The sequence below is a fragment of the Peromyscus maniculatus genome, chromosome 14 (genome assembly GCF_049852395.1).
Source record: "Peromyscus maniculatus bairdii isolate BWxNUB_F1_BW_parent chromosome 14, HU_Pman_BW_mat_3.1, whole genome shotgun sequence".
Lineage (NCBI taxonomy): Eukaryota > Metazoa > Chordata > Mammalia > Rodentia > Cricetidae > Peromyscus > Peromyscus maniculatus.
This window is the reverse complement of record NC_134865.1, coordinates 77300938-77573438: the sequence shown is the minus strand read 5'-3', so window position 1 is coordinate 77573438 and position 272501 is coordinate 77300938. Positions and strand designations below refer to the sequence as shown.

General features: G+C 44.7%; 4 protein-coding genes and 1 pseudogene across 15 annotated transcripts; 2 read left to right on the top strand and 3 right to left on the bottom strand.

Moving 5' to 3' along the window:
- Nucleotides 1–29399: 29399 nt before the first annotated feature.
- Nucleotides 29400–82426, bottom strand: Papola (poly(A) polymerase alpha). 8 transcript variants are annotated; one of them, XM_006971703.4, is made up of 22 exons: nucleotides 81768–82426; nucleotides 67128–67301; nucleotides 66169–66235; nucleotides 62357–62438; nucleotides 60549–60658; nucleotides 59926–59979; nucleotides 58599–58710; nucleotides 57793–57882; nucleotides 57564–57702; nucleotides 56002–56074; nucleotides 54643–54763; nucleotides 53727–53811; nucleotides 48484–48537; nucleotides 47947–48066; nucleotides 46200–46309; nucleotides 42770–42891; nucleotides 41905–42047; nucleotides 40448–40548; nucleotides 39419–39639; nucleotides 35259–35321; nucleotides 33659–33733; nucleotides 29400–31572 (listed from the first exon to the last, which is right to left on the bottom strand). In XM_006971703.4, the coding sequence occupies exons 1-22, from the start codon at nucleotides 81773–81775 to the stop codon at nucleotides 31477–31479; spliced, it is 2220 nt and encodes a 739-aa protein (XP_006971765.1). In that variant the 5' UTR covers nucleotides 81776–82426; the 3' UTR covers nucleotides 29400–31476. The 8 variants fall into 8 exon arrangements, with proteins under 8 accessions (XP_006971765.1, XP_006971766.1, XP_076407451.1 ...); XM_006971704.4 differs by having other exon boundaries at nucleotides 40448–40545; nucleotides 81768–82008; XM_076551336.1 differs by lacking the exon at nucleotides 81768–82426 and adding an exon at nucleotides 76794–76898 and having other exon boundaries at nucleotides 40448–40545.
- A 2844-nt stretch (nucleotides 82427–85270) lies between these two features.
- Nucleotides 85271–162772, bottom strand: Ak7 (adenylate kinase 7). The gene is made up of 18 exons (XM_006971706.4): nucleotides 162373–162772; nucleotides 158239–158427; nucleotides 154126–154234; nucleotides 149316–149410; nucleotides 142651–142761; nucleotides 134956–135036; nucleotides 133680–133768; nucleotides 130287–130377; nucleotides 127763–127840; nucleotides 126049–126198; nucleotides 123964–124092; nucleotides 122559–122688; nucleotides 110426–110554; nucleotides 108717–108785; nucleotides 106271–106468; nucleotides 104551–104771; nucleotides 86807–86965; nucleotides 85271–85460 (listed from the first exon to the last, which is right to left on the bottom strand). The coding sequence occupies exons 1-18, from the start codon at nucleotides 162472–162474 to the stop codon at nucleotides 85422–85424; spliced, it is 2169 nt and encodes a 722-aa protein (XP_006971768.1). The 5' UTR covers nucleotides 162475–162772; the 3' UTR covers nucleotides 85271–85421.
- Nucleotides 162773–166885: 4113 nt separating this feature from the next.
- Nucleotides 166886–167351, top strand: LOC102919222 (large ribosomal subunit protein P2 pseudogene; annotated as a pseudogene).
- Nucleotides 167352–167764: 413 nt separating this feature from the next.
- Nucleotides 167765–184546, bottom strand: Gskip (GSK3B interacting protein). Of its 4 annotated transcripts, XM_042261136.2 has the most exons (6): nucleotides 184416–184482; nucleotides 183374–183486; nucleotides 180016–180181; nucleotides 179744–179931; nucleotides 170676–170934; nucleotides 167765–169480 (listed from the first exon to the last, which is right to left on the bottom strand). In XM_042261136.2, the coding sequence occupies exons 5-6, from the start codon at nucleotides 170931–170933 to the stop codon at nucleotides 169319–169321; spliced, it is 420 nt and encodes a 139-aa protein (XP_042117070.1). In that variant the 5' UTR covers nucleotide 170934; nucleotides 179744–179931; nucleotides 180016–180181; nucleotides 183374–183486; nucleotides 184416–184482; the 3' UTR covers nucleotides 167765–169318. The 4 variants fall into 4 exon arrangements, with proteins under 4 accessions (XP_042117070.1, XP_015861424.1, XP_006971769.1 ...); XM_016005938.3 differs by lacking the exons at nucleotides 179744–179931; nucleotides 180016–180181 and having other exon boundaries at nucleotides 184416–184432; XM_006971707.4 differs by lacking the exons at nucleotides 179744–179931; nucleotides 180016–180181; nucleotides 183374–183486 and having other exon boundaries at nucleotides 184416–184546.
- A 52-nt stretch (nucleotides 184547–184598) lies between these two features.
- Atg2b (autophagy related 2B) lies at nucleotides 184599–252447 on the top strand. Of its 2 annotated transcripts, none has more exons than XM_042261134.2 (42): nucleotides 184599–185200; nucleotides 193743–193905; nucleotides 196714–196866; nucleotides 197369–197471; nucleotides 199945–200107; nucleotides 202025–202204; nucleotides 204089–204185; nucleotides 205040–205225; nucleotides 206901–207052; nucleotides 207142–207244; nucleotides 208724–208985; nucleotides 210641–210791; nucleotides 211286–211378; nucleotides 211502–211690; nucleotides 214286–214559; nucleotides 216119–216221; nucleotides 216493–216688; nucleotides 217267–217409; nucleotides 220492–220649; nucleotides 221011–221183; nucleotides 221740–221890; nucleotides 223096–223295; nucleotides 223422–223502; nucleotides 225488–225594; nucleotides 226026–226118; nucleotides 226560–226630; nucleotides 227402–227478; nucleotides 227948–228118; nucleotides 229802–229943; nucleotides 231636–231838; nucleotides 233001–233227; nucleotides 234693–234801; nucleotides 235405–235599; nucleotides 236382–236483; nucleotides 239689–239767; nucleotides 240437–240638; nucleotides 243480–243549; nucleotides 248131–248213; nucleotides 248817–248938; nucleotides 249257–249411; nucleotides 249991–250140; nucleotides 251226–252447. In XM_042261134.2, exons 1-42 carry the CDS (start codon nucleotides 185039–185041, stop codon nucleotides 251454–251456), a joined length of 6225 nt encoding a protein of 2074 aa, XP_042117068.2. In that variant the 5' UTR covers nucleotides 184599–185038; the 3' UTR covers nucleotides 251457–252447. The 2 variants fall into 2 exon arrangements, with proteins under 2 accessions (XP_042117068.2, XP_042117067.1); XM_042261133.2 differs by having other exon boundaries at nucleotides 206898–207052.
- The last annotated feature ends 20054 nt before the right edge of the window (nucleotides 252448–272501 follow it).

Below are 272501 nucleotides of genomic sequence, written 5' to 3'. Positions count from 1 at the left end.
AGCCATCCCTCAGATAGATCCTTACCAACTCTTCCTCATCCTTTCCTCTCCTTCCACTCAGACATGGGTCTCCCTCCATATGACTCCTGCCCATGGGAGACACACAGCAGATTCAAAGGCCCCCTGACAGAGTCGACTGGCTGTTACAAGCCCTGTGCCAACCCCAACCTTCCCAGCTCACTGTGTAACACCTTCTCTGGGCCTACTGAGAGCATGCCCAGCTCCTAGCTAAGCTTGAACCGTGATAGACGTCTTCACTTAAACAGACGCTAAGGAGAGCGTGTCACAAGTGCACGTGCACCCCAGTGGAGCTCTGCCAGAGAGCCAAGTGTGTGCCAGACTCAGGGGTGCCGGACACACTGAGGCTCTGCTAGCAGCAGGTGCCCTTCCGGAGCCTGGAGTAACCCCAAAGAAAGCACCTGCCCAGCAGAAGTCAGTACGCTGACCCTCACTCCGGGCTCAACAGAACTCGGTTCCATAGCTTTTTAAATTTGCCTTCAAAAAGGAGAGAGCAAGAGTTTTCGTTCGGTGTGATGATGAACGTCTGTGAAAGCACAGACTTCTGATGTTTTTCCCGTGCCTCAGTTTCTTCATTTGAAGATGTAGCAGAATGATTCCTTCTAGGGGTGCGAGGAAAGTTGTCTGTACGAGGTTGGTAGAGTGGACAGTTGATCAAGGGGTCGTTATCAGTAAGAGACTCCTTTGTACCCCCCGAGCTCTCACGTCACAGGACACCTCCTGATGCCTTCCGCTGCCCTCCGACCCTCCCCGAGGGTGAACACCGGCCCAGTCACCAGGCTGCTGTCTGTCCTTAGCCTTGCCGCTCTCCGTGGAGACGCCGAGCTGTGCGTGTACACCTCTTCACTCCAGAGCTACCGTGAGGACTGAGTTGGACAGAGCCTGTCTGTGACCTGTGCAGTTTCCTGGGAATGGAGTTAGTCTCTCTTCTCCACACACAGACCAGGCCTGGATGTTTGGAGCCGCAAGCAAGGGGATAAAGGAGGAGAGCATCCGTAAGTTTCTCCACACCGCCGCCCATGGAGGCTGGTAGATGTGCTGCCCAGCGTCAAGGGGGATGGGGGCTTTAGAGCAACTGCAACCAACTCTCTAGCTTCAACAGCCAGATGAGGACGGATCTGAGGACACCAGAATCCGCCTCACAGGGAGGGGATCCACCCAATGTGTGCCTGTGTGTCACTCAAGTGTGACATTCCTTCACATGGATGACAGCTCTTCACATGGATGCTGAGAAAGAATGGACCTGGTGGAATGGCGATGAGGAAAGATGCCCGCACTGACTTGGGACTTCACCAGAGGCGACAGGCTCATGGCCACACTGACAGCGGTAGCCACTGGCAGGCTCATGACCCGTTAACTCATCCAAACCCTTGCTCTAGCAAAGCACGTGTTCTGGAAGATGTCTAGGAGGGTCCCTTGGCTCCTCCTTCTCCAAGCCAGGGTTACAACTGCACAGAAAGATGTGGGCAGTGTGGGGAGCCCCAACTTCAGAGAGAGCAGGCCTCCAAGCTGGTCAGACACCAGGGATAACTACCCAACTCCTATTCCAAGGGCTCAGGAGGCAATGTGGCTGCTAAATGTGTCCAGGCCAAGATCAGCAGGACCAAGGAAACCCAGGCTTCCTGGCATCACTACTCACCCTTTCTGACAAGCCCAGTAGTAGTTCCAAATCTGTGCAGAGCTACACCCTTCCACAGCCCTGTGCTCTGGCTTGGAGTAGATCTTAGTAGCCAACAAGATGGTGCTGGAGAAGGACACCAAGGTGATGTACTTAGGGCAATGTGGGGGAGAGATGGAGACCTACACACACACACACACACACACACACACACACACACACACACACACACACACACACACACACACGTCCTCTCTTGATGTGCCCAGGAGTCTGGGGAAGCCCATGCATACCGGATGCCTATACCCTGATACACGAGGGACCCTGCCCCCAGCTAGCATCAGGGAGCAGAGCAGTGGTCTCCCATGCTCTCCGCAGCCTGGCTGGAGGCGCATTCTGCGTGAGGCGGCAGTACATAAACTCTTGGCAAAGTTGGCTTTCCATGGTTTGCTGAACTCCGGAACACAGATGTCCCATTTGTGTTTCATTAGCGCCTCGGCCGCTCTGCGCCTCTCGACCTCTGCACCAGGCAATAATGGCCTGGCTCGGGCCCATCCGCACCAGCTGGCCGGGGACCTGCTCTGCCGACCAGGGCTGCGTCTGCTGTCAGCCCTTTCCAGGCGACTGGATGGCTCCTCATCACCAGAATGTCCCTGTGGGCCGGCGTGAGCATGGGGGCACTTCATGAGCTTGGGAGGGTGGATGGTATGGGTCAGGGGGGGCGTTATGTGATTCTGGAGGATGGGCTGAGTGAGCATGGAGGGGTGGTCATCATGAGCACGGGAATGGATGGATGCTAAGAGATACCCCCAGAGGGAGAAGATGTGTCCAGAACCCAGCTACCCTGGGGGTTTGGGGGGCTAAGAGAAAAAGAGAGGGAAGGATGGGGACAAAGTAGAGTCAGAGAAAGGAGGGAAGGGAGGATCTAGGAGGGATAAGGAGGGAAGGAGGACTAGGGGTGGGGAGGCATGGCAGTTGGAAGTGAAAGCAGCCTGAGAACAGGCCTCACCGGGAGCTGAGCATACTCAGCTGGGCCTGGCAGACCACAGCTGGAGTGAATGGCCAGGCAGCCTCTGAGTCCCACAGTAGAGTCCACACAGAAAAAGCTTCTGAGGGGCAGAAGCTACCAGAGCAGCCCTGACCCCGCGTTCCAGGGTGCTGTGCTTCTGGTACCCTTTCTCTACGTTATGACCTCGCAGTCTGTGTTCTTGGAGAGAGCTTCAGGAGGAGTAGACCATGCTGGGAGGTGCACAGACACCATGGCATTGGACCCAGGGGTGGCAGGTGACTTGCCTTCTAACTTGCAGATCAAACCAAGTCCTGCAGGAAGCTGGCACAGCCCAAGCTCCCAGCCTCCCAGTCTGTGCCCCTCCTGAGGCCCAAAGCAGAACTGGGTGCTGAGAGTTTTGTATGGCGATGCTCTGGGTTGTCTCAGCTGCAGGCCCTGCGCCTGAATGCGCCCCAGGTACATGCATTTGCCTGTCTTCTTCATCTGCTTTGAGGTTCAAGATGAGTGTATTGCAATCAGGAGCCTTGCTGTGGTGGGACTCTAGAGGACATGTCCCAGTCACAAAGGGGACCATGTTGGGGATGGAGGGCCCACAAGGAAAGGATGCTGGGAGGGAAGGCCATTTTTACTGCTACTGTGTATACTGTGCTAAGCATGTTCACCCACAGAGATACAACAGAGAAAGCCCTCTCTCGTTCTGTGGTGAGACAGAACTCAGAGAAGGTACCAGTGCCCCAGCGAGGTTGGGATCCACACTCAGGCCCACGGGCTTCCTGGGCCATTTTCTGCCTGCTTAGGATAGACACCAATGGGCTCTGAAGGCAGTGACCATACAGATGCTCTCCACCATGGGCCAATCTGGAACCTTTTCGATGTCGTTATGGTGCAAAAACGATTCTGGGCACCTTCGGGAGAAACCCTGCTTGCAGCGTTGAGTTTGGACGTTGCCTGCTGCTGTGACTACAGCTCACTGTCATCCTCATACTCAGCTAGGAGAACACCAACACTCTGTACTGACTACAGTGCTCCTTGGCTGGCCGTGGTCCACACACCTCCAGCCTACACTGTTTACTGGGGGGGGCCACACCCCGTGGCAACCAGAGGAGCGGCTGTCCAAGGCTCTGGTTGAGTTGTACTGGGCATTCCCAAGTGGCAAGGACATGGGTATCAACCATACTTCTCACTGCCTTCTTGCAACACGTGATCTGATGACAGAGGTCTCTTTAGCTCATTATAGCTGTTATAATTTGAGGGTGACTTCATAGAAGTGTGCTTATATTGTAGTGGTTTGAATAGGAATGGCCCCCATAGGCTCAAGTGTTTGAATGCTTGGCCCATAGGAAGTGGCACTAGGAGGAGGTGTGGCCTTGTTAGAGGAAGTGCGTCACTGCAGGGGCGGGCTTTGAGGTCTAATATGTGCTCAAGCCACACCCAGCATGGCACACAGTCTGCTTCTGCTGCCCAAGGATCAAGATGTAGCACTCTCAGCTCCTTCTCCAGCCCCATGTCTACCTGCACGCTGTCATGTCCTGTCATGATGATAATGGACTAAACCTCTGAAACTCTTTCTAAGAGCTGCTGTGGTCATGCTGTCTCTTCATAGCAATAGAAACCCAAACTAAGACATATATCAAGAAATTCAAATACACATGCGATCTTGCAGGATTTCTATTCTAGTGTTAATTTGTCGACTTGACAGAATCTAGAATCGCCTGGGAGATGGGCCTCTGGACATGCCTGGGGGTGGTTATCTTGCTTGTATAAATTGAGGTCTGAGACCAGTCCACTGTGGGCGGCACCATCCCCTGGTTAGGATCCTAGACTGTGTAAGTGGGGAGGGGGAGGTGGGCCGGCATTCACCGTTCTCTGTCCCTGACTGGGGCTGTTTCAAGTCCCTACTCCTTTGACTCCCTGGCTGTGCTGGACTGCACCCTTGAACTGTGAGCCAGAATAAACTCTCCCTTCAGCTGCTTTTGTCGGGGAGTCTTATCACAGAAGCAGGGAAAGAAACTAAGACACCTTCGTCTTGCCGTTTCAACTACCAATTTTTTTTTTTAAGATTTACTTTATTTTTAAGTTTATTTACATTTATTTATTTATTTATTTATTTATTTATTTATTTATTTATTTATTTATTTTGTGTGTGTGTGTGTTTGAGCCTGCCCACATGCGTGTAAATGGGCGTGTTCACATGAGTGCAGAGGTCAGAAGAGGGCATCAGAGCCCCTGGAGCTGGAGTTGCAGGCAGTTGTGAGATGCCCAATGTGGGTACTGGGAACTGAACTCGGGTTCTCTGCAAGAGAAGCGTGTACTCTTAACCACCGAGCCATCTCTCTAGTCCCCAGCAGTTCTCTCTTTAGGGCCCTCTAAAACCAACCACCACGATCAAAGAGAAGAGAGGGAATATAGCATCCCAGGAGCGCTTTGAGTCCCTAGGGAAGGGGTCTCCGCCTGGGCTCAGAGCAGCTGTGGCCAGAGGAGGGGCTGGCTGGCTCCTGGCAAGTAAAGGTGACAGGATGGAGCTCTAATAAGACTCACAAGCCCTCAGCTGCAAGGCAGGAGAATTCCTTTCACCCCCAGAGTCCTGGAGTACCTTGCTGGTTGGGGCCAACGAGGCTATGGATGGCAGGCACGCAGGGAGGATGGAGACAAGGGCTCCACCCTGAGCTGCTGGGAGCCGGCATCAGCACCCTGCCCTCGTTAGAGTGGGCTCAACCCCGGCCCGGCCCTGGGACTGGCCATGAGTTGCTCCTGCTTAGAAATGAGTGATTGCCCCGGGCTCATCACATGACCCCCGTCTCCTTTCAGGAAATGGTTAAACTTTCCACATAACAATCATATATCATGTGTCCTTAAGATGTTGCACACCTGTCCTTGGGGGGTGGGGGGGGAAGATCAGAAGAAACTGCTTTCTAGTGAATGTAGGGAATGAGATCCCCCCGCCAGGTGACTGGCAGGGAGGGATGGAGGTGAGCAGAAATGCCCATCCATAACCTTGTGGCTGGGAGGAAGAAGGGTCAGGTGTCACCAGAAAAGCCCGGCGCATGGTAAAGGCAGTTAGTTGCCACCAAGCCCAATGACCTCCCAACGAGTGGTGGAAGGAGAGAGCTGACACTCATAAACTGACCTCTGACCTCCCTGTGAACGACTGCACGGACCTGAGTTTGGTCTGCATGCCTGCACATGCGCGCAGAGTAAATAAAATGAAACAAATATTGCTTAAGGAAAAGGAAAGGCTGAGGGTCCATGTCTTAGGGTTTCTAGTGCTGTGAGGGAACACCACGATCCATTGATCACTAATTGAGAAAATGCCTTAGACCTGGATCTCATGGAGGCATTTCCTCAACGGAGGCTCCTTCCTCTCGGACGACTCCAGCTTGCGTCAAGTTGGCACACAAAGCCAGCCAGTACGTGCAGCTTCTCAGACAGTGTACCTGGGTTTTCAAGCTGGGCAGTGGATTAAAATTCAACTGTGGTCCAATTACCTGTATATGGCCGATTGCTGTCCCGTGGCCCTGGCTCTCCTGTTCCTTCTCTCTCCCTCCTTGGGGAAACAGAGTCCAGAGTGTAAGAGGGACCCTCCAAAGAGACCAACTCTACCACTCAACCTGTTCCTTCCCCTCCTGGCTTTCACCTTCATCATCAAAGAAGCCCTCCTGAGAGACTGGGGGGGGGGGCAGTTCAGCAGTTCCCAGCACCCACGGTGGGTGCCTCACAACTGCCTGGAACTCCAGCTCCCGGGGATCTGATGCCCTCTTGTAGCCTCCGAAGGCACCCCGATATATGTGGCATACGTTCACAGGCATACACACATCAATGAAAATAAAAACGAGCCCCTTGAGAAGAAGAGCCGTGTGTCTCCAGTTCCCAGACCTATGCTTCTCAAGAAGTGTTCCTGGAAACCGTGGGGAATGTAAGCAGGCTGCAGCGTGATTCCTGAGAAAGACTGAGCCTTCTGTCAGGCTAAACACTGATATGGCAGGGACACACTGGCAAGGACCTGGGGAAGGAGCCCAGGGGACTCCTCAGAGAAACGGAGCCAAAGGCCCAGATGTTCTGAGCTGAATTCTCTAGCAACTACCTGTAGGCAACTCCTGAACCTACACCCAAGGCAGGAGACCCTTTCTGCTCCTCCAAAGTCTTCTCGGAGAAGAACACCAGGTCCCCCAGTGGGCACCAACCGCAGCCTCTGGCGTGGACTCGGTGTGGATTGAGGAATGCTGCCCAGAACCCACCAGCTGCCCAGTTTTCAGGGCCCACAGAAGGCGGGCAAGGCAGGCTCCAGAGCCACACATTATAAAATCTGGCTGGGCAATGATGGCGCACGCCTTTAATCCCAGCACGTGGGAGGCAGCAGCCGGCAGATCTCAGTGAGTTCAAGGTCAGCCTGGTCTACAAAGCGAGCTCCAGGACAGCCAGGATGGCTACTGTGTCAAAAAACCAAAATGAATGAATGAATGAATGAATGAATGAATGAATGAATGAATGAATGAATGAATGAAATAAAATAAGGAATGGGAAAAGAGCACCGGGGGCAGGCAGGTCCAGTCTAGTAGAGGGCTAGGCTACGGAGTACAGCGGCAGTGTGAGTGGCCACAGGATCCTAGTTTGGAGGAACGGGCTGTGACATGAGCAATCTGGTCAGGACCTGCCGACCCCACAGAAACCCGGCTACGACTGTGTCAGGAGAACTAGGTTTGTTGCTGTAATGGCTGTGGACCTTGTCTGAAGGTTCTGGAATCACCGGGGTGACGGGCCACTGAGCATGCCTGTGGGAGTCATCCTGATTGCTGAGGTGGGTGGCACCGCCCACTGTGGGCGGCACCATTCCCTGGCTGAGACCCTGGGCTATACACATGGGGAGAGGGAGCTGAGCAGCCACACCGAATCACGACTGCTTCTTGGTGTGGATGGGATGTAGCCAGTGGCTTCAAGCTCCTGTTGCCTTGACTACCCCACCATGATGGACTGTACCCGTGAACTGTGAGACAGAATAAACCCTCTCTCCTTTGAGCTGCTTTTGTTGGTTTTTGTTTTTGTTTTTTCATCACAGTGTCAGGAAAAGAAGCTAAGACACCTTCCGTAAAGGATGGTGTTGAGCATACCGCTGCTTCAGGCATGGCTGGATCCAGGCGTCTCACGGATATGAGGGCCTGTGTCCGCATGTCCTCACTCTGCTTTCGTTTGTGGCCACCTCACCTTCAGGCAGGTTTTCCCTCGTGATGGTGAAAGGGTGACTATTGCAGTGCCCCCCCTCACCGCCCGCCCCCACCCCTGCGATCAGCTCCAGCTGCACCAGTTCTGGACTGCATGTCTGTCTCTGTAGTAACTACGCAGGGCCTGTGAGTCTCAGTGCTGGTGCACAGCAGTCCATCATTTCACTGGGTCCAAAGGAGCCACCCCCTCAGGAGGGCTCTCAATAGGAAAGTCTGTGCCCGTTTATACTAGTTACTGAGAGGGAACAGAGCAGGGAGGCATGGGTCGGGGGACAGGGAGGAACCACCTGAGATCCAGCCAATCAGGGTCATCTCCATGCTCCTGGGGGTTCTCAAAGAACTCAGGGAGATGCAGGTGCCTCCCCGAACGAATGACTCTGGGACAGATGGTGTTCTGGTTGCTTTGCCTTGGTCTGCTGGAAGCTGTAGCTTAGAGAGGCCACAGCCCAAGAGGGCCTCAAGGTGGAGGGGCAGGGGCTCAGGGTTCCAGGGCAGAAGGGCAAGAAGCACCCACCCACCCACCCCATGCACTTGTTATTTCTCTGGGCCTCAGCCTTGGGAGGGAAAAGGAACTTCTCTCCTGGTCAGTGACTGACTTAGAGACGGTGTGTGGCCTGACTCCAGCCAGCAAAGGGACTGGGAGCTGACAGAGAAGAAGCTTGGACCGCTGGGAAGGCGGCGTTGCTGATGGGGCTGGAGAGGACAGAAGGCCAACAAGAACCATCCCTTTCAACCTTTGCCCTTCACAGAATCTGAACGATGCCTCTGGACTGGGCCGCCACCCTGCCACCATGACGGGAGGCCTCCTATGGATGGATTCATATGCTGAGAGTGGCCAGGGAACATCAAGATGCCGGGGGTGGGGTGGGGTGGGGGGTGGCCTCAGAAATGCTGCAGGGGTGCTGAACTAGCCACTCCGAGGTGGTTTTTGTCAGTCGACATATCGACCTCTGAGATTTCCCTTAACTATAGCAGGAAGCTGCCTGATGTCTCGGGGTGGTCCAAAGCCTCAAAGACCTGGCAGGATCTGGGGACCCTGGATGTCTAGGCCAGTCACTGCACTTGATTGCCAGGGCCTGTACTCCCCGCAGCACAGGGCAAGTTCACCACCTCCAGCACAGGAAAGGAAACCTTTTCCGTAAGTAACTCTCAGGGCCTGGTTTAACCACATCTAATGCTTGCATGGCCGGAAACCAACGTTTCTTTTTGCACAGTGAGAAGAGAACACCCCGCCCGCCCGGCTTGAGTGGGGGATGGTGAGGTTCATGGTGGCCGCGTACCGATGCTGAACTGGTGGTGATGAAGAGTGCCCGAGGGTGAGAGAGGCCACATGTGTGCCAAGATGCAACCCGATGGCTTACAAGCTAGAGAAGTAGGATCCCAGTTCTCCCCCGACCTTGCTTGTGTGTACATGTGTGTGTTTGTGTGTGTGTGCACATGTGTGCATGTGCAATATAATAATGTAAATAGTAGGAGAACGAACAATATAAGCTTAATATTTATTTTCAACTTTACATGTAATACAGTTTTCTGAATTATCTACAAAGAAAGAAATATCGTCAGCTCCGAACTAAAACAATGACCCCCAAAGAAACCCTGAGCAGCCATCAGGAAGCATGGCAGGGAACAGGAAAGCTGACAGGCGCCCAGCTCCGGAGAGGTGGCCCAGCCAACAGCGCCTGCCTGCTTGTGGGTCCCTGGCCAGTGTAGCAGGAAAAGTCAGAGGACGCCCCCTCCCAGGTCAGGTCCAGAGAAGGCCCCCACTTCCTCCTCTGCCTCTGCTCCCTGCTCAAGTCCACTTCCCTCTAAGAAGTCTGGGTTTTGTCACTGAGAGGGAGATGGAGCAAAGCCCCTCAAAGCAGCCGGGTGTCTCAGACTGCTTGCACAGGCCGGCTCTGAGGGAGCCCCTTAAGCTCAGGGAGTTTGGCACGTGGGAGGTTAATTCTCTTATCAAAACTATACAAAATCCTAATTTTGCAGAGTGGCAATTTGGGGGGAAAAAAAAACCTCAGCAATGGGAAAATGTTGGTTATGCAGCACAGACATTCAGTTCTCAGGGGATCAATTATAAAAACACTCATTCAGCTATTTCTATTCAAATGAACACCTGAAGAGGAGGCCTCGATGGTTTTAAAAGTGTGTGGATATTACTGGATAAACGTTAGTCCAATAAAAGAGATCATCATCCGCTGCTTGTGTACATTTAAGTTGACACTAAAAAGATCTTTGTGGAGGATCGTGCGCCTCCCTCGCCTCCGCATCTTTTTATCTCTTCGGCCTTTAACGCTTTAGCAACTGAAGGAAACACACCAAGTCCGGCCGATCCTGGGTTTCTCTCTTCTCAGCCTCAGGATGAACCTGACACAGGTGCTGGGAAGACGCCGCCTCGGTGGGCAGCCATGGCCTGGACCTCACGACTGTGGAGCATCCTGCTCTGAGGCTCCACCACCAGGTCCTAATATAACATGAAGCTCCTACTTGAACACACATGGGATTTATTTGCATTTGTCCTATGGTCACAGCCCATGAATAGTTCTTGGTCTGAAAATATTTCCTCCCCCTGCTCCCCAACATCCACATGCACATGTGTGCATGTATACACAAATACATGTGGATATATACATATGATCACACATGACACATATATGGATATGCACATGCATGGATGGGCATATACATGTTCAATATGCATATACATGTTCACATGTGCACATGCATACACATGGCTATGCACCTGTGCTCACATATGACTATGTACACACATACTCACATAGATATATAAATATGCTCACACATATGAATATGTGCTCACACATATTCACTTGGATATGCATCCATACTCACACATGAACACACATATGGATATGCACAGATATGCTCACACAAGTACACTTACATACAAGTGGATATATACCCGTGCTCACACATGCATACACATAACATGGATATGCACACATGTGCTCTCACACATATGGATATACATACATGAGCTCACATATGCACATACACATCCACACATACACATGTATACTCACACACATCCACACAAGCACACATAGGTATACATATAAGTACAAACACATATACATCTTTCTCCCTCTTTAAATGTAAATTAAGGAAACCCATGATCCAGGCAGCCTCTCCATCTGCAGCCTGGAACATGGAACAGGGGTCCAGACAGAGACTCCATCAGACTCTACTCTCAGCAGGTTTTCTTTCCCCATCCAAGAGGCCTTGGTCCAGAATGAAATGTAGAACTCAGAGGAGGGGGTGGGACTGTGATGTGGCTCCGTGGGTCGAGCGCTTGCCCAACATGCACAAGCCCTGGTCTTAATCTCCAGCATTGTATGAACCAAGTGTGACTGAAGAGATCTGCAATCCCAGCTCCCAGAAAGTGGAGGTAGGAGGGTCAGAAGTTCATCGCCACCCTCAGCTACAAGTTTTGAGGCTAGCCTAGGATATGCGAGACCCTAACTCAAAAATAAAATACAGAGGACACTGCCTGAGGTCCTAGGGTCGTCTCTCAATGGAGAGGGAGAGGCAAGGAGCAGGACAAGGAGCTCGGGGGGCTATAGTTTTGGGGCTTAGAAACACACATCCCACCCTGTAATCCCAACACGGGAGAGACTGAGACAGGTAGTTCCCAAGCTGGAAGCCAGCCTGGGCAACACAGGGAACCCCAGCATAAAAATAAATGACTCCAGCCAGGTGCTTTTAAAAATAGACTTTCCTAAGAGGCACCTCTCTCACCCTGAGCTCTGGACCTTCTAAGTGGCACGCGGGTACCTGGGTGATCTACTTCCCACTTGTGGTCTCTCTGCCTTTGCCCTAAGGCCTGAGGCCGTTGGACCCTTCTGGTACCATGGGGACCTGGCTGTGCCCTCCTTCCCCAAGCGGGCAAGGGGAGATGCTCCAGGTATCCCCTGGTGAGCACAGTACTTCAGGGCAAGCTGCACTGGTTTGCTAACATTGCTACTTTATTTAGGTATGACTCACATCTGTCCCTGGGGCTGAGGAGGGGACAGTGAGACAGGAGGGGCACAGTGTCAGCAGCAGCCACCTGGCGGGCAGGGCAGGCTCCTTTGTAGGCTGCTCATAGGCTAGCCCACTAAGCCCCCATTCCAGGGCTAACAGTGACACCTGCAGTTTAACTAGCTACATATCACACTGCAGGACAGTAGCCTAGGAGGTGATGGAGAAGTCTCAGGCTATCTGCGGACTCCCTGGAGCCAACTGGAACCTTCTCACCATTGGTCCCAGGGGTGTGGGAGGAGACTCAGATCCCTGGTCTTGCTACAGAAGCCAGATAGGCAGTCACCAGGACCCTGACTGTGCCCAGAGTCTCCAAAAGCACTGACCTGCTCCTGCTGTTGGCCCCATGCAGCCACCAAGCTGGGGTTTTGGCTTAGTGGGAAGAGCAGAAATCAGATTGCCAGTTGCCATGGCAGCAGCATGGGACAATCATCATTGGTACCCCCACCTTCTCCCTGGTCCTCTCCCACTCAGCTGACTGAGGCCACCATGTCAAACAGTTTTTACAGACCAGGGGACGGAGGAGCACAGAGAGGAAGCAGTATGGTCAAGGTTGCTCATGGCCATGGTTCCTAGGCCTGGTCCCTGCCCTAGCCTCCGGCTGTAGGATAGTGTACAAGACTGTAGTGAATTACCCAGCTCTTGACCAGGTGTCTACCTTCCTTGCAAGGCCACCATGGGGGACGGCACACAGCTTCTCTACAGATTGTTTGCTTGACACTGTCCTCTGCTTTGCCTGTACTTACACACACACACACACACACACACACACACACAGGCCAACACACTCGGGAAGGCAGCAGGTCAGAGGTGAATTAGTTCACCACTCGGAACCAATCACAGCTCTCGAGGTGGGGATTTAGCAGCCTGGCTGTTTCCCTCTGTACACTGCCTGCAAGTCTGAGAGCCAGAGCGCAGGAAAATGGAGCGAGGCAACGCTTCCTTTATAACTTTTCTCAATATTCTGCTGATTGCCAGCTCGGTAGCAGATGTGCTATGCTTAATGATGCATAGACAAGAAGCAGTCCCTAATCCCTAAATGAACTTCTTATCGCTAAATATATAAAGGGGAAGCTATATAACTCAATTTAGCTCTCTGCTCATCCAGCTTTCCCATTGAGGAGTGGAAGGAGAGCATGGGTGAGACCCATGGGGATAGAGGAAATGGAGGAAACCACAGGCTAGCCCACCACAGCACCCACCACCCACACACTGACAAGCCCTCTACCCCCCTTCCCCACCACAGCACCTGAAGGGATGGCTCCTGAGCCTGCAGCGGCCACAGCAGCACAAGTTCACACCTGCTCTCTCCTGGTCTCCCCTCAGCGGCTCCCGTGACCCCCTACACTGCCCTTTCCTCCTAACCTCAGCCTCCACACCTGTGGATAAGATTCAGCAAGGCAGGCCGGGCGTTGGTGGCGCACGCCTTTAATCCCAGCACTCGGGAGGCAGAGCCAGGTGGATCTCTGTGAGTTCGAGGCCAGCCTGGGCTACCAAGTGAGCTCCAGGAAAGGCGCAAAAGCTACACAGAGAAACCCTGTCTCGAAAAACCAAAAAAAAAAAAAAAAGATTCAGCAAGGCTTGCAAACTGATCCTTGTGACAAAGGGGTTCACACTGGTGCTTGGCACTACTCCTTGTGCCCGAGGGAGGCTCAGGTCCATACACTGATACACACCAACGATGGGCACCCCAGACATCAGCAGCAGAGGGGGATTCCTCTCTACCACTCCTCCAGGAGGACATGAGAGGACAGAAGGGAGAGCTAAGGCCAACGGCTCACATCAGGGGCCAGTGAGGAACTAGAAGGCAAGCTAGTGGCGGCCTGGGAGAGGAGCTGACTTCACCGCCCCCACCCCCAGCAAGTGAAGATGACCGTCACCTGAAGGCTCCTGTTGACATGCTGAGGTGTCCAGGAGGGTTGGGTTTTGGGATCAACATTCACAGACCCCCCCCCACCACCACCACCAAGAGGCCAATCCGGGCCTGACCAAGTCACTTTAAATAGCTCTGTAGCCCAGGTGGCCTGCTAATCTCATAGGAAACTCAAGGAAGCAGTAAGGAATGATGGGAAAACATGTGCACCTCCTCCACCCGCTGGAGCCAAGGGCCAGCTTATGCATATGCGATGTGGGCCCACTCCGAAGGCTTTTCCATTAGCAGTGTGGAGAAGCCGTCCGTGGCCAGGCTGGGGGAATGTGTATTTCACCTTACGCTGCACACAGCTGGGTTCAGATTGGCACCAGTGCTAATATGCAAATGAGGCTGTATCTGTATTCATCAGGACTCCCCAAGAAGCCAGGAGGGGCCAGGGTCCTTCTCTTCTAGAACCAGCAAACAAAGACAGGAATGGGGTACACCACAGGGTAGTTGGCTGGTGGGCCAGGGCAGGTAGGAAAGGGGTCATTGCCATTGGGGAGGGGACACTGGAGTCTTTCTTAGAATGGTTTCCTAGGGGAAAGCATGACAAATAGGACTCTTAGAGCCTAAGTGGCTTGGAGCCAGAATGTCCTCCAAGAACTCCCAATAAGGGCCTCATTGTATTGATGGAAAAAACAAGGCTACGAGGGAAATAATTGGCTGGAATCCACACATTCTAGTTGTTAACTTTTCTGTTCCTGTGTGAATACAGGTGTGTCTAATTTTAATTTTACCCATGTAGGTCTAGATCCAGACTATCCTTAAAAGGTCCCTCAGATGGAGGCCTAGCATGTTAACTAAATAAACAGAAGGTCTGGCCATTCCTACAGTGTGCACAATGCTATCAAGGGGACCTGAAGACCAATATTCATGCATGTAGGATGCCTGGCTGGTACTCAATACGATCTATCCTCCAGTTGTATGAGGAAGGAAAGGCCAATGCCATGAGCACATGCTGTATGCCAGGCTTGGGCTTGGGAACAAGGTAGGCACTATCTCAGAGTGCCCCCTTCAATTTCTTGTTCCTGCCTTTCAGCTCTGAGCCCTGCTCTTGGATCCCTTCTCCAGGCTTTTCTTGGAGAACTTGAAGTCTGCTTGCTATTCTGTATGGCTGGCTACACTCCCCCAAGTGATTCAAGGTGTGCTGGTCTTAAAATTGGCAAGGAACAGGGCTGGCGAGATGCTCCTCCATCTTAGTTTAGTTCCCAGCACCCACAATGGGCTACAAGCACCCGCCTGCAAACCCCGCTCTAGGGAAATCCAGTGTGTCTGACCTCTAAGAGCACCTGCACTCATACACACATAATTAAATCTTAAGCCGGGTGGTGATGAGGTATGCCTTTGATCCCAGCACTTGGGAGGCAGAGGCAGAAGGATCTCCATGAGTTCGAGGCCAGCCTGGTCTAGAGTGAGTTCCAGGACAGCCAGGGTTACACACAGAAAAATCCTGATTTGAAAAAAAGCCAACCAACCAACCAAACAAACAAACAGTCAGCAAGGGAGACACTTGCTGCACAGGTCTAACCACCCGAGTTTGGCCCTCAGAACCCACGGTGCAAGCAGAGAACTGGCTCCAGAAAGTTGTCTTCTGACCTCCACGTGTGGTACAGCTGCCCCACACCCCCAGTAATAACAAATTAAAAGTCAGTTAGTGGTAGCACACGCCTTTAATCCCAGCACTTGGAGGCAGAGGCAGGCGGATCTCTGTGAGTTCGAGGCCAGCCTGCTCTCCAAAGCGAGTTCCAGGAAAAGGCACAAAGCTACACAGAGAAACCCTGTCTCGAAAAACAAACAAACAAACAAACAAAAAACAACAACAAAAAAGTCAGCTAATGGTCCAGGCATGGTGATGCATACCTTTAACCTCAGTACTGAGAGGCCTCAGAGGTAGGCAGATTTGTGTGTGCAAGGGCCAGCCTGGCCTACACAGGCCAGCCAGGGTTTTATAGTGAGACTTTGTGTTTAAAAAAAAAAAAAAAAAAAAATCAGCTTAGGCCTGGGGTGACAGAGCACTTACTTGCCTAGCATGTGTGAAGCCCTTGGTTTGAGACAGGCGTGCAGGACGGTGGCTGTGAGCCATGAGTAGGAACACAAGCTCACGGCCCTCCCACTCTGGTATTCAGGAGAGCTCAGTAGCCCCACTGTACACCTGGAGGGAGGGTGACCTTGGTGCACAAACTATGTGATGTCCCCTCCCCCCATCCTAGACTCTTATTCCATTCCTGCTTGATTCTGAGATTCGGGGCTGGGTTCCAGAGACGGACTCCTGACAGATAGGCTTCCACCTGCAGCCTGCCTGTCTGTTTTCGGTCTTCCTTCCCCGTCTAGGGCAGAACTCCTTGTTGAGGATCCCAGGCGTTACTCTGCAGTCAGGCTGCTTGCTCCTCGGAAGGACAAACTATCAACGCCAAATGTGAATTTGGCATCCATCTCCCTTGGCAACCAGCGAAGGAAGGATTAGGGTAGCAACACCATGCTGGCTTTTGACCAAAATGAGTTATAGGCCAACGCTGGTTTGTTGACACCCAAAAGCCACTTTTCCAGGGCCAGCTGTGGGACAGTCTATGCTATGCTTCCTTTGGCCATGATTGCAAACTTGCTTTTCTGTCAGAGAAGGAAGGCCTAGCCAGATAATAATGGACTGGGAAACAGCGAGGAGGTGGTTACTAATGTAAGGAAGGGGTTCACCCCTCAACTCTCTAAGAACCTTCCAGCTGCCAGACCGTCTCCACCAGCTGGGTTTCCTATCATGTTGTTCAGTAAACAGCAAAGAACCTTTATGTCAGAACCTTTTCCTAGGAGTGTGGACAGGACCATAGCACATTGCTTCTGCTTTGAGGCCTCTATGGTATTCAAATTTGAAGACCCAGGGACTGGTTCTTCAGGGCTTGTCTGTTTAGAAGGGTCGCATGTCTAAATCCTAGCTCCCATGGCTCCTTGCTGATGCCCTTAGACAAACTGCTGGCTTTCTCTGAATCCTTAGGCTCCAAGTAGTGACACTCCCCTCATCAGGCTGTTTTGAGAAAAGGGCATTTGTTGTGATGTGCTGGAAATGTGCCTGGTATAGCCAGCTACCCCGCTCTGTCCCATTACCCTTATAGTCCCACGTTAGCAACTGGCTCTGTCTTCTAGTAGATACAGGGCTTGGCACGTATTCTCTCCATCACCCCTTTTCATATCTAAACTGGGAATTGTTTCAAAGGTTTGGGAGAATGCAGTGAGATCATCTATGCAACACATCAGCATGTCTAGGATATGAAATCTTAGATGCTGGCCCACTCCCTGGTACAACAGGAAGCTCTAAATGGCAGAACGTGGTCAGGTCTTCCTCCCATTCACCATGTGGTTGCTGCAGACACGAACATAGTTCCCCAGTTCTCAACCACTGTCTCCCCATGGAGCAGCCACACATTCACAGCAAGTGCTAAAACTCAGCCAGAATGCTGTGAAAGCAGAGGACTTAACCCTGCCTGAGAGATCTCAGCCACCTCGGAATAGACAATGGTCTATAAGGTGGAGCACGCAGGACAGCGGTGGACTAAGAGGAATTGGGACAAGAGCTTCTATGTACACAGAAGCGCATGGAGCGGGCACGGAGTCGGACAGGCCGCACATGGCCTGGGGTACTCACCCTCCACAGCCCACTGCCACGTGCCTGGGCTTGGATTTGAACGAGGAAGCACAAGCAGGAGCCAGGCTCTAACACTGGGCTCTCATCTCCCTGCCTACCTGCTGGTCCTTCTGGGGCAGGAGCAGAGTGCAGTGAGCAGCCAGAGAAGCATGTATCACAGAGTATGTCAGGTCAGGCTGCTGGGCAAAGCCTCATCACCCCTAGGCGCCCATTGTCAGTGAGAGGCACGGGCCAAGGCCCCACTACTGCTGAGCAGCGTGGTTGCATGGGGACAGGGGAAAAGGCAGAAGGCACACATCACTGCCCTGCTGAGCTGAGGACACTGGGCATGGAGGTGGACATGCATATTGCTTCTCTAGCAAAGGTTCTCAAGGACCTGTCCTTATTTCTCCTCTTCCCAACAGCCCTGCTCTGGCCCCGCCCCCAGGTCCCTCCCCCCTCCCCCAGAACTGCATATTGTTCACTATGTACCCTCCCCTTCAGCCTTCAGTAGAAGCTGTAATTAGAACCAACAGACAGACAAGCAACACCAGGAACCCGTGCTTCCCCACTCCTGTTGGGTGGATGTCTAGTGTCTTCTGTTTAGGCTCTGAGTTGCCAACACTCGGGATGGGAATGGCAAGTGGCATCTGGTCAAGCTCCTATATATACCTTCAGCCATGGGAAACTCAAAAGATTCTGGTGGCTGCTGGGAGGAATGTGGGCCTGCAAAATGGAAATCCCCCAACCACAGGTCAGGAAAAATGAGCAAGAAGTAGCGCCTGAGTGAGAAGAGGGCAGGAATGGAAAAGACCATGTGGGAGTGGGCTGGGGCGGGGGCAGAGGTCCCAGCATTTATCAATGAGATAGTAACAGCTGTTTCTAGCCTTAACTAGATTCAGTGATGGATGCCAAGGACTAAAAGGCTTTCCCAGGGGCCAGTGAGATGGCTCAGCTTGAAGGCATTTGCCATCAAACGTAATGGCTTGAGTTCAATCCTCAGGACCCACATAGTGGAGAGAACCAACTCCCAAGAGATACTCTCTGACCTCCACATTGTGTGCTATCTCTCACACAGAAAAACGTTAAAAAAACAAAAACCATTTTCCCCAGAGGGAACTCTTAAGATGTGGGTCCAACTTGGACAGGCCATGCCCTCAGTCTCCACAGGTACAACATATTGTTCCCTCATGTACCCTGAAAGCCAAACGCCTAGATATGTCAGGACAGAGGTGCTGGCAGCACATTCCAGAGTAGGGCCTGACCAAGTGGTCCAGGAAGGGAGTGAGGGAGTGGGAGAGAGGAGCAGTGTCCAGTCTCCAGTCAGGCTGGTGCTCCAGCTCACCCTCCCGTCGGGACCTTGGGTACTGCTGTGTGTGCTCCCTTCCCTTCTCGGCTTCTAAGAGCACTATGACCTTAAGCAGATCTTTCACCACACACTGCAACATCCCCACCCCACCGTACTCCAGCTCCTCGCCCCTCTGTACTACAGCCTGCAGCGGGCACCTATGCCTGTTTGCAAAATTCCTTCACGGCCCTAGATGGGCCTCCTGTTTGCAGCTCAAAACCACATCAGCAAAGTGGCCCGACTTCCTGCAGCTTCCCAAAGCTGCCAGAAAGCTGCAAGCATGGCGAGTTCAAGCTGCTCTGGACTGCTAGTAGCACATTGTCACACTGAGCACTGACACCTGACAAGCCCAGCTTCCAGAAACTGTACTTTCCCGCCCCTCTGCAATCACCAAGCTCCCTCCTGCTCCCAGAAAATGTTACCCCACTCAAAAGACTTGCTAATGTCTTTTCCCCTTCCCATCAGCGCCTTCTGGTGTGGTTAGTTCATGTTGGCCATCCTCTCAGAACTCAAGCATGGAGAAGCAGTACTTCTCCATAACTGGTGTCCACATATGAAGTAGCCTCTCCCATGTGAGAAACCTGCCCTTTCAAACAGCAATTTTTAGATGCACTACTTTTGCCCAGAGATTTCATGGCAGCTCAGGTGTCATTTGTGATGGCCCCAGTGCCCAGCACCAGCAACTCCTTCTTTCTGCAGAAATGCCAGTGTGTGGGAGGGAACTATTGTGAGGGACATAGAACTCCTCACAGGAAACACAACTGTGCCCACTGGAATTACAAGCGTCAGCCTAGTCAGTCACTGCTGTTAGCTTCAGAGTTCAGTGTCTTCCACAGTACTGGACTCTCACCATGCCCCAGTCTGTTCAGCATCCTGAGCAGTCCAGCCAGGCCCCCACGATCTTTCTCCAAGGCTAAAGGCCAGTCTCCAGATGGCTGTCCTAAACTAAGGAGGCACACCCAGGGTATCCTCTAGTCAACATCTGGCATCAGGAAAAAGAAACATAAAAGAATGACCTTGATTATGTCTGGGGAAAAAGCACAAAAGAAAACATGGATGGAGAGCAATAAGAACCATCCAAGTAGGATTTGTGGGTGGTTTCTATTTATTTCTCTGGTTTAAAACAAAACAAAACAAAACAAGTGTGTGGGCACCTATGTGTTTTGTGTATGTAGGCATGTGTGCCCCACAGACTTGGAAGTTAGGACAACCTTTCTCCTGTCTTCCATGTGGGTCCTGATCTCTGGCTGTCAGGCTGGAAGACAAGGGCCTTTGCCTCCACACAATTTCACTGGCGTGGGTTTCTTGTTCTGTTTTCCTGGAATTTTTGAGAGTTTTACTATGTAACCCAGGCTGGCCTCAAAATTGACACCTACCAGTCTCTGACCCCCAAGTGCTCTGGGATCATGGGTGTGCACCATCACACAGGCAAGTTCCTAGCTTTTTAAGTATTAAAATGACAAGTGCATATTACCTCCATACTCAGGACAAAAATTAACAAACTCAAGAGCACCAAACTTGTTTAAAAGTAATTGAACTAACCAGTTTGCCAGATAACAATCCATAATGACCACTTGGACAGTAGTTTATGTGCAGCATACCGAAACCACCCCCAAAACTTCACTTTTAGATGTCGGTGAGCACTTTACCCGCCTCCCCACAACATTCCCAAGATGCAAATCTCCTCCAAGTGAACTTCTCCAATCTGGCTTACTCCAGATCTGTCAAGGACTCATTTCCACAATACAGTACTACCGAGGTCACTCCACAGACGTTCTAAACCTGTTCTCACAATTCCTCACCTACACCCCATCACCCACAATACAACAGTTTTAAGGGAATCCACACATTTAGATACTGGAAGGCTAGATGCAAGAGCTAGTCCAGCCTTCCAAAGAAAAGTCACCATTCAAGACCAAGTCTATCAGAGTCAGACACACCCAAGGTAAATCCAACTTACTGTGAGATTCCAAGCAAGATGCTTTAGCAAACTAAGTATGCATTCTCATTCGTAAGTGATTACACCCTTAATGTCACTGTTTTCCCATCATCAGACCTATTTCTTGATACCCAATAGACAGTCCACAAAATGCAGCTACCACTGGTAATTTTGGAGGACTGTTCCTAGTGCCAGCCCTCAGCAGAGGCAGGCGGGCGGGCGGGCAGGCCGTTCTCTCTTCACAAGTGGCACACAGCATTTGTCTTGGCATTAAAAGGAGAAAGCCTCATGATGGAGACTTCCATGCTCCCAGCCCACCATAATTAAAGAGGGCTTTGCCTGCCCCCAGATGTTTTCCTTACTCTGGTCCTGTCCAAATCTCACAGCAGGAAGGCAGCTTTGGAAACAGGGTGGGAAAGGCTGGCGTAGCTCTGCTGTCTACAGCTTGCCTTTGCGCCTGCCCTCTAATAAGTCCAAATTAGGTTTATACCAGAATTCACCCCCTCAAAAAGAAAAAAAGAAAAACCCCCACCATGATCCTTTAAACATAACCTGTCCACATGCTGTTCCATGTTAAGTTCGAAAAACAAATCTAGAAAGAACATCTATGTTATTCACAAACTAAGAAGGTATTAAACATGTTGCTGTGGTCACCAGGCTTGGGAGGACAGGACAGTATGTTCTTTTCCTGGAAGGCTGGGGCTTTTCTTCAAACTGGTGGAAACTTTCCCAGCATGCAGGGCACCGTAGAGCTAGGATGGAATTCACTGAAGAGGAAGTTGGCCAACACATCCCTGAACAATACCTGGGTCCTACAACAGCTGTGTTAGTCTGGCATGATGTGTTTGCCAACTCTTTGTTTGAGCCACATCCCCAGGCAGCCACCCCCCAGTACTTTCTCCCCACCTTTCCCAATTTCTAGCAGCCTGCAGGGAGAAGCTTAACCACACTACTCCACACTTGATTCACCCATGGTGTTTTCCTTTCTTTCCCCCTCCCAGTATTATCTGGGAAGCCTTCAGTGGGGCAACGCACATCACTACATATAAACCTGAAATGTCTACGACAGCGGGTTACAGTATTTGGATGAATCCTGACATGTTTATCTTCGACAGAATCTCAAGCCTTCCACCTCTGCAAGGGTAACATTTCTAAATCTTACCTTGAACTCAGGTTGAGATCACCATAGATCATTTATTTACCTCAACGGAGAAAGTAACAAAACTTCCAGCTGTTGAGGCCAATGAGCATGGGGAGTAATCAGAGGACTCAGGCCACACAGCAAGGAAGTGCTAACTAACACTGGAGACACCAACACTCTGGGGCTTGGAAACGGACATCCTTTCTCTGACAATGGCTCTAATATGGGTCATCTGTTAAGCTCCATTCAAGAGTGGCTCTGTTGGCACTTTTCTCTCATGTCCCAAACCTGTCACAGATAAAGGAGTCTCCTATGCAAGTCAGTTCTCACACATGAAACCAGGCACCCTGGCCACAGCGCCACTGGCATTTCAGGCCTTGCATGCAACAAAGCCTACACATCTTCTCCTTTATGAGTGCCCACCTTTCCACAGGCCTTCGTGACCTATGCCCTACACACCACAGTGGGGGGCTCCTCCTTGACTGTCCCCCTGGAGTAGCTAGCTATGCAGCAGGTTGGAAGACAGTGTACCATTCACACCTGAGGCCCTGGGCTCACTCTAGCAACACTAAACATGCATGCACCACCATGTGCCCAGTCAGTCAGCTCTGCTGGGGTTACAAAACTGCTTCAAAAGCCAACCTGAAAAGCCTGCCTGAAGAAAGGCTCTGCTGCCATGGAACCAACTAGGCCTCAGAACTTACCCTCTATATGCTATGGCTGCCAAAGCCTCCTAGGCCAAGCCTCAAGACCTTCCATTTTACCTTTCCTAGCAGGAGTGAGTCAAGACAGCAAACAGCAGCAGGAAGGCTCTACTTCAGTCAGTCAGACAGCTAATTACCACCAGATAAAATGACTGCTGTACACCAGGCTCCTTTCCTATCACCCTCCCACAGTGGACTCCCTGATTATCCTCAAGCCTGAAAATGCCTGAAAGTCAGCCATAGTGGTGCACACCTTTAATCCCAGAACTCAGCAAGCAGAGGGAAGAGGATCTCCATGAGTTTGAGGCCAGCCTAGTCCACACAGAGTTCCAGGACAGCTAGGGCTACATGGAGCAACTGTCTCAAAACACAAAAATCCAAACAAAGGCCGGCATGAGCTCACCCCACCCTCACCTACAAACTCTCCACTTCCATCACAAGCACTAGCCACTCCAGGGCTGGCACTAAGATGGAGGTTTGTGCTCACTCCTTCCAGACTCCTGGACAAACACAAGGACTGCATAGTACTGTATGCCTACAAGCACAGCATTCCAAAGGCTGAGTTAGGATCATGAAGAATGATAAGCCAGTCAGGGTTATATTATCAAGACTGTCTTCAACAAGAAAGACAAAACAAAAAACAAAAAAACAGGAGTTCCAGGTCAGCCAAGGCTGCATACAGAAATCCTGTCTGGAAAAAACCCAAACAAGCAAGCAAAAAACAAAACCAAAAAAAGAGCCAACCAATGACAGACCTGAGGAGAAAAGTCTCCCATTTCTCCCATTAGAGATGGGTCAGAACTTCCTTTTGAAGGTGACTGCTAGAACATAGAAATCTTGGCTCAACCTGAAACATCAAATATTGCCCAGAGATGGCAATTACAAAATATGGATGCCTCCCAGAGTCAACATTTGAGCCAAAGCTGCCATGGGCAGCTAAGTACAACCTTACCACTCAGACTTGAGAAGAATCACAGAGTTTCACAAAAGGAAATTACGCAGAGAGTTACACATTGGGGAGGTGACCAGGAATCAAAAGGAGAGCTTCATATATGCTATTCAAGTACTGAAAAGGCTTTGTTACTGAACTTAAAAATTATTTTTGCAGACCACGAGTTTCAGGAGAGTTTTGGTTAGTGACATCTCAAAAAGAAAAAGATTTTTTTTAAATTATTTATTTATTTATTTTTGAGATAGGGTTTCTCTGTGTAGCTTTGGATCCTCTCCTGGCTTTACAGACCAGGCTGGCCTTGAGATCCACCTACCTCGGCCACCACCGCCCAACTGAAAAAGGAATTTTTACTCAGAAACTAAAATGTTCACATGTGGGTCATATAACAATACAAAAGCCACAATGATTTTTAAAAGTCCCCTTAAGGAAAAATCCAGTAAAATGTTACATGCAACAAAACCTAAGCCAAAAGCATGTACACAGGACCATTTTAAAAACTGTAGCCTGCTGGGCGGTGGTGGCGCACGCCTTTAATCCCAGCACTCTGGAGGCAGAGCCAGGCGAATCTTTGTGAGTTTGAGGCCAGCCTGGTCTACAGAATGAGATCCAGGAAAGGCACAAAGCTACACAGATAAACCCCGTCTCAAAAAAACAAACAACAACAACAACAAAACAAAACAAAACTGTAGCCCAGGCATGGTGTCACACACATTTACTCCAGCACTTGGAGGACAGAGGCAGGAGGAGCACCTATGAGTTAAGGCCAGCTTGGTCTATACCAGGAGTTCCAGGCTAGCTACAATTAAGATCCTGAATCAAAAAAAAAAAAAAAAAGGCTGCAGGAACTAACTGTACCACTAAAGTCTTAATATTAAAAGAGCCAAAAATTATGCACAGTAGTATATGTAGTATGTATTGTGATGCAGAATACCAAGTTTGAGGCAACGGGCTACTGGATACTGGACTCAAGGCAAACAAAAGAAAAAGAAAAGCCCACACGAGCCAAAATTCTACTTGCTAAAACCTTTCTGCAGACGGACTGAACGCCAGCAGCCTAAACTCCCCAGCAGCATGGGAATTGAGTCACACTGGTACTGATATGACATTCAACACCCATGCTCAGCCAGTGAGTCCTCATCAGGACTTAAAGGACGCAGTCTAGGGGGAAAAAAAAAGCAGACTTTCTAGAATAAAAACTACAGTTTTCAGAATAAAACACAGTATTTACTAAGTCAAGTCAAGGTGAATTATGAGTACTCATAAGAAACGACAATTATTTTGCAGTGGAAGGGGTCACAATGCTTATCGGTCGTTCTGAACATCTCATGAACCTGAGACTAAAAAATGAGAAGGCAGGAAAAATCCAAAGGAAACAAACGCAGGAGCCTAATAGTGCAGTAAAAGCTCCAACAGTCTTGGCACCGTGTCCAGGCACGGTCGGTTCTCTGCTGGGGGCGGCATTCTTGGCTGTGAAGGCAGATCATGCCCTCTGTCACTCATGGGGAGCAGTTCTGCCCAACTGTCTCTTTTCGACAACTTTATCATCAATCTCTTTATTAACAGCTCCACTGCAGTCAGAAAACGCAAACAAGGACCGATTCTCATGCCAGATTTCTGGAAATCACACAGCACCAGGAACTACACAGTGTGAAAGTTTGTGAAGAGGGTGCTGTGCCAAGAGAGACAGTATCTACAAGACAAACACAAAGTCAGGACATCTACCTCATAACGTCAAGATATACAGACTAGCTTGCTTATGTCTAAAATCCTAAATGAACCCCAAATATCCGTATCAAGTATGGAGACAGAGGGGCGCAGTGGCCAAGAACCACCCAGAAGCCCAGACACACCTTTACCATTTCATTTCCAAATGTCCTTGAATCAAAACTAAGTTCCCCTCCCAAGACCCCTCAATCTAAAGTGTCTTAGGACTATGTGACACCACTATGGAGCACACAAGACTGAGATGAATGTCTGCAAGAATCCTAAGAGCCCCCACCATGTGAGAATGTCTGAATTATTCACGCTACTTAGTTTCAGTATGAAATCTGTTAGATCAAAAGTAACTTATCTTATAAATTAATTAAGAGAAATGCTTCTAAGAGGCTTGTAAAGTATTTTAAGAGATACACACATATAAATAAATATATAAAAATCAGGTCACATCCACAAGTATTTAATTGACAAATCTATCCCTGCCGTGTCTTAAAATGGAGCACACACTCTGAAAAGTGCCAAATATCAAGAGCTGCCCCTTGGCCTAGCAGGTCCATGCCGACTACAACCAGTTCCAAACTAAGACCTACCTATCTACCATAAAGGTTAGGTTTATTGGTAATACTTTCTCTCAGTGACTCCCGATACCCTCACAAGAGGTTTTTATGATTCTGTTGCTATTTTACTACTGGATCCACCTTATTCTGAGATCATGCCATTTGTTTGTGTGTTTTAATGTTGCCTGCCTGTGACCAGTGGAGACTTAGAAGACCAGAGGAGACTAGAAGACTAAAGTGATACCGGAGAGCCTGAGCCCAGGCAAAACCGTTTTCTTCCTTTCGGACAGCAAAGTAAAATACAAACTGGCACATCTTTTGAGCTTTGCCTCATCCATTCTGGGACCTAATAAGCAATTTCACAAAGTCATTCTCACCACTTAAAAATAAAAATACAGAGACTCTAAAGTAGGTGACAGAGCAAAACAGCCAAGTTAAAAGTATACTTTCAGACACATTGCTGTTTTGGACATATCTAACTACATTTCCCACCCTACTAAGTCAGGAGTGGACAAAATGGCTTAGGAAGTAATGGTAACTGCCATGCAAGCCAGATTACTTGTTTACTCCCTGGAGCTCCTGGGGAAAGAGACAAGAGCAGCAGCAGAAGTGCCTCCTCAACACTCTTCTGACCTCTACAGGTGCTGGGTCCCATCCATCTGCACTCACAAATATGTATCATACACACATAAGATGACGTGTATTAACCAATAAAGCCACGGTGAAGACTGACAAGTCAGTTGGGTATGGTGACACATGCCAGCAACCCTAGCACTCAGCAGGCTAGGCTGAGGCAACTTGAGGCCAACCATGTCTACAGAGAGGACAAATACCCCAAGTCATAAACCAAGTGAGTGCACCACCCTAATTACATCAGACAAATGACTATGTGAGCCAGCTGTGGTGGTGCGCCATGGCCCCAGCACTCAGGGGGCTAAGGCCGGAGAATCAATGCTGGCTACTACAGCCACTGCAGGCATGCACTCACCAAATGAAAACAGGGTAATACAAGGAGAGGAGAGCTGCAATCCTGACATACAGACCAGTTTCCGGAGTCCGAACTCCAACACAGCTGCAACCCTTTCCGAAAAGGCCAGGCCTCACCCTACACCTGCTATGTTGCAAACCTCAAGGGTTCCTCCATCGTTCTTTCCAGCTGCTACCATACCGTGCCATACAGACTGAAGGCGGCCCAGAAGTGTGGGGCTACACATCGGCTAAGTACTGCAGGAACCCAGGAAGCCGGGGGATGCTGGAGGCAAGCATCCCCACAGGACCAACTCAGACAAACACCATCCAAGTGACTCTGGGAGAGCCCGTCCGAGGCATTACCACTTAACAAGGAACCAAAGCTCCTGCCCAACTGCCAACCTGGATACACTGCACACTGGTCAGTGAGCAGACACAGGTCACCACTGCAATCAAGACTGGGCTGCTACAAAGTTCTGGGGAGGGGAAAGCTCCCTCAGCAGCCTGTCATCATGAAGGCCAAATTCTTCAGCAGAGGAGCTGAAGAGAAGATTAGGAGGTGTTGGAGGTACCTGTGTCCTGGTGGCTTCACGGAAGTTCAATAAATGCTGACATAACCCAAACAAGAAAACAAATAAATAAAAAGCACCTAGGACTGAGACAAGGACAAAGAAAGTGTGCTTTAATTCCTTTCAGCAAACAGTGACATCTGATCAGCAACTAGGGTATTAGCAGAACAGGAGACTTAAGCGTATCTCCAAGGAAGAAAAACACAGTAAGACCAAAGTGACTCCCCAAGTGAGTCACTTCTAGAAGAAAAAAAAAAAAAAAAAAAAAAGACACACCATCACTCACTTGGAGCCAGTCAAGTTCTATGAACTCTAACAAGGTGTTTTTTTTAAAGCACGAAGGTTTAAGATTGCACACACATCCTGTTGTTAGTCTCCATGGCTGTTAGCCACATACAATGGTGCTGTCTGCACCTTCTTTCAAGATCACAGTGTTGTGGGGTACAGCTCGGAAGTGCTCACCTGCCATATGAACACCCAGGTTCTGTCCCCAACCCAACAAATAAAAGAGTAAATCAAATTAATATATACAGTGTGCCCAACAACGTAAGAATCCTTTACCTTTCTCTTTCCTACCATTAAACTTAGGGAGGAAAATTTGGCAACAATTTTTAGATTGGTAAAGGGGAGGGGGAACTGGTTCTACAAACACAGGAAATATCACACAGAATTAGACCACTTGTTTCTACACACCTGAAGGCCAGGTTTACCATGGAACAAGACAGTATCTCATTTCCCGAGCTCAGGCATGAGTCAAGACAGCATCTATTTGTGGTTTTGGTTTGAAGAAAGCTAACAGAAGTGGGAACTAAAAAATAAAACATAACAATTCAAGCCAAAAGGCAACTTATTTTCATTGTACTATTCATTTTTATTAGAATTAAAATAGGCAAGAGATCCAAATGTGTGTGCAATGCCTTTAGAAAACAATTCACCGTTCTGTTCAAATGCACGCAAGCACACTAGGGTCGCACGGTTCAGCCTACAGTGTGTGCAATAGTGATTGGTCCTTTCATATGTCAGTTACTACTTGGAGGTGCTCATCATTTGCTGCCACCTTGGATGCAGCCAGAATTAACATTATGCAGAGTTTAAAATATTTTCTGTGTAGAGAAAAAAACAGAGGGACTAATTAGAAAATATAAAAGTTTTATTCCAGAATTTACCCGAGCCACAAAACATTTTCAATTATCATTTGATTAATTGAACAAGATGCAGGAAATGCTTATGGACCTCACAGGTGACAAAACTCAGAGAGTTGGGTCCAGTCCGTGGCTAGTTGTCTACCAGGGTAGGAGCAAGGCAAGCTCAATTCTGTGGCGATGGAGTCCCAAAAATTTTTACCACATTTTCACTTTTGCTGAATAAGTCCCAAACTTACATTGTGTCAATAAGAAGCACCCCCTGAAATCATATAGTTAAGGAAGCTTCTAAGAATTTGGAGTTTTAGAGATGGGATGAATGTACACAGCTGCTAACCGTTTGGAAAATGGCTTTTATATAGTCTCTCTACTAAGACACTAAGATAATCCTATCTCTAAAAGTTAGTTATCACAAACCCAAAGGATAGTCCACTTCTATTCCATACAATGTGAGGGTTTAAAGAAACGCCAGAATTTGATTCAGTTAAAATAAACAAGATTCAAGCTGACTGTAGAATACAATTAGAAATGTACTGAAAAGCAACAGTGCCATCTGCTGACGCAGAGGGAAATGCAAACTGCTTTGAAAGCTAGCCCTGTGAAAGAGCCTGGAGTGCACAGGCCATAGGCACCAATACACTGGATATCTACAGTATGCAGTCCAGGCAGAGCACTACCGCAGAGCGTGGATTGCTCAAAGTGAATTGGTGGTAGCTATACTCACGCTTCCCTCCCCAACGATCAATCATGTGAAAGGCAAACACCTGCCACCATGGGAGATGAGTTAGTAGAGGTCTGCAAATCTAAAACCAATCTGCCAAACATAAGCACACTAAATTCCAAATCTTCACTTAGAGCCCAACTGCATAGTTATAAGTAAACCAATTATATCACAGGAGGGAGAGGGAGACACAGTCAAAAGAAATCAGCCAACTGTGGGATTGTGCTGTTTTTTTTTTTTATTGTGTTTTCAATGGAGAAATACATCATCTGTTTACAAAATAGCTCTTGAAAAATACAAGGAGTACAGATACTATAAAACAAAGCAAACTCCAGTCATGAGACACTACTTACATCATGCGAAAGCAACAGTCTGATCTCCAGGTTATGAAAACTAGAATTAAAAAGTCACTACACAGAAAAGATCCACATCTCCAGCCTGGCGAAACTTGGATGCAGTTACATGGAACGTTTATTAAATAAACCAAATTTTTCCCCAATGTGTAAACAAAATGACAAGACTAAATCTGTGCCTGGTGATGTCACTCTAACTCTGAAGCTACACACACGGACACCGTTACATGTCACCTGTTAGCGGACCGTCGTCTTTACTCAGTGGTGGGAGGAGGAAGGGAAGGAGGCGCAGAGCAAGGGTGGAGAGTAGAAAGACTGTCTATAAACAATGTAAGTGCTACAAAGAAAGCCTTCATTAATGCATAGCTTAGGGAAGCCTATACTCCACTTCAGAAATTCATTTAGAAGGACAGGGAAGAGTTTTAAGTAACTGCAGTTGAACATGAAAATGCACGAATGTGTGATAGAATGCAGCGAAATAGAGGATCAAAAACCATGCTCACACAAAGATCTGCTGCTACAGGTTTGCTTTATCCAGATTAAGAAAGAGTAAGTTTATCAAAATCTGGCATCCCTCAGACGTCACAAAGATGGACGAGAATTCTGCTACTTAATTATGAGAAATTATTGTCTTTAAAGGAGGTTTCTAATTTTTTGATAGAACAAAAAAAAAATTCAAAAGTGGAGAGCCGACTAAATGTCAGGTGCTTGCTAGAAATGATTTTTAAAATATTTCTGTATGTAAAATTCACTGACAAATTTTGATAAACTGGTTAAAAATAAAAATTAGTTTAAAAATCTGGAAGAAAATGCCTTTTTGCCCACTTTTTAAAATTGAAAACCAATTTGTCTAAGACAGAGTTCTGTGGAGTGTACAAAAATCCTCTTAAAGATCAAATGGCAATCCTTGGGAGATGCTTCACAGGTATGGCTTTCAGTCATTCTCAAGTTCCAGCCATGGGACCAAAGTTAGTGTTCTGTGCCATGGAGCCACAGGGTCACTGGTTTCACGTCATGGCTTAGGAAAATACTGGCATTCTGGTTTCTGTGTAATAAGCCTTACCTTGTGCATACAAGCAAAAGGGAAAAAAGAATGGCAAAAAGGGGGAAGAGGGAGAGCTTCTGTTGTTCTGAAGATAATAGACTGAAGGCAAAAGAACAGAGAGCTTCAGAAAGCTCAAGGACCACACTGTTGGCTGACTGCTGATTTGTATGCACTATAAAACAACTCTATAAATAAAAGGAATATATATTTCTTAATTATAACCCCATCAAAACCAAGTATCTCCTAATTCTTCTTTCCGTGTCCAAAGTATACCCTAGCATTGACAATTTACCCTAAGGGTCACAGCTGCCTCTTAAGGACAGAACTAGGTGTCCTCTTGTCCTCTGAGGCAGAGCAGTACACCGCAGCACAAGGTATCCAATTTAAAGACTAATTGTAAAGAAAATTCTTTGGGAAAAAAAAATTGAAAATCCATTAAGCTGAAAAATCTAAAATTAGTTCTACGTTCTAATAAAAAATACATAAAAGTGCATCATCAGAATACGGAATTCTTATGCCAGTTTGTATTGCAATTTTTCCAAACAATGCATCACACATAAACCCAATCCGGATGTCAATTATGGATACAAACATAGCTTGAGGGTTTTGTTTTGTTTTTTTCCTTCTTAAAGGCAGTAATTTTTCTGAAATAGTTAATGCAACTGTTGCTAACACAATAATAATAGTACTCCTGGCTTCGCATACTAACCTGGACTTCTGATCAAGTGCTGATGAGCCCAAGTAAGGGAGGTCACCAAAAACCTAAATCCACTGTCAGTCACGTCTAGTCTTGTACCTTCCATTCTCCTTGTTTGTTTTTTTCTTTTCTTTTTTTTTTTTTAGCATCTGAAGACAACAAGTTGAGTTGGCAGATACTGTTTATGGACCCTGAGGTGGTTTTACCGATTCAGTCTCAGTTTTATTGAATTCTTGATAACAGGAATAGGATTTGCAGGGAGAGCAGGGATATCAGAAAGGTCTGTACTGGATGTTTTCTGAGAATGAAAGCAAAGAACACATCATGATTTAAAACATTGAAATTTACAATGGGATGTATTTCCCACTGCTTTATTTTCTAGGAAAAGATGGAGCTTTATCATGAGGCAAGTATTCAAATAAAAAAAAAGATTCTAAATGGTATAACATGTAATACAAATAAACATAACTAGTACAATCACATATATTCCACATTTGCAGAGATTTTCAAAATAGCATGAATACTAACAGTATTTTCACAATATAGCAAAAGCTCTTCTAATAATTTCAAATGCAAATCTCAGAATGCTTCACTAATAATCACCTATAAAATAATTAATGTTAACTGATACTAACAGCTCTAACAAGAAGAGGTGCTAGAGCGCCCTCATGTGGAGGATACACAGAAGCAGCAACAGTTTGCAGTTCTTTTCTGACACTATAAATTATAAAATTAACTGTATACAACTGAATCATTTAATTATGCCAACTTCTAGGGAATTTAAAAAACTGCATTACACAGATTATATCACAAGGCATCTCTAACATTCAAAAATACAGAGATAAATCATAAAATGTTTTATGAAAAGTTTCCAAAGAGATACAGAAGTTGAGAGCATTAGACAATGAGTCTCATGTGCTCCTCAACCAGTGTCAGCAACAGTTAAGTCAAAGTCAATCTAACTTCCTCTGACCTTCAACCCTGGATTTTTCTGAAGCAATGGAGATGCTACCAATTCATCTGTAATTACCTCAAGATGTAGCAATGTTGTGTTTAGACACTACCACTTCCTCAGAAACAAGTCCTTCCATATCATCACAGGATATAAGATGCATTCTTAAAAAGCAGCATAATTGAAGTAGTTTTTTCTTTGACTGATTTATAAATCCGTTCATTTGAATGAAAACTCTACTGATAAAAAAAATACTTTAAAAGGCAACACCAACGGATTGCCATGCTGTGAGGATGTTCTCAGTATGACAAACTGCAAAAACAGGGAGCTGAAAGGTAAATGTGTCCGAGTATCAATACAAGGCACACTTCTCGTGTTATTTTAGTTACCTCTCATATATTTTAGTTGATGAAAGGGTCTAGAAATAAAAATGATCTCAGAAACCGAGCAGAACACTGTGACAGCAGTAGACTGTGGACGTTAACACTCATGAAGAGTATGTTTTCCATGACCACACAAACTCTGAGCCACAGCAGAGCACCATGGGCGGCATCTGGCTCAGGGACACTGCTCAGTTAATCCACTTAGTAGTACTTCAAGAAAACACTGATTTTTGTGCGCGAGTTTGACCTAGATTCTGGTGTTGTTTTGTTTCAGTTTAAAGGGATTCAAGAAAAAAACAACTGTTTCAGAAACAAAATGAAGGTTTGCAAATCAGTGAAGATAAGATCACTGATGTGCATAAGGAAGGATCACAGCAGAACACTAGCACTAATCAATTAGAGTTGTGTGCTGTGCATACTGAATAAATCAGTACTAAAACTAAAATGAGATAGAACACACCTTAAAAATTAAAAGATCAGGGACCCAAAGGCAGATGAGGAGCTCCTAGGCTACATAGTGAGACCTTGACTCAAAACCTAGCCATGCTTACGTCATGAACAAATGAAGTAGAATGAAAACCTCTGGAAGCCTGGCCAATGAGGCCGTAACCATTTTTTGTTCTTTGTTTTCACCGTTAGTCTTTGACCTATAAATAGACAGCCGTATCATCACAAACACGACAGTCAAGGATCTGAAAGACGTGCCATGTAATGGAGTCACTACAGCTGCCTCCTTTTCCTTTTTTGGGGTCTCACTACACAGAGCTCAGGATAGTCTCCGCCCCTGAAGCTTGCCTGGGCCTCCCAGCAGCTGGGATGCCAGTGTATATCACAACTCCAAGCTAGACAGAACATCCTAACAGCTCAGAGTGGCAGCTCCAAATCCAGCGTCTGTCTGCATTTAAACTACAGGAAACCTATTACAGTCTTCAAGCAATTACTTCCCAAACAAAACTTGAACAGTCAAGCATGAACACTCATTTTAAATCAATATACCACTCTAACATCCAAGTCACTAACAAAAGTCTCCTTGCTTTTGCACTTAGTACCTGAGAGGCCAACAAAGAAGCCGAGGCCGGAACAGTTTCTGATTGAATCGCACTTGTCTCCATATCAACTTGTTCCTGGGAGACAAAGGATGGGGAGAGGGGAAGAGAGAATTTAAAAAAAAAAAAATAAGTAAATAAAAAGCAAAGAGTATAAATGGGCTAATAAAGAAGACAAATTAGCGAAAGGAAGGTGGAGAGAGATGTACTTACATTACATCACAGTATGTCATCAAGCCCTGTTATAGGTCATTTCCCCATTTCAGATATAAATTATAAGGTGTGGTCAAACAGCTCATAGTTCCCAAATAGCTCTAACTTGGACATTTTAACAATTACTAATTAAAGGTATGCACAGGCAATTTAGAACTGTTACCCAGACAATAATTAACAGAACATAAACCCAAAGAAAGTTCTTAATTATGTGGGGAGAAAATGTATAATGTTAGTAAATATATTACTCTGAGGCACAAAAATTGCCCCATATCTGTAATTAGAGTAGCCAACTGTCCTTTCCTTCCAGTCTCTCCTACCCTCCTCAATCAATCAATTCCTCGGTTCTGCCATGAGTGCCATCAGTCAACACCTGGTGAACTGTGTCACCTTGTGGCAGCTTCACTCTCATCAAGTAGTGTATAAAACACACATACACACATGTGAAAATACAGACTAAAACATATTTCTAAAATATGAAAACAGGAAACATCACTACTTTCCCTATGAAACTGAATGGAGGAAGTTTGGAACATGTATCAAGTTCTTAAAAATGGATTAAAAAGCATAACTGAATGGCAGGTATTTACAATACCGCAATGCTGCAGTGGGAAGGTGCAGACTTGTTTTTAATGGGAACAACTGCCGATGATAAGCAACTGGTTAGGTAAGGTGTGATTAAAAAAAATTTCCAGTGCAGTCATTCTGCAGATTATATAACATAAATGTACTTTCTTGGTTTGCAAAGTGCATTATAAATAGAAAATAAAAGGCATTGGTACACATGCATACACACAAAGCTTAAAGACAGCAAAAGAATACTTATGAACATATTCTTCATTGAAATTTGGCTAAATAGGGAAAGTTAAGCCTTTGGCAGACATATTTCAACTTCTAAAGATACATCCTTCTTGGTCTTTCAGTTTGAACACAACCAATCTCTTCCTCACTATCTACCTCATTCAAGCCAATGACTGTTGAAAACCATTATTCTCAACAAACCCTGTCAGACCCAAAAGTGGACGTCAAAGTCTCATGGACTGCCTTGAATGACAAGCCATCCAGCAAATAGATCCAAAGGTTTAGCATCTATGAGTGAAAAGCACCCCCGCCCTTCTGGCCCCATGTTCCCCAGCCCACACTCACTGTACTGTCACTAGTAACACAGATCCACACTACTGCCTTACCTTCTCTAAGTTCCTGTCTTACAGACTGCTCTACTCCATCAGTTTCAGGCATACACTGACATTAAAAAGGAACCAACAGGTCTTTAAAGGCAGTGCTAAGAGAACCCCACACACTCAAGCGAAGAAACAGTGCAACAGCAGCAACAGGCACCTGAATTCACCGTGTCTGCACTTCTACCCAAGAGTTGGCTAAGTCAGTATACCTTTGTTTCTGTTTTATCATGTCCACTCAAATCAAGACAGTTAGCATCTTCACTTGTTTCATCCTGTTTTTAAAAAAAAAAGCTTTATTCTCCAAAATGAAAAATTTAGATTATATGCCAATTAATGCTTTAATTTATAAAGAATTTTCAAATCTATAAAGATGAAATACTCTTAAAATAGATCACAGAGTCTCTTTTTAAAAGGGCTTTTGAGAGTAAGTAATTTAACTTAGCTTTAATAAGCACCAAGATTTTTAAACATGATAAAAACTGTTTTTTGTCAATCCCCATCACATAAAGTACATTCCCCCAAACCACAAAGCTCATGAAATACTTTTCCTAAGGAAAATATAGTTCCCTGATCAAACAACCCTGAGAATGAGAACAGCAGGATCCCCAGTGAAGGAAGATCATTGTGCCTACTAATTAATATACCAAATGACCAAGAAATTTTATATAGAACCTTCCTTTAACTTTTCCAAGCTTAACTACTCCAGAAACACCTGTGTGCACAGAAACACACACCCTTTCTCAGTAGAGCATCAATATTTGAAAAGAATGCAGGGCCTAAGTAAGGTCCTCCGTGGGTCTTATAAACTATGCTAGCACTCAATTTTCGCAGACTTATTAGACATTTGCACAGGTGCATGTGCATAAGTGTGCACATGGAGGCCAGAGGGCAACCTCAGGTGCAGTTCCTCATGAGCCATCTACCTTGTTTAATGAGGCAGAATCTCCTCAGTGGGACCATCTGCCCCCCAGTACTGGGAAGCCAAGCATGTGCCACCATGCCAGGCTTTTCACATGGTACTGGGTCCTTGCATTTCATAGGCAAGGCTATCTATCTCCTTAGTCCCTAATATTTTAAGAAAAAATTTTAAAAAGCATATAAACACAGGTGACTTATAAATAAAAAAGGAATATAGTAAAAACTAATTTTAATAATGGTCTTGTTTCTTACACACAAGTTGAAAACAATCATTTGCTATTAACTATACAAATACTAAATGTCACTCTTTAGAATTATTATTGATCTCCTTTTGATAAATACACTGCTATGACTGTTATATGTCCTAATCTGTAAACACACATTCAAATACTTAATGACTGAAATCAGATACCTGAATGAAGAAAGGCTGTAAATGAAACAAGGCTGGTCAGTAGTTAATGGCTGAGACTGGGTGACAATAATGTAATGGCACACTTATTACTTTTCTACATATTTAAAATTTTCCATATACAAAAGTTTTAAGGGCTTGGAATACGATGAGTCCATATATGCAAATGGCCAAGTCCAATTCCCAGTACCACATACACAAAAGTTTTTTAAAACTTTTTAAGTATGTATGTGTCTTAATTTAGCCATAAAATATAATAGAACATACTTACCATGTTTACTTTATTAGGATACAATATATACACTAAGTTGAAATGAACCTCACAGCATCTAAATGCCTCCGATATACCTGAATGGACAAAGACAACTAACTATTCCCATTTGAGTTTTTGTGAGATGGCCTCACTATTAAGCCCATGCTGGCCTCCTATTTCTCTCCACTGACTGCTGAAACTACAGCATGTGCCATCATGCCCAATACATCAACAGAAAACAAATGACCCAGGTAAGGAGGGTGATACTGTAATAGACTTACTAATTCAGTATGATGAGATGCCTGGCTAAGTACTTTTAACTAAAATTAGTTTTGTTAAGTGCAAGAGACATTGAGTGTCAAGGGCTTTCACTGGGAAATGCAACCAGCCAACAAAGTGAGCAACATCCTCCTATACTTTTAGAAAGTTCTATGACTATGTTAACAGGTTCTAAGGAGCCAATGAAATTTGATTGAGAAAATTTATAAAGTAAAAAAAACATTTAAGAAAAAAGGAGGAAGCCTGTATTTTAAAGGACATTTAAAAGACACCAAGTAATTTTAACATCTTACCTTTATGTGGCCCCATGTTTAAACAAGAGGATACCTTTCAACAGTGAGACCATCGGGGACATCATAGTATCAAGTAGGCTAATCTGACTTTGCTCATACTCTCTTGTACAGATGTGGTTTTCTGTTTTTATTTGTTTGTTTTTTGAGACAGTGTTTCTCTGTGTAACAGCCCTGGCTATCCTCAAACTCAGAGGATTAAAGGCGTGTCCACCCTGTTCTGCTCCAGATGTGATCTTAAAAATTCTAATATACGATTCCAACAAGTAACAGTTAACACTCAGTGGATTTTGCTCTAAAACAACTCATGCCTGAGAAGAGGCCAGGCATGGAAGATCACGCCTGTAATCTGAGCACTCAGAAGGATGAGGGATATCACAAGTTTGAAGCTAGTTTGGACCACATAGTGAGTTCCTGGCCAACCAGGGCTAGAGTGAGGCCTTACTTTAAAAAGAGAGTAAATTGAAGGCAAAGAGAGTGGCTGAGCTCATTAGAACTGTAGCTATATTGTGAACATAGAGGCACCTAAGGACTGTGTGTTGTGAGTGTTTTGTGTCTTCCAGACCAAATGTAACACTTTTATACCCCGATGGCCTCTCTAGGTCAGTGAGCAAAGATCACAGCAACTACAGAGAGAGTGGCAAGCATGTGGGGGATGCTCCAAGTGGAGATCACACAGAACTCAGACTCTCTCATGAGGGTCAAAAGGTATCTAAATTCTGTCAGGCACAATGACTCACATCTATAACTGCCATATTAAGGAAGGAGAAACAGGAAGATTACCCTAAATTTGAGGCCAGCTTGAAGCACTGGTTTTCAGGGTTTTTTTGTTTTTCAAGACAGGGTTTCTTTGTGTAGCAGCCCTGGCTGACCTGAAACTAGCTCTGTAGACCAGGCTGGCCTCAGACTGAGAGATCCATCTGTCTCTGCCTCTCAAGTACTGGGATTAAAGGTATGTGCTGCCACCACCACCTGGAAGTACTGTTTTTGAGACTGCCTCAAAAGCCAATTTCTAAACCTACCTCCTAGAAGGGCTCTGATGCAGAGTATTAAGAGGTCTTTAATACAGCTACCTAAAACAAACAAATAACAAGACCCAGCACTTAGGAGACTAAGGCAGGAGTCAAATACAAACACTCTAAAAGAATAAGCTACTACAAAGGAGTTAGGGATGTAATTGAGTAGGAGGGCCCCCGCCTAGTATACCTAAGGCCTTTGATTATATCCTAGCACCACATACAAAACAACAAGAACAATAAACCCACCCCACCACAAACACATCAGTTCTCAGAACCTCTTCATTCTAATCAGCAACTTGAGTAACAACACTTAAGTTATTCCATTAATTGTAAATATCTCTATCTAAAACAAAGGCATGTGATTAGGAACATTTTACCAGTACTGATCAAAGTGCAATGGACTCCCAAGAGAAACTTCAGTTCTTTCTTTTATTCTAAGGAAGTTTCTAAATAATAAACTCTAGAGCAGAATTCATCACGAAACTGGTAACTGGAGACTGCTACTCTAGGCAACAGTAACTGTCCTACTAAAGAGTAAAAAACATGAGAGTAACTCTGGAGAGCATAACAAAACTACCATTACTTTAAGACTGATGCTACCCAAGTGCTTGTGTGGCACGCCCACCTCCAGGACCGCAAACCACTCAAGGACTCAAGCAGGTGACACAATGCCCAGTAGTTTCCTAACACTACTTGCATCTCAATGTTGGTTTGACTGGACTGTTAAACACTAATGAGAGGCTTCCTGGAGATTGGTGGCCCTAAACTAATCTGCCTTTGCAACTTGTTCAGTTAGAGTAAACCCTGCAGGACAGGGGCTGCAGCTCAGAAACAGAGTGAACTCTTACGTTCCCTCCGAGGAATGCCTAGTAGTCAGCTAGTGCTCAGTCACCCTCTGCCACCAATTACAATATAAAACTCTATCTGAGATAAAGGCAAAACATTGTCCAAAGAGCCATAAAAAGTCAGTACAAATTAGGCAGTCACTAGAGAATAATAAATTAGAATAGATTGTGTATTTCAGACTACTGCCAGATGTGGCAGCTACCCAGAGTGGGAGAGGTGTGGAGCCCTACTGCAGTGAAGCCCAGCTGCAGCAAAGCCCAACAGATGCCCCAGGGTCTCCCTGAAAGCGGTCCCCACCAGCAGGTGAACCAGGCTGCCATGCCTGTATTTTCGTGTATTATGTATGCACATATACCTCTTCAGTTTTGGTTTTCTTAGGACTTTCTTCTTTATGGGGTGAGGACGTTCTCTTGACTCCTGCTATAGGATTAGGTACTTTTGTTGCTGCATTTCCTGAAGGTCTAGGCGATGGGTTTACTAGACGTGTTGAGGAGACAACTCTGGAGACTGTAGGCTTTGGTGGTGGAGAAATGGCTGGCTGTGTGGCAGTTTGAGGAATGCTTTCGCTCGATGGACCTAAACAGCAAAGATATGAGCACATAAATCATTAAACATCAAGTTACAAAGAAAGCTTGTTCCTCCTAACTCATTGCGTGAATAACTTTAGATAAGCTATTAAAAGCCAAGTACCAAGCACATACCTGTAACCTCACAACACAAGGGGTGGCATCAAGAGGATCATGAAGTTGGAGGTTAGCCTGGGCTAACCTAAAACTTGCCTCAAAAACAAACAAAGGGGGTGGGGCAGAGAGATGGCTCAGAGGTTAAGAACATGCAATGCTGTGGCAGAGGACCAGAGTTTGGTTCCCAGCACCTACATGAAGAGGTTCACAACTATCTGTTAACTCCAATTCCAGGGGATGTGAGGTCTTCGCCTTCTTCAGACCTCTGAGAACACTACACACATAGTGCACATATAGACTGTGGGGCGTTTACCCACCAACCCCACAGCTCCCCAGAGTTTTCTTGAGTGTGAGCAGCAGGAAATATTAGATAGAAGGATTTATTGCGGAGAATATTGCGGAGATAAACAGATAGAAAATAAAGGATAGCCTCGAGAGGGCCTGGAACCTTTTCCAACGGCCCCGACTGTCTCTGCCCCAGGGTTTTTATAGAGACGCCAAGGGGTGGAGCAAAAGACCTCCTCCCCCAGCACAGCCAAGTGCAGACCATCTCAGACACCTGCACTCAGGCCCGTGGTCCTAATCATCCTCTCTATGCAGACCTGCTGAGTAAAGCCATGAGGAACCTGAAAACAGGCTCCCACAATAGACAAACAGGGACACTCACATAACATAAATAAAATTCAAAACCTTTTTCTTACCCCCTGAGCTTTCACTGGAATTTGCTTGTGGCACAGAAACCTCAGAAGCCTGGATGCTGGTCACAGATGCTGCAGTCACAGCTGGAGCAGGACTGTTTCTGCTAAAACAGGAAACAGAAAGGGAAGGAGAGGAAAAAGAGGGAAGGAGAGGTCAATCAGAATATTTTTAAAACAATTATAAATGTTAGCATATGCTACAGATCTGTTTGTTTGGTTTTAGATCCCTATGCTTTTGTAACAATTAAAAAGCATATAAAATACATATACCAGTATAAATAAATATAAATCTTATGGCATATACTTCATATAAAAAGAGTACCTTCTAAAAACAAAAATGATGCTATTCTGCACTTTAAATATGGACAGTAAGAGGAATATTTAATCTGTCAGTGAGAATACACATATTTAACTTGACTCCGTATTAATCTGAAAATTGTCTAACATGATTAATCACTATCTTGATCCTAAAGTATCTTCTCTTTGAGTGTGACAGATTGCTATAAAAAGGAGTAAGAAAAAGAAAGGTCTGAGAAATGTCTACAAACAGAAACCTATAGAGATATAAAGAAATCCTAAAGCTCATTTATTGGCTTAGGTACACAATAAAGACTCTCAAGAAGCTATTCTACTATTTTATTTTAAACCCTTTTTAAACCCCTGGTCTCTCTGCAGTGTTCTCTCATCTCAGCAAATAACCTTACTTAGTACTTCATGAACAAAGTCACTAGTCAGGACTAATCAAAGAATGACTCTGAGAAGATGAGTGTAAGTCCTGCCTACTCCTGCTATTTCATCACTGGGCAAGCCTTCCATGTCTTAGATCCAGGTACATCTTCATCTCAGAAAAATCACTTTTCTACTCTTCCATTTCAACTTTTCTGCTCAAGTAATTATTACATTACCATTTTTTGTTTGTTTTTGTTTTTTGAGACACGGTTTCTCTGTGTAGCCCTGGTTGTCCTGGAACTCACTATGTAGACCAGGCTGGCCTCGAACTCACAGAGATCTACCTGTTTCTGCCTCCCAAAAACACTCAGAGCAAGCATTTAACCTTCTCTAACAATAACAGGATTTCAGACAAAACTATCACAGAGATACACAAGCTGCTTTCTTTGACCCTGTGGACTCTCAAAGAGGTAACCCTGGAGGGATGAAGGCACCAACAGTCTTAAACCAAGGCACACTGGTCCACAAAGTCAAACTCAAGTACGGACAGTGGGGACAAAACTAAAAATTACTGCCCTCAGACTAAAACTTAACACTGCTACTTTAAAAAAAAGGCCAAAGGAGATGAAAGAGGGGGCTATGGACAAGGCAGAGCAACTACAACAAAATACTATTAAAAATAAATTTAGAGAAATCAAAAGTTAGAATAAAAATAAGACTGTAAGCCGAGAATCCACCATTGTATTTAGTGTGAAAACAAGCACTTCATCCCCTCCCAGCTCTTTCCTTACCCCTGAGAGCTGCCAGAACTGTTCAACGGACTGGTCTTCATAGCACTAGTGGGTGAAGGCACAGACATGCTGTTATCACTGTCCATAGACAAGTCAAGGCTGCTGTCATTCAGAGCTGTTAACTTGACTCCTTCTGTTGAATGCTGCAGCCAAGAAAAGTTTAATTTAAATGTCTTTAAGCACTCAAATTTACATGATTTCTACTGAAAAGCACTCATCAACAAATCATGTACCTCTTAACTACAGATCTGATATGGAAAAGAAAAAGGAGAAGTGAATACTCTACTTACGCATATACTTTCACACAGTATAAATTTAAAACTAGAATAGGAAAGTAGGTGAACCATCTTCAGGACTATAAACACAGGTGTTATCAATCAGTACAAAGTCTCTGTAAGCAGGACACTGATGATGGCCTCGACAGGACCAGAAGGTATTGCTGTTTTTAGTACTCTTATTAAAGAGAAGGTCCCGTGAAGAAGAGGGCATGGTGGGGCACACCTTTAATCTCGAGGCTCCAGAGGCAAAGGGCAGAGGTAGGAGGATCTCTGAGTCGGAGGCCACTCTGGTCTACAGAATAAGCTGCGTGACAGTGAGGGCTGCACAGAGAAATCTTGTTTAAAAATAAAAAAGAAAAAGGAAAAAAAGTCATACTGCCCGTGTTTGCCTTAGTCCCCAGGCTCAGACAATCCTCCCGTCTCAACTTCCCAATTTCCTCCCAAGTAGTTGGAATTACAGGCAAGCACCAAATCTAGCATAATATACAAATTTCTAGTTACACCACAATGGACATGCGTTCTAAAACACCGCAGGCAAAATGCACAAAGCACATATTGGTGGTGTTGTCACTTCCTTTCTAACTCACCTTTTTCTTTTTCTGAAGCACGTGACTAGGCAGCAGCTGATGGAGTTGCTTTCTTTTCACATGCATTGCTGCAATCTTCATATCCAGCTCAAACATCTTGCTGTTTATTGCTTGTCTATAAACTACACAACCAGACATTGTTACCAAAAACAAAAAAAAACAAAAAAAAAAAAAACAAAAACAAAACAACAACAACAAAAAAAACCCCAAGCATTTTACTAAGGGCCTGATTTAAACTCATTCAGAAGAAAGTAATATAAGTGAGGAGCCTTTCCTATCACCTGCCCCTAGTATGATGCAATCCAATGATAGGCAAGTCATGTATGTAACAACATTCAATTCTTTAGCATACTAGCTCTCTAGGTCAGTGGTTCTCAACCTGTGGGTTGTGATCACTTTGGGGGTTGCATCAGATATTTACATTATGATTTGTAACAGTAGCAAAATTAGTTATGAAGTAGCAACAAAATAGCTTTATGCTTAGGTATCACCATAACATGAGGAACTGTGTTAAAAGGTAAAGCATTAGGAAGGTTGAGAACCACTTGATGCTAATAAACATCAAGAATAACTGTTTAGGAAACACCAGAATTCAAAGTATTCTGACCAAATGTACCTATCTCCATTAGCCACCTAGTCTCAGACTTTAATCCTAAAAAACACCATCTGCAACACAGCAAAGGTCAACAGAAAGGAGCCACACTGAAGATAGCTCACAAGCCATGTGGGGCTGGAGATATTTGGCTGTTACCAGTAAGTACTGCGCCTGCAGAGGACCTCAGTTTGGATTCCAGAACCCATGTCATACAGCTCACAATCACCTGTAACTCCAACTTCAGGGGATCCAAAACACCCTTTCCATGAACACCTACAGCTTCTCAAACACACTTCTACACACAGATACAAATAATTTAAATAAAAACTTAAAACCAGGCAATGTGTGGCACACCTTTAATCCTAGCACGGCAGAGGTAGGAGATGGATCTCTGAAAGTTCAAGGCCAGCCTGGTCTACACAGTGAGTTCCAGGTCAGCCAGAGCTACATAATAGAAACCCTGACTCAAAAAAACCCCAAACCAAGCACAAATTGTAAATAAGAAAATTATTTTCACTGTAAATAATGTGTTTTCTATTATGGAAAATAAACACTGGTGGGGTTCATAGGGGCTCAAAAAGAAAATGCTACAAGTAAGTACAAATTATTCAGATCACAGTGCCTCAAAATGGGAATACTCGAGTGGGGTTCTGTGGTCCAACACCTGTAAACCAACACTTAGTCATGAAGGCAGGAGGATCTAAATCGAAGGTACCCCTAAACTACTTAACAAGTTCAAGAGCAGTCTGGGCTATGTAAGAAAAAGGGGGAAATTCAGTCAGGTGGTCCAGCAAACACTGGTTGCACAGCTCTAAACTGTGTTGTGGCAGCTGAGAAAGCGGGAACGGTACAAGTAGGCTGCAGAACGCAGTGGGGAGCAGAGAACAGGGTTAAGGTAGGCTGTTCAGTCGGGTGGAGAGAAGGATTATGAAGAAAGGAGGAATAGGGGATAGACAGAAATACAGCACAGGTTTAGTCCTAGGACAACCTAAGCTACAAAGCAAAACCCTATGCCCAAAACCAAATGACTTTGGCGCAAGGATGAACTGATAGTACCTGGGACCAATAATATTTTCAGGAAGAAAAACCCCAAGCACCACACACCCTAAGCAGGAACCACAGAAGCCAAGGGGGAAGAGGACATGGTTAAGGTCATACTCCTCACCTGCAAACACCTACATTCCTAACACAGAGCTTTTCTAAGACTGCCAGCAAGCCTCAGCTAGGAAACATTCTGGGGCTACAGAGATGGCTCAGCAGTTCCCAGTACCCACCCAGCAGCTTAAGACCATCCATAATTGTTGCAGGGGCTCTGACAACCTCTTCTGGCCTTTGCAGGCACCGGGCACACAAAGTGCACATATATACATGTATGCAAAACATCCATACGCATAAATTGTCACAAAATATTTTTGAAGAAAGCCCTGATTCTAACTAGCTGTAGCTATTTGGCCTGTATCCTTTGCTGCCTAAAAACCAAGCCTTGCTTGCAAACTGCTATATAAGTACCAAACTATGCTCTAGACCCTGCTGGGAACATTATTCCCCAACTTTATTACCTTTCTAGGCCCCAAAGTATGCAGATGATAGAGGGAGAAGATGATAATGTACTGGAAATTACTAGCAGGACTTGGCCTTTCCTTCTGGATGAACTGACAGCCACTTTAGAGAGACTGGCCATTTTACGCTGGACCCATGGTGTCTCACAGATCTTAGTGGCCAGGCTACCTTACACAAATAGCCAGTCTCAAAAACAACTTACACTGTAAATTTTTACTAGAAAGAAGAGGTTTGCACACCTCTCAAGATATGGGCATTGATGGGATTCCCATGACAAGACCAAGGAACTTAACAGTAATAAAAGGACTGTGGCCCCTCAGTAGCATAGTCCCCTCTCTGGGAACTGGCTCTCTGCTTTCTTATGTGTCAATCAGTTCTGTCTACTGATGCCTTGAAACGTGCATACCCTCTCCCAGCACTGCTTCACACACACAGACTGCTAAGTAACTACCAGAGAGAGTAGCATGCAGCATGTGGTTCTGCTGGGAACAGGGCTCATCACTTCCCAGCCAGATCAGAACAGCAGAGCATGAGTTTCACCACATTCTCTATGTACTGTTTATAGGCAGTGACCACGAGCAACCCAAACTCCAGGAAGTCAAACAGCAGAAAAGAGTATCACCTCTCTCCTCACTATAGCTAATTGATGTCAAAGTGACTCTTGAACCAATTGTCTCCATTTTTTCCCTCTCCCTTTTTAAAAGTTAAATCAATTCTCATAAAGGAAAACTGAATAGGGAAAGTGAAAATGCTGGGGGATGTTTGAAAGAGGAAGATGTACTGGTGTACCTGTAGGGCTCACAAATTCCTTGAAATGCTGTGTCCATCTACACACAATCACGAAGATTTTGACAACACTATCTACCACTTAAAGACTTTTAACTAAACCATCTCATCTTTCTCTAAGGATCCAAGTTCACTTGATTTATAGACATAATTACCCAGTTCCCTGTCCATGAGTTAATACTCACTTTATCTAATATAGCATAAGTTAAATGTCTTCAAAGTTACCAAAATTTCAGCTTCATCAATTTCCAAGCTTCAAGATGACTGAAGTAGGTTGTTTCTTGTCTCAAATGAACTGTGGCCAAATAAAATTTAAAATGGTCCTACCAAACTCTGAGGCCTACCTCAACACAGAAGTTATTTATACTACATACTGAATCCATTAAGATTACGTTAATGGTCATTGTTCAACACTCACTCACTAAAAAGAGCACTACTAATTATGTACAACAAGAAACACTTAAATGTTCATTATTCAAGCAGACATACCTGTATCTGTGAAAGACTGAATATCATAGGTGAGGTCGACACTGAGATTTTCAGAGTTTTCAGTTTTTTTAAACACTAACCCAATCACCCACATTGTGCGAAATTCTTCCCTGCAAAGAACATTACAACAGGCCATTAGGATTCAGGAGAGCATGGCCGTCAACGGGGTGACAACCTAGGCAAGTGAGGTGTATGGGAAATTCTAAGACAAAATCCGATCAAACATGCCTATTCCCCCACCTGTCATCTAAGCCATTACTACACAAACAAACAAACTTCCCAGACTATACTCTTACTTTTGTTGTTTGTAATGAGTCTAAAGTATTAAAGGTATTCATATTTGTTAAATGTGTTTAAAAGAGTACAGGAAGGAAGCACGCTTTTTGGAAAAGTCTGGGACAACAGAACAACAACAACCCCCCCTCCCCCAGGATTTTCTACATATAAAAACCTGTACTTTTTCCAGGCATGATGGTGCACACCTTTAATCACAGCACTTGGGAGACAGAGGCAGGCAGATCTTGGTGAGTTTGAGGCCAGCCTGGTCTACGTAGTGAGTTCCAGAATAGCCAAGGCTACACTGTGAGACCTTGTCTCAAAAATACCAGCTGTCCTCTCCCCCTCAAATCCATTCTTTCTAAATAGCACTGTGTCGTTAACACATACCTGTAATGCTAGCACTTTGGAAGCTGAGGCAGGAAGACCACCAGATTGAGGCTGGACTGAGCTATATACAAGACCCTATCTCAAAAATCAAATTCAAATAATTCCTTTATATGAATCCAAAGGAGAAAAATCAATTTATTTCATCAGAATACTCTAAATTAAGAGCAAACTCAAGTGACCCTTAACCTGTGCTTTCTGATCATCCTTTCTTCAAAGTTTATCACTCAAATGTTCTAACTTCCAAATGTAAAACAGCACCAATGAAAGCACCACCTGACTTCTAAGACCCTAAACAAAAAGGTGAGCCTGCTGTCACACATTTACCAATCTTTGCAATGGTCCACATTCCATCATGAATCAGGTATTTACGAGTTTAAATCAAAATATATTCCCTTTTTAAAAAAAAAAGAGAGAGCAAATATAGATGTTTGATAGAGAGAACAGCCTACAACTATTGGCTAAAACTGAAGGAATGTTGAAAAATACTCAAAATTGTAATAGATACATGGATCAATACCTAATTAGATAAGGTACTTCATCAGCAGAAACTATCACTGGAGAAAACAAATTCATTTCAGTGCTAATTCTTCTCAAGAAGTCTGTAATATTTCTGATCAGGAAAAACACGGATATAAGTACCAAATTAATAATCACCAAGGTTTATGCTCTACCTAAAAATAATAAACCAGGAAAGAGGAAGACAACTAAGGCACATTCCTTTACAAAAGTTATACCCAGAAGCAAAGAAACGTCAGCAAATTAAAAATCAAACTTCAGATATACAATCAAGAGTATATCTGGATTTTTACCAAAACAAACAAACAAACAACAAGAAGCTGCAGACACATAATCAGCAAATAGCAAAGCCAGCCACAGTCTCCCTATAGCCGGAAATGGTGTCATAGACCTGTAAGCACACAAAGGTCCAGGTTGAGACATGAGGATCCTAAGTTCCAGGCTGGTCTAGGCTACAAGCAAGACCCTGCCTCAAAAACCAAAATCAAACTCAAACTGCCTATAAATGTATCTACAACTAAGTTGAAAGGATAGGGAAATGGGATTCAATTAGAAACATGCTTACTTGTCAGGGTTTTCTTTGGGGGCTGGAAATGACTGGGGGTTCACATGCGCCAGTGTAATAAACTCATTCTTCTCCAAGCTTCCAACCAGGATGCGGATTTTTGATTCCACCAAGCCCACCCTGGACAAATGTCATTAATATTAACAACAGATTCTATTAAAAAAAACTCATGTGCAAATCAAGTTTCCGTTTAAAAAGGTAATATAAATATTGTATATAATACACATACCAAAGTGGTTCAAATGATCGAACTATTCCTCTAAAGACAAAACTAAAGAGACTTAGGATCTACCAATAAAACGCCACACTGGATGAACAAAAGAACTAGGCAACTTCATCCAACTATAAAGTTACGAGAGATATCCCAGGAGTAAATACCAGCAAGCTAAGCCAACACCGAAGTACAGTCAGGAAATGAGCTGTGGGCCTTTCTGACGAGGTGAATGTGCAGGCTTCTTTAGGAACAGATGCCCCCCACGCCTGTGTCCTGAGCTATCTATCAGATTCGTTTGGGGAAAGCCTCCTCATACTACTCACCATTCCAGACGCTGCTTTTCCGTGGGCGCACTTGCTAGAAGTACAATATAATGCCTTTGAAGATAAAGACAACATGCTATTTATTTTATTTATGTGCTTTGTGCTGGCTCTTATAACCATAACGTAATAAGCTTCCTCACATTTATAGACCAAAATTCATTCAGCAAAGGAGTTTGTAATTAGTGTGCACATAAAATCACATAAACTAAATTCCATGTTTTCACTTTTGGGAAGTTAGATTTTCTACAACAACAAACTATGAATAATTACCAAAAGGGTAGCTGAATTTTCAAGGCTGAGAAAGCATTAAGTGATAATTTGCTCAACACTCCAGCAGAGTGTTCTACCTATAAAATTAATGAAAACACTCATGGAAAACAATCTACTGAAAGAAAATGTTTTCATAGAAACTAAAAAAAGAAAAAAAAAGAAAAACAAAGGAGGGGTTTTTGACACAAGAACATTCACTAGTATACATACTACCAAAGCTAACTTCAAAATAACATTATGCACCAGGCTTCTGATAATATCAAGTGTATTTATCAATCCAACTGGATCTGGAGGCAGGCCCTCCACCTACCCAAACCAATGGTATGAAACCCTTGCAACAGAGATGCAGCTACCTTGAGAAAAGAAAGTGATTTCTACTCAGAAATCAGGGCTCATTTAAAATCTAGGAAAGCCAAGTTTTTATTTAAAAAAAAAAATACCACCATGGGTAAATATTTACTCTTATGACTTTTAAAAGCTATTACAACTAATTCAATAGAAAATTCCTTTTTCTTGCACTAATAATTGAAGAAATCACATTACATATTCCTCTTGTAAGTACTGCAAGCTGAGTTTTACATGAAACTTTACCTCAGCTGGGCGTGGTGGTGCATGCCTTTAATCCCGTCACTCGGGAGGCAGAGGTAGGTGAGTCTCTGTGAGTTCAAGGCCAGCCTGGTCTACAGATCGAGATCCAGGACAGCCAGAGCTACACAGAGAGGGTCTGTCTTGAAAAACCAAAACAAACAAAAATTTTACCTCAAAAGCATACTGCCATTGTTACCTAAAGGATACTAGACAGGAAGTATCAGTAAGGGCTAGTCTTTGAAAAGTTTGAGAGCTTTCTGGTTCTTGTTCACATTTTGCAAGTAAAGTTGCACTACCAACCACAGTTACCAAAAAACAAAAACAAAAACAAACTCATTAATATTACAGTCTGATGAATTAAAGCACCTTTCTTAAGCCATATGCCTTTGAAGAATCCATCAATGCACAAGGCAGTTCAAATTCTTCACAACTTTGCAACTCTAAACACAGCTCTAGGAGTTATGTGCCACCTGGACAACAGAATGGCATTTTCTTTGTGGAAAAGTACTGTCAAATTAACTGAATTAACAGAAATTTATGGACTCAAGTAGATAAAAACATACAAAAGCCCAAGACACACAGAATGAAGTGTCTACAGAATATATGAAACACACATAGCTATGGAGTCATGTAGTCCACACCCACAGAAATGAGTACTTCCTTTCCCATTTGGTCAGCATTAGTTCAAAACAAGCCAAATACAGAGTCAGGAGTCATGTAAAAGCATTAAAGGTTCATGCATTTTGTGTGCAGAGAAACTCTAACTAGGAATCATACAAACCAACAAAATTCTGACATGCTTAATCACATTTCTGGATTACTGAGCCATTCAAAAGGGTGGCCCCATCATGGGAAAAGAGGAGATGCAAGCGTTCTCAAGGTGTAGCAGCTGTCAGAGCGGACAACCAAGTCTAAATCCCAAGCACACACACAGAACCTCACAAGCATCAAGCTGCCTAAGGTTTTACAGCACAGCTTTTCTAGTTCAATCTTAGCACAGTTTGGCTGGACTTCTTACTACCCAGGCTGGACAGGCACTTGATCCTCTCACCTCCACCTCCCAAGTGCCACATCAACTTACCCAGCAACAATAGTTTTTCCCCTCACTCCCCTGAAAATTAATATTCTTATTGATCACCTGAGTCTTCAACAAAAGATTAAAAGGTGAAGCACAATGCTTTCTATTTATAAATATAAAATATATAATCCATTTGAACATAATTTTGTTGGCAATTCAAATCTAAAAATTTTGAGGCCTACACTTCAATTTGACAAGTCAGGATATCCAATGAAGAGGAGATCAAGTTTCTTCTCTGTATATTATTTAGACATGTACATATTTTTATATAGGTAAATATAACAAGATATATGGGGACAAATTTATATGCAACTATATTTCAACAAATGATATTATTTTATATTTTATGTTTAAAATAAGCTGCAAGTATTTTACAAATTTCACTAGAAATGCAATGACTTCTCCAAGAAACTAAAATTCTCTAATTTTCTAAAAATCTACGTTTTTATTTATTTTGTGTGTATGGGTATTTTGCCTGCATGTATGTCTGTACACTGTGTGCATGCAGTGCCCACAGAGACCAGAAGAGGGCATCGGATCCCCTGAAACTGTTACTACAGACAGCTGTAAACCATCATGTGGGTCCTGTAAATTGAACTCAGGTCTTCAGGAAGAGTAGCCAGTGCTCTTAACTTATGAGTATCCTTCTAGTTCCAAATTCTGCATTTTAAAACCCAGAACTAGTATTTTTAATTCTCAAGGTCCCTCCAGACCAGATGGATTTCTAGACTATTTTGTTGTCCAACCAAATGATACTCTTCATGTCTGCCAGGCATCAGCTAGCTCCAATGTTTCTATAGAATATCTAAGGTTCACGTAATTGTCATTACCTTTTCCCTAAAATTTTAGGTTTCCACACATATGAGCTATCCCAAATGAATTAAAATTTATGTACAAATGTTCTGGGGACTAAGGACGTACTTCAATCAGGTGTTTCTTATATAAAAAGTTCTAGAAATACTTTAGTTGTTATATTATAAAAGTTATTTACCAAAAAAGGATTTTGTAAGTAGGTTTCTTGGGCATTTCATCTCAATACTTTACCTGGGTAGATGAAAATTCAGATACCAAACACTGGAAGAAAAACCTATCCCTTAGTAAAAACCCTTATAGTTCTCTTTAAATCTGTAACCAAGAATTATAGTTCACTATTTTAAGGTGTGGTGCTGGTTTTCTGTTGGGGGGGGGGGGGGGGCAGGGGAGTTCATGTATCTATCCCAAGCTGATTTTGAACTTGCTACGATGCTCAGGCTGGCCTTGAATCTTGGTCCTCCTGCCATTGCCTCCCAAGTACTGAGATAACTCATGTGCCCCACCAAACACAGATTTTATAATCAATTGTAAGGATAAATTTTTATACATATATCATTACACTTATTTCCCTGTATATTTCTCCCTGTTCAAATAATCATTATTCATATTTCCTAATGTCCAAGATTTGTTGTTAATGAACAGGTTAAAAATCTTAAGAGAAAAAGAATATTTCTTAAAACTTTGAAAATTTACAGAACAATGTCACTCCTTTCTCCAGGCTGATGCCACCTACTTTGAAAGTGGATGAGTTTACATTTATGACCATTGAAATCTCTATGGTCCCCCCCTTTCCAAGAATAACAGATATTTCACACAATAAAGGTAGTACAGCATGCTTTACACAAACCCAACCAACTTCCAATTACAGCAAACTACGAACTCCACTTCAGGTTATAGCATATATAACAGGTGTTTCAGATGAAGACACATTTAAACTACTAGAATCTGTGAGTTCTGTGAGCCTAAGACAGTCCCCAGTGTGTCTGAGCAGAGCAGTTAAATCTTACAGTCAGGATTTAAAATTCTGTTCAAGAAATGTATTGCTACATCTTCTTCTTTTTAGTCTTTTTAAATAAAAAAGTTTGACTGCCTCAGGTGTCAGTAGAAGTATTAATAACCTTTTTGCCAGCTAAAACCTTACAGGTGCTAGAGCAAAGACTTGGGTGTGCTGAGAAACCACCAGTGCCCCTCCCACCGTCCTAGCAGCGGCAGTGTATAAAAGGCAGAGTGAGAGTCTACTCCTCGCTAGCATTCACCTTTCCTAAAGCGCAAGAAGCTACTAAAGCAGAAGCTCCCCTTTCTCCAGCTCTTGTAATCAGGGATGTGAGATAGGAAAAGGAAGTGCTCAAGTTTGAGACTTGGTAACTAAGGAACATTGGTAGTTGTCTTTGAGGCCTTATTTTTCTTGATGTAACTGTCTCGTGTATGGTAGTTTTCAAGTGTTGTCATATAATTGCTAAATGCTCATTGGTCATTTCCTCGACATTAAAAAAAGAGGATTATCTACCAATGTACAGTAGAATCTAGAGAACGAGCAATGAAGCACAAGCACTCGGGTCCTAGGCTACTTCTATGACTTTTCCTGACAACACAGTGCTCCCGGACACAACAGTTAAACCGGCTCCATCACTGCTTTCTCATGCAAATACAGAAACAAAACACGGAGACATCATGAGGGTCATCATTCTTACTTTTAATTTGGGAAAAGTATAAAGTAATTTTGCTTAAATTATTGTAACAAAACACAATCCAACACAAAATCAAATGGTCAGGAAAGTCTCAAGCATTAAAGCAAAAAAATTTAAGTGGGAGTTTGCTAATTTTTCAGCCCAGGACAAATAAAAGTTCGAGTCCATATTTGGTTTTTGTTATTTCTTTAAAATTTATTGTAACTTACATTTTTCAACACATCACAATTCACAAGGCTTTTAACCTCTAAGGTGTTAAAGCATTGTATTAAAGACATTAATAAAAATTATACCCACTTAAATTGTTAGAAACTGCAGACATATTCTTTTTGAAAGGGGAAATAGTAGGTCAATGATGTGCTACTAATTACTAGAAACATTAAATCAGCCAAACACTGACATTTTATTGGGTCTGTGCATGTTTTAAATACCCCTGTAAGTTGTCGGAATTAAATGTAAAAAGTTTCTTGAGAGAGAACAGAAATCAGATAGTGAAAAGCTCACCTGCTTGCTAAGGTGCAGACTGTCCTGGTGACAAGTGACACACCTAGAACTAAGCTGCTAACACACAGTAGGAATGCTAGGTCAATCAAGCAACAAAACTCTAAGGCTGACACATTGTACTGATAAAGGGAAAAACAACAGTTGACTAAAACTCCTAAGTCCTTTGCAACAGTAAGGAAAACTCTACAGACACCGAAGGAGAGACTCCAAAGTTCACTAATCTGGCAAGAGAAGATACCACATAGGCCACTGTAAAACCACTACTTAAGAGCAACATGGCTGACATGCCTTAAAATACATACTTGTACTTCTGAAAGAAGTTTGGAGCTTCAAAAAGTTTGGACCACTCTGCCTTACTCAGCAAAATTTCATCTGTGATAGCAAGACCTAAATTAAAAACATATTAGAATATTTGTATGTTTCAACCTAGCAATCTAGAATTTTAAATAATTTTAAACATACCACATGCATTCACTATAATCTTAAACATTAACAAATGGAAGGTTTATTTTACACCCTTAGAGCACATCCTTACACATTTCAAAAGCACTAGAGCATTTTCTGCGAACCACATTCCTGGTAAAGTGCCATTATTAATAAAATGTCATGCTCAAAGGAAGGCTTGCTCAAACCAAAGCAGTCGTTACCTGAGAAAGAAAGTCTTCCACGTTTCTGTCTTTTTAAAACACGTTACTGCTATCTCTAACGCGCCAAAAAGCCTTTCCCATTAAAAAGCTTTCTTGCATGAAGTTAAGAGTTGTCAATTTAAGGCTGAAGACTGTACATTGCCTTTTCTACCTTATAATTAAGGTACCAATTAGCAATATCTTTAAATTTATAATAAATTGGGGCCCCAAGTCAAGGATCTTCTCAAAGGCAGAAAATTTTGGGCCCTAACTACACTCCAAGTTCTTTCCTAGGGGTGTAAAAGGCCCATCCATCCCTTGTGTCACCCATGAAGACAAAATGGCATCAGCTCTAATGTTACAAGGCTCTGATACAGCCCTGAACCAGGCCATAATGTCTTTAAGTGTACCTTCATCTTCCAACAATTCTGTTAGAGTAAACTGCTTAAACTTACTCTGCAATATGTGATCAAAATAAATGCACAAATCCAGTTTGGTAATTTAGTTAAATTGCACAACTAGCTAACTGTTGGGTCTGCAACAGTAGGCAGACCCTTTGTGTATAAAGTAGAGCAGAAGCAGAAACACTTACCTTGTTTAAACTCCTCAACCATGACCATCCGTGTTGAAACGGACACATTGTACGTGGAGTTCTGCTGTGGGTATGCTGGTGTAATTATAGGCATAAGATGGTACCTATCACTGGGGTTTACCTACATACAACAACAGCCAATCAGTTTCTTCAAGTATATATACAACAGACACTTGGACTTTTACCCCTTGTTAAACAGAACCAATGATTACATTTTACTTCATTCATAGCTGGAGTTGAGAAATAAAAACCATGTCAGGAGACTGTTTTATAGAAACTTTTTACAGAATGAAAGATCTAGTCAACAGTCTGTTCCCATGCTGGAGGCAATGGCTACCTTGCAACCTGCCTGCATGCACCTGCTGGGCAAAAACAAAGCAAAACAGAAAGATGTAGTTGCAAATCTACTGCTTTTCCTCATTCAGCAGCATAAATGAGGGTGCCTGCAGAATTACACTTTTGAGTGTTCTTACTTATAAAACTCCATTTAAACAAGATGGGACTGACCTTCCAACCTTTCAGCTATCAGAAGCTTAAGCTTATTAACACAGAGTAGAACAGCTCTGGGCTGGTGAGGCAGTAGGATGATTTAGTGACTGTTCATCTATACACTAAGTAGCTCATCCCCACAGAGGCAACTACAACTCAATCTCCCTTAAATACTTTCAAGCTTAAGCAACTTGAAAGCACACAGCTTGGGGCAGAGCCCAACAATTTTTAATAACAAATTAATTTTTAAAAATTATCTCAAAAACCTAGAAGGTTTTGATTCAAATTAATTCCTTTTATCAATTAATACAACTCATGTTACTACCACCTAAAAAGTATAAACAGTAAATGCTCTCTGTAACTTCAACAAAATGGATGTTCTTCCTTAGCCAACACGTTTCTGCATCTGTAAAGCATCTAAACAGGTTTTTACAATTACAGCACGGTCACTGCAATCGTGCTTAGGAGCCATCTGCTACACAGAAACATTATGCAAGAGCTTTCTGCAACAAGCCAATTTTAACAAAATACTTAAATATAATAAAAAATATACAGGGATTTTTAGTATCCTTTTATTTATTTATTTTTTAAGCACAAACACCCACACAACTTTGACTTACAAGAAAGATAGTTCTCTATGGAATGAGTTGTTAGTGATATCTGTGTCACTGTGTACATTAGATGTGGTTTACAGGGTACATCATTACACTTCTCACACCAGGGCACAATAGAGAGCAGGTCATCTACAAGGGTACTATGAGCGAGCGTGTCCACTCATTTGTAAGAACTGGGCGGCCTCCTGGAAGTTTATGCAGGCGACTTTTGTTATTGAACAGTGTGAATTTGTAGGGGAAAAAATAATACACTAACCCTTGGGTCCCACACAGGCAAATTAAGATTGCATTCTTCAGGCTGTTTCAATAGCACTGGATTTGGCCATTCCCTGTTCAAAAAGATTGTAGCACTTGATAAGACTACTGGACATTAGCATCTAAACGTATTTTGTTAAACATACAGCATTTGTGAATGTGACCCTACTTCACTCACTTGGCATATACACCATAGCCTCTCATTCCTTTCTGTTGACATAATATTCCTCCATAAAATTAACCATTTAATGGTTTTCTCAACTCATGTTAAACACCTGCTCTGCCATCAGAGAACAGATAAAGCACTATGCAAATAAAAGTGCCATCTCAAGACATCTAATGTGTTCACCTCAACCTTTAACAAGGTTAATATTATTTAGAGGGGGGAAAAAATCCTGTCTTCACACTAGTTCCATCCACGGACATATAAGTTACTTCTGACTACAGTCAAAGTGCTAGGAATAACGGCAAAAGTCAACAAGGTCAGTGCTTCCCATATTTTACTCTATATGATACAGTATTGCTATACATATACTACTATGAATGCTACTTCAGTCACTTATAGAGATCAAAGATGAAAAATGTTTTTTTCCTCAGTGTGAACCAAGCCAGCTTATTAACAATGTTTGTGTATTGCCTTACAAATTCTAAGTCTCTGACCTTATCACACTTTATGTGACAAAGGCAAAGCACCAGAACTAAACTGGAAAGTATCCAGTGTGATTATAAATTATATCCCTTCAGTCTAGCTGTTACAAAGTGACTACAAAAGAACAATTCTTTTTTCACATGGAAGAAAGGAAGGAGTTGAAAATATAGAAGACAAATCTCTTTAAGATAATGATTAAAACCCTCACTTTTTCGGTCAAGGTAACCACCACAAACTGGCAGTATCTTGGACTTTTCTTAAATCAAAATTCATCAACATGCATATCTTTATTAGGAAATTTTAATGAATCTCTTCTGGGCTAACAAGTCTCAAAGGGTTCAGAGACTACATTTTTTTCAGTCACTTAACATATTGCTTTTAATTCTTATAAAAAGTGACACCTTTAAGGTTTTGCCAAGATAAAGAACAGCTGAATGTAAAAAGCAAAATGTAATCACAAAAACGATGGCTTATGGGTTTAGAAGCATTCAGGATGAAAAGTGGTGTGTGTAAGTTCTAACCACCTATTAACACATCAGATGCCAGCACACATTATAGTAGCTAAAGTTCAGAGTTTATTTGGAGGGTAGGCTCACACAAGTAGCACAGGTATTATCTGCCTTATGACCCTGGCAGAACTAGGAAAAAGAAACGGAGTTTAGGTTTGCCTTTTCATAGACAATGTCTCTTCCCAAACGATAGCTGTATCTTGAACTAAAATTGGTTTGGTTTTGGCGGGATGGTGACTGAATACAAGGCCTTGAATATGCCAGGCAAGCACTCTACCACTGAGCTACACCCTCAGCCCACAAACTAAAATTGGAATCTGAAACCAGCTGTAGAAATGTCATAGAAATAAGACTAAACTTCAGTGTCTACAATCAATTTTATTGTAATATAATCTAAAAACATACCATTTAGAAAATACCAAGAAAAATTTATGTACAAGAGTTGATGCTATTGCATTTGGATAAAGCTGGCAAGTTCTTGCTACTAGCATAGCCCAGGAAACACCACCGAGGAAACCTAATATATTGGAATAGATGTTGTGCCCTGTTGATAAGGGAAAAGCAAAAAGATAAGTTAGTGTTGATGAAGAGCTTAAATGTTCTTAATAAGCTAGCCAACAAATTCTGAACTCACGTTTGGCCCACAGTTTGATGGCTCTCAGAGTTAACCTGAAGTTGTCAATGTTTGGTACTAGATGTAAAATCTCATCGGTTACCCTGCAACCTGATTAACAGGAGTGAGAGAAACAGAACATTAAGCTATCAAAGGTATTAGGATAGTGCCACTCAATTTCTAAGACTATCCTTAAATTAAAATCTTATTTGGCAGAATGAGTATGTGATTCAGCAGAGCTAAAAGGCATGAAATAAATAAGGTAGTTATTTCCTGTCCCAACCATCATCCTGAACCAAAACTAACACATTGTAGTAGGCTGTCTAAGCCCAAACTTTTAACTCATAACTGAGCCTTTTCCTGTCCAGATGCCCTGAGGAGTTAGTCCATCTAAGCTTCTAACATTTGTCCCAAAGTACTGGTAATGAGCTATTCTAACATTTTTTTAAAGAGAAAACCCTTTTCACTAATCTGATAACATTATAAAGTAACTATCAAGTGCAAACTAATGAAGACTACACAGGAAAACTTCAATTACTAGCAACATTATAGATGTCAGTCTTTTTAGGAACTCACATACCATTAGTAACAGGAAAAACTGTAAGGTCATCAGTGAGCAAATAAACTACCAGACAATGCTCTATAGTCTACCAGGTAAAGAATGTTTTATTATATTCATCATGCATTAATAATGCAATAATAACTGGCTGCAAACACCTTTATTACAAAGAATACGTTTTAAAAACTGTTATTTACTATTTGATTTAAAAAAAAAAAAAAAAAAAAAAGCTCTCCAACTCCACAAAAGCAAGCAGGCTTTTACATACCATTAAGGCTTCTTATGCATCTTATATCTAGGTTTTTAAGCAGACTGTCATCTCGTAGATCCAAATCTTCTGGAATAGTCTGCAGTGCTAATCTTGCAAACAAAATATCAATCTAAAACAAAAATAAAATCTAACATTCCATATATGTCAAACTAATTTTAAGGCATTTCTATTAAAAACAAAAAATCCTAAAGCCCTCTCTTTCATTGACCATGAAGGTGGCAATGAATACAGGGGCCTCACAAGAAGCCCACACTGCAGACACAGGCTATTAATCAGAGGTTAAAGGAATGGTAATAGGAAATAGAACCTAATATATATCACATGTTATTTTAACTACAAGAAATCTACTCATTTTGCTAAATGCATACACTGGAATTAACTTCTGGTTTAGAATCTGTTGGAGCTGTATGCTATGCTAGCTGCATATTTCAAGGGGCAAAATATGAGATAAGAACTTTGATAGGAGAGTTAGTCCCCACCCTGGTATTTGCCTCTCCTGCTGCTTCTGTGGAGCAGTAGAGGGCTGTCTGGGGTGGCGCAGATACAGTAGCATTGAACTCAGAAAGGAGCTCACATATTCATTTATTTTCACATAAAAAGAAAGCAAAACCAGTAGGTAAATGGGATGTCACCTTATATTTTAATTATGGTTTTATATTTAAATACTGGCTATAAATAAAAAAGCATACAAAAATTCTTACTTAACCAAACTTAACATTTTGGCTACTTGTTAAAATTGATAGTTTAACCTTTCATAAAAGTTAGGCACCTTATATAGCAATTCTAAAAACTAACCCCCCCAACTACATTAAAAAACAAAAACAACAAAACACCAAGTTATCATTCTTTCAGTATGTCAAGTTTTATAATCAGAAGTATCTAAGAAGCAGCTCTGCACCAACAGCCCTCTGTACTCCCCAGAAACAGAAGCAGGAAAGGCAAACACCGCATTAACTCTCCAGCGAAGTACTTAAAGCAATGCCAGCTCACACCGAATGAACAAAAAGAGAAAAGCTACTACTTCAAAATCAGACTGTGGACTTAGGGCCTGACCCAGAACACACAAATCACATGTGAACGAACGAACTATCCCTAACTGTTCTACAGCAGCCTCCAGTCCCAGTTCCTCTGCTTCAGCTCATACTTCCACTCGCTGTCAGAAGAACCTAACAGGGCTATTCTACAAGAACAGGCACCCATTTCCATGACAAAAATTCTTAGTATCAACCAACTCAAATTCTTTCTGGCAATCAAATTTGTATCTACACTGACCAAAATCCAGGACAGTCCATACCAAAAGCTGCCCCCTAGGACTAGACCTTACCTCAATTCCATCAAAACAGAGTTTGATAACTGGTACAAATGCCTCTTCAACAGCCTGTGAGAAAGCAAACAAGTTTAGTTCCTGAAGCTTCATCGTAAGTTCGTGTACATGCTTTCACTACACTTTCACTTAGTTTGTCTGAGTCAGGGTCTCATTTAGACCAACCTGGACTCAAACCAGCCACCCAGCTGAAAATATCCTGAACTTCTGATCTTCCTGCTTGTACTTTCCAAGGGCCCAGATTACAGGTGTGCTACATGTGGCTATTTTGGTTACTTTTTTAAATGAGGCACTTGAAATTGTTTCAACATAATTTAGCATAATGCCCAAAAATAAACAAATTCTTAGCAATGACCTTAACAGTCAAAATCCTTTTCTGTCACAGGATGTGGCTGCTCTTAGATTACTTACTACTCATTGTGTTTGCGTCTATTTCTTAATGTCTAAGGAGTTTATAGGTTTATTCTAGTTTTGTTGTAAAATACACATGATGAATGCTCAAAATGGCCTGGCAAAATGGAACAGCACAACCAGTGATTCCTCTACCTGGAACATAAAAGTTCTCTCAAAGGACTAAGTGGTATGTTTTTAACCCTTCCTCTCTTGCCCCAATAGTTACATACTCTTAAGTCTTTTACTTCTTCTTGTAATTTCAATTTATCATAGAATGAGGTGAAAAAGTCACTCCGATCAACATGTCTTGGTGCAACACACAATGCATCAATATCAGCACCTTTAAAAAAAAAATTCATCCATCACACAGTAGCACAAAAAAAATTGCCTTGTTTCTTAGCATTAACAGTATTTGATATTAATTGATGGGATATGGGCAAGCTCTAGAACTTTATCCTCCTGGCAAATACAACCAAGTCAGTGGGGAAAGGTAATACTAACTGATGGGCATGCTTTTCTTCAGACACACTGTCATTAAACTGAACTCCATAAACAAGTCAAAACAAGGATGAGCCAGGACTTTCCTGGTGAGCACTCATCCATGGTCTTGATGTCATTCATAAACAAACCACAAGCTGACAGTAGTTGTGCAAGCCTTTAATCCCCGCACTTGGGAGGCAGAGGAAGGCAAATCTCTGTGAGTTTGAGGCCAGCCTGGTCTACAGAGCAAGTTCCAGGACAGCCAGGGCTACACAGAGAAACCCTGTCTCAAAAAAACCAAAACAAACAAACAAACAAAAACCAACAACAACAAACCCCAGTTTTCCTTTATGTTCTTTTCACGCAGTTTCTCTGCTAAAGTAGTAAAACTAAAAACTTGAATAGAGAGATCTCCTAGAGAGAATCAGGTCAATTCTCAAGACTAGGACTCATTCATACTCAAAGTCACCCTACAGTGCACCCTACAAAGCACATGCACAGGACATATCAAAAGTAAACATACTATAGCAGGACAGAGCAATGAGACAGAGAGAACAGAGCGACAAGGCATTCACATGGCTTAAGAGTGTGACCTCTTCCACCTGAGCTGTACACGCTGCTTCTGTCTCTTTTAAGGAATAAAGAAGATAATGAAGATGAAGAACTTAGTTACTGGGGGCTGGTGAGGTAGCTTCTGTGGTGCAGAGAACCCAACATTAGTTCCCAGCACCTAACATGGCTGTTCACACCAGTTCTTTAAACTCAGATCCAGGGGATTCAATGCCCCTTCCTGGCTTCTGCAGGTACCTGTCACACATGTGATACACATACATTCATACACACATGCAAAAGAAAAGCCATGCATAGACAAAAAGTAAGCATTTTTTAAAGAGAAAAAAGTTACCCTTTTAAAAAAAAATTCAATGTGATCACCTGTAGCTACGGACACATTGGCTTGTTTTTTGCTAACCTGTAGCTACGGACACATTGGCTTGGTTGTTGCAAAGCTATATTTTACAACCTTATCTGCAATAAAGAAATGAGAACAAGAGAATGACAAGACTTTCTTAGAGCCTTGACTCTGCTCATACCCAGTGATACTCTGCAGAAAAAAGTAGGAATCTATAGAAAACTGTCCAAAAAACACAATGGGAGCTACTCCGCACCTACACTTTCCAATACAGCAACTAACCCCATGCTGTTCAATACAGAAAATGTGGTTTACTCCACTGGTAAACGGAGTTATTACTTCACTGCATTACAGACATCAGATATAGAAGGCTCCCTCTGAATTTAAGACTCAAAAATTCTCACTTCCTTGCTAATCAAAGCTTGTTTATGACTCAACTTTTTTTCTTTCTTTTTTCTTTTTTTTTTAATTTTTTGAGACAGGGTTTCTCTGTGTAGCGCTGGCTATCCTAGATCTCGCTCTGTAGAACAGAGATCCATCCACCTGCCTCTGCCTCTCAGGCATGAGCCACTACCTCCCAGCTAAAAACTGTTATAATCTTAAGAAATACAAGTTCTATTAACTCCAAATAAGTAAAGTATTACCTACCTTTCGTATGTACTCCTAGTCTGTAAGATCCAAATGTAAAAATTTTCCCTCCAACATTTTCAATTACAGATTGTGGAAGATTCTGTTGAACAAAAACAACAGTTGTCAGTAAAGCGTCATCGGGAACACCACTTCAAATGAGAGAATAGCTTATTTCTGGGTTGTCATTTGTTAATTTAGTGAGGGGGTTTCTTCCTGGTTGTTTGTTGTGAGACAAGTTCTTAACTGTGTAGCCAGGCTGACCTCAAAGTCACAATCCACCTGCCTCAGACTCCCAAGTTCTAGAACTATGAAAACGTTACTGATACTATAACAAAGTATCAACAGCAGATGGCAGAGCACTTTTGCTGTGCAGGCATAAAGTCCTGGGTTGATCCCCACCACTAACTACATAAAACCAGGATAGTGGCACAGGCCTGTAATCCTCAGCACTGGGGGATGCAGCAGCATAAGGGTCAAAGTTCAAGGTCATCCTCAGATATAAATATAGATATGCGACTTGAGGCCAGCCTACCTATAAGATACCCCATCTCAAAAAATAAATGGATAAAAATAAGTTCATCAAGAAGATCACTGAGTGCATAAAGGCACTTGCCACTAAGCCTGACAACCTGGGTTAACTAATACCCTAGGGCCATATGGCAGAAGGATCCAACTCCAGTAAATTGTCCTCTGACCTACACACACACCCACACCCATAATAAATAAATGTAATAAAAGTTTGAAATAGAAAAGAATTACGAGATCTAAAAAAAAAAGAATGAGATCCAAAAATATTCATAGGAAGACTGCCTCAGGTTCCATGTCAGCCCAAGCTACCATGTCAGCACAGGGAGACTTATCAGTGGATGGAAAACCATGCACAGGCCTCACCTTATGAGGCCCCATTTTCATCAACTTGCCACTCACCAGAGTCAAGCTATTCACTGAACACAAACCAAACCAGAGGAATGAGATTCAGTCCGTTAAGACAAACAATTTTTCTTAACCCTGGGGTTCTTCCCAGGGAGATACACAGAAGAACTGTGTCAAAATTCTCACTCATTTGCCAGGCATAATGGCCCAATGCTTACAACCCTACCTAGCTCTCAGGAAGCTAGGCAACCCTAGCTCTCAGGGTAGTCTAGACTACACAGCATGATCTTCCCAGAATTACAGAATGTCTCAAAATACAGGCACAGGCAAGGATTTCCTGAAAGACTCCAAGATCTCAGGAAATAATACAAAGAACTGGCAAATGAGATTTCATGAAATTAAACTGTGCAGCGAGGCAAACCAGAGTGAAAAAGTCAGTCTACAGAACAGAGAAACATCTTTCCCAACTACACATTCCACAAGAAGATTAGTATTTCGTATACAGAGTAGAGTTTATTCAGCCATAAAGATAAAATTAGGGAGCTAGAGCAATGGCTGTTCTTGCAGAGGGCCAGGGGTTCTGTTCCCAGCTCTCCGTTTCCAGAGGATCTGACCCCACTCGGACCTCTACAAGCACGGGCATGCATATGGCACACAGACATACGCGCAGGCAAAACATACACAAAAACAAATCTTTAAAAATAAATATGTAATTAATCTTTTGGATAAAAATGGATGGAACCAAAGATCATTTTAAGAAAAAATCAGTCAAACTCTGGCAAACAATATTGCATACCATCTCTCATTTGTGCAATCTAGACAGACAAGACATGACATAAAAGCAAATGGGGGACTTTCTGTGGTGAAGATGACTGACAGATGTGTGAGTCAGGGGAAGGAAATGGTGAAGTCTAACGCTGCGCATGGGTGAATACATTAAATACAAAGCTTCTGCTCTGCTTACTAAAACACAAAGTAAATAAAAGTGCCCATGATGGCAGGTGCAGTGCACATCCCTGCAATCCTAGCACCGCCTATAACCCAACACTAGGAAGGGGAGGAAGGAGGTCTGGAGCAGTCTGGACTACATGAAAATCCTAAGTTCTGACCAGGAATGGTGGCAAAAAAGTAACTGTACTCCCAGCACTACCAAGGGGAAGGCAAAGTTATCACACTATCTAGATTTCAAGGCCCAACAGGGCTACTTACTAAAACCAAACCAAAGCACAACCAGTTGTGGCTTTGTCTACTTCACTAGTGTCTTTCAGCATCTAAGGAAAAAGCTCTTCCAATAAATCCATGCTTTCTACACAAGGCTAGTACCAACTTCAATTTAAAAAGACTTAAGCTTGGACATTTCTTGCTCAGCTCATAAACTTACCTTCCCAAATTTTCTATCAAAAACTGTTAAGAAAAATGTGGAACATAAAGACTGCCATTTAGGGTTGGGGATTTAGCTCAGTGGTAGAGCGCTTGCCTAGCAAGTGCCAAGGCCCTGGGTTCAGTCCTCAGCTCCAGAAACAAAACAAAACAAAACAAAACAAAACAAAAGATTGCCATTTAGAATGTTCCAGTTGACCAATTTTTAATCAGCTGTTTAAAATACATAAACATGTATTAAGAACACAATCAATTTACCTAAAACCAAGTAACTTACTTTTCTCGTAAGTTAATACCTTCTCCTGTCCTATGAATCTTTCTTCCCTTGGTTCTCTATCAGTTTTTCTGCTGTGTACTTAAACATGCATTTTCTATTACAGCAGAAAAATTACTGCTTCTTATGGAACTTTTAAAAATGTGTCAAATACATTCCACACAGCTCTAAAAACTTTTCCTTTACCATTAAGTGTACCAATGGACTCCTTAATTGTGTGAATGAGTACAGTCAAAGTGTCATGAATTCAGAGAAATGTCATAACTAAACAATGATGATATGATCTCTTTGAGTATCTAAAACTAAAAACTTTACGAAAAAAGAAAAAGAACAAGGAAAAGGAAAACTACAAGGGGGCTAGAGATGGCTTAGTGGTTAAGAGCACTAGCTGCTCTTCCAGAAGACCCAGGTTCAGTTCCCAGAACCCTCTTGACAGCTTACAAAATCTTAAAGGTAGTTCCAGGGGATGTGATGCCCCCTTCTGGCCTCTTCAAACACCAGACACATGGTGCACAGACACACTGAAGGCAAAACACCTACACACATAAAATTAACCAAAAACAAAAAAATCAAGTTATTCCAGGACCTTTTTAAAGACAGTTAAGATTCAAGTATGGTAGGAACTGAATCCAGACCTGGAACGTTCCAAAAATACAGTAAACTTTTTTTTTTCTCTGAGACAGGGTTTCTCTGTGTAACAGCCCTAACTGTCCTGGAACTTGTTTTGTAGACCAGGTTGGCCTCGAACTCACAGAGATCCACCTGCGATGGGATTCAAGGCATGTACCACCACCTCCATAAACCTTTTAAACTGTTTTCACTGTTTGATTAGAGACACGGTCTCGTAACACAGTCCAGTCCAGGCTAACCTCAAACTCTCAATCCTCCTGCCTCCATCTTCCAATTGGTGGGACTGTTGCCCAGTGCCATGTCCACCTTAATCAGGGGAATCCTTCCCTGAAGTGATTCTCAGAAGAATGGGCAGTAGTTCACAATTACTGGGTCCAACTTTGAAATGCTATAACCAGAGAACATTATTTTAGAAAGTCACTAACTTCAGCTGGCTTCTTTCAAATTTAACAAGAAACCTAGTTTTAAGAATAAAAGAATTCTGGTGTGGTGGCACACCTAGTCCTAGCTCTCAGGAGGCACAGGCAAGAGGACCTCTGTGAGTTTTAGGCCAGCCTGGTCTATATAGTGAGCTCCAGAGCAACATGCAGCTAACTCCTACTTCAAAAACAAACAAACAAACCACAAAAGACTGAATCTACTCGAAAGGGGACAACTGATTGTAGGACCTTACCTTGCTTTCACTGATTTCTCGTATCCATTCTTTCACCAGGTTATTTAATTTTCCCAAAATTAAAATCCTGTTGATAAAGCAATTATCAAATTATTCATTATTACACATTAAGTGGCTCACTAAGTTTTACTTTTGTTCTCATTTTTGAGACATGGTCTTAACCTCATAGCCCAGGATGGCCTAGAATTTACAATCCTCTCTGACTTCCAGGTCCTGGCATTACAGGTATTTGCTTCCATAATAGGCTTTCTTTCTTTCTTTCTTTGTTTATGGATAGGGTTTTACTATATAATCCAGGCTGGCCTTGAACTCAGAGATCTGTCCACCTTTGTCTCCCCAGTGCTGGGATTAAAGGTGTGAGCTACCACATCCAGTCTCAAAATTCACATAAGAGATCAGAAACTTAATGGTAGTTATACATTGGCACTGAAACACTGGTTAAAGCGTTTCCTTTTCTCCTGACAATTCTACATTGTAACTAAGAGCCTTCAGAAATTTATTTATTTATGATTTTTGTATATGTGTGCCTTGTGCCTACAAAGGCCAGAAGAGGGCACTGGATCTCCTAAAACTGGAGTTACAGATGGCTAAGAACCACCATGTGGAACTGGAACTTAAACCCAGGTCCTCTGTAAAAGCAGCCAGTGTTCTTAGCCTAAGCCATCTGCAGCCCCATCAACAAATGTAAACTGACTAAGGGTAACTCAGTGGTAGAGCACTTGCCCAATGTGCAATGTTTAAACCGTAACCAAAACTGCTCTGCTCCCTCAATCCCCCAAAAAACATAATTAAGGCAACAGAACTCTCTGTAGAAAACATATTCTCTCTAGTATCAACACAATGTGTGAAACAAGTCTATAGATTCAGAGTAACCTGACCTATGAAGTGAGTGAAGAATGACTCAAAATTCACTGAGTAGAAACATCTTAAAGTTCACGCATACAGCACACACATCTTACCTGCGCTGCAGTTCCTCTTCTTCTTCAAAAACCCCAAAGGGCTTCAGAGTCTCGATGAGTTTCTGTGTGAGTAGGCAGTCAGTCTCCTTGGGGGCCGCTAAGCTGATAGGAGAGGTAATGCCATAGTGCCTCTGTTGGGGCTGCGTTTGTTGTGATCCCTGCGTTGTAACTGGACTAAAAATGGAATTGGATAAACTTTCTTTACTGCCAAAAAATTCTACAATTTGAAATTAATCAACATGACTGGAATAGGTACTTTAGTAAAATGTGCTTCTAAACAGTTGATCCTTGCCATGTTCTTTCTTTTCAGACAGGAAATGCAGTGCAATCCAGGCTGGCCATGAACTCTACCTACTCACCTTAGCCCCAGAATGCTAGAGTAACAGGCATGTATCACCATGCTCAGCTCAAAATTTTTATTTTCAAAGATATTTTGCTTCACAACAAAATACATCTCTATGTACTTCGAAGTAAAATATATCAATAAATTATTTCTCCTCCCCAGTCACTGAAACACCAAAATAAATGGAAAAGCCCAGATCAACTCACAGCCAGAGAGTGAGCAATACAGAACACACCTGCTAGATAAGAATACAATACAGAAAATAAACGTTTTATAAATTTTAACAAGAAGTATTTTTTGTACTGTTATCTCTAAAACCCTGATAAAAAACCGGGTGTGGGGTGTTTCAACTGGGCATCTGGTGTACTGTAATCCCAGCACTCAGAAGGCAGAAACAAGATCGCCAATATAAAACTCGGCCTACACGACGACACCTGTCTCAATAAAGGAAAAGTAAATGCCATTTTTTGACATAAGACACTAACTAAATGAAACTCACACTAAATTAAACACTTACCATGTGACTCAATGGATGACACTCATATGTAATGGGGTAAATAGCATACAAATCCAACTTGAAGTAAAGAGCTGTATTTAAACTAAGTTTCTGACACCTTTATAGAAAGTTATACTTGATGAATGTTATGCATTGAGTGCCAGGACACTAATGTAGATCCACTGGGCTCTGCTTTTGTCTTGTGATACCAACACAGATGTAAGCACACCTGGAAGTCCATTCTGCCTGTTGCTAACCACTCAACTGTGTGTCTTCTAATCACTGTGTCCTGTTGTATGATATTTTGTTTGTGTTCTGACAAATAAAGCTTTCCTGGATATCAAAGGGCAGAGCTAGCCACTAGTTAACCATAGAGGCTGAGTGGTGGTGGTGCACACCTTTAATCCCAGCACTTGGGAGGCTCACATCTTTAATCCGAGCACAATCTGGAGGTGGAGGAAGGACTAAGGTAGGTGGAGACAGGATCTCAGCCCCCTTTTGGTCTGAGGATCCAGAGAGGTAAAAAGCTGTTGGTGGCTGCTCTACTTCTCTGATCTCTCAGGTTATTATCCTGTATTTAACTCCTGGTTTTTATTGATGAGACTAATTAGGATCATGCTTCAGTGCCATGATCTAGTTATGTGCTGTGTCAGCTTTCATTCAGACTGGAGTCATCTTTATTAAATAAATAAGAATTTGATTTATCCCCTGCTTCAATGAACTCCCCTCTGGTCTCTTCAATCTGCTCTTCTCAAATGTGCTGCTTGCTGGGCTGTGGTGTTCCTTCTAAAAGCCACCAAGACCACCAAGCACTTTCTTAAAGCCAAAAAAACTGAAGATTTTACTTTTCAAAATTATATAGAATCTACGATTAAGATATACTAATAAACTGAATTCATGGGCTTTTTGTTTTGTTTGCTTTTATCTGGTTTTTAGAGACAGGATTTCTCTGTGTAGTTTTGGTTCCTGTCCTGGAGCTCGCTCTGTGGACTAGGCTGGCCTCCAACTCAGAGATCTGCCTGGCTCTACCTCCCAGGTGCTGGAATTAAAGACACAGGCCACCACCACCCAGCCTGAATTCATGTTTTTTTGTTTTTTTTGTTGTTGTTGTTGTTTTTCGAGACAGGGTTTCTCTGTGTAGCTTTGCGCCTTTCCTGGAACTCACTTGGTAGCCCAAGCTGGCCTCGAACTCAGAGATCCGCCTGGCTCTGCCTCCCGAGTGCTGGGATTAAAGGTGTGCGCCATCACCGCCCGGCTGAATTCATGTTTTAAGCATTATATGTTTTCATTAGTCAACAGTTATCAAATTTCTTTCAAAATTTATCCCAGAAAGGCAGCCCTCAAACCCATTTCACTAAAGCAGGAGTGGTAGGAGACATGTGTAACTCAGCACTCAGGAGCAGAGGCAGGAGTTGCAGACAGCTGAGACAGCAACTTACTAAATGTTGTCTCAGCACACCCCCAACTCTAAGTGTCTCAACCTTACACACTTACCCATGGCCCAGACAACTGCATCAGCTTGCTATTCACTGCTCCACTGAGATTCTTCAACTACAGTCCTCCAGACTGGACCAGGATTATAAATTCGATCACAAATAACATTTGCTTTGTTTTAGTTGAGACAAGACTTTGTCATGTGCTAAGCTGCAACTTGTCACCCTCCTCCTTCCGACTGGGAATGCTAGGATGAGAATGTGTTACCATGCCCAACTTTCATAAATGGTTTTAACATTAAGTAAATAAAGCTAGTATGGAGCGAGCTTTCACAAGTGCATGCTGAAATCATGTTTTAGTGACTTTAAAACACGTCCATCTCCACTTGTATTGTACAAGCACTGTTTCTCTGCTTTCTTCACCTTGGCTATTATAAATTCCTTACCAATCAGTTCAATCTGGTTTATTAGCAAAATATGATCACTCACTTGCTGTGGATTTTCCAGTCCTCATCATTACCACCCACCTACCCCATTTCGTTTCTGTTTGTTTTTCGAGACAGGGTTTCTCTGTGTAGCCCTGGCTGGCCTCAAACTCAGAGAGAGAGAGAGAGAGAGAGAGAGAGAGAGAGAGAGAGAGAGAGAGAGAGAGAGAGAGAGAGAGAGAGAGAGATATCCACCTGCTTCTGCCTCCTGAGTGCTAGGCACACGCCACAGCCTTCGGGTTTCTTATTATCAGACACACAACACACAAAAGCTTGGAATGTTCCTGTCAAAGTCTCTTTACCAGTGTACCAGGAGACAGGTTCAGATTTAAAAATCTGGCCGGGCAGTGGTGGCGCACGCCTTTAATCCCAGCACTCGGGAGGCAGAGCCAGGTGGATCTCTGTGAGTTTGAGGCCAGCCTGGACTACCAAGTGAGTTCCAGGAGAGGCACAAAGCTACACAGAGAAACCCTGTCTCGAAAAACCAAAAAAAAAAAAAAAAAAAATCCACACAAAGTTGTTCAATCTAGAGCCAGGCTTGATGGTGCACACCTGTAATCTCAGAATTGAGGTAGAGGTAAATTCAGGGTTATTCCTCCATTACATGGCAAGTTAAAGGCCAGCTGGGGCTAACAAAAGACCATGCCTCAAAAAAAAAAAAAAAAAAAAAAAAGAAAGAAAGAAAGAAAATCAAAGGGGTACAATAGTTGTTCATCCTGATTTGGAGGGGAAAAAACCCCTTATGCCCACATTAGTCTCCATGCTAAAATAACGCGGAAACAAATCATACGCATTTTTTAAATTTACCTCAACTTAAAATGTAGTCATCTAGCTACTTTGTTTCATCTACTTCAAAAGCATAAAACATGTATGTTAAGCATACACACATGTGCACACAAGCATAAACACCTCACATAATTCAAAAGCATATACACATGTACACATATGTATACACAAGCATTCACATGTCATCTAATTCAAGTAAAAACATGCATAAAAAGTAGGTTAAAAATAAGGACTGGGGAGATGGCTCACCAGGTAACATCTAATCCCAGCACTCCTACTAGAAGACCAGAGAACTGACGAGACATTAACAGACCAGTGCACAGGGCAGTGGCAGAAACAAGAGACCCTTCAGAATGAACAAAGATGGGAAGTACTCCTAAAAGCTATGGCTTGTATGCCATGGAGAAAGGCACATGCATTAAGAACGGTATATATATATATATATATATATATATATATATATATATATATATATACATACACACACACACATACACACATATATATGGTATATATATGGTATATATATGGTATATATATATGGTATATATAGGTATGTACATTCTCTCACAATTAAATAAAAACAAGTATCAGTTCTAAGTACTATGTTGCCTGTTTTGAGCATCCAAAATGTCCCAATGAAAAACACTGTTACTATATTTTAAATAGAAAACTCACAATTTCTCATTTAACACTAAAAATTAAATAAAGAGCAACAAGGCTAAAGATTCCATGAGCTAAGAGACAGAACACTTGCACAGTATGCAGGGGACACTGGATAGAGGAAAGAAAAGAGAAATCAAAACAGTGCTAAAAGCAGTTTAAGACATCTTTTTGTTACTGTTCAAGGTTTTCCCCCCCTCTCTTTGCTTTTTATTTGTTTGTTTTGGTTTTTGATTTTTGAGGACAGGGTTTCTCTGTGCAGCCCTGGCTGTCCTGGAACTTAAATCCACCTGCATCTGGCTCTGAATGCTGGAATTAAAGGTGTGTGACATCACTGCCCAGCTCAGATACCAACTTTCTGAAGGCAATTATACTCAACAACTTCAGCTCTAGCCATCTATCAAGTTAAAGTTCTGACACTCAAAGACACAGCCTCTACAACATTGTTCTAAGACAAGGTAGACCAGATTAAACTAATCTCAACACACTTTTTAAAACAAAGACACCACATAACAAGCTGGGCATGGTGAGTCTAAGCTTAGAATCCTAACATTGTGGAGACTGAGGCAGAAGAATGGTCATGAGCTTGAAGCCCTGCTATACTAAAGAGAAACTATCTTGGGGGATAAGGATGCAGCACCTAAGCCGAGAGTTGCACAAAACCGTCAGACTGTCCAAAATATATATGGCCCCCAATTCCTATACAGAAATACAACTGTCGGGAACATCATGTACTCCAGGGCTATTCCAGAGTGAGGCATGCTTGACATATACCCCACTCACTTTTAACTATTTCTTTTGATTTTCCACATTCTAAAATCTGACCTTTCTCATAGGAGAAATATATAAACAAGATAAGACTGTTCACTGGAGCCCTATATGCAACATCACAGAAAAGACTGGAAACCATTTAAGTATCATTAGTGAAAGACTGTCTAGTTACAGTAAATGCTTAGGAAATAACATGCACACACCTTTAATTCCAGCACTTGGAAGGCAGAGGCAGGCAGATCTCTCAGGTTGAGGCTATCCAGGGCTATGCAGACAAACTGTCTTGCAAACCTAGTATAATTATATATGTATAATTATATTATATATCTATATTACACATATATTCATACAAAATAATATAGCATTTCATGTGGTAGCAAGAAAAAATGCTCACGATGTCAGGTGAGAAGGCTGTACAATTCCAGTAACAGCATTTATTGAAATCTCAGTCCACAAACTGAGTCAAAGCACTTTACATAACTACCAATTATCTTTACTCTACTACAGCAAATGAAAATAGAAACAACTTCCTAAGTTTACTGGGTCTCCATGTACTCTACCTACGGTACCTCTTCACATCTTTCATAATGTATATCGTTATGTACTTCAAAAAGCAGAGAATGTTGGAATGTACCATAATCACAGCTACTTTAGATAATGAGAAGCAAGCACTTAAAACACCAGAAGGGGGAGGCAAGTGATACAAAACTCTAATTCTGGTACTTAGGAGGCCGACACAGGAGGACCTGGGAGGACCAACTAGGCTACAGAGTAAGACACTATTTTAAAAACAAAACAAAAAAGGACTGGAGAGATAAATCAGAAGCTAAAGGCCACTTGCCATCAAACCCGACAACTTGAGGACCTAAACCAACTCCCACAATCCCTGGGACCACAGATCAACTCCCACAAGTGGTCCACAAAAGCTATGTATGGGACACATGTGCCTGCAAATTCACATAAATAAATCTAACTTTAAAACGTTTTAAGCCGGGCGGTGGTGAAGCACGCCTTTAATCCCAGCACTCAGGAGGCAGAGCCAGGCGGATCTCTGTGAGTTCGAGGCCAGCCTGGGCTACCAAGTGAGTTAGTTCCAGGAAAGGCACAAAGCTACACAGAGAAACCCTGTCTCGAAAAACAAAAACTTTTTAATTGGGGAACTGGTGAAATGGCCCAACAGTTAAGAACATTGCCTGCTTTTCCAGAGGTCCCAAGTTCAATTCCCAGCAACCACATGGTGGCTCTCAACCATCTATAATGGGATCTTATGCTCTCTTCTGGTATGCTCTCCACATGCATGAAGACAGAGCATTCACACACAAAAAATAAACTAGAAAAAAATTTTTTTAATCGGGCTATAATGGCTCAGTAAGTAAAGGCACTTGCTTGTTGCCAAGCCTAACTACCTGAGTTAAAACCCACACAGCGTGAGAGAAACAATACCCATAATTGTCCTTGTACTTACCCCCCAACACACATACATACACACAAAATAAACTTAAAAATGTGACTTCCAGACCAGTCAAGGCTACAGTGAGACCTGTTCTCAACACCCAAAGAAGAATTGACAAGAGGGACATTATGAGAGAGACTTCGAGAGAGCGGCCATACAGAAGGGAAAGGGGTGGGGGTGGGGGACAGCAGAAGACTAACACACAAAGGTCACGCCCCAGAGCTGTTTTACCAATAGTTACTATTTTGAGTACTTTACCACACAATTTATACAAAGCTCAGACCACTAATGAATTCTCAACTCCTAATGCTGGAAATCTGAAATAGGTTGTGTCCCCTCCTATCAAAAGATCCACTGTCTAAAACTTTATAGCAACTACCCAATCAAAAACATGCCATCATTTCTATGTTAAAAATGAAGTTTAACTTGTTGGCTGATCTTTGAAAGTAATCAAATAAACTACAATAACTTATTTACTGTAATAATTCCTGTCTATTTAGACATTATTTAAGCAGTAAAAAGAAATCTGGGCAGAAAAGGAATAAGGAAACTCTCAAAGGTACTGCAAAATGTATTTTATATTAATTCTGGGGGCTGGACAGAAGGCTCCACTGTGGTTAAGAGCATTTGCTGCCACCGGGCGGTGGTGGCGCACGCCTTTAATCCCAGCACTCGGGAGGCAGAGGCAGGCGGATCTTTGTGAGTTCGAGGCCAGACTGGTCTACACAGTGAGATCCAGGAAAGGTGCAAAGATACACAGAAAAACCCTGTCTCAGAACACCAAAAAAAAAAAAAAAAAAGAGCACTTGCTGCCTAGAGAGGACCAGCAGAGTTCAGTTTCTAGCAGTACCCATACTGGATGACTCACAACCACATCTAACTCTAGCTCAGGGGGATCTGAGGCTCTTCTGGCCTCCTTGGTCACACTTGTGCACATACCCTCCCCCCACACACACTGAAACTTAAAATTTAATTTAAATTTAAGTTTAAAATTAAACTTAAAATTTAATTCTCACACACTGAGAATTAAAAATAATAAAACAAATTTTAAGCATTAATTCCTAGTCAAGTATAGTGGCTTATTCCTGTAATCCGAGCACTCACAAGCTGAGGCAGAAAGATTTACAAGAATTTGAGGCCAATCTAGGCCACAACCTGGAGTTCCAGATTTTCACAAGGAGTTTAGCATTAAACAATAACTTAGCAACAAGGGGTGCTAACCTAGGATTCTAAAGATGGCTGATAACTAGTTACCACCTGTTCTATGTTAGTCACACACAGCTACTTTTCCTCTTTAAAGTCATGCCTGGAATACTCGATCCTCCTGACTCAGCCTGCTGGGTGCTAGAACTGCAAACACGGGACACCATGTTTATGAAAAGGTGGTCTGACCATCCAGTATTTAGTAAGCAGCAGCAGAGGCCCAAACAAATGATTTAATCGGTTTTACCCAAGGGGAATGAATAAAGTATGATGAAACCCAAGGCCAAACTGTCAATTTAGGTTGATTGTGCAGGAAAAGGACATAGTAGTTCAATCAAAGGCTAGGTCATTTTCCCTCTCTTCCTAAGGGTGTTGTTTTGGACAGCAAGGGCTATACGGTGAAACATTCGGAAATAGTAATCTTTTTATCAATTCATTGAGAACTTAATACAACCATACAAATTAGTTTGACCATAATCATCCACCATTGTTCCCCCCCATGCCTCCCAGATCTACCAAGACCTTTCTCAAAAACAAAAAATAGCCGGGCGGTGGTGGCGCACGCCTTTAATCCCAGCACTCGGGAGGCAGAGCCAGGCGGATCTCTGTGAGTTCGAGGCCAGCCTGGGCTACCAAGTGAGCTCCAGGAAAGGCGCAAAGCTACACAGAGAAACCCTGTCTCGAAAAACCAAAAAAAAAAAAAAAAAAAAAAAAAAAAAAAAAAAAAAAAAAAAAAAAAAAAAAAAAAAAATAACAGCCCCTAGGTTCTAGTGTATATATTACATTGTGTCCATTACAGTGAGTATTATAGTAAATACATGTTCCACATACAGTCAATATTCTACACACTAAACAAACTTGAATTTTTTACCGTTGCAGGGCTGTGGGTACTCCTCCACTGAGCCATATCTCTAGTCCTTGAAAAGGTGTTTTAGCTGGGTGGTGGTGACACATGCCTTTAATCTCAGGCAGAGGCACGTGGACCTCTGTTGAGTTCTAGGCCAGCCTGATCTACAAAGCAAGGTCTAGGACAGGCAGGGTTACAGAGAGAAACCCTGTCTCAAAAAACTGGGCAAAAATTAAAAATGTTCTAAGCCTTTTCTTTGTTTTTTTGTTTTGTTTTGTTGTTGTTGTTGGAGACCGGGTTTCTCTGTGTGGTTTTGGTGCCTGTCCTGGATCAGGAGCTGTAGACCAAGCAGGCCTTGAACTCACAGAGATCCACTGGCTCTGCCTCCCTAGTGCTAGGATTAAAGGCGTGTGCTGCCCGGCCTTTTTTGTTTGTTTTCGAGCCAGGGTTTCTGCGTAGCTTTGCTTTTTCTTATTCATTCTTATTATTTTAGATGTACGTGATGTGAGAGGGCATAGCTCACACGTGGAGAGCAGAAAACTGGCCTACAGAGTTGATGAGCTCCTTCCACCTTTACTTGGGTTCTAGGGATTGAACTTGGATGCACTTTATCTGCTGAGCCATCTCGCTCACCCACCCAAAAGCTAATTTTTAAAATACATGGACAAGTTTGGAGTAATGGTGTCTACCTATCTTAGAAGGGAAAGGAAGACAGATGAGAAATGCCAGTTTGTAGCCAGCCTGCACTTGTAGCACAACAAACCCCACACCTCCAAAGCAGGAAATCAAACACAGCTCCCAACACAAGATGGAAAACAACACTAGAATGAGAATATGGTATGGAATCCAGAGCTTGTTTATGTACCAATCTACAAATTCGTACCTTTAAAATTATCAAGTATCAGGCTGGCAAGATAGTTCAATAGGTAAAGGCACCTATCGCCAAGGCCTGATAATCTAAGTTTAATCCCCAGGACACACAAGTGACATACACTTGCTACTCACATACAACAGTCAATCCATCCACACACATAAACATGAGTAAACAACGTTTTAAAAACTATCAAGTGCTACTATGAACATTGGTTTAACCAATTGTAAGGGGAACTGTCTTCGGTTCTTTTAGCTGTTATAAAACACCATGACCAAAAGTAACCCAAAAGAAAAAGGGGTTATTTCTGCTTACAGTTTAGGGTCCATCATGAAGAAGTCAGGACAGAAACTTAAGCAGGATCCTGAAGTCAGGAACTGAAGCAGAGGCTATGGAGGGGAACTGCTTACCAGTGTTCTCTCCACACCTTCCTCAGTTTGCTTTCTTATACAATTCAGGACCACCTGCACAGATTTTGTACCGCCCCCAGTGGGCTGGGCCCTCCCATATCAATTATTAATCAAGAAAATGTCCCACAGAGTTGCCTACAGGCAATCTGACTCATTGTCTCAATTGAAGTTGTTTTCCCTGATAACTTCAGCTTGTGTCAAAAAGAAAAAAAAACCAGGATAGAAACCAATTATTACCTACATCACTGTTTTAAATATTATAAGTTGATATCGTACAATTAGTTTAAAAAAGCTGTTGTGGACACCAAACACACAGAATTAAAGGCACAAAGAGTTGAGAACCAGCTAAGCATTCTAATGGTCTTTTTTTCATGGAAAGTAGATTTTTTAAAAACTTGCCTACATGCAAATGGAGGGTAAACTTAAGTACACTGCTAACATAAAGGTGACTTACCAAGTATGAAATGTTCTACTGAATCAAAAAAAATCAAGAAAATTATGTTATCAAGCCAGAAGATATTTTTGCCTTGAGTAAAAAGATGAAGGTGGTCAGGGACTAGGAATCAAACATGCTCAGAAACATGTTTAATAGAAAACAGCACTCCAAAAACCATAATCAGCATTTACTGAGGAGCAAACAATACTCTAACAACATTAACCTCCAATCTTAAAGATGTTTCAGTCAAGTACTATCGACAGACAGACACACAGACACACACACAGACACACAACCACACCCACACATGAAGATCTGAGTTCAGATTCCTAGCTCCAAGTGTCTGTAACTCCAGCCCTTGAGGGGACCGGAGAAGGCACAGATGGATCCCTGGAGCTCCTTGGCCAGCCAGAGTAGCTGACATCTCAAAAAAACCCAAAGTAAAGCAATAGAGGAGGACATTTAATGACAATCTCTGATCTCTACAAGAATATGCATAGATGTGCGCACCCGCACCCTCACCCACACGTGTTCTCTAATTAGAAATTATTTTTCAGAGCCGGGCGGTGGTGACACACGCCTGTAATCCCAGCACTCGGGAGGCAGAGCCAGGCAGATCTCTGTGAGTTCGAGACCAGCCTGGTCTACAGGGCTAGTCCAGGACAGGCTCCAAAGCTACAGAGAAACCGTCTTGAAAAACCAAAAAAAAAAAAAAAAAGAAAAGAAATTATTTTACCAAAAATTACCTCATAACACCTTTTCTTTAACAAATTGCCTCCTGCCCCTCTCTTCTTCTATCAGCCTGCTTTTGTTCCTTAGTACTACTACCTTGTTTTTTAATTGTGTTTTTCTCAGATACTTCAAATACAGTACACCAAAGTTTCAGCCTTAAGGGAAAATTAATCACTGTGTACCCAAAAACTGTTCTGCACACTATATCCAGCCTGTTCAATGTTTAAAAAAAAAAAAAAATCACCAGTTAGACCACAGTTAGAGCTCACACCACAGCCTGGTCTATAGAGCAAGTTCCAGGACAGTCTGGGCAACACAGAGAAACCCTGTCTCGAAAAACAAACAAAAATACTCAACCCAACCAGGCAAAAAGTGATACACGCCTTTAATCCCAGGACTTGGGAGGCAGAGGCAAGCCGATCTCTGTGAGTTCGAGGCCAGCCTGAGCTACAAAGTAAGTTCCAGGAAAGGTGCAAAGCTACACAGAGAAACCCTGTCTCAAAAAAAAAAAAAAAAAGTTGTGCCTGGATGATAGAAAGACCTTGTCTCAAAATTAATTAACAATTAATTAATTAAAAAAATGGTCCGTTTTGGCGCCGGCCTTTATCCCAGCACTTGGGAGGCAGAGCCAAGGGGGATCTTTATGAGTTCGAGGCCAGCCTGGGCTACAGAGTAAATTCCAGGAAAGGCTCCAAAGCTACACAGAGAAACCGTCGGGGGGGGGGGGGGGGGGGGGAGGAGGGGGGGAGGGGGGGGGGACGGGACTTAACAAGAAAGGAGACTCTTTGCAGGAGGGAGAGGGGGAATAAAGGAGGAAGGGGATAAGAGATGGTTAAGGGGTGAACATGACAAAGTATATCATACATGTGTAGAAAACATCACAATGAAACCCATTATTTTGTGAAAAACAAAAACCCCTAAAACATATGCCAATAATAAACTGTTGTCTGCTGTCTTTGAGACAGGGTCTTAGGTAGCTTAAGCTGGACTCAAACCTCTCTCCTTCACTTCGAGTGCAGAAATTACAGGTATTCATCACCCCGTACACTTCAAGAAGAGCCTGCACCACGGGATTTCTAAGACTCAAGCAGCATTCTTCCACACTGTTTTACACCATCAGTGCAAATGCCAAGAGCAAAACCAACAGAAGTCTTCAAGCCTGTTAAAAGGAACTCAGTGATGGCCCACTACCTTCCCTCCTGCACCACCAGACCACACTAAGCCAAAGCCACGTTGTGTCCATCAGCAGGACCCAGCTATACATTAGACTCCAAGCAAGCCCTCCCATTCTATTCCTGGTAAAACGTATCCTTATACACTCAAGAGAACTAAGGTCTTTTAAGCCTCACTAAATAGTTCTTCCAACAACTTCAACAACATTCTGAGAGTATGGCATGGATGATAACACTGATACTGGTACAAATAATGATTTGTCCATTAGCATAAGGCAAGATGAGAATAAAATGATATATACTTTGCATTAATGCAGCAGGGTTTTTTTTTTTATTTTATTACTTATTTTATTATTATTTTGGTTTTTCAAGACAAGGTTTCTCTGTGTACCTTTGGCTGTCCTGGAACTCTGTAGACCAGGCTGGCCTCTGCACAGGATTAAAGGTGTGTGCTATCACCGCCTGGCTAATGCAGTGGTTCTTGAACCAAAAAACTCTGCACCCCAAAGTACATGTGGAAAAGTCTGGACATCTGCGTGGTTGCCACTTCAGGAAGTTACTGGGGTAAGGCTGCTGGCATCTTAACTAAGCAGAAGTCAGAGGTACTATTGAAGACCCCAGAAGAGACAGGAAGACCTCCCTGAAAGGAATTATGTGGCTCAGATGTTAACAGCATTTAGGTGAGAAGCTCTCTTAATGGACTTCCAGAACTTAAGGGTTTTTTTAAAAGCTTCTTTGTTTTCTCCAGAACTTTTCAAAGTTTCACCACTACAGGAAAACATATCAGCATTTTCCAAGTTATGCATGTAATTTTATTCAAAGTTTAGACAAAACATACACCTGTGAGCACAATGATCCAATCCTTTCTGACCATTCTCCTGAGCTGTCTACACTTCAATCCCAACTTACACACCCAAATTTAACAGGCACACAAAGAATCACACTGGATGTCAAATACAAAATATCTAGGAAATCACAACTCAACACATCAAAGGCAACGAATCAATGACAAGTGACACCAGAACAAGAAGCAAGACAAACCTTCCATGGTGAAGTGAGCTCAGCAGTTACAGGGGCCAACCAAAGCACATTAGTGAGAAGCAAGGCCCGGCCTCCTGAACCAGGTAGTCTTTGGTTCGTTCCCCTGTATTGTTAAAAGATTCCCAGTACTCTCTGGGTTAAGATAGGAATACATCTGACAGCTCGTAAGAAATTGGCTGTAGAGTTCAAATCCTATTAAACTAACCAAAATGGGGCCATCTGCATATCAATCTGTCTTGGCTCCTTCATTTTATACATCTGAAGTAAATCGCAAAGATTAAAGCACTTAAAGTCCTAACTGGAAGTTTCTATAACCTTGAAGTGCCCATGCTCATCTTCTCTGTACCATTTCACTTCCGGAAGTGTGCTGAAATGGAAATGCATACTCTCCTTCCTCCCTGTACTTCCAGACATTAAGTTACTTAACATTATTTCTAACCGGAAGTCTTCCCTTTAGGATGTGCATCCATCTTTTTTTTTTTACTACCGATGTATCAGAAAGAGCAGTCAACACGAGTTAATACAAGGTAACCACGTGACAACATTCCAACCATTCACGTTTGACTCCCACTGAAAAACACCAAACTTTATAGACTCGTGCTTCTTTACCCTCGGTTCCATGAAGAATGAGTCAACGGGAACTTTGCAGGTTTTACATCTGTATACTGTAGTTGGTTACGCCTAACAAATCTTATTATCATTACAGAATACATCTGAGAGCTCTCTGAACAAAACATCAGGGTTGAGTCAGGCGAGGATATGAGAACGAAGAGGCCATCAAATCCATTTTTAAAGTATTAAGTACAATCCGAGAGATTTCATATTGAGGCTGTGCCCAAATTAACTGCCTCTCTTGTTATGAAAGAAGAGGAGTTCGCACAAGCTAAGCCTTTATACACCAAGGTACGTAAGCAGAATACAAGCTATCTACTTTGGAATTCCAACAATGGGCTTGCAATATCTTTCTTAGGAGAAAAGGGGAGAGGAAGAAAATTAAGAAAAAAAAAAATCACCAAGGTAAAGTGTGGGAAGTAGACCTAGTGAGATTAGAAGGCCAAAGTGAATTAGCTCAAAGCCAACACGCGGAATCACAACATGAGTGACCCGAGGGCATCAGGAAGTGCGCCCAAGCTGGGCTGCCCGGTCACAACAAAGCAGGAAGGCGCCGCCCGCAGCCCCGCGCTCGGGAGCAGTCCCTAGCCCCCCAGCGCGGCCTGCACCCCGCTCCCGGCTCCTCGCCCGCTTCAAGGAGGGAAGCGGAAGTGTGGGACTTCGGGGGGCAGGACGGCGCCATGGTGAAAACGGGACAGGAAGGGACCGGGGAAGAATCGGGCCGCCAGTCCGCACCAGGCGCCGTTCTGCTCCTGGGCCTTCGGGGGGGACCGGCGTCCGAGGAGCCGGAAGCCGCGGCCCAGGCCGCCCCGTGCGCCTCCCCTCCCCCTCCGCCGCCCCCGGGGCCCGGCCGGCGTGCGCCTCACTCAGCACGCCAATCACTTACAACGGCATCGTCTCCGGCGCCGGCACCGCCCAGTCACTTCCCCCCCGCGACCGCCGCCGCCGCTGCCGCCCTGGGCATGATCCACCGAGGCGGGAGGGACGGGGGCCTGCCTCAGCCCTAGGGCCAACCCAGTCCCACACCCGCGCCCCGCCGCTTTAAGCGCTTCTCCTCCTTCCCCTTCGTCCTAACATGGCGCCCGAGCGCTACCACAGCAACGTTCTAGAACGGCTGACGCCGCCACGCACACGGAGCGCGCGCCTGCGTACTCGCCGCCCGGCGCCGCACGGCCTCACGGGAAATGTAGTTCTTAAGGGGGCTCAGCGCTGTCCGCGGTGATCTCACGCTGTCGCGCTGGTGCGTGGGATTGGTGCGGGAGGCTCCGAGCGACAGGCAATATAGTTCCTTAGCGCCGCGACGCTGTCGTGGCGGATGAGAGTGGCACGGCCGGGACAGCAATGAGAAGGGGGCGCGGCCCAAGCAGGCGCCACGTGCGGTGCCTCCCAGGCGCGGAGGATGCCTGGAACCGTGGGCTGTTCGTTGCCAGCGGCTGCCTTGCCGCTTCGTGGGAGCATTGCTTAGTGCACAGCGTTGCGAGGACTTATATGCGATAGTGCCCGGGACAGAGCCTGACCCATAAGTGTGGCTGTGGTCCCTTCTCTGACGACGGCTTTCTGTGTCTGTGTTGCCCAGAGATGTGTTTCTGATGCCAAATGAGCAAATCTACAGGGCTTGGGGATTCTAGACTACGTAAATAATTAGATTAAGTTGGCAGTAACCATTAGGATTTGGCGGGGGGGGGGGTAGGGGGGTCTGTTTATTTTTTAAAATCATTTTATTGTTTTTTAATGGTTGTTTGTTTGTTTTTTATATAAGGCAGGGTCGCATGTAGCTACCTAGCCCTCAGATCCTCCCGCTTCCACCTCCTGAGTGCTGGGATTGTAAGTGTGTAGCAACACCACTGGTTTTCTATACTTGTAGGTGTGGGTAGATCCTTGTCTCCCAGTTTAAGAAGAGCTAGCGGTGGTGGCTCACGCCTTTAATCCCAGCACTCAGAAGGCAGAGGCAGGTGGATCTCTGTGAGTTCAAGGCCAACCTGGGTTCTTTTTTTTTTTTTTTTTTTTTTTTTGGTTTTTCGAGACAGGGTTTCTCTGTGTAGCTTTGCGCCTTTCCTGGAACTCACTTGGTAGCCCAGGCTGGCCTCGAACTCACAAAGATCCGCCTGGCTCTGCCTCCCGAGTGCTGGGATTAAAGGCGTGCGCCACCACCGCCCGGCCAACCTGGGTTCTTACACAGAGAAACCCTGTCTCAAAATAAACAAACAAACCAAAAAGTTAATCCAGTTGGGCAGGTCAAGATCCTGATTACAGGACCACCCTTAGGAAGGAGGAACTATCCCTAGTAAGATGGGTTCATCTTAAAATAACCATATTTTTCCTTCCTAAAATCTCCATCCCTGGCACATGCCTTGTGAGCCGCATGAGGTTGGGCAGGATATGCTCACCATTCTGAATCGTCATTAGAAACGCCCAACTCAACTATTCCTCCTTCTTGTCTCTCTTTTCAGCCAGAGCTTAAGGATGAAGCTTTCGAGGTCCCTGGTTCTTAGAGTTTGCTTACTCTTTCCCTAAGGCTCCCACCACCACCACCATATCTGTCTGCCTCCAGTTGACTGACCTTCATGCAGGCTTTATCTCAAATGGCAAGGCTTTTCCTCCCCCTTCTTCCAGAGATTTTCCTTTTAAACTCTATCCTTAAGCTCCCATTTCAGCCTTTTCTTAAATTCTCTTATCAATGAGACTAAGAACCCCAAGAAGGTCCCCTAGTGTCCCTGATATCCCATGGCGGCTCCCCATAGATATTCACTCACTTCTTTCCTGCCTTTTCATTAATAATTGGCCAAGAAAACTAACTTGATCCTAGGTGCCATCACTAGGGATGTTACTCAGGGTTTGTTTGTTTTGTTTTGTTTTTGTGGTGGTGAATGCCTTTAATCTTTTTTTTAATGTAAAGACAATTTTATGTACAACTGCAGGAGAAATAATACACAGATAGCCTGAACATAAAAACAGATTTTAATTTAAAAGTCCAGGGTTATTTTAAACAGTAAAATATTTTCTCCGTAGAAAATAGTATAAATGATAACATTTCCCAATAAGCCCCTTTTTTTTCACCACTGAGCTAAATCCCCAACCCTCCCCCATAAGCCCTTTTAAGCCAAATGATAGCTGAATTATACCTAAAAATATTGATTAGATTCTGGGATACAGAAGAAACCTAAGTTGTGTAAATGAGATTCCTATTCCCTTCACTGTTGGATTTACAGCAGACATTTTTGTATAGGCTAATCCATATTCTAAAAGGAGTTTCGCTGTGTAGCTTTGGAGCCTGTCCTGGATCTCGCACTGTAGACCAGGCTGGCCTTGAACTCACAGAGATCCGCCTGCCTGTGCCTCCCGAGTGCGAGTGCTGGGACTAAAGGCTTGCAACACCAGGGTTTTGTGTTAGGCAAGCACTCTACCATGTGAGCAAGATCTGAAGCTACCCTTAGGATGTTAGCAATGGTTCTTAGTCCTGCTTTCTGGGGTGGGATCTTCTTCCGCTATTGCACTCACAGAGATCCACCTGCCTGTACCTCCTGGGATCAAAGGTATGCACTACTACTGCCAGGCAAATTATTTAAATATTTAAAAAGATCTCTCTCATACATACACATAGATGCATTAAAACTAACCTGCTTAACCAATAAAAGAAAGCAATTTCTTCTTCAGGATAATACGAGATAAGATTTTACAGGAGTTTTATTTTTTATGGGGAAAAGCATAGTTTGTGCCTATACTTAATTAATTTGTGGCTGGGCGATGGTGGTGCCCACCTTTAATCCCAGCACTTGGGAGGCAGAGCCAGGCGGATCGCTGTGAATTTGAGGCCAGCCTGGGCGACAGAGTGAGTTCCAGGACAGGCTCCAAAACTACACAGAGAAACCCTATCTGAAAAAACAAAAACAAACAAAAGCCCATTAATCCCTGGGCTATACATTTATGTCTTACCTATTTAATTTTCTTTTTTTTTCTTTTTCTTTCTTTTTTTTTCTTTCTTTCTTTCTTTCTTTTTTGCTAGTTTTTTTTTAAAGATTTATTTATTTATTATGTATACAATGTTCTGTCTGCACATATCCCCACAGGCACCAGATCTCATTACAGATGGTTGTGAGCCACCATGTGGTTGCTGGGAATTGAACTCAGGACCTTTGGAAGAGCAAGCAGTGCTCTTAACCTCTGAGTCATCTCTCCAGCCCCTGTTTGTTTGTTTTTTGAGACAGGATTTCTCTGTATAGCTTTGGTGCCTTTCCTGGAACTCACTCTGTAGCCCAGGCTGGCCTCAAATTCACAGAGATCCGCCTGGCTCTGCCTCCCCAGTGTTGGGATTAAAGGCCTGCGCCACCACCGCCCAGCCTTTAATTTTCAAATATTGTTTCAATAAAGCAGCGATCACTCATTGCAATATAGCTTTTTAATGATTCTACTTTATTAAGATTCCCCCTCACCCACCCACCAAAAAAAACCCTAGAAAAGCATTTTCAAAAGCCGTTTTTCAAAACGCAAGTTTAACTTGAGCGCTCTCTGTGAAGCTCCACGATCCACCATTGATGAATCTTTACTGCATTTCAGGATTGTTCCTGAAGAGATACTCTGCCTACAATAGAGAGAAAACAATTGATTTTTCATGTTTGAAGTCTGGGGGGGGCGGGGGTGTGTGTGTGCACGCCAATATACAGGTGTGCGTGTGGCGATCGGAAGCCAACCTCGGGCGTCAGTTCCCACCTTCCACACCTTCGCCCCAGACGGATCCCCTGTTGTTGGCTACTGTGTGCATCCACTTATCTGGGCTGTGAGTTTCTGGGGACTCTCCTGCCCCTGCCTCCCATCTCACCATAGGAGTGTTGGGATTAAAAAGACAGGCCGTAGCACCCAGCTTTGTATAGTTTCTGGGCATTTGAACTCAAGTCCTCACACTTTGAGTAGTAAGTACTCTACCCAATAAGCCATCTCCCCAGCCAAAGGTTAGCAATTTACAAAGCATTTATTGCCATGAATTTGTGCTAGCAGTGTTTAAGAGTTTCAGAGTGCATACATTCTTTCCTTCCAAATAAACGATTAAAGAACTCCTACAACATTAGACAAAAGAGCATGGCCAGAAGAACGGCACGTGATCAGCACGTGAACGGCACGTGATCCCAATTGAAACGCTACCGCTACCGACAGTTGGTCACTGCTAAAGGAGGGGAGTCAGTCTTCCTTAGGGACAGTCCGTGGTGGGTTGCCCATGTCCCTAGGGAAGCACTAAGTGGACTCAGTGGGTTATCAAAAGAAACGAACAAACGACATGGAGTTGGAAGGGAGTGTGGGAGAATGTGGAATCTGGGAAGAGCTGGAGGCTAAGAGGAGAAAGTAGGATCGGAATACATTGTATAGGTATGCAGAGTTCTCAGAGAATATATTTAAATATATGTATATTTTTACAAAAGAATACTTGAAGGAGGAAAAAGAAGAAATCTTAACGGTAATCCATGAACGCATTAGAAGCTATTTCCTAAGAAATGAGATGTGCATTTTCTCAAACTCAGCAAGTTTTCTGTTGAGTTCCACCATACTTCAATTTCATATTTTAAAAAATTAAATCTTTTTTTTTTTTTTTTTTTTTGGTTTTTTGAGACAGGGTTTCTCTGTTAGCTTTGTTCCTTTCCTGGAACTCTCTTGGTAGCCCAGGCTGGCCTTGAAAAAAAATTAAATCTCGAGGCTCGAGAGATGTCTCAGCTGTTAAGAGCACTTGCTGCTCTTGCAGAGGACCTGGGTTTGATTCCCAGCACCCACACAGGTGCTCATAACCCCTCCTAAAACTCCAGTTCCAGGGAGTCCAGTGCCCTCTTCTGGCCTTGTAGGCACTGCACACATGTCGTGTACACAGACACGTGCAGGCAAAACAACCATATACCTAAAACAGATACAACTTTAAAAAAAAATGCTGTAAAGAAATCTTACCAGGAAGTCCACGGGGTCTTCAGGTCTCACCTTGCAACACTCATTGAGCCCCTGCATCAGCGTGGGCATCACGTAGGTCATCAGGTAGTTTCTCAGGGGGATGGACTGAGCCTCCAGCAGCTCCCTCTCTTCTCTTTTTACTTCCTCTAGCCGTTTACTCTGGGGACATAGAGCACATGGGCACGGGGAGATGCAGAGTCCGAAAAGCAAGAGCATGAGAGCATTCGAAATAATTTAATTTTTATGTGCTTTGGTGTTTTGCCTGTGTGTCTGTGTGAGAGTGTCAGATCTTGGAATTACAGACAATTGTTAGCCACCCCATGGTTGCTGGGAATTGAACCACAGTCCTCTGGAAGAGCATTCAGTGCTCTTAACCACTGAGCCATCTCTCCAACCCTTTATTGGGGCATTTTGAAACATATTTGGTTTTGTTCATCCTCTTCTCCAACCTTTCTCCTTCATCCCCCTGCCACTCATGTGCATTTGTGCATGTGTGTTCATGTGCACATGTTCATGTGTATGTAATTGTGGGGAGGGGAGGTGGAGGGTGGATGTGTTGGCCAGAGGATAGTCTCAGATGTCATCATCAGGAATGCTGTCTACCTACTTTGAAATGGGGACAGGATCTCATTGACCTAGGGTTCATCAATTAGGGTGGACGGGCTGACTACCAAGGCCCAGAGACCCTCTGGCCTCTGCCTCCCCAATGCTGGGATTACACAAACATGCCGCTGTGCCCGGTGTTTTGATACAGGTCTGGGGTAGTAGCAGTGAGGAGACAGAGACACAGCTTTCACACTGTCATCCTCAGGAGCAGGAGAAGTTCCCTTAATAGAAGAGTTATATTTTTGTTTTAGTAATATATATGTGTATGTCTGTGTGAGTATATGCCATGTGAGTGCACATACCCAAAAAGACCAGAAGAGGGCACTGGATCTCCTGGAGCTGGAGTTATGGGTGGTTACCAGCTTCCTGTCTAGATCCTAGGACCCAAACCTGAGGTTGCTGGAAGAGCAGCAAGTAATTTTTTTTTTTATCTTTATTTTATGTGCATTGGTGTAAAGGTGTCCAATCCCCTGGAACTGAAGTTACAGACAGTTGTGAGCTGCCATGTGGGTGCTGGGAAATGAACCCAGGGCCTCTAGAAGAACAGCCAGAGCCATCTCTCCACCCCATAGCAAGTGATCTTAACTGCTCAGCCACCTCTCCCGCCCCAGTCCCTAATCTTTTAGGGACCTTGAGTAAGGCCAAACCAGGAATTGTGGCTTTGACACAGAAAAGAATTTCAGGCCTAGCCAGTTGTTGGGGAGGTTTTATCAAAGATAACAAGAGAGGTCAAACAAGAGAGTTACTGAGAACCAGAGAATTCGGAAAGAAGGGCAGGCCCAAGTGTGGGTGTGTGATTCTCAAGGGAATCTGGAGGAATAAGGCATACCCAAGTATCCCACAGGTTCCTCAAAGAGGAGTCACACACAGTGAGTCATAGTAGCAATAGCCATAGTCAACATTTCACTAGCTCTTGGGTTATATGTCAAAAGGTTGCTAAGAAACATTTTTCTGTTTCTTGTAAGTGAAGCCATGAGAATCTGTTAAGAGGGGTATCAAGGATTTATTAAGCTATAAAATGGGGAGAAAGTGCACTCAAGGATACAGCACAAAGTAAACAGCCACCATGGTCCCCCTCTCTGCCTGGAGTGAATGGAACCAGCAGTTCCACCTCCAACCACCACCAGAGAGAGAGAGAGAGAGAGAGAGAGAGAGAGAGAGAGAGAGAGAGAGAGAGAGAGCAAGCACAAGCTCTCTCTCCCCTCATTTTTAAGCAGTCACATACCCAGAGAAACCATGCCTCTATCAAGCCAGCTACCCCAAGGCCATTGACAGAGTGAATTCCCACGCGGTGTTTGAGATCAATTTGAGCAGTATTGGAGTCTTCCTGACGAGTAGAGTAGGTTGCTGGCAAGATGGCTCTGTAGGTAAGAGTGCTTGGTGCAAAAGCAAGAAGACAGTTCAAATCCCCCAGATTCGACATTAAAAAGTCAGGCATGGGGGCTGGCTGGAGAGATGTCTCAGTGCTTAATGGCACTGACTACTTTCCCAGAGGACCCAGATATGATCTCCAGCACCCACATGGCAGCTTACAACTGTCTGTAACTCCAGTTCCAGGGAAATCAATTCCCTCTTTTGGCCTCTGTGAACATACCAATCGCACACACATGGTACATAGACATACAGGCAGGCAAAATACCCATACACATAAGATAAAAATAACTCTTAAAAAATGTTTTTTAAGCCGGCGGTGGTGGCGGCACACGCCTTTAATCCCAGTGCTTGGGAGGCAGAGCCAGGCGGATCTCTGTGAGTTCAAGGCCAGCCTGGGCTACCAAGTGAATCCCAGGAAAGGCGCAATGCTACACAGAGAAACCCTGTCTTGAAAAACCAAAAAAAAAAAAAAAAAGCTTTTAAAAGCCAGGCACAGTTGCATGTGTACTGTAACCCTAGAGCTAGAAATGAGTGGATACAGAGACAAGAGAGGCACTGGGGTTGGTTGGCACAGCCTAACTTCAGGTTCAGAGAGAGACCTCGTCTCAAGGGAATAAAATGGAGAGTGATAAGCAGGACACCTAACGAACACCTCTGGTCTCTGCATGTGAGCGCGCGCACGCACGCACGCACGCACGCACGCACGCACGCACGCACGCACGCACACACACACACACACACACACACACACATACAGATATACCCACAGAGACACACACATGCAGACACACACACACACACACACACACACACACACACACACACTTGTACGCAAAGGTTCAGTAGGCTTCAGCAGTGAATCCATGTGGTCCTGACCTCTTTCTGTGGGAGATTTTTAGTTACTGCTTCAATATCACTAGTGGTCGGATTGTTTATTTATAGCTTCTGGATTTAATTTTGGTAGGCCAATTTTGGTAAGTCATATGAGTTTAGAAATTTATCCATTTATTCTAGGGTTTCCAGATGTTCAGAATACATATTTTCAAAATAGTGCCTCACATGTGTCCAGATTGTACTGAAGTCTGTGGCTACAGCTCCCTTTTTTTTTTTTTTTATCTCTAATGTTATTAATTTGGTTCATTATCCCTTTCTCTTTGTTGAAGGGTTTGTCAATCTTGATCTTTCCAAAGGACCAGCTTTGTAGTCCCGTATGTTGATGCTGTTCTTTCACTATTTCATCCATTTCGACCCCGATCTTTATTTCTTGCCATCTGCAGGTGTTGGATTGGCTCCTTGTTTCTATAGCGCGCTGAGGTCCGTCATTAGGCTGTTTACCTGTGGCCTTTGTTTGTTTGTTTATTGACATATGGTCTCACTGTGCAACCCCAGCTGTCCTGGAACTCACTGTAAACCAGGGTGGCCTTGAATTTATAGAAATCTGCTCTTCTGAGTGCTGGGATTAAAGGTGTGTGCCATCATGCCTGGCTGTACAGTGTTTTGGCATTTTGCTTGCCTGTTTTGAGGGTTTTTGTTTTTGTCTTATATGAGCACCTCTAGCTCTAGACCTTCCTCTAGCCCAGAGGGTCAAGCAGGTTGCACTTTGCTTTTCTTTAGACTCAAGGCATTTCTTAATTCCTTCCCTGATTTCCTCAGTGACCTGCTGCTGTTCATTAAGAATTGTGTTGTTCGGTCTCCACATATGTCTGGTTTCTGAGGTTTCTCTTCCTTGTGTTTTCTAATCAGAACTCCATTGTGGTTCTGATACAAGGAATTCTTTGAACATTCTTAACAAATCTGCATTTGTTAAGGCCTGCTGTGTGGCAGGCAATTTTAGAGAAAGTTCGATGTGCTGCTGAGGACAATGTGTACTCCCTATCTGTTGGATGGAATATTCTGTAAATAAATGTTAAATCTGGTTGAGTGGTGATTGAGTTTAGCAGTGTTTTCTTGGTGAGTTTTTGTTTGGAAGACTTCTCTAAACATGAGACTGGGGTATTGAAGTCCCTCACTACTACTGTGTCAGGACCTGTGTGACTTTTTGGGTTTTGTTTGTTTGTTGGGTTGTTTTTTTTTTTGTTTGTTTGTTTTTTGAGACAGGGTTTCTCTGTGTAGCTTTGCGCCTGTCCTGGAACTCACTTGGTAGCCCAGGCTGGCCTCGAACTCACAAAGACGCACCTGCCTCTGCCTCCCAGGTGCTGAGATTAAAGGCATGCGCCACCACCGCCTGGCTCATGTTTATTTTTATAAAGATTTACGACTGTTACATCTTCTTGATGAATTGTTCCTGCTGTTATATATAGTGTTCCCTTTCATCTCCTCTGACTAGTTTTAGTCTAAAGTCTGCTTTATGAGATATAAGGGCCGGGCGGTGGTGGCGCACGCCTTTAATCCCAGCACTCGGGAGGCAGAGCCAGGCTGATCTCTGTGAGTTCGAGGCCAGCCTGGGCTACAGAGTGAGTTCCAGGAAAGGTGCAAGCTACACAGAGAAACCCTGTCTCGAAAAAAAAAAAAAACAAAAAAAAAAAAAACAAAAACAAAGAGAGAGAGAGAGAGAGAGAGAGAGAGAGAGAGAGAGAGAGAGAGAGAGAGAGAGAGAGAGAGAAGAATCACTGTGTTAGCTGAGTGGTGGTGCACGCCTTTAATCCCAGCACTGGGGAAGCAGAGCCAGGCGGATCTCTGAGTTCAAGGCTAGCCTGGTCTACAGAGCTAGTTCCAGGACAGCCAAGGCTACACAGAGAAACTCTGTCTCAAAAAAAGAAAATGCTGAGAAAACAGAACAACAAAAATGAATCATTGTGTCAACTTGTTTTATGGCCTTGTTGGCTTGCTAGATTGATTTCCACCCTTTGACTCTGCTTTGCTTTGTTTTTAAAATCTTTTCCATTATATTAATTCATCTGTGGGGTGGGGGCGTGCACACCTGCATGGGGCCATGGTGCATTTGTGGAGGCCAGATGGCTGCCTGTGTGAGTCACCCTCTGCTACCATGTGGGTTTCAGGATCAAGCTCCAATTACCAGGCCTGTTGGAAAGTGCCTTTGACTCACTCAGCCACCCCACCAGCCCCACTCAGATTTGGGGTGCATTTGCTAGCTAAGTGAGTTTCTTGGAGACAGCAGATAACTGGATTTTGTTTTTTCACCCCAGCCACTTAATTCCTGTAATGGGTAGCTGTACCCGCTTTGACATGGAAGTACTGCCCCCAGCGAGGCTCCTTGTAACTGTCACGCCTACCTATGACCAGCCCCTGCGACAGGGCAGAGAAGGAAGCCCTTAATACCTGAGATCCGGATGTGCTGGCTCTCTTGGTTCCTGGTGTTCCTGGAGGCTGGATGGTAGACCAAGCGAAGTTCTCCAGAGAACCCAGCTGGACTGCACCTCACCTCTCCTGGATCCTGTAACCAACCCCTTTACTAGCTGTAAGTTGCCCCCCAAAATAAACTTCCTTTTTAACTACGTGGAGTAGCCTTAATAAATCCTCCAATAAATCTGCATCGTTTTTTGGGTGAAGTGAGGCCATTTGAATTTAGGGATCTTATTGAGACAGGTTTGGTGCTTCCTTCCACCTTGTGAGTTGATTGGTTGGCGGCCACTGGTGTTCCTCTTCCTCCTCCTCCTCTTCCTGCTCTGTCTGTGTGTGCTATATAAACTAATTCTTTCATCACCACAGAAGCTCTAAGAGGTAGGCTCTGCCTCTGCCTTCATTTTACCGATAGGAAAGGTGAGAACAAAGGAACCCAAGTGGGAACACATACCTGTAGAGAATGAAGCAGGATTTGAACTCTTAGCAGCAAAATTTGAGAGACCAATAGAAGCTATTTCCAGTTTCTGTCACACAACTTTTGTGGAAGGAAGCCTCCAAGAGCCAAGGAGAAGAAAAACAGGAAACAGCCCCGGTCTGGTCTGTGTCCTTGAGTGTGCGTGCAACTTTATTACATCTCTTGCAGCCCTAGTTCCTTCCCCTCCCATGTCGGCCCTTTTTTGTTCAGTTTCACTAAGATATTACAGCACCCAGTCAGAATGTAAATCGGCCCATGTGGGAGACAAAGAAGCCAAGAATATATAAAGCGCTCCGTTCCCATGATGCCAGTCACTCTGCCTTTGAAGGAAACCCCCCAGGGATGGTGCTAGGACACAGCACACAGTACACCGCGTCCTGTAAAAGAGCCTCAGGTCCCATTTCTCCGCTGCAGGAAGCCTGCAATGCTCTATGAGGAGTTCTTAGGAAATAAGAAAAAGGCGCAGTGCAAACACCCGCAGAGAAAATGAGCAACATGAGGAAAAGAAAATCCTTCAATTCCTAACGAGCACAGGCAGATCTGTCAGTCCCTGTCAGAGAAATGGATAAGGTCAGATTGGTCATCAGCAGGGACCCAAATATCAAACACCCAAGAGGATGTGTGAACCAGCTTACCCTTTTCGGTGGTTTGCATGAGCTGTTCCCCATCCTCTTGGGTGCTTGCTACTTGGGTCCCAGCTGATGGTGAGGTTAGGGAGGTTTGGGAGGTAGGGCCTTATTGGAGGAAGTAAAGACTTACTTCGCTTTGAATTTGCTCTCTCAGTTTCCTGCTTGTGGTTTGGAACGTGAGCCCTCAGCTCCAAGCTTCCAGCTCCTGCTGCTAGGTCAGCCACATGATAGATAGCATGCTGGCTCCACCATTATGGACCCTAACTATGCTGGCTGATTTTATGCCATCTTGACAGGAACTAAAGTCATTTTGGAACAGAGAACCTCAATTGAGAGAATGCTCCTAGCAGATTGAACTCTGGTACATTTTCTTGATTGATGATTGATGTGGGGAGGGCCCAGCACACTGTGGGTAGTTCCCTCAGGCAGGTAGTCCTGGGTGTTATAAGAAAGCAGGCTGAGCAAGCCATAGGAGTAAGCCAGTGAGCAGGACTCTTCCATGACCTCTGCATCAGTTCCTGCCTCCAGGTGCCTGTCTTGAGTTCCTTTGATGATGGACTGTGATGTGGAACTGTAAGCCTGAAATAAACCCTTTGCTCCCAAAGTCATGGTGTTTTATCACAGCAATAGAACCCCAACCAAGAACAGTAGCCCTCTGGAACCATAAGCCTAAATAAACCCTTAATTCTCCTTCTCCTTCCTTCTCCTTCTTCTCCTTCTCCTCCTTCTCCTTCTCCTCCTCCTCCTCCTCCTCCTCCTCCTCCTCCTCCTCCTCCTCCTTCTTCTTCTTCTTCTTATTCCGAGACAGGGTTTCTCTGTGTAGCTTTGGAGCCTGTCCTGGAACTTACTCTGTAGCTCATGCTGGCCTTGAACTCACAGAGATTCACCTGCCTCTGCCTCCTGAGTGCTGGGATTAAAGGCGTGTGCCACCTCCCACCTCACCCCACTGCACCCCCCACTCCCCCTACCTCCCCACCCCCACCCCACTCCTGGCTAAACCCTTCCTTCTATAAGTTTTGGTCATGGTATTTCATCACAGCAACAGAAAAGTAACTAATTCAGCCTTGCAAAGAGATAGTTTAAAAATAGGTATGAAAACTTCAACCCTGTCTAGTCTGACTCAGCAACTTTAGGCTGTGGAGATTAATCAGTCCTTCAAAGTTTCAAAGGACAGGCAGGGTAATAAAGGAACCAGGCTACTTTCATACCCAGTGTTACAGAGACATTGCATTCTACATTGTAGGAAGGGATTTTCACATGTGTTATTAATAGCTGTTACTGTTCTATTGCTGTATAGAGACACTGTGACCAAGGCAAAATTTATAAAGGAAAGCATTTAATTGAGGGAGTTATGACTAAAGAAGCTCCATTTGATGCTAGGCATCCATCTTGGTACCCATCAGCAGTTTGTTTCTGACTCCAGTCCCTGGAAGATAAGTTCACCAGAACCCTGACTCAGTGCCTAGATAGTCAAAGGTCTTTGTGTGTTTTTTCCGCTTTAAAAGTTCTTCCCCATACTTCTCCTGCATGGCAAATTCAAATTTGGTTCAAAGATTATTCATCCTGCTAGCAATCAATAAATTGATAGCAGGATGATAGCCAACCAATAAATCTTTTAGTTATATCTTTTCCCAGGGGTCACAAATTCCATAACAGGGGCTGGCTTACAGTTCCAGAGGGTTAGTCCATTATCATCATGGTGGGAAGCCTTCAGGCACGGCACTGAAGCAGTAGCCGAGTGTGGGAGCCCGTTCTGGGGTTCCTCGTGGCTTTACCCAGCAGGTCCGAATAGAGGATGATCAGGACCACGGGCCTGAGTGCAGGTGTCTGAGATGGCCTGCACTTGGCTGTGCTGGGGGAGGAGGTCTTTTGCTCCACCCCTTGGCGTCTCTATAAAAACCCTGGACCAGAGACAGTCCGGGCCCGTTGGAATAGGTTCCAGGCCCTCTCGAGGCTATCCTTTATTTTCTATCTGTTTATCTCCACAAGATTCTCTGCTATAAATCCTTCTATCTAATATTTCCTGCTGCTCACACTCAAGAAAACTCTGGGAAGCTGTGGGGGTGGTGGGTAAACGCCCCACAGCCGAGAGCTTTACATCCTGATCCACAGGCAGCAGGCAGAGAAAGAGAGAGAAACTAGGTCTGGCATGAGCTTCTGAAACCTCAAAGTCTACCCTCAAGGACACACCCGCTCCAACAAGGACACAACTCCTAATTCTCACCAAACAGTTCATCAACTGGTGGCTAGGTAGGCAAATCACCACAAGAATGTACATACTATTAATGATGTGCTTGTTCTGAGTTAGCCATCTCCTGCCCCCAACCCTGATGGTTCTGTAGGTGCACAAGGTTGACATCAGCGGCCACTAACGAGACTCAGTGTTTCAAGAAGTTTGAGCCAAAACATCCATAGAATGATTGCAAAACACAAGGGGTGACCACGAGAGAGGCACAGACCTCATGAGTCTCAGGAATGTGGCTGGTCATCTGACCAGATGGGCATAATTGAGCTCTAAAGGGACAGAATGCTTCTTCCCCGCAACTCGATATAATTTGCTGGCTGGTGATGACATGTAAGGCAGTTCCATCCCCACCCCTCTCATCCTGTCTCTCTCTTTACCCTAGGAGCTATTTCTCATGGGTTCTCTGCTGCTAGCCATGTCACAGGAAGAACAGGTGGCAATTGAAGTTCTAGATGTCAGCCTGTGGTGATATTTATTTGCTTTAACAAATAAATCTGCCGGAAAGATTGGAGTTAGCAGAGCTAGCCACTAGAGGCCAGGCAGTGGTGGCATGCACCTTTAATCCCAGCACTTGGGAGGAGGAAACAGGAAATGATATGGCTGGGCAGAGAGAGGAAGTGATAAGGCAGGGTGGAGACAAGAACTTAGCCCTTTCAGTCTAAGGATTCCTAGAGGTAAAAAGTCTTTCTAGTGGCTGGCTGCTCTGCTTCTCTGATCTTTCAGCTTTCACCCTGATATCTGACTCTGAGTTTTTATTATTAAGACCAATTAGGATTTGTGCTATATCAGCCCACCAGAAGAACTCTCTGGTGGGTAAAACCTCTTTAAGCAAGGCCATGGGGCTACAAACTCCAGAATGTCTTCTGCTTCTGTTATACTTTTACATGTTTACTGCTATAATCGTTCCCTTATATCTGGCATGGCTATGGAGAGACCCCCACTGCCTGTATTGTAGTGTGTTTATCTCATGAATACATCCCAATCCACTGGGCATTTATTTCTGTGGATTGTCAGGAAGATGATTCCCCCTTAAGCTGTATTGTCTAACTGATACAGAGTTTTTGATGAATAAAAATTAAGTACAAGGATATGTTTCATAGTTAAGGCCTATGAGTTCCACTTAGGAGCTGCTTTAGATCACAACTCAGATTTATGATTTGGGAAAACATTTGAGTTCAGGAGCCAGGCTGGCTCAAAGTCTTTTAATTTTATTGCTGAGAAATGCAGTCACAGGTCTCAACTTCAGGTTAGACCATATAGATGCTTTGCTAATGGTTTTTGAGATAAACAATTCCAAAAAAGCAATCTATAGTTCACAAGGACATAGCTGAGCTGTCTGGCTAGGTCATAAATACAGAACATCCCAATTATTACTAGCTGGCAAATGATTAATTAATTCCTTGCACCCATTCCTGACCTCAATTTGTGAAAATAAATTCTGACTAGTCAGGGCTCCAGAAAACAATTTGGCTCTGCAGCCCCAAATTAAGGGCTACAGGTTTCTTTTTGATAGTCAGGAGTTATACACAGAGCTGAAAGTACATTTTAAGATTTGGAACATCATGGTATCATGCTATATTGGAAAGTGCCAGCTGAGCTGACGCTAAAAGATTTACAGTAACTCAGGAATGCTGACCCAAGCCTGAACTAGAGAATCTGCAACATTCCTCGTGTCTCCATATCCTGAGACTTGAGCTACCACTCTTCTAGCCTCTGAGATAGCAGGGGGCACCCGGATTTATGACTCCTGACTACAGGGTGTTAGTTCAAAAATGTTGACATAGTGGTGATTCAGCTTAAATTGCCTTTCTCCTGCCTGGGAGATTGCAGGTCAAAAGGTTGAAGCAACTAATACACACAGATAGGTTGCAAGTATGCAATTTTCTCATTCTCTGGGGCTCGTCGGCAGTTTAGGTTTGTGATTCTCTTAAAATTCCCTATAAGATTGCCTCTCAAGGTAGATAATCATGCAAATGATTCTTTCTTTATAACCACAACTTGCAGCCTCCCAACAAGAGTTCGCTGAGAAAATATGTTCCTTGCTTGCTTGCGACCAGTTACTTAGATATATGGCATGTATGTTGTTGGGATGACTCTGTTTTTAATCATGTCTTTACCTATAATCACTCACTTAAGAAATGAAATGTAGGCCGGGCGGTGGTGGCCAAGCCTTTAATCCCAGCACTCGGGAGGCAGAGCCAGGTGGATCTTTGTGAGTTCAAGGCCAGCCTGGTCTACAGAGTGAGATCCAGGAAAGGTGCAAAGCTACACAGAGAAACCCTGTCTCGAAAAACCAAAAAAAAAAAAAAAAAAGAAAAGAAAGAAAGAAAGAAAGAAAGAAAGAAAGAAAGAAAGAAATGAAATGTAACCTCTTTATGACTCTTGTATTGCTTGAAAGATTTTGTTGGGGTATATAAGCAGTGGGGAGGAGAGAATAAAGAAAGAAACCATCAAGAGAGTGCGTGAGGGTCTCATTCCCTAACTCCCCAGATACAAAAGTCTCAGTCACCCACCTCCAAGGCAACGATAGTTCTCAGATTGAACCCAGGTCCCAGGGCACCAGGTTTATGCAGTACATATTTCCCCCTTTAAAAATGTTAACTTGATGGCTCACAGCTGTCATTACCTCTAGTTCCAGGGGACTCAACATCCTCTTCTGGCTTCTGCAGGCACTGCATGATGTGGTGCACAGACACACTGGCAGGCAAAACACCCATACACATAAAAACACAATAAGCAGATTAAACTCCTCTCTGTGTCACTGGCCTCCGTGGTGACACACAGGTGTCCCGGTCACCAAAGGTATATTCCGCCTTTGGTGAACACAGAGCTTGCCTTCCTCCCTACTTCCTTCTTCAGTATTCATTGAGTGTCTGACATATGTCAGACTCTGTGCAAAACAGTACGAGTACAGCAAAGTCCAACAAAGACATGCCCCTGCTCACGCAGCTCAAGTTTTCTGTGCCAGGAAAAAGCAAGAAAAGATAAGTCTGTAAAATCTACAGTATATCAGTCATAATAAATGTAAAGATGAAAGAAGTATAAATGGGGTTATAATGTGCTAGGGAAAGAAGCCAGAGTTGGTATTTCACATGTGGTGGCAAGGGAGTGTCTCGTTAGCAAAGACTTTAGGCAAATAAGGAAGGTGTAGGAAGACTACATTATTTGAAATGGGAATATTAGAAGCAGCCAGGTCATATCGGACCTTGTGGGCCACAGTGACTAGTGCTGATTTTTTTATCCAATGATGTTGGGCAGCCCATAAGGAGTATCAACAGAGACTGCTTATGCTGGCATTGCATTTTGGAAGTATCCTCTGGATGAAGTGTGTGTTGCAGAATATTCATTTGCACTGTGTGAAAATGTGCCACTGTGATTGGTTTAATAAAGAGCTGAATGGCTAATGCCTAGGTAGGAAGAGGTTATATGGGACTTCTGGGGACAGAGAGGTCTTGGGGAAGAAGAAAGGCAGAGTTCCCAGCCAGATGCAGAAAAAGCAGGACATGCAGGAGGAGATGTAAAAACCATGAGCCATGTGACAGCACATAGACTAATAGAAATGGATTAATTTCAGTTATAAGAGTTACTTAGAAACAAGCCTAAGCTAAGGCCGAGCTTTCATAATTAATAAGAAACCTCTGTGTCATTATTTGGAAACTGGGTGTATAGAGAAAGCCTACTACATATGGCATTCCATGTAGGGGCTCAAATATCCAAACATAGGGCTGGAGAAAGCTAAGAAAAGTTCTTAAGAAGGAGCCAGATGTGGCTTTCTAGTCCTTCAGTCTCTGAGGCAGGTTGGTGCTCAGCTATAGAGGCACTGCTACCCGCCACTGCCTCTGGGCTGGAGCCAGCCACCAACACCATGCACCAGTGCCATGCGTTAAGCTGAGCCACATGGCAGCTGACATTGTTTAAGATTTGTCTCAATGGTCAGAAATGCTGCAGGTGCTCAGTAAACACAGATCCAGATCGGAAAAAACAGGTTACAGTGTGTTTTAAAAATGTGTGTAGGCTTAAAAATGTAAAGAAAATGGATATAGACAGTCATAGAAAAAATAGTTTACAAATAATAAGATAAAGTCTTTAAAGAGAGAATAAAATAATATAAAAAGGATAAGCCACATAAAAATGGAAAATACACAGAGAGTCTGGATCCTATATGGTGTCTTGTTGACTTTGAATTTTTGGATTGCTGATGAGTGAATGACAGCTGCTGAGAGACACGGGATTATAAGAGGGACTGCTGAATTAAAGCAGCCTATATACTTTAGGAATGCCTTAATTTTAAAATGGAATTCCAAAAATGTATTGCATTGGAGAAGAGGTTATGCTTTTGATTCCACAGGAAATGAAAGGCTGTTCAAGGTTAAAGAGACTCAGGTTTGATTGGGGGAGACCTCATGAAAATCTTGACTACAGATATAAAAAAAAAAATAAATCTAGGAAAACTACAAGATAGGCAATGAATATTTTACCTGCTCAAACATAAAACAAAAAAATGTCATTTTTGGCTGGCTTGTGTATAATAGACAGACCACACTTTTATTAATGCAGATATGTATGTTACTTTTGAAAGTTTGTGTGTTTTCAGAGCAAGAGGACCAGATGTTGTGGAATATTAGTTAAAGATGTGCTACATTCTTTTATCCTATGGAATATTTGTTTAATGATGCAAAGATGTGTTGCATTCTTTTATGTTGCATTTGTTTAACTCTGTAAAGCTGTGTCACTTTGCCTGTCTAGCCCGATTGTTCTAATAAAGGACTCAATGGCCAATAGCTAGGCAGGAAAGAAAATAGGTGGGCCTGGTAGACAGAGAGAATAAATAAGAGAAGAGAGAAGAGGGGCAGCAAGAAAAGGATAAGGAGAGGAGGATGCTAGGGGCCAGCCACCCAGACACAGAGTAAGAAGGAAAGAAAGGTATATAGAACAGAAAAAGGTAAAAGCCCAGAGGCAAAAGGTAGATGGGATAATTTAAGAAAAGCTGGCTAGAAACAGGCAAAGCTAAGGCAAGGCATTCATAAGTAAGGGTAAATCTCTGTGTATATATTCATTTGGGAGCTGGGTGGTGGGCCTCTCAAAGAGCAAAGAGTAAAAAACAACAACAACAACAAAAAAAAAACTACAACCAGACACGAATGAAAACATGTGGCCCAGGTGACCAAGCCTCTCAGAGTGCCTCTGTTGCAGTTTCCTCAGAGCTCTGCATGCAGAGAAGCTTCAGTTCTGCTGGCTGAGATGGTCCAGCCTCACAGACTATTCCAGCCAGGACAGCACATAAGCCTTGCACTTTCCCATTACACAGAGACTGGATAACAAATGTCCCAGCTAGCTCTCCCAGGACTTGACCATTATCCTAATTTTCTCAGGGCCCCCCAAAGATGCCATCACCCCAAGACAACAAGAAGCAGTCTAGAGAATATGATGCCCACATTCCCAAGAGGTGAGCTGGGTGGTTTTTGGTCATTTGGTGGGTTTTAGATGTTTGTCATTGTTTTGAGAGGTTGGTTACAATATGTTATTGGTAATGTCAGAAAAAAAAACTAAACAAAGGAGATTATACTCAAGGATCTCTTTCTGAAGGGAAAATGGGGGATGTAGTATAGAAATGATGGGATAAAGGGGTGGATTGTTGAGTCTACTTTTGAACAACCATTAGTCTCAAATATTTTACATTGGTATGTGTTTTTGTATATTGATACAAATTTAAGATCATTTTTGTTAGACTGTGTATATGTTTCCATTCTTGCTTAAGGTATTATACCTATACAGCTCATTTGAAAATGTAATATAAAGTTTTAGTCCTTGAAAGCTATTTAGGATAATAATGGAATACAGGTTAATAGGTAGTCATATATAACAATGAAACTTATAGTCATGTTAGGTATGTTTTGAAGGCCATACAGAGATGTATTTTAGATAGATAGGTGATCTTCAAACACTTCAAAGACCTACAGAATGCAGCATTTAAAATGTTATAATAGGGAGGAGGAGAGATGGATCAACGGTAAGAGCACTGGCAGTTCTTCTATAGAGGACCCAGGTTTAATTCCCACCACCCACATAGCAACTCATAACTAACTGTCTCTGAACTCCAGTTCCAGGAGATCCAGACATACATGCAGGCAAAATACTCATACATATAAAATAATAAAAGAAAGCCGGGCGGTGGTGGCGCACGCCTTTAATCCCAGCACTCGGGAGGCAGAGGCAGGTGAATCTCTGTGAGTTCGAGGCCAGCCTGGTCTCCAAAGTGAGTTCCAGGAAAGGCGCAAAGCTACACAGAGAAACCCTGTCTCGAAAAAACCAAAAAAAAAAAAAAAAAAAAACCAACAACAATAAAATAATAAAAGAAAAAAATGTTATAATAACATAAGGCTTTTCATGACAGTGAGACATGTCTGCTCTTGACAGCACCAATCTACTTAAAAAAAAAAGGGGGTGATGGGCATTGAAGAGCCTCCATATAGTTTGCTTTCTTTATGGAAAAAGCTAGTCATTTGGGCAAGAATCTGCCCTTGCCTTAACTGCTGACAATATGCTGTCTAAACTGGACAACAGGACATGAAAGAAAGTGATTGCCAAACTTTGTCAAGAGACAAGGTAGGAACCTAAGACAGAGCGCCTGTGTGACCTGGGCAGGTGTCTCCATGACAGGTAAGGTGACCTGCTGATGTCCCAAGCAACCCAAATCAGAAGCTCATCTTTTAGTAAAAGGGGGACCTGTAGGGCCCTGGCCCCCATTTTGGGTAACTGTTGCCTTGCTTGCTGACCTTGACCTTGATATCCTCCCTATGCTAATTCCCTGCCAGGTTCCACCCTTCTGAATGCTTAAAAGAAGTTCCTTGTCTGTGTATCCTGCATAATGGGCATTAACAGCTTAGATGCAAGATTGTAAAACATGGTAGTGAACTTCTGCCCTCTGGGGTCCTCCCATTGTGCCTGTATTTAAGACCTCTTCTCTCCTTCAATAAACAGCATTCAGCATTTAAAAAAAAAACAAGAGACAAGGTAGGACAGTCCTTCAAAATTCCTGCTTCACAGAAAAGTCTGTTGCTGTGGGATGTCCTGTATATTGTGAATAAATGAAACGCTGATTGGCCAGCAGCAGGAAGTATAGGATTGGCTGGACCAACAGAGAGGAGAGGCTGGGAGATGGAAGTCTGGAGGAGACGCCAGCCTGTCGTCCAGGGACAGCATGTAAAGGCAGCAGGTAAAGCCACGGAACACGTGGCAACATTTAGATTAACAAAAATGGGCTGAGTATAAGAGTAAGAGCTAGACAATGGTAGGCCTGAGCTAATGGCTGAGCAGTTTAAATAATATAAGTGTTTGTATGTTTATTTTATAAGTGGGCTACAGGACTGCCAGGGCTTGGCAGGACCCGGAGGAAAAAAAAAACTCTAGCTACAGTCTGTCAGACGTTCTAGGTTTGTAGGTTGAGGGTGGATGCCCAAACATTACAAAGAAACCTGGGGTGACTATCCAGGCAGCCAGATGTCCCTGTCATTTCTCATAGTTTTAGAAGTTGTTTGCTCTGCATTTTCTGTTTACTCAGGTAATATTTATCCTTCTCAGATCTTTGATGGGGTTGAAGACTAGATAGTTATGGTTACAGTTTCCTTTAGTCATGATAGAAAGTAAGTTAGTGGGTGGTGGTGGTGCGCACCTTTAATCCCAGCACTTGGGAGGCAGAGGCAGGTGGATCTCTGTGAGTTTGAGGCCAGCCTGGATTACAGAGTGAGTTCCAGGAAAGGCACAAAGCTACACAGAGAAACCCTGTCTCGAAAAACCAAAAAAATAAAAAAGTAAGTTAGGTACAAAACTTTGGACTCATCAAGAGAGGATAGATAATGGAGTATTTTCTCTGAATTCACCAAATACAAATGGACTGGACATTGTGAATGTAATTCTTTCTGATAATTGTTCCTATTGTTTATAGTTTATTATGTTAGAGTGAAAACCTTTCCTTTTTATTTAGATAAAAAGGGGGAAATGTTGCAAACCATTCCTTTACACTGTGTGAAAATGTGTCACTGTGAATGGTTTAATAAAGAGCTGAATGACCAATAGTTAGGCAGGAAGAGATTAGGTGGGACTTCTGGGTACAGAGAAGTCTTGGGGAAGAAGCATGTGGAGTCGCCAGCCAGACACAGAAGAAGCATGACATGCAGGAAGAGAGGTAAAAACTACAAGCCATGTTACAGCACATAGATTAATAGAAATGGGTTAATTTAAGTTATAAGAGCTAGTTAGAAACAAGCCTGAGCTAAGGCCGAGCTTTGATAATGAATAAGAAGCCTCTGTGTCTTTATTTGGGGGCTGGTGGTACAGAGAAAGCATGCTACATGTGTGGAAATAGACTGGAGACAACTAGGGTTGACCTTGGAAATCTAGCAAGAAGAACTGACTCAAGCCAGACATGATGGCTCACAACTGTAATGCCAAGCAATTGGAAGGGTGAGGCAGGAGGATTGCCATGAATTTGAGGCCATCCTGGACCACAGAGTGAGATGTATCCAAACAAATAGAAACTGATCCTGACCAGAAGTGGAGAGACAGATTTGAGTGCTAAGTTCGGAAACAGAATCATTCAACTTAGTGTTTTGAGGAATGAGTAAAGTGAGGCTACCTGCCTAGGCTAGACCAATAGATAGCCAATGGAGAGTCAGTCACAAGGTTGCTAACAACACAACGTTAGGCATTCATATGTAGTAATACATATAATGCTTGTAATAATTTTATTTATTATTTTGTGTGTACGAGTGTTTGCCTGCATGTATGTGCACTACATGCATGCAGTACCCACAGAGGCCAGAAGAGAGCATCAGATCCCCTGGGACTGGATTACAGACAGTTATGAGCTGATATGTGGGTGCTGGAACTCAAACCTGGATGCTCTGGAAGAGCAGCTGGTGCTCTTACCCACTGAGCCATTTGCAGGCCTTATTATGACTTCGAATGGCAATGGCTTTTTATTGGTACCATGTAAAACACCGTGGATGCCTTCTTTAATAGCACACATGACAAAAAATGAAGCCATCTAGAGCCTCAGCTGCCTAAGCGTCTTTGTCTCCCCAGCCCCACTCTCCCATATTCTCACACTCACCCACTCCTCCCAGCGGGCTATTCTCTCCGCCATCTCGACGGCTTCTTTGTGTTCACGCTCTGCTGTCTCAGCAGCCTCCTTGGCCAGGCGTTCCTCCGCAGCCTTCTTCTCTACTTCCGCCTTTTCTTCATCTGTTAGGCCATAATTCCGAGGCTCCCCAATCTCTTTGATGAGCTGTTTGATAGCAAGTCTGTTCTGGGCATCTTCGAGTTTTCCTACATCTTTAAATGCCAGAAGAGGGGAGATCTACGCATAGAGTCCAGATATGTCTGTCATCATTAGAAAAGACATTCTACGTGTGTGTATGAGAAATGGTCACATCAAAGCTTCATTTTCCAGTTGGCAAGTGAGGTTCAGAGTTTCATTTCTCAGGGGCAATTACAATGTCTCAGAGTCAGGGGTGGGAGGATTTGGCCTTGGCTCTTACAGTTCTTTTTCAGTTTGCAACAAGGTCTCACTAACGGCCTTAAATAAACTGGAATTCACTATGTAGATGGTTACTGGGCCTCTGCCCTGCATGCTGGAATTACAAACAAATGACACTTATGCCCTTTCTAAGTTCTAGAAGTCATCATCGATCTGAGCAGATGGATGAGGGAATGGACTATACTATAGCCTGAATTTGTTTTCATTTTTGTCTGTGTACATGGTATGTGTGTATGTATGCATGGTATGTGTATATGTGTACATGGTATGTGTGTATGTATGCATGGTATGTGTATATGTATGCATGGTATGTGTGTATGTGTGCATGTTCCATGTGTGGCAGTACCCATATGCTGTAGGTGCACAGATACATGTGTGCACATGTAGGTGGATGCCTGAGGTTGACCTCAGGAGTCTTCCTTAATTGCTCTCCACCTTACTGATCAAGGCGTGGTCTCTTGATTTCACCCAGAGCCCACTGATAAGGTCTAGTTTAGCTAGCCTTCTTGCTTAGGTAACCTCCCTTCCACAGCTGGAATTACAGGTGGGTCACCTAACTTAGCACAAATGTCCACATGTGGAGGTAACAAGCCCTAAGCTTTCACATGTGAAATGTGCGTGATGTGCAAAAAGACATGTAAATGGAGGCAAACCCCAATCACTACCCAGAGTGGAAAACAGGAAGACAGGATGGGTAGACTGTCTCCTCAAACTGTGAGGCAAAACAAACCCTTCCTTTCTCACTCCTCAATCCCAGGAGACATGTCAAGAGCCAGAAAGCCAGGGGGGAACTCAGGGGTTCACAAGGTCAAGGGGCACCAGATTGCCATGAACTCTAGGACCTGGAGCTCCACATGAGGAAGAAGAGGAGGTTAAGGCGGGTTGCTTCCTATGTGCTGCCTGGGTGCTAAGTTCTGAGGGGTAGTTCTGGGGTGAGTTGACCAAACTTTAAGGCCAGGAGAAGTCTATGTTGAGCACCAGTGCTCAGCAATGAACCAGGGCCAATGAACCCTGCCCAAGGAACCCGGGGGAATGCTCAAATCAGCCAGAAGTGAACGCACACTTCTTTGTAGGAATAGACCAGTTTGATATTCAATCCTGTAACCGACTCATCTATTTCTGTATAATATTAACATCCCAACACCCTACCCCCAGGTAAAATGGCTGTCCTGGAGGAATACTGTGGCTTCCTGAGCTGTCAGTCACATTTTATACCCGGGGGTCCTCCCTCAGCGCTACAATCCCAGGCCCTTGTGCATCAGGGTTTGCTGGGATCTTGGAGGTCACTTCATACCAATGTGTATTGGGTGGATTTCAATTTCATCAAAGTAGTTGAAGACCGTCTCATCATCGGTGTTGATGTCCCGGTAGTTGCTCAGAGACCGGAGGAATCGGTCCTGGCTGTAGTGCGTTCCTGCCACGACACTCTCTGGGAGGTTCATGACCCGCTCCTTCAGAAAGTCGTCAGAGGCATCCAGACCACACACAAACTCTGGGGAGAGGGAGAAGGTCTGGGATCAGCAAGGCACAGTAGGGGTGGATGGCCACAGCTAACCAACATGTCTGGTCGGCTTTCTTTTCTGGAGGAAAAATGCACACAGACCTCCCAATTCCAGAGACTAGAAACCCAGTTGGGAGTTTGCAGCATCTACCTTCTTTTCTCCCCCTCCCTCCTTTCCTCTAGCCTCTCTTCCTATAAAAGCAGCAGATACTGTTAAGTAGAAAATCTCTACTAACCCAGTGACAGTCACATCTCTAGGCCCCTGGATCTGGCACGTTGTGGTAATGACTTCCCCACAGGATACAGGAGGTGCAGTAAGATTTTGTTGTTGTTGTTCTAGACTTTTGTTTTTCTTTTTTGTTGTTTTCAAGATTTATTTTTGATTTTTAGTTGTGTGTGTACGAGTGTATATGTATGCCGTGTGTGTGTGTGGTAATCAAAGAGACCAGATCACTGGATCCGCTACAGCCAGAGTGAGCAACCCGAAGTGGGTGCTAGGAACCAAACTAGGGTCCACTGAAAGAGCAGCAAGAGTTCTGCCGCTGTGATGTACACCGTAGCCGAGGCAACTTCCAGAAGGAAGGGTTTATTTGGGCTTGTGGTTCCAGAGGGGTAAGAGTCCATCCCTGCCCCGGGGAAGTGGTGAGCATGGCCACTGAAGCAGCCAGCCGAGAGCTCCCATCCTGAACTGCAAGCAGGAAGCAGAGAGAGAACAAACTGGGAAGACAAGAGTCTTTAAAAATCTTTATTATTATTATTACTATTACTATTATAATTATTGATGGGTAAATGGTGCTGGCAGAAAAGTCACGGGCCACGGCCACAACTATCAGAGTTATAGAGAGCTTTATTAGAAAGGAGAGGGCATAGGAGGGAGGAGCCAGGCCTGGTGGGGGAGGGAAGCAGGGAGCAGAGCAGAGAGCAAAGAGGAAACAGAACAGAAAAGGAGGGGATTGCATGACCATGCCGTGGGTATGCGGTTGCCTTGCCCTGATGATGTAAGATGCCAGAACCGGAAAGAGTGAGGGCAGGATCCTAACAATTATGATGATTATGATCTCCTATTTTACATCCCAACTACAATTTCCCCTACCATCCCTCCTGCCAGTCTCTCTCCCCCATCTCCCCCTCTCCCAGACTTTTCAAGCCAGACTCCAGTCCCACACTACCTCTAAATAAGCCACACCTCCCCAAATCGTGCCATCAACTTGGAACCAAGTGTTCAAATGCATGAGTCTATGTGGGGCGTTCTCATTCAGACGGCCACCATTCTTAACTGCTGAGCCACCCCTCCAGGGAGGTCTTATCATGCTCAGTGCTTGACACATTTTCAGCTGAATTGTATCCAGTTGTCTCGGTGACAGCATGGGCTCTACACGGAATTTGCAAAATGAACTCCTTAGAAGCGTTTCCCAATCCTAAACCAGGCAGCCCTGGTGGTTTTGGGGTTTTGGTTTGTTTGTTTGTTTTATTTTTTTTTTAAAGGCAATTAACTTCATTCATTCTTTTATTTTTAATTTTTATTTTATGTACACTGTTTTTCCTGCATGTATCCCAGATCTTGGAATTAGAGACAGCTGTGAGCTGCCACATGGGTGCTGGGAACTGAACCTGGGTCCTCTATTGGAGCCTGTCAGTGCTCTTAACCACTGAGCCATCTCTCCAGCTCCATTCTTCCTTTTTCTTAAGTGTATGTCTACATGAAGGAGATATTTCAGGAAACCCATCTTTTAGGCATTTCCTGTTCCTGCCACTCGTTTCAGAGCCCACAACACTCATCCCTGAGCAAGAGAAGACTCCGCAGTTAGGAATGCTTGTTGGGCCTGGTGTAGTGGCACACACCTTTAATCCCAGTGCTAGGGAGGCAGAGGTAGGTGGATCTCTGTGAGTTCAAGGTTAGTCTGGGCTACCTTTCAAGTTACATGACAAACAGGACTACATGTCATAGAGAGACCTTGTCTCACAAAGCAAGGTAGATAGCACCTGAAAAATGACACCCAAAGGTGACCTCTACTCCCTCGGGCATGGGTGTACATGTACATGCCTGCTCGTACCCAAAGCTCCATGGTTGTCCTCCCTCCCCCTCCCTCCCTCCCTCCCTCCCTCCAGCCCTCTCTCTCTCTCTCTCTCTCTCTCTCTCTCTCTCTCTCTCTCTCTCTCACACACACACACACACACACACACACACACACACACACACACTCTTAAATGTGACCTTGAAGAAATATTTTCAACTCACCAGGTGTAGTCAATCTATCAAAGGGAAACATTTTGCCTCTGATTTCTTCTTCTTCCTCTTCATCTTCCTCTAGTAAAACAAAAATATGTATAGTTACACATTTTAACATATTACTAGGGTCACAGTAAAAGTCCAAATATTATTTTTTTTAATTAGAAAAACATTTTTTGGCCTTTTGAGACAAAGTTCACTTTGTAGCGCAGGCTGGACTTGAGTTGGCAGCAATTCTCCTGCCTCTGCCTCTCATGATGTAGCCCAGGCTAGCCTTAAACTTGCAAGCTTCCTGTTTCTTCCTCCCGAGCATTGAGATCACAGGCATATATACATGCAGACCTGGCTTCAGATGTCAGATAATGTGTACATGTTGATATGTGTGTATACATGTGTGCTGCTGTGTGTAAATGTATGTGGAAGCGGGGACGGGGTGTTTCATGGAATGCAGGACTCACTGACTGGGCTAGACTGGCTGGCCGTCAGGCTCCAGGGGCCTGTATACCCCCGGTGGTAGGGTTATAGGCACAGGCCAGCACGCCCAGCTGGGTGTTGGGCATTAACCCTAGGTCCTCATGGTTATGTGACGTGGCAGGCACTTTAGGATGACGTGCTCTCCGCTAGCTTACCATCCGGGCTAGCGTGCAGAGAATCTAGCTCATACCAAAAGACAAGCCAGTGAAAGGGTGCAGCGTTAAGAGGGTATAGCTTCTGCTCAGTGTTTATGCTACAGTAAAACAAAATACAAAAGGTCCCAGGACGGCTCCACATCCCAGATTCCATCCCCGGAACTTGCAGGGTAGAGGGAGAAAACCTTCTCCTGAAGGTTGTTCTCTGACCTCACATGCATGCCACGGCACAATCACCTCAAAATCTGACTCCACAGTAAATAAATGCAATAAATTAAAAAAAAAAAAAAAAAAAAGGACTTAGAGGATAGGCACCTAGAAACATAAGCCAAGCATGCCGGCTGGCAGGACTGTTGTCCTAGCACTTGGAGGCATTGGCAGAAGGTTCAGGGGAGCTCGAGGCTACTCACCACTATGTCTTGGGGGAGTTCAAAGTCAGCCTGAGCTTCTCAAAACATGAAAAGTAAGGCAGGAGCCGGGCAGTGGAAGCACACTCCTTTAATGCCAGCTCTCGGGAGGCAGAGGCAGGCGGATCTCTGTGAGTTCGAGGCCAGCCTGGGCTACCAAGTGAGTTCCAGGAAAGGCACAAAGCTACACAGAAAAACCCTGTCTCGAAAAACTAAAAAAAAAAAAAAAAAAAAAAAACATTTATTCAAACAGTAAGAATGCAAAAAATAAATAAATAAATAAAATAATAAATAAATAAAAACAAACAAAGTAAATTTAAAAAAAAAAACAGATTTAGCTGCGCAGTGGTGGCGCACACCTTTAATCCCAGTATTCAGGAGGCAGAGGCAAATGGATCTCTGTGAGTTTGAGGCCAACCTGGTCTACAAAGCAAATTCCAGGACAGGCACCAAAACTATACAGAGAAACCATGTCTCAGAAAACCAAAGGGGGAAAAATAAATCAACACAGATTTAAGAAAACAAATAAAATACTAAGGTTCTGAGTTTTGAGAGCATAAACAGGCAGAACTGAGAGAGCACCCACACTTATACACAGAACCAAGAGAGCACCCACACTTATAAACAGAAACAAGAGAGCACCCACACTTACACACAGAACCAAGAGAGCACCCACACTTACGGTTGAACAGGTCTTTTGCTTGATCATAGGTCTTTGGGAAGCCATCCAAAATGTAACCTTGGTTCTTACAAGGCATAGATTTGAGCTTTTCCTTCATAAATCGAATTATATATTGATCTTCTAGCCGACCTGAGTTTTAAAAAATACATACATGTTTGTTACTATGACATACGATTAACACAGGGTGATGCTCTAAACTCACCTGAGAACTGTTGTGTAGGCAAAAATGTTATTGAAGACCCTTTCTTTTGCCCTTAAAGTTGAAAACAAGCCCTGTTGTTTTATTTCTGAGCATGACATGTTTCAGTGCATACTTAAGGTAGCAATGAACTGGTCTACAAGAAAGAGCAGGTGCTGGCGGTACCCCCCACAGCTGGGAAACCTGTGGTACAACTTGTGGGGAAGCTGAGTGAGGAGACCGGCATCAGGTTCTGCCTACTTGAAAAATTTCCTCTGGCTTTACCTTTATTTTTTATTTATTTATTTATTTATTTATTTATTTATTTATTTATTTATTTATTTGGTTTTTTGAGACAGGGTTCCTCTGTGTTGCTTTGCGCCTTTCCTGGAGCTCACTTGGTAGCCCAGGCTGGCCTCGAACTCACAGAGATCCGCCTGCCTCTGCCTCCCGAGTGCTGGGATTAAAGGCATGCGCCACCAACGCCCGGCTACCTTTATTTTTAATGTAAGTGCGTGCGTGCGTGTGTGCGTCTGTGTGTGTGCCTGTGTGAGTGTGCATGTCAAACATATGCAGGTGTCCCTTGAGGACAGAAGAAGGTGTTGGGTCCCTTGGAGCTACAGTTATACAGGTGGTTGTAAGCTGCCCAATGTCCTGGGAGCCTCTTCAAGGGCAGCATGTACTCTACAATGTTGAGCCATCTCTCCAGCCCTCTCCTTTTTAAAAAAAAATTATTATTACTATTATTATTATTTTATTTATTTAGTGGGTGTGTGTGGGGATACACACATGTCATGTGGTGCATGTTGAGGTCAAAGGACAATTTGTGGCAGTCACTTCTCTCCTACTAGCACATGGGTCCTAGAGGAGGTAGAACTCAGGTTGCCAGGCTCGGCAGCAGGTGCCTTTACCCCGAGCCATCCCACTGGCCATCAGTTCTATTTTTAAATTACACCTTAATACATAGTAATAAATACTTCCATTGAGTGAGACAGTATTCAAGCATTTTGCTGGCTGGGCAGTGTTGGCGCACTCCTTTAATCCCAGCACTAGGGAGGCAGAGGCAGGTGGATCTCTGTGAGTTCGAGGCCAGCCTGTCTACAGAGCGAGATCCAGAACAACCAAGGCTACATAGAGAAGCCCTGTCTTAAAAAACAAAAAGAAAAAAATGAGAGAGAGAGAGAGAGAGAGAGAGAGAGAGAGAGAGAGAGAGAGAGAGAGAGAGAGAGAGAACATACTTACATACTCAGGCTGAGGCTGTAACTCAGTGGTAGGGCATGTGTTCAGTATGGGCAAGGCCCTCGGCTTTACAATACCCTCACCTTACCCCTCCCCAACAAAAGTAGGTGCTCAATAAATATTTGCTAGACCTGAACAGCAAACTCAAGCTGACTTTCAAAGGCTTTTGAAAAGGGCCACGGCGGAGGAGCTTCCGGGCTCAGCACCTGCCTGGCATAAAGTGAGGAAGACCCTGGGTTTAGCCCCAGAACCCTGAATACTAATGAATAAAATTAGCATGTAAGGGAGAAGGAAGCTGCGGTCAGAACGCGCTCACCTCTACCCCCACACCCTCTTCTCCAGGTCACATTTCTGACCTATGCCCTTTGGTCAGTTCTTTCTTTAGATCCAACCCAGAGTTCCTGAAACGGCTAGGTAGGAACAATTGAGAGGGAGCCTTTGCTCTACAGTGGGAAGTGACAGGGTGCTGCACTGCAGCCATCCACAGCTGTGGGCACGGTCAGGCACAGCCTGTCTCACAAGGGCAGTGTGAGCCTGGCAAGCCCCCAAAGACGTTCCCAGGGCACACACTGCACCTTCAGCTTCTTGAGGAGTCTGGGATGTAAAACAAATAGTCTGGGGCCACGTGTTAGGTCTCAAACCCAGGACAAACTAACTGAGGTGTCTATTTAATATATCCAAGCAGACCTGGCCTCCTGGTTCTCCCGGCATCCCTCACTCCCTACCTGTTACAGGATATGGCTGGCATGCCTCACACCCTACCCTGAACTCTCCAGCCCAGGAGCTAGGCTGCTCTTTTCCCAGTTGCCCTTTCCTGTATAATCCAGCCATTTTGGATTATACTGGTACCTGGTCCTTCCGTTCACCCTTTACTCTCCTAGTCTCCTGGCTCTCCCCTCCCCCATCTCCTCCCATGGCCAGGCTCACAGTCCTGGTCACTCTGGACTCTCCAGATGTCTCTGCCTCTGGCTATGCTCTTCCTTTATCTACAACAAGCCTTCTCCTCCACCATACCTGGGAGCAGTCAAGTCTTTCCTTTTTTATTTCTTTTTTTTTTTTTTCATTCAGTTATCATTCTACTAGTGATCTCATTAAAATATCTCTCAAACTGGGTGTGGTGTCCCAGGTAGGCCTGGGGGTGGGAAGAAGCTGAGTCAGGAGAATCACAAGTTTGAGTCCAATCTAGGCTACACAGTGAGTTCCTGGCCAGCCTGGACTACATATATATGTATATGTATATGTATATGTATATGTATATGTATATGTATATGTATATGTATATGTATATGTATATGTATATGTATATGTATATCTCAAAACCCATGACTCAAAAAACCTAATTAGGAATGAGGCTATGATCTAAGTGATAGCGTGTTTACGCAGCATACACTAGACTCCAGGTTTGATCCCCAGCACCACATATAGGGCATGATGGTGATCCTAGCACTCAGGAGCGAGGGGGCAGGAGGATCAGAGTTCGAGGCCATCCTTTACTGTGTATCCTGTTTGAGGCCAGTCTTGTCTACATGAGACCCTGCCTCATAATGAACAAACAAAATATATAAAAACAAAGAAAGCCAAAACACTCTCCTTTCTTCTACTTTTCAGTCTTGTCCTTCAGAGACTTAAATGAACAAAAGAGGATAAAGGTTTAGTATAACCAAATTCCTCCTAATGATCAGCACAGCTTTCCTGGAAGGTTTGTAGTGTTACAAAGAAATAAGTAAAGAAATAAACCTGAACTTCAAAAATCAAAGTTCTTACTAACATTTGAACACGAACTTTATTTAAGAAGTCGGTTTTCACTTTCTAGAGGGTTTATTTATTTATTTATTTATTTATTTATTTATTTATTTATTTATTTATTTATATTTGGTACATCTGAAAGTGTGTGCATGTATAAGTGTGTGGGAACGCATGTGTGCTGGTGGGCGTACCTGTGCATACAGAGTCCAGAGGAGGATGTCGGCGTCCTGCTCTGTCACTCTCTGCCTGGTTCCCTTGAGGCCGTCAGCAAGCTCCAGACACCTTCCTGTCTCCGCCCTCGATCCTCTCCCCCTGAGGTTACAGATATCTAGCTGAGATCCTCACCTACTTGCCTGGTTTTGTTTTAACTGTGAAGGGTTGCCATTACCTTCTACAGAGTCGAAAGGGAGGTGTGTCCAGGAAGTGAGAATGGGGCTCCTGTAGCTTTTTTGGTCCTTGTGGAATAACAGAGGCATGGCCAGTGCAGTGGTTTGAATGAGGAATGTCCCCCATAGGCATGGATGTTTGAATCCCTGGTCCCCAGTTGGTGGCGCTGTTTGGGAGGTTGTGGCACCTTTCCGAGGTGCAGTCTTGCTGGAGGGTATGGATGACTGGAGGGTGGGCTTTGAGTGTTTATAGTCTCGCCTCACTCCCTGCTCTTCCTCTGCTTCATGCTTAGATTTGAAGATATAAACTCTCCACTTCCTGCTTGCTGCCATGCCTCCCCACCACGATGGGCTCTTATTCCTCTGGAACCGTAAATCCAAGTAAGTGATAGGTTGCCTTGGTCATCATGTCTCATCCCAGCAACAGAAAAGTGATACAGAGATGCACACTAAGGGATTGCCTAAGTGTCTTTCTCTAGACAACTAGGCCTCCCTAGAGATAACTCACGACCTTTGGTCAATGTTGAGCTCTATCTGAGACAGGGGACTGCCCCTTTATGTTTATTTGTTCATGGATAAGTGTTACTATGTATACGTGTGAGGGTCACAGCACAGTGCATGGGAGGCATGCAGGAAATAGGATGGTTACCATGGAGGAGCAGATGAACACATCTCTCATCTCAGATAAAACAAAACCAAAGATAACACTTATTTTGGAGGCTGGAGAGATGCTCACCAGTTAAGAGTACTGTCTGCTCTTCCAGAGAGCTCTGGTCTTTGATTCCCAGCACCCACATAGCAATGTACAACCATCTGTAACTTGTGTATAAGTTTTTTTTTCTTATTTTATGCGTACGGATGTTTTTGCCTGCGTGTATGTGTACCACACATGTGCTTGGTGCCTGTGGAGGTCAGAAGAAGGTGTCAGATCCCCTGGAGCCAGAGTTATGGATGGTTGTGAGCCACTATGTGGGTGCGGGAATGGAACCCAGCAAGAGCAGTCAGTGCTCTTAACCACTGAATCACCACTCAGTCCCCTCATTTTGTGACTTTTGAATCACCTCTCCCACCTACCTCCATCCTCTCCTCTCTTCAACTTCTACATTTTCCCCTCTGTATTTGACTCCTTTCTTTCCTTCCTTCCTTCCTTCCTTCCTTCCTTCCTTCCTTCCTTCCTTCCTTCCTTCCTTCCTTCTTTCTTTCTTTCTTTCTTTTTTTCTGTCTGTCTGTCTGTCTGTCTGTCTGTCTGTCTGTCTGTCTCTCTTTCTTTCTATTTTGGTTTTTCAAGACAGGGTTTCTCTGTGTGATAGCTGGCTGTCCTGGAACTAGCTCTGTAGACCAGGCTGGCCTAGAACTCACAGAGATCTGCCTGCCTCTGCCTCCTGAGTGCTGGGATTAAAGGCATGCGCTATTGCGCCCCACTTTCCACCTTATATCTTGACAAAGGATCTCTCACTGAACCTGGAGGCCCCTGATTTGGGTAGCTGGCTGGCCAGTCAGCTCTAAGGACCCATCTGTCACCAGCCCCCGGGTGCTGGGGTTACAGATGTGTGCCAGGAGTCTGAGTTCAGGTCCTCACGTTTGTGCAGCAGGCAGCTGTACCACCCGGGCCACCTCTCCAGCCTCCCTGCCCCCACCCCTTTTGTTTGCCTCAGGCTGGCCTGAGACTCCTGATCCTCCTTCTTCAGCCTCCCCAGTGCTAAGATCACAGGTGTGAGCCACCACTATCTTTCACTATGTTAGGAATTCCCACACTGCTTCCCATAATAGCTGGGCCTGTCTGCTTTAATCTTCTGATCCGTAGTCAGATGCGTTTTCCTTTGCGCCACTGGCCCGTCGATGCCTGTCTGCTTTAAAATGAATGAGTGAAACCCAATTGGACACAGCTTTTAAATTACTACCCTGGGTTTCTTCTTTTTAATTTTCAGTCTATCTTTTTCAATATTAGCAATAATTAAGTTGTTTCTATTAACCCACATTCATAATTACTAAAATGGAGTTTTAAAGTAGATGCTAGCCATGTACAGGGAAGATGTGAAATGGACACAAGTGTGAACATTTGTCCCTTTTTAGTTTAAAAATCTCAGATAAATCCGGACAACCCGATTCAGCTGTATTAACAAAAGTGAACCGAATGAGCACAAAGAATCAGTCCATAGCAGCTGGGTGGTGGCGCACACCTTTAATCCCAGCGCTCCCGAGGCAGAGGCAGGTGGATCTCTGAGTTCAAGCCCAGTCTGGTCTACATAGTGAGTTTCAGGACAGCCAGGGCTACACAGAGAAACCTTGTCTCAAAAATACAAAACAAAACAAAACAAACAAACAAACAAAAAACCCATAGCTTCACCCTGGCTGAAGGGCAGATGGGGAGAAACATGCCTGGGGCCTTGAGGTGCCTCCTTGTGGGGCTGTGAAACTTGTGCTGCTAGACATTGGAACAGAGAGGGGTCATGTGAGGGAAGAGCGAGCTCCCAGGTGTTCTGGACACCTGTCCCTGCGGAGGGTTCAAAGGTCTTGTTTTGTTCAAACAAACTCAAGGTTCACATTCTCAGTTCCAGTAAACATAGACAAGAGGGATTTTTGGACAGACTTGACGTCCTGGTTTCATTCCTGTGACTGTGATAGAATATCCAAGCAAAAGGAACTTAGGGGGAGATGGTTTATGGTCCATCATTGCAGGGAAACCAAAGTGGCAGGAACACCCACAGTCAAGAGCAGAGAGAAATGAATGCATGCATGATAACACTTAGCTTGCTCTCTATGCTTACATAGTCCTGAATCCCTCGCCTAAGTGATTGATGCCACCCACAGAGGGCTGAGTCTTCCCACATCATTTAATACTCAAGACAATCTCCCACAGACATAGCCACTGAAGGGCTCTAGCCGGCCTGAGCATGGCAAACGTGGCGCCCACAGGTTTTGCCTTTTACCTTTCTCCGCCTTGCTAAACTATTAGATTACATTCCACATAATATCATGAATGTAATAAATCAATACAATTAATGTAATTAATGGATATCATAAATACAATTATTGAATGAATACTGTGAATGTAATCAATGAATACCACAAATGTAATTAATATCATGAGTGTAATTAATGAATATCATGAATGTAATTAAAAATAAATTTAAAAAAAGATTGCATTCCTAAAGCTAGCCACCAAGGTTCTATTCCCTTATTTGGCCACTGACTCATTCCTGAAGCTGATCACCAAGGCTCCCCAACTATCAAAACATCAAGGTTCAGCAACCAACATTCATTATTTTGACTAACCTAATTAAAATACCCAATCATTAAAATACCCAATCAGAACTTACCAACACATCCTAGCTCATTCTTACATGGGCCTCCCTTTTTTTCCCTCTTAGATTTAACACTTGCAAATCTATTTGCTGCTGTTTCTGCCCAGTTCAGACTCAGCCACCTTATTTCTTTGCCTTGCTTCATAAAGGATCTCTTTGCATTTGGGCACAAGCTTTTTTTTTTTTTTTTTTTGGTTTTTTGAGACAGGGTTTCTCTGTAGCTTTGGAGCCTGTCCTGGACTAGCTCTGTAGCCCAGGCTGGCCTCAAACTCACAGAAATCTGCCTGCCTCTGCCTCCTGAGTGCTGGGATTACAGGCATGGGCCACCACCGTCCAGCTCTCTTTGCAATTGGTTTTTGGGTGTGGTCTGGTCAGGGTCCAGAGGGGAGCACCCCAAAACACTCAGGTCCCTTCACCCACAGTCCAACCTGATCTAGGGAATCCCTCATCAGGACTCTCATCCTAGGTGATTCTAGGCTGTGCCAAGTTGACAATTAAAGCTACCTAGAGGGAAAGAAGATTGGGTAAATTATTCTCATCTTGTAGAAGTGGGGTGTGCATTGGGGTGCCAACTGGGAGAGGCCACACAGAAGAACAGTGAGTTTGAGGACAGCCTGGGCTATAGAGAGAGACTATCTTAAAACACTAAAACAAAGCAATATAAAAACCATTTTGATTCACCCTGTAGGTTGAGGATGGGACACCCATGCCTCTTCTCCAGAGCCTGCACAGTTGACTGTGCCCAGTGGCCTGTTTGGGCTCCTAAACCCCAGCCATCATGTATACCTGTTTGTTCCTAAACATTCCATTCTCCAACAAATTGTGATCCTGACAAATTTCCTTTTCTAGTTTCCCCCCCAATGCCCCCCTGCCAAGCAATGTCTTATCTTGAGGGATTTCCCCTCCCCAAAGAGGGAGAGTTAGGGCTGTGGGGAAAGCCAGCCAGACCATGGTTCCAAAAGGCCTCATGGGCAAGGCGGAGGTCTCACTGTACCTCCAACTATTAGCCTGTGTTTTCTGTGTCCCCCATTTCCCTTGGGAAATCTCTATCTAAACTTCATTTCCTCATGGGCTATCTCACAGTAAAGCAGAAACAAGATTAGGTCAGCTTGTTGAAGTGAACACTTAGGTATCTATGTTCAAACCCATTCTCTCCCAGATCAGGCTGGCTTAGGACAAGAGAGAAGGAGGTAACCTGCCTGGACTTAGGACAAAGGCTAGAAGGGCTATAGGCTTTAAAGGCAGTGGTGGCGCACAACTTTAATTCCAGCACTCACAGAGGCAGGGGAATCTCTGAGTTCGAGGCCAGCCTGGTCTACAGAGCAAGTTCTAGGACAGCCAGGGCTACACAGAGAAGCCCTGTTTTAAAAAACAAAAATAACGCCGGGCAGTGGTCATGCACGCCTTTAATCCCAGCACTCGGGAGGCAGAGGCAGGCGGATCTCTGTGAGTTCGAGGCCAGCCTGGTCTCCAAAGTAAGTTCCAGGAAAGGCGCAAAGCTACCCAGAGAAACCCTGCCTCGAAAAACCAAAAAAAAAAAAAAAGAAGAAAGAAAGAAAAACCAAATAAATAAATAAATGAATGAATGAATGAATGAATAAATGAATAAATAAATAAATAAAAATAACAACAAAGGGCAAGGAGGGCATGTAACAGTCTGGACAGTCAAGGCCTGGAGCCAAATACATACTCTGCAAACAATCAAAGGGCCTCGGGCAGTGGTGCATCCCCTGGGTGGGATATGCAGGTGACCAGGATGTCATGTAGTCAGTGCCACAGCTGGGATGGCAGGTACTTAGCGGACTAGAAGGCTGGCATTTCCACCTTCACTGCACGTCTGTCTTCTGTACTTTAGGTCAGACTCCCGCTGAACTTGGCAGATAGAGGGTGCCTAACCATTCAAAGCGCCCCTCTAAGAACTACCAGCACCCACACTGTCTCATCCCCCTTCTAAGGCTGAGGACACAAAGATACGAGTCGTCCTGAACTTGCAGTCACCTTGGGTTTGGAAACAGTAGAACCTCACAGACAGATCTGAGAGATCATCCCAAAGCAAAGGCCATCATTTCATGGGAATGGATTTGTCTCTCTGGAGACAAGGATTTCTACATTCTATCCTAAAGAACCCAAGTATAGGTCATCTGCCGGGCCACAGGGAGACCAAGGCTGCTTAGCTACACATACCTCTGCCCTGCCCTGGTTTCTTCTCTATATAAAGTCGTGTCAATAGCTGGAAGATAAGATGAACTGTTCCTTTTCTATCTTCCCCAAGTGGCCAGTGTGATGCACACCGTTCTCCAACTTTTCACAAGGGCTCTTACCTCCGGGGCATGGAGTGGGCTCTGCTGTGTTTGAACCCCCAAGATCCAGCATCTGGCTGGGGACTCCCTTTGTTTCCTGACTACTGCTGACATGATTAGCTGGGAAGAGGCCCATCTTGGTGCCAAAGGTGTGGTATTCCAGAAGAAATCTCTACAGCAGTGGTTCTCAACCTGTGGGTCATGACCCCTTTGCGCGTTGAAAGACCCTTTCACAGGGGTTGAATATCACATATCCTGTATATCATATATTTAAATTATGATTCATTTCAGTAGCAAAATTACAGTTATGAAGTAGCAATGAAAATAGTTTTATAGTTGGGGGTCACCACAACATGAGGAATTGTATTAAAAGGTCGTAGCATTAGGAAGGTTGAGAACCACTGTCCTAGAGGACCAAGGAGGGCAGTCGGGGCCTGTGCCCCAGGACATACAGGGGATGGGTCTTGGTCCATGGGAGGCCACACAGAAAAGAGCAGCATGCTTCCAGTGCCTTCTGCTACCTGAGGATGCCATGTCCCTGTCACCTAGTCTCCACTTAGCACCACCTAACCCTGGAGCATCAGAAATAGAAACCAGCAAGAGCAGAATAAGGGGCAAGACAACAAGAAGGCCACTTGAGAGCCTGACGAGGTGGGAGTCCCCAACACTGATTACACTTAGCTTGCTTCGTGTACGATGCTAGAATCCCTATGTTAAAGAGGGCTCATGTTTTGGTGATGTTGGGGTCCAAAGACTTTATGAACACTAAGAAAGTGCTCTATCACAGAGCTATGCTGCCAACTCCTGATTTTTCTTTTAATTAGGAAATTATCAGAGAGTTACCAAAATATTAACAATAATTTTTTCCTGAGAGATGAGATTATGAACTGAATTTCTTATTGCTACTATATTTTCTATAGCACTTTACTTTTGCAAACACACAGCTTAAAGGAACGATTTTATTTTTGTTTTTATTTACGTGTGTGTGTCTGAGTGTGCATTTGAGCATGTGAGGGCAGTATGTGTAGAGTCTAGAAGAAGTTATCAGGTGCCCTGGAACTGGAGTTACAGGGGGTGACACTTGTATGTAGGCCCTGAGAACCAAACTGGGGTCCTCTGGAAGAGCAGCCAAAGCTTCTGACCAATGTGCCATCTTTCCAGCCCACAGGCAGCATTTTATAACCAGACTGAAAACCAAAGCAGCTCCTGTGCTAGCCTGGCACAGCTCTTGCCCCATTGTGCTGTGGGATGGTCTATATGTCAAATTGCTCTGATTGGTCAATAAATAAAACACTGGTTGGCCAGTGGCCAGGCAGGAAGTAGGTGGGACAAGGAGAGAGGAGAATTGTGGGAAGCAGAAGGCTGAGGCAGAGAGACACTGCAGCCACCGCCATGACCAGCAGCATGTGAAGATGCCGGTAAGCCACCAGCCACGTGGCAAGGTATAGATTTATGGAAATGGACTAATTTAAGCTACAAGCACAGTTAGCAAGAAGCCTGCCACGGCCATACAGTTTGTAAGCAATATAAGTCTCTGTGTTGACTTGGTTGGGTCTGAGCGGCTGTGGGACTGGCGGGTGACAAAGATTTGTCCTGACTGTGGGCAAGGCGGAAAACTCTAGCTACAAATGGCGCCCAACGTGGGGCAAGAGTTTCCACCCAAAACCTGAGAAAAGATTCTAAAATGGAGCTAAAAACAGCTTCCTAATTGTCTCTCTCAAATGAGCAGCAGCTGCCGGTTTGAGTTACTGGCGGGATCCTGGCGTGTGCACTCAATCTGCAGTAAGGCGGAAATGAGGCCTCTGCAAGTGGCACATTAAGCTGCATGGTGGATTTAGCGTTTGCTAGTACAAAACAAAAAGAGATTTCTGGGCTACACGCTGCTTTGATAAGAAGCATAGACCCACTATTTCTGAGAGTTGATGGCTCCCAGAGCTGGCGGAAAACGTACCACCGCCATGTTGGGAAGCTGAAGTGGGAGGAGCCAGCAGCCACAGTGCCGTTTCAGGCTTAAAAGGCTGCAGTTTAAAGCAAAAGGCTCAAGGTAATATAAAAAATAAGCCACATAAAGATGGCTACCACACAGAGAATCTGGATTATGTTCTCTTTGATATTCGTAACTGAAGAGAAACATTTGATTGCAAAAGCTGTTGAGTTATGCCAAAATGTGTGTTTTAAAGGTACCTTAACTTCAAAATTTGGATGTAAGGATATGTTGCTTTGGAAAGGAGGCTCTGCTTTTGTTTCCACAGAAAGCCAGAGGCTATGGATTTGTTCCAGATTAAGATACATCAGGTTTGACCAGCCAAGACCACCTGAAAGGTCTCCGATGACACCATGGCCCACATGATCCAACATTCAGAATCGTTTCAAGGCAACTGGCTCAGACAATACGGTCTCACGGACTACTCCATGATCCTAAAATTTTCTTTGTGTCCCCATAAGATACAGCGCCCCCCTCCAGCAGGAAGTAGTAAGAGAAGCTACGCCCAAATTCCCAAATATACCAAGCTGACTTTGGAGATGTGTAAAAGTTAAAACCTTCCTTTTAAAAAAAAGAAAGGGGAAGTGCTGTGGGATGGTCTATATGTCAAATTGCTCTGATTGGTCAATAAATAAAACACTGGTTGGCCAGTGGCCAGGCAGGAAGTAGGTGGGACAAGGAGAGAGGAGAATTGTGGGAAGCAGAAGGCTGAGGCAGAGAGACACTGCAGCCACCGCCATGACCAGCAGCATGTGAAGATGCCGGTAAGCCACCAGCCACGTGGCAAGGTATAGATTTATGGAAATGGACTAATTTAAGCTACAAGCACAGTTAGCAAGAAGCCTGCCACGGCCATACAGTTTGTAAGCAATATAAGTCTCTGTGTTGACTTGGTTGGGTCTGAGCGGCTGTGGGACTGGCGGGTGACAAAGATTTGTCCTGACTGTGGGCAAGGCGGAAAACTCTAGCTACACCATTGGCTATCTGTGCATCACCTGCGTTCTGCTCCATGCTGTCCTTGATGCCATCCAAGAGCTCCTGGGCATCCTCCACATTCTCTTCTTCCTCCTCCTCTTCACCTTCCTCTTCTCCTTCCACTGCCTCCTTGGGTGCAACAATCGCCTCCTGTACGCCACAAGGAAAATCAAGTTGACCATGCCCAACACCGACGAGTGTGTCGCTAACAGACTGGCTAGTGATCCTGGAAAAGGTCTAAGTTGGGAGTGTACCTAGTAACCTAGTAACAGACATCATGCAAAAGTCTGCACGACATGTGCATCTACCACGATGGATAAGGCTTTCCTTAACTCTACTTTTAGGAGAACAGCAGTATATTCGGTGTTAACTCCACAACTGCCTGGGAGTCAGCAATTCTCCAAGGCACTAGATTATGCCTTTTTTTTTCAATTATTTTTTTAATTTGAGGCAGGGTCTCACTATCCAGCCCTGGCTGACCTGGAACTCCCTATGTAGATCAGGCTGGCCTTGAACTCGAAGAGAGCCACCTGTCTTTGCTTCCCCCATCATACGGTATTAAGGCATGCACCACCATTTTTGTTGTTGTTGTTGTTTTTCAAGGCAGGCTTTCTCTGTGTAGCCCTGGCTGATCTGGAACTCACTCTGTAGACCAGGCTATCCTGGAACTCAAAGATCCTCCTGCCTCTGCCTCCAAAGTGCTGATATTAAAGGCTTGCACGACCACTTTCAATTATATGTATATGAGTGTGTCTGTGTGTAGGTTCATGCACATGAGCGCAGAACCCATGGAGGCCGAAGAGGGCATTAAATCCCCTGGAGCTGGAGTTACAAGAGGTTATGAGCAAGTGTTCTTAACTACTGGCCTATCTTTCCAGCACCGAGATTGTACCTTACTTGACAGAAACACATTTTATAAAAATCAAGATTTTTTTTTTAGACTAAGGGTGTAGCTGAGTGGTACATCACATGCTTAGCGTGTACAAAGCCCTGGGTTTGATCTCTAGCAGTCCCCAAAATGACCTTTCATAACTATTTGTGGAAACATATAGTGTTTTCTACCATCCCTAACAAAATTACTTAAAAAAAAAAAAAGATAGTAAATAGCCTGATACTAGACAGAGAAAATACAATAAGATTAAAAACAAAATAAAGCTAACCTAAAATATTTTAGCCAGCAGAGAGAAGATAAGATGTACTTTGGGAGAGACTTGAGGCAGAACTCCAAGGACAGGCCTATAACCACCTCCATCATACAGAAGACAGAGGGCCCTACAGGGTTCTCCATTTTCATAACTGGGACCAGCAACAAAATCCAATTAAAATAATCAATTTCTTTGACATTCCGAGTTAGTCACTTGCTTATTACTCAGGAACACATTCTGTGAACGGAAAGAGTATCAGAGAAGTAGCTGGACGTGTTACCAGTTTGGCTATGGCTTCGGAAATCACATCCTTTATTTTGATGTGATGTAGTTTGTAGTACTTGGCTAATTCTTCGGCGATGCTGGATTTTCCCACAGCAGGAGGACCAAGGATGCAGATCTTGATCGGCTAAAAAAGAACAGAGAACACACATGTCTTGGGGCTCGGGGCTAGAAGGGGTGCTATTCCAGGACTGTGTTCTTTTCAGTGTCTCTGGACCCTGTTGTCTGACTTCAGCAACTCAACCCGACTCCAGATGTTTTGCTTCCACGGCCTGCCACTGCACTGTGGTCGCTACCTCATCATCCGAAAGTGTCTGCCTCCTATTCGGGTGGCTCAGAGTCATTCACTCCATGAGGATGTAATGGCATCTCTGCTCTGACCTGGGCCATGCTCAGGAAGTGGGTGTGATGGTTTGTGCCAGTCATCCCAGCATTTGGGACGTGGAGGCAAGATAATCAAGAGGTCAAGGCCAGGCTCAATCACATAATGAGGGAGAGTCCAGAGTGTGTTATGTGAGATCCTGTCTGAAAACAAATAAATAAAAAAGAAATAGGGAGAGAAAGAGAAAATATGTGCCCAGGAATGCCTAAGGGTGCCTAGGCTTTACATGCCACCGGTTTTATTTGTCCTTGACCATTCTTACGAAGACACAAGAATTAATGGTCCAGTATATAGGGCCCTACATTATCATTTAGACTGTTTTTTTTTTTTTTAAGATTTATTTATTTATTATGCATACAGTGTTCTGCCTGCATGTATGCTTGCACACCAGAAGAGGGCACCGGAAGGCATTATAGATGGTTGTGAGCCACCATGTGGTTGCTGGGAATTGAACTCAGGACCTCTGGAAGAACAGCCAGTGTGCTTAACCTCTGAGCCATCTCTCCAGGCCCATTTAGACTGTTTCTGGACTGAACTTGGTCTTCAATAATATAAAGTTAATTTATTTTGATTTAAAAAAATCTATCGCTGGGCGGTGAACTTGTGAACATCTTGCTTCTGCCTCCTGATCATTTTGTTAAAAACACTACTTTTTTTCTGTTTGAGAAGGTTAGATAGTTCAAGGCTACCTGGGCTACAGCACAAGATCTTGTTTTAAAAACAAAATATACAAGGGTGAGAGGGAGGGAGGAAGAGAGGAAGAAAGGAAGGGAGGAAGGGAAGCAGACTTGCCTGAATGTTGAAGATGCTATGGCATTCATAAGCAGTTAGTAAATATTTACATCAAACAGAAATAAAAATATCAATAACAAATAATCATTTCTTTCAAAATGGTCCAAAGAGTTGTGAAACTGTGGGCTAGTGTTTTGCAAGTCATATTTTAGAACCACAATGATGGAAAGAATTTCCACTGGCTGTGTCCATATGCCTAAGATCACAGAATTTCACCCAGAACTTTGCAGCTACCCTGTGATGGTCAAGGACACCCGTGAAGGGATAAGCATGAACACAAGAGTGGATCTGAGTGCAGTAAGTTAAGTGACTGGTCCCTTGTGGTGAGGGATGATAGGTAAGTAGCAAGATGTCGAACAGTGACGGAGGCAGGGTGAGGGGCAATGCTGGACCACTAGATGGGCTTGGTGTAGTCACCAGCACCAGCCAGCTATCAACTGGGCAGGTTGGTGTGCCTCTTTTTGCCAGTATACCAAGAGTGAATCCTTCTTCCTGGGGCAGGTTGACCTTATCCAGGACTAAAACAGAGTAACAACCTACTCATTTGTTTATATGACCAGCTTGTTATTATTGGTATTCACTTTAAATTGTTTTAAATTTGGCTCACAAATTTGTTTTTTGTTTGTTTGTTTGTTTGTTTGTTTGTTTTTTAACCTAATAGTGAAATGTTTCACTAAAGCTTGCCCAGTGATTGGGTAAAACCGATCCTAGGGTCCCCCCTAGGTTGGCTCACAAGTTTTAATGCAATACACATGCAGATTACAGCAGACTAGAGGGACGTGTTGAACATGAACAAGCTGTGTGGAAGTTTTAAAATGCAAACACTCCTTTGGGTACAGAGGTCCCAGTGGTGAGGTCCATTCACTTTGCTTATATCAGAAATCTAAAACAGGAAGTGGCCATGGTTACCAATAATCCTTGGCTTTGCTTGTACTCTTTGAGGATGCTGCTGATGTTCTCCACAAATCCTGATTGGGCAACCCAGCGGATGTTGAAATTCTCCTTCACAAACAGCGCCTCCATCCTCAGGTTGACCAGTAAGTGGTCCAGATGCTGTTGCTGAGGGTTAGGGAAAGCAGAGGTTTGCCTTGTTACCATCAGACAAAAATCGCTAAGTTAAGGAAAGCCAGCGTCCATTCACTGAACAGGAGAGCCAATCGGCACTAAGTGTTTACAGAACACCTGCTGTTTATTTATGCCTGTGTCCTTGTCCCGGGGCTGAGGGGTGGTGGTGGGAATGGGGGGCAATGGGGGGAGACAGGACCTTACCTTATCTCTTTTACCAATGAACTCCAGCCTCAACCTTGAGGATTTGTTTGTTTGTTTTTGAGACAAGGTTTCTCTGTGTAGCTCTGGCTATCCTGGAACTTGCTTTGTAGACCAGGCTGGCCTCAGACTCACGGGGATTCTCCTGCCTCTGCCTTCTGAGTGCTGGGATTAAAAGTGTGTGCCAGTACCACCCAGCTGCCCTGAGGCATTCTTAAAGGCTCTTCAAGCTGGGCCGTGGTGGCGCATGCCTTTAATCCCAGCACTCGGAAGGCAGAGGCAGGCGGATCTTTGTGACTTCAAGGCCAGTCTGGTCTACAGAGTGAGATCCAGGAAAGGCACAAAGCTACATAGAGAAACCCTGTCTCGAAAAACAAAAACAAACAAACAAACAAAAAAAGGCTCTTCATATCTGTCCTTTAGAGCAGGCAGCTTTTCTTTTGGTTGGACAAACAGCTCAAGAATAGGAAGACCCTGGAAGTCCAAGCTAAGAACTCTTCCAGTTCTCTCCCCTTCCCTTTCCACTCATTCATTTCTCCTTTCTATCCTAAGACAGGGACTCACTAGCTCAGGTTAGCCTTGAAGTCACTATGTAGCCAAGGATAACTCTTGATTCTTCTGTTTTCAATCCCCAAGTCTAGAATCACACTTATATGCTACCATGCCTATCCTTGCCTCCACCCCACCCTCAATGCTGGCAAGGGAATCCGGGGGCCTTGCTTATACTAAGCAAGCGCTTCACAACTCAGCTCTGCCCTTAGCCTTCTGAGACTTCCACTCTGTTGTGTGGTGTTTCTGCCAATGCCTCACACATGAGAGGCAGCACTCCGCTGAGTTAATTCCCCAGCCTTCTTTCTGCTTGTTATTTTGATTAAGGGTTTCACTTAGTTGTGCAGGCTAACATTGAGCTCATTCTGTAGCCCAGGCTGGCCATGGACTCAGATCCTCCTGCCTCAGCCTCCCTAGTAGCTGGGGTTACAGGTATGTGCCCATCAAGCCTGGCCCTAGCCCTTCAAAACATTTTATTGTTTAATGTATATGTTTTGTCTTTATTTTGTTTGTTTGCTTGAGACAGGGTCTCACATATCCCAGGCTGGCCTAGAACTAATGATATGCCTTTGAACTCTTGATCCATCTATCTCTACTTCTTGAGTGTGGGGATTACAAGCACTCATTGTCATACCAGCTAGCATCTACTTTTTTGAATAATGCCACCTCATGGTTAACCCCCCCAAAATTAAGTATAGAGGGAAACAGTCTCTCTAATTCGCAACCCCCAGCCACCCCATTCTGCTCCTTCAATATTATTTAGGAAGACAATTTTTGAAAAAAAATAATTTTTTTAAAAAATACTGACTGTCAAGTCCTTTGTTAGAAAAGCATTTTCTCTGGGTACTTTCTGGATTTTTCCAGGGCCAGTATTTTTGCTGATGCACTGTTAGGGAGAAACAGAGGTATTATTTGGTTTGCTTACAAGGTTTTACATAAAACTTCTCAAGTGAATGTGAACATTACCAAGAACACAAACTAAGAGGCATTTTCAAAATAGTCCACAGAGCATCCACTCACTGATGGGTTCTGAAAACACCGGGAAGCAAAGATGAGCAAGGCTTGGTCTCTGCCATCGGGGTCCATCGAGTTCCAGAAAGGAGACAGACTTGTGCACAGACCACTGTCCTATGGGTGTCTGCAGTCCAGCAAAGGGAGTCTGTGCTACTGTCTACTACACACTTGATGGGCCCAGTGTTTTAGACTGAGCTCCTGCACTAGCCCCAACAGACCAGAACAAGATGGAGTCACTCAAGCTAAGGGTCACATAAGCAAATGAAACCGAAGGATGCTGCGCACATCCCCCGAAGGACATATCCCACAGCAGACCTTTTTTTTCTCCCCAAAACTGGAAATTCCTTTTGTTTTAACCCTTAGAGCAGTGGTTCTCAACTTCCTAATACTGTGACCCTTTGATACAGTTCCTCATGTTGTGATGACCCCCAGCCATAAGATTATTTTCATTGCTATTTCATAACTGTAGTTTTGCTACTATTACAAATCATAATGTAGATATCTGTGTTTTCCAATGGTCTTAGGTGACCCCTTTACCCAGACAGCTTTTTTTTCTATTGTTCTGTGTGCGGGTGAGTAAATGGATGTATGTGTGTGAGGGGTGACGACTTTCAAATCCTGATATTCTACCTTTGCTCAGTGGGGCTCTCATTGCCCAAATTCATGAATTAAGAATAAAAGCCAATTAGTTCTATCAACAAATTTGCCAGTAATTTTATCTTTAGGCAGTCTGAATGTGCTCTCCACCTCCCTCCCCTGCCCTCCCCTCCCTGCCCTGCCCTCCCCTGCCCTCCCCATTCACATATTGAAATCTTAACCCTCAGGGTGATGGTGTGAGGAGCTGAGGAGAGGTGCCAGATCATGATGGGGAAGGAAGGGAGTAGAAAGGAGTGGCCCCATAAAAGATCTCGAGAGAATTCTCTCTCTCTCTCTCTCTGTCTCTCTCTTTTGTTTGTTTGTGTTTTTTCGAGACAGGGTTTCTCTGTGTAGTTTTGGTGCCTGTCCTGGATCTCACTCTGTAGACCAGGTTGGCCTCAAACTCACAGAGATCCTCCTACCTCTGCCTCCCAAGGTCTGGGATTAAAGGCGTGCGCCACCACCGTCCTCTCTGTCTCTTTCTACTATGTGAAGTGCACACAGGTATGCAGTCTAGGAGGCCTTCACCAGCCACCAAATCTGCCAACACTTGACCCTGAACTTTGTAGCCTCCAGAACCATGAGCAATATATTCCCATGGTTCCTGACCTGCCTAGTTTGTGTGTGTGTGTGTGTGTGTGTGTGTGTGTGTGTGTGTGTGTGTGTGTGTGTGTGTGTATTGTTTTTCTGAGACAGGGTAACAACCTTGGCTATCCTGGAACTCATTTTGTAGACCAGGCTAGCATGAACTCACAGAGATCCATCTACCTCTGCCCCCTGAGTGCTGGAATTAAAGGTGTGCATCACCATGCCCAGCTCTAGTTTGCTAGTATGTATATTTTGTTACAGCAACCCACACAAGCGAAGGTACATGGAGGAGAGGCAACTCGGGGTTAGTTAATGAACTTGCCACCAAGCCTGACAACCTAAGCCCAATTCCTGGGATCAAGGCCTTGATGCATAATAAATAATGTAACAATATTTTTACAGGGGGCGCGGGGGACACTCGATCTGAAAGGGACATGAGAAGAAGGCAGGAAGGCCGCAGAGGAAGATCCTGGATCCGAATCTTACTGGTGAGTACAGAGAAGCCGAGCAAAGGTCAAAGGAGGCCACAGCAGCTCAGCCAGCTAAGCTATGAAGCTGCTGTGCTATTTAGAGCGGCTGGACCTTTGTCTAGAGAGCCTTGAAGTGCTGGTTTGGTGATCTGGTCTCTATCAGTCCTGCAGGCCAAGTGTCCACAGATTCCAGGATGTCGTTTGTGTACCTATGATGATCTCTGTTCCCTCATCCCGGACCCAGTGGTGGTCTTTCTTGCTCTCATGTGCACGTACTGGACAAAGGTCATTAGGGTAGTAATTTCCCAACACTTAGGCTGAGGCTACAGATCACCAAATTTTTAAAAAGATTTATTTATTTAATATATGTATGAGGGTGCCAGATCCCCAGGAACTGGAGTTACAGACAGCTGTGAGCTGGGGTGCTGGGGATTGAACCAGGGTCCTCTGGAAGAATAGCCAGAGCTCTTAACCCCTGAGCCAACTCTCCAGCCCCCTCAGATAGTCAGTTTGAGGTTTATGTGTTCCCAAGCCCTGTTAGCACAAGGAAGCCAGTAATTGTCATTTATGGGGCAGAGCTATTTAAGCCAGGTCACAGGGGTATGAGGACACAGACCACTGTACCTTGACAATGTCTTCCAGGGTGTGGACAGACTCGTCCACAGCCACCAGGTAGTGAAGCTTCGGCATGTGGTCTATGACGTTCTGTATCACTCTGTAGAGCAACGGGCACAATAATCAGACAGGAAAGACAGTGAGATAAACGGAACTCAACCCCGTAGGCCGGGCAGGTGTTTGGTACTTTGATAAGCAGCCCCACTTAATGTTCACCAAGATCAGAGGCAGGACCGGTATCTGCAGTCTACAGATGAAGGGAGGGTTAAGAAGTTAGGCAACATTTCCCAGACTAAATAATTCCTAGGACAGAGCCAGATCTGCAGACAAATACATTCGACATGAACCTGTTTTCTTTCTTGCATATTTTTCTATTTCTTTGCTTCATTTTTTATATTATATTATATTATATTATATTATATTATATTATATTATATTATATTATATTATATTATATTATTTATTACACTAGGGGTTGAGCTCAAGGTCTTGCACATGCTGGCAGGCATGCTACCACTGACCCACTATATCCCCGGCCCTCTTCTTTTCTATATTTTATTTATTTTGAGACAGAATCTCACTAAATTCCCCAGGCTAGCCTTATACTTGCTATGTAGCTCAGGAAGGCCCTGAATGTTTGATCCTCATGCCCCAGCCTCCCAGGTAACTGGCATTACAGGACCACAAACCCAGGTACCACCTGGTCTCTTTAAGTATACCACCCCAACTCTAAGAAGACCTGACCGTGACTCATCAGGGAGGCTTGTCCGCCCAGTGGCTCACGTGAGTCTCACAACTGTGTTTGGGGTCAGTGATCTGCAAAGTGAGATACAGATTCAAGATATGGCAGCTGTCATAAGGAAGCATGCGGAGGTGAAGTCATGCGGAGGTGATCTGAGCTGAAGTCATGCAGAGGTGATCTGAATCAGTGACTGACAGTGCTTCTGGCTGCTACTGGACTTTGTTTTGCCAAGGGTTTCACAGGTGGGTGCCATGGAATCCTCACAACAGCCCTGTCAGACCGCTGCTGGGACTGTCCTCATTTGATAATGAGAGACGTCATGATGAGAGGCAGAGCAGGGGTCTGAGCAGATCTATGGATTTCTAGAAACAACAGGGATTAGAAGTCTACTGCAGTGGCCTGTTGGTTCTACCCTCACCTACTGTTAGCTTCCTCTTCAGGAAAAGGAAATTCAAGTGTGCACCTCTAACTGCTCATTTAGCTCACGGTAGAGGGCATGTCTAGCCCATGCCTGGTCCTGGGTTCTACCCCTGGCACTGGAAATGAAAAAAGAAGCAATAATAGTCGGGCGGTGGTGGCACACGCCTTTAATCCCAGCACTTGGGAGGCAGAGGCTGGCGGATCTCAGTGAGTTTGAGGTCAGCCTGGTCTACAGAGTAAGTTCTAGGACAGCCAAGGCTATACAGAGAAACTCGGTCTCAAAAAACAAAACAAAACAAAAAAAAGCAATAATAATGAATGTTCATTTCACACCTATTTTATATTAACATCTCAGAGGATTGTAGCTTCTAGCTATCCTTCCTCTGCTACATAATCCACAGTCTTCAAAGAAATATGCAGGAAGAAAGACAATGTTACTGAAAAGGGCCCAAAGTCCTTCCATAGTGCCAAAAAAAGGGAAGAAAAACCATCCTGTAACTTATCTGTTTATAAGTAAGATATTAACTGGGCGTGGTGGTACATACCTTTAATCCCAGCACTCAGGAGGCAGATACAGGTGGATCTCTGTGAGTTCAAGCCTGAGCTACAGAGTTCTGGGACACTCCAAAGCTACATAGAGAAACCCTGTCTCAAAAAAACCAACAAAACAAAACAACAACAACAAAAAACCTTGTGACATAATGAAAAGTTCTGTGATGAGAAGGCACATTTGACCACTTCTTTCTTCAAGTTAATGTTGACTGGGGCAAATCTAGGTTTTTGTTTTTCAGGATGGGGGGATAAGAAGATATTGCTGTCTAGCCCAGGTTAGCCTGGGACTCGCTATGTATCTCAGGCTGGTCTTGAACTCTTCCTCCTGGGGTCACACGCATGTACTGCCAGATGGGCATGATGTGTGTGTTTCGAAGTCTGAAATTTATACCATTTCAGGGACCCTGCTTTCAGAATAATAATAGAAATCACTTCAGTTCAGGGCGTAGAGGGACCCACACAGAGCTGTGTCCCTGAAGTTCAGTCTGTGTGTCCAGAATGATTTCCACCCACGAGAGAGGAAAAATCTGGGACTCTGGAACCAGCCCCTTGGGAGACCAGCCCATAGGGCAGAGCAGCACCCTGGCTGTTGAAAACCCAAGGCTGGTACTCCAAGAGCAGTGAACCACCCACCCACCCTGTTGCTTGGATCACTATCACCTGGGCTGGGTTGGAAGCCTTGTGGGGTGTGGGAAATTCAGGTCAAGTGTGAGGCTGAAGGTCTCAGAAGAGACTACCTCTTTGTGAAAAGCCTGTGGACTTGTCCCCGCTGGGCAGAAAGCACCATGTGAGGCCTGACATGGCTTGGAATGTTGCACATCCAGAGCTAAAGTTTCTTCAGGCTCTTGGGAGAGAAACAACCATTCACTTTTCACCTCTGTATGGTAAGATTCTCGTGTCTATTAGGTAAGCCTCCTGGAATGGAATGCGTCATTAGGCTCGACTGATCTCTAGCCTTCTCCAACCCTACAACAAAGGTAACTGAAAGATAACATCGGCTCACTATAGGAAAGATTTTTTTTATTAATATTCCTGTCACCTCTTTAATTCAGGAAGAGTGTACTTATTGAATATGCTGATTTATGATTTCCTTTGTTCTGAGGCTATGAAAACCCATGTGACCTCTTTCCTTGCCCAACCCTTCACTTTGGGGAACTGGAATCCGTGTTCACAGGCCATGGCCTTAGGATAGACTGTTTTCTTATTTCCTTGTTAGGTTTGTATTCCATTTGAATTCCTCACAGTGGGGAGGCTGAGGCAGGAGGATGAGCTACAGAGTAAGACTCTGTCTCGATGGAGGTTGGGGGGTTTCAGGCTTACAGCTGGCTGACTAGTTTCTGGAACTTTGGCATTCGGCATGACATTGACACCTATCTTGTCTGAGACAAAGGGAAGAAGAAATGGGTGACTCAGAATGTGCACCCCAAACCCTTTTTTTTTTTTTCCCAGAGCTGTTTTTCTGCTGAAGGAGTCCCTAAGAGATGAAGCCATGAGTGTGATCAGAAGTGTGGAGACTTTGGGTGGGCAATGTCTCATCCGGCACAAAATGGTGGTGCTAAGTGCCTTCTGCATGGGGCCCGTGAGGAATGAATTCAACGGTATATGTGAGGGTCTGGGCACTATGACTTTGAAGATTAATTACACATATTAATCACCCAGGACAGTCACACTTCCGGGAGGCCTCTTACCCTGCCAGATCAAGAATATGAATGGCTGGAATGACGTTGGATCCATCTCCAAAAACAGGGAGTGCAGGAATCTCGCCCAGCCAAGCCATCTGAAAGAGAGACAAGCAGGAGCGTTTGCCCTGGCATGTTTCTCCCTCACACCCCTATCCACCTCAGTCAGAGGGCTCCGGAAGGGCCACCATGGCCGGCCTCTGGCTGTCCCTCTTGGATCTCTCTTTCTCAAACTTTTGTCCTCGCAGCCCCAGAAGAATCTGCTTGTCAACTGTTAGACCTCATCTTAATGATCTGCAATACGTGAGCTAACAGGAAACTCTTATTTCTGGATGGATCTTCACCGTGTACAATCTTTCCCCATTTCCCTCCTGGGTCTTCTCTCCCATCTCCCTGTGTCCTCAGACCCCATTCCCAATCCTCTTCCCTTGTCCACGTGGCCTCTCCAGGTGAGGTAGCCAGGCCCATGGTTTAGATGCATTCCTTATGCTGACTGCCTCCAAGGCCATAGCAGAGATCCAGGCTGCATCTCCTCCTTGACTGGTTTTTAACTTTTTCGCCTTTTATCTCAATAAAACAAATTTGTGAAGACAGCCAGATCTGCTTATGAACTTTCTCCTTACATTAAATTTTTTTTTATTGTGTGTGTGTGTGTGTGTGTATGAGAGAGAGAGAAAAACAACCACGTGTGCCAAAGTACTAGTGTGGAAGTCAGGCTAATCTGTGGGAATTGGTTCTCTCCTTCGACCACACACTGGGAATTGAACTCACCCCTTTCCTCTCCTCCCCTTTCTTCTCCTCCCCTCCCCTCCTCTTCTCTCCTCTCTTCTCCTCTCCTGTGACAGGGTTTTACATTATATCCTAGGCTGGCCTCGAACTCTCAATCCTCCTGCCTGCTGAGTCCTATCAGCACACCTGCCTTGAACAGCACTGTTTGAGATACACACAGTGGCTGATGAGATGACTCAGCAGGTAAACACTGGTGGCACAGACACTCCACAAAGCGGTCCTCTGACCCCCACACTGGAGCTGCGGCATGCGCAGGCCCCGACACACACGGCGCGAGCACACACACACACACACACACACACACACACGTATAATAATAATAAATCAAACGACAACCACAAAGAACCCACAGAGTCTTAGGTCTTAAGTGAGGATGAGGGCAGGGATATGGGGTGAGGAAACTGCTACCTTGAAAGCTACCTTGAAAGTGAAATTAAATGAATAACAACAACAACAACAACAACAAAGAGTTCTCATAGTCATTGAAAAGCCAGACCTTAAAAAAGGCGTGTAGGATCCCTCCTTCCACTCCATACTGAAGTCCTGAAGCAACTACGTAAGTTGCAAACTTTTTGCCCTAAAATGGATTAAAAAAAAAAAAAAAAAAAAAAAAGACAGAATTGATAATACCATTAGTCATCTTGAACTAGAACTAGACTTAGTAACTAAACCAGACACTGTTACGGGCTCCTTCTGTCAAGTCTTCTGGGCTCCACAGGTACTGCTTAAGACAGAACCAGGGTTCCTACAGGGGAACCCACAACTCCATACAATTCAGAAATGTTTCCAACCACCACTGGAATTTAATGCGAACGAATAACTAAACTGAATCAAAGTTGTCATTTGTGAGAATAACTGTAAGGATTCTTTCCTTAATTATGTCACCATCCTGAAAAGCAGGTAGGCCTTCTGTGTGCCCCCCGCTTTCCGCTCTCTCCTTCCATCTGTCCCGCGCCCCCCCCCCACAATAAAGCTCTAAAAAGGTAACCATGGCCTGTGATGATTCTTCTTCTTCTTCTTCTTCTTCTTCTTCTTCTTCTTCTTCTTCTTCTTCTTCTTCTTCTTCTTCTTCTTTTTTTGGTTTTTCCAGACAGGGTTTATCTGTGTATCTTTGCGCCTTTCCTGGAACTCACTCTGTAGACCAGGCTGGCCTCGAACTCACAGAGATCTGACTGCTCTGCCTCCCAAGTGCTGGGATTAAAGGCGTACACCACTACCACGCGGTGGCCTGTGATTCTTCTGATCAGCACTCTTCTCTGCCGCCAGCATGGCTGCTGCGGGCTGCGGCCAACCACGTGCAGTGTGCCGTTTAACCAACAATAACATCTATGAACGCCATACTAGCACCAAGAGTAAAGGGAGCTATGAAAACAGGTTCTTCTAGAAGAATCTTCAGTTATTTATCAGAGTAGTTGCATCACTGTGAAGCTCAGGACCAGGTGGGGATATTGTTTGTTTTGTTTTCAGACAGGGTCTCAAGTAGCCCAGGCTGGCCTTGAACTCTTTATGTAGCTGAAGATGACCTCTACTCTTGAGTGCTGGGATTACAAGTGTGTACCACCACGCCTAGACCCTGTGGTGTTGTGGATCAAACTGAAGGCTTTGTACATGTAGGGCGAGCACATGGCCCAGGCTCTTTACTAGACCTCCATACTGTGAAGGGGCCCCAAAATAGCTTGACCACACAGCAGCCATGACAGGCTTAGGGGCCTAGACACAGCTTCTGTGACAGGCTTACTGCAGGCAACACCCAGATCCAGGAAAAGCCTTAAGCTGATACCACCCAGGGATCCACCAGGGATGAGGAAGTACCCAAACATTCTAACCATTAGATAAGGTGGCCAGATGCCCTTGAGTCTAGCACACACCTATTTTTTGTTATACAAATAACCCCAGACAATTGTCAGCCAATCAGGGCCCTGGACCCTGGAAATCCCCTCACCCCACCCTCTGCTGTGATAAAAACTCTGCCCACCTGAGCTCAGGGCTCTCTGCTCTCACCCCTGTGTCAGACAGACAGAGGGACCAAGCTCTGGAACTTGAAATAAAAAGGCTCTTTGCTTTTACATGCGGGATTCTGTCTCCGTGGTGGTCTTTTGGGGGTCCCTGCGATCTGGGCATAACACATACAAGGCTTTAGGTTGACATGGACGCTTCACTTTGCTCACAGCAGTCACTCAGGCATTGATGATACTTAGTTGCAACCAAGCTCCCCTTGGTGGAACGTGCCTGAAGTCCCAGCTGCTCTGGAGGCCCAGGTGGGAGGATCACTTGGCCCCACGCAGTGGACAGACCAGCCTGGGTGTCTCAAGAGACTGAAAAACAATCCAAAACAAAAGTTTCAAAGCCCAGAGAGCCTTGTGCAATGAACGGTTGGGATATTTTTGTTTGTTTTCCTAGATTGCTGACTTGAGGTCCAAGTACAAAAGATACAGTCAGTGACTTCTTTTTTTTTTTTTTTTTTTTTTTTTTTTTTTTTTTTTGGTTTTTCCAGACAGGGGTTTTCTGTGTAGCTTTGCGCCTTTCCTGGAACTCACTCTGTAGCCCAGGCTGGCCTCGAACTCACAGAGATCCGCCTGCCTCTGCCTCCCAAGTGCTGGGATTACAGGCGTGCGCCACCACCGCCCAGCCAGTCAGTGACTTCTAAAAGTTTCTTTTAGTTCCCTAACATATTGCTTTCCAGAGCTGGGGATGGATCCCGGGTTATCAAGAACCCTAACAAGTGCTCAGTCTTCAAACCCTGACCCCCACTGAAACTTTCACTTCTAGACTGTCCAGGATGCCCCAGCTTAGAGCAGAATTTCTAAACTCTTTGCTCAATCATATTGAGAACTTATTCTCACTCAAGGGAGATCCGTGTATGTCCATGTGCACTTGCAAACACACGTACATGTGTATGCGGGGGTGGAGGGTAGGGGTGGGGGGGAGGCAGGGAGGGAGTGCTTTCTTCCAGCACTCCATCAACAGTGAGGTGGGGAGGTGGGACGCTGTTTTATTGTTGTTACTGTTGTTGTGCTGAGTTATAACACAGGCCCCTTGTGTATATGCGGCAAATGCCCCACCAGTGGGCACCCATACACCTCAGCACACATGTGGTATCAGAAGTTAGCTCTCTGAAGTTGGTTTTCACCTGACTCATACTCCATGTTGGCTGGCTCACACTCCAGGCTAGCTGGTTCATACTCCATGTTGGCTGGCTCACACTCCAGGCTAGCTGGTTCACACTCCAGGCTGGCTGGCTCACACTCCAGGTTGGCTGGTTCATACTCCAGGCTAGCTGGTTCATACTCCAGGTTGGCTGGTTCATACTCCAGGCTAGCTGGTTCATATTCCAGGTTGGCTGGTTCATACTCCAGGTTGGCTGGTTCATACTCCAGGCTAGCTTGTTCATACTCCAGGTTGTCTGGTTCATAATCCAGGCTAGCTGGTTCATACTCCAGGTTGGCTGGCTCACACTCCAGGTTGGCTGGTTCACACTCCAGATTGGCTGATTCACACTCCAGGTTGGCTGGTTCATACTCCAGGTTGGCTGGTTCACACTCCAGGTTGGCTGGCTCACACTCCAGGCTAGCTGGTTCATACTCCAGGTTGGCTGGCTCACACTCCAGGCTGGCTGGCTCACACTCCAGGCTAGCTGGTTCATACTCCAGGTTGGCTGGTTCACACTCCAGGTTGGCTGGCTCACACTCCAGGTTGGCTGGTTCACACTCCAGGTTGGCTGGTTCACACTCCAGGTTGGCTGGTTCACACTCCAGGTTGGCTGGTTCACACTCCAGGTTGGCTGGCTCACACTCCAGGCTAGCTGGTTCATACTCCAAGCTAGCTGGCCTGAAGTCCCAGGATATTCTCTTGTCTTTCCTCTTGCCTCACAGTCAGAGTGCTAGAGTTTACAGACAGGCACCACCACAACCCGCTTTCCATGTGAGTGCCAGGATCAAACTCAGGTTGTCAAGGTTGTACAGAAGCGCTTTTTCCTGCTGAGCCATCTCGACAGCCCACCAAGTGAGATTTCTGAGGAGGACTTGTGTCACTGTGCTGTGGGATAGTTCCAAAATGTCCTTCTAAGGCTTGGTACCATGTAACTAGAATGTTCCTCAGTCCCGCAGTTCCATAGCCCCGCAGCTGTTTATAAAATAATCACTCAGAGGCTTATGTTGATTACAAACTGTATAACCTATGGCTTCAGCCTCTTGCTAGCTAGCTCTTTCATCTTAAGTTAACCCATTCCTATTAATCTATATGTTGCCATGTGGCCATGGCATTACTGGTCTGCTGGCATCTTTTGATCCTTTGGCGGTGGGCTGGTGTCTCCCTTGACTCCACCCTCCTCTGTATCTCTGCTTGGATTTCCTGCCTGGCTGTAAGCTTTCTTGCCATAGGCCAAAATAGCTTTATTTATTATCCAATGGGAGCCACGCATATTCACAGCATACAGAAAGATATCCCACAGCAGTACTAGGGTGTAACTAAGGGGAGATGCTGGAGACTTAACAAGGAGGGGTACAGTAGCAGGTCTTAGGTCACTGAAGACTTGCCTTTGATGGGAGTATTGGAGGAGGCCTGGTCTCTCTCCCTTTCTCTCTTTCATACTCGGCTGCTGTGGATATTGCTCTATATAAATAAAACACTGATGGCCAGTGACCAGACAGGAAGTATAGGTGGGACAAGGAGAGAGGAGAATTGGGGAAACAGGAAGAAGGAGGGAGGGACACTGCAGCCACCACCAGGACAAGCAGCATGTAAAGACGCCGGTAAGCCACAAGTGACATGGCAAGGTATAGATTTATAGAAATGGGTTAATTTAAGATATAAGAACAGTTAGCAAGAAGCCTGCCACGGCCATACTGTTTATAAGTATTATAAGCGTCTGAGTGATTATTTTATATGTGGATTGTGGGACTGCAGGGCTTGGTGGAACCTGGAGAGAAGCCCTCCAGCAACACTCGGCCATGAGGTGAACAAGCCTCTTTTGCTACTTGCTCCCACTAAGACATCCTACGGCATCATGCTGCTAAAGGCTCAGTGCAGTGGGGTCCGTTGGTCACGGACTGGAACCTCTGAACAGTGAGAGACAATGAACTTTTCTTCTTTACAAGCTTATAATCCTGGGCATTTTATTGCAGCAATGGAACGCTATCTGACACAAGTGTAGTTGACCCACATTCCTCTGTACGTGGACCAGCAGATAAAGGAAGCATGGAGGCTCAGTTCTCTGGCTTCTCATGACCATAGCAGGTAGCGTGACTCCAGAAGACTTCCCAGAGGTCATCCTGCAGACCTGCCCAGCCTCTCCTAGATGGACACACAGAGGCTTTCCAGGCAGAAACTAGAGACCCGTGGAGTTTAAAGAAGTGGCGCCACCGAGGCATGGGAGCGGACGGGAGAGAATCAGTACGGGGCATGAAACAGAGGACAAACATCTCAAGCCTGGGGTGGGGAGGGTGACAGAGTTGGGAAATGCTCTGCTCACTCACCCGAGAGTCAAGGAAGAATTGTTCCAGTTACTTTTTAAACCATCCAGGACTGGGGAGGAGGCTCTGTGGTTAAACTCTTGTTAGCCAAGCATGAGGACCAGAGCCAGGATTTCCAGAACCCACATAAATGCTCCATGGGTGTGGTGGCCCGGCTTCAATTGCACCTTCCTCTGAAGGTGGAGACAGGGGATCCATCCCTAGAGCAGCCAGGTAGCGAGGTTAGCTCTACTGGCGAGCTCTGGGTTTGGTTGAGAGACCCTGCCTCAGTGAAGAAGGAGCAATCAAGGATGACTTCTTTCATCACACTCGGGCCTCCACATGCACTCACACAAGTGCACACTCACACAAGTGCACACTCACCCCATATATGTGCACACATAAAAAAATGGAGGGGGAGAAGGAGGAGGAAAAGAAAGAGGACGTGGTGGAGGAGGAAGAGAAAAGAAGAAGCAGTCACCATCCTTGTTGGACACAGTTTATGACTGTGATCCCAGAATTTGCTTGGGAGGCAGAGGACAGTCACAAGTTTAAGGTCTACCTTGAATGTTCCAGGCCAGCCTGGGCTACAGGGTAAGATCCTGTCTCAAAAAACCTGAAAGAAGGCAGAAGGGAGTAGCCCATGCTTTTAATTCCAGCACTTGGGAGGCAAAGGCAGGCAGATCTCTGTGAATTTGAGGCCAGCCTCGTCTACAAAGTGAGTTCCAGGACAGCCAAGGCTACACAGAGAAACTCTGTCTTGAAAAAAATCAAAAAATAAAATAGATAAATAAATATCATTAAACAAGGGTGTGAAAAGACACTATCGCTCCCCTTTAGACTACCAGGCACTTATTTGTGTGTATTTGTGTGTGTGTGTGTGTGTGTGTGTGTGTGTGTGTGTGTGTGTGTGTGTGATTAGACATTCTCATTTAGTGAATGAGACATGTGAGTGATTGACAGGATTAAAGTTTTAACAAAATAACAGAATTTGGAGCTGGGAGACATTTAGATACCTAATATACTCCTTTTACATCCTGAGGATATGTCTCACTGATAGAGCACTGCCTAGCATGTGTGAGGACCTGGCCCAGTCCCCAGCATCCCTCCTGCCACCAAAGCTGAACTAGGATTTCTAATCCTTTTCCATTCTGTTTGGTGTTGTCATGAGACTGGGTCCACTGTGTGTTCCTCGCTGGCCTGGAACTTGCTATGGAGACCAGGCTGGCCTCAAACTCAAAGAATTCCACCTGTCTTTGCTTCTCAAGTGCTGGGGTTAAAACCACGTGTCGATGGCCACTTTGGGCTTGTTTGATTTTGAGTAGGAAGTTTCACTTTGTAGCTCAGACTAGTCTTACATGCACCATCCTCCTGCCTCAGCCTCCTGGGTGCTGGAATTGCAGGTGTGAGCCACCACCTCAGCTGTTTTTCTTTCTTTCTTTCTTTCTTTCTTTCTTTCTTTCTTTCTTTCTTTCTTTCTTTCTTTCTTTCTTCCTTCCTTCCTTCCTTCCTTCCTTCCTTCCTTCCTTCCTTCCTTCCTTCCTTTCTTTTCTTTCTTTCTTTTTTTTTTTTTGTTTTTGTGCCTTTCCTGGAACTTGCTTTGGAGACCAGGCTGGCCTCAAACTCATAGAGATCCGCCTGACTCTGCCTCCTGTGTGCTGGGATTAAGGCATGTGCCACCACCACCCAGCTTGTTGTTTTTCTAACTACCTCATGCTCATGGTGTTTATTCCACATTCCTCAAATCAATGGGATTCTTCAGGGACAGAACTGGACGTTGGAAATCCTTGGTTGTTTTATCTTATACCACCACAAGGTGGCGCTTCAGAGCTGTCATCGCTCATCTCTTTGGAACCTTGGGTTTGGGAATCCGTGTAAATTAAATGGGGATGATAACAGCAGCATCCGCCTCACAGAATTCTAAAGAGGACACATGAGAGTCTCACTATGTAGCCCTGGCTGTCCTGGAACTCACTCTGTAAACCAGGTTGGCCTCGAACTCACAGAGATCCACCTGCCTCTGCCTCCCCAGTGCTGGGATTAAAGCTGTGCGCCGCCACCACCGCCCAGCTTGTCTCTTTATTTTTTATTTATTTATTTTTTTGGAGCTGAGGACCGAACCCAGGGCCTTGTACATGGTAGGCAAGCATTCTACCACTGAGCTAAATCCACAACCCCGTCTCTTTCTTTTCTTTTCTTTTTTTTCTTTTCTGGAGCTGAGGACTGAACCCAGGGTCTTGCGCTTGCTAGGTAAGCACTCTACCCCTGAGCTAAATCCCCAGCCCCCAGCCCCCCCCCCCCCGTTTCTTTATTTTTAAGAGGGGTTAACATTGCATTTTTCAGGGCTATTTGAAGAAAAACATTGGGACAGATTCTAGGAACCAAAAATGTGTGATCCCTTTCTTCCAATTCCAAATGAGTTATTTGCCCAGATCCCTTGGTGGGAGAGAGTCTGAGTTTAGCTGGGGGCCCACCCCAGGGCCTTCAGGTCAGTGGGCTGAATCTCAAGCTGGGCCAGAGAATCTCTAAGGATGGAATGCATTGCTGAACCAGAAGGTGAGACCTGTGGGGATGTATGAGGAACTAAACCACTGTGTTTACAGCGTTGTGAGGTGTTCTGGCCATGCAAAACAGGCCTGGAAAGGAATGAGGGCTGAGTATGCAGAGGAGAAAGTTGCCCAGGTACACCCCCTCACAAAGAACCCTTCCTACCCCACAGTGTTCTATGTGTCCAGACTTACAGTTTTTCCAAATTTGAGAACCATCTTTTCAGCATTGATGTGGTCCAGGAAGTTAGGGTGATGCTTTCTTCTCCGGTAATCCTCTTCTGTGAAGGGAACCTCAGTGTCGTCCTAAGAGAGACACAAGGCGCAAATCTAGAACTCTAGAGCCAAAGGATGCTTCGCTGTTCAATGATGCTCAGCACTATCTGGTTCCTGCTGTGGGATGTGATGTCTTTTTTAAGCTGTGAATATGTGTTGCAATGACTGGTTAATAAAGAAGCTGCTCTGGCCTATGGCGAGTCAGGTTATAGCCAGGCAGGAAGTTGAAGAGAGAGACAGGAAAGAAATGGAGAGGCAGGGGAGATACCAGCCTGCTGTCCAAGGAACAACATGCCAGCAAACTGGTAAGCCACGCAACACGAGACAAAACATAGATTAATAGAGTGCTAGCTAGCAAGAGGCCTGTCATAGACCATACAGTTTGTAAATAATAAGCCTCTGAGTGATTATTTTATAAGCAGCTGTAGGACTGCAGGGCCGGGTGGGACTGGAGAACCTTCCGACTACAGGTTCCCAAGAATGAAACCCAAATCTCCAGATAGCTTGCACAGAGGACACTGAGAGCCCCCACACAAGAAAGTGATAAATGCTTTCTGTTTGGGACATACCAAGGAATCTGTAAAACTCATCAAAAATGTACTCCACGGACACATGCAATTATGATATGCCAACTGAAACAAAAAATAGTCTTTAAAATACATAGTGCTGGGCCTCCAGGCCTGTGTGGGGTGGGTCTTGCTCATCTTGTCTGGGTTGTGCTTTGGGATGAGCAGGAAAGTCACCTTGATGTGACCTCAAAACAAATGAAAACAAGACCTGTGGGGGTCCTTTTTGATGGTTCAGGTTTAACTGCAGACACCAAAGGAAATCATGGGCATGGCAGTAGGCTCTGGTAACAGATGTGATCTAGATTTGGGGCATTACCCAGAAATCAGTCTTTCTGTTGGTTACAGCAGCATATTGAATGTTAGCAAGACAGCTAGCTGTAAACCACAAGGCTGTAGATACTAACAAAGTGGAGGCCTTTCGTTTGTTTTTTGACATAGGGTCTCAGGTTGCCCAGGCTGGCTTTGCATTTGATAAGTACCCAAAGGGAGTTTACCCTGAACTTCTGATCCTCCTGCCTCTAATTAAAAAGCTAAAGTTGCCGGGCAATGGTGGAACATGTCTTTAATCCCAGCACTCAGGAGGCAGAGGCAGGCAGATCTCTGTGAGTTGGAGGCCAGCCTGGTCTACAAAGCGAGTTCCAGGACAGGCTCCAAAGTCACAGAGAAACCCTATCTCGAAACCACCCCCCCACACACATACACACACACACACACACACACACAAAAAAAAAAAAAAAGAGCTAAAGTTAACCTGAAAGCCTTGCTTGCCCAAGGACAGATAACTTCCTGGAATGCTGGGGGCTATTGTTCATGTAAGTTAACAGGTCACATGTGTTCATTTCTTTTCTTTTCTTTTCTTTTTTTTCTTTTTTCTTTTTTCTTTTTCTTTTTTCTTTTTTTTTTTTTTTTTTTTGGTTTTTCGAGACAGGGTTTCTCTGTGTAGCTTTGCGCCTTTCCTGGAACTCACTTGGTAGCTCAGGCTGGCCTCGAACTCACAAAGATCCGCCTGCCTCTGCCTCCCGAGTGCTGGGATTAAAGGCATGCGCTGCTGCCACCCCCCCACCCCCCACCCCCCGGCCATGTGTTCATTTCAATAAACAAGGTTGGTTGCCACAAATGCACGGGATGTGCTTGATCATGTGTAGGTGGGAGGGACTAGGCAGGATGTACAACAGGATGTATGCTTGCCTCTGATTGGATGACAATAGGAAGCAAAGACTTCTAAGGGAAGCCTTGTGGGTTGGGCCTTTAAGAGCATCTGACTGAAAAAAAAAAAGCATCTGACTAAAATAATTCAATACCGTTTTCTGGGAGTCCAGGGTATGAACCTGATCTGTGTCCATCTTCCTGGCCAATATTCAAAAAGCTTACCTCAACTGGACAATTTGTGGATTTGGTCTTTTTTCTTGAATTTTCAGATTTAACACCTCCACCTCCTCAGTCCTGGGATTACAGTCATGGACCACCATGCCCAGTTTACACTAACAAATGCAACACTACCACTTTGCATTTATAGTTACTAACCTGGTTCCTGGAAGCCTTAAACCTTCTGTGGAAGCCCTTTCCTTCTGTGGCTGCAGTAACCAGAGTGTATGAAACCTCTAAACTATGCTGTGCCTGTAAACTAAGAAAGGTGCTAATTCAAGACAAGAAATGAATTATTACCAGAGAACATGGGTAGGGAGTGGTGGCGCATGCCTTCATTCTCAGCACTCAGGAGGCAGAGGCAGACAGATCTCTGTGAGTTCCAGGCTAGCCTGGGCTATATAATGAGTCCTAATCTCAAAATGTGAAAAAAAAATACATATATGGTACAGTCGATGGAGGCTGACATGTCCAGTGATCAAGGACATTGAGGAATTTAAAAACAAACAAACAAACAAAAGCCTACAGCAGGCATAGTGGTGGTGACTGCTTTTACTCCCAGCACTCGAGAAGCAGAGGCAAGTGGATCTCTGAGCCTGAGGCCAGCCTGGTCTATAGAGCGAGTTCCAGGATGGCCATGAATACACAGAGAAACCCTCTCTCGAAAAACCAAAAATAAATATGCCAACACATAAATAAATTTCCATATTCTAAAAAAACCAAATAAATAAAAAACAATGTAAGAGTTATGTGGCATGTAAACATTGTTCGGCTGGAGCCTCCAGCTCACTCCTGCAGGGTCTGAGAAGCCCCATCTTTCTCTTTCCAAACCCCGCCCTCTCAGAGCATCTCCAACCAAGAAAAGGTGCCAAAAAGCCCAATCTGTGTTCTTGGCGGCTGTGGCAGCTCCTGCCCTGAAGTTGGCGGCAGCCCAAGTCCCCACCTAAAGCATTCAGTTTTTGACCACGCTTGGGCACAACCCCAGCTTGTGGCGGACACATCATCATCCCTTGCTTACGTGCTATATAACCCCCCTGCTTGAGTCTGGGTGTGTGACTTCTCCTGCCTTGATCTCTGGCACTGGAGGACTCACCTGGGAGCTGCTTTGCTCAAATAAACCTGTTCTTTTACTTTTTCAATTCAGCGTGATATGACTTACTGCATCAGTGGGGAAACCTATTATCGTAATACAGAAAACTATTAAATATAAACAGCAAGGTGGTCTGTGTGTGTGTGTGTGTGTGTGTGTGTGTGTGTGTGTGTGTGTGTATGTGGTGTTGGCAGGCATTCGGGTTAACATGTGTGGGTATCTTCCGCTGTTCAGGCATTTAACAGCTGAGCCATCTCCTGAGCCCACGAATGACGTTTTCTATGCCAGTAAAGACATCTGCAAATTTGTTCAGTTAAGAAGAGATTCTCACAGAGTTCCCAGCAGAGGGGAGGACACGCTCTCAACTTTAAAATGGACTCTGTGGGGAAAGTACAGGACGCAGCTAAGGACATAAAGTCATGTCGCAATCTATTCGGCTGGCTCTATATTTGGAGTGAATTACAAAAATGGAAGAAAAGGGCCAGGTGTGGAAATCCCCGTACTAGAGAGGCAGTGGCAGGAGAATCAGGAATTCAGAGTCATCCTTGGCTGCAGAGTGAGTTTGAGCCACGCTGGGCTACATGGGATCCTGCTCCACGTGACTGGAGCCAAGGTGGGAACAGGAAGAAGATGAGGAAGGCAGGAGCCAGATGGTCGGGGCTGTGGGCCATGTTGAGGAATGTAGATGATCCCGACAGTTATAGGTGATTGGAAGGGGTGAAACTGTGTGTCTCTGTGTGTGTATACATCCACAATGTGTGTAAATATTCACATGTGAGTGTGGACATACAGCAGGCCAGCAGCAAGATCTGAATTACGTTTTAACAAGGCTGTATGGGCCGCCAATTGGAAGGAACTCATAATGTAATGAATAGAGTCTACCACTAGGTGGAGACAAATCTTTGTTTCCTCTCTTAAAGGATTAATGTAATGGGGCAGGCAGGTCAAGGACTTGGCTAGCGGACAGCCCAAGGAAGGCACCTTCACCTTAAGATAACGTGCTTTTCTTTTCAGAATCTTCACTCTCCAGTGCAATCCCCATGAGCCCAGGCCACCCTGAGGTTTGGCTGAGTATGCCTGCTAATTCTTCTTCTTCTCTTCTTTGAGATGCTGGCCAGAACCTAGGGATGCTTTCTTAGCTCCCTAGTCAACACTTAGGCTTCCATACTGATCTTCCAAGCTCTCCTCCTCCTTCTCACTTGGTGCCTGCCACCAGGCGGCTGCCCTCCATGCTACCTCATCTCAAGCAGCCTGGCTTTGTTCCTTTTCTTCACCATTTTCCTCCTCCGTTCCAGACAACTGTGAGGCTTACAGTTTGCCTGCCCTGGGGTGCAGAAATGGGTTTATTTTCTCTGCTATTCATGGCGTTAAAAGGAAGGAAAGAATTATTGCTGGAAATCTTGGAGAGTCCCAACAGAGCCATCAAATGACACCTGGAAGATGGGGTTCCCTGTTGAGGTTCATTAAAGAAAGAGTTTCTCAGAGGACACAAACAGAAGCATTGAGGACAGTGTATTAGCTGAAAAGGAAATCCCCAACCCTGAAATATGCAGCCCTGACCATCCACTCTTGCTATGATATGAGTAACTTTCTTTTTTTCTCTTTGCATCCATAACCTGCTTATGCAGACAATCAAAGACTATTTTGAGGTCGCCTGGACTACCTGACCTTGGCAGAGCAGAACAGCCTTGGCTTGCTTGTGCAGATAATCAAGGTTCTATTGTGGCTTTTGCCTTTAAAAATCCTTCCCTCACCTCCCTCAGTCTCTAGTTTGGCTCAGAGATTGCTGTCCTACAAGTGGTATCAATATATTTAACTGATGATAATCTGGATTGTGTCTGTGGTCTTTTCCTGGGCTGGGGGTGGGGGTGAGTGGGATGTCTCGACCTCCATGACATCATCATCATCTCTTCAGATTGGGCTGGGACTATTCACACCGACTGATGTCCCTTGAAGAGATGCTAGTGTGATTCTTCACTGAGTGAGAGGCTGTCACACGGCACAAAGGCTGTGGAACAGCCGCAAGTGACAACCGAGAAGCAGCAGTGTTGGGAGAAGGCACACATTTGGTTACGATGTAATAACTGTCACTAGTGGGCATGTGTGTCACCATAATTGGCTTGCTGAGCTGGGCTCTCAGGGGGCCTTGCTCACACCCATGTCGCACAGGCACTCGGGGAGCACTGTGCTGTGACTTCAGGAGGGCTAGAGTGTCATCGGCAGTAAGAACTTTAGCTCCATGATAACTGTGAAGGTCCATCTGCACTGTCAGTCTGACCATATTTGGAAACATCTGGGAGAGCCAGGGCGTACCTGGGAGAGTATTTCCAGAGAACTACCTGAGGAAGGAAGAGCCACCAGAATGCCCCCCCCCCCGCGACTGAATGGAAAAGAGAAAATGAACTGAGTACCAGCATGCATCTCTCTCTGCTTCCTGATGGCAGACACACTGTGACCAGCCACCTCTCCCTCCGCCACACCTTCTATTCCATGATGGTTCACATCCCTTCAGTGAGGCAAAACAAATCGACTCCTTCTGCCAGACACGGTGGTGCATACCCTTAATCTCAGCACTAGGGAAGCAGAGGCAGACCCCTGTAAGTTTAAAGCCAGACTGGTCTGCATAGCAGTTCCAGACCAGCCAGGGTAGATAATGAGACCCTGTCTCAAAAAACAAATAGCTGGGCAGTGGTGGTGCACCCCTTTAATCCCAGCACTAGGGAGGCAGAGGCAGGCGGATTTCTGTGAGTTTGAGGCCAGCCTTGTCTACAAAGCAAGTTCCAGGGCTGTTACACAAAGAAACCCTATCTTTTTTTAAAATTTTATTTTATTAAGATTTATTTATTTATTATGTATACAGTGTTCTGCCTGCATGTGTTCCTGCAGACCATAACAGGGCACCGGGTCTCATTACAGGTGGTTGTGAGCCACCATGTGGTTGCTGGGAATTGAACTCAGGACCTCTGGAAGAGCAGCCAGTGTTCTTAACCATCGAGCCATCTCTCCAGCCCCAAGAAACTCTGTCTTAAAAAATACCAAAATAAACCTTCCTCTGCCTGCTTTGGTTAGATATTCTGTCAGAGCAGTGAGAAAAGTAACCAATGCTTGGACCCTTATCATAGATATGGTCAGACCTGGACCAAAGCATTGCGCACTGAACAGCATTTTAAAGTTCTTGGTGGGGGTAGCTGGGTGGCAGACTGCTTGTCAAGCATACACAAAGCCCTAGGTTTGAGTCTTAGTACCACATAAAAACTGGGCATGGCCATGAATGCTGTAATCCCAGCTCTCTGGATACAGAGGTAGAAGGATCTGAAATTAAAGCTATCCTTGGCTATATAATGAGTTTGAGGCCAGCCTGGACTGTATACAGGTGCTGTCTCAGAAAACAAAACAACACACACACAAATCACCGGGCCTTGGTGGTGTGTAAAATAAGAAACCCCCCTCTATTAGAATGTAGCTAGAGTTGCTGAACTCTGGAATGCTTGAGATGGGGTGGGGTTCAGGAGGGTAGGGATACACAGCTCACTGTGAGGAAAGGCTGGCAGTCCACTCACAGGGTCCAGAGGTTTGGATCTCGCCCATGTCATCACCGTCGACAGCAAAATGAATATCTTTCGCTTTTCAAAATGAGCGACTTCTTCATTCAATGCTGTGGGGCCGAAACAGAGAGCAGTCATTTGAATTCATATAAGAGATTTTTTTTTTTTTGCCTTTTTGTTTTTTGCTTTTTCCAGACAAGGTTTCTCTGTAGTTTTGGTGCCTGTTCTGGATCTTGCTCTATGGACCAGGCTGGCCTCAAATTCATAGAGATCTGCCTGGCTCTGCCTCCCGAGTGCTGGGATTAAAGGCGTGTGCCACCATTACCCTGCTTGCTTTGTTTTAAACATTTTAATTCTATTTTTAATATGTGTGTCTTGGGTGTGGGTACATCCCTGTGACTGCAGACCTCAAAGGCATCAAATCCCCCATGGAGCTGGATTTATAGGTGGTTGTTAGCTGCCCAAAATGAGCAAAAGGCTGCCATCGGAGGGTAAAGGCCTTCTTGGGGTTTCACAGGAGGCCTTTCTTCCTAGTTTAGGCTTCAGGTGTGGAGGTCATTTAGGATGTACCTCCCCTTCACACTGCAGCCATCTGGGGTTGGGAGGGGGGGCTCTGCCTTGGGGGCCCGAGGCCTGTGGTAGAGAACATAGGTAAGATGGACATGCAGTTCATGAACAAAGTGTGATGAGTGTGTAAACAGACATGCACAAGCGGCAGTGAGTATCTCACTAACAGAGGGTTTTGTCACAGGCCATGCCGAGCCTCCCAGAGTCGGGGCTTCGGGTTGCCCTGAAAGAGTCTTGCGGTTTAATGATTTTTTGCTGAGGTCCAGTGTGAGGACAGAGGGTCCTAGGAGCATCAGGCACATTTCAGCCCTGTTAGGTGACTCCTTACACAAGAGCACACTGAGGCGCTGGTGTCCTCGCTGGGAAAATGCAGGGACTCACCCTAAAATGGGAAAGGATGACGGAACTCAGCCTGAGGACACCTTGCTATGCTTCCCTGCTAATCCCAGCTTCAAACGTTACTTTAAAAGTCTGCTAAGGGCATTGTCTCTCCCGGTTAATTTTGCTCTTTCAACTTTTCCTCTCCGCTGTGCTCCGCTTTGGCCCGGTTTGTGAATATGTGTCACATTTCTAGTGCTCTAATTGGGTCATCTTTTCAAAAATGTGTGTCACTTAGAATAGGTTGGACACGGTCTGCCTGTTTCCCTGACAGAAGCACTCCTTGTAGGCTAATATTTCCCCCTCGCTGCTAGGAGTTCATTCCTTTCACAATATCCACGAAAGGTGAGGTAGAAGAATTCTAAACCATTTCAAAATAATAAAGTGTCAGTAAAAAGTAGTGCCTGTTGTGGAGGATCTCTCTCTCTCCCTCCTTTTTTTCTCTTCTTTTCCCTGTCCTCTAGTCTGGTTTCCAACTAGCTATGTAGCAAAGGATGACCTTGAACTTCTGATTCTGTCTTTACCTCCAAAGTGCTAGGGCTATGGGTGTGCACCATCACACCTGGTTTTGTTATGCCCAGATTGGAGGGACCCCCAAAAGACCACCACGGAGACCGAATCCAGTATGTAAAAGCGGAGAGCCTTTATTTCAAGCTTGGAGTTTGGATTCTCTGTCCGACGGAGCCATGAGAGCACGGAGCTCCGAGCCCAGGCAGGGTAGGGTTTTTAATCATAGCAGAGGTTGGGGTGAGGGGATTTCTAGGGTTCAGGACCCTGATTGACTGACATTTGTGTAGGCATCTCTGTAAAGGGGAAATAGGTGTGTGCTAGGCTCAGGGACATCTGGTGATCTTCTCTTATGGAAGGGTTGGAGCATTTTGGGATGACTGGTACTTCCCCTTAGATGCTGGCCCATCCCTGGGTGGATCTCTGGGCTGTGTTAGCTCACGGCTTTTCCTGGATCCAGGTGCTGCCTGACAGTCTGTCACAGAAGCTGTGTCTGGGCCTCTAAGCCTGTCACAGCCGTTGTGTGGTCAAGCTGTTGTGGCCCACCCCCCCACAGTTTATGCACTGCTGGGGATCGAACCTCTGTTAGGCAAGCACTCATTTGAGTAACATCTCCAGCCCTGCAGTCTGTCTTTCTTTCTTTTCCAGCCTTGTCCTACCTTCCTTTCTTTTTTGCTAGTTTTGACTGTGTGTGTGTGTGTGTGTGTGTGTGTGTGTGTGTGTGTGTGTGTGTAGGCAGCTTGCTTTCAGACTCTCAATCTGTTGTGGAATATTAGTACACTGTGCGAAGATGTATTGCTGTGATTGCTGTAATAAAGAGCTGCATGGCCAATAGCTGGGCATGGAGGGCAGGCAGGATTCCCAGGGAGACGGAAGAAGAGGAACCTAGGCATGAGAATTACGCCAAGAGATGCCTACCAGACAAGGAGGGAGTCAGACATTCAGAATGAAAGAAAGGTAAAAAGCCATATGGCAAAATGTAGATCAATAGACACAGGTTAAATTAAGTTATAAGAGCTGGTGAGACAAGCCTAAGCTAAGGCAGAACCTTCAGAATTAATATAAGTCTTCATGTTGGTATTTGTGAGCTGGTGGCCCAAAGAAAAATCCGACTGCATCAATCCTCCTACCTGAGCATCCTAAGTACTACATCTGGTGTTAAGAATATATATTTATGGGCTCAGTGGTTGGCTAAGAACATATGCTATTCTTGGAGAAGACCTAAGTTCAGTTCCCATTGCGCCCATATCAGTGGCTCTCAGCTTCCTGTAATTCCAGTTCCAGGAGAAATGATGCCTTCTTCTGGTCTCTGTGGGTACACACACACACACACACACACACACACACACACACACGCCGTGCACACTAAATCTTTTTTTCAAAGAATACACATTCATTTTAAGACAAAACAAAATTGGAAAATGTGTACGGGGTAAACCGACAAAGTCCCTGACTGTTCTCTCTAGGCTCACCCGCCACAGGGCCACTGTAGACAGAATGGTTCTGACTACATTTTCTTGCACAGAAACACTCAACTTCACAAACTATAGAATTTAGTTAAACCATTTCCTCCAAGTAGAGAAGCAAAGTTTTCTTAAAGAAATGAGAAAGAGGCAAGATGTGCTCTACACTTAAATCCCTGGAGAACCAGTGTAATGCCCAGGTTTGAGAAACACGTACTTTTCCTGGGGCGGGGGGTGGGGGGGTGGGGGTGGGTGTCATGGGGCCATCCTCTGATGGGCTGATGCTATCTGCCACAGCTAAAAGAGTCTATGTTTACTGTCTAAAATCTGCAGCCAAGGGCCATCCGGATGATGCATGTGAGCACAGGAAACAGCTGAGTGCCCGAGGGCACCTCTAGGCTTGGACAATACACACTGTCTTCCAAAAATGCATGCAGTAGCCTGAGCCCCTAACCTGCACGTCCTACCCACACTCACCCAGACAACGCATCTAGCAACCTGGTGGCATCTTAGAACTCCTGCCTGCACTGGGCTGCGTGTGTACATGCTTTAAACAATGGGCACAAGCTACTCCCCTTAGTGACCCTCAGATGAGGCCTCGTTTCTCTTTAAACATGTCCCAGACCATATCCTGAAACCAAAAAAAAATGGGCAGATCTAGGCTGAAACTTTAAAAAAAATAAAAATTATATATATTATATATATAATTATAAAAATTATATATATTATATATAATTATAAATATATATAAAAATTTGCCACAGCACCCGTGTAGAGGACAGAGGAGAATCCGTGAGAGTCGGTTTTCTGCTTCTATCGCATGGGCCCTGGGGCAGGACTTCTAGTTGTCAGGCCGGGGGCAAGTGCCTTTACCGGCTGGGCCATCTCACCAGCTCATGAACTGCTTTTGGGTGTGAGTGCAATGAGGCAAACTGTGTCCTGAGAGTGACCTTTTCCCTCTTCACAGTCATGCCTATGCACAATTGGGCATGCATATGATCAAAATCAAGTGCATCATGGGAAGGGGCATGCACGGGCAGTTACAGAACTTAAACCTGTCAATCAAAATAAGAACCAACCTCATTATGTTCCTTAGCAACAAACTCCTCCTTCCCTTGAACCCCATAAAGGAAAAGCCCCCAACAATAATTAGGGTCCTTGAGTACATTCACTCATGCGGCCCACTGTTAGTCCTTTCTTTGAAAAAATCACTTATTTTTATTTGATGTGTGCAAGTGTTTTGCCTGCATGGATGCATGAGTGCCATTCCCATGCAGTGGGAGGAGGCCGGAAGGACTGGAGAGGTGGCTCAGCTCTCAAGCATCTGCCACCTTGACTGCCCCACCGCGACCAACTAACTGTACCTTGAACTAAGCCAGAATAAACCCTTTCTTGCCAGGTGGTGGTGGCGCATGCCTTTAATCCCAGCACTCGGGAGGCAGAGGCAGGTGGATCTCTGTGAGTTCGAGGCCAGCCTGGGCTACAAAGCGAGTTCCAGGAAAGGCACAAAGCTGCACAGAGAAACCCTGTCTCGAAAAACCAAAAAAAAAAAAAAAAAAAAAAAAAAAAAAGAAAAGAAAAGAAAAACAACCTTTCTCCTTTAAGCTGCTTTGGCCAGGGTGTTTTGTTTTGTTTTGTTTTGTTTTTTTAAATCATAGCAGCAGCAAAGAAACTAAGACACCAAGCTGCCCCGTAAGACCCGCAATAAAACACTACCAGACTCCTGGGTTTCCACCCACGGGTGAATTCACTCGAACAACCTTCAGACTTCAGGTACTTCTCAGACTAGTTCTTCCGTGCCTCTCAGAGTAGCTTCGCATAAACAGCGCCCCCTTACGATTATAAAGGGTTAACTAGGAGGCGGGACTAGGGCGTTTTCCATCAATAGCAGCTCGTTCTAGCTCACTGACCGCTGACTGCCCATACGGCTTCCTCCACTTGCTGCACATTTTCAGTGATGTTATAGATGACGACGTCACACTCCAGCAGCCGCGTGAGGAGGTCTTCTCGGGAGATACCCTGAAAAGAAAAGCAACAGTCGCTTTGCGTCAACCGGTCGACAAGGGAACCTGGACATCTAGATGGACAGGCAGAATTAGATCTGCCCACCCCACCCCCACCCCAGGAGAGCCCCATAGAGAGCGTTTGCATAAGCATTTCTAGTAAAATGAAATCTCGGCTCTCTTTTGCATGTAATTCACAGGCAACAAAGAAATCATTGAAAACAGCCTGGAACGGGTGGTTTTAAAAACTGCAAAATGTGGGTAAAGCCGAGACGGCTCAGTGGGTAAAGCAGCTGCCTCGCAAGTGTGAGGACCTGAGTTCAGCCCTCAGAACTTACATCAAGTGCAGTGCTGGCTATGACGGCTCCCACTTGTAAAGCTGGGGAGGTGGAGGTGGGAGGATTCTTGGGGCTCCCTCACCACCCAGTCTAGCCTATGGGGTGAGCAACCGGCCAATGAGAGGCTGTCTCAGAGGAGGAAGATGCCAACGCTGTCTTCCAGTTTCCACAAGGCATGCGTGTGACTATACTCCAGCCCCTTTCAGGTCCTTTTGCATTCATTTACTCTAATTTGCTTGGGCGACTAGAACAAAGCGCAAGACTCCGAAATGCACCACTACTGTCTTAGGGTTACCACTGCTGTGATGAAACACCATGACTAAAGCCACTCGGGGAGGAAAGGGTTTCTTTCACTCACAGTTCCATATAACAGGTCATTATCAAAAGCAGGGAGGACAGGAACTCAAGGAGGGCAGGAACCTGGAGGCAGGAGCTGATGCAGAGGCCATGGAGGGGTGCTGCTTACTGGCTTGTTCTCCATGGCTTGCTCAGCCTGCTTTCTTACAGAACCCAGCACTACCAGCCTAGGGATGGTACCACCCACAATGGTCTGGGCCCTCCCCCATCAATCACTAATTAAGAAAATGCCCTACAGGTATGTGTACAGCATGATCTTATGGGGACATTTTCTTTTTCTTTTTTAAAAAATATTTATTTATTTATTTATTTATTTATTTATTTATTTATTTATATTTATTTATTTATTATGTATACAGTGTTCTGTCTGCATGTTTATCTGCAGGCCAGAAGAAGGCACCAGATCTCATTTCAGATGGTTGTGAGCCACCATGTGGTTGATGGGAATTGAACTCGGGACCTCTGGAAGAGCAGCCAGTGTCCTTAACCGCTGAGCCATCTCTCCAGCCACTGGGGACATTTTCTTAATTAAGGTTCCCTCCTCTCAGATGACTTTAGCTTGTGTCAAGTTGACAAAAACCATCTAGCACAAATACCATCTGGAGCAGTGGTTCTCAACCTGTGAGTCGAGACTCCTCTGGGGGTCAAATGGCCCTTTCACAGGGGTTGCCTACGATCATCAGAAAACACAGATACTTACATTATGATTCCTAACAGTAGCAAAATTGCAGTAATGAAGTAGCAACGAAAATCATTTTATGGTTGGGGGTCACTACAACATGAGGAACTGTATTAAAGGATCGCCACATCAGGAAGGCTGAGAACCACTGCTCTAGAGGCTCAATTCCAAGGCCAAGGTGTCCCAAGCAAGTTGGTTCCCGACAGGTGGAGGGGAGAATCCACTTTTCCCCTCCTTCAGCTCCCAGCGAGTGATGGCAATGGCCGCTAATGTGTAGCTTCGTAGACGGATGGCTCCCATCTCTGTCATGATGTTCTCACTGCATAATCCTACTGTGTGCTCTCTGCTTGCACAGTCAGCCCAGAAAAAGACCCTTTAAGAGGCCAATATCATAGGTTGAATTGTTGACTCTCCCAGAAAGGATATTGTCTTTGTCAGTGTTCTAGCACTGTGAAGAGATACCATGGCCAAGACAATTCATACAAGAAAGCATTTAATTGGAGGCTTGTTTACAGTTTCAGAGGACTGGAGTCCTTATCCATCAGGGTGGGGAGTATGGCAACAGGCAGGCACCCATGGTGCTGGAGCAATAGCTGAGAGCCTACATCTGATCCACAAGCAGGAGGCAGAGAGAAAGAGACTGGACCTGGTATAGGCTCCCCCACCCCCCAGAGCTGAGGACCGAACCCAGGGCCTTGCGCTTGCTAGGCAAGTGCTCTACCACTGAGCTAAATCCCCAGCCCTCTGGGATAGGCTTTGGAAGCCTCCAATCTCACTCCTAGCAATACACCTCCTCTAACAAGGCCACACCTATAGCTGGAGAGCTTCTCTCCAGGTCCCGCCAAGTCTCCGCAGTCCCACAGCCCACTTATAAAATAAACACACAGATGCTTATATTATTTAAACTGTTTGGCCTAATGGCTCAGGCTATTAGCTAGATGGATTTTGTTTTGTTTTGTTTTTTGTTTTTCGAGACAGGGTTTCTCTGTGTAGTTTTGCGCCTTTCCTGGAACTCACTCTGTAGTCCTGGCTAGCCTTGAACTCACAGAGATCCTCCTGGCTCTGCCTCCTGAGTGCTGGGAGATAGCTGTCTTTATATCTTTTTTTTTTTTTCTGGAGCTGAGGACAGAACCCAGGGCCTTGTGCTTGCTAGGCAAGCACTCCACCACTGAGCTAAATCCCCAACCCCTGTTTTTATATCTTAAATTAACCCATATCTATTATTCTATAAATTGCCACATGGCTCGTGGCTTACCGGTACCTTACATCTCACTTGTCATGGCGGTGGCTGGCAGCGTCTCTCTGCCTCAGCCTTTTATTTTCCAGACCTCTCCTCTCTCTTTGTCCTGCCTATACTTTCTGTCTGGCTGCTGGCCAATCAGTATTATTTATTTATCAATCAATCATCCACAGCACACACCTCCTAATCCTTCCCAAACACTTCCACCAACTGGGAACCACCCATTCAAATATATGACCTATGGGGGCCATTCTTATTCAAACCACCACAGATGTATTGACATCCTATTTTCTAGTACTTCAGTCTGCCACGTTATCTGAAGACAGGGTCTCTGTTACGGTTTTGAAATTTGGGATGGCTCCATAGGCTCACATATCTGAACACTGGCCCTCATTTGTACTGAATGGCCCTGAACTTGTGATTCTTCTGTCTTTACCTCCCAAGTGCTGGAGTACAAGTACGAGCCAGGACGGACAGCTGCAGCAACACAGGGCCCAATAATGCTTTTCTCACACGTTGTCATTAACATCGGTAATGAGTTACATCTTAAGGTAAGAGCAGGTGATGAGGTGCACAGAGCTCTATGGTGAGTTTAGAGAGCAGAGGGCCAGGTGGATGGAGAGGTTAGCCTGGGAGAGAGGGCACCTCTTCTAGAGGTGCAGAAATGTCTCCCAGGGAGCACAGGGTCTAATTTGTCAGGTGAAGGTGGCACAGATGCTCAATAGGCAGATAGAAGGCATGTGCGTCCCCAGGAACTCATTACCCCACACTATTCCTCTTTCCTGTAAAGTACATTCATGTGGTCTTATCACTGATGGATGCTCCATAGAGAGAAGGTTTTTATGAGTTTGGAAGTCAGGACTAGACACATCTCTTCCAAGAATATCTCATTTAAATTCTTTGCTATGGCCCCAGATTTAAAGTGGAGCCTTTAAATTGTGGTATTTCCTGTCACAGAAGGAAGACGTGTCCTGGGCTAGGGAGATGGCTCAGTAATTGCTGCACAATCATGAGGACCTTAGTTCGGATCCCTGGCACCCATGTTAACCTGAATGCAGTAGAGAGACACATGCAGAAGTCTGAAGAGACGGGAGGCAGAGATAGAAGGATCTGAACGCCCATGGGCCAGCTAGCCTGGTGTAGGCAGCAACATCCAACCAAGTGACCCTGTCTCAAAATGCAAGACAAACATTCACTCCTCCGATTTCTGCGTGTGCACTGTGCCATGCACACGCCTGCAGTCACGAACACAGGTGAAACAAAGATTTTAAAAAACTGAAAAGGTATTTCCCGTGTCCTGTCTTCGTAAGCCTGCCTGCAGAACAGAAGGGCTGAGATGGCAGAGGGGGGCGGCACCAACGGGATTCTGCCCTCATCAGGTCCCACAGAGAGCCCCGGGGGCTTACTGAGTATGTCTCCACTGCGAAGTCCGGCCTGACGCTTTCTGGCTTGGCCAAGGTGCCTACGATCTGGAACGTGCCCTCCTTCACCTTTGCAGTGGACGCTTCCGGGGCTGCCGACTTTGTTTCATCTTCCTCCTCCTCCTCTTCTGCAATCTCTTCCAGGGAGGCCCCAGCCACACAGTTGGCTAGGAACTGCAAGAGAACAGAAATGTCCTGGGTGCTGAGCGGAGTTCTGAGCAAGGAAAGCCAGTGAGTGATGATTCTAGACTCTTGCCTTTACTGGGTACCCCACAGACTGGGCAAAAGCCCTGTACCTCATGGTCACAACAAGGCTGATATGATGATGCTCACAACACAGGGAAGTGGCCACGTACGAGAGGACACTGAATAGACGGTGACACAGTTGCAGAGAGCTTCAGCGACGGCTTGCTTTAGCTCGAGGTGGAGCTGGGCTCTGGTGAAAATGTTTGTCCCGTTCAATGGGAACACAGATCTGCAAGGTGAGCCCCTGAGGTCATTTAAAATCAGTTTGCCAGTGGGGTGTGGTGGCACAGGCCTTTAATCCCAGCACTCTGGAGGCAGGTGGATCCCTGAGTTTACAAAGCCAGTTCTGGTCTACCAAGCCAGTTCCAGGAAAGCAAGGGCTATGCAGAAAAACCCTGTCTCAAAAACCAAACAAACAAAAATCAGTTTGCCTATCTTTTACCCGTTTCTCTCCCTCCCTCCCTCCCTCCCTCCCTCCCTCCCTCCCTATTCTCCACCTCTCTTTGTCTTTTCTTTTTTTTTTATTTATTTATTATGTATACAGTGTTCTGTCTGCATGTATGTCTGCAGGCCAGAAGAGGGCGCCAGATCTCATTACAGATGGTTGTGAGCCACCATGTGGTTGCTGGGAATTGAACTCAGGACCTCTGGAAGAGCAGCCAGCGCTCTTAACCTCAGAGCCATCTCTCCAGCCCCTGTCTTTCTCTCTTTGAAGCAGAATTTCATGCATTTTAGGATGGCCTCAAACTTGCTATGTAGCCAAAAATGACCTCAACCTCTAAGCTCCTGCCTCCACCTCCTGAATGCAGTCACAGTCACAGACCACCATGCTTGCTTTGTGCCTGCAAGGCAAGCCCTGCTGGCTCAGCTACATCCCTAGCCTAAAACTATCCAATGGTTACGTCTAAAAAACAAACAAGCAAACAAAAACAGGTGAAATTCAATTTAAAACACTATTTTAGTACTGAGGACCAAAAGCAGGTCCTTGCACATGCTGACCGAGATCACTACCACATCCTTTAGCCCTAAATGTTTTACTTAATCTAATAAACCCAAAGCACTGCTTATCAGTTTAATATACAATCAATATAAATTATTACGGTTGTGGGGTATCTTATTTATTTGTTTTTGGTTTTTCGAGACAAGTTTTCCCTGTGAAGCTCTGGCTGTCCCGGAACTCACTCTGTAGACCAGGCTGGCCTTGAACTCAGAGACCCACCTGCCTCTGCCTCACCAGTACTGGGATTAAAGGCGTGCATCACCACTGCCTGGCTTGTGATGTATTTTAAACACAGGGCTTCATAGATGCTAGGCAAATGCTCCACCACGGAGATGTTTTCTGTTGTGGGGTATTCACCAGAGAAGACTGCTCAAACATGGGTTTGAACCAATCGAAGTCTTTATTAGCCAGCTGTCAACAACACGGGGTGCTCAGGATCCCAGTGTAGCACTGAGCCTTTTTCAGGGGGAGCTTTTAAGCACAAAAACCATGTTCTGGGTTGACATTCTTCAGTTAACAACAGTTAGCCAGAAGCCCAACTACAAAAGCTAAACAGCAAGGTTAGTACATTTTGAGATGCTCCCAGAACTATATGGATTTTAGTGGATTAGGCCTTTGTTTTACTTTTGGTAGGTGGTGCTGTCTATGTGCTGAGTTTTACAGCCTGAATGGTTCTTCGATCATGGAGTCAGCTGTGCTAAGGTCTCAGGGCCTACTAAGGCCTGGTGCCCTGTTACATTCTCAGCCTCTATAAAAATTGATGAGATATTTTACTCCCCACTTTTTTCATTGACAATGTCTCACTATGTAGCCCAGACTAGCCTCAGCTTCTGAATGCTGGAGTTGCAGAGGTGTCTTCTCTTTGTCAAATGCTGGTCTTTGGGATTCAATATGCATTTAAGCTTACAGCTCTTCTCCTTGGGGACTACCCATGCTGAGGTGACCACATGGGGCCAGTGGCCACTCTTACTGAACAATAAAGTAGAATAATGATGTTGGCTAAGATTTATCTGTTTATTTTTAAAGATGCAATCTGTAATGTAAAACCTCTATCTCATTCCAGTGTCAATTAAAAACAAACAAACCACTAACCACTATGAAAACAGGCCAGCTAAGATCGTAAGAGAGCCAAAGAAAAAAGAGAATAAAAGAAAAACACTTCCTAAAACACACATTCAATTTTGAAGAGAACTGCTTTCCTGGCATCCTCACAGCCGTCTCTACTGTGCACTTACACACAACACATTGCTTGCTCTGGTGAGAGCTTCCCAGCATTAGCTGTCCACTTACATGCTCTTCTGTCTATGCCAGTGCTATACTTGTGTGGCCATTCAGGGAGGCCACGACCCCTCCATAATCCATACCAGAATTGAATTTCACAACGGGTCATCTGATGATGTGTCTTAAGGATTCACTAGGGTTTTTATTTCCACAGACTCTCTTTTTAACAATCTTGGGAGGCAGGAAACCTGAGTTCTAATAGCACGTGCCAAGATTTACTTATTTTATTTTTGTGCATATGAGTGTTTGCCTGTGTGCAAGTATGTGCACCATGTGCATGCAGTGCCCACAGAGGCCAGAAGAGCGTGTTCGATCATCTTGGACTGGAGTTACAGATAGAGGTGATCTGCTGGAAACTAAATGAAATGAGTGCTGGAAATCGAACCTAGGCCATCCAGAAAAGCAGCCTGTGCTCTTATCCCTGAGTTATCTCTCCAGCCTCTAAAACATGACTTTTTTTTTCTTTTTTCGAGACAGAGTTTCTCTGTGTAGCTTTGCGCCTTTTCTGAAACTCGCTTTGTAGACCAGGCTGGCCTCGAACTCACAGAGATCCTCCTTGTTCTGCCTCTTGAGTGCTGGGATTAAAGGCATGCACCACCACTGCCCAGTGACTCTTGTGACAAATGAACAATTTAAGAAGACAGCTCTTAGCTTCTCTCTCTCTCTCTCTCTCTCTCTCTCTCTAGGCTAGAGGTAGAAAGGTGTCTTTCTCTTTATATCTCCACTTAATTTTCGAGACCCTTGTTATCTCAGCTAGAATGGCTGACCAGCAAGCTCCCAGGATCTCCCTGACTGCTTCCCAGTGTTACTACTTGCTCAGCTTTTACATGGATGATGGAGGTCAGACTTCAAGGCTCCATGCTTGAGCCTCGAGTACCATCTCCCACTGGGCTGTCTCCCCAGCCCTCCTGGGGGCGGGGAGGAAGCTTAATGGGACCTGGTCAAAAACTGTGCCTAGCACAAAATAGATGGTTTAAAAAAAAGGGGGTAGATGAATGCTTCACGGGTGATGTAATGGCTAGACTTACAATTTGTCTTCACGTCCTGCCCTTTCTTTCTTTCTTTCTTTCTCTCTCTCTCTCTCTCTCTCTCTCTCTCTCTCTCTTTCTTTTTTTTTTTTTTAAGATTTATATATTTATTATGTATAGTGTTCAGTCTGCATGTATCCCTGCAGGCCAGAAGAGGGAGCTAGATCTCATTGCAGATGGTTGTGAGCCACCATGTGGGTGCTGGGGATTGAACTCAGGACCTTTGGAAGAACAGCCAGTGTTCTTAACCTCTGAGCCATCTCTCCAGCCCCCCCATTATTTCTTATATGATCTTTGCAAACCCTTTTCTCTCTTGAGCTTCGGTTTCCCCACATTAAAAAAGTAGGAACCTAAGTCTGACTTGCAGTCTCCAAACACCTGGGTTTCCAGGAAGGAGCATGGGTCAAGCCCGGTTAGGGGCAGGTCCTGGACACAGTGACGTGCCAAGATTGGAATCCCCCCCCCCCCTCCCAGGCTCCTAACAGCCTGTAGTGCAGACCTTTGCTGTGGGGATGGACCAAGGACGCACATTGACCACTGAGTCTGACTCCGGCCGCCGCTCACCTTTCCTATGTTTCCGCTGCTGTAGGTGTCCAGCTGGTTTATGAACACCCTCAGGATCTTTAGAACTCTCTCAGCCACCACAGGGACCTCCTCTTCAGCCATGGTGGCAGCTGGAGTAGTTGCTAAGATGAAAGCGTCCTGTCGGTTGCTAAGGAGGAGAGGCGGGCAGCGGGAAGGCTAGGCGGTCAGGCTCCCTGGGGGCGTGGCTCAGGCTCTGGATGGTACGTGGTTCGCTTTTGGGCGGGGCGTGTCCGTTGGGGGCGTGGCTCAAAGTCTGGACGGGGCGTGTCTGAAAGGGCGGGGCTGCGGTCCCTGGAGAGCGCTTTTCCCAGGTTCACGCACCGGGCGCTGCTGTGTTTATGCGGTTGCACATTTCCTGTAGGACGAGGTCACAACTTCTCTACTGTAAAAAAAAAGCATTTGTCTCGGGTTTCGGCGTTAAGGACACGTGGAACCACAGCGTGAGAGCCCACCACCACACACTGTGCAGCCAGTTGCCCATGCGCTGGGTTCAACTGTCCTAATTTGCTTTCTTTCTTTCTCTTCTTTTTTTCTTTCTTTCTTTCTTTCTTTTTTTTTTTTTTGGTGCCTGTCTTGGATCTCGCTCTGTAGCCCAGGCTGGCCTTGAACTCACAGAGATCCTCCTGGCTCTGCCTCCTAAGTGCTGGGATTCTAATTTGCTTTCTGTTGCTGTGATTACACCAGATAACATCAAAAGCCATAACTCAGGATCAGGGACCTGGGGGTGGCACTGCCCACAGTGATCTGGGTCCTCCCCTATCAATGAAGAAAATGCCCCCCCCAGACTTGCCTGCAGGCTATTTTTATGGAGGCATCTTCTCAACCGAGGTTCCTTCTTCTCAGATTGTGTTTCCTAAAGTATTTTCAGATTTTTTTTTCCTGAGGATTTGGTGGAGGTGCCACTACTTTGTGCCCAGGAATTCACACACAATCACAAGATTTAAAATAAGGAAGTTTAGGCTCTAGGCCTTCTTTCCAAATGAGATTACTCCGGCAGTTGCTGAAATAAACCAAAAACAAACGAACAAAACCATTGTGGCAGGTGAGATTGCTCAGAGGTTATAGAGCCTACCATCAAATGTGAGTTCCATCCCTCTGTCCAATGAGAATGGGCTCCAGCAAGCTGTCCCCTGTCCTCCCCACAAATAGGTTAATGTAATAAACAATAATGTGTTTCCTTACTGATTTTCAAAGGTTGTGGTGGGCTATGACCATAAGCTGCCTGTTATGTTAGTCTGAGTGTATTGAAATAGCTTTAAATATTAACTTGTTATATATAAATATGAATGCATATATAGAAATTTAAACAATATTTGATTTTATGAGTGTTTGCCTGCATGAATGTGTCTGCACCACATGCATGTGTGCCTGGTGCTATGAGAGGCCAGAAAAGAACTTTAGATCCCTTGGAACTGGAGTAACAGATGGTTGTGAGCCACAGTGTGGGTGTTAGGAATCACACTCAGGTCCTCTGCAAGAGCAGCCACGCTCTTGACCAATAAGCCATATCTCCAGCTCCCGAGCCTATTGATTTTATTATCACAATTATTGTATCATTCCTTCAGTCTTTTCCTTTTATTATGTGCTGGAAAGTGCCGGAAGACTTGGGGTTCTGCCCCAATGCCATCGGTCATGGGTGGGTGGCTAAGCAAGTTCCTCATCTGTGCAAGCCTCAGCAACGCCACACCTAAATAAGGAAGCTTGAAGGGAAAGTTCTGAAGTTAGTGTGGCCCATTTCCAAATGCCTGTGTTTTCTCTTCTGTTCCCCTAATGTGAATGAAGCAACAGGTTTTGCTCCTGAAGACTGGAGGGAGCACGATGCCCTAGCCTACCCACTGACGGTGGGCACAGTGCCAGCAGCTGACTTGCCGAGTGTGTGGGAAGCACAGGGCCAGAGGCAGGTGGGTGTGTCCTTATGGGAGATGAGGTCTGTGCTCTCTTCATGCACACACTAGGAGCAGACAGATCAGTGCAACCTTTGCAGCTACTGGACACCCCACATCCATTACTCATCCCTTTTCTGTATGCTAAGTTTCAATGCAGGGATCTCGTGCTTGCTAAGTATGAGCTCCACCTGAGCTCCAACTCCAGGCCTGAATCCCCCACTTGCATCGAAGGAAATACTGAATATGTGAGAGTATAGCATGAGGATTGCCTATCTTACTACCTAGTGATTAATATTTTAATGTTTATTTTGTGCATATATATCTAATATAGTAGTACATTTTATAGCCTGTGATTTTATGTAGCATGATCCTGCCCCTCCCCCCAATGTCATTCTTCAGTTTTTTTTTTTTTCGAGACAGGGTTTCTCTGTGTAGCTTTGTGCCTTTCCTGGAACTCACTTGGTAGCCCAGGCTGGCCTCCAACTCACAGAAATCCGCCTGGGTCTGCCTCCCAAGTGCTGGGATTAAAGGCGAGCGCCACCATCGCCCGGCCTCTTCCTCAGTTTTAAATATTGCATATTTTTCCCATCAAAAGGACACAGCATAATTTAGCACTCTTTGAGCTTGGCCAACTTTTCATTAGAGGGAAATCAGTCTTTGCAGCTTATCCTTTGTTGACTCATTTCCCCTATGTCCTGTTTTAAAAATTACATTTACTTATTGTATGTGGGTGTGAACATGCCACAGCACATTGTGTGGAATTGTCAGAGGACAACTTGGTGGAGTTGGTTCTCTCCTTCCATAAATGTGGGGCCCACGGATTGAACTTAGGTTGTCGGACTTGGTGGTAAGTGACTTTACCCCCAGAACCATCTTGCCATTTTTTTTTGTTTTTTGTTTTTGTCCCCCCCCTCCCCAATACAGGGTTTCCCTGTGTAGCTTTGCGTCTTTCCTGGAACTCACTCTAGACCAGGCTGGCCTCGAACTCACAGAGATCTGCCTGTCTCTGCCTCTCGAGTGCTGGGATTAAAGGCGTGCGTCACCATTGCCGGGCCCATTTTTTAAAAAAAATTTACTTTATGTGCATTGGTGTGAAGATGTTGATCCTCTGGAACTGGAGTTACAGACAGTTGTGAGCTGCCATGTGGGTGCTGGGAATTGAAACCTGGGTCCTCTGAAAGAGCAGCCAGTGCTCTTAACCACTAAGCATCCCTCCAGCCCCAACCAGCCAGACTTTATACTTCTTATTTTGTGAAAAGCATCTCCCAAATTTCCCCGAGTTGCCCTTGAATTTGTAATCCCCTTGGGAGTTGGACTGTAGGCTGGGCCACCTCACCTAACTCCAGAAGCTGTCAGCTTTGCAGTTGTATTTTATTTTCAGAACGATTTCATCGGTACACTCTCTGGTCAAAGTGCTCGTCACTAAATCCTGGTTAAGAGAACTACAAAATTAGCCAGGGGGTGGTGGTGCACACCTTTAATCCCAGCACTCAGGAGGCAGAGGCAGGTGGATCTCTGTGAGTTCGAGGCCAGCCTGGGCTACAGAATGAGTTCCAGGACAGTCAGGGCTGCACAGAGAAGCCCCATCTTGAAAAACTAAAAACAAACAAACAAAACACACACACACACAAAAAGAACTACAAAATTACTTGGTGAGGTGGCATTATTACTCTTTTTGTCTGGGTGGTGGTGGCTCATGCCTTTAATCCCAGCACTTGGGAGGCAGAGGCAGGCAGATCTTTCAGTTCAAGGCCAGCCTGGTCTAGAGAGAGTTCCATGACAGCTGGGGCTAGAGAATCCCGCTTTGAAAAAACCAAATCAAACCGAACCAAACCAAACTAATATTCTTTAAATTTTTTTTTTGTGGGGTTGGGGATTTAGTTCAGTGGTAGAGCACTTGCCTAGCAAGCGCAAGGCCCTGGGTTCAGTCCTCAGCTCTGAAAAAAACACATGTGGAGGTCAGCTTGTGGGGGTATGGTCTTCTTCCACCACGTGAGTCACAGAGGGCCAACCCCGATTGTCAGGTTTGGAGGTAATACCTTTAGTTCATGAGCCTTCTTACCTGCCGTGGCCCAGCTATTTTAAAATTTCCTTTCTCATGTTATCAGCTGAGTCAAACTTTAGTTTTTACTTCTGTCCCTTCCCCTCATTTGGAATCCCTCCCCCCCTTTTTGAGACAGGGTTTCTCTGTGTAGTTTTGGTGCCTGTCCTGGATCTCACCCTGTAGACTAGGCTGGCCTCGAACTCAGACACCTGCCTGGCTCTGCCTCCCGAGTGCTATGATTAAAGGCTTGTTTCACCACTGCCCGGCTGGAACCCCTTTTAAGTATCACTGAACATCTTTTTTTTTTCCCCTTCCAGTTGTCCAAAATCATTTGTGCATTGTTGATTTTAGGTGTCTCCTGTAGCCTAGCCTGACCTCCACTTCCCTACGTAGCTGAGGACGATGACCTTGGACTCTAAGCTCTCCTGACTTCAACTCCCAAGTGCTTGGATGATATGTGCCACCATGCCCAGACCAGGCTGGCCTTGGACTCACAGAGACCCACCTGCCTCTGCCTCCCTGCTGGGATTAAAGGCGTGCCACCATTGACTAGCCGAATTTTTTCTTTCGTGGTAAAATCGAGGCTTAATTTTAAAACTGACTTAGTTTACTTCCGCTGTATGTCCGTGAGGCCTGTCCGCAGCAGCCGACATGTGCTACGTCGCCTCTTATTTGCTTGCCACCTTTGGGGGCAACTCCTCTCCCAGCGCCAAAGACATTAAGAAGATACTAGACAGTGTGGGCATCGAGGCGGACGATGACCGGCTCAACAAGGTCATCAGTGAGTTGAATGGAAAACACATTGAGGATGTCATCGTCCAGGGCGTTGGCAAACTTGCCAGTGTGCCTGCTGGTGGGGCTGTGGCTATTTCTGCTGCCCCTGGCTCTGCAGCTCCTGCTGCTGGTTCTGCCCCTGCTGCAGCAGAGGAGAAGACAAGAAAGAGGAGTCCGAGGAGTCAGATGATGACATGGGATTTGGTTGTTTGATTAAATTCCTGCTCCCCTGCAAATAAAGACTTTTTATGTAAAACAAACAAACAAACAAAAAACCGGCTTAGTTTAGGACGGCGGTCTGCCGGTGCTTGCATTAGTGTGTAATTTCACTGACTTCCTTTATTCTGAATAAAGGAAAGAGCGACGCCCTTCATTCACTTCAACTCAAAGTATAACATGGATGAACTAAAAAGATGTGGGCACAGGTCTTGGAATCAGTCATTTATCAAAAAAATGAACAATTTCAAATTTTTTTTTTTTTTTTTTTGGTTTTTCGAGACAGGGTTTCTCTGTGTAGCTTTGCGCCTTTCCTGGGACTCACTTGGTAGCCCAGGCTGGCCTCGAACTCACAGAGATCCACCTGGCTCTGCCTCCCTAGTGCTGGGATTAAAGGCGTGCGCCACCACCGCCCGGCACAATTTCAAATTTTAAACACGATCACTTAATATTCAACTCAAAAGCAAGTAAACAATTTTATTCAAACTCTACAAACATCATTTTCTTATATTAGCCTGAGATTAAGCATGAAGAAGTTGGACCTGAAGTTGGGTTTTTATTGCCCAAACATCATGTCAGAATGAGCGCCTCATAAAGCCAGGCTCAGGCACCCGGTGATCTCTGCCTGTATCAGCAATGCAGGCAGACTCTAACTGTCCTGGTCCACATGACCATTCTGGGTTCTGAAAACTGTTTTAATCCTCAGGATTGAACCCAGTGCTTACCCATGACAGGCAAGTGCTCTACCCCTCGCCTTCCCTCACATGATCCTCAGAGGCTAAAAATGCCCATTTGAAAGACAAAAAGATCTGCTATGACAAATGTATGGCAGGTGTACCCAGCTGCAGATGGCCGATCAACATCTCTGAAGCAGCTGCTTTGGGTGACAATTAAAAACAACGCCCAGGTCCTTTCTGTTCGTCATGTACTGGAAAACATGCAGCAGCATGAAGTGTTTTATTAAGTTTATAAACACCAGGGACTGTAATAAAATATAAAATACAGAGCATCTCTTTTTTAAATATCAAGTTTCTGAATGCTTCATTCATCCTTTGGTTTCAAACCATACAATGCACTCATATTACACTGTACATGTGGCAATGAGACAGAACACTGTCTGACTGCAGGGTAAGGAGGGTGCTGTAGGAATACCAAAGCACTACTTTATAGAAAGTAAGCGTTGAAGCAAAAATACTTTCTGAATATATATATACTGTACATTGTAAACAAACATTCAGAATAAGAATCAACACAGGCCAAAATATCGTTTCCCAGGAAACCAGGATCTTTTTCCTTTGAAATGATACACGCTGAGAATGCGGTGGTGCCTGTTCCTCTATTTGCTCATGTGCTTAGATCTCTTGGAAATGAGTAATTGTTACATTCATTTGCTAACGGTCTGTCCTCTCTAGGATGGCTGGCTGTTGCAAACAAGGAATAAGAACTATTTCTGTCCCTGCCTTTCCTTTCATCCTAGTTAAGTAACATAGAAGCAATTCACCTCCATCAGTCCACTGGGTAATGTAAGTAGACCAGTAAATTTCCAATCTGTGCAGGGGAAACTAGTTGACAGTTTGTTCCCAATAAGGCCAGTCCAAGCTAGTAGTAAACCCCTGATTTAGCAGGCTGAATCCAGGTCTGAAGCTAGGTGATTCTAATTTCTATATCACTGTGCAAATCTAGAATTTTCTATGTAAAAGAGTGCTGGCAGCATTGAAGCCCTGTAGTAAGAGAATGAGACGCTGATTAGGTATTGAGATGTAGAGAGGCTGTGTGAAGAAATCAGAACGTAATGATAGTGTCAGAGTAATGGCCTTGAACTTTCCTTAAATGAATCTGGAACTAAGACAGTTTATGAGTCAATTATGTTCTGAGTCAAAAGCCTACATGTGAATGATAAACACATAAAGCCAACAATGCACTTTCTACAATGATTATATGCAAGGATGTCAAGTCTTATGTTAGCATTCTATGCCAGCGGTAGCCCCACTAGGAGGAAAATGAGTCATGACTGCCCATCCCTTTTCAAAGCTTCCAGTCTCTGAAGGAGTGCATTTCCAAATGCTTCCCGGTAGGCAGGGCTGAGCGTATCCAACAAGGAGTAGACTGTCTCGTGGTAAGGGGTCTGCAAATGATCCTCCACCTGGTCAAAAGCATAGCCCACCACCTACGAGAGAAGGGCAGCAGTGAGCGGTCATCAGCTTCCAGCCTGTCACTGAATGGCTCATTCTGTAGTGACCCTGTTTCTCAGCAGAAGACATGCATTGCAGAGCAGCGTGGAGCAATCTCTATAAGTAGATTATACAGCCAAGACCACTACCTGAAACATGCTTCCTCCACGCTCCCTAAGAGGTTGGGTTTGCTCACTTTTGCTCCTTTAAAGTGTTAGAAATCTTGAAAGTAACACTTGACTTTTCATATCTCAAAATGATTTTACTCTTATTTTTATTTTAAACCATGTCTGTGTGTGCCCGTGTTTACCTGAGTGCAGATGTCCCATGGCGGCCAGAAGAGAGCACTGGCCCTCCTGGAGCTGCAGTCACAGGCAGCTGTGAGCTGCCTGACATGTGGGGCTCAAAATGGTGCAAGAGAAGCATGCATTCCTAACCGCAGAGTTCCCTCTCTCCAGCATATCCCTTACTGGACTCCATACACACTGAAGATCTACCACACCAAAGTGCAGCTTGCAATAAAGACATTGGTGACAAAGTCTCCCCATTCCAGCCTGCTGCTGAGAACTGAACCCAGGGTCACATATATGTTAGGCAAGGGTTCTACCACTAAGTCTGTCTTCCTTCCTTCCTTCCCTCCCCCTCTTTCTTTGTTCCTCTTCCTTCCTTTCTTTCTTGAGGCAGGATTTCACTCTGTAGCCCAGGCTGGCCTTGATCTCAGAGATCCACCTGCCTCTGCCTCCTGAGTGCTGGAATTAAAGGTGTGCACCACCACACCCAGCATCTGAGTGCCTTCAAAAAATTGCCTGGCTGTTTTTTCTCTTCTTCTTTTTCTTAATACAAATGCACCCCGTACAGAGAGCCCATTTTGGGAGCTGCAGCTGTTAGCTAAAGGAAGGAAAGAAATCTGTGTGGTGGTAATAATCCAAGCAACTGAATCAACTCTAAAAATGTATTTACCCTCTCAAATTCAACTGTTCTATGTTGATTAAAATTTTGACCAACAATATTTGGTCAAATTAACCAAACTTTAACCAAATTAAATTAACCAAAATTTGGAAGAAAATGTTTAAGTTTTTTTTTTTTAAAGATTCCCATGACCTGTTTTTAGATAACGTCCTTCTCTATCCTTTCTGATAAAGTGGTAAAGATACATGCTTTTTTCTTCTTCTAATGATAAAAGTGAGTTACCCTGAGCCCTGCTTCTGTGAGCTCTAGGCAATATCGGTTCCTCTCTTTTGTCTCCACGTTGATGTAAGCCACATCATCTGCACAGCGCAGGCTTTTCGAGACAAACATGCTGTTGACGGCGAAGAGAACATCATTTACGACAGCCTCAGCCTCTAGCCGCATGTCCTTCATATCCGTTCCTTCGAACCCATTGAGCTCGGAGCCTTCCTCAAATCCAGACATACTGCCCAGCTCCACGGGGTTACAGTCTGTGTCCATCCTGCAAGAAAGTCGTCACCGCTTTTAATAGAAAGATATTCAGATTTCATTTGATTAAGATAACTAAGCCTTCCACTGATAGTGTAAAACACAAACAGGCTGGGAGACGGGTCAGTGGGTAAGCAGTCACTTGCCGCACATGCATGAGGACCCAACCCAGGGTTGAAAATCACACACACACACACACACACACACACACACACACACACACACACACACACGCAAACTACTACATTTTTTTTTTTCAGGAAAAATACTGCCTGAAACCACTTCCAGTAGTTTTCACAGTAAAATTACAGATACCTATGCATTTTTAGGAAACAATTCCCTTTTCTTCATTTATTCCCTAAAACTTAAGAAACAACTATTTCTTTGTGAGTGTGTGTACGGTCACACATGCTTGCCTTGGCTTGCTGTGGTGGTCAGTCTCCTTCTAGCCCGTGGGTCCTGGGAACTGGGCTTGGCGGCAAGCACCTTTATCCTAGCAAGCCTTAAAACATCAATTCTCATTTGGATACACAGTTGTCTTAGTTCCATTCTTTAGCTATTTTACACAATGCCTCAGCAAATGAGTACATAGTTTTATTTTTTTGAGACAGGCACTGACATGGTGCTGAATGTCAGGAGCTCACTGTGTAGACCAGGCTGGCCTTAACTCCCAAGTGCTAGGATTAAGGGCACACATAAGAAGGCCCAGTGAGTGCACAGTCCCCCCACCCCCCAAGACAGGGTTTCTGTGTAGCTTTGGAGCCTGTCCTGGATCTCACTCTGTAGACCAGGCTGGCCTTGAACTCACAGAGATCTGCCTGCCTCTGCTTCCGGAGTGCTGGGATTAAAAGTGTGTGTTACCACCACCCAGTGTGTGCACTCTTAAATGTGTAATTGTTTCTCTAATTAGTATCAGAATGGGAACTGCAAAGTCAGAGGGCACGCCCATGTTAACTCTCAACAGGTGTCACGGACGGAGCGGCAAAGCCTTGCTGACTGACTCACTCCACAGGCGGAACGCCAGGCAGCGGCACTTTCAACCAGAGCTCTCCAATCCCTTTTTAACTTCTGTCAATCTGAGAGGCAAAGAACAAGAGCTCATTGTTTTAGCATGTATTTCCTTGAGCAGGTACCTTTCCTGAGGCTTAAAGGATATTTTTAGCTGCCGAGGTCAGACAGAAGTGGAAACATAGTTTGTGTGAAATCAGAGTTTACATCCATACCTAGGAAAGTGGATGATGCTATGTACTGAACATCTAAAACTGGGTTACCATAATTCTTTAAACGTGTCTCCCTTGTTCAATTAACACTGCTTATAATTATGTTTGGTTTCAGATGTGACCATTTTTAATATAGTTTATAGATTCTGTTTGGTCCCTGGTGGTCTAGTAGTTAGGATTCGGTGCTCTCACCACTGCGGCCCTGGTTGGAAGGTTTTAGCCTCTAAACATCACACATGTGATGTCTTTAACTATTCACCTCAGTTACAGATATCAGAATAATCATTACATGAAAAAGCTGTTTCTTAAGTTCTCTTAACAGGAGTCTGGCACTGGCATGGAGGAGGGCCTTACAGGCTGGCACAGTAGGTCACCAGACGGCTCCTGGGCAACAATCCACCTCAAGTTCCCCAAAGGAGAAGACACCTAGGAGATTTCACACATCCATCAGGGAATGATGTGGAAAACTTAGAACTTCTGGCAATGATTTATGTGTAGATTCATGTGTCTGTGTGTTTGTGCGTGTGTGCAGGTATCCATTGAGGCCAGAAGGTGGTGGTGTTGGAACCCCTGGGGCTGGAGTCACTGCCTGGGTGCTGGCAGCTGAACCCAGCTGCTCTGCAAGAGGAGTGAAGTGCTCTCACCCACTGTTCTCTCTTAATCTCCAGCTGTAACGTACTGTTTTGTTGGCTGTAACAGACTTTAATACCGATGGCCCACCTTTCCCTTGCCTGGTTACACCCAGATTTTGAGGGGAATAATGCCTCTTGCCCTCCTGAGGGAAGCAGCAGGTGGTGTGGCTGAGACTGACCAATTAGTGCACAGACTTCTTCCTGGTCTTTTTAGTCCAGTCGGGGCATACTCTTAGCAGCCATCTTGAGATGAGGACAGGAGTCCAAGGGCAATTCAGACAAGGGGATGAGAACAGCAGCAAGAAACAGAAGAGCAGGAGAGCCCAGACAGTTTTGTACTTTTCAGATACTGGAGGCAGTAAAGACTCCCCCCCCTCCGCCCCCCATCACTGGCAACAGAAAGCATTCTCACTGACTAGTCCATCCAAATCCAAGGCAGTGGCTGATCCAGCTCTCCAACAGCTTTTAGGGAGGTACAGAGGTTTTAAATACGGAAGCCTGATGACCAGGAATATTTCTGTGCCTATCATGCAGGAAGCGCTTGGTAAAAACGTTTTTGTAGAACCGAGTATCAATATGTGCTTGCTATTGGCTTCCTATTGCTGCTGCAACAAAGGACCACGACCTGGGGTACGGTGGCCGGAGCAAAGGACCATCAACACAGCGGCTGACGGAGCACTGTTCCTTTTCTGACAGTTCTGGAGGGAAGAAGCATAAAATCAAGCCACTGGCACGGCCTGTTCCTTCTGAAGGATTCAGAGAACTGAGGACTTCCTTGTGCTTTTCAACTCCGAAGCCTGCTTGACTTCCTTTGCTCACAGTCCTTTCCTGTGTCCTCTGCTCCCCAAGGCTGCCCTAGCTATGGCTGCTGCCGAGGGCCAAATCTGTTGGTGGCAGACCAGCCAGTGACTTGGTGGCAGGCTGACTACATCGGCCAGTTTCCCCGTGGGAAGGCCAGTACTCTGTCCACAAGACTCTGCTGGGATCTGCGTTTCCTTCATGCAATGTTTCTCCCAGACGTCCACTGACAGAAGCCATTAGCCACTCTCAGAGCAGTGCATACAGCCTTCTGTTACAGCTGTGAGCCATTTGTGGATGCTGGGAACCAAACCCGGGTCCTCTGCAAGAGCAACAAGTCTCCTAACTGCTGAGCCGTCCCTCCAGCCCTGACACTGAGTTTCTTAACTGAGTCTTAACTCCATTTGCCTATGTATCTAGAATGTTTTCTCTCTCTCTCTCTTTTTTTTTCTTCTCATTTTTAGGGTTTCATGTTACCTAGACTGGTCCTGAACTGCTTCATCTCCTCTAATTGCTGGGATACACGCAATGTACCACTAGGCCTGCCTTTAACTAGGATGTTCTTTAAGAACTGAGCTAACTGGGCGGTGGTGGCGCACGCCTTTAATCCCAGCAGAGGCAGGCAGATCTCTGTGAGTTCGAGGCCAGCCTGGTCTACAGAGCGAGATCCAAGACAGGCTCCAAAACTACACAGAGAAACCCTGTCTCGAAAAACAAAACAAAACAAAAAAAGAATCGGGCTAACAAAGATATTTACTAGTAGTCAAAGGTCTAATTTGGGGAATGAGACAGCCCAAATATTTATACAAATATTAAAATCACAAACATGATCACAATCATAACCAAAGAGATATACTTAATTGTGAATAGCTGATATAGAAAACAATGCTATGTGTAATTCAACTACAGGCACTACCATTAAGTGTCCCTGTACTTGGGTGGCCACCAAACCTTTCTGGGCCCCTGGTGCTCTTGTCCACAGAACAAGGACACTGGACGGTAGTCTCCGCTGTGTGAGAAGGCTCTGTACAGGGTGAAAACACCACTGAGGAGGGCAGTCTAGCTGCAGCCCAGGCACACTGCTTTGGGAGCACAGGGGTGGTCCACTCGCACTAACTTTTGATCTAACAGGCGGTCTTAAAGCCTCGAGGATGGAAACAATGGTCACTACGATTACCGACATGGTTGAGTGTAAACGTACTATCTTGGTGTCTCCGCCACATTCCTTCTCTCACTCAGGCTTGCTTTCTCTTTCCTTGTTGTTTGTCTGTCTGGGTGGGACAGTTCTCAAAATTCTATCCGGTGGCCTTTTTTTTTTATTATTATTATAAAGACATGTATCTCACACTTGCTGGGCTATGAGGTGTAGGATGCCATTGAACTTCCTGATCCTCCAGAGTGCTGGGACCACAGAGATGTGATGACTTCTGACGGTGTCTCTGGTGGCTGCTTCAGCGTTTACGGTGTACGCTTTATCACAACGCAGTTCTGACAGCTGTTACAGTTTTTCATACATGGGACCCTCGTGAGAGTGCACTATATGACCATGGCTACTTTGTCTCATGCTCTCCTCTACTGATGTTAGAAACTCATAATACATGTTAATTTTTCTTTTTTAATTTTATTTGGTCAAGATCTCATGTAGCCCAGACGGACTTGGAACTTAGTATGTAGCCAAGAATGAAGTGAACTGATGAGTTTCTTACCTTCATCTTGGGGGCCTGGGTTACAGGTGTGAGCCACCATGGTTTTTTTGTTTTTTCCTTGTTTTGCTTTTTGAGACAGGGTTTCTCTGTGTAACCCTGGCTGTCCTGAAACTCACTCTGCAGACCAGGGTGGTCTTGAACTCACGAGATCTGCCTGCCTCTGCCTCCTGAGTGCTGATAATAAGCTTACACCACACACCCACTTCACCAGGTCTGGTTTCCTGTGGTGCTGATGGTGGGATGTGAATCCAGGGCTTCGTGTATGCTAGGCAAGCATGCCGCCAGCTGACCTGCCCCTCTGATTTGGAGACTCGAGGTTCATGTTGTCCAAGAGAGGTCTCCTTGTCCTCTTGCTCCGAATTTTCTTTCCTCTGTTCCACTTTGAAAGTTTCTATTGCTATTTTCAGAACAGCAAATCTGCAGTACTGAGACACTGTTTTACTTTTTTTTTTCAAGACAGCATCTCTCTGCAGCCCTGTCTGTTTCAAAACAACAAAAAGTAAAGTGTTTGCTGACAAAAACAAAAACAAACAAACAAACAAAACCAAAGAAAGTGTTCCCTGCTCTTCCACAGGAAGAGGTCGGTTCCCAGCACTTCCTTCAGGCAGCTCACAACGCCTATCACCCCACTCACAACTCTCGCTCCAGGAGCTCTTGGCCCTCTTCTGGCCTCCATGTCTTCTTCTGGTCTCTGTAGGCACCTCTGCTCATGAGTGTATGTATGCCTGCATACATACACATAATCAAAAAAGAACACTGAGGTGGTAGTGGCTAGGGGTGTAGCTTCGTGGTAGTCTTCTCCGGCATGTATAAGGTTGTGGGTTCAATCCTTAGCTCCACACACAGAAGCTAAAGTAACGCTGACAGTTTTGATTTTTTAGTAGTCAGTTTGGAACAACACATCCCTACAAAGGCTCATCTATGCAAGCCTGGGTCCTCACCTGACAAGCTAATCCCTGTGCTCTGACCTTCTCAGTGGATCAACCTCCTTGACAGAGCCTTGCTGGGGATGACAGAAACCTTCTAATGTGGAGATTTGTTGGAGTCCCCAGAGTGTCTTTGGGCACTCTTACACACACACACACACACACACACACACACACACACACACACACACACACACACACAAACACACCCTGCCCGTGGGTCTTTTCTCAGTTATCATGAGGTGAGCCAGCCCTGCTCTGCAGCTCCCCTCTGGATGCCATCCTGCCTCACATCAGGAGAAGCGGGAAAGTCAGTCCATAGCTCCTCCGCTAGAACTTCTGGGCTGGGACAAATCCAGCTCTCCTCCTCTCAGGCGGTTTAGGTCAGCTACTCTGTCACAGCGGTGGAAACTAAGGCACATTCTACTTTCCCCACGGTACAGAAAAGCACTGTTTGTAGTAAGAAAAAACAATGAACAAATGTGTGACAGACTGGAAAGCAGAGACCGGAAGCAGAAGCCTTTGCCTCAGAAGCCAGGCTACTGCCATAACAGCTGAAGTAACCAGTAGCATCTGTTCCACATAAAATGAAAGGTTCAGATTTACTTCACTTTAAACGGCTATTTAAAAAATAAAGGGGAGCCGGGTGGTGGTTGTGCACGCCTTTAATCCCAGCACTCTGGAGGCAGAGGCAGGTGGATCTTAATGACTTGGAGGGCAGCCTGGTCTACAGAGCTAGTTCCAGCAGCCAGGACTGTTACACAGAGAAACCCTGTCTCGAAAAACCAAAAGCAAAATAAAATAAAATAAAAAATAAAGGGGAATAAAAACAATCCATTCTAATTAGCATTGTTTAGAATTTGGGCAAAGCTCAAACCTTTTTTAATCTTTATGTTCTATAACATCATTTACTTTTTCTTTTTTTCTTTTTTTTTTTTCTTTTTTTGGTTTTTCGAGACAGGGTTTCTTTGTAGCTTTGGAGCCTGTCCTGGACTAACTCTGTAGATCAGGCTGGCCTCAAACTCACAGAGATCTGCCTGGCTCTGCCTCCCGAGTGCAACTTACATTTTTTCAATGGTTCTGGCACACATGTACTTAAAACTTTTTTAAAGTATTATTTTCTATGTAGGGTGTTTTGCCTGCACTTGGCTGTGCACCAAGCACATGCAGTGCCCGCAGAGGCCAGAAGGGGGTGTCAGATTCCCTGGCAGTTACAGGCGGTGGGAACTGACAAGTGGTGCTGGGAATTGAAACCAGGTCCTCTGCAAGTGCTTATAACTGCCGAGTCACTGCTGCAGCCTCACACGTACACTTTTGAAATTGAAAATTTGAAGTCAGAGTCACTTGGGAGACATCTATTTTTATTTAGACCCTGATATACAGTTACTCTGCACTAACTTCAGCAATGACTGAGACACACACGTCACAGTGCTACAGACTAAGCCAACAGGACTGCACTGCATTCACTGACTCAGGAGAAGCTTGGGGTGAAGATGTGCAGGGTGCTAACCTGAATTCTCAAAAGGAAACGTAAACAGTGACCCGGTGACCCTCAAGATCAAAGACTCAAGTTCCAAGAAAGTATTCTTTATATATATACACACATATCAGCCCTGTCCTCTCTCCTCCTACTCCCCAGCCTTCCCCCCAATCCAACCCCATTTCCCATCTCTTCCAAGGCAAGGTCTCCCCTGGGGAGTCAGCCCAGCCTGGTATATTCAGTTGAGGCAGGTCCAGTCCCCTCCTCCCTACACCAAGGCTGAGCAAAGTGTCTCAGCATAGGCCCTAGGTTCTAAAAAGCCAGCTCATGCACCAAGGACAGGTCCCAGTCCCACTGCCTGGAGGCCTCCCAAACAGTTCAAGCTAATCAACTGTCTCACTTGTCCAGAGGGCCTGGTCCAGTTCCACGGAGGCTCCTCAGCTATTGGTTCACAGTTCATGTGTTTCCACTAGTTTGGCTATTTGTCCCTGTGCTTTTTCCAATCATGGTGTCGCTATCTCTTGCTCATATAATCCCTCCTCTCCTTCTCCCTCTCTCTCATCGACTGGACTCCTGGAGCTCCAAATATCATCCTGAGTGAGGTAACCCAGACTTAGAAAGACAAACATGGTATGTGCTCACTCATAAGTGGAAATGAGATGTAAAGCAAAGGATGACCAGACTGCAACTCACAACTCCAGGGAGGCTACCTAGTAAAGAGGACCCTAAGAAAGACACAGGGATCGCCCAGTGACAGAGAAGTGGATGCTATCTACATTAGCAAACTGGGGGGGAGGGGGGAGAAGGGGGTATGTAGGGCATGGGTTGGGGGAAAGCAAGATTAGGGGAGCGGGAGATCCCAGCTAGATCAGGAACAGAATGGGAGAACAAGGAAAGAGATACCATGATAAATGAAGACTCCAAGGGAATAGGAAGAAACAGAGAGCTAGAGAGGTCCCCAGAAATCCACAAAGATGACTCCACTATAGACTAGTGGCAATGGTCGAGAGAGTGCCTGAGCTGACCTACTCTGGTGATCAGATGGCCAAACACCCTGTCATGATAGAACTCTCATCCAGTGACTGATGGAAGCAGATGCTTAGATCCACAGCCAAGCCCCAGGTAGAGCTCGAGGAGTCCAATTCATAAGAAAATATTAAGCACTGAATAAAAAAAAGGCCCCCCCAAAACAGGTAGTACTGATTCTCCAGGAAACTGGATTCTTGGAACTATGAGTAGGGAACATTATAACCAACATAAAACAAATCATTAGATGCAGAATAGCGATTTCGGGGCTGGAGAGATGGCTCAGTAGTTAACAACACTGGGTGTTTTTCCAGAAGACCAGGTTTGAGTTTCAGTACCCGTATGGCAGCTCACGACAGCCTGTAATTCCAGTCCCAGGGGATCCAACATTCTCTTCTGGCCTCCTCAGACATCAGGCACAGAGTGCACATCCATCCATGCAGGCAAAACACCCAATGTACAGGAAATACTTTTAAGAAACTGTCACCACTTCCCTTTGAGCTTACACTGCTGCTCTACCACAGTGACCCTGCTGTGGGATGGTCTGTATGTCAAATTACTCTGATTGGTCAATAAATAAAACACTGATTGGCCAGTGGCTAGGTAGGAAGTATAGGCGGGACTAACAGAGAGGAGAAAAGAAAGAACAGGAAGGTGAAAGGAGTCACTGCCAGCCACTGCCATGACAAGCAGCATGTGAAGATGCCGGTAAGCCACGAGCCATGTGGCAAGGTATAGATTTATGGAAATGGACTAATTTAAGCTTTAAGAACAGTTAGCAAGAAGCCTGCCATGGCCATACAGTTTGTAAGCAATATAAGCCTCTGTGTTTACCTGGTTGGGTCTGAGCAGCTGTGGGACTGGCGGGTGACAAAGATTTGTCCTGACTGTGGGCAAGGCGGGAAAACTCTAGTTACAATGACCCTTCTGAGGTCAGGACCTTCAAGGACTGGACGCCACAAGTGCCACGTGTTACTCTCAAGCACCCAGCTGTTTGTATGACGGGTCCTGAAAGGATCCTTTAAAACACCCACCTAAGTGATTCAGGACTCCGCTTTCTCCATCTGCTGGTGATTTCTGGGCTGTGCTACCAGTTCTGGTCTTGAGGATTTATGAAGCTCTCAGGGTGCTGACTGTTGGATCTTTCATTCCCCACGTTTACTTCACTAGCCTTTATTTCCGTTGCACTGCAAATTCAGAGCAGTGAAGTCGGGGAGACTGTCTGCGACGGCAGAAGAGATGAAGTGACAGGTGTGTGTCCCTTCACAAGAAGGTGTCCCACAGGGCAGAGATCACAAAGACTCACTTTACAGCAAGTGTGGCGCTGCAGCTGACACCACGGCCGCCCGGGGATGGCAGGGATGATGTCCTGAATGCCTCTCAACGTGACCTGTGGCCGTGCTCAGTGGGCTCTCAAGCAGACTGCTCAGGGCAGGAACCTCTGCTGGATGCTCTGGGACTCTGAAGTGAAGCTAACACCAGACTCTACCATTAGATGGCGCTAGCTAGGGATGGCAAGTTCAAGAATCATGTTGGGGTCAGGTGTGACGGCGCATGTTTGGAAATCCAGTATTCAGGGGCAAGAGGCAGAAAGATGGTGAATTAAGAGTACCATCTGCAGCTGGGCGTGGTGGCGCACGCCTTTAATCCCAGCACTCAGGGAGGCAGAGGCAGGTGGATTTCTGTGAGTTTTGAGGCCAGGCTGGTCTACAGATCAAGATCCAAGATGGGCTCCAAAGCTATACAGAAAAACCCATGTCGAAAAAACCAAACCAACCAACCAACCAACCAACCAACCAAAAAAGTACCATCTGCAAGTAATAGGTCAACCTTGGTGACAATGAGATGGTGTCTCCAGAGGAAAAAAATCTCTAGGGGCTGGTAATATAGCTCAACAGTACAGTGCTTGCTGAGTATGTGTGAGGCCCCAAGTCTGATGCCCGACTCCCCACTTCTGCTTATTAGTATGCATAATAAATTAAGAAAAAAAAAAACCCTTAAAAATATAGCCAGGTGGTAGTGGTGCACGCCTTTAATTCCAGTACTTGGGAGGTAGAGGCAAGCAGATTGCTGTGAGTTCGAGGCCAGTCTGGGCTACAGAGTGAGTTCCAGAAAAGGCTCCAAAGCTACAAAGAGAAAGCCTGTCTCAAAAAAAAAAAAAAAAAAATTATTTTATGTATATGGGCGTCTTGCCTGCATGTATGTCTGTGTATCAAGTGCCTGATGCTGTGGAGACCAGAAGAGGATGTTGGATTCCCTGGGACTGGAGTTAGACTGGTGAGCTGGCTACCACATGGTACTGAGTAAGGAACTTGGGTCCTCTAGAAGAGCAGCCAGTGATTCTTTTTTTTTTTTTTTTTTTTTTTTTTGGTTTTTCGAGACAGGGTTTCTCTGTGTAGCTTTGCGCCTTTCCTGGAACTCACTTGGTAGCCCAGGCTGGCCTCGAACTCACAGAGATCCGCCTGTCTCTGCCTCCCGAGTGCTGGGATTAAAGGCGTGCGCCACCACCGCCCGGCGCAGCCAGTGATTCTTAACTGCTGAGCCATCTCAGGAGCCCTATGTGCAGTATTTCTGTTTGTTTGTTTATTCTGAGACGGCCTCCTTATGTACCCCTGACAGGTGTGGCACTCACTACTTCGAACAGGCTAGTCTCTGCCTCTGGAGTGCTGGTAAGATCACCACCCTGGGCCTTGTTTGTTTCACAGTTTATTATTTTGAATTATTTGTAGGTGTGTGCCTTTGAGCCATCTGACGAGGGTGCTGGGACAAATCTGGGTCCTTTGGAGATCACAAGCGCTCTTACCCACTGAGCCATCTCTTCCATCCTCCTGGTCTTCTCTGAGATAAAGTCTCACTATGTAGCTGAGGGTGGCCTTTCTTGGAAGAGCTATCCTCCTGTCCCTGCTTTCCAAAAGTGTGATCACAGGCATGCACCATCATGCTCAAATATACCTTAGAAGGAGAAGGGCAGCTCCAGATCTGAAAACACCACATATCTGGCTGACCCCAGGTTCAGTGTTCTTTACATACGCACAGTGATGGCTACTGCTGGAGCTTGACAACCTTGACAACTGTAATCATTTTTTTTGGGAGGGGGGGTTGAGACAGGATTTCTCTGTGTAGTTTTGATATCTGTCCTGGATCTTGCTCTGTAGACTGGGCTGGCCTTGAACTCAGAGATCTGCCTGGCTCTGCCTCGTGAGTGCTGGGATTAAAGGTGTGTGCTACCACCGCCTGGCTAAATAATACTTTTTACATTTGTGTGTATGTGTGTGTTGCGGGGGGGGGGGGGGGGGGGGGGGTATGCACATGCCATGGCACTCTTGTGGTAGTCAGAGGACAACTGGGGAGGTGGTGAAGCCTGGTTCCCTCTTTCTACTATGTGGGTTCTGGGGAACTGAACTCGGGTTATCAGGTATGGCAGCAAGTGACTTTGCCTGCTGAACCATGTTACTGGACTGTGACCTTTCACTGTTGATTGAGACAGGGTCACATCAACCCAGGCAGGCCTCACTCAAACCTGGTATGTAACCAAGGACGACATTGAGCTCCTGGTCCTTGTGCCTTCACTTCCCAGGAGCTGGGATTACAAGGGTGCTCCACTGGGCTCCCCCAGGGCAAGTCTTCAGTATAATGAACACCATCACAATGATCTGTGCAGATCCCTACTTGGACTATTATTTTGACCTGATGCACCTTCTAACCTGCCACCGAGAATTCCTTTATCATTTTTATAAAGTTAACAGTATTTGGTTGGGTAATTACCTTCATCTTCCTCAATTAATGCTAGGGTGCCAGCATTCTACACTAGGAACTTGCTTTTGCTAAACTTAGAAACAGCCCTGTGGTTTGGGATGATTCTGAATCCCATTTGGGCTAAGGGTGCGACGACAGTTCTGAAATCCTAACTCTGCTGGATCTCTCCTAGAAAGTATAAAACGTACAAGGCAACACACTTAACACTCTGGGTGTAGTGTGCTTGTTATTGTGGGATCTTTCATTTTCCCTCCCTCCCTCTCTTTGGAATCTGTAATTGCAGGCATCCTATGGACTGAATGTAATTTTACATTGTGTTCCGGAAACCATGTTAACAACAGTCACAGAACTAAGTCCAAAGTCCAGTTCAAAACTCCAGAGGCCTGAATGAGGCAAGGTCCCATCTCAGACTTCGAACTTTGTTCTGCTTTGTTTATACTACAAAGAGTCCTGTCATTATGACTTGTAAGGCTCAGTCCCTCTTTGAGACAGGGTCTTCCCAGGTAGACCAGGCTGGCATTATATAAAGGAGAGCTGTCTGCATCTGTCTTTCTAGTGCTGGGATTAAAAGTGTGTGCCACAATGCCCAGCAAGCATGTCTTATCAGTGTCAAAATAGATCCAGAGCCCAGCTGGTTCTGATCTTCAGTGCTATATTCGGTTCAAACCATGGAATCTGGATTACTTGCGTTGTTCTTCCGGGGCTGGTCTGGCTGTTTTCACCTTCAATCTAAGCCCTATACCTGGCTATTTTCAACACTGTATTTAGCAAACTTAGGCCAGATTGTCTTGTATTTCTCTTTATTTTACCAGGAGCACAAATCGAATCCTTGCAATTGGCTCACTCCTTACATCTGCTGTCAGTACATACTCCTTCCTCTCCTCCCTCCTCAGGTTCCCGGAACTTACCAAGCATGACTCCTGGGATGAGCCCTGCAGGTGGTGGCCTTGTCTGGAAAATAACTCAGGCATCCACGTGTCCCACTTCTTCGCTTTCTCTAAGTTTCTGACTCAAATAGCATCTTTTAAAAAATGAGAGGCCTTTTCTTACAACCCAGGTCAAGAGTCTGAGTGGAGTGGAGTGGTGCAAAGTGGGAGACTTAGGCAGGAAGACCCCAAGTTCCAGGCCGGTCTGGGCTACATAACAAGTTCAAAGCCAGTCTGAGCTACATAGTGAGAGACTCAAAATCCAAACCAAACCAAAAGAACCATTTCTGAGGACGCAGCATTTATGAACAGAATTCCTTCACTCAATCTCCTCAATCCAGGACTCTGTTTAAATTACTTCCCTGCTCACATCATTTCATTTTCCTCACATCTCGAGTTTATGATACTAATCGGCTCACACCTGGCTGAGGTGGCAACGTAGGCTCAAGGTGGCTCAGTGTCAATGTCTGGAATGTAACTCAGGACAGCAGACTTTGCAGTCTTCAGCGGCTGCCTCAGTAAGGAGCCAGCTGTGCCTCTGCAGGATTGACTCCTAAAACACGGCTGCGCACATCCCCCGGAGAGCACAAAGTCTTTGCTGAGCTCCCCCCCCTCCCCACTGCCCCCTCGGGGTCGCGAGGCGCCGGATTTTAACAGAGAAAACAGTATTGCCCACAAACTCCACGAATCCCAAGTTTCCTGGTCGTCGGTGTGGCATATTGCGAGAGGCGCTCTGCAAACAGCAAAGTACTAGACCTGGAGGATGCTTTGCAAACAATACCAGCACGAGGCGGGGAGCAACTTCCTGACAATAGGCACCGGTCAAAACCCGGACAGAAATGCCAAGTCTCCAGTCCTCGCCCTGCAACCCACGGCGTCCGGCGCACCACTTCCCGGAGGACAGCCCAGGCCGGACCCGCCCCCAGGCCTCTGTCAGGCCGAATGCGGATGTACGCCCGCACTTACCAGTCCGCCGCCACCGTGAGGTCAGGGCCCACGGCCCGCAGCCTGCCCGCCCACTCACCTGCGAGCGCCCATGTCCCTCCTCTTCCTCGTCCCGAGGCGTCTGGAGCTGGACTTGCGACGCCGGCACCGCCCCCGCCCCCACAGTCGCCCCGCCCATCCATCACCGGAAACGCTCCCGCCCGGATCCTTTTGCCTGACTTCCCAGCCCCACAGTATGGCGTCACTTCCGCTTGCGCCAGTTGCTCGAGTGCGCGCGGGGAGTCTAGGTCTCGGGAACGCGCCAGGAGCGTCTCGGAGGCGGGAGCGCGCCTCGTAGATGACAACAAATTTGTCGCGCAGTGGCGGAGTCCGCCTCGCCGCCGTCGTCGGCCCTCTGGCTCTCGTGCGTACTCTCTCCGGACCGACAGAGCTCTTCGGAAGCCTCCGGCCTGGGGCGCCAGGTTTCGCTCAGCTACCCGTTCCCGCCGGGCCTAGTGTGAACGACGCGACGCGGGCCATGGGGTCGCCTTGAGGGACGGCGGCACTGAACCGTCATGCTGCGGCCACCGCGAACCTAGACGTCACCGCAGCCTGGGGACGCCGGCCGGACCCCGAGGTGCTGTCGCTGCCTGGACCCCAGGTCCGATCCCGGAGTAGCCGCAGCGCGCAGCCCCGGCCCTCCCAGCCGCCAGCCTCACCAACATGCCTTGGCCATTTTCAGAGTCTATCAAGAAGAGGGCCTGTCGGTACCTCCTGCAGAGGTACCTGGGCCACTTCTTGCAGGAGAAGCTGAGCCTGGAGCAGCTGAGTCTGGACTTGTACCAGGGCACCGGGTCGCTCGCCCAGGTCCCCTTGGACAAATGGGTAAGCTGTCGTCAGCCAGCAGGGCTAGGGACTCGCTTTCCTTAGGGCAAAACCTGAGCGATTGTCATCCAGCATCGGTGACGATCGGTCCCTCCTTGGGAATTGTTTGGGTTCTAGCATGGCCGAGCTCAGGGAAGTGTGTAAAGTGTAGCAAGTTTGCGCCCCTATATCACGTGCTCTGACTTAAACGATATAATGGAGGCACACACCATGCGAACAATTGAGTCATTGGTTGGTGGTCTATGAAGCAGGCCCAGGGAAGGAGGTGACCAGCCCTGCCTCTTGTGAGGGTCTGCGGGGGTTCAGGGCAAACAAACCCTATCTTATTGGATGACATTCGGAAAGATTAACGATGAAGAGGAGGTGTCAGAAATCCCCAGTTGTTTATTTTGGTTTGGTTTGCCTGATTGTCTTCATACAGCGTTGGGCATCTGGAGGAAAGTTAGGTGAAGGCCCCTTCTGCCGGTTGGCCTGCTTTGCTTGATTACATGTTTACAAGCCAGTTCGTTTTCCCAGCTTGTGAATGGTTGCGTGGCCCCAGGAGTGCTGTTTAGATTTGCCTTTTTGCTTCACGTGACAAAAAGACAGGTCGTAAACGCAAATGTTGCAAAAGCTCCGAAGCTGCAACCTCAGCCGTTTTTTAAAGAGCCAGTTTTCTCCTAGAGGCTGTGAGTTGACTCACTGTTTTCTGTGCTTCGTGTGTATTTCAGTTTACCAAATACAGTAGTATTCGTGTAAGTGGGCTAAAGAGCCTAGTATTTTACTTAAAGGCCTTGGGTTTGTAGTGGCTTCTCTTTGCCATCGAGAAGCTTAAATTATGGAAACTCCTTTGCAGTTTGTGCTAAGGGGTATGAATATAACATAATTATCTTGAAACTAGGCGACTTAAATCAAGGAGAGTACACATGATTGTTTAAAGAACTCTAGTTTGAATAACAGAAAGACTTTGTCCTGTATCACAGTAGTCCCAGGCTGTCACAGTCAGTTGAAAGATGATGGGCATAGTAATTAACCCAAGTTCATTAATCATAAAAGGCCCGTACACCCCATGTATGCCAGGTACTGTATACAGGCTGTCAGGCTACTGTACAGCTGCCATTCTTTCATATCAGCAAATGGGAAACTTTTTTTTTTTTTTTGAGACAGGTTTATTATGTAGCTCTAGCTGCCCTGGCACTAGAGCTACATAATAAACTGCCTTGGCTATGTAGCCCAGAATTCATGTCAATGTCCTTGCCTTAGTCTCCTTGGTACAGTTTTGAATGGGCTATCTTTTTCTTTTAAGCGACCAAACCATCTTATTCAGAGGCTTGAAGATGAGCAGGGCCTGCAGAGGTCAATATATTCTGACATTCTTGGGGTAGATTTCCTTGGTCTCTGTCATTGCTGAAAACTGACTAGGGAGTCATGAGGGAGGGTTGGATGTTTCTGAATGTCTTGTAGGAGTGACTTGGTGTGCATTGCAGTACTCTTTCAAGATGATACTAAACTTAGCAGGTGGACATTATTATATCTGCTTTATAAATGGCACTTAATACCTTGCCTGTGTCACAGCTACAAGTGTTACAACAAGAATTCAGATCTGACTCTTAAGCCCATGCTTTCTTCTTGTGGATTCAACTATACAAAGTGCAGGTTCCAAATTCAGTTACTTTGTGTACATGGTTTTAATGACTTTCAGGACTGAAAAAGAAGATATCTTCAGAGATCCATACATACTAATGGAAGACTTATGGATGACGTTACTAACATTTCATTTCTTTAAAAAAAAGATTTTTTTCTGTGTGTGTGTGTGTGTGTGTGTGTGTGTGTGTGTGTGTGTCCCATGTGTATGCGGGTACTTATGGAAGCCAGAAGGAGAATCAGATCTCCTATAGCTGGAGTTACAGGTAGGTTGTGAGCTTCCTGTTGTGGGTTGTTGGGAACCGATCTCAGATCCTCTGCAAGAATGGCAAATGCTCTTAACTGCTGAGCGTCTCCTCAGGCCAGCATTTCAGTCCTTTACTTTCAGTTATACGGAGGAACTGGCTGGACTTGGCAGTGATGTATCAGGTTTTTTTGTTTTTTTGTTTGTTTGTTTTTGTTTTTGTTTTTCAAGACAGGGTTTCTCTGTGTAGCTTTGCACCTTTCCTGGAACTCACTCTGTAGTCCAGGCTGGACTTGAACTCAGAGATCCACTTGCCTCTGCCTCCCGAGTGCTGGGATTAAAGGCCCGGCTCAGTTATTCTTAATAATGGATTGGAAGTGGTGGTGTGCTTTTTGTGTGCAATGTGAAACTACATCTAAACCCATTTCTTTCCAGTTATTTGTCCAGAATGGTTTTAGACAGGTTGGGGCAGTCTTTCCCTATTTCAGATCTTTTATAAACCTCTATAGTTAATGACTTTAAAGACTAGACTTTTTGTTGCTTTTGGTTTTGTTCTTTTGAGACAGGATCTTACTAGGTAGCCTAGCCCAGCATTGAGCTCAAAATCCTCCTCATTCTGCTTCTGGAGTTCTGGTGTCTATGTTTTCAATAGAAATGGTTTTAAATCAAGGACTAGTGGAAATCTTTCGAAATACTTTTTAATGATAGTGCAAATATCCTTTAAAAAACAGTTTTATCTTACTCATTTTAGAAGTATTATCCTTACTTAGAAAAGTCAGATCGAGTATGTTGTGTGTTTTTGGAAACTGTCTGCAGGGTAGCATATATTCCTAGCCATTTGACAGCACATGGGTGGTTGGCATAGTTAGAACTTTTACTTTGCATAGGCAGAAGGTGCTTACCTCAGAAATACCTGGCAATAAGGAAGCCAGGAAGCTAGAGACTTCACTTTGGAGATCATGGACTCATGAAGAGCTTGAAGTGGAGGGGAGATAGAGAGTAAGAGTTTGGAACTGTGCCACAGCTGGAATGGCTGCCTTGCAGTTTTAGGAACTCCTGCTTCCTAGAAGTGGGCAAAAAAGGAAAGGGAGAGGTTCTGTCTGGGGAATGAGGGGACTCACTCCTTTCCAACTGCCAAAGACTAGGAATTTATTCTAATTATCTAATTACATAATGAGGGAACTTAAAGAAGTTTGTTTCCATTTAATCAGTGTACACACACACACACACACACACACACACACACACACACACACACACACGAACATGCCACAGCATGCCTGTGGAGTCTAGAGGTCATCTTGTAGGAATTGATTCTCTCCTTCCACCGTGTATGCTCTGGGGCTCCAACTCAGGTTGCAGTGGTTGGTGGCAGGTGCCTTTACTCACTGAACCATCTCTACTGTGTCTGTTGTAATTTTTTAAATGAAGGCTTTTTATAGCTTTAATATAGTTATGGAGTGGTTAGTATGTGACACTCTCAAGGGCTGGATGATGGGATAGTGAAGTAAACAGTGATCTTTTTTTTACTTTTGTATTTTTGAAACAGGGGGTTTCTCTGTGTAACAGCCCTGGCTGTCCTGAAACTCACTTTGTAGACCAGGCTGGCCTTGAATTCACAGAGATCACCTGCCTTTGCCTCTTGAGTGTTGGGATTAAAGGTGTGGTCCACCATGCCAGGCTTGATCCTTTTCTCATGAGAACTTAGTATGTTTAGGAAGGTAGACAGCAACGAATTATTATTACCCTAGAGCCTTTTAATTTCACTTTAATAATTTTTTATTACTTTGGTACTTATATTTTATAGGTGTATGTGTGCATGTAATAAAAATTGACTTCAGTTCAAGAAGCACTAATTTGCAATTATTTGCCAAATGCTACAGTAGAGACTAGAGTATGAAATTCTTTTTTTCTGACTGTATGCATGAAACTCACTGGTGAAAATCGAAAGCAGAATGGCTTTAAAAAGAAGAGAATCTCGGGCTGGAGAGATGGCTCAGAGATTAAGAACACTGACTGTTCTTCCAGAGGTCCTGAGTTCAATTCCCAGCACCCACATGGTGGCTCACAACCGTCTGTAATGAGATCTGGTGCCCTCTTCTGTGTACATAATAAATAAATAAATCTTTAAAAAAAAAAAAAAAAAAAAAAAAGAAGAGAATCTCTTCATAGTTAGTTCAAGTGGCTCCACTGTCAGCTCCAGAACCATTGAACCTCATAGGAACACTCCTGAGGACTAGCAAAGAGAATGTCATCTGAGTCAGTGTGACCAAGCAGCTTGAGAATTTTCTCATGCTGGTATAATAACTTCGAATTTTCACAGGAGCGAATTTCAGAGTTCCTTATCAATGTACAGGGGATTTTTGCCAAGTACAGAGAAGTTTGTTTAAGTGTAAGCTATTTACTTATCTCACACTTAGAGAAATTGTACTGTAGCTTAATGGGTCCAGTGTAAATTCTTGAACTATTGACTATCCAGAACTCCAGTTTTCTTTTGGTTATACCCTTCAGTACTGTAATACAGCTTCAAGCCACTATATTTAGGATGTTGATGTATCTACAGAACTGGAGTAGTAAATTTGGTGTATACAGAGAAGAGAGTCCCATCAAATCCAGTTTCTTAGATAGTTGACTGACATTGACAGATCCCTGAAGTGCAAAGGATAAGTCATTACTTTTGCACAATTGTGTGGCTATAAGTTTTCCTGCGTCCTGCCCGGCCCGAGGTCGGGACAAACTCTCTCACCTGCAGTCCTGTGGCCACTTATAAAATAATCACTCAGAAGCTTAGTATTAATTAGCAGTTGCATGGCCTATAGCAGGCCTCTTGCTAGCTAGCTCTTACATCTTAAATTAACCCATTTCTATTCATCTATGTTTTGCCACGTGTTCTGTAGCTTACCAGTCTGCTGGCGTGTTGTTCCTTGAGTAACAGGCTGGCATCTCTCCAGACTCCACTTTTCTCTTTCCTGTCTCTCATCTTGGATTTCCTGCCTGTCTCTAAGCTGCCTTGCCATAGGCCCAAACAGCTTATTTATTAACCAGTGGGAACAACATATACTCAGTGTACAGAAAGACACACCCCAGCACAATTGAAAATGTTTTGATGTATTTTAATTGTTCACATAAATGACAAAACTCATATGCTCGCTGGAAAAATTCAGGGAGAAAAGACATGAATTCTGAAGCATCATCCTTAAACCCAGTTTGTCTGAGGAACTATGGCACTCAGGCTTCAAATTTAAATTACTGTAATACTTAATACATAAACGAGCATTTCTGAATTTACGTTTTTTATTTTATATGGAGGACTTCATTAGGGTCAGGTATTCAAAAACCTTTTACAATGACTATCAAAAGACTTGAAGCCATTTTTAATATGGAAAATGTAAAACATAATAGCAGAATGACTTACTGGACAGTTACTAGAGGCAATGGATTGGTGGTGAGATAGAAAAGGTTATTTGCTTGCTGAAAAAGTAATTGTAGTTTTGGATTTTTGCAATTTGCTGTTTGATAATGGAGTAATGCACTCCCCCTCCTGCCCCTGAGACAGGGTTTCTCTGTGTAGTTTTGGTGCCTGTCCTGGAACTCGCTTTGTAGACCAGGCTGGCCTCGAACTCAACAGAGATCGGCCTGCCTCTGCCTCCCAAGTGCTGGGATTAAAGGCGTGCGCCACCACTGCCCGGCAGAGTAATACATTCTTCTTAAATGTGGTTATGTTCTACTCATTTCAGTGCTCCTTCTTTTTTTGTATATTTTTTTGAGACATGGTCTTTGTACCCTTGACAGGCCTGGAACTAAGTAGACCAGACTGGCCTTGAATTCACAGATATCCACCTGCTTCTGCCTCCTGAGTGCAGGGATAAAAGGCATGAGCTGCCACACCTGGCTCAGTGTATATTTTTTGCTTTAATTTCTTGTTAATGACTCCTGCTGCTTATTTTATTGTTTTATGCTATGTCGTTGGTGTTAGACAAAAAGCAAATTCTAGTGACTTTTTTTAATCTAAATTCAAAATGGGTTGTAAATCAGTGACAGCTCACAGTGTCTAGGCATCTGGCCTGGGAAACTCTAGTGAACACACTGCAGCAATGGTCCAAGGCATTGTACAAAATAGACAGAGCCTTGAAGATGAGGAGCTCAGTGGCTGTCTGTCTACAGGAGAAGGTACCAGTAACTCAATGTGAACCAGTCAGTGGCCATTTGGCATTTGGAGCAAATTGGAAAGGTGAAAAAGCCACTAAGTGGTGCCTCATGAACTGACCAAAACCTTTTAAGTTCCCCTTTTTGTACTGTCGTCCTCTTTTGTCCTGCACAACAGCACACCTTGTCTCCACTGGATTGTGACATGCCATGAAAAGTGGATTGTATGTGACAACCGGTGATGACACATCAGTGGCTGGATGGGGAAGATGCTCCATAGCACTTCCTAAAGCCAAACTTGCACCAAAAATGTGGTGGTCACTACTTGGTGTCTGGGTTCTGAGTCCTGGTGAAGCCCTGACATTTGAGGAGTGTGCCCAGCAAACCTATGAGACACACCCAAACCTGAAGTGCCTACAGCTGGCATTGGGAGAAAGCAGAAAGGACCCAGTTCTCCATGCCGACATCCGACTGCACATTATACAACCAGCGTTTTCAAAAGCTGAACACATTGGACTCCGGAGTTTGCCTTACCTGACCTCTCACAGCTGATGGCCACTTCTTCAAGCATTTCAGGAAACTCTTTGCTTGCACTACCAGCAGGGTGCAGATGCTGCTCTCCAAGAGTCCTTGAATCATGCAGCAGAGACTGAAAAAGTACTTACTTTTGTATGTATGTGTGTGCAGTTGGCTTGTGCATGTCATGTTATACATGTGGCAGTCAGGACAAGTCGGCTGTCCCACTGGAAGGGTACATGAGTGTGCTGTGGCATGCATGTGGAGGTCAGAGGACAGTTCAGGGTAGTGAGTTCTCTCCTTGGCCTTGGGATCAAACTCAAATGGTCAGGCTTTACTTACTGGCCTTGCAGTTCCTTTCCCACCAACCTGATAGAAGAGAAGGGGAGGAGGAGGAGGAGGAAGGAGAACGTTTCATGTATTGAGATTTGAGCGGCTGTATGGCAGTCAGAGACTTCAGGAGGTCGTGGGATTAGAGGATTGGCATTGATAACTATTGGGAGCTGTCAGTGTGAGTGGTGACTAAAGGAAGGACAGACAACTGTGCAGAGTGTGTGCAGTGTGGAGGGTGGGTAGAGAAACCAAGGCAGAGGATAACATTTACGTGAGCAGTATTTTAAGTGGGAATGGATTGGAAAGATGGTGACATGTCCCGGAAGCCATGGGAAGTTAGGATTGGAAAAAGTAGGGGAGTCCTAGGGGCTAGGGTGGGATGACGATTCACTAGTTGAGAACGGCGGTGGGGGGAGCTGGGAAAGAAGCTCACTTGGTAAAGTGCTCGACATGAAAGCGTGAGGACTGGAGTTTGGATATTTAGCAACTTGTAGGAAGCTGGGTACCATGACACCGTGTGGAGCTGGAGACAAGTGGATTCCTAGAGCTGCCTGCCCGGCTAGTCTAGCACAAGCACTGAGTTCTCAATCCAGTGGGAGACCTTGTCTCTAAAGGTGGCGAGTGACTGAGGAAGGCAGGAGGATGCCTGCCTTTGACCTCTGGCCTTACAGGGGCCCTCAGACACAATGGGCACATGCTTCTGTGTGTTCCCCAGGGAGAACACAGCGCAGGCACTTCACACACATATGTGCAAATACTCTCCACCAAATAATCATAATAAATAAGTGTAAATTTATTGGTTTAAAATTTTAATAAAAAAAATCCTTGCTACCTTTAATCCTGTCACTTGGGAGGCAGAGGCAGGCAGATCTCTTGAGTTTGAGGCCAGCCTGGTCTATAAAGAGAGTTCCAGGACATCCAGGGCTGTTACATGGAGGAACCCTGTCTTGAAAAACTTTTAAAAAAAAGAATCCTTGCTTATACATTCTTGGAAAGTCTTTAGGTTTCAGACAAACCTCCAGAGGAAAGCTTTTCTATTAGTCAGGAATCTCTAGAAGAACAGAAGTGATAAAATGAATCTATATGTGTGTATGTATGTGTGTATGTATGTATATATATATATATATATATACATATGTATATATGTATATATATATATATATATATATGTGATTTATTAGAGTTGCTTACAGCCTGTGGTCTAGCTAGTCCAACAATGGCTGTCTACCAATGGAAAGTTAGAAAATCCAGTGTTATTCGGTTCACAAGGCTGGATGTCTCAGCTAGTCTTCAGTATACACTGGGATCCTGAAAACTAGGCTCTATTAGTGCTCACAGTGAGAGTGAGGACTAGCAGGCAAGGAGGAAAAGCTTCCTCCTTCCATGTCCTTTGCATGTGCTGTCAGAAGAAGGTGTGTCTGTGGAAGCCAGAAAGGTGTTGGATCCCCTGGAACTGGAGTTCCAGATGGTTGTGAGCTGCCCTGTGGGTCCTTGAAACCAACCCTGGTCCTCTGGAACAGCAGCCAGTGCCTTTACTGCTGAACCTTTCTCCAGCCTGCTGTGGCTTTCTTAAGTCTCCAGGGCTCAGTACATTTGTGAGCATATTCACAACATTGAAACAGTTGACATTCTGTGTTTTTATTTGTGCGATTTCAGAACGGACTTGGTTTTTCTCTCTAGTGTCTCAATGAAATCCTGGAGTCAGCAGACGCACCTTTAGAAGTCACCGAAGGATTCATTCAGTCAATTTCCCTGTCGGTTCCATGGGGCTCCTTGCTGCAGGATAATTGTGCACTGGAAGTGAGAGGGCTAGAGATGGTCTTCCGTCCTAGACCTCGTGTAGGTAGGTGTGCTACACAGGCCTGTTCTGTTTGTTTCAGCCTTGACCCCAGGAAGGCTGGAAAGTCAACCCAACTGTAAAACATTGAGCATTGGATTTATGACTTTGAACTGGATTTGTGAAATTGTTCATTTGATAAAATCAGAAGGTTTAGCACTTTGTAAGATGTTTGTGAGTATACCTTTAGAGCGGTTCCCTCCTTATTCACACTCCAGAACACTAATATATAGATAATATGCCATTATTTCCAGTTATCTGAAGTGACTTCTATTTTAAAGATTAAAAATACTGTTTTTGTATTAAATATTAAATAAAAAATATTAAAGTTTTTGTAATTTTAAATTATGTATAAGTGAGGGAGGCGGTTGGGTATGTGTGCACATGAGTGTATGTGCCTGTGGAGGTCAGAAGCATCAGATCCCCCTGGAACTAGAGTTACAAGCAGTTGTGAGCTACCTGATGTGGGTGCTGGGAACCGAACTCAGGTCCTCTGTAAGAGTAATACAGGCTCTTAACTGCTGACCTCTCCAGCCTCCAGGACTGGATTGAAGGGACTTTCATCAGTGAAATCGGAAACAACTGGAGTGTTGAAGAATAATGACAGTAAGTGACCAGAACACTAAATTTAAACTTACCACATCTACAGGGTGATGGTGGTGCACGCCTTTAGTCCTAGCACTTGGGAGGTAGAGCCTGGTGGATCTCTGTGAGTTCGAGGCCAGCCTGGTTGACAGAGTGAATTCCAGGACAGCCAGGGCTATACAGTGAAACTCTGTCTCAAAAAACCAACCCCCCCCACCAAAAACAAACAAACAAACAAACAAAAAAAAAAACTACCACTAACCAACAAAAATACTTCACCACATCCATGTTGATAATAGTTCTGTAAGGTAGGCTTGGATAAGGGGATGTGCTTCTCAACTATAGAATGTAACCCAGAAAAATAGATAGAAATGATCAGTCTAGGTAAATGCTGTGTAGATATGTGTGTATATATAACCCAAGTATTTGCCTGGAAAACGAAAGTTTACATGATACTTCATAGAGCTATAGTGATCTATTTTGAAAATAGAAATGCTCTAAATATTTCATTTATTTATTAGTATTTATTTTACTTTGGGGCAGTCTCACTATGCAGCCCAGGCTGGCCCTGAGCCCATGATCTTCCTGCCTCAGCCTCCTGAGTGTTGGAATTGTAGCGGTATTTCATCATACCTGGAAGCAATCTGATATTTGTGTGTGTGTGCATGAATTTTAAAGCCAGAGAACATCCTCTGGTGTTGTTTTTAGATTCTGGGTACCTTATGTTTTGGAGACAGGGTCTGTTTGTTAGTCTGGACTTACGTAGGCTAGGCTGGCAAGCCAGAGAGTTCCAGGGGTCTGCATGTTTCTAGTCCTTCACACAAGGATCACCGTATTACATTTTTTTTTAATGCACAGACTTAGGTCCTCAAGCTTGCAAGGCAAGAACTTTGCTGACTGAACCTATCATCCCAGCTCCCTGATAATTTAATTTATAAGAACATTGTATCTAGCCAGGTACAGCAACACATACATACCTGTGATTCCAGCTGTGATGCAAATTTGAGGCTACTTGAGTACATAAGATTCTATCTTAAAACCCAAATGACAACAAAAATGATTTTATCATCATCATTATTGTTGTTATTATTATTAGGGTTTTTTAAAAGCAGGATCTCATTATGTAGGTTTGGCTGTTCTGGAACTCTCCTTAGTGTTGGGATTAAAGGCCTGTGCCACTAGTCCTGGCTCTAATTCCACCTTTTTTTTTTCCTTTTTCTTTTTTTTCTTTTTGGTTTTTTTGAGACAGGGTTTCTCTGTGTAACTTTGCACCTTTCCTGGAATTCACTCTGTAGCCCAGGCTGGCCTCGAACTTACAGAGATCCACCTGCCTCTGCCTCCCGAGTGCTGGGATTAAAGGTGTGAGCCACCACCGCCCGGCTCTGATTATATCTTTTAGCCATGGTGGGTAATACTCCCTTTGGAATATTTTCCCCTTTAAAACAGCCTATTAAAAGGGCCTTTAGTTCCATTTGGAAGGCAGTAATTGTAGTAATGTGTCAGTTTGCTCTGAGCTGTGTAAGGAGGTAGGATTTCCTCAGCAGGAGAAGTCTGGGAAGAGTTCTTAGGGTTCCTGTGTCCAGTCCTCTGGGGACACCCTTTTAGTCCACCTGAATTTGGACTGACTCTACAGCTGGTGTCATCTGCTGCTGCTGGATTTCCTGGTGATACCTCTGTATTCATCCTTGACAGTCATCTTTCATCTCTCCTAATATGTGGTAAACTGTCTTAAGTGCATAGCTCATAATTTATTTTTCTATCTCTGTAGTTGGTTAGCAGACTTCAGCTCCCAGTCCCAATTAGCGCCACTTGTTTTCATTAAATACCCACGCTGTTGGTTTACTCTCTGTACTTGCTTTGGCCCTCAGGGAGGTGCACAAGTGTGACAGAGCACATAGCTTACATAATACCCACTGCCTGACCCTTTACAGAGGATGATGGTTGGCGCCTGCTCTGTGCTGTCCAGCATGGTGCCGTATGCCTGCTAGGTTTTTGTTGAATGAATATTTGAATTAAAATTGGATAAAAATAAAACCTGAAATAACAATATGTTGCAGAATTTTATATCCTGTATTTTTATTGTTGTTCTGTTATTGTAAGGTGGTTCTTAAATGTCCAGTGTAATTTCTCACAGGTAACATCATAACGTTGAAAATTACCATAAACATAATATTTTAAGAAGTGCCATTAATATAACAGATTATTTAGGTTTATTTGTACTTTCTGCAGCAACTGGGTCTGAGCCTATGTATTGGTCCAGCTTCATGACCAGCAGTATGCAGCTGGCAAAGGAGTGTCTTAGCCAGAAGCTGACAGATGAGCAAGGAGAAGCATCCCAGCCTTTTGAAGGTCTGGAAAAGTTTGCGGAAACCATCGAAACAGGTTTGCATCCTGAAGCATCTTCCCAGCCCAGGCTCTGTGTGCTGCTCTGGGGCCTGGGACCATTCTGTTGTGGTGATTTTAAAAGGATTACTGTTTTCACTTCAGTACTTCAGAACCCAGGCTGTTTTAAACATTCCATTCAGTTTGATTGCATACTTTCGTTCCTGGGTTTCCTTGTTTAGTTTTTTATGCTTGTAGGAGGGTCAGACTAGAAAGCTATGGTGTCCCAAGTGTCTGTGTGATATAACTTTAGGGCATGCTTATGGGGCACAGCGTGTTTTACAAAATTCAGACTCTGGGGATTTAAAAGGAAAGAAATCTGCCTTTGTAATTTTCTTATCAAACTGATTTCTTTACTGAGAGTAGATGGGCAAACAGCAGTGATGAAGCACTTGCCCAGCATGAAGGAGGCCCTGGTCTGGTCCCCAGGAGGAGGTGGGGTGGAGACAGGTTCTTACTTGTGTACTGCGACTTTCCCTTGATGATTCCTTGTTTGTTCTAGTACTAAGAAGAGTGAAAGTCACTTTTATAGACACTGTGTTAAGAATTGAACATGTGCCAGAAAATTCCAAAACTGGAGCTGCACTTGAAATCCGAGTAGAGAGGTAAGATTTTTTTTGTCTGGAAACTCATGATTTCACTTTGATTCTGACAGTACACTTCGACAAGGGGCAATACTAAATTAATATATTGCATACTTTCAGAGTAAAGTACTACTCTCTGAGTTTTCCTCTCATCCCATTACTGAAACTGTAAGCACCAGTTAGTGTGTAATTATATCCAGTGCTGTGTTGAGCTTGCCTGAGCAGTTTTCTTAGTTAATTTGAGTGCCACTGTGTTGAGGCGCTTTCACAGAGTGTCCACTATTCCCATGTGTGCAGTGCAGTGTTTGGGTGCATTTGGTAATGTGAAAGACTCAATTCATGGTGCTGGGTTTGGGTATTTCTTTAGTGAAAAAGGATGATGATGGTGTTTGTTTTGAGGATTTTGTGAGGATGTTTTTAAGGTTAAATATCTAATTTATTTAAGTCAAACATGTTGCTTTTATTTTTTATGTCTATTCACTGGAGTTCTAACACAGTATTGATTTGAGGTAGTTATTGCTTAGCCACAGCCATGTTATATGGCCTCCCAACAGAAATGTACGTGGTTCAGTGGCTAAAAGCATTTCCTGCTCTTTCAGAGGACCTGAGTTCAGTTCCCAGCACTCATGTTGAGCAGTTCACAGTGGCCTACAGCTCCAGTTCCATGGGATCCAGTGCCCTCTTCTATCCCTTCTGGGCACCTGCATACATGTGGCATGCACTAACAGATACAATACCCATACACATAAATGAAAATTAGAAAACAATGTACAACTGGGCGGTGGTGGTGCACGCCTTTAATCCCAGCACTCAGGAGGCAGAGCCAGGTGGATCTCTGTGAGTTCAAGGCCAGCATGGTCTACAGTGAGATCCAGGACAGGCACCAAAACTATACAGAGAAACCCTATCTCGAAAAACCAACCAAACAAACAAACAAAAAAAACCAATGTACATTGACTGCCAAAGACCCTTTATGTGTGCATCTATTTGAGGCCTTTCCCAAGGTTTGTACAGATATTTTTGTGGTTTCAGTCTTTAACAAAGATAAACCCATGAGTAAAATAGTTGTTGTTACAGACCATTGGAGTTAGGGTGCATTATATTGGGTGGTATAATAAAACAGTGACATTCAATTAGAACTATGTTAAATATCTCATTAAACTGGAGGTTACTAACACAAGAATTCATGACAAAGTTCTTCATAGTTCTGACTTGACAAATGGGGTCTTACTGTGGTTCTTGGCTGATAATCCTAGCACTTGGGAGGAGGAGGGGGCAAGAGAAGGTTGGGAGGTTTGTGAGGGAGATAAGGATTGTCCCTCAGGTTAACTTTATGAAGTTATTCATTTTTCCCTGAAATTGAAGAGCCCTGTGAAGTTCTTCTTTCTTTCTTTCTTTCTTTCTTTCTTTCTTTCTTTCTTTCTTTCTTTCTTTCTTTCTTTCTTTCTTTCTTTCTTTCTTTCTTTCTTTCTTTCTTTCTTTCTTTCCCTTCCTTCCTTCCTTCCTTCCTTCCTTCCTTCCTTCCTTCCTTCCTTCCTTCCTTTTTTTTTTTTTTTGGTTTTTCGAGACAGGGTTTCTCTGTGTACCTTTGCGCCTTTCCTGGAACTCGCTTTGTAGACCAGGCTGGCCTCGAACTCACAGAGATCCGCCTGCCTCTGCCTCCTGAGTGCTGGGATCAAAGGCGTGCGCCGCCGCCGCCACCACCACCCGGCTTAGTTCTCTTTGTTAGATTTTAGGTCTCTGTCTTTGTGAAAATTTTACATTACTTATTTAAATATTTAGTGCAGTGATACTGACATATGTTATAGACATCAAATGTTCTTATGTTAATTATAATAGTGAGTTTTATTATATTTTCATGCACGCACATAATGTGCTTTAACATGTGTGAGTGCATGTGTGCATGTACACCCACACATAGACACACAGTTACACAATTATTCTCTGCTGTCTGTTCCCACTCTTTCTAATCCCCCTATTTCTTTTTTTCTTTTCTTTTTCAAAACAGGGTTTCTCTCTAGCTTTGGATCCTGTCCTGGAACTCATTCTGTAGACTATGCTGGCCTCAAACTCAGAGATCTGCTTGCCTCCTGAGTTCTTGGATTAAAGGTGTGTGCCACCACCACTGGCCTAATCAATCTTTTTATTCCCAGTTAAATATAATTCTTTTGCTAGGCAGTGGTGGTGCACACCTTTAATCCCAGCACAGTAGAGGCAGGCAGATTATCTGTGAGTTCAAGGCCAGCCTGGTATACAGAGAAGTTCCATGATATCCAGGGCTATACAGAGAAACCCTGTCTCAAAACAAAACAAACAAAAGTCTTCTGAGACAGACTCTCATGTAGCTCAGACTGCCCTTGAACTCCTGGTCCTCCTGCCTCTACCTTCTCTATGCTGGGCATAGTCTTAGGGGTGCCAGCACTGCTTCCTTTAAAAAACTGTTGCAAGTGTGTTTCCTTGGACTTGTGTCCAAATGTCCTTTTGTACCTTTCAGAACCGTGTACTGTGATGAAACTGCTGACGAGTCCTCAGGCGTCAATGTGCATCAGCCCACAGCTTTTGCTCACAAATTGCTGCAGCTCTCTGGAGTGTCTCTCTTCTGGGATGAATTTTCTGCTTCAACAAAATCTTCCCCAGTGTGTTCAACTGCACCAGTGGTAAGAAAATTGAAACACAATCCCCCGGACAGTGGTGGAGGTGTTGTTCAGTTGGTAGAGGGCTAGCCTAGCATACATGAAGTCCTAGGTCTTATCACCACCCTTGGGAGGTAAGAGCGGGAGAATCGGGAGAATCAGAGATTCAAGGGCATCCTCAGATAGTGAGTTCAAGGCCAGCCAGGTATATGTATACACAGAGACTCTTGTCTCAAAATACCAAACGAAAAACCAGTCCAACAAAACAACCCAAAACATGGTCACAGTTTTTTGGAAGTTTTAAATAAAGACTTTCATCCAGGTATGGGAGTACAGCACTTGAGAAGCTGAGCAGGAGGGCAGTCTGGGCTACTAGTGAGTCTCTATCTAGGAAGAAAGAACCCAGGAATTGTTAAGTTTTCTTGAATACAGCATTCACTAATGAGTTTCCCCATCTGGTTTAGCAAATCAGATGTTAATGTAAATATTCAGCTAATATAGCTGAGACCAGCCCCAAAGCCCTAAAGCTCTGCCTGGCCTGCTGGCCTGCTGCTCATTAGTTAATGGAGAAATGTTTTCTACATATCTGTAGTTAGAATGAGTCGTTAACATCTGGGGGAGCTAATCCCAGTGGTCAAGCCTCTGGGCATGCTTGTGAGGATTCTCTAGATTAGGTGGACAGGGCTTCCCTCAATGTGGGTGATGTCATTCAGTGGGATGGGTCTCAGACCACATAAGGAAGAGAGACTGAGCTGGAGCCTGCCCTCTGACTGTGGGTGCGGTGTGAGCAGCTGGCCTCCTGCCGCCTTGCCTTTCCCACCCTGGTGGAATGTGTGCCTGCACCTGAGCCAGAAGAAACCCTCCCTTCCTTAAGGTGCTGCTTGCCAGGTACTTTGTCACAGCCACTAGAAAAGGGGCTCGTGTAGGGTCTCGTCCCTTCACATGAAGGAGCGTGTCACCTTCCATGACTAATGGCTCTGTTAGTGAGCATTGTCATGGGAAGCATACCTTAGGTGATTTCTGTTATCAAGAGTTCTTATTCTTGGGTTTGGATACATGGCTCAATGGTTAAGAGCACTGACTGTTCTTCCAGAGGATCCAGGTTCAATTCCAGACACAACAATCTGTAATTCTAGCTCTAACGGATCTGATGCCCTCTGCTAGCCTCCAGGGACACATGTCATGCACAGACATGGATGCCCGTAAAATACTCATACATAAAAAAATAATAAAATATTTAAAAAAAACAAAGAGGAATTCTTAATTCTTTATCAAGCATGGAATCCTTTTATAAGTTGGTAAATCTATAATTTGCCTTTTATATCACAAATTGGGTCTTTTTTTCCTTTTATTATTATTTATTTATTTATTTATTTATTTTTTTTGAGACAGAGTCTCTCACTTTGTCACTGTGGCTTAGGGTGACTTCAAACTGGTGATCTCTTGTCTCAACCTCCCGAATGCTGGAATTCCAGGCATTACTTCCATATTGGTTTGGTTTACACATTGTGTATTATTTGAACAGATAATGTATATGTGCAGTGTGGACCAGCACACACACACACACACACACTTGCGTGTACTGTATTTGGGGGCATGTGTGTGGAGATTAGAGGACAACTTTGTGGAGTCAGTTCTTCCATCCTTATGTGCATTGTGGGATCGGACTCAGGTCTCCAGGTTTGGGGCAAGTGCCTTTACCCACTGGGCCATCTTGCTGGCTCTGTGCTCTTTTCATAAAGTTTTTTTTGATGGCTTGTTTTTATTTCCAAGGTGCTGTACTAACATAGTACAGCCTCATTTTAGCCACAAGATAATGGTATGTCTAGTGTAATGATGCTGTTTTGCATGTCAAATCCAAAGATGACATTTATATACACCCTGACTCATTTATGCTGAAATATTTTAAATAGTTACTTTATTTTTATTACATTATTGTAGGAAACTGAGCCAAAGCTGTCACCTAGCTGGAACCCCAAAATTGTTTATGAGCCACACCCACAGCTAACTAGAACTTTACCAGAGATAGCACCCTCGGATCCAGTGCAGATTGGAGGGCTAGTGGGCAGGCTGGAGTTGAGTCTCACTCTGAAACAGAATGAAGTGCTTCCGGGAGCCAAGGTCAGTATTGTTTTGTTTTCTCTTCACAGTGGCTTAGTGCTTGATTGCTATGAGCTGTCTTGTGACTAAGTATCTATTCTTTTTACTCTCAATGGTCCAGCCCAGATTTTCCTTCCTGTTTTGCCAACTGCTCTCAGGTTAAGAAGTCCTCTACCAGGGCTTCCCTTGCTTCTTTCTGAGGAGGTCATTAATGGAGCAGATAGTGTAGCTAGCTGTAAATGCTGCAGGGACTGCCCTGCTGTGGCAACAGCCTTGGGAAACCAGCACATATGTGTCTTTGGGGAGCGCATATGCCATTTCTTAAAGAAGCAAGTGCCATGAAAAAAGCTTTTGTGGTCTGTTTTAGCTGGATGTAGTCTTCTACATTCGTAAGCTTTGATTTCAATGCAGATAGAAAGTTTTGCGCACTGACTAGATTTGTGTAACTATTCTCTATGTTGCTTTTAGAGTTCTGCATATTAAGGGACAGAAGAATGAGTGGTAGTTTTGTGTGGTGGTGTTATATTCCAGTTTCAGACAGTATTGGGTAGTTGGAGATACTGTTATTCTTGCCTATACATTAATGTTTTTGCATACTAATTTGAGTATTTGTATATTTTCTTTAATGTAAATGAATATTATATGGGAAAAGTAAGTTCTGGAGATCAACACTGGGCAGCATAGAGCTTAGAAATGGCAACTCAGAATAGATGTAACAGGGCAGCATGGGGCAGCACACCAGGGTAGGCTTTAGTCTCTTCCAGCATTCCTTAAACCCGAGCCTTTCAGCTGTGGGTTCAAATGTCGCACGATTTTCTGCTCTAGTTTCTGAGATAGTGCCCCTGGAGTCTGTTGTATATCACACATTCAGTTTTAGTGGAGTTTTTAGGAAATTATTGAGACGGAAGCAGGGGACTGCTTTGGTTGAATTTAGAGAAATTTGTATTACCTTACACTGTGTTGAAAAATGCTTAGTTGTTATTTTCAGTGTTTTATATTTTCAAAAGAAATCAATGAGTACTTTGTTCTTTGTATTTCAAATTCAGGATGTACCCATAATGAAATATTCCTATGACAATTAGAAGCTAAACTACTGATCTTCCATCCTAATGAAAACCAGAGACTGTATGTGCTTTCAGTCCAAGAAACAAATGTGTCTAGTAACAGAAACACATTTGCCCACTCTGGATGTGGCCTGGGTGTCAGCGGTCTGTAGGAGCCCCACAAAACACTCAGTCTGTAGGCACACCAGGAGAGCCATGTCGTAGAAGGAGTAAGCCTTGCATTTGTGTCTGCCTAGATTCAGACCTGGCTGTGGGGCTGTGACCTTTGCTTTGTGGATCTGTTTCCTTGTCTGTAAACAGTAGCAGTAACAAGAAAGCAGGAGCTGTGTGATGGCTCGGTGCTCACCACACAAAGTGAGACACACGGGGACAGTGTGCATCGAGAACAAGAAAGGAAGCACCCATTAGCACTGCTTTCTGCCTGGGTTCCGGCTGTGGCTTCTAGCCTCCTGTGCAGGAGAAAGTAGTGTCCATGCAGTAGGCCACTGAGGGGCATGCTGTGGAGTCCAGTGTGGCCGGCCCTGTCTTACGGACCCTGACGTCATTGATTTTGAGGACTTGGTTGTTCTGAAGGGTGATGAATACCGTCTTGTTGCTGTGTTCTGTAGTCTCCAGAAGACTTAGAGACAGACGGCATGGCATTGGACTTGCTGACATGGAATTTCTCCGGACTTTCCCTCCTGCAGCCACAGTTGCTGGTCTTTATGCCCTTTTGTTGAGACTGTGTGCATTAGGTGAAACTGCCCAGCACCAATAGTGATACTTACCTCAATGCCCTGACAGCTCTCCAATTCCTGGTAATGAACTTGTACTTATTCCTAACTGTTCTTATGTTTTTAAGTTGGATGTTGATGGACAGATAGATTCCATTCATCTATTCCTGTCGCCAAGGCAAGTACACCTGCTTTTGGATATGTTAGCAGCTATTGCTGGACCAGGCAAGTATGACTGTTATGATTATTTCCTGTAATTCTTGAAACTCTTAGGTGAAAATATTAACATAGATAGATGAGAATGTGTTATTTTGGGGGTATGTGACATTAGAGGTGTATTTTAAGTAGATGTTCTAATTTCTTGATTGGATTAGATCTTTGAAACTGTATTATGCTGTAAATTTGCATTCAGGTTATTTGGTTACATTCATTTTAAAAATTGTTCTGAGTCAGGCAGTGGTGGCTCATATCTCAGAGGCAAGAGGATCTCTGTGAGTTCAAGGCCAGCCTGGTCTACAAAGAAAGTTCTAGGACAACCAGGGCTACATAGAAAAACATTGTATCAAAAAACCAAAACAATAGCCAGACAGTGGTGGTGCATAACTTTAATCCCATCACTTGGGAGGCAGAGGCAGGCAGATCTCTGTGAGTTCGAGGTCAGCCTGGTCTACAAAGCGAGTTCTAGGACAGCCAGGGCTACACAGTGAAACCCTGTCATGAAAAAACAAAAACAAAAACAAAAATGCAAAACAAAACCCAAATAGCAAAAATCATATTTTTTGTACATAGTGAGTTGCACACATTGTTTTTAGGTACTTACATCTTCTAGAGGTGAGAGTTTAGATACAAAAACCAAAATTTTTGTCCACAATGAGTCTCACACACTAGGCACTCACATCTTAAGTAGAGGTGAGAGTTTACATTGTTGGCTACCGGCTTCCCGCTGCTGCTTAGACCTCAGATTGATGTAACCAGCTTTCTGCTAGTGTGGTCAGCTTGCCATTGCTTAAGTGGGGTTTTAGAAAGAAATGTTTAACTAACTACAAATTGAATTGTTCTTTCTTTTTATATATTTGTAGAAAATTCTAGCAAAATAGGGTTAGCTAATAAAGACAGGAAGAATCGACCCATGCAGCAGGAAGACGAGTATCGAATTCAGATGGAATTAAACCGATATTATCTGAGGAAAGATTCCCTGTCTATGGGTGTATCTTCAGAGAAGAGCTTCTATGAGACAGAAACGGCTCGCACACCTTCTAGCCGTGGTAAGCAGCGCAACTCAGTCCTATGTCATCCTACAGGTGGAATTAGTCTTGATTTTGCCTTCTATGAACAAAAGGCGTGTAGCAATGGAGAACAGAGACACGGGGGCATTTACTCTTTCCTGTCGGCCCGCGAGCAATGCAGTGATACACCGCACTACCATTTTCAGGTGTGGTTGGTCTAAGCAATGGCATTTTTCCCTAAGGGAAGTCAGTTTTTGAAAAGGTAGACCGACACATAAATAGCTTGGGAATAACTGTCATTACTTCATTGTGTGTTCATGTGATTGTGTGCAGCAGACAGCCCTAAGCAGGAAGCATTGCTAGTCTCTCCATCTTGTTGGTGCAATTGTTACCCAGCTCACTGTACATTACAGGGATTTTTTGACCACATAAGCACTAGTGTAAATAGTAAAAATACGGAGAAGTGTGAACCAAATAAAAAGTAAAGCCTACTGAAGATAGAACTTTGAGACATAACAAGCTTGATTTATGTGAGGTCAGACAATCAGTAGAGAGAAGGCACTGAATTGTCATTAGAATTCTAAATGTCTCTGGTCCCTCTTTCCATCTGGAAAATAGCTGTTTCTGTAAGACGCCAAAGACTGCAATAGAGTTACAGAATTTTATTTTTTGCAATTTGGTGCTGAAGATGAAACACAGGGCCCTGTGTGAGCTGATGCCATTTGAAAATCTGAATTTTTACTTCTAACTTGCCATATGACAACTAACAATTTGCTGTATTGCTGCATGTCATGTAAACCCACAGAGGACTCGGGGAGGCTCGACCTTTGCTGACTGTGCAGTTGTGTGTTTACTGTGCTGCCAATGGCCATGCTCAGACACTACTCACAGCTGTGTCTCGGGTAGTAGGAGGAATATTCTTTTTTATTTATTTATTAAATTACACTCATGATATTAATCACATTTGTGGTATTCACAGACTACATTAGCAGTATTCATTCAATTATATATATAATATACATATATTTAAATATTTAATTTTAAATGTCGAATGTCATTTCTTGAAGGGGGTAGGAGGTCTTAAATACAGGCTTACAGCACAATGGGAGGACCCCAGAGGGCAGAAGTTCGCTACTGATGTTTTACAATCTTGCATCTAAGCTGTTAACGCCCATTATTCAGGATACACAGACAAGGAACTTCCCTTAAGTATTCAGGAGGGTGGAACCTGGCAGGGAATTAGCATTGGGAGGATATCAAGGTCAAGGTCAGCAAGCAAAGCAACAGTTACCCAAAACGGGGGCCAGGGCTCTGCAGGTCCCCCTTTTATTAAAAAATGAGCTTCTGACTTGGGTTGCATGGGATGTCAGCAGGTCACCTTACCTGTCATGGAGACGCCTGCCCAGGCCACACAGGTGCTCTGTCTTAGGTTGTTGAGTGCCCCCCAGGCATTACCCGTCTCTGAATACTCATTATCATACCGGCTCAATCGTGTGTGAGCTGCATGGTTAATTGCTGCCAAAGATCTCAAAGTGGCACTGGGCTTGCAATCTGTGTGTTCGATACAGAAAAGACCAACAGAGGTCCTATCTCACCCATAGCCAGTAGGCTAAAGGCAACTGAGCCAGGGAGGAAGATTCTTTAGTGTGTCTAAACTTCTTGAAGGAGCACATGGGTGGGATGTATCATGACGAACTCTAATTCTCTCCAGAAGAAGAAGTTTTCTTCTCCATGGCAGACATGGACATGTCTCACAGTCTGTCGTCTCTTCCACCCCTTGGGGACCCTCCACACATGGACCTGGAGTTATCCCTGACTAGTACATATACAAACACACCTGCAGGATCACCGCTAAGTGCTACTGTGGTAAAGTATTACTCCATTTCTTCTGTTTTTCAGAAGGCACTTCTGAGATCCTACACTTTGTTCATGTATTTCAAACCAATCTTTTGTAGCTGCAGCCAACTTGGGGAGAGTTTGCGGACCATAAAGAGCAGCCTGTGAGAGGGCCAGCATTCCCATCTGATTTGGTCCACCCGGCGCCTTTACAAAAAGCAGGTTAGTGTCTACCAGAGGCCTTGAAAATTAAAGGAAAAGTGTGTATTTCTAAGATAATGTGTTTTGCTTTTTCCTTCTCCCTCCTGTCAGAATAAACATCTGATCCATTTTCTATCTCTCTCTCTCTGTATCACCTATGTATATCTCTGTCTGTCTGTCTACCTGTGTCTCATCTATTATCAATCATTCATCTATTTATTTTTTCTTTGCTCCTGGGATTATACCCAAGGCCTTGTACATGGCAAGCCTGCACTCTGTACTATCACATTTTGTATGTATGTCTTTCATAATGTCTCTTTTAGTCTTGGACAATCACAAAGTTTAGAAAGAAAAGAATAATTGAACAGTTCATTGGAAAATATTTTAGAATAGTTATACTTATTCATTATATTCTTTTTGTTTAATTTTGTTTTTGAGATAGGGTCTCATGTAGCACAGGCTGATAGCTGTGGTCTCACTTGATCTTTTTACCTCCACCTCCTGGGTGCTAGGTTACTAGGTGTGTACCACCATGCCTGGCTCTCATTATAGTCTTTATATATTTGAATACATAGATATTATGGAAAAATACCATACACTTCATATCATTGCAATTTAAAGCTTTCATTCAACTGTCTGATTTGTCTCTGTGTGTTTATGTGTGGTGTGTGTGTGTTTATGTGTACCTGTTTGTGTATGGTGTATTTGTGTGTGTGTGTGGTGTGTGTATGTGCATACATGTATGTTTGTGTGTAAGTGTATATGCACACATGCATGTGTGTGTTTGTATATGTGTATGTGTAGGCATGTTTATGTGTGTATGTGTGCTTGTGTGTATGTGTATGGGCCTGTGTGTGTTTATGTGTGTATTCGTGTGTACCATTGGGCATAGAACCAGAGGCCTTGACTGTACCCAGCCAATGCTCCATCATTATACTCTAGCTTCTTGACTCTTTTTTTCATTGTTTTTATAATGTTTGTTTAAAAAAAAAGTTTCAGTTTCGATTCTGCATTTCCCTCCCCAGGACTGGGGATTAAGCTTAGTACCTTGACCATGCTAGGCAATTGCTTTACCACTGTTCTGCACTCTTGATCCTTACTCTTCAAAATTTAACTGGAAAATTGGCAAGCTTAAAGGAGAATTCAGTGTGCAGCTTTTGGTTAATCTTGATTTTTTTTTTTTTTTTTTTTGAGAGACAGGGTTTTTCTTATGTAGCTTTGCGCCTTTCCTGGATCTAACTCTGTAGACCAGGCTGGCCTTGAACTCACAGAGATCTGCCTTGCTCTGCCTCCTGAGTGCTGGGATTAAAGGTGTGCACCACCACCGCCCGGCTTTGATTTTTTTTTTTCTAACAGTTTTATGGTGCAAAAAATGTGTTCACACATTTCTACGTACTGAGATGGACTCTTGTACTTCCGAGTCCCGCATACCAGATGAACAGGTTAGCTGTCTGTTTAAGGTGTTTTGAATTCTGACTTAGAGAATTCCATGTATTTCAGCTCTCCCCTCTAGGTCTGTGTCAGTGGATGAATCCAGGCCTGAGTTCATCTGTAGACTGGCTGTGGGCATCTTCTCAGTCTCCGTGCTGCACATCGATCCTTTGTCTCCAGCGGAAACCTCTCCGAACGTCAATCCATTGACACCCATGGCCGTTGCGTTCTTCTCTTGTATAGAGAAGATGGACCCAACCAGACTGTCGACAGAAGACTTTAAGGCTTTTCGAGCAGTCTTTGCAGATGCTTGTTCACACGATCACCTCAGGTGAACTCTCCTTGTTACTAATGATACATCAGAAAGAGCCTAATACACACTGTAGCATCTGTCTACCTCCCTGTTTTGGTTTTCAGTGGCTAACGAGTGAAATTTACTGCAGTCTTACAGAGATACATCCGTAGGGTCTCTCCTTCACATTGTGTAGTGTGGGAATGATGCAGATACAGATCTAGATAGTTTGTAGCTCCCTCCCTGTTCTCGCCAAGTTTGTCTTACCACGTTTTGCCATCATCCCTGCTATCACTATTGAAATGATGGAAATGGTTCTTTTTGGCACTGGCAGTGGCAGAGATGATGGTGGTTCTGAGGGCGGGACCGATGCTAGACCATGAGGTGGGGAGTAATAGCAATCCTGGGCTGAGAGTATGAATGCTTCATTTTCTGCTGATTCTTACAGCTGTGAGCCGTCGTGCAATGAGGCCTAAGAGATGAGCCGACTGAATTGGAGAATATAGGGTTAGCATGCAAATACTGCATACTTTAATATAAATGTATTTTAGAGAATGCCTGTATATGGAGACAGGATCTCATGATATAGTCTAGTCTGGCCTCAGACTTTCAGGCAGCCTTAGATAACCCTGTCTTCCCTGTCCTTTGGCCCCTGCCTCCTGTGATGAGAGGTGTGAGCCACCGTCTTGGTTTTAGGCAGTGCTGGGGGTTGGACCCAGGGCTTCATGCATGCAAGGCTAGTGCTCTACCAGCTGAGCTAAACCCTTACCCCCAGCTTAAGGTTATGGTAAGCTAAATTTTCTGGCGTGTCAGAACTAACATGTGAAGTAGTTTTTGGACCCCATCCAAAGATACTCTAAGGGTTAGGGCAATAGTACTTCAGATTACATTGTACGAACATTTCCCTCAGTTGTATCAAAGTTCCAGATATCTGCCAGTAGGACTCTGACACAAAACCTGTGAACCCCGCCTGCTGAAGTTCAGAGTACTGCATGATTGTTGTTCAACTCTCAAAACACCAGTCTCAAGCCATCAGCTTCCTGTGTCATCTTCCAGAGTACTGGGATTTCAGGTGTTCACCACCATGCCCCGCCAGAATGATATATTTAGATACTTTTTTTTAATTAAGAGATTTTTCTATTCCCTTTACATATCAACCACAGATTCCCCGGTCCTCCCTCCTCCCACCCCCCACCCCCACCCCATTTTTAGATAGTTTTAAGAACCCATTTCATAGATCTGAATTTTTTTTTAAAGTTTTTTTGTTTTGTTTTAAGACAAAGTTTTGCTGTGTAACCCTGGCTGTCCTGGAACTTACTATGTTCTAGACTGGCCTTAAACTTACAGAGATCATCTGCCTCTGCCTCCCAAGTGCTGACATTAAAGGCATGTGTGTGCCACAATGCCTGGCTGGATCTGAGATATTTTATCCACTGCAGTTTGGAGTGTGGAAGAAGGAAGGACACTGTTGGGCAATACAGGCATCCTGGGAAGTTTCCCATGGTAAAGATTTAAGGAGTAGGAAATGTGAAGCTCATGTCCTTAGGGATGTTAATGACCACTAACAGCTTGAACTTGTTAGAGTAAGCATGTGGTTATTATACTAACATTTGCATGTTATTCTCTAGGCTTATGTATATTATTTAATTGAGAAGCATTTGGAGACTCTGAAATGCTCTTTTTTTTAATGGTAGATTTATAGGTACCGGCATCAAAGTGTCCTATGAGCAGAGACAAAGGTCGGCTTCCCGGCATTTTAGCACTGACATGTCCATTGGGCAGATGGAGTTTTTGGAGTGTCTGTTTCCAACGGATTTTCATTCTGTCCCTCCCCACTACACAGAGGTAAATGCTGGATACCCCTTTGAGATGGTTTTTTACATTTAATTTGCTTTTTTAAAAATTGAGTGAACAACAATAATTTTCTTTAAAACATGCCAGCATCACAAAGTGTGTGTGTTATTTTTTATCTTTGTGATTGTTGAAACAAATCTTAAAGTATGTCATTCAAGGTTCTTCTATGAAGCTAGTAAATATTTTAAATGAAATGAGAGTTATCCGAGGAGGCAGGCAGGCTGTGAGCCTGCTATTTTATTTTGTTTTCCAAGTTTTTTCTTAGATATTGATCTGTTTGAACCCTTGTCTCATATGAGGTGCTGAGTCTCACAGAAGTTAGCTGCTTGAGTGAGGCTGACGTGGCTAGAGAGTGACACAAATGATGTTTGGGGCCAGCTTTTCTGACTCGGAGAGCTCTTCCCACTACAGTACTGCCTCTGGATTTACATGATCGATTTCAGCTTAATAGCCCGGCTTTACCACGTCTCCATCCTTGTCTTTAGCTTCTAACGTTCCATTCCAAAGACGGGACTGATGGCCATCTCCCCGTGTGTCTGCAGCTTCACTATAAGCACTCTGAGACTAGAGGACCCCAGGTGAGAGACCTCTGCGTGGCCACCACTGCAGATGGTTTGGTTTGTGTCACAGTTGTTAAGTTTTTAACTTAGTTTTATACTTTTGTTAATAATTGTATGTGTGTGTGTTTTTTTTTCCCCAAGGGTAATCAAGCAAGACTGAGTTCAGTTCCTCAGAAGGCAGAATTACAAATTAAATTAAATCCAGTGTGTTGTGAACTGGATATCAGTATTGTGGATAGGTTAAATTCCTTGCTTCAACCACAGAAACTCACTACAGTAGAGATGATGGCGTCGCACATGTATGCATCATATAATAAACATATTAGTTTGGTAAGTATGTATAAAGTTGCACATAAGCATGTACTTATTGGGTTTTCTGAGAAAAGTCCTAATAGATTAAATAGACTATATTAGAACAATATTATTTATAATAGTAAAAAAATAGACACTTTAAATTATTTTTTACTTATATTTTTAAATTTTTTTTTATTTTTTGAGACAGGGTCTCTACATAGCCCTGACTATCCTTGATCTCACTTTGTAGACCAGGCTATTCTTGAACTCTAGAGATCTGTCTGCCTTTGCTCCCCAAGTGCTAGAATTAAAGGCATGTGCCACCATACCTGGCTTAAAAATTATTCTTATTTTTCATGCATTCTGACCTAAAACTTGAGAAGTAGCCAGAGATGATTTTGAACTCTTGATCCTTCTGCCTCTACCTCCCTAGAGCTGGGGTTACAGTGTGCACCACCTAGCTCAACGGTGCACCTTCTTTGCCCTGATAATAACCAGGTAAGGTTTGCTAATTCTCCTGGGAGACATTTCCTGCTTCATTTCTGACAGGGTGTGCTGTGTGGTATCAGCTCCATGAAGAAGGCTTCTCAGGAAGAGTTAAGGGAGAAGTAGAATGTCTTTCCATGCAAACTTTTTTTTTAACCTTTTGAGATAGCATCTCATTATTGGCTCAGGTTGGTCAGGAACTTATGTTCATCTTGCCTCAGCCTTCCCAGTGGGAAACTTGCATGCATGTGCTACTCTGTCTGGCTTCCCTTAGACTACTGTTAAAACTAGACTGATGTGCAGAAGAATGACTAGACACAACAGCACAGCATTGGATTATAGCACCATTGCACTAGACTTCTTTTTCTGCCCCGGAGAATACTGTAACAACTTCATGAAGTTTTGTTTTCATACATTTCATAAACTTGAACGATAATAACTAAAGCCCAAATAGCACAGGATAGCTTTTGAGAATGAAGAGTGGTGCTGGGCATCACATTGCATTGCTTTTGCTCGGATCTGGTATGTGGAGTGGACTTGTAATGGTGCATTGGGAGTTGGAATGTGTGGCCTGTAGGGCCAGGTCCAGCCTGAGAGGCAGCTGTAGTGCAAAGGACTCAATAGAGCAGTGAGTGCCCGTGATCACGGTGCTCTGGGGTTGAAACAGGAGGACTGTCATTTGAGACACGCTTAGGAAACATGAGACTCAATCTAAAATGACAAGGAAAAGGGCAAAGACATTTTATTTCCTGATTGGTTTGCCCTTCAGTCCTGGTGTTTAGTCTAAAGCAGCATTCTTTATCTTCCATGGCTGCCTGTTGGTAGTTAAGTGTATAGGCCGGTCTCTATTTGCTGTTAACCTTGGCTGCATTGGTCATCTGTCTCCCTCCCTCCCTCCCTCCCTCCCTCCCTCCCTCCCTCCCCCCCCCCTCTCTCTTTCTTTTTTATTTTGTGTGCATTAGTGTTTTGCCTGCATGTAAGTCTGTCTGTGTGAAGGTGTCAGATACCCTAGAACAGAATTACAGACAGGTATGAGCTGCCATGTGGGTGCTGGGACTTGAACCTGGCTCCTGGAAGAGCAGTCAGTACTCTTTGTTGTTGTTTTGTTTTTTGTTTGATTTTTGTTTTTCGAGACAGGGTTTCTCTGTGTAACAGTCCCGGCTGTCCTGGATCTCACTCTGTAGACCAGGCTGGCCTCAAACTCACTGAGATCCGCCTGCCTTTGCTTCCCAAGCACTGGGTTTAAAGGCATGCACCACCCACCAACCAGTTGTTAGTTCTCTTAATCGCTGAGCCATCTCTCCAGCCCCATCCCTAGGTTTCTTTAGTGTGAGAGTGGAGCTTGTGTTAGGAAGCCAAACAGAAGAGATAGAATAGATCTGTGAAAATCCTGGTGCCTAACTTTAGGAAGAAGGGGAATCTGGTAGAAGGGGGAGGGACTTGGAAGAAGAATGAATGGGAACAAAGCATGCTGACATGTGCGGAAGATGCCAGGGAAAAGCCCATGGCCTTAGATGCTTGCTTTACATGTAATTGTAAATCCCAGTCTGCCGTGAGAAGGGAGCTTCCTGAGAAGCTGGACACTGACTCAGAAGATGAATATTGAAGCCTTTGTTAGTTTCAGGACCTTTTATGAAAATTAGAAGTTGACTTGTATTTGAATAGTATGCTTTTGACTGCCTGGGGGAACTCAGGAGTCCTTTAGTGAACACTTGGAACCTTTGTGTGCTAGGCTCTGAACATAGGCGTGGAAACAAAGATGAGTAACACTGGCCTGTGTGTGTATATATATATATATGACTGCAGTCATCTGAGTTCACACTGGATCTTTAGGGCAGCTGAAAATGGGCAAATTCTTCAAACTGAGTGTTGACTATGGTAGTGGTTTTTAGCCTTATTGGATTTGTTAGGCTGCTTCATACCTTTTCTTTCTCTTTAGATTATAATAAGATATGTAGGGAAATGTACTGCCTGTCTTTATTTTTACTTACTTATTTTTATATGAAGATTCAGCTATTGCCCCAACAGTTACATTTGAAGCTTCATTGTACGGTAGTGGTTTGTGTGAATTGTATGTGGGTGCATTGTGGCGTGTGGGGAGTAGATAACATGAAATGCTAAGCACTGCTGTGATTTATGTTTCAGCACAAGGCTTTCACTGAAGTGTTTCTAGATGACACACACAGCCCTGCAAATCGCCGGGTGTCTGTACAAGTCGCCACCCCAGCGCTGCATCTTTCTGTTCGCTTCCCCATTCCTGATCTTCGGTCAGACCAGGAAAGAGGACCCTGGTTTAAGAAGTCTCTTCAGAAGGAGACCCTCCATTTAGCATTCACAGATCTGGAGTCTAAGACGGAGTTTGTGGGAGGATCCACCCCAGAACAAACTAAACTGGAACTGACTTTTAGAGAGCTAACTGGTAAGACTGAACACACCTGTGGAGCGTAGACTATGTGTGGAACACTGCTCTTGACAGCATCCAAGATGGCAGAATTGGGAACACTTAGAGAACAGAGCAGCAGCTTTCCCCCAGAATTGTGTGGAGATGGAGCAGAGTGGTGGCACACGCCTTTAGTCTCAGTACTTGGGAGGCAGAGGCAGGCTGAGTTTTGTGAGTTCCAGGCCAGCCAGGGCTACACAGAGAAACCTGTCTTAAAAAAAAAAAAAGATGCATCACAATGATTTGCTTTGGTGAAGCTCTTATTTTCTGTAGGAATGTAGTGTTAGCCTTTTTTAGCATTGCTTTCTGTTTATTGTGTGGCAGAGGCTGGGCAGTCTGTATGCTGCTTCCTGCTGGGTCCTGTAGTAGCAGGTCACATCCATCCTGTCATTTCCTTTAGTTGTTCCCACCATATGCTAGATTTCCTGACCTGTGGGCTGAAGAGCATGTGTCTCCCAGCTCATGGGTAGTCAGGCCACTCTGACACCAGAGCCTGAGTTCTCAGTCACCACCTAAACTCACTCCTGTGACACCTGTGTTAAACCTGGCTAAGACCTGGTGTGTCCTGTGTCTGTGGGTCAGTGAGCAGGGTGTGTGGAAACTGTCCTCGGATACCAGTGAGGGGACTCACACCCCAGGCTTGGAAACTGTCCCTTGTCTGTCCTGATCTCTGAGTTTGGCAGGTTTTTGGAGATACTTAAATGGGCACTTGCCAGTTACTACCTCATGAGATGATATTTAGGTACACTCTGCCCTCCCTTATCTCTGTTGACATGATACTCCTGATTTAGAGGGAAACAATGAAGGGCAGTGCAAAGCCAGTGTGGTGGAGTTACTTCGCATGTACAGAGTGACACTGGAGTCTGTTTGTGTAATTATGTTTACAGTGGTCAGTTAGCTGATAAGCTTTTCTTTGTTTTTTTCTGCCATGCTAAGGACCGAATTCAGGGCCTTATATGCTGGGCAATTACTCTACCTCTGAGATATAGCTCCAAGCCATAAACTTTTCTTCTGTGAAGAAGTGAGGCTGGAGAGATGGCTCAGTGGTTAAGAGAACTTGTCAAACCATGAAGACCCAAGTTCAGATCCCAACACTCATCTAACAAGCTGAGCGTGGTCACCCTCATATTCCTGAAACCACAGTGCTTGGGAGTAGAAAGTGGTCCCTGGAACTTGCTGGCTGCCAGCTTAACAAAAAACATTCCAGCTCCTGCCTCAAAGGAATGAGATGATGAGTGACAGAACAGTTACCTGATGCCCTCAAATACGCACAAGGAAATCATTACCAGCACTCAGTAGGTAGAGGCTGACATTGGCTGTGTTATAATTATGTGTCTTACACATGAAACACTAGTCAAGAATTTTGAAGAAAAACTGGCATCTTTTTCTGAACATTCTGCCTAGCACAGGCCACATTAAAGCAGGAACAAATGAATGAGTGGTGTAGAGCATGAGGGTCTGTCTGAAGAGTTCTGAATGATCTGGTCTTCAGCATTTGAGAAGGAGCACATTGCAGTAACGCCATCTCGGTTGTGTAGGGTCATTCCAGGAGGAGAAGGGAGAGCCATCTGTCAAATTTTTCCATGTGTCTGGTGGAGTAGATGGAGACACAGCCTCATCAGATGACTTTGACTGGCCACGGTAAGCAAATGCAGGGCTCTAATGGGATTTTCAAGAAGTTAGACTTTCAGTTAGCCAAGGATATACTGCTAATGTTCTTTTATTTGCTTGAGTTATATGCTGAGTTATATATATACTGCCTGTTCATAAGTGGGTTACAGCAGGCATGGGCATTATAAGTCAGTCTGATTGTATTAACATTTAATCAGTGTTCATTCTGTAAATTTGCATCAAGTAGAAATGTTGCTGTTTATACTTATGTCTTGATTTTTCAAATCATCTTGTCAATCAGAATGGTACTGAAAATAAATCCACCAGCCATGCATTCCATTTTGGAGAGAATAGCAGCTGAAGAGGAGGAAGAGAATGATGGTCACTACCAGGAAGAGGAGGAAGGAGGGGCTCATTCCCTGAAAGATGTCTGTGACCTGAGGCGACCAGCCCCATCTCCCTTTTCCTCTCGTAGAGTTATGTTTGAGAATGAGCAGGTAAAAGAGAAGTGTGAGGACTCTGCAGGGCGATTATCCCAGCCACAGAGAGAGGCTTCCATGCTTCCCTCTTCTCCCCTCCCCTCCCCTCCCCACTCCTTTCCCTCCTTTTCTCTTTGTGTCTCAGGTTAGTTTTGAACTTTGTTCCTCTTGCCTCTGCCTCTGAGTTGTGAGATTACAGGCCTGTGCCGCTACACTTGGCTAGTTCTTTATTTTTGAAAGAATACTGTATGTAATCCTAGCACTTGGGTGGTAGAGGCAGGAGGATTGCAAGTTTGAAGCCAGATTGGGAGACATCTCAAGACCCTGTTGAACAAATAATAATAACACCATCAGCAAGAAACAACAGTGACAAATAGCAGTAACAACAACAAAAAGAATCCGTGTATTCCTTGTACTAGTTTGTAGCACCAAGTTTGATGTCTATTTTTCTTGATATATGTTCTCCCTAGTTAAAGGTCATGTTTATCTATTTGCTCACGTGGTACATGTTATAGTAATTTTTAAAATGCTGCTACTATTTTAAACATAGATTGCATCTTTTATGCTTTTTCTCACACTAAACCATTCTGTTTTAGATGGTGATGCCGGGAGACCCTGTAGAGATGACAGAATTTCAGGATAAAGCCATCAGCAATTCTCACTATGTGCTGGAACTTTTGCTACCAAATATCCACATGACACTGCCCAATAAAAGCTTTTACGAGAAGCTGTATAACAGGTGAGTTTGAATTGCTATTTTGTGCACTGCTGCTGCTGCTGCTGCTGCTGCTGCTGCTGCTGTAGCTGTAGCTGAGTGTCCAACCTGTGCCTGGTGCCTATTGTAGAAAAACAACAGTAACTGCATGATCAAGAACTCCCAAACAACCAGATGTTGTGGCACAAGCCTTTAATCCCAGCCCTAGGGAGGCAGAGGCAGGCGGATCTCGTGAGTTTGAGGCCAGCTTGGTCTACAAAGTGAGTTCCAGGACAGCCAGGGCTACACAGTGAAACCCTGTCAAAAAACAAAACAAAACAAATCACAAACTCCCAAACAGCAATGACAACAAAAACAATTCACATATTATTTGTGCTAATTTGTAACTCCAAGATTGATTAATAAGTGCGTTTGTTTGTGACATATCTTCTCCCTCTTCCAGCCTGCAGCTGCCCATTGGCTGTGTCATTGGGCTGCACAGTGCTGAGAAGTGCTATTTCTCAATCCATGCAGTGGCATATGAAGAGCATTAGGAGAGTTGAGAACCAGGCCAGCAGGTACTGGGGTAGAGTTAGGTTTTCAGAGTCACTGTTCAGAAAGTGTCTCTTCCCAGAATTCAAAAGGCAACTAGTTAAGTTTTTTCAGGTTTGCTTATACACTTTGTAAGCAAAAATTTTAATTTATTGTGTTTCCATACTCCAACACACCTACCCAGCAAATACAGTGAAATGGAATTCTGGGTCATAGACTTTGATGACTTTGGATACTTCAGTAGCCTCTATCAGCCCCAGTTCCTTCATCTGCCAAATGGAGATGATACCAGTGCTCATCCAGAAGGGCCGGTCAGAGGAGTAAATGATGTAATGACAAGATGATAGAACAGTGCTGGCCTATGGTGAGCTCTCAGCCGTGTTCTGCTGTTGTTACAGTTCCTGCCCTTGAGGGACTCAGAGCAAAAAGGAAGTGCGTAGTCTCACCATCTCTAGCGCTCACTGCAAACAAGTTTTCATTCCCCTTGTCGTCAGAGACTATCCACTGTTGCTTCTGCAGTGGGTTTGCTTGCTGTCGGTAGCTCTTGGTGCTAAGGCTTAGGGTTTCTGGGTCTCCCCATTGACTGGTTGTAAGTCTTAGGGTGCTGAGGTACATATTAGTTCAATGGACAGGACAAGCACACCAGGTCATTGGACATAGGAAGAGAACGTTAGCACTTTAAGTAAGGTTTTTGTTTTTGTTTTGTTTCTTTTTTAAACATTTATTATTCAAGTGCATGTGCTCTTGAGTGTGTTGTGCGTGCGTGCGTGCGTGCGTGCGTGCGTCTGCGTGTGTCTCTGTGTATACAGCTGGTGAGGCAGGAAGACAACTCTGGGGGTTGGCTCTCCTTCTACCACATGGATCCCAGGGATTGAACTCAGGTTAGGCTTGGTGGCAAGTGTGTTTACCTGCTGAGCCATCTCACCAGCCCTGTTTATTTTTTTAGTGAGTAGCAAACTTTTTTTAAACTGAGTATGGTGGCATACTCTGGTAATCCCAGCTCTAGGAAGGCTAAGGCAGGAGGATCATGATTTCAAAGCCAGGGCTTCCTAATAAGATTCTGTTTCAAAATAAAAACAACCAACCAAAGACTGTGTAGACCTAAATATAAACAAAGAAAGCATAGAACATGACGGATGAGAAACTCACAGAGCTTATGCCGTAAGCTCTGGTTTTGTTTAAGATACTGCAGGAAGGTGTGGCGAAAGAGAGCCCTTCCTAAGGAGAAGCTTCCTTTGCCTTCACTCTTCACAGTGATTGGCTCAGGCCGGAGTCTGGATTCATAGACCTTGGCTTCTTTGTCCTATAATAGAACGTAATGTTGGGAATGTAGCTGTCAGTGTGTTTAAGGGGCGTCATCCCTCAGTGCTGTGTCCCTGGTGTCTTTCACAACAGCACTTCCCGCTGTGAGTCAAGATGCTCATTCTGCCTCCCTCCTCCAGAGCCTGGAGCTCTGCAGCTGGCTGCACGCTGGCTTCCTCCAGGGGAGGGAGGACTGCCTCTTCTCTTGGCACCTCGACTGGTATTCACACTGGGCTTTGCAGTCCTTCCACGGGTCATCATCTCATCCTTCCCTCTCCAGCCCTGTGCTCTGTGACAGCTGCTCATCTGTGCACAGACTGAGATAATTAGGCATAAGTCCCTCTCAGGGAGGTGGCACAGAGGAGTCAAGCATTACAGGTGCTGTGATGGAAACAGATGACGTGAAGGAGGTGCTCAGACCTAGAGAATGCTGTGTCAAACTGCAGTTTTCCTGAAGCTAGGCAGAAGCACATCTTTGTAGGAGCAAGTATTTACTGAAGAGGCAGCATACAGCCCAGGCCTAGCTGTGGCTCTTCTAGTGTGTTCTTTAGGGGGTACATACATATCTCTCTCTCACTTTTTGTGGTCATGTATTCATCCCATTTCTTACCAGGGAAGCTAAGCTATCTGTTGGGAAAAAGCTATCTCAGATACTAGTATAGACAAAAGATTGAATTGAGAGCTGGGCCTTATCTTGAATGTCATACCAGCTTTTCTCCTGCTTGGCTGTGTGGCCTTGGAGAGATCACTTATGTTTTTATGTGGTGGTTTCTTCATGGGTAAAGTGAGAGGGTCTCTATGGCGCCTTAACAGTCTTCCTGCCATTTGGAAGGTGGGTGTTTTGGTTTGGTTTGGTTTTTGGCAGGGTCTCATTATACAGCTCTGACTATCCACAGACTGCTTCTTCCCCTTTGGATTAAATGCATACTTCACTACACCTGGCTGTGGGTTTTTATCATTAATTAGCTTCCTCCTTTAAAGTAGGCTTAGAGATGTGATTAGGACTTTGGGTATATTAACGTGGGTAACAGACATTAGATGAGTGTCTAGTTAGGGGTCTGATCTTCATTCCTTTATCTGGTTCTTCTTTGTAACCATGTCAGGTGCTTTCCTATTGAAAGCACAAAATTCCTGTTTTAAAAACTCCTTCACAGGATCATTTTTCAGTTCACCATTTAAAACCAGTAGGTAAAACTGATCATGTCAAGGAGGTTCTGAGTCTGTCTTCACCTTAGATGTTTCTTTCCTGTTTACTTTGCACTTGTGTTTCTAGGATCTTTAATGACCTGCTTCTCTGGGAGCCAACAGCTCCTTCCCCAGTGGAGACACTTGAGAATATTTCCTACGGTGTTGGGCTTTCGGTAGCCAGTCAGCTGATCAACACCTTCAGCAAAGACAGCTTCAGCCCCTTTAAGTCTGCAGTTCACTATGGTAATGTACTTTCTGTTGTTCTAGTATAAAGAAAGCGCCTCGTTCATATGTTAACAGAGTAGTAGTCCTTCCGATTGCAGAGCTAAAATGTGCCTCAGACTTTGTGTTCTGTTTGTGGTCTGTAATTTCTTTAGAAATTTCTATGATTATTTCCCCGGTTCTGTGTCTGTTCTGATAAGAGCTTTGCTGCTCGAATGTGTTATCTTCGGAATGATGGTGCACATGTTTGGAGTTCCCTTGAGAGGCCTCTCTCCCTGTCGTTCTGTCCTCTGGAAAAGTCAAAGTACTGTTGTGGTCATTTTTAAGCTGCTGTCCTGCTTAGCTGTCAGAATCTGTAATAGTAGGTCTTTTCCCTGCGTAGATGAAGACAGTGGATCTGAAGAAGAGACTTTGCAGTATTTTTCTGCTGTTGATCCCAACTATCGTTCCCGTAGGAAAAAAAAGTTGGACTCTCAGAACAAGAGCTCTCAGAGTTTCCTATCAGTCCTTCTGAATGTCAATCATGGATTAATGGCAGTGTTCACAGATGTAAAGGTACAGTTACACCATTACACAGTCTGTCGCAGTGAAGTGGGGTGAGATGGTGTCAGTGCAGGGGGGAAGGGGGAGTGGCGGGGGGAGGTGGGTGGCAGGGTTCTGAGATGCCAGAGAACACACTACTTTAGGAGCTAGCTTCAGTTGTTGATCTAAGGCTGTGTACAGGCCTCCCTTTGGAAAGCATGTGCTAATTCTTCCGTGAGGGCGGTAACCAACTTTTTCTTTCTTATTTTAAAAGAGTGTGAAGCATAGGCACTTGTACAGAGGACTTTCGTACTATACACAGTATTCAGTGTTTAGGCCCATGGTATTGATAGTTCAGGAGTTAGACTGCTTGTTATGCTTTAGGAGATTTTCCTAAGTTAGATTCAGAATGAGCATGCCAAGAAATGTTCTTCCTTTCTGCATTTAATAATGGTGGCTGGGGCCTGCAGCTCAGTGACTAGGAGCCCACCTACTGTGTGCAGAGTTTTAGGTTCCATCTCCAGTACTGGAATTTGGGGAGGAAATAAAATGATAATTTGTGTTTTTTTTTTTCTGGTCTTGTTGTTAGCAAGAGAATGGAGAGCCGATGGGAAATAAGCATGGTGAATTCTGGTTAGAATTCAACAGTGGCTCATTATTCTGTGTGACAAAATACGAAGGTTTCGATGACAAGCACTACATCTGCCTGCATTCCAGCAGCCTCAGTCTGTACCACAAAGGTAGGACAGCTGTGCGTTGTCCTCTCTGCCGTTTGCCCATTGACTTCCTATTTGATGGAGACAGCCTGTTGAGAGTACCGCTTTGATGTGAGAAATTGTTTTCTGTTGGGAGTTCTGGTTCTGTTGCCAAAATCATACAGACTAAAACTTTGTTTGTTTAGAGACAAGGTCTTCTCACTATGTAGCCAATACTGGTCCTGACCTTGAGATTCAACTCAGCCTTTCAAGTCTAGGACTGTAGGTGTGTACCACCACACCTGACTAAATTTACCACATTCTCAGTAGCTGCCTGAATTACCCTGTGAGTAGGCACAAAGATGTTCCTCGTGTTTTAGAATCTTAGTTTTAGTTTTTGACTTTCTTGTGAGTTTTTGCTCTCAGTTATACCTACATTGACAAAGAGAAATAGGCTGCTACCATGCGGCCTCTTGGCCATTGTGCCCTGCTGGCTCTGTGGGGGTTTCTGCAGACACCATGGCCAGCAGAGGAACATCTGTGAGAGCTCAGAAGGAAATCTGGCTCAACATGGCTCAGCAGCAGGTATTGGTTCAAGCTTCTAGAGTCTGACACCAGCAGCTTATTCTAAACATACTTAAGCATAGCACAGTTTGGGGAAAAGTAACTGGTGTAACACAATCCCATGTGCACAATGAATATTAAGGAATAATTTACCAAAAATTATCAAGTTACATGTCACCTCTTCTATGAAGATGGGGTCTATAGATAAACAACATGTGTTGTCATGAAGGCCTGGGAAGGATCTGGTTGTCTCTGGTCATACAGTTAGCACAGGGGTCACCAGACGGTTAACAACATTTATTTCTAGGCTTCTGGGCAGAAAACAAGTATGCATCTGTCCCTTTGAGGAGATAACCCTGTCCTGGATTCCCTAGTGCTTTTCTGTGAGCTCAAGGACCTCTGTGCTACCAGCAAGGCTCAAAGGAGTATAGGCTGTGTCCTAGAAATCCGTTTAGAAATGCTCTATATCTGAGACATCTCGATGGTGGTAGTGGACCTGACCTCTTGAGATGGGGCATGTTTACTAGATGTGAACATTAAAATCCCGAATACTCTGATGCTGAACATTTTGGATAAAGCCGTGCTCAACCTGTACAGAGAGTTGTTTTGAGTTGTGAAAGTCAGAACAGGTACTGAATATTTTCAAGGGATCATTTTGTTGGTGTTTTGTCTCAATGTGTGTCTAGGCATAGTAGATGGAGCCATTCTCCCTACAGAGACACGCTTGCCCAGTTCAACGCGCCCACATTGGTTGGAACCTACAATTTATTCCTCTGAAGAAGACGGCCTCAGCCGAGCCGCCTCTGACGGTGTTGGGGGAGACAATTTGAATATGCTCTCGGTGGCTGTGAAGATACTGTCTGATAAATCAGAGTCCAATACAAAGGTGTGTGCCTTCAACTGTTCAATACTCCTGTTGATTGATTGCTAGCTAAGATGACTGTTAGAAGTGGCAACACCCCAGTGGGGATTCTGTGGATTAATGTGGCTCTTCGTGTGTCCTGTGGTGCAGGAGTTCCTTGTGGCTGTGGGGCTGAAAGGAGCCACTCTGCAGCACAGGATGCTGCCCACCGGACTCAGCTGGCACGAGCAGGTAAGAGCTCTTGCTTCTGTTGTGTCCTTCTAACAGCGTTCACAGTTGTGAATGAATGTTCACCTTGGTGAACTGATGTGCACGCACTGTGTGTAGCTGGGCCTTCCTTAGGACATAGACTCCACCCAGAAGGCAGTTCCTATAACTTCTCACTGAGTGCTGCTGTTTGTGTCCTTCAAGAAAAGGAATGCCCAGCCAGGAGGAGCAGCCAGAGGTGTACTGAGTGCTGAAAACCACCCACTTTTGAAGGGCCACCACGTCCCCAGACCGTTATTGGTGTGGCTTTGCCTCAGGCCATTTGATCAGAATTTCAGCCGTTAATGTCCCGTTGAATCCTCCCTATTTTCTTGTTTTTTGTCTGTCCTTCCGTCTTTCTGTCCGTCCGTCCGTCCATCCATCCATCCATCCATCCATCCATCCATCCATCCATCCACCCACCCACCCACATACCTACTTACATTTTTTTTTTCCTGCATGGGACCAGACCCAGGGCTTCACACATGCTGTGTGCTCTGCTGCTCATTGAAAAGTCTTTCTAAATTTGTATTTGATTGCTACTAAACGTCTATGGGTGGGGTGGGTGGTGCCCTTGTGTGTACATACCACAGTATTTTTGTGGGAGTCAGAGGACAGTGTTCAGGAGTTGATTCTCTTCTCTTGGGGATCTAACTCAGCTTCATCAGGCTTGACTTTTACCCACCAAGCTGTCTTGTTGGCCATGGCTTGGGTTTTAACAAGATTCTGTGGTTGAATCAAGTTGGTTATTTTCCTGTGAGTAAGAATTGTAAATAAGAAACTGACTTTGAGCAAGAGGCTCACAGTTATTTTGAATACTGGATCTTGTGCTTCTTGTCTTTTTCTCTATTGAGTGTTTTAAAAATACTCTTCCCATGAAAATATTTAGAAAACATGACTACCTGAGTGTCTGCCTGTTAGGCAAACACAGGTGTGTGTGTGTGTGTGTGTGTGTGTCTGTTTAGGGAGTGATTTAGCATATCCTCTTCATTTGCTTGGGAGTATGAAAGCATGTGTGTGGGGCAGATGACCTAGCTTTCAGACTAAGCAACATATAAATTAAAGAAAAAGAACTTATTGAGTTCTATAAAAACAGCTAGATTCCTCTACCTTCCCACGGTGGGTGACTTAGGAAACCAGAGATGCCTCTCCAGCTGAGAGCCTCAGCATGCTAAGCAAGACTCCGCCCCTGAGCACATGACCACTGCTTTCCTCCTGCCTTTCTCCCTTTTCTTTCCCTTTTCTGTCTTCTCCTTTCTTCTTCTTCTCCTCTTCCTCCTCCCCACTTCCTTTTTGTATTTTGAGAAGGGTCTTGCTAAGTAAGTAGTCCTTGGCTAACTTAGGACTTTTGATCCTTTTGCCTCAACCTCCCAGGTAGCTAGGATTACAGGCATGCCTAGCATATCTCATGGAAACCAGATTTTTGCAAAGTTGTCTTTAACAAAATTAGTTTTTTTCAATAATTGTTCTGAGCAATGTGTTAATTGTATTATATATACTTTTTAAAAAATGAATTTCATAAGATAGGACTTCCTCCCATCCAGGTACTAAGCCCTTAGCAGTCCAACCCTGCTTACCTTCCAAGATCAGAGGAGACTGGGTGTGTTAGGGTGGTATGACCATAAATGTGAGACAGGGTTTTCTAAGGTGTCTGTGGTATTCAGTTAATGGATGTGACTCTTCATTTCAAGTTCCAGTTTAGCAAGTACTTTAGCATTTTAATTGTGTTCTTTAAGGGACACAGCAATAGGTTATGGTCAACACACACAGTGAGATGATTGCTATAGACAGCTCAGTGCATCTCTCCCCTTCCATGGCCTCACTGATGTGAGTGCACACACTTTTGAAATGAATCCCTTCAGAACAGCTATATTTTCTTGTAACAGCCTAAGTCGCTTTGTTATATGCTTGTTAAATGTATTATAGCAAGATGTCGTTTCTTCTAAAGTATTTATGTTTCGTGATTACAGATTTTAAACTTCTTGAATATTGCTGATGAACCTGTTTTGGGATATAACCCTCCAACTTCATTTACAACTTTTCATGTTCATCTTTGGAGCTGTGCACTTGATTACAGGTGAGTCCGTGAATGGAACAAAGTGGAGTTTTATTGAAACACACTGACTTTAGAGCCACCAGCTTGGTAACCTGAGTGCATTCCCTGGGACCCATATCCTGGAAGAGAAGAACCACTTCTCCTCAGTTGTCCTCTGGCTTCCACACAGGCACTGTACAAACACACACAATATATAAATCAGTTGAAAAGTACGTAATTCTGCCCACTGTGGTGTTGCACACCTACAGTTCCAACACTCACCAGGCTTAGGGAAGAAGCCTGCCAATTTGAAACCAGGCTGAGTTACACAGTGAGATACTGTGATCAAAAAACCCAACAAAACAAAACAAAGCCCTCCAAAAGTCCCACAATTGAGTAGTTGAGGTTGGAGGTGTGTTTTGAAGAGTCCTGTTGTATTAGGCTGCTAATCTTTCGCTTCTGTTTGCTGCCAGGCCCCTTCACCTGCCAATCCGATCCCTTCTTACTGTTGAGACGTTCAGCATTTCTAGCAGTGTTGCCTTGGATAAATCTTCCTCCACTCTCAGGTACCTGTGAACTCATCCTGTGCTGGCCGCTGTAGTAATGGGTGCTTCCTTACCAAACCGCTGCTACTTGTTAAATCCGCAGCGGCTGGGCCGTCAGTGTTCCTTCCTCAAGGGCCATGCCCGCCGCTCCTCTCATTGTTGTGTTTCCGTTTTGGAAGGAATTCATCCCTGAGCGTCTCCCTTGGCTTGTTAGGACCTGTGGTCAGTTTCTCAGTCCCAGATATGTGTTATCTTTGAAATGGAAACCTTTTATTTAGATTTGAGCATCTGTTGGAACACAAACTGCCCCCACAGCCTAGAGATCGATGTGTTGGCACCTTCCTGTGTTTTGATTCCACTCATGATTGTGGGTTAGGTACACCCACGTGGTGGGAAGGTGTGCCGATGGTGCTGTTCACAGGCTCAGAGCTTGGCTTTTCAGATGCTGTTTCCTTTCTTCAGAATCATCATGGATGAGGCTGCTTTACACCTGTCTGACAAGTGTAACACTGTCACTATAAACCTGAATAGAGGTGAGTTCAAAACACACTCCGGCTTGATTACTGCAGTGTGTGTGTGTGTGTGTGTGTGTGTGTGTGTGTGTGTGTGTGTGTGTGTGTGTGTGTCTGTGTAATAGCAGTTTTAAGTGGGGAACAGTGTTGGAAAGCTGGGTTCTTGCTAGGGAACTTTTAACGGATATTCAAATGTGTAATAATTGTATGCTACATCTGTTGTGTGATATTTTGATCGTGTTCTGACAAATATAGCTTGCTTGGAGTCGGAGGGTGGAGTTAGCCCTTAGCCAACCAAAATTAACCACAGAGGTTTGGGAAGACTGAGGACAGATAGGACAGGAAGTGGTAAGGTGGGACGGAGAGGGATCTGGCTCTCTTGTTTAGAGGGAGGAATGGAGCAGGTAGGGAGGACTGTGGCTTCTCTGCTTTTCTGATCTTTCAGGCTCTTACCTCAATATCTGACTCCTGAATTTTTATTGATAAACAATAATTAGAGTAATGCTTCATATACCTTCAGAGTTTAGTGGATACTGGCTTTTCAGTTTGAGGGTGAAATGTTATTATGGTGTTAGCTATATTTTTTGTATATTCTAAATATCTATTTAATATTTAGTCATTCGTTGTAGCTAAAATTAAGTGAGGTGTCAGATGAAGTCACAGTGAGATTGTAGGATGACCTGTCAGTGTCCTCACACTGCAGACCCTAGTGACATCCGCAGGGAGCTTTGTTAGCGCTTGGTGGGATACGCAGTTGTGAAAACCTACAGTAAGTATTGTATTAAATTCTAGATTATGTTCGTGTGATGGACATGGGACTTTTAGAGCTGACCATAACTGCAGTGAAGTCAGATTCTGATGGAGAACAGGTCAGTTACAATAAGTGGAAATTTTTACTTAAATCCTGTCCTTAAGAGATAAAAAATAGAATGTATTGGAACATGTTATTCTTTTGATCCAATTTTGGCCCAAATATTTCAAAACTAGAATTGATTTAAATACTTTTCATGTGACAAAACAAAGAAGTATATATTTTATTTTAGATTTATTTTAGGTGTATGCATGTTTTGCCTGCATGTATGTATGTGCATCACATGCATGCCTGGTACCTGCAAATGTCAGAAGAGGGTATCAGACCCCTGGGACTGGTGTTAGAGACAGTTGTGAACCACTGTGGGTGCTGGGAATTAAAACCTAGTCCTCTGCAGGAACAATAAGTACTCATAACCACGGACCCATCTTTCCAGCCCATTAGTGTCTGTTTTTGTTCCTGTGACTGTAGAGGAGTTGGTGATGCTTGTCTAAAAAAGAGTGTTGTCATTCCCCTGTGCCCTGCAGACTGAGCCCCGCTTTGAGTTGCACTGTTCCAGTGATGTCGTCCACATCAGAACATGCTCAGACTCATGCGCCGCACTGATGAATCTCATTCAGTATGTCGCAAGTTACGGGGACTTACATGCACCTAACAAAGCAGAAGTGAAGCCCGGAGTCCCACAGAGAAAGCCAAAGGTACAGGCCAGGTGATCGATTCCCCATCCCGCTGATGTCACTTCCTAGAGTAACAGGTCTGGAGCGGTGATTCCGGGGCCTCTGTGAAAAGCCAGTCTACTGTTTGCTCTTTGTTTCAGAACACTAATCTCAGCCGACATAATTCTTTAAGATTTCTTTTCTTTGCACCTCTTCTTAGGGAAGAAAACAAGTCGTGTCAAATGCTGTAAGCAGCTAGTGGTAAATGCTACTGTCACCTACAGACCTGCTTGTACACTAGTGCTTCTACCCATTCTCTCTACTACTTGGTCAACCTCCACGGAGCTTCCTCTCTCTCCCTCACAGCCCAGGGAGGGGAGGCTGAAGGTTGTCGTTTGTGCTAGATTGCTTGGTGACTTCCCTAGTCAGCAAGAGGAGCACAACAAGTGTCCCCATCTCGGTTTCAAGGTCGCTGCTCTCCTATGCCGCAGGTGTCCCTTTCTGATGTCATGTGTCAAGTTTGAACTTGTTCCGTTTGTTTGGGTGTTTTATTTTGCAGTGCTGTTCTTGACAGCCTTTTTTGTGAGCAGCGTCCTTAGTCTCCTTAGGGTAGGGCACCTCAGAACTTACTCAAAGAGGTCAGTTCTATTAACAAGGATCTGGCTGGCATCACGTGCCCTCTTAGGTCATCCTGCTCTTCCTCTCTGTCCCTCTCATGCTCCACTGGTACTGAGATGACCAAAGACACTCCCTCCACTGTTTACTCTCTATTCTATTTACTCTGAAAGACACTGTCCAGTTTATCAGAGATGCTTTCAACTTGTGTCTTTCCATTTCAGAGCAGTGCTCACATTTTGGGGAGTGCAACTTAGGTTTAATGGATCTGCAGTTTACTAACCAAAATGGTAAAGTGGTGGTACTGGAGTTGAGCCCTGTGAATGAACTACCATGCAGGTTTTCTCCCCTGTTTATATCCCTGCTGCCCTCCGGAGTCTAAGAGAGGAGGTCCAGACCTACAGGAGCAGCAGTATGGCCTGAGCAGCTCAGGCTTTCTCAGTAACCCCTGGCTGCACAGCAGGATTTTCAGCCCCTCCCATCACCTTGGCTGGGTCCAGGTTCTGTCTGCACCTGAGCTAAGTTCCTGTTTATTTGTACTTGTTGGTAGCTGTTGAGGTGATAATGATTGCACCAGGACTGCAGGCAGGTGTAGACAGTGAGCATGGACCTGTTGTTCCTGAGGTGGAGTGTGTCCCAGGGTGTTCTCAGCAGGCAGTTCTCAGGGGCTCTGCTCTCTGCTCCCTTGCAGTGTAGTGTACTCAGTGTCCTGACTTTCTTCTCTGAAAAAAGAGTATTTTCAGATGGGTTTTGCTTTGAGAAATGTCTTACTTTGTTTCCCAGGCTGGCCTTATGTACTTGGAGCCCAGTGGTCCCTTTGCTTCCCCTCTTGAGTAGCTGGGAGTGCGGCGCACTGCATTGCACCAAGCTTTAGCTGTTTTTTTTGTTTTTTGTTTTTTTTTTTGTTGTTGTTGTTTTTTTGTTTGTTTTTTGAGATAGAGTATCTCTGTTTAGCTTTGGAGCCTGCCTTGGAATTCGCTCTGTAGACCAGACTGGCCTTGAACTCACAGAGATCTGCCTGCCTCTGCCTCCCAAGTGCTGGTATTAAAGGTATGAGCCACCACTGCCCAACAAGCTTTAGCTGTTTTTACTTTGGCCTTTTGGTTGTAGGTAGATTCCAGTGGTCGATCATCTTCGCGTGGTCCGGTGCTTCCTGAAGCTGACCAGCAGATTTTACGGGACCTGATGAGTGACGCCATGGAGGAGATTGACATGCAGCAGACCTCTGCCCCTGTCGGACCACAGACTAATGGTGAGAGGGCTTTTCCTGGCAGCTCTGAGGGTAGCATGTGTCACATTATTTGTGTTCTTATGACATTTTCAGTAAGAAACTTACTAAGGACTCATCTGGATCTGTAGATATGTACTAGTCAGTTAGCTTGTGTCTGCTGTCTGTTGGGAGAACAGACTGACAGGAGATGGTGCTAGTGCTTGGAATGATTGAAAAGTGACACAAAATAGCCTGGAATGTAGATTGGAAGTTCACGAGTCTCATGAAAACAGGACTAGTTGGCTGTATGTGGAGGGTGCACGAGAAGGAAGGTCATGTTGACAAGGTCATAAATTTGTTCGGTATTACAGTACAGAGGAAGGCATGCATGATCTGTAGATACCTATCCAGCTGTCACTAGAACGGAAGTTCCATTAGATTGAAAAGAATTAAACAGTAAAGTTGGAAAAGCAGAAAGGGACCAGATGAGCGAAGAGTCTTGAAAGCCAAATGGAAGCATCTCAATATCTTGAAGCATTCGTTTCAAAACAGTTTTTCAGATTGGATAAACATAGTTATTCCTTCTTCCACTCCCACATGCTGGGATTTAAGGCATGTGCCACAACGCCTTTAGTGGAGAACATAGTTATTTCTAAATTCCATAAACCTTAATTTAAAAATAATAATTGATGGAGCTGGGAAAGGTGGTGCCTGCCTAAGATCCCAATACATGGCAATTAGAGGTAGTGTTAGGAATTTAAGAACAGCTTGAGCCATACATAGTATAGGGCCAGCCTGGGCTATGGGCATCCTGAGAAAATCCATGGTATTATGAAACATTTAGTGTGAAATGTTTCATTCATTGGAAGTGAGGATAAATTTTATCTAAGGATATGAACTAAGCTTCCAGCTTCCTGTGCACTAAACAGCAGCAGCTGGCCTGAGTGGGAAGGGACCCTGATTGCTTATGATACACACATCTTCAGTGAGCACTCGACACTGATGGGAGCGGGGCCTGCAGTGCTGTTGACAGGGTTTCAGTGCCTGTCTGGGAGACTCTTAGACATTCTGTGTTCTTCGCCCCATATCATCAGTGTTTGGTTGGAATGAATGGAGAAAGAGTGGATAACTCTACTACACAGTATAAAATGCTCATGTGCAGATTTTTGGTACACATGGCATCGTCTGTGAATTTCATTTTGAGAGAGCTACATGAGAGCAAGTGTCCAGCATAGGTTTCTGGAGCCCAGGAATTAGCTCAGCCACTCTCCCCACCCCTTCCCTAAGCAGAGACCCCTGTGGGTTTGAGTGAGGGTCTACTAGATGAGCCTTTTTTCCTTCCCTTTGCAATGTTGCTCAAGAAGTTTCCAAGATTGAACCCTATGGACATTTGTCAGTTTCTTCCACCTGCAGAACGGAATCTTGACCAAAACAAACCCCAGTTAATGGGAACAGATCTTGTTGAGTTCTTGAGCTTCTCCTACACCAAGTAACTGGGAAGGAGCTGTCCTTACTTTCCTAGAGAACTGACTTCAGGTTGACTGAGGCACTTGTTTGTGCTTTCGAGGTCTTTCTGCCTCTTACTGAGGCGTCTGTGTTACTTTAGCCCTCCCTAAGCTGCAGACTCAGAGTTGAGATGAGAAGTGGGGAAGGTGTGTGGGTGGAAGGCTGAGCACACTGTGTCTGACCTGCAGTCAAGAGGCTGTTGCCAGATGTCTCTGTCTTTGCGTCTAGGTGTCCTGGATGAAAAGTCGCACACTCAGGAGCCATGCTGTTCAGACCTCTTCTTGTTCCCAGACGAGAGTGGGAATGTGTCCCAGGAGCCTAGCCCTGCTCATGCCTCCCTCCCTCACCACTTGATTAGTGACACAGGGACAGGAGCACCCACTGAAAATGATGACTTTTGCATTCTTTTTGCACCAAAAGCAGCCATCCAGGTAATAAATTGATAACACAACTGAAACTGTAAAATAGTATTACAAATTAAATGGACCAAAGGGCATCTGAAGGTCTTTTGAATCTGCAACTCTTCCCACTGCAAAACGACTGCACCCTGTAGTTTACGTTAGAACTTTGTAAATGACGTTACACTACTTCTACAACACATGGCCCAGAGAATGCGTCCATTTGCAGTTTGCTACATGATTAGTGAAATGCAGTTGCTGAATGTAAGGGACATTACAGGAATGACAGGAAGATGGGGTACAGAATGGCTGGGAGAACTGAGATGAATGCACACACACACAACAGCCTAGTAGAGCCTTCATAGGTGACTGTAGGTTCCGAGAACTTTCTGATTTACAAAAAACCACCAAATATCAAAGCAGCTGAACATAGGATAAGCCTGTAATTAGAAACATGATAATTTGATTAGTGTGTTGAAATTTGTCAGGTTTGGGTTTAGAATGCAGTATAACTTTAATCTGTAATATCTCTCTCTCTCTCTCTCTCTCTCTCTCTCTCTCTCTCTCTCTCTCTCTCTCTCACACACACACACACACACACACACACACACACACACACAACTTTCAATGATCAAATAGTAAGTGCCAAATTATAAACTTTAGAAATATTCATGAGTTGATTTTTATAGAGCAGATTTTATTTTATGACAATAAAGTACAATATATTATGTGATGATTGATGTCAGAAATATATATATTTTTTTTCTTCAAGACAGGATTTCTCTGTGTTGTTTTGGTGCCTGTCCTGGATCTTGCTCTGTAGACCAGGCTGGCCTCGAACTCACAGAGATCCTCCTGGCTCTGCCTCGAGTGCTGAGATTAAAGGCGTGCGCCACCACCACCTGGCTAATGTCAGAAATTATTACCCAAACTGTATGTGCTGGTGCATCCCTGTAATCCCAGGCCTCAGGAGGCAGGAGAATTGCTACAAGTTCAAAGCCAGCCTCAGCTACCTAACAAGTTTCACACCAATCAGAGCTATAGTATGAGACTCCATTTCAAAGAGAACAAATTGTTACACTGCTTCATATATTGAAATTATTGAAAAGAATGTAGACTCAAGAAAACCCGTTGGTCTGTGAGGCACACCAGTTGTTTGTGGTGAGTGAGAGTACTCCCTGTTGGTGTGTTTCAGGAGAAGGAAGAAGAGCCAGTGATAAAGATCATGGTTGACGATGCGATTGTGATAAGAGACGACTATTTCAGTCTGCCCATTACAAGGATGGATAGCAGCAAAGCCCCGCTTCACTTTCCCATCCCGGCCATTCGCTATGTTGTTAAGGAAGTCTCGCTGGTGTGGCATCTTTATGGAGGCAAGGACTTTGCAACAGTCCCTCCTACTTCTCCAGCTAAGAGTTACATGTAAGTTCATTCCATGGATCAATAGAGCTACCTGTCTGTAGAAAAACACATGAAATTTATCTTTTTTTCCCTTAAGATTTACTTATTTTTATGTGTCTGGGTATTTTGTGGGGATGTATGTCTGCAGCACACAGGCAGTGCTCACAGAGGCCAGAAAAGGCCATTGGATCCCCTGGAACTGGGGTTACAGACTGTCAGCTACCGTGTGGTTGCTGGGACTTGAACTCGAGTCCTTTGGAAGAGCAGTCAATGCTCTTAAACCTGGTATTTATCTTAAGGAAGAATAAATTAGTATTCAAATACATATTTTAAATGTCACACCTAAAGTTGGCTGTGAACTTACTTGTATTTCTCATGTATTTACTAAAATGTTGACTTTGAAGATTTTCATTCACTAAGCAAGCATTACCCATAGTGTGTTTGTTTATGAAAATGAATGATACCCATTCCTCCGCCCTCAGTTTCAAAGGGAGAAAAGGTTATGTGACTGAATGAGGTCCATAAAATGAAGTGAGTGTGTGTCAGGAGGCAGAGTCCATGCTTGCCTGGAGCCCCCAGCATCTAACAGGATATGAAGCAGAGCCAAGTGTTATTTTATGTTTTAAACTTTTTTTAAGGCCTATTGATTTTATGTGTGTATTTTGTCTGTCAGTGTCTGTACACCATGTGCATGCTTGGTACTCTTGGGTCAAAAGAGGGAGTTGCATTCTCTGGAACTGCAGTTATGTATGGATGATTGAACCACCATGTAGGTGATGGGAACAGAACCTAGGTTCTCTGTAAGAGCATCCAGTGATCTTAACCTCTGAACCATCTCTCCATGCCCAGAACTGAGTATTTTTGATTAAGCAAAGCAGTGTTCCATAGTGTGGGGAGAACTGAGTAGAAAGTGTAGGTGTGCTGGAGCAAATATGTATATGGGATGGGGTGGCATAGAAGTTTCCCAGGCAGAACGATTTGGTACAAGCAGTTGAATACCCTTTTCTACTTACTGGTTAATTTGGAATGCTTCTGTCCTGGTTGAGTTCTATCGTTGACTTGGATTTCTGAGATAAAAAAGAAAGTTACAGAGGCTTCATTCCAAGTGTGTTTGGCGTCCAGCATCATAATTAGGCTTTGCATGTGGCAGTAATAAAATTGTGTTTTGAATATATCCAAAATATAAATAACACATTTCCCCCATGGCATAGGGGCTTCAACCTCAGGCATTGCACAGGGTAGGCACATGCTGTCCCACTCAGCTCGAGAGGAGCCGGGATTACAGGTCTGCACCACCACTCCTGGCTAAGAGAGAAAATCTGATTTATAGTAACACAGTTTGTGGACCATTGTAGTAGTTCTGTAATGTTTTCTCTTGGTTATCTTATTAATTTTTCTGATGTCATTCATTAAATTGAATATTCTTTTAACAAAGAAGAGTTTTTTGTTTGTTTTTAATTTTTTTCCCCCTCTTTCTCCTTTTTAGTAGTCCCCATAGCTCACCTTCTCAAACACCTACAAGGCATGGACGTCATACAGTCTGTGGGGGCAAAGGAAGGAACCATGACTTTTTAATGGAAATACAATTAAGCAAGGTAAGATGGTGTTTTGAAAGGGAAGAATCACTTCAGTAGGCATATTAGTGAGGGTTCACTGGTCTTACCCAAGCATGAGTCTTGAAGCCTTAGGTCCCTGCCCCCAGAGTATAGGTCTCATCTCAGCTTTTGCTTTGATACTTTGAAAAGCCTGAGGTGTTTTTGTTTTCCCAGGCCACCCCTGGAGCAGTGGTTCCCAGAGTCCCCTGGAGGCCTTTGTTCGGTACATGTTTCTGAGCCCTGCCCAGCATTTGCCTTTCTGGTGGGCCACTTGAACCACTGCTCTATTGAATTGCCTGTCTGGGAGGGCCTGACTTTGGAGTGCACCTGTGCAGGCCCCCTGTGAATGTCTAGAGGCCACAGGACAGAGCACTATGACATTTACGTTGATTTAATGCTTGGCCTGTCTGAGAGGCTCACAGTCAGCTCTAACTTCAGTTGTGGGGATCCAGGGCCCCCTTCTAACCTGTAGCACAGCTTGCACACGGTGCATAGACAACTCAGCCACACAAATAGAGATACATAAAATCTCAACAAAAAGGAAAAAAAACAGGAGAAAGCCAAAAGAAAGTCAAGATTGCTGTGTTTTTCTTGTCTGTTAAGGTGAAGTTTCAGCATGAAGTCTACCCCCCGTGTAAGCCTGAGTGTGAGTCCAGCCTCCTAGAGCACCCGGTCTCCAGGCAGGTGTTCATTGTTCAGGATCTTGAAATTCGGGATCGGCTGGCAACATCACAAATGAACAAATTTTTATACCTGTACTGCAGCAAAGACATGCCTCGTAAAGCTCATTCCAACATGGTAAGATGCCTCAAAGCCTTGTTCTCTTTTTGTTAGTTCTGGAAAAGCGTTTTTCTTTGTGTCTAACTACAGGCCAATTAGAGTGGGAAGAAGGACTTGAAATGGGGGGGGATGTGTTTTCTCTTTTTAATATGAAAATTCCCGTTAAATATACTATTTTAAGTTTTGTGTTCAAGAGTTATTTTATAAACTACATCCTCTATCTATAATTGTTAATATGTCACCTCTCAAGTAAAACAGAACCATGTGAAAACAACTAGGACTGCTGTTAGCCCTTCACCTTAGAAGACTTGAAATGTTAGTGAAGTGGGAATGGCAGGCTCTGGACTCTGGGGGCTGACGGGCCGGCCCTGGACTCTGGGGGCCTGACAGGCCGGCTCTGGACTCTGGGGGTCTGACAGGCCGGCTCTGGACTCTGGGGTCTGACAGGCCGGCTCTGGACTCTGGGGTCTGACAGGCCGGCCCTGGACTCTGGCCGTGCAGCGGCTCTGGGAGCTCAGGCAGCTCCGTTGACCTGGAACTGCAGTGTTGTCATTTGCTGTGGTCCTCTGAGTCATGGGTCCTAAGATTTTCTTGATGGGTGAACAGGCTTTTAAGGAAAAGGGTAATCTTCCTTCTTTCTTCTTTGACAAGGTCTCACTGTCTAGCCCAGGCTGGCCTCAAAACTCAAAATTCTGCTGTTTTTCTCAGATAGAAATATGATTACTTTTTATTTTTTTTTTTTAAATGAGAACAAGGTCGTTATGTCACCAGGGAAAATGTTTTTTTTCTCTTTCTTGCAGTTGACAATTAAAGCATTACACGTCCGTCCGGAGTCTGGCAGGTTACCACAGGAGTGCTGTTTGAGAGTGTCACTGATGCCACTTCGCCTCAATATCGACCAGGTTTGTGTTGTGTGAACTTACGTGAATATTAGCTGAAGCAAGCAACAGCCACAGAACATACGCAGAATTTTAAAAATAGCAAAATCTCTTGATAAACCTTTCATAGTTTGGGGTTTGGCGTATTTGTGGATACCATTATTCACTTGCCTAAGTAATGCTGATTTTTGATCATTGTCACTTAAATAAAATTTGGATAATCTATGGCAAGTGACAGGCATCTCAGACATCAATTGAAATAGATACTCAAACTGTAAACAGAGCAGGCCCAGTCTGAGATAATGTGCAAGAGGAAACTGGATTTATATATAATGCTTGTGGGTTCTGAGCTGGTCAACTTTAGAATTGTATTTTTTCATTATGAAAATATCTTTGATATGCATATTTTTTAAAGATTTATTTTTATTTATGTGTACTTTCGTGTGCATATGTGTATGTATGTATGTGAGTATTTGCACATATGTGGGCAGGTGCTTACAGAAGCTAGAAGAGGGCTTCAGAGTCCCTGGAACTGGAGCTATAGGTGGTTGTGAGTTGCACAGTGTGGGCCCTGGGATCTGAACTTGGGTCTTCTGCAAGAGTAGCAAGCGCTCTTAACCACTGAGCCATCTCTCCAGCCCCCTTGATATCTCTATTTTAATTCAATTTATCCATGTGCTGGCTTACTAGAAATATAGTGAAATATTTATGGAGAAATTGATCTGTGGAAAATCCTACCATGAGAAGACTGAGTCAGAGTCAAATTTATTGTATGGCCTTACCAAACTTAGCAAGCTCCATTTTCTTTAATATTGATTGTAGTTCCTCCTGTAGAACTATAAAGAAAGCATAGTTACTTTAAAGTGGAGAAATATTAATCTTAGGGAAAACAGTGAGGGAAATAGAAATTGTATGACCACATGGTGTCATCGTACATCACAGAGTGAGCCTGACATTAAAGTAGTTCTTTAACACAGTACTGTTACTCTGCTCTGTATAGAACCTCAGGCTAGGCATAAATGTTTTACAGTCAAAGTTTAATATTGAATACTGACTAAATTTTAAATTTTAAACGATTGTGCTAAAATACTCTTCTGAAGTATGCAGATTTTAAGCATGCAGTGGAACTTGATAGAGTTTTACCACAGAGTAGCTGCTCTGTCAGCTGAAATGCCCTGACTTCTCCACCGTGTGTAGTGGGGTCTCACCATCTCCACACAGGCATCCATCTTTCCCTCGCCTCACAGGGCATCTTCCCGGGCTGTGGCTCTGCATAAACGGAAGTGTCTTTGGCTTCCTTCCTCTGAGTTGTGTCTGTGAGGTTCAACTGTGTCACCATGCATGTGCCCCAGCGTACCCATTTGCCTGCTGGTCTGCACTTTCTTTTAGTGTTCATAAATAAGGCCATTTTGAAATGTGTATACAAGTGTTTGTGGACATATTTTTCATCTCTCTTGAGTTACGTGCATGCATGTGTATTTTTACACATATACACTCAGGCATCTACGTATATGTAGTAAATAAAAGCAGAACTTCTAGGTCCTTCGGCTACTGTGAGCAGCTACTTAACTGTTTTCTACTAGCAGCCAGTAAGTGTTCTGGTTGCTTCTTGTCCTGGCCAAACTTGGTCCTGTCATCTTTTAAGATGTATTTAGTGTTTCTGTATCTTCATTTGGGGTTCCTTGATGGTTGGCGATGTGTAGCCTCTTTTCACATTCTTAGGAACCATCGCTGTATCTTCTTGTGAGATGTCTGTGATTTGCTCTTTTTACAGCAAGACATAAATACCATAATAAAAGAACATCGTAAAAAGTCAGGGTTTCTTGTATGTCTTTAGTTTTCCTTTTTTTCTTCAAGAACAGGTTTACACTGTTTTTCCTTTGTTTGAACAGTGTTGGAGTAACATGTACAACATTAAACTGTCACTCTCGAGTGGTGGTTAAAGAACAGCATTTTATATACTGTTAATTAGCATGCAATGCTGTGATTAAACATGTAATAAGCATGTACAGTGTGAGCAGTACCACACACATGTACATGTGCCGAGCATGACACAGTAATGAACCCTCTATGAACCTGCTGCCTGCCTCAGAACCAGGTACTGGTGAACTGTCTCAGACCTCTAGGCACCATAGTACCTAGAATGTTGTCACCTGTATCATTTAAATACACTGTAGATGGGATGACAAGTAACTACCTTCTTGGAAACTGTGAGTCAGACTTTTTTGGTGTGAACCAGCATCATGACCCTGCAGCTCACAGTCACACTGTATTTGGTGCGATGTTAATTTTTTGTAGAATTTAGAGTTTCTGATAGAGGGAAGGATGGGAAAGAATGGGCTTAGGCTTTCAAGTTTGTGTTTTATGCGCTGCATTTGCCAGCTGAGTGTGTGGGCCTGGCGGGGTGTTAGGCCAGAGCCAGACACTTTGCTTCTCCTATGTGACTGCAGAAAAGACTACACTGAGTGGGCGATTTAGTTTGTGCTTGTTTATGTATTTATTTCCTTTGTAAGACAGAGTCTTGCTCTACCATGGCTGTCTTCAAATTTGCTATGTAGCTTAGGCTATTCTTGAGTTCTTGGCAATCCTCCTGCCTCAGCTTCCTATTTATTAGGAAGCTATGTTGGGATTGTGGGTGTGTCCAGCTTCAAATTCCCATTTTGAATAACTTGTGCAATGAAGGAACTGTGTTAAGGCAATATAGTAGTGATTAAAGAAGAATAAGATCACGGGAGTTCAGTGGCACAAGGTAAATAAATATATAAGAGATGCCATCTGCTGTTACTAGTAGTAATGTTATTGCCAATTTAGGATGAGAACTCATGCTAAAAGCAAGTGAGGACATTTTCTTTCAAAGAAAACAAAAATGCACTTTGATTTTGAAATCATTGCTAATTTTTTTGTTTTTGGTTTTTGTTTCTGTTTTGAGACAGGGCCTGAGTAGCTTTAGCTGTCCTAGAACTGGTGATACCACCCAGGCTGGCCGCCATATAGACCACCGCTGGGATTAAAGGCCACCACCACACCCTGCCCATTCCTACTCTTTCAGTCTCTCTGTTCTGTTATGTTTGTGCTTTTGATTTTTCATAGTTGTAGAAAATAACAGGGATGAGGTTGCCTGTGTGTGAAAAGAACAAATGAGTGGTGGAAATGCCACAGAGAAGTGCAGTGACTGCTGTATGATGGTGAGTGACGGACACTGAGTTACAGTGACTCGTCTCCCTTCCAGGACGCCCTGTTCTTCCTCAAGGATTTCTTCACAAGTCTTTCTACAGAAGTGGAGCTTCTGTTGACTCCAGATCCAGAAGGTACTTAACATGTACAGGCAGAGGGTTCTGTGATGAGGACGGAGGGCTTACTTAGGATGGGGTCACTTCCTCAGAATGCCTTTGCAAGCCGAGTCTAATGCCTGGGATGGGGTCACTTCCTCAGAATGCCTTTGCAAGCCCAGTCTAGTGCCTGGTGTCCACTTAGTGATGACTCAGCAGCACATGGTGTGGAGTGTTGGTTGTTTTCTCTAGCAACTGCTGACTAAAGAGCTGTGGCCACCCAACACTACAAGAGGACAGAGCTGCACACTGCTAAGCAAAGCTCAAAGTGCATATTCCACGTTCAGTTTTTACAGAATGTGCGCACTTCTTCTCTCCTTTGTGAGGGGGAAGAATTGTAAGTCAGCTTACTGCTAAATCAGGACCAGATCCACTTGGGTTGATTTTAATTGCTGTGTGTTGTTTTTGAGAAGATGCTTGCAGTGCTTGTTCCTGTATATGTGTGTGCATTCCATGTTAGTTAATACAAACGTGTGTGTGTGTGTGTGTGTGTGTGTGTGTAACAGGAAGATGGAAGGGTGGGAGCAGATCTCTGTAACAGCAGTTGGGTTTACCCAGTGAAGTGTCGCGTTCAGGCTGATCGCTATTGATTGCTGTGGTGCTGGAAAGTGGCAGAGCTGACCTCAGATGTGCCCCTCGTGTTTTCAGTTACAAAGTCTCCTGCAGCTGATGTCACCTGCAGTTTGCCAAGGCATCTGAGTACCTCAAAGGAGCCAAATCTAGTAGTCCCTGGGCCCAAACAGCCTTCCCCAAACCATAGTGCCAGTTCAGCGGAGGGGGCTAATGGCCTGGAGGAGAAGGACTTCTCAGCCGAGGAAGCTTCAGTTAGAGACCAGCCTGTGTTTTTTAGGTAAGTGCACTTATTTTGTTAACAAATGATGTTCTCGCGGAGCTGTGGAGGTGGCTCTGGAGTGTAAGTGAACCGGCAAGCATGAGGAGACATCAGCGTTCCTTCACACTGATGTATAAGCTCCTGTGACTGGTTGTCTGTGGCCCCTGCCTGACTCTCCCCACTTGTTTACACACAGTAGCCCTGACTGCAGGGATGCTTTGTTACTGGTTCCGTGGTGGACGTTCCCTCTGCGCCCGCTGTCCCTTTCAGGTCTTGGAGTGTGTTTGCACCCTCCACATGGGGCTGTGCTTTGGCCTTTGCACACACACTGCTTCTTCCCTTCTGCTCAGACCTCCGTCTGCTGCTCCCATCCTCCTGAGGCAGGAGAGCATTCTGGGAAGCCCAGGTGCCCTGCACACTGCTGCTGCTTGGCTCTCTGGCCAGCTGGCCTCATTCTGTGGTTTTTTCTTCCTTGGACCGACCGACCTGTTCTTCTTGTCCTCTTTCCCTAGCCATTGTTGGTCAGAATAGTCTTGGCATTTCTAGAAAGAGGAGGGTCAGAGAACAACCCCTCCCCCTTTTCTCTATACCTCCCTTTCATTCCCAGGCCCCCAGTTTTGCTGTCTTTCTGTGATGTGAGAGGAGACCTTGGGTGTGGTCCAAGTGGGTCATCTTTAGAAATGTCATGTTTTAAAGATGCCGTATAGTAATGATGACAGGTGTAGAAATAATAGCATATAGGAAAGGAAGGACCACAGATGAAGTGTCTGCTGACTCTACATTTTCACTGCAAATGCACTTTTGTTATTTTCCTATGGTGATTTGTGTCTTAGTGTATTAATTTTAGTGTACTATTTTGTATTAATCACATATACTTTGCCAATCCAGCTTTAGTAAATGTAATCTTGAAAGCAAGAAATTTGACACTTTGTTTGTATGGAGGTCGGTCTCACTGGCCCAGGCTGGCCTCACACTCTAGCTCTTGCTTCCTTCGTCTCCCAGGTAGCTGAGGTTACAGACATGCCACTACACCTGGCTCAACAGTCTTCAACTGGAGTAAGGCAGGCCCTGTAGTTTTACCTAGGCAAACGTTGATTTTGTATGTTTGTGCTGGGTTATTTGAAATACAGAAAATAGTGTAGATGTAACCAACCCTCTTATTAAATAAGAAACACAGAACCAATGTAAAAGAGAAAGCCAAGAGGTCAGAGCTCAGAGCTAAAATCTCATCCTTCCTCCTGCGGTCACCCTAGCTTCCCGAAAGAGAGCTATTTCCCTGTGTGTAAGTCGGTTCATAGTCATTCTGCCTTCTCATTGGTTGTAAACCCAAACACGTGACTGCCTCGTCACTGTCTGTATGTACAGCCCCCCAGGTCTTAAAGGCATATGTCTCCAATGCTGGCTGTATCCCTGAACACACAGAGATCTATGGGGCTAAAGGCGTGCACCACCACCGCCACACTCTGTCTATGGCTCCAATAGCTCTGACCCCCGGGCAACTTTATTTATTAACATACAATCAAAATCACATTTCAGTACAATTAGAATACCACCACAAAATAGCTTGTAGATTTCCCCTCTATTCTCCTGGAGGGTCCAGAACTCTGGGGTGGTAGAGTGGTGGTACCACAATTACTCCTTCACAGATGTAAGTTAACTCCCGGAGAGTTAGAGCGTGGGCTTAGCTAGTGGTCTGCCTGCTGACTTTCCAGTGATGCCGCCAGAATCGTTTTCCTCCCTCCCCAAGTGGCTAGTGCACTCACTGTGTCTTTCATATTCTATCTAGGCACTGTGAAGAGTCTCTGGCTAACTGAATGTATAAATAATCAATTGGTCTGTCTATTAACACATCTTATTCCACAGGGAAGAGAGGTGTGGGAAGGGCTGAGGGAATAAAGGTGTCTGCCCAGGCGAATAGATGCAGACGTGGGTGTACTCAGAGACAGAGACGAGCTGGGACCCAGGCTTAGACACTGACCACAGTAGATAGCACATTGCCATTTTATTGTGGGTACGGGGCTTTCTGAGATGGTTTGGTGTTTAACCATTAGTGTTTATTCTGTGGGGGAAATCATGTTTTGAGTTCTGAGCATTAAATTCCCAGTCAGCTATGGGTAGGCAGCTCACTGTGGCCATTTATCAACAGTGTGTAGTTGGAATTTCACCCCAGATTCTCCAGTGTTAGTATATTCACATCTACTTACAAGCATTAACTTCACAAATTCTCACCAACATTTGCCAGGGTATGCCATTAAAAAAAAAAAAAATTATTTATATATACAGTGTTCTGCCTGCATGTATGTCTGCAGGCCAGAAGAGGGCACCAGATCTCATTACAGATGGTTGTGAGCCACCATGTGGTTGCTGGGAATTGAACTCAGGACCTCTGGAAGAGCGGTCAGTTGCTCTTAACCTCTGAGCCACCTCTCCAGCCCCCGTATGCCATTTTTACAGTGATGAAGACCTGAGGCTCAGAGGGCTGAGCCGTCCATACTTGCATCCCATGTAGTGTTGGGAGCAGGGATGGTCTTCTTGCCTCTCCTGTCTACTTCTTGTTGACGTCTGAGGCCACTTTTATTAATTTGTCCTCTATATGACTTGAGAATATGTAAACATTTTTTCTAAGCATAAACATTTAATAAACTAAGAAAAGGCATTTGACAACATTTAAATACAATAGATAAAATTTATCTGTTTCGTCATAAGCTGGAACTAAAAGGCATTCTTTTGTATTTAGGACATAAGATGTACTTGTAATTTACTTTGTGGTTTTGTTTTGATTTTTCAGTTTAACAAGTTAGGTCTCATTTTATGATCAGTAATTTGAATATAACCAACTCCCTTTGTTTCCCCCCCCAGAGAATTCAGATTCACAGCAGAAGTTCCTATTCGGCTTGACTATCACGGCAAACATGTATCAATGGATCAGGTGTGGAGACTTTGCATGAATATGTAATGCAAAATTACCCTTTCAAATGACATTTATTTCCTGTGGAGGGAGGGAGTGAATGAGGAATGGAGGCGCTTGTGTGGGGGTCAGAGGAGAACTTAGAGCCGATTCTCTGTCTACAGTTGGGACACGGGGAGGAAAGCGGTCCTCAGACCTGGTGGCGAGTGCCCTTCCCTCTGAGCCCTCTCAGCAGTGCCCTCGGGCGTCTCTGTTGTAGACCCCGTTAAAAAGCAGACACGAGGTTGGTGCTGTCCTGGTGTACTTAGGTGTGTGTGTCCGACACGAAGGACAGCACCTGTACTTGCTTCTGAGTAAATGCTAAGTGAGATTTCGTACATGCTCATCATTAGCTGGTAGAGTGGGTTGTACTGTATACAATACAGTTTTCTGTAAACATTTGAAGTATTTGTCTTCACTAAAGAACATTGCAGAACCAGGTGGTAGAAAATCACCAAGTGGTGGTGACACACACTTTAATCCCAGCACTGTGGATGCAGAGGCAGGCGGATCTCTGAGGTAGAGGCTAGTCTACAGAGTAAGGTCCAGGACAGCCAGGGCTACACAAGGCTTCAAAAAACAAAAGCAAACAAACAACGGATTACTGCTTGGACTTCTGTGGGGTGTTTACCTACCAACCCCACAGCTCCCCAGAGTTTTCTTGAGTGTGAGCAGCAGGAAATATTAATAGAAGGATTTATTGCGGAGAATATTGCGGAGATAAACAGAAAATAAAGGATAGCCTCGAGAGGGCCTGGAACCTTTTCCAGCGGGCCCGACTTTCTCTCCCCCAGGGTTTTTATAGAGATGCCAAGGGGGGGGGCAAAAAACCTCCTCCCCCAGCACAGCCAAGTGCAGACCATCTCAGACACCTGCACTCAGGCCCATGGTTCTGATTATCTTCTATGCGGACCTGCTGGGTAAAGCCACGAGGAACCCGAAAACGGGTCCCCACAGGTCCCCCTTTCTTAATATATAAAAAACAACTATTAATGGCTTACAGCAATCTCCAGCTGTTACACCTCCCAGTATGGGAGTAGAGGATGATAAAGATGGCATTTCTCTTTTGAATTAGGTCCAAGGTGACTACAGCAGTCTTAGCTGCCTCAAGCTCTTTCTAAACCAAAAACTCTTAAGGCGACTACAAACTTAAAGAATCCCTTAGCTTCATTAACAGGTTAACATAAATATTGCTATACATAGTCACAATTCTCTCAATCTTACAACTCAAAGCAAACTCTTAACCAGAACCATTTGAATTAGCATATATGGTGCTATATATAGTTAACAATTTTCTTTGTCTTACAACTTTAACTCAATCATTTGAGTATTCTTGCTAACAGAACATAGGAAAAACTTCGATGTATTCCCATTAAACTTAAATATTTCCTTAACTCCACAAAACCAGGGTGCATTAATATCAGTAGGTTTCTGCAAACATAATTCAATCTCATAACTCCTCCTTTTTTTTATAATTTTTTAAACAAAAGCTCAAACTTATACAATTCCTACAAACCCATATTGAAAAGCAATATTTTCAATCTAACCATTAACACTTTGAAAACTTTTAGCAAAACATCCAAAAACAGTTTAATAAAACTCTTTACACACTTTAAAAGTAGTCTCTTAGTATACCCCATTTGGATTTCTTACTAACAAAACATGACATTAACCCACTCAAAGAAAATATTTTTTTAAATAGACTAAGGAATATTAACTCTCCCTTTTATAATTTTTTAAGCAAAATCACAAGCCTACTTATAAAACCCAAACTTCTGTTTAAATAGTTCCATTTGTAACACAAAACCAGTTCCATAAGTAATTCCATTTTTACATAAACAGTTCCACAAAACAATTCATGAATCACCAGTTAATAAAGCATATATGCATACACAAAACTGCATCTTGACTTTAGGTAGAAATAAATTTCTTCATTTAAACAGTTCCATTTTTAACCCAATTCCAGCAAACAGTTCCTAGGTCATTACTATGAATAAACTCAAAATTGTCCCATTGCAATGAAATCTGTTGTTCATTTCATTAAGTCCCAAAATTCAAATAAATTCTGGTACGAGCCTTCCAAATATGAGAAATCCATAGCCAAAATTTTTGTAGTTCTATCTCATTTTAAGTTCAAAAAGTTCAAACAAGAAATAAATTCTGGTATCAGGCTTTTACTTCAAAATATGAAGAGATGTTTTACAACCAAAACTTTTTGCAGTTAACAATTTTAGTTCAAACAAGCGTCCCTGCAACTTTTGTTCTCACAAACAGAGACCTTTCTAGGTACAGTAGTATTCTAAACCGCACCATTTTTGATGTTAGCTCAAGTTTTTCTGTGTTGCGTTTTCACGGATCTCAGCTGCGGATTCCTTGTTGTGCTGGTTCTGGCGTCCGCCATTCTTAGCTTTTTAGCGGCTTCTGGAGCTTTTGAAACCATTCAGACTGCCTACTTTGCAGTCTACTGGGACACTAACCGTATGTGTCTCGGGTTCTTTCACCATATACATTAATAGACCAACAGTTAACATTTACACTTTACAAACTCACATATAACACGTGCTTAATCATAAACTCACTCAACATTTACACATTTTTACAAACTCACATATAACATATTAACATCTACTTATTTATACTCCTTAAGGAAACTATAGAACTACTTTAGCAAATATATTTCTTATTCTTATGTATTTCTTATGTTCATTCCATCTTATTTCTTATTTAAACTTACATTTACAACTAGCATCTTTACTTCTAACAAGCTTATTACTACATATCTTAAGACTACCTTAGCCGGGCGGTGGTGGTGCACGCCTTTAATCCCAGCACTTGGGAGGCAGAGGCAGGCGGATCTCTGTGAGTTTGAGGCCAGCCTGGTCTACAAATAGAGTTCCAGGAAAGGCACAAAGCTACACAGAGAAACCCTGTCTCGAAAAACCAAAAAAAAAAAAAAAAAAAAAGACTACCTTAGATACTTCTTGCAAGCTTATATGTATTCTTAAAGGAACTTTATAGATCTATTTTACAAACTTATATAGGTCTACCATTAGCATATATCTAATTTAGCAAACACCTAAAGATTTCTTAATACAGAGATCTAACAAGAGAATTTTTATAAACTCACATATCTTATTTTCATCGTTTTCTACTTCTTACTCTTAATTATTATCGCTATCTCTATTAGAAAGATTCTCTTAACTAGACAGTAAGTATGTACATCATTTCTAAAGTTTAGAGTTTATAGTCAGCTTTGCTATAAAGCACTGGGATTTAGTGAGTGTTGTTGTTATAGAGTTGTGATAGTTGTTGCTAGGGGACTGTAACCTTCCCAGGATGACGCCACACTCCAAAGTTGCCAGTTCTCTCAGCCGTTCCGGACCGGCAGAGATGCACTGTCAGTGGTAGACAGTTTTTAACTAGAGGCTGACCCTTCACCCAAATTCATAATAGTCCCCTAAGTACTTCAATTCGGACAAACGTTTCTATTACAGCAGTGCTTTTGGTTTGCTCTACCAAAAAACTTCACTTCACACTGAAGGTGAAATTACCATATTTAGCTGCTTTAAAGCTCTTCGCCAAATACTGCACAGCTATTAGGTGATATAAAGTATTTTTCTAAAGGAGCTAGTAAAGCCAAAAGCGGCACAGCTCCAAACTCTTATTTCCTCACTGTTTGCATTAAACCAGTGACAAAACTTCAGAAACACTAATCGAGCCACTTTCATTCTGGTTCCTTTATAGGAACCTCATTGGAGCTGACCTTCCTTAGTTCCACACTCCTTACCAAATGCTCTGGTAACCACCGAGCTTCATTCTCCTCTTGTGAAAAAACACAAACATGTCCTCGACCCCATATTAAAACAGGATCGGGACCCTTCCATAATCCCGAGCAAGGATCTTTCCATTTCACTTGAGCAAAAGTCGCTTGGATGCCACTGTGCCAAAATCTTATATGCGGCAGACTGCTCACGGACATCCATATTCAAAAAGTTCAGAACAAAAGCATGATTTAATGCATTATGTGGTGATTGAGGGTAAATTTCTTCTTTTTCTGTTTTTATTTTTTGAAGTTGTATTTTAAGACTGCTATGAGCCCTTCCTACAATACCTTGTCCCTGAGGATTATAGGAATACCCTGTTTTATGTACGATTTCCCATTGGGTACAAAATTGTTGAAATGCCTTACTACTATTGTAGCTTCCCCAGGTTGTGCACTAGCCATTAAAAATCCTGAATAAGTGTCAATGGTCACGTGTACATATCTTAATTTGCCAAATTCTGCAATATGCGTAACATCCATTTGCCATAGATGATTGGGAAGAAGACCTCAAGGGTTTACCCATAAGTGAGGGACAAAAAAAAAAATATTTTGGACATACCCCACATCATTTCTGACACCTGCACTCAGGCCCGTGGTTCTGATCATCCTCTATGCGGACCTGCTGGGTAAAGCCATGAGGAACCCGAGAACGGGCTCCCACAGACTTCCCCAGTAACAGCCATGTTAAATGTTGAGTCTCTCCTTAGCGTATGGATTAATGGCTCCTCTTCCTATTTCAGGGAACACTGGCTGGGATTTTGATTGGCCTGGCTCAGTTGAACTGTTCAGAGCTGAAGCTGAAGAGGCTCTTCTATAGGCATGGGTGAGTAGATTGACCTGCTTGAGACTTTGAGGTGAGGCGCTAAAGCTAGTGTAAAAGTAAAAGTGCAGTATTTTTACAGGCAGGCCCACCTGCTCTGCGTTTTCTTCAGAGAGTGTAGCTCTGGAGGACCCTTACTGATCCGGGGCTAATGTTTGTTTGAGGGAGTAGAAGTGGTTGGAACAGAGGAGAGTTTCTTGAAATATCTTTACTTTAGGATATTTTAAGATAGATAACTTGCTAAAATAAATTAGCTCATTCAGTTACATGGAAGCAGGTTCACAGATGTGGTTGATGTGGTTGTGATTAGTACCCTGTGCCTGAGCCATGGGGGAGTCAAGAGATAAGAACAGTGGAAGACACTCACCCATGTGCATGTTCCCCAAGCTTTGTCGATCTTTCTCTGTCTGTCTGTCTGTCTGTCTGTTACCTGTCTTCTGTCTGACACATACACAGATTTAGATTGGGAATTTAGTAGCTGAGTTATGTATGTATTTTTGGAGCATCGGTCGTATTTTGTCCTTGTTTATATATAGTTTCCAAACAGGAAAAGTCCTTAAGTATGCACCTCAGTTTCTTCTTTGTATTAACAGTCATTTTCTCTAGTTTGCTAGGTATTGACAAATTGTTCTCATATGCAATCACCGAATGGCTTACTGACATTAAGAAGAACCAACTACCAGGAATCCTGGGAGGTGTTGGGCCTATGCATTCACTAGTTCAATTAGGTGGGTTGTCTTTTTAAATCTTTTTGGGGTTACAAATACCTTGAGAGTCTATATAAAGAGCATTTTTTTATAAAACCTGCATGTGTACTAACATACACATAAAACTTCACCCCTGGTTTCAGGGTCAGACCCTCCCACTCTACACACACACACACACACACACACACACACACACACACACACACACACACACACACACACTCTCAGCCTGCGTTTCTGTTGGGAGCCTGGCCTTTGGGGACCTCAGTGAGAATGAGACAAGGAGCCACAGGGTGAGACTCTTGTCACCTACAGTTCTCCTGTGACTTCTGTGTCTAGTGCAAGGCCTGAAGGACTTGGTGTGGCTGCCGATCGAGCAGTACCGGAAGGACGGTCGCATCGTCAGAGGCTTCCAGAGAGGTGCTGCCTCCTTCGGGACCTCGACTGCAATGGCTGCGCTAGAACTCACCAACAGAATGGTTCAAACCATACAGGTACCGTTCCCTGCCTGCCTCATCTGCACAGATGAGTCCTGTATAGCAGCTACCATGAAGATGTGAGAAATGTTGAGGGTAGACAGCTCATTTATAACCGTTTACTAGCATACTTTGTTTTGTTTGGTCACAGGTGTGCACTACCACACCCTGTTTGATGCTTGGCAGTTGTTTAGCTAGCTAGTACTGAGCATTTAGTAACAAAGTTGTAGGAAACTTGCCAAGTCAGTTTGCGTATTTCAAGAAAATACCACTCATTAAGTCAGCAGGGGGTTTATTTCACTGGTCTATGTAAAAAGATCAGAGCTGAGTTTCAGAACATGTAACAGGTTAACCAGAAGTATTGAAAGCTGCTACGTGGAGGTGATAATAAGAGGAAGGGGCTGAGTAGTTGAGCTCAATCCAGATGGGAGTTTTTAGCTGACCTCTCCTATTCACACTGTGACAGCCCTAAGCTTTTGTTATGAGTGTTTAAGCAGAGGCTCTCTCTACCCCTACAGGAGAGCACTGCCACACTTTTGTGCCCAGCTCTCCAGGCTGTCCTCTAACTAATTTCTTCTTTCTGACAAAATGACCCAGGCAGCGGCAGAGACTGCTTATGACATGGTGTCTCCGGGTACCCTTTCCATTGAGCCCAAGAAGGCAAAGAGATTTCCTCATCACCGGTTAGCCCATCAGCCAGTCGACCTGAGGGAAGGTGTGGCCAAGGCCTACAGTGTTGTAAAAGAGGTATGAAGAGGCTTCAGCTGATGACCAGAACTGGTTTGCATGCTTTCCTAGTGCATTGGTTGGGGTTGCTATTGTTATGATGAAACACCATGACCAAAAGCAACTTGGAGAGGAAATGGTTTATTTCAGCTTACACTTCCACACTATAATCCATCATTGAAGGAAGTCAGGACAGGAACCCAAATGGCAGGAATCTGAAGCAGGAGCTGATGATACAGAGGCCATGGAGGGGATCTGCTTACTGGTTTGCTCCTCGTGGGTTGATGAGCCCACTTTCTTATAGAACCCAGGACCACCAGCCTAGGAAAATGCTCCATAGGCTTCCCTACAGGCCAATCTTATGGGGACATTTTCTCAGTGTCTCTTCTGTGTTCATCATAGAAGCTGTCAAAATGGACCCAGAGAGTTCAGTGGTGTAGGTGACGCGGATCCAGACCTCCTGTGGAGTTGGACCCTGTCACTGCCCAGCATGTGTCCATACCTTCAGCTCCAAGCTTAGCGGTTGTGACAGAGATGGAGTGCTGCCGAAGCAGAGATTTGGGCTGTTTAGGCTCTACCCATGTTCTCCGGGTTTTCTGTGTAATCCCATAGAGTGTTCAGTCGGCTCTTTATAATTGAATATGTTCCATGGCTCTTTTCTAATACGTGGCTAGTAATTGTAGACAGAGTGCTTGCATTCCCATCACTGAGTGGATCTAAGCTTCCTGGTGCTGTATCAGAGGAATCCTCACTTTGGTCCTCTATCAAGAGGCCCTATTTACAGAATTGCATTTAGCTGGAGGGATTAATTGGGGCAGAAGTTGCTTTTAGGTCATGATGTGTTTCTATGTGCTTCCTTGCTTGGAACTAATTAAACTCCATTTTCTGCACACTGGTATCATGGAGAAATGCTAAGCCCTGGTGAGTGGCACTTATAGTGAGTGGCACTTACCTTCATAGTTGGAACCCTGTTAGGTAGCTGAGCGAGAGTGGCTGGGTGTTTTGCTTGGTTTTGGTTTGGTCTAGCTGATGTACAAAGAGGGAAGTGTCATCGCCTTAGCTTCTGACCTGTGCTTGTCTCCTCTTCTGCCTCCCACCCTCTGCAGGGAATTGCAGACACGGCTCAGACCATTTATGAGACGGCAGCTCGAGAACACGAGAGCAGAGGGGTCACTGGTGCTGTGGGTGAAGTCCTGCGCCAGATCCCACCGGCAGTGGTCAAGCCCTTAATTGTAGCCACCGAAGCCACATCAAATGTGTTAGGTGGCATGAGAAACCAAATCAGACCAGACGTTCGGCAGGACGAATCGCAGAAGTGGCGCCATGGGGAGGACTGACGTGTCCAGTGTGACTGCACAGTGTGGGGAGGGAGCTAAGAGCAGGCTGGCCTAGTGCAGCTTCCTAGAGAACGTGTTTAATGTATGTGCTCATCTCAGGAACAAAAGCCGTCTTTAGTTAAATAATTTAATGTCAAAACACATGCAGCCAAAACCTTGTGACATTTTAGAGCCTGGCACTTGCCTGCAGGAGTGGCTGGTCGCTGGTGTCATGGTCAGTAGAGATTTGCTGCCATGTTGAATGCTTTGCTTTCATTAAAGTGACTGTAATTGTACTTGTTACTGACAAGATCTCATTGGGAACATCTTTGTAAACAGTGTTGAGTGCTTAAAAAAAAAAAAAAAGAAAGAAAAAAAGATTGGAGCAATTCCCAAAGCACCAGGGAGCACTCTTGTGGTTCTGGGGAGTTGATTTCTCAGCTCACAGTTTCAACACTTCCGATGCTGGTGAGAGAAGCCATAGCGAGAGCAAAGCAGCCAGGGCTCCAGGGTCTGATAAAGCAGGCCTCGACTCCCCAGGGACCACCTGCTCGGTCACCTGGAGAAAGTCACAGACAGGTCTGCCGAGCTGCACTTTATCCTCTGTGCGTGGGGGTGTGTGTGCGTGTTTGTGCGTGTGTGTTTGTGTGGTGTAACACAGGTATGCCATGTTCTCTGTCATTCACAAGGTTCCATAAATATGGACAGAAGTGAAGATGTCTCCGTTTGGGCAAAGAAAGGTAACCCAAATGTAGTATGTTTCTGTATCCAAATGCAAGTGAAAGTGTGTGCTCTGTGGTGGACTCTGTGTGTCCATTGTTAAGTACATAGTGCAGACTATTAGGAATGTGTGGCAAGGGACACTGGAAGTGGGCTTTATCCTTAGAAAGTTAAATAAAAATACTCCAAATATGTACTAGTCAGCTAATTCAAAGTACCATTTTTACTTGGTTAATAATGTACATTTTGATAACATGTCAGGAACGAATAAAGTATTTTTATTTAAAGGTAAGACTGTTGTATACTTCCATGAATGTTTTGTTTTTCTGAGAGTACATTCATTGATGCAATGTTACTATTGATGATGGGATATTTGGAGACACATCTCAGAACTGATTGTAGTTGCTGCCACTCAGTGTTGAGGAGAAAGGGGTGATTGTTTGCAATCTGCCTAGGACTCAGCAGAAAAGCAGAACTTTGTATTCATCCCTGTTTGGAGTCACATGCTGTCCCCTTTTGGTCTCTAAAGTATTGGTGGGTATCAGGGTGAACTAAATGCCACAGCTGAGATCTCAGTTTCACCCTCTGAAAGCTCTGAACAAGAAGGCAGTGCCAACCCCTAATCCAAACTCTCGAGTTTCTAACAATAGTGCTGTGTGTGTTTGCAGAAGCTTGATTTCCTTTCACTGCTGTGAAACTTCAAAGAACAGGTCTCAGAGCAGCTGCTGGTGGCCTCATGGGCCCTCACGGTGGGCTCTTCTGTACTTGTTAAGTGGAGCAGTGTCTGATACGGCCCTGGGCAGACACTGTGGGTAGTAGTGGAATTTGTCGCTGGGGCTGGCTAGGACCATCTGTCCTTCTAATGAAACATGCAGTGTGTGTTACCTGTCGCATTTGGTCAGACTTCACCCCACATCCTTGGTTATGTTTAAGGTCTGTGAGAGTGGTACCCAGAAGTAACATCCCCTTTGCCCTCTGAGCTGTGTACAGCTCTCTCTTTTAACGAGGTAAATGAAGCCATGTAAGCAAGTGTCTCTATGATGTTATCTCCTGCTTCTCCTTCTTGTCCTTCTGCACCTTGCCAGAGATGTTGATTTGGTCTCGAGGTCTGTGTGCATTATCGAGTCCCTGGTGGGGACTTGTAAGTTATCTATCTGTTGTGTTTTCTTTTGTGTTGTGATGACATGTAGCGTGTTGACAGGCTCCTTGGGTTCCCTCATCTGCAGTTATCAAGTAAATGACTTCACTTGGCCAAGATGTCTCACCTCACTCATCCCCAGTGTCCCTCTGTAAGTGAAAAAGCTCCTTAGGGCGAAGTTTGTGTAAATTTCTGGGCAGTTAGGTCACAGTGGCATAAGCAGAAATAATGGTGTGTGCCTTCCTGCTCAGTAGAGTGCCCAGACCCATGATGTCAGGCTGGTGGCTATGGACACTGTGGCTGTGCACACCACAGCAGCTGTGGGCTACTTCAGATCTCTCTTCTTAGAGTGACACCTTCCTGATCTGGCAACATGCCTGCATGGTTGAGTCTGGGTTGATAATTCTGACTGGAGTAGGCTGCATGTGCCCACACAGAGTCCTCTACAGGAGTCAGGGAAGCAGGCTTGCTCAGGATCACTCAGCTGGTCCAGACCCTGCCTGTGTTGCCTATGGCAGCAGAGACTGAAGCAGTTGTCGAATGGGACTGACTGGGAACCCCGACTTTTCCTGTCTGTCCTCACCCCCTGTTACTCTGAGCAGGGCATACATAGACATAGCAGTAGGTTTCCATTTTGATGAGGTTTCCCACAAGAGTACATATATTTGGGTAATGTGGATTCCCACTTAAGAGTACATATATTTGTCATCAGTATTCTTAAAATGTAAAAGTCACTGTAAGGAAAAAAAAATCCAAGTAGCAATGTTCGTAAGCACAGTATCAGGGCCCATCTGTCCTGCCTCCTGTCCTGTGTCACTTTGAAGGGCTACTGCAGGGTTCCTATGGGACCCGTCAGCTGTGTCTGCTTCAGTGGCTAGCCATCCAGAAGCCCTCACCCCTCCCTGGGTGTCCTGTGACTCGGGACTGGCACCTGAGTGTTTCCACCATTGGGATTGGAAGTGAGGATTCTACCCTGCGATTAATGACTTTCAGGGTTAACCATGGGTTGTCTTAATTGAAATGATATATGCGTAAAACACTGCATAAGAGACTTAGGCCACTCTGCTTTACTTCTGCCCGTGTTGAGTACAGTCCCTCCGATTCCAGGCTTCTGAGGACAGTGGGAAACACTTCCTCCCTTCACATCCCATTGGGAATGTAGAGTTCAAAGTCCCTTGGAAGGACTGAACACAGGGGTGATATCCTTCTGTCTGCAGCTGGACGGACCACTTAGTATCAAAGTCAAATACATATTTGCATCTTGGGTTGAAAAGGAAGATTATTTGTACAGTGTAGAGAAGTGTACTGATGATTTCCTTTTCTTTTTAATCAGGAAGTTTTATTTTGGTTTACAGGAAGGTATAGCCACTATTCTTATAAGAATGCTAGGATGTCACATGTCAGCCTTTGTGTGGACATTTTCAGGATTGTACTGGGCACGCTTACCTTTGAGAGATTCCATGTGCACAGTTGCAGGTCAGCCAGAAATTCTGAATGAGAAATCTTTGAGTCTTAGCGTTTCATATTTTGAATCTCACCATTTCCTGTAGGCATAGGACTCGGAAGCCGACATTGGCCTTCCCTAAGCATCATTGGGATTGGGCAGTAAGCCTCGGGGTGCTGCCTGTCCACTGCAGTTTGGAAGATGTGACTGTATTGTCAGCTGCTCCCTTCCTCTTGGCACTGTGGGGCGAGGGCTGGCCTCTCCCTTCGCAAAGATGTTTACTCAGCTGTCTCACGCGCACTTTGCTGGTTGGAAGTGTCTAGCCTTGTTTGTGTAGCCCATTGGTCCCACTGGGCTGCTTGCGTTTTCATGGAGTTTTTTAGGCACCAAGTTCATCTTTTTCTGTGGACCCTCCTCGCCTGTCTCAGATGTTAAACCACCTCACCACATGGCCATTGTCTTTGCTGAGAATCCTGACTTTCCTGATTATGGCAACTCTGGATGTAAATAAGAATATTCCTCTGTACAAGTATTTTTGTGAAAAATGTAACTTGTTAGTGTGACTATTTAAAATACAATGACGTTAACTTGTGAAAAAATTAAAATATTTCCTCTTTGTTTTTTGCTTTAAACTCGAAGTATTGTGTGTCGCCGAGAACCATTTCCCAAGTCTGCTGGATCCACTTTTGGGGGTGGGTAGACTTCACAAGGATCCATCGTCCTGGCACCTCAAATCTAGTGTTTATATTCCACCAGTTTCTGAGCTGTATCAGGCTATGAAGTTAACGTGTGCCACACCCACGCTGTTGGTACTGATGATTTTATTCATTATCCCTTCAATGTGGACTTCTGGCAAACACATCTTGTAGTGTTGGCCTTAGGGATATAGATAGATGCTTGGTAAATCTCTGGAGGAGGAGGAAGATGCATGGTGTTAATAGACAAATTACTTTAAAAGGGGGTTTGGTGTGGCATGTCTCTTTCTAACCACATTGGCAGTCGGGTGAAAGTGACAAGGCAGGCATCACGTGGCACTTGAAAGAAGGAAGGAAGGAAGGGGGCATCTGTGAGATGCACAGATATCAGCCAGGCTTTCCGGTGTGTTCTCATGGAGGAGCCTGTGTATCCCGGGAGGAGACAGGCCCAGAGGCCTTGCCTCCTGTGATTCCCTTACCTCTTGCTTTCTTGAGCTGCTGTGCATGCATGTGAGTGTGTGTGTGTGTGTGTGTGTGTTCTTATGCATGCATGCATGTGGAAGTCAGAATGGCTTATGGGAGTTGTTCTGAACTTCCACCACGGGAGTTCTGGAGCTCGAACTCTGGTTGTCGGGATTCAGGCTTGGCAGCAAGCTCCCTGATCCACTTAGCCACCTTCCTGGCCCTCTTGAACTGCTGTTAGGAGCAAATTGATTTAATCCCAGCACTTAGGAGGCAGGTGGGTCTCAGTGAGTTGGAGGCCAGCCTGGTCTACACAGCCAGTTCCAGGACAGCCAGGACTGTTACACAGAGAAACCCTGTCTCAAAACAAACAAAAAGAGCAAATGGAGCAGTTGCCTAAGGAGATGGAACACTTGACTGCAGGAACCATCACGCATTTGCTAATCGAGGTCGAGAAGGATTGGGGAGCCATAAGTGTGAGGGGAGGGGCTTGCTTGTTTTGTTTCCTGTCTACTTCCCAGCTGCTCCCTTCCTGGTCTGCCCAGTACCTGGTCCTTCAGCCCTGCTGCAGCCTGACAGAGTGGTTAGAGGCACCTGGAGGGTGTCTGTCTGGAAACAAAACTCGGTCTCTAGTCAGCACATACCAGAATCTGAAAGTAGGTTTAAAGTCGTTTCTCCGTTTCAGCTTGGTATTTGGGGCCACAGTTCCTTGTGGGGAGTAGTCCTGTGTGCTGTAGAATGTCCAGCTGCCTGCCACTAGATAGCAAACACCTCCCTCTTTCCCCCAGACATGCCAACTAAATGTCTTCTTGGGGCGGGGGTCCTCTCAGAAGTCCAAGTAACTTGTGTGCAGTTGCTTACATCTGTAATCCTAGCACTTTGGAGACATAAACATTTGGGTTTTTATTTATATATTTTTAAAGACTTATTTATTATTTATACAGTGTTCTGCCTGCATGCCAGAAGAGGGCACCAGATCTTACTATAGATGGTTGTGAGCCACCATGTGGTTGCTGGGAATTGAACTCAGGAACTCTGGAAGAGCAGCCAGTGCTCTTAACCTCTGAGCCATCTCTCCAGCCCCGGTATTTATTAAGTTAGCCTGGGCTGTGTAGTTCCAGCCTGGGCTACCTTGTCTAAAAATATAATTAATAATAATAATAATAATAATAATAATAATAATAATAATAATATAAAATCAATAAGCTCTGGTTAAAGGCTGACCTGTGGAAGTACTGTGCATCCAGAGGGCAGATCTTGTATCATAAAGCAGAGCAGAGTTTATATGTTTCCCCGTACCCCAGACCCTGTAGAATTTTTACAGGACCCTGAGTATATAAGTAGGTACATATCTCTATATTTACTGATAAGTTATCAGGAAATTTAACTAAACGCCTTTGTTGCACAGCATTCGTATAATTTATTAAAAGTGAGTATCATTTGCATACTAATGAGGTGAGTGTCCTTGTTTACTTTTATATAAAGCAATCTTGACTGAGCATTTGATGCTGCAGAATATAGAGATCACCTGTCTTCCAGAATGGATTGGCATTTTGATTTCATAACGCTCAATGCTGAGAACCCCGCTTTGTGTAAATGTTTTGTACAAAGTGGCAGAGCTGTTTAGGACTATTTCAGAACTACCAAACCAAAATTATTATTATTATTGTTTCTGTTTTGGGACAGGTGGGCTCAGATTCATCAAGTTCAAAGGTGGCTTTGAACTCTTGATCCTCCTGCCTCCCTGCCAAGTGCTAGGATCACAGGTGTGCACCACACCTATCTAATAATAAATGTTGTTGGTTTTGTTTTTTTATATGATAAATATTTTGATGGCCAAGTAACTATTTCTACTTCAGTTTTAAGTTTTGCTTTTCCTGCTTCTGGACTGTTTCTTAAAAACCCTTTCTAGTCTTTCATTCTGGATCTTGTTTTAAGAACAGTCTTTGGGGCTGGAGAGATGGCTCAGAGATTAAGAGCACTGCTTGCTCTTCCAAAGGTCCTGAGTTCAATTCCCAGCAACCACATGGTGGCTCACAACCATCTGTAATGAGATTTGGTGCCCTCTTCTGGCCTGCAGGCAGACATGCGGGCAGAACATTGTATACATAATAAATAAATAAACCTTAAAAAAAAAAAAAAAAAAAAAACAGTGTTCAAGTGCTAGCCTTTGTGTCCTGTTCACTTTGGAGCCAGCTCATCTGGGACTCAGCTGACTCTGAACAACCCAGCGTCACCTGAAGCTAGCAATTTACCGTATGCTTTCTCATAACTGCATTTGTTGTGTGACTCACTGTAAAAGGGACTGTTAACCCCACAGGGCAAGAATAAGACTGCTACAATTTTGAGCCAGATTTGTAGCAAGCTTGATTTTATTAGAGTGCACCCAAGAGCTAGCCAGAGATTGCCTCCTAAATTGGTTGAAGAGAGCAGTCCCAAATCTGTTTCTTGGGCCTCTTTTAAGGAGTAAAATCACAAGTAGTTGCAAAGCAGAGTCACAAAAGAGAGACAATGGGGCAACACAGAAATACAGAAAAATCTCAAACAAAAAACCATGTGGTTGCCATGTGATTAGAGGGGGTAAGTGTATTCTCATAGGTTGGGGCAGGTCAGGCTCTGGAAAAGACTTAAAAACTGCAATTCAGCTCTTAGAGTAAATGGAAACATTTTAATCAGTACAGCATAATGGCTCCTGCCTTCAAAATGGAGTTAGGCGGGTTCTTTAGGACCAGTGAGGGCATGAGATGTGGCAGCTAAAGAAAGAAAGAAAGAAAGAGAGAGAGAGAGAGAGAGAGAGAGAGAGAGAGAGAGAGAGAGAGAGAGAGAGAGAGAAAGAAAGAAAGAAAGAAAGAAAGAAAGAAAGAAAGAAAGAAAGAAAGAAAGAAAGAAAGAAAGAAAGAAAGAAAGAAAAAGAAAAGAAAGACTTGCCATCGTAAAAACTGTTGGGTCTGGTAGTTGCACAAACACTGAGGAAAGAGGATGAGGCCACTTCATTCCATCACCGAGGGGTAACAGAACTTCTGACGCCGTGACCCCGAACAGAGGGAGTAGGTCCTTGTTAAAGCAAGTAGGTGATATAAGAAAGAATTTTTCAATTTGAAGTCAAGTCTTGGGTGATGGTACATTCCAGGGATTTACAACTCGTGATAACAGTTTACAACTAGTCGTACAGTTGCTTGTACAAACTTAACGGGGTTCGTAAAAGCATGTTTACACAAGTCTGTGGTGATCTTAACACAGCTCTCGACGCGGCTTGGGTCTGGTCTTATTTTTTAACCAACTGCTCTTCTAACTTCGGAGACTATGGGACAAGGTCATGCAACAGAAGAGGCGGGGTAGGAGGCAAATGTTTTTGAATTATCGTGGACCCCACACAAAACATTTATGTGCACTGCTTGTGTGTGCACACGTGTGAGGAAGCAGAGGTTGATACCAGGGTGTGCATGTATGAGGCAGGTCTTCTTAGTAGTTCTGCTCCCCCTTTTAAAAATGTTTTTAGTAGCCGGGCGGTGGTGGCGCACGCCTTTAATCCCAGCACTTGGGAGGCAGAGGCAGGCGGATCTCTGTGAGTTCGAGGCCAGCCTGGGCTACCAAGTGAGTTCCAGGAAAGGCACCAAAGCTACACAGAGAAACCCTGTCTCGAAAAACCAAAAAAAAAAAAAAAAAAAAAAATGTTTTTAGCCTATGCTAGTTACACATAATGGGCTTCACTGTGAAAAGTTTTTGTAAGATATTTTTATCTTTTTAAAACTATTTTATATATCTGGTTCCTTTGCCCACGTGAGTGTCTGTGTACCTCTTGCATGCCTGATGCCTGTAGAGGCCAGAAGAGAGTGTCATCCCCTGGAATTGAAGTTACAGAGGGTTGCAAGATACCATTTGGGAGCTGGGAATCAAACCCGGGTCCTCTGGAAGCACAGCCAGTCCTTTTAACCACAGAGCCATCTCTCCAGCCTGATTGTGACATTTTCATGGTGTCGACCATGAATGCTGAGCATAGTCATCTCTGTTACCCTCTCATTTTCTTTTTTTTTCTTTTCTTTTCTTTTTTTTTTTTTTTTTTCGGTTTTTCGAGACAGGGTTTCTCTGTGTAGCTTTGCGCCTTTCCTGGAGCTCACTTGGTAGCCCAGGCTGGCCTCGAACTCAGAGATCCGCCTGGCTCTGCCTCCTGAGTGCTAGGATTAAAGGCGTGCGCCACCACCGCCCGGCACCCCCTCTCATTTTCTACCCACTCCTGATAATCTCCTTCCTCATTCCAGCTAGACCCCATTCTCCTTTCATGATGTGTGTGTGTGTGTGTGTGTGTGTGTGTGTGTGTGTTGCTAACAAGAGCATGGGTGAGGGTCTGTCTACAGGAGCACAGGCACCTTCTCAGCACCGCTGGAGAAAACGTCTCTCCCTCCCCGACCAACCATTAACTGCCAGTAGCTCCTCAAAGAAGAGTGGGGCCTCAGGGACCCCTCCCTTCTTCCATGACAAGGTGTTGATGGCCCAGTCATGGGCAGATCTCGTGCAGCTTGTCACAGCTGCTGTGAGTTCACGAGTGCAAAGGCAAAGGCATGCCCGGAAGGCAGCACCCCACACTGCTCTCCCCACTTATTCCCAGTCTTGTGTTCTTTCAGCCCTTTCTGGTGATGTTCTCTGAGCATTGGGGGTGGGGGTGTGATATAGAGCCCAGTTTATGGCTGGACATTCAACAGTCGTTTATCAGGAGTACCTGGACTAGTTGGAGTCTACAGTCGTCACTAACCCCTGCCAGGAGAAGGGCCCCAAGCAAACCGGCAGTGGCGGTAACCTGGTGGACGGCTGCTTCCTGTCCCGCCCGCCGCCTGGAATGCTGTCTCCCCACTGTGAAGGTCTGCCTCCACCTGGGTTTTTAATATGAGGTCTCTCCCTGAACCTGGAGCTTGCTGATTAGGTTGGGTAGCAGGCATCTATTTGTCTCTGTGCCCGGCTATTTGGGCAGGTGTTGGGAGTCTGAACTCAAGTCTGTTTGCCTACATGGCAATCACTTTACCCAATGAGCCATTTCTCTAGCCCTTTTAAAGTAATTTTTTTTTTTTTTTTTTTTTTTTTTTTGGTTTTTCGAGACAGGGTTTCTCTGTGTAGTTTTGGTGCCTTTCCTGGAACTCGCTTTGGAGACCAGGCTGGCCTCGAACTCACAGAGATATGCCTGCCTCTGCCTCCCGAGTGTTGGGATTAAAGGCGTGTGCCACCACCACCCGGCTTAAAGTATTTTAAAGAGATATAATAATGATGATGATGATGATGCTTCAAAGAGAGTAGTTGCCTCATTGTTTGACTTTGGACCTGTTTCTAGTTTATTTTTCCAAGATTTTATTTATTTTTATTTATATAATAGTATTTGCTTACACGCATGTCTGTATGCCATGTGGGTGCCTGATGCCTGCAGAGGTCAGAAGATGGAGATAAACTCCCTGGAACTGGAGCTACAGATGGTTGTGAGCTACCATGTGAGTGGTGGGAATCAAACCTGGTCCACTGGAAGAATTAACAAGTGTTATTAACCACTGAGACATCTCTCCAGCCCTTGTGGGTTTGGTTTCTTTTGTTTGTTTTTAGATAAAACCTTATTATGCTGCCCAGGATAGCCCTTAATTGTGATGCCTCTTCCTCACTCTCTCAGCACCAGGCTTCAAGATTCACGCTTGCTTGGGAGCAGATCCATTGTGGCCTTTGGAAGGCTTCCTTGAAAATGTGTGTGGAGCAACCTGACTTCCTTGCCAGCAGAGGGCGCCCATGCTCTTAGCGCTGAAATAGAAACTGACCCCTGCTGTGTGACTCCTCAAGCTGAATGAGATGTGACCTTGTGCACCCAAAAAGCCGTCAGAAAAACCATGTCATTAGCCAGGCTTGTGTCTGAGTTGAGGTCGGTTTCAATGGAAACATTTAGGGTAAAGGCACTTGCTGCCGAGCCTGACAGCCCAAGTTCAGTCCCCAGAGCCCATGAGGAAGGAGAGAACTGACCCCTGAAAGCTGTTCTTCGACATCCACTCAAGCCTGCGCACGTGTGTGCTGGTGTGCAGACACCCCATTGATTGCAACAATAATGAATAAAATGAAATGCCATTTTATTTCTGGATCGCTCTCTCCCTGAAACCCCTGGGCTGGGTAGCAACAGGGCACAGGCCTTCCCTGCTGAGGCCAGGGAACAGGCTCAGAGGGGACAAGCTTATGGCACCGGGCAGGAGGCAGGTCTGAGAGACGTACAGGGTGGCTCATCACTCACTGCTTTGTGTTCAGGTAAGGGTCTCTTGCCCGCCCCCCACCCCCACCCCCAAGTGCTGAGGCGAGGGTCGAATCTGAGGGAAGACCATGCAAGCTTCTCTGCCGTGGTTGCTCTCCTGGAGAGGCAGGTGAGTCCCTCCTCAGCGATCCTCTCGTGCTGGAGTTGGATCATGCGGACAGTCACTTGTCTGGGACACAGACTTTGGGAGGGGCACCAGTGATCAAGATAAATAGCAACGTAACACAATATTTTGTTTTAAACACTTGACATTGCATTGGAGGGATGGCTCATTGTACAGAACTCGACGAGTTCGGATCCCCAGAACCCACATAAAAGCCAGACACAGGATGCATGCTACCAGCTCTCGGACAGCAAGAGAGGAAGTGGAGATAGGTGAACCTCAAAAAGCTCTGGCCAGATAGCCCAGCTCCCGTAGGGCTGAGAGACCCTGTGTCAAACAGGAGGAAAGGTGAGGACAGACCTAAGGTTGTCTGTCCTTCGACCTCCACACATATGCTTTGGCCTGTGCTCACCCACATGCACATAAAGACACATGCACATACCATACACACTTAGAAAATTGAAAATAAAACTTGAGGTTGACATAGCAACATCCACACAGATAAGTAGACCTTCAAAATGCTAAATAAAGATGGTCTTTGATGCTATACGGTCCCTTTCGTGGCCTTGTGCAGATTAGATCACGAAGATCCCTGTCTGTCGGTCTTTCTGCAGATGTTGACACTTTAGCCCTCTCAAGCTTAGCTTCTTCCATCTTGAGATTGGCAGTGGGATAAGGGAGGAGAAAGCATCGGCCTTAACAGCTGGGGCCCACCTGGCAGGAGGCAGGTCTGAGAGATGTGCCTGGCTACCTGACCACTCGCCATCCCGTCACCGCTGCCCCAGCCTGTTTTTCACTTCAGTGCTCAGGTCTGAAGTCTCATCTTCACGACCAACCACTCTGTTCTGGAGTCTGCCTTTGGGGAATGTTTAGCTGGATCGCCAGCTCAGCCCCATTTCTCTCTCTCCAAATCCTGTCCTCTCCGAAAAACTACCCAAAGGTCCAGTTCCACATTCCCAGGGGTGGTGATGGCTCCTCCCCGAGGCTGCTAGCTGCCCAAGACTCCACCTAAAAGTGTACCACACTTGAGCACAAACCCAGCTTGTGGAGGACACGTCATCACCCTGGGTCTATAGGGTATTTAAGCGCTCTGACTTAGATCAGCCATGTGATTTTTCTCCTGCCCTATTCCCTGCGCCTCGATCTCTGGGGACTGGAGGGTCATCAGGAACTGCTTTGCCCAGAATAAACCTGGTCTTTTACTTTTTGTTTTTGTTTTTCGAGACAGGGTTTCTCTGTGTTGTAGATGAACAGACTTATTAAATAAGAAACACAGATACAGAGTTAAAAGCCCAAGAGGTCAGAGCAGTAGCTGAGAGCTGAGACTTAAAACCGCCTTTCTTACCCTTTGCTGCCGCTGTCATCCTTCCCCTCAGAAAGAGACCTACTTCCTGTGTGTCTGTCTTTTTATTGACTTTCTGTTCTGCCTTCTCAGTGGTTGTAAACCCAACCACATGACCTCCTCCTCGTCACTGCCTATCTATACAGACCTCCAGGTCTTCTATGGTTGGTATTGAGATTAAAGGTGTGTGTCTCCATGCTGGCTGTATCCTTGAACACAGAGTCTGTCATGTGATCCGGATTAAAGGTGTGTGCCACCACCACCTGGCCTCTGCTATGGCTTGCTATTAGCTCTGACCCCCAGGCAACTTTACTTATTAACATACAAATAAAAATCACATTTCAGTACAAATAAAATATCACCATACCGTGTAGTTTTGGTGCCTGTCCTGGATCTCGCTCTGTAGACCAGGCTGACCTCGAACTCACAGAGATCCACCTGGCTCTGCCTCCTGAGTGCTGGGATTAAAGGCATGTGCCACCACTGCCCAGCCTCATCTTTTACTTTTTAATTCTGCTTGATCTGGCTTACTGTGTTGGTAGAGAAACTTATTATTGGGGTACAGAAAACCTATTTTCTTGGTGCCGGAAATGCAGGAGGCATTGGGCTTTCCCGGCTGGGTGGACCAGTCTGGGCCACTTGTGAGGCTGTTCCTCTTTTAGCTCCCTCTCTGACAGACAGAATCGACTTTTGGGTTAAGTCACCCATTTCCAAGTCACCACCTGCAGAGGTCCAGAACCTCTTCCAGGTCAAGACTCCTTCTGGGTCAGGACCCCTGGAATCTCCTGCCAAGCCGTGGCCACGCCAGGGCAAGCCAGATCCATTTCCAGAGCAAAGACTGTATTTGTTCCGTGGGTCCTTTGTGGAGGAGACGTCCTACCCAGAGGCAACCTCACACCCCCTCCTCAAACCCAGGCTATAGTCTTCCGTCTCCCACACAGGCTTGGAAATGAGCAACCCTAGGTCTAAACCCAGTCCTCAGTCACCCCTGGGGTGTCTACTGTGAAATTTATCCAAATGGGGGCTGTCTCACACCATATGACAAATGGTTTGTGCTCCCTTATCCGGGATGTTTAGCTCTGCCCTCCTGCCCATCCCTCTTCTCTGCTCTCTGCTGTCTGTCTACCTGCCTCTCCCGTCTCTACTCCAAGATGGCCTTCTGCCCCTTCACTCTCCCCATCCCCAATCCACCTCTTACACTCGGTTGTTCCGGTGTGTTCTCTTAGTGGCACACCTTGGCAGGGCCCTCCAAAAGGTACCCACTTGGCCTTCTTACTCACTAAGCTCGCCTGGCGTTTGGTCTGGCCATGCTGGTATTTCCACCTGCAACCGATCCGTTCTCTTTGTCTGTCTGTGTCTGCACCCTAAACTGCAAGAATGTCCTGTCCTTACATCTGTTACAACATGGGAGTCAGAGCCGGAGAGGCCGGCTTCTTCGTGCCCAGCACAAGCCTGTTCTTCCTCACAGGGTCTGCTGATCTGGCCCTCAACAAGGTATGTATGGATCATTTGTCTGTGGCTGAATCTAATTCCAAATTTTAGAGTCCAATTCTTCCAATGTTACTTTCCACATGGACATATGTGTGCTTATCTGGCTCCTGCAGCCTACTGTACCCACATGGACATCTCTCTGGCTCGCCCCCCTCTCCCAGCAGCCTGGGAGACCCACAGCTTAAACTCTAGCCCACTGTATTCTCCACGTGGCTCTGGCTCTCGCGGCCTGCAGATCCATGTGGACCCCTTATCTTCCGCTCTACCTGGCTTTCTTTTACCTTGCAGCCAGACTGCAGACATACTACACGATCTCTCGGTTCCTGCCTGCAGTCTGGCAGCCCATTTTCACTCTCAACTTCTTGAAACTTAGAGGAACACACGCACACAGTCTTCCACTTTGCGACCCCCTCTCTCTTCCTCCATGGACTCAGATTTTATTTTACCAGCTTGGCCTCAATACAAATCAATGGCCAAAGTTGGCAAGCTTGATTTCCAAATTCTCACAAATCACTTGTTAACTGCTACTGCTGCAAACAAGTGATCCCCAAATCCCTTATACCTAAACTTGCTCCGCTACATTTCCAAAGCCCCTTGCCTCTAAGGCTCGACTTCCTCACTCCTAAAAATCTTTTATTTCTGTGACTTCTTTGTATACTGCCCCTACATCTTAAGATTATACTGTGAATTTTTATTTCAAGATTTGTAAGTTGCCCTTATGACATGATTTTAAATCTATAATTTGTAACAAAGTCTGTTTCCCACTCAAAGTTTTGTTTGTCTAACTGTTAAAGAAGTTCTGCCGGTTTTGTCTGGATGGATGGATCTGTGCCTGTATGTTTTCTTGTGGAGATGGGAGCCACACAGAATTACTTCACGCTCAGTTGGGTGTGTAAATGTATGTGACCACTGCATGCTTGTTTCTGACTGGTCTTGGATGCATGTTTTACTATTTTCCATGTGTTTTGGTAATAGCTCAATTGTTACTATTGCAAGTAGCTGCCTGAGCTCAGAATTTGTCTCTGGGCTTTCTGGCCACTAAATCTAATGCAATGACAGAGATTCATCTGTCATTTGGGTATAAATAATATTAAAGTTATTCTACACTGTTCTACCTTATTAGAAAAAACATCTAAGGGAGTTGGGTATGGTTAAAAATCTTTAACAAAAGGTTAACTTAAAATGTGTAACTCCACATTGGAGCTGCTCTGGGAAATAATACATGACTGGTCTGCCACCATCTTAATTAAGTACATCCACGTGGGCAGTCACCATTTTGACTAAGGTTGGAGAAGAGGGAGGTCATGTGAATTCATTGCCATCTTGATTAAAGGTGACCACATGGAGTGGGCCTAGCAAGGAGACAACAGGTCTCCAAGATATTTTGGATTAGGATGGATTTTTGTATGACAATTTCTGTCTTGTCTTGAAAACAAGATACATATATATATATATATATTCTCAAAGTTAAGCCTAAAACAAGTAACTAAAAATAAACATTTGTCTAGTTTAGATATACTTAACAGATAATACTCCTCAAACACTTCAGAGATCTAGGGATATGGCATTTAGAATGTTTAATAAAAAAGCTTTTCATGATAGAGGCATGCCAGCTCCTGGCAGCACCCCTATCTCCTCCAAAGAAGACGGATAGGTACAGAAGAACTTACACCTGGAGTTTACTTTAAATGCAGAAAATCCAGTCGTGGAGTGGAAAAGACTGCCTTTTGCCTCAGCTGCTGCCAAGACCCTGTCCGGACTGTGGACGAGAAGGACACTGGGGAACTGATTGCCCCACTTTGCCTAGACAAGGTAGGCCAGTCTTCCCAAATTCCTACTCCACAGGAAAGTCTGTCAGATCTGGACCTGATAGCTGAAGACTGATTGATACACCCTGGGACATCTGTCCCCAGTGACCATGGAGGAACCTGGGGGTAGCCGTCTAGGTAGCCGGTAAGCCCCTGTCATTTTAATAGATTTGGAGGGTGCTCCACTCCTGCTTACTTGGGTGAAATCCATCCTTCTCAGATCTGATGGTGTTTGATGACGAGGGTACTGACGGATTTACCAGTTTAACAGCTCTCCCTGACCTCCAAGGCTACAACCACTTTGGTAGTTCATTAGTTAAGTTTCTTATTAAAAATACAGACAGGTTTGCCTTGTTCACAGGCTTCATAGTAAAGGGTAAACAGGTTGTAACTTTCCATGAAGGGAACACACACACACACACACACAATGATTTAAGATATAAATCCAAGTTGTAAAGGTATAATAAGTAAATGGTTTAAGGTATGTAAAGATGTTTCGGATTTCTATCCCCTTTCTATGCTATTATTACACTGGAATTTTGGAGGGTCAGAGTTTTATTATCATTGATAAATGGAGCTCTGATAAACTGATAGAGCACTGACTGTTTACTATTCAGCCACAAGCTCAAGATTTTAAATTTTCTTTGGTTGTCTTCTAAGTATAGACCTAAAAAGGTGAGTGAGTATCATTGGGCTAAAACCAGGATTTCTAGACACAGGAAAAATGTTCATGTCTTTTAACCCAAATCCATAGCCTTTGCTATGACACCAGGTGTAAATCTGTTCCACTGTTTTATAGACATCTGCATGTTCCTGGGGAAAGAGTGCTGCTACTGTATCAAGGAATCTGGCCTGGTGGGAACTAATACGGAGTGACTCCACAAATTGTCTGAAGAACTTCGCCAACACAACCAGGGCACATCTCTGTCCTTTCTCACTGGCAGTCTTCACTCTTCCCATGGCCAGCCCGTTTATAGGGCTGGTGTTTTTGTTGTTGTTGTTTTGTTTGTTTGTTTGTTTGTTTTGTTTGAGACAGGGTTTCTCTGTGTAGCTTTGAGCCTTTCCTGGATCTCGCTCTGTAGACTAGGCTGACCTCGAACTCACAGAGATCGGCCTGCCTCTGCCTCCCGAGTGCTGGGATTAAAGGCATGCGCCACCACTGCCCGGCCTGGGCTGGTGTTAATAATCTATTTTTTTTTCTTCTAGCAACTTGCCTTCTCTGCTTCCTCCCAGAACAGATTCCTGAGGTCTCCAGGATGGCGGTTAACTGAGTGCTTCTTCACCCATACCTCTGGCTGGATGTGAGCACACCGACTCCCGGCTCCCCCTCCCCACGTTGTCCCATGCCAGCAGGAAGTGACTAGTTTTGAACCAGCACCAATCTAACCACGAAGGTCAGGATATTTGGCTGGAATCTCCAGCTCAGCCCCATTTCTTTCTCTCCAAACACTTTCCTCTCAGAAAAACACCGAAAAGTTCAGTTCCACATTCCTGGCGATTGTGACGGCTCCTCCCCTGAAGCTGCTAGCTGCTCAAGATCCCACCTAAAAGTGTACCATAACTGGACACAAACCCAGCTTCTGGAGGACATGTCATCACTGCCCCCCCCAACACCTACAGGGTATTTAAACGCCCTGCCTTGGATCTACCATGTGATTCTTCTCCTGCCGTCTTCCCCAGCCTGGATCTCTGGGGGCTGGAGGGCTTTGTATAGAATAAACCTGGTCTTTGACTTTTTAATTTGGCTTGATCAGGCTTACCGTGTAGGTGGAGAAATCTATTATTGTGGTGCAGAAAACCTAGGGAGCAGGATTGGATCAGCTGGGTTGGGGAGAGGAGACTTCACCCCCTATGAGGCAACTTGTCATATTGGAGACTGTAAAGATTATGTCCTTAATTACGTCACCAGCCTGCAACGGCATCCCAGCCTAAAAAGCGGGCATGCCCTCTCTGTGCCCTCTCTTTCGACACTCTCTCCTTCCATATTCTCTCTCTCTCTCCCTCCCTTTCTCTCCCAATAAAGTTCTAGAAACGTAACCATGGCTGGTGATTCTTCCATCACTGCAACATCCAGCGTGCTCTTCCGTTGGCATGGCCGCCGCCCACGGCCAGCCATGTGCGCCACTGCTTAACCAACAGAGACATTTTTGTTATTGTATTTTGTAGGGTGAGTTGCTCTAGTTGTGCTATGTACACAGAGGCCCAGGATGCATATTCACCCTCTAACACCTTGGGTGGTTTCCACCACAGAGAACTGTCTGACCTGGAATAAACAGTGCTGTGTTGGAGGGCAAATTCCAATTGGTCTTAATAATAAAAACCCAGAGTCAGATATAGGGGTAAATGCTGAAAGATCAGAGACAAAGGAGCAAGCCACAGCCACTTCTCACCTCGCTAACTCCTCAGCCTTTCCTGTGGCTATAGACAAGCACTCAAGACTGGGACATTTATAGAAACGTATATGAATGTTAAAAGATACTATTTCTTTTTCAAAGTGTGTGTGTGTACACACGTGTGCACGGCACTTAGGTGCCACAGCACGTGAGTAGAGGTGCGTGGACAACTTGCAGGAGTCAGTTCTTGGGATCAAACCCAAGTCATCAGTTTGGTGAGCAACTCCACTGGTCCAAGACACTTATTTCATTCAGTCCTGGAGATCGGGATGTCTAAGAGCCGGGCTCTGGTGAGGGCCACAGTGTTGTGACATGATAGAGGGTCGCCTGGTGAGATACAGACTGTATTCCAGAGTGTTCAAAGTGGTAACCAAGCCTTTCGTAGGGCAGCCCAGTTACTTGTTTACCTGTGAGCCGATCAACTCACGGCTCTGCCCTCGTGGGGCAGTCGCCTTCCAAAGACACCAAGGACCAGGTTTCCGGCAATGAAATCTGAGGTTTCACATTCAAAGCACAACAGCAAGATAATGGGCACTGGGGTGTATGGATGACGCTGTTTCCCCTCGAGTTCTGAGTGCAGGAGGCAGGTAGAGCGCCGCAGTGATATCTTCGTCCCCATGAGGGCTGATGTGGAGGACGGCGGACAGGTCCGCAGCCTGCAGGCTTCTTGACATTGAGGCTCACAATTAGGCCAACGTAGCCACGAAGATCTGGCAAATAGCATTTCCACTGGGGCAGAGCATTAAGTAAGTGAACCCGCTACTTAGGCAAGACCAGAACAGCATATGGACCGGTCTCAGGGCTTACTGGCAAACCAGGAGTCATGTACGGCTGAGAATTGCTTAGGTAATGGTGCCTTTAGGCACCTCCTAAATCAGGTAAGAAAGAGGTTTTGGTATCGGGGAAATTGACTGGCTACCAGTGCCTTTTGTGTATCTATGAAGAGGCTGCTGCAAAGCTCTTCAGAGTTCCGTCCACCAGAGGCCGATCCACCCTGGTGCTTTGGCTACAGCTGATCGCGTCCAGTCCGCCGTGCCTCTCTTTCTTCAACCAACCCGGGGAACTCTGAACACAGACAGGCACTAGTATTGTTTTGTTTTTGGTTCTTGAGACAGGGTTCTTCTGAGGAGCCCTGGCTGTCCTAGAACTTGCTCTGTAGACCAGGCTGGCCTCGAACTCAAAGATCCACTTGCCTCTGCCTCCCAAGTGCGGGGGGATTAAAGGTGTGCTCCACCACCACCTGGCCAGCTCTTTATGACCCATCTTAACACAAGGTTTCCAAGTTGGCTGTAGCAGAAAAACACGGGGTGGGTGGGGAGTGTCGAGGGTGGTGTCTGTGACCTTGAACCTTCTGTGGCACAAGGTTCACCTCCCATTGCTCAAACGCAGGTGAGAACTTCCAGAGCAGCAGGACAGACCGCCACAGAAGCCTGTCACAGGGCGGCTGCTGCCTCCCACCCACCCACCAGCACTGGCCCAAACCACACAAGATGGTGGGTGCTATGGTTTGAATTTGAGACATTCGCACGTACCGTCTGATGGGCTTCGGGGAGGTGACTGGATCCGTGGGCTCCGACCTACTCAGTGGCCTTTATCCCTTGATGAATTCATGCAAGAAAAAAAGGAAAAGGCTGCAGCTTGGCACCAGCGGGAGGAGAATTCATCTCCCAGGAGACCTCACACAGTTCTGACAGCTTCTCAGACTTGACGGAGAGACTGGAGCCGACAGCGATGGGCAGTAGTGGGCAGGACCACACCTTGACCAGGACTGTTCAGTTTTCCTGCCCCTTGCCCTTGGAAAGTCACTGGCCTCTTCATTCCTCCTCTGACTGTGGTCCTTCCGGGTGCATCTCCCTTTGCTACTTGCACTGTTGTTAAACTGGCTTATTGAGGATGCTGAACTTTCCTCGTTAGGGCCAGAGCCCTGTGTGTAACCCCGACAACCAGAGCCCTGTCTGTAACCCTGACAACCAGAGCCCCATCTGTAACCCCGACAACCAGAGCCCCGTCTGTAACCCCGACAACCAGAGCCCTGTCTGTAACCCCGACAACCAGAGCCCCGTCTGTAACCCCGACAACCAGAGCCCTGTCTGTAACCCCGACAACCAGAGCCCTGTCTGTAACCCCGACAACCAGAGCCCCCCCATCTGTAACCCCGACAACCAGAGCCCCGTCTGTAACCCCGACAACCAGAGCCCCGTCTGTAACCCCGACAACCAGAGCCCTGTCTGTAACCCCGACAACCAGAGCCCTGTCTGTAACCCCGACAACCAGAGCCCCCCCATCTGTAACCCCGACAACCAGAGCCCCGTCTGTAACCCCGACAACCAGAGCCCTGTCTGTAACCCCGACAACCAGAGCCCTGTCTGTAACCCCGACAACCAGAGCCCCCCCATCTGTAACCCCGACAACCAGAGCCCCGTCTGTAACCCCGACAACCAGAGCCCTGTCTGTAACCCCGACAACCAGAGCCCCGTCTGTAACCCCGACAACCAGAGCCCCGTCTGTAACCCCGACAACCAGAGCCCTGTCTGTAACCCTGACAACCAGAGCCCTGTCTGTAACCCCAACAACAGCTCTAGTAGGAAGACAGTAAGAAGGACCTGAAGGTGTTCAGAGACCAGAGATGAGCTCAGCTGGAACCAAGAGATCACCAGAGCCTTGGGTCTGGTTCCCAGGCCTGTGGGAGCTGTTGTGAGGGTGGGGATGAGAAGCCTTCCTATCTGCTTCTCATCAAACTCATGACTCATCCACAGAGAACGAGAACCTGCCTTGGCCATTGCAACATGTAGGAGCTCCCCAGGGCTGGGATTTGGAGGGGCTTAGCCGTGCTCAGTACCATGATGCATAGGGTGAGGGATGATCTATGTGACTGGAGTCTGTCTCCTTCCCTGTTCAGAGCAGCAAAAACAAGATAAGCCCAGGAGCTGGCAGTGCCCTGGGGAAGAAGTTCACCTCTGGCCTTGGCCCCTCTACAAGAGAAAATAGTTTCTGGGAGATATGGGGGACCCCTGGCTAATTCACTGTCCATGCCAGTGTTGACACTCCAGTGTGGCTGGGCCCAGCCCTAAGTGTGAAACGCGCCAGCAGAGCCTATCCCCAAAACTGTGGAAACGGAAAATATCTCTTTCTTCTCCAGCACTGGTTCTGAACCAAGGCCAGGCTCTCCCCTGCAGCTGGACAGAAGGAACACAGCAGCCTT

What these genes read in the sequence shown, in the direction of transcription:
- Ak7 (XM_006971706.4), bottom strand. Translation starts at nt 162,474, where the DNA reads ATGGCTGAAGAGGAGGTCCCTGTGGTGGCTGAGAGAGTTCTAAAGATC. An exon ending in CCCTGGAAGACATTGTCAAG is followed by an intron (nt 127,841 to 130,286) that starts GTACAGTGGTCT and finishes TCTCCCTAACAG; the next exon opens with TGCATCAGCAAAAATACTGG. An exon ending in AATCCACCCAATACACATTG is followed by an intron (nt 104,772 to 106,270) that starts GTATGAAGTGAC and finishes TGGCATTTAAAG; the next exon opens with ATGTAGGAAAACTCGAAGAT.
- Atg2b (XM_042261133.2), top strand. Translation starts at nt 185,039, where the DNA reads ATGCCTTGGCCATTTTCAGAGTCTATCAAGAAGAGGGCCTGTCGGTAC. An exon ending in GCATTCACTAGTTCAATTAG is followed by an intron (nt 248,939 to 249,256) that starts GTGGGTTGTCTT and finishes TTCTGTGTCTAG; the next exon opens with TGCAAGGCCTGAAGGACTTG. An exon ending in CCTACAGTGTTGTAAAAGAG is followed by an intron (nt 250,141 to 251,225) that starts GTATGAAGAGGC and finishes CACCCTCTGCAG; the next exon opens with GGAATTGCAGACACGGCTCA.
- Papola (XM_076551335.1), bottom strand. An exon ending in TCAGTCTTTCACAGATACAG is followed by an intron (nt 42,892 to 46,199) that starts GTATGTCTGCTT and finishes CTGGTTGTGTAG; the next exon opens with TTTATAGACAAGCAATAAAC. An exon ending in ATGATAAAACAGAAACAAAG is followed by an intron (nt 33,734 to 35,258) that starts GTATACTGACTT and finishes TTTGTCTCCCAG; the next exon opens with GAACAAGTTGATATGGAGAC.
- Gskip (XM_006971707.4), bottom strand. An exon ending in TCACAGAAGCAGGGCTCAGG is followed by an intron (nt 169,481 to 170,675) that starts GTAACTCACTTT and finishes CTTCTCTCGTAG; the next exon opens with GTGGTGGGCTATGCTTTTGA.